The following is a 288,358-nucleotide window of genomic DNA, read 5'->3' on the forward strand; positions in this document are numbered from 1 at the left end:
CAATTAATTTCTGTCTTGCCTCTCTGTCAGATAATGACAGTCCTACACAAGAATAAAGCAGATGGCATTTTGTTCTGGGCTTTATAATCTCAAAATCATTACTAAAATTCACTGTTGTTGTGGCTATAAAGTCAAAACTGAAAACAAAATCTTTGAGAAAAGATTTTTTCATAGATCTGATCAGTATTCAAAGTATTACGACATGATGACAACCAATGAGAATTCCCTAAGAACATAGGAAGACATTGTTGTCCAATTACCTCCTGTCAGACTGATAGCAACCTTCCAAAGCTGCCGACAGATTTTTGATATCTGTAGGAGTGGACAGACTGCAAAAAGCAGTCTACTCACTGTGTCCCAGAATATCCACGTTATCCTCCTCTCCTCCAACATAACCCTGCTTATCCTGCTCCTGGCTATCTGAGCTGGGGCATCTGCCCACATGTGCCCCCTCTATGATGGCAATGGTTGACCTTTACCTTCACAAAGGAGTGGAGTCATGAAGGAAGGGGAGGTGGGATTGATGACATCATGCTGCCTTCTGGGTCACTGCCCACTTTCACAGCCTTGGTGTTTTAACAAAGCACAGAGAATTTTGACTTCTCTCCATCTCAGGGGGCATAAAACATGAAGGAACCTTACCACATCAGCCAAGTCACTTTGCTCTCATCACAATGAGCTAAAGCAGGCTTCTCAAATGGGGTTTCCACATGTAACCTTCCAGAATGCCGTGTCAGTTTTTTTTTCTGGGTGTGCTGAATTACAGGCCCAATAGATCTGACGGGAACCAGGTCTCAAATAGAATCAACTATGTACAATAAAGTTTCTCCGTTGACTGGGATGATGCTAGGTCCGTATTACCTATATCCCTGATATGCATCAACTGTATATGGTAATTGGTTATGGTTTTGTTAGCTGTGTTATATAAACTGATCAGAGTTGCAGGTAGTCCTCAACAACCATTATTTTAATGACCATTCAAAGTTACAATGGCATTGAAAAAAATGTGACTTATGCCCGTTTTTCACACACACACATTGCTGCATTCCCATGGTCATGTGATCAAAATTCAGGCACTTGACAACTGGCATGCATTTATGATGGTTACCGTATCCTGTGATCCCCTCTTGCCAGCTTCTGATGAGCAAAATCAATGGGGAAGCCAGAGTCACTTAGCGATCATGTTACTAATTTAATAATTGCAATGATTTACTTAATAACTGTGGCAAGAAAGGTGGTAAAATAGAGCAAAACTCATTTAACAATGGCCTTGCATAGCAACAGAACTTTTGGGTTGAATTGAGGTCATAAATCAAGGACTAAATCTACTCAAGTGGCTGAGGCAGCATATGCAGGTAGTCCTTGACTTCCAACAGCTCGTTTAGTGACCGTTCAAAGTTACAACAGCACTGGAAATAGTCACTTATGATCATTTTTCACACTTATGATTGTTGTAGCATCCCCATTATAATGTGATCAAAATTCGAATGCTTGGCAACTGATTCGTATTTGACGTTTGCAGTATCCTGAGGTCATATGATCCCCTTTTGCGATCTTCTGACAAGCAAAAGTCAAGGAGGAAGCCAGATTCACTTAACAAACATATTACTAACTTAAATGCAGTGATTCACTAAACAAGTGTGGCAAGAAAAGTTGTAAAATGGGGGCAAAGCTCACTTAACTGTCTTTACTTAGCAACAGGAATTTTGGGCTCCATTGTGGTTGTAAGTTGAGGGCTACTGGTATCTGTTTTGTTGAAAAATTAATAACTTACTTGGTGTAGTAGATAAAAGTGCCAAGACACCCAAAGAGGGAGAAGAAGGAGGAGGTGGTGGAGGAGAAGATCTATGCATGTAGAAAATAATATATTAATTGGAACAGCCTTCCCCAAATTGTATTAGTTCACTACCAATAATCCTAAACTGAATATGTAAGCTATTGCAAAAAAAAGCCATTGCATGTGAAAAAATACCTTACAATCTTTCCATCTGGTGCTTCTGATGTATATTGGATGGCAACTGTCAGCACGTCTAAAGGGAGGATAATGGGAATTGTAGTGCATTTTTATTGGCAATTATGGAATTATAACTCACCATTTGAGCTGTGCTTTGTAAATATTGGGGGAGGGGGGAGCTAAAAAGCCTGGAAATATTGACACTGCACACACACAGAATATGCGAGTGTGGTGGTATGTAGAGCAAAAACACTTTTCTATGTATTTGAATAATGATGGAGCCATGGAAATGCTCCATAGTTGTATTATTTTCCTTTTGAACGCCTCCTATCTTTTCCTTCCTGGAATCCTTCTCTGTGGTTTTGGAAATTTTAGATATGTATAAATGTTTATGTATTCTGGAAACCTACACAAAGAAATGCCATAGGGTAGAGCAATGTTTATCACCCTCAGCAACTTATACAGACGAACTACTAGCATGCTGGCTGGGGAATTCTGGGAGTTGAAGTGTCCACACAAGCTAAAAGTTGCTCAGACTGGGAAACGCTGGAGTAGAGGATCAACGCTACCGCTCTAGCCACTACCTCTATAGCTGTGAAAGAAAGCATCCTCGGTTTCTACGGCAACCGCGAACCGGCCCGGGAAGTGATGTTAATTACTTCCGGAGGCCACCACACAACTTCTGCAATGAAACTGGCGGGCTTTCGGCTGAGGTGGCTGGACGCCCCTGGACTGACTCCTTTTCCCTCCGCCCAAGAGACGCCCCTGCGAGCCGCTGGTGGGAGGCAAGCAGAACGCCTTGGGAACCCAGAGGGGATGGCGTGGCCAGTAAGGAGGGAAGGGAGGGCGGCTGCGGTTAGTTGCCCCTCGCGCTGCTCCTTCCGCCGTTCCCACCGCCTTTTTCTCCATCCAGGAGCGAAATCTTTGCCTCGCCGCGAAAGTGACGTCTCGGAGGAATGCGAGGGCGGACATAAGGAAAGGAAAGAGGCTCCGTGGCGCCACGAATCTCGAAGGACGGGATCACTGGAAGTAGATGGGGGCAGCCTTTAAGAGGAAGGCCGGGCAAGGTCCCTGCTAGAAACGGGACTCACGGTGAATTTGAGGAAAAATGGGTTGGAATAGCTGTAAAAGGAAAGAAGGGAGGGATGCCAGCAGCCTTCCCATAGGAAGTAAATGGATCAGAGTATAGCAATGCCCGCCCCATCACAGCAATCACACGATCCTCTACAACTCAAGAATGACTTAAGAAAATTGCATCAGATGCCAGAGCTATAAAGCTCAACAGTTTGTTTAGTGGCTGTTCAAAGTTACAGCGGCACTAAAAAAAAGTGACTTACGACCGTTTTTCACAGTTATGACCTTTGCACCAACCCCACCATCATATGATCAACATTCAGATGCTTGGCAAAACTGGTTTATATTTATGACTGTTGCTGTATCCTGGGGTCACGTGATCAGCTTTTGCAAGTTCCTGACAAGCCAGTCAATGGGGAAGCCAGATTCACTTAACAACTGTCTTACTTATCCACTGCAGTATTCACTTAACAACTGGCAAGAAAAGTCATAAAATGGGGCAGAACTCACTTAACAACATACATTTTGAGCTCAATTGTGGTTATAAGTCAAGGACTGCCTGTACTGAATTGGAGCATGGGTTACTTGAAGTTGGTAGTATAGTCTTTATTGTCATCGTACAAAATAAATACAATGAAATTGGTAGCAGGTGGAGTGTCCCAAAAAGGAGCATCAGTCAAGCCTGAGGAGAAAAGGGTGGGAGCTGCTGTAGAGAACAGGATAATTTCACCAGAAATCAGTGAACTCAAGGCAGAAAGACGAGTGTGAACCCTTTAGAGACTTCAGTACTCAAAACCAATTACATTTGGAACAGATCCATGATGGACATATGAGTGAGTATGGAGCAGAAGCAAAATGACCATCAGAACCTGATCAGACATGAAAGCTGAAGGAGAGCAATTCAGTAGCAGATTTTGATTGAAGACCCACAAAACTGAAATGATTCAGCCTTTCTTGAGATGACATTTGGGCATTATTGGCTCCATTACAGAAGTGAGTTCAAATAGCACTAGAGCTATGCTGAATATGTGGATGAACAGGTGGCATTATCAGTGGATGCAGCAATGTAACATCTTTAAGAACAAAAAGAGATAGCAGCATCTACTGCCAAGTTTGCTCCCACTACTCCGAATGATAAAAAAAAGTCCAAGAGCATTGAGATAAATACTGGCATCGTTAGCTAAACTCAAAATAACTCCAGGATTTCATGATAGTGACGTATGTGGACTTCAAGATGAAGTTGGTAGAAGCCATGGAAAAGGAAGAAACATTGGGCCCATGGAGCTGCCAGAATGGGCTCACCTACTACATTGGCAAATCTTGCCGCATCATTTGCAGATCTTAGGTTCCAGAAGTTTGTTGCTTAAGTCTATAGTAGTCAGCCTATATTTCAAAGTATCAGTGAATGGTACTTTGCAGAAAACCGGGTAAGATATTTTAAAGAGATCATGAAGAGATTCTTGCAGTTGATCGAAACCAAAATGAAACTGATTCCCTGAAAGCCCCACTCTTTACCCAAGCGCATTTACTACTGCTACCTACAAGCAGATATGGAGAAAAGTCTTTTGGGATCTGGTATTTGTCCACAAAGTATTGGTGCCTTGTCCCAAGGACAAAACACAGGTAAGGCCTTTTCTAGTGCCCAAGGCTTGTTTCCATAGAATCTTGAGCTATGGTAAACATCCCAAATTTTCTCTATTTTCTTAACTGTTCAAGTGTACTGTGTCGTACTGAGTTGCATTTTGAGAACAATATACTTTAAAGGGGGTAGGAATGGAGAAGTATTTTAATTTTATAATATATATTTGCTATCCCTAGCAACACCACCATCATCATCACCAGTTTAAATTAAAAGGAAGCATTTGATTCTACAAAACTAGGGTGACTGAGGTTTCAAGACCTGTTTTTCCCTTAGATAGTACTGGCAGAATTTGGCTTTCTCATGCAAAATGTATTCCTCGGAATGCTGATTCTTAGACAGGATGCCTTAATAGTGATATCTTTCTGATTAGCAACTGCTTCCAACTTTTGATAGCTGTTTGTGGATATGAGAGCTAGAACTCCTATTCTTTTTGCTGCAATAACTGAAGATCCTGCACACTTCATGGAAATAGCTGAAGAATTTCATACAGCTCTTCCTCAGTGAAAAGTGTAAGATCAGTTGACATTTTAGATAACAATCTTAAGGCCCAGTGGACTAAATATGATTTAAAGCTGAGGATTATGTAGTGCAGTGATCTCCAACCTTGGCAATCTTAAGTCTGGAGGACTTCAACTCCCAGAATTCCCCAGCCTAAGCTGGCTGGGGAATTCTGGGAGTTGAAGTCCTTCGGGCTTAAGGTTGCCAAGGTTGGAGACCACTGATGTAGTTGAACTAGGTATATCCCATACCTTTCTAACCACTAGGGGTTCTCTCGTCCCTGTTACTTTAGTTGAAACTAGTTGTTTGCAGACCTCTCTGTTTTGGTGGAGACTAGAACAGTTAAGTTTTCCTCTTTGGTAGAGGTGGAGATTGTGTGCCCTTCTCCTTAATACTGATAAATTCAAATGCCATTGATAAAATCACCCTTTATCAAAAACAGGCCAGTTGGTGTAGCAATTAAGGACTTAGGCTAGAAACCAGGAGACTGTTCTTGTTTTGCCTTGGGCACAAAGCCAGCTCTTGGGCCAATCATTCCCATTCAGCTCTAGGAAGAAGGAACTGGCAAACCACTTCTGGAGATGTTGCCAAGAAAACTTCAAGGACTTATCTAGAGGCCATGTAGGAGTCAAAACTGACTTTTACTAAAAACCACTGACTTTGTAAGCCACTGACTTTGCAAGCAGCTCATAATCATTTTCTACTGGAATGGTTGAAAAACGTCTACAGTTTTGCAGCTTATTGGAAAGATACCAAAAATAAATTTTGGGGTTGAAATAGAGAAGTAACTGAGAGAAACATATTTTGATTAGGAGTACCGTCATATCTATTTTTCCCTCTGCTCCCTCCCTTTTCTCTGACTCAAATCTGCCAGAATGAGCCTTCATAGAACCATTTTAATGAATTTATGACATCTTTGGGTATAATCTCTTCCTCCTATTAGTTGCTTTTAAAAAATATCTTCAGAAGAGTGGGTAGGATTTTCAATTTAAGATGCCAGATGCAATTTGTTGGAAAGCCAACAAAGTTTTGTTGTTATAGTGGTTAAGGCACCTGGCTTGAAACTGGGAGACTATGAGTTCTAGTCCCAATTTAGGCATGAAAAACTGCTGAGTGATTTGAGACTAGCTGTGCTCTTTCAGCCTATAATGTTAGGCTGAGTGACAAGGTAGTTGGTTAATTCCTGTTGCAACTAATGGATCAACACTTGGTTGATCTGCAAAAAAGCAGACTTTGCACTAGCAGAAAAAAATGTGAGGAAGAAAAAACAGTTTTGTTCCTAAATAATATTTGGTGACTCAAAGTGGGATGTTGGTAAGGGGTCAGCTTCTTGGTAATATATACAGAATGAAGCTGGTTCCAATTGTTAATACACTTTTGAGTGAGATTCTATAAGTGGGAAAACATTTTCCCCCATTTGCCACTGTTTTGTGTTCCTTGGTTAATTTTCTGTAGCTGAATAAATCTTGGTTTGATTTTAAAAGCTGTGTTTTGATGAATCCTTCACTGGTCAGTGGTTGAAATCACATTAATACCTTTGGCTCCATTTCAGATGTTCTAAGGGCTTCTAAAGAGCCAAGGTGGCGCAGTGGTTAAATGCAGCACTGCAGGCTACTGCTAGATCAGCAGGTCAGCAGTTCAAATCTCACCGGCTCAGGGTTGACTCAGCCTTCCATCCTTCCGAGGTGGGTAAAATGAGGACCCAGATTGTTGGGGGCAATATGCTGACTCTCTGTAAACCGCTTAGAGAGGCCTGAAAGGCTTATGAAGCGGTATATAAGTCTACTGCTATTGCTATCTCAATCATCATAGTCTTCTTTTTAGACTTTTTAAAAATATCCTGGCTGAGAGAGAATAGCATCTGAAGGCCACTTGCAAGTTCATTCATTCATCCACTTAGCAAAGAGGAGATTTAAATGGGGGAATCAGAGAGGAAACCTCATATATGATGTTTAATGTTAAACAAAATGACATAAGAAATGTAATAACTCTGTCACCGGTTTAGTGAATTTTCAGGTGTTTAATAATGTGGTTTACTTTTACTGCAGTACTGAATTTTGACCTACCACATTCCAGAGCTACTTCTGCCCAAAATATTATTTGGTTCACCAAATAAAAGGATGGAGTTTTAAAGAAGATAATCTAGTCACTGTACTTCAGCACTTTACAGTTTTAATTAGGTTTGCATTTTATGTTCAGATGGTAAGAGATATCTCAGAGAAATGAACATTTTTGTCTTTTAAAAAGGTAAACATCATTGAAGTTGAACTCGTTTCCTATTAGTAAATGCAGACATCCGTATAGTTTTGGGCAACAATATTAAATATTTCTCCCCCCAGCTTTCCACTCTATTCTATAGCTTGGGGATTTCCTAGTGGAAAGGAAAGGAAATCTAACTATGGGCTTATACTGGCTTATATAAATTGCAGTGAATTCAATGCATCCTCCTGGGTCTCTCTGCTTAGGTTATGAGGCTCATTATTTGAGAAATTGGCATGTGGGGAATGGCTTATCTACTTACAGAATAATAGAATAACAAAGTTGGAAGGGACCATGGAGATCTAGTCCAACCCACTGCTCAGGCAGGAAACACGTTACCATTTCAGACAAATGGTTGAACAATCTCTTCTTATTTGGTAATAGTTTACTTTTTTGGCAGTAAACTACTTTTTACTGCTTTTGGGAGTAAATAAGTAGTTTACTTATTTGGGAGTAGTTTACTTTTTACAACTAATGTAACCAGCTGCTTTAAAAAGTGCTGTTCTGGACATGCATGTATTTTTATTTATTACATGTATATGCTGCTCTGATCAATAAATTCTTCGAAAAGTACAAAAAGCCCTCTAAACTTGAGATATGGTTGTCCAAATTGCAGGAAAGAATATGATGGGGTAGAATGTTGGACCGGGAGTTGCAAAACCTGACTTCATATTCCCACTTTATTTCATGGAGTTTGTTGAGTGGCAGTCACACAACCTTTAAACCCAATTTACCCCTTAGGGTAGCTGCTGTGGATGTAAAAGATAGAAACCATACATACCACCTTGAGAAAAGGCATGCAATAAATCCCGTATTTTTCGGAGTGTAAGACTCACTCCCACCCTAAAAGAGATTGAAAATTTGGGTGCGTTTTATACTCTGAATGTAGCTTTTTCAAAAAAAAAATCCAGTCCTAATGAGGTGCTAACAAGTGAAGCAAACTTCCTTGCTTTGCCCTCATTGCTGCTCCCTCCGACAATGAGCTGGGCTTTAGAAGCTGTTTTTTATCCCCAACCAAGGGATCAAAAGCATGTGTGCACATGCTCAAAACCAGCAAACGTATATGGTGAAGCTGACCATACTAAGGATGCTAGCCAGATTACCTGGTAGGCAGAATTTTTTTCTCCTATTTTCCTCCCCAAAAACTAAGGTGCGTCTTATACTCTGGTATGTCTTATACTCTGGTGTGTCTTATACTCCGAAAAATACGGTAATCCCTACATATGCTAAAAGGCATATATATATAAGTCCTCGACTTATAACAGTTTGTTTAGTGACCATTCAAAGTTACAGCGGCACTGAAAAATGTGGCTTATGATTTTTTTTTACAGTTACCACCTTTTCAGATGTTTGGCAACTGGTCCATATTTATGACCGTTGCTGCATCCTGGGGTCATGTGATCCCATTTTGCAACCTTCTGATGAGCAAAGTCTATGGGGAAGCCAGATTCACTTAACAACTGGGTTACTAACTTACCAACTGCAATGATTCACTTAGTAATTGTGGCAAGAAAAGTTGTAAAATGGGGGGAAATGCACTTAACAAATGTCTTTCTTAACAACAGACATGTTGGACTCATTTGTCAAGGACTATCTGTATTGACTTTTATTTCTAACTCAGTTATCTTAAAGGAAAACAAAAGGAGTTGACATGTGACCTGAGGTTGGCATCATTAGTGGAATATACTTATTTTCATCTTCAAAAGTCCTTCTTATAACCCAATTTGTTTTCTGTGGGGGCACAGAACTTTTATTTGTGGGCTTGGGGACCAATCACCATCCAACAGGGAATCCAGTTGATCAAACTCACAAAGAAATACAGGTAGTCCTCAAGTTTCAACCACAATTGAGCCCCAAATTTATGTTGCTAGGTGAAAACATTCGTTAAGTGAATTTTGCCCCATTTTATGGATTTTCTTGCCACAGTTGTTAAGTGAATCGCTGCAGTTAAATTAGTAATACGGTTGTTAAGTGAATCTGGATTCCCCATTGACTTTGCTTGTCAGGAGGTTGCAAAAGCTGATTGCATGACCCCGGGACACTGCAACCGTCATAAATATGAGCCAGTTGCCAAGCATCTGAATTCTGATCATGTGGCCATGGGGATGTTGCAATGGTCATAAGTGTGAAAAATGGTCATAAGTCACTATTTTCTTTGCCACTGTGCCATTAGTGACTGTGAACAGTCACTAAATGAACTGTTGTAAGTTGAGGACTACCTCTAGTTGGGGCTGGGCCATAATGATCCCCATCCAAGAAAAAGCTTTTGAAAACCATGACTGGGTTTACACGCGCAGCCTGTTCAAGCCAACAGTGCGGCTTGCTTGGCCAGGCTTGTGAATTCAGCCCTTTAAAGAACTCATAGCTTACAATCTAGCGTGTTAGGTAAACCTAGCTGTGATTTATTTGATGTGTTGTGAACCAAACCAAAGGTAGCTTATCCAGCAGGCCTCAGGGAAGCAAACATGCCATAAAAAGCCCTCTGCCGGTGCTGGGGAAGGTCCTTTCACCTGCATCCTTGAGCTTTGGGGGAGATTTACTATCCTCCACAGCTGGTGTGAAAAATGAATGGGCTAATGCCAAAGGAGAGAGAAAGTGCCATTCCCTGCTCTTCATTTCACCTGTCACGGGCATATATCAAGCCTTTGGCCATTCCCTGCCTTTGTCTCAGGGGACTTTCTTTTGTTCTTCATGGCATTAGAGAGCTGAAATAATGGGAGGGGGGGAGGAGGAGGAGGAGGAGGGGTGAAATCTCACCTTTTGTTGCAGCTGATTCAGCAAGTTCATATTCTAATTTTTAGAAAGACTTCCATTTGTGGGATATGTGTGATCAAAGCGCAGCTGAGAAGCACAGCTATACAATCTGCTATTCGAAGCTCCTTTGTTCGAACCTTAAATATATTCCTTTCTCTTGCTTCCTCTGCAAAATATATGAATTGATGAAGCGGTTGTTTTTATATCTGCAGCTGCTTGGATACGGCCTTGGGTTCTTGTGGGTGGGTATGTAGGTTTGAATATATTAGCAGTTTATAGTTCAGACAGGAAAGGTCGTTATTCTTTGTATAGGTACATGATAAGCATGTGCATTATGCAGCTATATTAAAATCAAGTTTGAAGGTTTTACCTATATGCAAATAAGCCTTATATTGTTGCAGTGTGGATGGTTCTGATTTAGATGTGGGTTTAAACAGCTATGCCCTGACAGGCCATGCCATTCCAGCCATTGCAGATTTCACTTTCCTGATTTTTCCAGGCCCCCTCATACATACAGTGCTAATATTTGACAGAGCCTGGCAGGAGGAAGGGCAGTAGAGGGTCTGTATGATTCCTATTTTTAAAAATATTTTTGTTGAATGTAGGAGACTGTGCTGCTATCTGTCCGACTGCCCACTTCTTGTTTTCATGTGGGTGTTTTTTTAATGCCCCTCCTGATATTTACTAGTAGGAATGGTTGACGCATATCCATATCTATTATCGTGGGCACATTTGTTTTAAATAAAGCAGAGTCTTACAGATGGAACTGAACTGAATTAAAAAAAACACTGTAACTTTCCTTTACTGTAGGCATAACTGTGTATATATACAAATAAACTTTAAAAGTTGTTTCAGTGATTAAATTCTAAAGGTGCTTTTTCAAGAGGCAACAAGATTTCCTTGTTTTTATCCTTGAAGATGTTTTGCTTCTCATCCAGAAACTTATTCAGCTCCAACTGGATGGTGGGGAATGGTTTATATTCCTTGCAGACAGCTGGACATTTGGATTCTTTTAGAAAGCCACTTGGAGGTTTATCTGTGTCCTCAGGGTCACCCCCAATGCAAATGGGTGTGGAGCTTCTGGGAACTGCTGAAAAGATTGTGTTGTGGCGCTGTGCTTTCTGCAGGATGTTGCACTCTAAAAGAATGCAAATGACAGCTGTCTGCAAGGAATATAAATCCTTCCATTCCCAGTCGGTTGCCTCTTGGAAAAAAAGAACTTTTGGGATATCTATGATCTGGATGACTGAGAATCAACAGAGACAGTCAGTGATTGAGCTTTTATCCCATCTCCATTCCCCACTGTGGAAGTACATGGATTCTTACACGCCTTTCTTGTGTGGCTGCTTCTGAGATTGTGAGCGTGGCCATAGGCCGTGTGGATTTTATCTACTTTGCCAAGTTTGAGCAAAGCATATTTAGGACATGCCAAGGGAGGTTTCAAGAAGCTTCATTCTTAAAAACTCCGCTTCTGGTGACACTCCCCCCCCCCCCTCTCTCTGTCTCTCTCTCTTTCCCACTCTCTGTCTGTCTGCCTTCTGTCTCTTTTTTTCTGTCTCTATCACTCTGTTGCACTATCTCTCCTTCGTCCCTGCCTCTCTCCCCCTCTCTCTTGTCACTCTCTCTCTCTTCACCTCTGTCTCTCTCCCTCTCCGTACCTCCCTCTCTCCCCCTTGTGCCCCTCTCTCTCACTCTTTCCCCCTTTACCCTCTTTCCCCTTCTCCCTGTCCCTTTGCCCCCTCTCTCTTTCTCTCTATCCCTCTCCCCCCTCTCTCCCTGTCTCTTCTCTCTCTCCTTGTCCTTCTTTCTTCCCCTCTGTCTCTCCCTCTTTCTCTCCCCTCTCTCTTTCTGTCATTGTCTCTCTTCCCCTCTCTCTGTCTCTCTCTTCTCCCACACTCTCCGCGTCCCTCCTTCTCTCTCTCCCCCTCTCCCCTGTTTCTCTGTCACTCTCTCTGTGTCCTTCCCCCCCTCTGAGTCTCTCTCTCTCTGTCTCTCTCTCTTCCCTTCTCTCTCTTTTGCTCTCTCCCTGTCCCTCTCTCTCCCTCTGTCACTTTCTCTCCCCCCTCTCTTTCCCCTCTGTCTCTTTCTCTGTGTCTCTCCCCCCTCTGTCTCTCTTATCTCTCTTCCCCTCTATCTCTTTTGCTCTCTCCCTGTCCCTCTCTCTCCCCCCTTCTCTTCCCTTCTCTCTCTCTCTCTCTCTCTCTCTCTCTCCCCTCTGTCTCTTTCTCTGTCACTCTCTCTGTGTGTCTCTCTCTTTCTCTCTGTCACTCTCATCCTCCACACTCTCTCCCCCCTCCCCACTCTCGCACCGCTTGGGGGGGGGGGAGCCTCTAACGCCGGCTCCCTCCCCTTTGAAAAAAAAACCCGTCCCTCCCTTCCCCCCCTCTTTCTCCCCCCCCCCCGCACTTCCGATCTCGCGACAGCTGCGACCGCGTTAAAATGGCTACAGTGTAACCCTCTTTCCGCCTTTGATGCTGCTGGAGTCGCGGCGGATCTCTCCCCCCCTCCCCCTCCCCGACCCCAGGATTTCTTTTGAACCCCTCCCCCCTTCCAAGATCTAATCCTTCTTTCGGAAAAGCAGCCACGTCTGAGCGAGACCCCGGCACAGCTCTCCCTTCCCCCCTGGAGAAATGGTAGGTGGGCTGTTGGCGAAGCCGAAGGGGTGTGTGTGTGGGTCTGTGTGCGTGTGCGTGTTTTGTGATTCTTTTTAAAAGATCGCAGTCTTTTAGGGTTTCTCTCTCTCCCTCCAGGTCCCTCCTTGGGTCTAGCATAACTCCCATTTCATTGTGGTTGTGTGTAAGTGTCTGTGTGTTTGTGTGTGTGTTTTGGTTGGTTTGTTTATTTGAAATTCAAGCTACGCTTCCCATATTTCGCCCCGATCGTACGGCAGGGGTTTTTGCAGTTGTTGCGTGGGGAAATTTGCCTGAAAGGCCCGGAAGAGGAGAGGGTCGCGGCGGCGGCGGCTTCGGAAACAGGCTTGTTTCTTCTTTCGGTCCGATTCGATGCACATTGCTGGGCTAGAAAAGGCTTCGGAGGTTTCGCCGCGCTGGGGTAAGGCGGAAGAGAAGAGAGATCTTCCCCTGAAGTCAGATGCAACAGTTGGAGGATATTTACATTTGGGTGGATAGCCCAGATTAGAGCAATGTTTCCTAACCTTGGTCCCTTTCAGATGGGTGGACTTCAACTCCCAGAATTCCCCAGCCTGAAAACTCTTCCAAGAGTTGAAGTCCACCCATCTGAAAGGGACCAAGGTTAGGAAACATTGAATTATTAGAGACTAAATTCAACATTAGTTGTCCTTTTTTAACACGGCTGGTGTCTGAATGTGCCCTCTTATCTCACAAGGTGGTCGTCAGCTTGCTTTTTTTAAAAAAAATAATGTTTTTGCATGCTGGTGAAAAATTTGTATTTGTGCTCCGTTTAATTTTTATCTTGGGAAATCTGTTGAGACAATAGGGGTACACTCATCACAATTTGCAAAGCTTTGTCTGTGGTATAAGGAGTTAACAGGAAGATGTTAAGAGGGTTTTTCCCCCCTTTAATCTTTTCCAAGTTGAATAATTCAGGAAACAGCTTGCAGACAGCTTTGTGGCTGGAACTGATTTGAATGATGGGAATAAATGACTAGCCACAGTGTTTCTTCCATCCCTTTCTGTGGAAGAGTTGGCCTGGCTTTGAGTGCTGCTCCTTTGACTCCAGAGGCCAATAGAAATTTTAATTCGTTTTTGCTAATTGTAAAGTTCTGGTCATCATTTGCTGAGCCATTTTTTCTTCCCTTACTGATGCTGGGTTTGTTTTGTTTTTTGACATTTTATTGACCCTAGCTTGAGTTTTATGATGTAAATTCCTTGGACAATCACTATGGATAAATATGTGCAACCTTGTCCAATGGGGCGTCCTCCATCTGTATTGATTAATCCCATTATACTCTGCATTATTGGCCATACTGCATTAAAGCTTATGGGAGTTGAAGTCCAATGTATTTGGTTGGCATCAGGTTGATGAAATCTAACCTACTTAACTTAAAGCTTAATTGGAGAGTTCAGGCAACTTGGCAGGAAATCTTTTTTTAGTTCCTATATTCACACCCAGAGAGGTGTGGTATATATTTACACAGACAAACACATGCTTTTACCAACCCTGCTGCTCCAGATGCTTTATTGCTGACCTGGAAAATGCCATTGCCTGCTGGAGGAATTGCAAAGCAAAGTGCCAGGGTGAAATAGCTGTTTTATTCTAATAATTTGGAACTAAATAGAGATTCTGCTTTTTGGAGGGAGGGGACTTTAAATATTAACTTACATAACCAGATTATTATGTTGTCAAGTATTTTTAAGCACTAAATGGCCATTTTGCTTATGTTGTTTATATTTAAACTCAAACTGAACTATTCTGTGGATGTAGCATTAAATATGGTCTTCACCTTATTTTCTATACTCACACATGCCGATGTAATAACAGGGAAATAGATATTAATCTGACAAAGTTTCTACTATACCACTGACTACAAGAAGTGATCTGTATGTTTAATCTTTTTTTAAAGATGACTTTTTCAGTGTCTTGTCAAGAAAAGAACTGTTATAGATAATAAATTTTAAAAGAATGGGAAAGAGAGGAAAGTCCTTAAGTTTTGATTTGTTCATTTTAATATATTGCAAGATTAGGAGCAGTTTACAACTAGGAGCAGATTGGTGTTTTAATTTCCATGCAACTAAAATTTCCTATTTTGGGGGAAACCTTTATCTAGCTGAAACTACAGATCCAGGTTGGTCCAATGGTTGAGGCATCAGACTAGACATTGGGAAACTCTGAGTTGTGCCTGAAGGCATAGAGCAGTGGGGTGGGGTGGGGTGGAATGACCTGGGCCAGTCGCCCTCTTTCAACCCTAGAAAGAGAGCAATGGTAAAGCACTTCTGAAAAACCTTGCCAAGGAAACTAGTCCAGCCAGTTGCTAGTAGACAATGTTAACTTGAAAACATCAAATAAATAAATAGAAATTAAAAAAGCACGAAGAACAGAATGACTGAAGGAAGTAAGCAAGGAATAAAATCTAACTTTTGCTGTGTTTTCTTCTGCTGTTGTAACCTTACAATATTGCCTTTTGTTAATCTAACCATCTATGGGTTAAGGATCAGAGGTAATTCTAGTCCTAGTTTTGTTAAAGATATGGGGAGAGAGGGAAGGTGCTGTGTTTTGCTTTTGGGCTTTGCTTTGTTTACATGGCTCCCAAAAAGAGGAAGCACAGAGAGAGATGAAGGGGAATAACCCAGGCGCACAATATGAAAGAATCCTGTGTTGTTATTTGCTTGTCTCCCTGCCCGCGCCTTAGATGAATTATTTAAATTCTTATTTGTTGTAAACAGCATTTGTAACCCACCCACTCTAGTCCCAAAGGATTCCGGACAATGTGCAACATTTTCAAAACTGAATTATAAACCCCAATGAAGCACAAAGTCTAAATTCAGTGGTGCCTTGGTACTCAACTGCTTTGAAACTCCTTGAATTTGGTACTCGGTGCACTTTGACGCAAAAAGTTTGTCTGGTACTCAACACATCAGCTAGAACTGGTGACTCACTACATTATTCCTTGTGGCAAGTATCATCGTTTTTGATACTCATCCCGCCTCCTGGAACCAATTAACTATGAGTACCCAGGTACCACTGTAAAATAATAATGATGGATGGCATTAGGATTTGTTTTTTTCTTTCTGAACTCCTTCATTACTTGTTACCATGCCTTCAGAAGCTTACTTGATGTGGTTAGGATTAGCCGTTGTTAAAAGCAAGTTTATTCTCCCCCTCTTCGTTTCTCCCTATAGCTAACATACAGTAGATCAGAGAATACCTCATTTAGAGTTTTCTTGAATTGATTCATGCCTTCCAGTCAGTCTTGATTCTTGATAGTCTGGATAAGTACCGCATTTTTGGCAAGATTTTGGCAGAAAGACTGCTTCTTTCCTAGGGCTGAGAGAAAATGATTGGCCCAGGATCACTAAACCAGCTTTGTGCCTTAACTGGGATTAGAACCCATAGTCACTCGAGTTCTAATCTAGACTGATGCCTTAACTCAGGGCATCACTCAAGGCTTGTGAGCCGCATCCACCCCATGTGGTGCGTAGACCTGGCTCACGGGGAGACAGCAAAGGACCGGCCTGCGGTGCCTCTGCCAACAAAAATGGAGCTTGGGAGGGCTGCACACAGCTATGTCAGGCTCCGTTTTTGGCCATGACAGCCTCCTGCAGCTCTCTGCCTGCGAAAACGGAGCTCGGGGTGGTGGTGTTCTCAAGCTCCATTTTCGCTGGCAGAAGGCTGCGGGAGGTCATCATGGCTGAAAAGGTGGGCTAGGAGCCCATTTTTGCTGGCAGAGCACTTGGGTCACACACACCCTCCGACATGAGTGAGGTCATGCTGGCCATGCCCCCCCCCCCCGGCCATGCCCCCCCCTTGTCAAATACAGCTCTGATGTGGCCCTCAATGAAATCGAGTTTGACACCCCTGCCTTAACCACTACCTCAAACTGGATTTCTTTTCTAATTTCTTTCTTGAAATTAGATTTTCTAATTTTGATTGCAGTCTTCAATATTTTATGTGGGGTACAATTTGCAGTTTGCAGGATACACTTTGTTTTAAAGAATAGGGAAGGCTCTTTTACAGCCCCTGGGCCACAATATCCTTGTCCGGCCCACGTGAGGTAATTTGAAATTAGAAATCAAATGTAAATAGGTGTACACTATGCACGCAATACAACTGCACTGCTTTTATTTTGAAGGCGACTACTTCCCCCCCCCCCCCAGTTTAGGTATGTACTTGCACGCTTACACACCTTCACAAGCCTATTGGTTCGGCTTTCCACAACAATTCAAGTCTCCCCTTGGGAAAATTAATTGCCCACCCCTGCTATATAGACCAAAGGCAAGGAAGGAAGTAGGCTTCATGGACTTTTGGCAAGCAAGTAGAAAAGAGCTTCAACCTCAAGAGCCCATATCTTGATACTGTTTTGTATGAAGATTTTCAGAAGCAAGGCAGGGAAACCTCACTCTTTTGCCCTGACGGTGGGTACTGCCTGTGAGAAAGAGTTATAGTAATCAGTCCCAGTTCATGGTGTTCCTCAAAACTGGATGGTTTGGCTTTCCTCTATCCCCGCATAGGGATGGTGTCCATCACCCCCAAGTAGGTTATGAGTCAAGGGGATGGAATGTAAATCTGGAAGAAATCAGTCCAAAGGAACATACTCCAAACACAACAAGAAGAGGCCTTAACCCAATAGTAGCCAATACCAGAAGATCCCGAGAATGTAATGCAGAGGCAGCATCCACTCAGGAAAACGCAAAATAGAATATTGGTGAATGCACTTGAATTAGGGAGGCCTTGTTAGGACCTTCCATTTCCTTCCTTCCATCAATGAATTCAGAAAGCCTGTATGTCAGTCACTCTTTTCCCACCTGTCTGCTTACAGTCATGTATTTATTGGAAGGCGAGCATAGAAATGGTACCCAAATGAATAGCGCATTGTCTTTCCCTCCCTTTCCTTGCAGCCAGCCAGTCAATTGATGGATACTCTGCTTTGCCCTTGTGAGCATTTTAATTTATAACGCCCCCCACCACCAAACACCCAGCCATCTGCCTTCTTCCTTGTAGATTAGACTTTGCTCTGAGATTTGTGATCTAATCGAAACCTTACCAATTAATGAAAGGCCCAAACAAGGGACACTCTGCTGCAATATTTATTTATTTTACTATTAGAATGGATTTAAAACATTTTGGTTTTTTCTGTAGTCTGCAGAAGATCTTACAAAGCTCCTCCTCCTGTCTTAACCTTTGGTATAACAAACTTTACAAACCACACTGCACATATTTAGATGTGCCTTGCTGTGGATTGTAAAATAATTTTACAAATGTAAATGGATGCTATTTTTGCTTGAAGCTATAGCCCTTTTTTCCCCTTCTGTTTCTGAGCTTGTGTAAAGCATCTGGAGGAGCAATGCTAGACAAGGGACTTGGGTCTAGAGAGGGGATTAGGGATATATTTCCAATTTCTTCTTAAGAGGTGTGTATGTGTGTGTGTGTGTGTTTTATAGCCTTAGCTCTGAAAAGTACTCAGTAACTTTGAAGTGACAACAATAGTCCCAAAGGATCTTGTACCTGTCAAGTTAATTGGGTGGGTATTAATATTAACATTTGTAAATCTATTTATATAACATACATGGCATAAATTTGTGTTATTTATTATCCAAGTGCTTTTCCTCAGGATCTTAACCACCTAACATTTGATTTGGGAGATCAAGAGAGGAAGGAAAGTTGAAAAAGAATGGTAAATTAGGAAGAAGCCGACTTGTTTCATTGTCGATGTCAAGGTTCAGCTGTCAGCCGAGTTCTTTTAGAGTGCAGGAGCCAAAAGCCTTGAATAAAACATGTTTTTGCTTATACAGTAGAGCTGCATAATTTACAGTCATAAATCTCTTTTTGCTCATTCCTGCCCATTCTCTTTCTTTTGCACTCAAACAGCTATTAAATTAACATAATAAAAATAAAAGATAAATTCAATGATTTCGCAGGACAAAGGCAGCCTCACAGACATATTCTAGGAGATATTTGCAAATGCAGGCAGTCTTTGACTTACAACCATAATTGAGCCCGTAATTGTGGTCATGTCACACAAGTCATTAAGCAGGTTGTCACATGACTGTGCCTGATATTAGCACCTTTTTTTGCAGTGGGTGTTTTTTGCTGGAAACTGGAATTAAGTGCTTGTTTCGGAGAGGGAATGTCATAAATCATGGTCACATGACTCTGGGACACTACAGGTCCCACTACAGCCTAAATGCAGGCTGATTGCTGAATGCCCAAAATGCAGTCACATGACCAGGAGGAGGGGCAGATGTTGGAACTTCCAAGTCTGGGTCATAAGTATTGTTTTCGGGTCTGTCATAACTTTGAATGGTTGGCCAAGTAGTTGGTTGTTAGGTGAGGATCACCTGTATTCTGGGAAGCAGCAAGAGATAATATCTCTGGAAGTAGAGTTAGTTGTGACAGTGTGGGTGGTGCAGCCAGAGGAACAAAGGTTATAGGACATGGCTTGTCTCAGTACGGAAGGATTGGAGAGAAAAAGGGGGGTAGAGTAGAATAGAATAGAGCAGAGCTGGAAGGGACCTTGGAGGTCTTCTAGTCCAGCCCCCTGCTCAAGCAGGAGAATCTATACTATGTCAGATAAGTGACAGTCTAGTATCTTCTTAAAAACCTCCACTGATGGAGAACCCACGATTTCAGGAGGCAAGCTATTCCACTGATTAATTGTCCTCACTGTTAGAAGTTCCTCCTTAATTCCAGGTTGCTTCTCTCTATGGTTGGTTTCCAACCATTGTTTCCTGTCCTGCCCTCTAGTACTTTATAGAATAATTTGACATTCCCCCCCCCCCTCTTCTTTGCAGCAGCCCCTCAAATACTGGAATACTGTTATCATGTCGCCCCTAATTCTTCTTTTCTTTAGACCAGCCAAACCCAAATCCTGCAGCCGTTCTTCAAACGTTTTACAAGAGGCATGACTTTGCCATCAGAATGGAAGGGTGGAAGAGGAGAACCAAAGAAAGTTGAGGTAGTTGCAGTGAGAGATCAGTGCACAAACCAGAGATTTGGCCATGCAAGCCACAACCGGGTTCTTTAGCAACGTGTTCTCAAATTTTCTTCTTCCAGTGGGGAACCCCAGGCTGAAAGACCAGAGCTTTTCTGTAACGTTCTTTGCTGACAGGTTTTCATCTCCTCCTCGCTTGCTAGGAGAAGCCACCCTCAACGCTGCCTGCCCTAACTGCTGTTCCCCTGCCCAACCACGCGCTCAGAGCTTCACCCCCTCACACCCACAGCTCGGCTGAGAAGGAGGAAGTGCCGTCAGTGACATCTCCCGCGTCTTCATCGGAGGGTAAATACCGGTTGGAGAGGGAAGGAAAGAGACAAAGGGCTGAACTGAGCTGCTACTATAAGAGAATATGGTGGGTTCAAAGCCTTAGCTGGCGATTGCGGTTTGTAAAACCTGGCTAGTTTTTAAGATGCTGCAACCCCCTCGCTTAAAATGCCTTCCTCTTATTCCATTTTGCTTTTCTTCATCCCCAGGTTCTAACAATCCAGGGCTTTTGGGCAGCCAGACACAGCCAGCGTGGAGTGCGGGTAGCAGTATTCGAAACCAGGATCTGCAGCTCCCAAAGCGCAGACCTACCACAGGTACGTTTGTGGTTGCGCTTCGGTTATGGTCATTTTCACTCTCTCTTGTTTTGGTAGGGAGACATTGAAAGGGTAAGAAGGATTTTTGGCTCCTGATGACACGAATGGCAGCCTCCAGAGGGGACTGCCTTTGTTTGGTTGTGAAATTGTTTCCTTAAGGTAAAGGTTCCCCTCGCACATATGTGCTAGTCATTGCCAACTCTAGGGGGCGGTGCTCATCTTGTTTCAAAGCCAAAGAGCCAGCTCTGTCCAAAGACGTCTCCATGGTCATGTGGCCAGCATGACTAATCACCAAAGGCGCACGGAATGCTGTTACCTTCCCACCAAAGGTGGTCCTTATTTTTCTACTTGCATTTTTATGTGCTTTCAAACTGCTAGGTTGGCAGAAGCTGGGACAAGTAATAGGAGCTCACTCTATTACCAGCATTAGGGATTCGAATCGCTGAACTGCCGACCTTTCTGATCGACAAGCTCAGCATCTTAGTCACTGCCCTTACTTAATTGTTTCCTTACTTAACATGTTTTCTTCTCCTGCGTGTGTTGAAAAGTTATCAGGAAGTGAGGTCCTCTTTTGCTTCCTTGCAGCCCTGCCGGAGGATTTGTGTACATCATATCTGGCAGTTTTTCTCACCAATAAGCCCTGCTTATCTTTATAGCAGCCTGTCTGTCTATCATCTGTCAATCATCTGTTTTATTTAGAAAATTTATACGGCTGCCCCACTTACTCATAGTGACTCTGGGCGGCTTAGAAAATAGAACTCCACCCCAATTAAACCAACCACTTGTGTGGGGGGGGCTCTATATTACCCTGTGGTCTTCAGGTCCTTTCGTAAAATAATGTCTTCAGGACCTTTTGAAAGAGTGTGGAAGTGCAGGGTGTGGGGAGGCAGTCTTCTTCCACAGAGATGATGTTCCACAGAGAGTGAGCTGTCACAGAGAAGGCTCTTCCTGGGTCCCACCAGATGGAGGGGACCCATAACATACCCTGCCTCTCTGCTCTGGTGGGTCAGGTACACATAGCTGGGAAAAGACAGTCGTTCAAATAACTTGTTGACTCCAGTCCATGTAGGGCTTTAATGGCGACACCTTAAATTGGACCCAGAAGCAAATGATAAGCTATACTTTCAAATCCTGGGTTGGTATTTTAAGAATGCCAGGCAAGCTAATTTGCAAAATATTTCACTTTTTTTTAACTTGAAGAGAAGCCACTTTTGTTCATATCTTAAAGAAGGGGAAAGTTGAGGTTGGGAAAATTGCTGTCTGGACTCTCAGGCCAGTTTGCATCCGTGATACCGTGTTTCCCCGAAAATACGACATGTCCTCATAATAAGGCCATGCCACATTTTTCTGGTGGGCAAAAATATAAGCCCTCCCCCATAAATAAGCCCCTTGGACAACTATCTAGACCCCTTCCAGTCAGGCTTCAGACCCGGTTACAGCACAGAAACCGCTTTGGTCGCATTGATCGATGATCTCTGGAGAGCCAGAGATGGAGGACACTCCTCTATCCTGGTCCTCCTTGACCTCTCAGCGGCTTTCGATACCATCGACCATGGTATCCTTCTGCGACGACTGCGGGAGGTGGGAGTGGGAGGCACCGTGTTGCGGTGGTTCTCCTCCTACCTCTCGGACAGGTCGCAGTCGGTGTTAGTGGGGGGGCAGAGATCGTCCCCTAGGCCCCTAACTTATGGGGTGCCTCAGGGCTCGGTCTTATCCCCCCTACTATTCAACATCTACATGAAACCGCTGGGAGAGATCATTCGCAGGCACGGGATTAGATACCATCAATATGCGGACGATACTCAATTGTATCTGTCCGCCCCGTGCCAACTCAATGAAGCGGCAGACGTGATGAACCGAGGCCTTGAAGCTGTTATGGACTGGATGAGGGTTAACAAGCTTGTGCTCAACCCAGAAAAGACCGAGTGGCTGTTGTGTTTCCCTCCCAAAGATTCGACCAATATTCCATCACTCAGGCTGGGGGGTCAAATTTTATACCCCTCAGAGAGGGTTCGCAACTTAGGAGTCCTCCTGGATCCACAGCTATCGTTTGACCATCATTTAATGGCTGTGACCAGGGGGGCATTCGCCCAGGTTCGCCTGGTGCGCCAGTTGCGACCCTACCTGAATCGGGAGGCTCTCACAACAGTCACCCGGGCCCTTGTGACCTCTAGGCTGGAATACTGCAATGTGCTCTACATGGGGCTGCCCTTGAAGAGCATCCGGTGACTTCAGCTAGTACAGAACGCGGCCGCGCGAGTGATTGTGGGTGCACCTCGGTTCACCCGCATAACACCTATCCTCCGCGAGCTGCGCTGGCTACCTGTTGATCTCCGGATGCGCTTCAAGGTGCTATTAGTCACCCATAAAGCCCTACATGGCAGTGGATCTGGATACTTGAGAGACCGCCTTCTGCCAATTACATCCCTGCGACCAATAAGATCACATAGATTAGGCCTCCTCCGCATTCCATCGGCCAGCCAGTGTCGGCTGGCAACCACAAGGAGGAGGGCCTTCTCAGTAGTAGCCCCGACCCTTTGGAACGAGCTCCCCGTAGAGATTCGCACCCTCTCCACCGTCCAGGCCTTCCGCACAGCCCTTAAGAACTGGCTCTCCCGTCAGGCCTGGGTACAAGGATAGTTACCCCTCCCGAATGATGAATGTATGTTGATTACTATTTTATTATATGTCTCTATCTTAATGTCTGTATTCCCCTTCCCCGATTTTATGTGAGCCGCCCTGAGTCCCCTCAGGGAAAAGGGCGGCCTACAAATATTAATAAAATCACAAATCACAAAATCACAAACCCCCCACCTCCGTCCAGGCAGAGCGCCATTCACCAACCTAGCAGTATCCTGAAGGTGCGAAGCCATGGGAACCTGGGGGGGGGGGGAGAGGCAAAGGTGATCACGTTGCTTAGCACCTTCGGGATACCGCTAGGTTGGTGAGCAGTGCTGTGCTCAGCTGAAGAGGGGGGTTGCCGGGTGGCTGCTCTCTTCCGAGCGGGCTCCCAAAGAGCTGGGAGCAAAACCCCTTTCCAGCCGGGCCCAGCGCCATTCACTGACCTAGGGGTATCGCCAAGCCGTGTGAGTGCCTGTTCGCCGCCGCCCGGCTCCCACAGCTTGGCGCCTTCGAAAGGCTAGTGAAAGGTGCTCTGCACGGCTAGAGAGGGGGGTTGCGCGAGCGGCTGTTCCGCTCTCGCTCACGCGCCTCACAATGCCCAGGCCCAGCTCTCCCTGCAGAGCCAGGGCACTGCCGCCGGTGCCGCCGCTGCCATCCCAACATAGCTTTTTCGGCAGCTTCCAAACTGAGTCTTCCAGCAGTGGCTGTTCTGGGCGTATGCTCTATGGTTGTATGCTCTGCCGGCAGCTGGCCCATAGCGCAGTGAATGAAGGGGGTTTGCCGGGTGGCTTCTCATGAGCATGGTCGCTTCATGGCTGTTGCGTTGCGCTGCTGCGACAGTGCAACACAACCGTTTGCTCCTGAGGCTGTGCCCGGCGCTTTGGAAGCCCGCTCGGAAGAGAACAGCCGCCTGGCAACCCCAAAACAATAAGGCCTCCCCTGATAATAAGGCCCAAGCCATATTTTGTCTTATTTTCGGGAAAACACAGTACCAGTAGAAACAGGATCACCTCAACTCCATCCGTGGCTCCCTTAATCAGCAGGCATGGTGGAGGCTCCTACAGAGTTCATTTAAAAGGAAAGCATTCCTGCTTCTGTTCTTTCTCCCTATTCCAGGGAAACGGTACCAGTGTTCAGGGGACGGCTGCCGCCTGGCCTGCCACAGCATGAAGGAGCTTCTTCACCACATGCAGGTCCACTCTCGGCCCACGGAGTCCCTTGAGGGTAAGGCTGCCTTTTCAAACTTATCGGTCGGGTGGGTAGTACAGGAGAAGAGGGAGAGTAGAGGGAACCATGAAAACTTGTGCTTCCTCCTTTGTTCTTGAATTTTTAAGGACAGGAGCCTAAAGAGTTGCCCTTTCATTCATTCAGTCTGTTTGTGTGTAACTAAGCCAGGTTCAGAGGTTCTTGCTGTATACCGTATTTTTCGGAGTATAAGACACAACTTTTTTCCTCTAAAAAGAGGCTGAAAATCTGGGTGCGTCTTCTACACCGAATACAGTGCTTTTTGCTTCCCGAAGCCCTGCCCCTTCACCAAAATGGCTGTGCATAGCCTTTTTTGCCCCCACCCCACCCCAGGAGCACTCTATAAGCATCCATAAGACTATTGGTGCAAATTTTTTTGATGAAAAATGGGCCGTTTTTGGGAGGTTTGCAGAGTGCAAAAACTCCCTCCCCCTTTGGAAAGCTCTTTAACTGATTGTGGAGAATTACATTGATCAAGTGCTGTGCCAGCAGAAACACCTACCTATCTACTGTATTTCTCTCTCTCTCTCTCTCTCTCTCTCTCTCTTTCTCTCTCCCTCCCTCCCTCCCTCCCTCCCTCTACCTACCTACCTACACACTCTCTCTCTTCCTACCTACCTACTGTATTTCTCTATCTCTATTTCTCTCTCTCTATCCCTCTATCTACCTACCTAGTTCTTTTTTAAAAATTGCCTCTTCAAACCCTTGGTGCGTCTTATACTCCGGTGCGTCTTATACTCCGGTGCGTCTTATACTCCGAAAAATATAGTATATTTTTTTTAGCATGGTCCTTGAGCATCAGCAGAGAGTTCAACTTTTGCTGGGAAGAAAAGGAGAAGAAACACTGGTTTTTCTCTTGCGGAGAAAATGAAAGTATCCTCCTTCTCTGTCCTTCCCAGCAAAGGAGGGAAGACGGCTGCTGTGGAGGAAGGCAAAGGGTGTGTGGGATTTGTCTGCTTCACTTGTACCCCCTAAACGTGCGATGTGTAGAATTTCATCAGCTCCTTTGACCGGCAGTTTTCCCTCCGTGCTGTTGCACATTTCCTAACCCTGTTAACTGTGATTTTTGTAACTGAAAGTGTTTAGAACTCAGATGTCTGCATGCCAAAGTCTTTGCTTTGTATAAACATGGCCGCTGAAGCATCTTTACACAACTTCTTAATGATAGCTATAGTTTGTGTGTGGTTTTACAAAGGGCATATATTAAAAACTGCAGCATCACAGGTATTCTGTTTTCAAAAGTAGCCAGTCAGATACTTCTTGGGGACGTTCAAGAGTCTATTCTATTGCATATCCCCCGACACCCAATAATGCTGTGATTGAATAGAGGATTGATGTAATCAGCACGGTTCATAAGGTCATATCTGCTCTCCAATTCTACCTGAAAGACAGTCCATCCTTCATCTTAGGATAAAATGTTCCATAGCACATTTCTTTATAAAGGCGCATGAGGAATTACTTCAGTGGACAAATCCACCATGTTTTTAAAAATAGCCATCCTCAAGTTGAACTCTGCTTCTGGTGACCTTATGTCAATGTCCTTGTTGCCCTTGTGGCAAAACCTTTTTCTGAGATTTCCTGGTGGCCTTCTATTTAGGAATTACGGTAATTAAACCTCATCCTGTTTACTGTTGAAAGACAGCCCACGTCAGTCAGGTGCTGCCATCTGCTGGATCATCATATTTATAAGCTGTTTGAAATTCTTCTGCAAACTAAAGTCTGGACAAGAAATTGAGACCTGTTAATGACATGGGAAAATAACACTGGGAGGTTGGAAGAAGAGCACTAGTCTAGACAAGGGTCTAATAAGTGAAGTGTGAGTTGACAAAAGGGGTAATATTTGAGAGGCTGCCACAGAGAAGGGGGAATCAACCTATTTTCCAAAGAACCGGAAGGTAAGACAAAAAAACAATGTAATCAAAGAGAGAAGCAACCTGGAATTAAGGAGAAACTTCCTAACAGTGAGGACAATTAACTAGCGTAACGGCTTTGCCTTCAGAAGTTGTGGGTGCTTCATGACGAGGTCTTTAAGAAGAGACTGGACAGTCACTTGTCTCAAATTGTATAGGGTCTCCTGCTTGAGCAGGGGGTTGGACTAAAAGACCTCCAAGGTCCCTTCCAGCTCTGATCTGATTGACTGAGAAAGTGTCTCAGAAGGGATCCTCCCTAGTTTTTGAGAGACTAAAAGTAAGGAAGGAGAGAGGTACTTTTAGACTTGCAAGATTTTGTTACTGTAACTTTATTGCAAAGGGAAGTGTTGGTGTTTGTGGCTGGTGATTCTTGTCTAGGCTCCCTCAAAAGGCTGACTAGACTGGAAGAAATAGGTCTCCTCTAATTAAAACCCAGGCCTTTGCAGGCATGATTGAAGCTCCCTTTTCTTCTTCTTTGTTTCCATGTGGAAACCATCTTTGCTTTTTGGGGGGTTTTTATATTGTTTTCTTGTTTTAAAGGGGTCTTTCTTTTACATTTTGTAAATTGCCCAGAGCTGTTCGGAATCATATGGTTAAAAACATGTAATAAATGTGGAGTCTTTGGTGCTTTCTGAGCTTGTTTTTTTGCTTGCAGATGGTTCATTACCAACCAGGTAACATCATCAATGCGGGGGAGTGTTAGATTTGCCTTGCAGGGAAAATTTAGTTTGCCTAAATAGGGAGCAAACCCCACACTCCCTTGTACTGATGATTTTACCCAGCTGGATAATGAAACGTCTGCAAGCAAACAACCTAGCTCAGAAAACGCCAAGGATTCTATAATTCAAGCTGAGCTACAACTACAGAGAACTCTCTTCTGTTGGAACATTTAATAAATCAATGAATCAAGCTACAGAGGCACTGAACTGCTGGCTTTCTCTTAGGAAAGACATTCCGCTGTTCCACTCCGGCTTGCTTGGAATCGTTCCCCAACATGCAGGACCTGATGAGTCACATGAAGGTGCATTACAAGCCCAACCGCTACTTCAAGTAAGACCCTCCTTCGTTGGATTGTCGTTAAACATGCATATTTCTTTCAACACATTCTCTGGAAAGGGATGGAGCGAAGCGAGCTAATGAAAAACAGGTCAAAATTAAATAGGTCTCTCTCCAATTAGCTCTTCTCTTTCTCATGTCTTTGAATCCCCAGTGAAATATGAAACTTGGCAACTGAATCTGGGACAGTTCACTGTCGGCTTAATCTGCATTATAGGATGACTGTTAGGATAAACATCTATGCGACTCTGAGGGGGATTCAAAAGAAGAGTGTAATAGAGAGCAAGTCTACTTGGGAACTCCAGTCAATATGTTTTTGTAATCTCTGCAACTTTAAAGTGTTGTGGACTTCAACTCCCAAAATTCCCTGACCAGCATGCTGTCCACATATCCTGAAAATTCAGTGGTTGAAAAACGTTGAACTGAAAGCTATTTTTTTCCCCTTGCAACCAGCATAGAATAGATCACCCTCCCCAAATAGTCCCCTTCAATAAGGCATGAAGGCCAATCCCCATTCTGCCTACCCTAGCTTTCTGTTTGTCAATCAAAGCAAACATCCTCCCATGAATATTTGCAGGTTAGAGGCTCCCAAAGTGATTGGGCAAAGAGGAACTTGCCTTAAAGGGGAAAAGAAGGAATTAGGCCAGATGACGTCTAAGGCAGAATATAAGTACCATGGAGTCCACAAAGATTTCTTTTTTCTTTTAATGACCCCTGTAATTCCTTGCAGCAGGTTGAAGGGGGTGGGAGAGGCTGACTGGCTGGATGCCCTTCCTGATGCCTACAGGGAGTTCATTGTGCCCAGAGAGCGAAATATCTGCCACTATTTAGGATCAAACTCACAGGCTTCTGATTGTGAGACAAGAGCTCTTATCTGTAGGCCACCCATTGTGCCACTCCAGTCCACGTAGAAAATAAGGAGTAGAAATTATCTTGGAGAGCACCTAGGCTGGGGAATTCTAGGAGCTGAAATCCACACATCTTAAAAGTTGCCAAAGTTGAGAACCTAGGCCATCCCCTGCCCAGTGTCACCCCTGTCAGATTGCCATCCTGCACCTGTTTAAATACCCCACTAAAGGAGAGTCCAAACATCTGACCCATCTCCCTCATAGAGGAGTGTTTGAATGTATTGAGATACATCTATCACTGCCTGGTCCACTGCCTTTGTACCGGCTGTAGATTCTGTGCTTATAAGCTGGTATCACACAATGCACCAAACATTTAGTTTACAAGCAGTAGTAAATGGGTTTGCATCCTGGTTGAGGAAGTTGTGCAAATCCAGCCTATAATTGGCTAATAGCCTGGAACTAGCTGAAGCATACCTAAGCCCTTCAGTGAATTTGAACAAATTTAATTTCAGGTGTGTTGTTCTTTGTTTCCAATAGGCCTCAAAGTAATATTAACAGATTTAGTGATGATTCATAGCCTAGGATAGTGTGTATAAGAGCTACTTTAGGTTTATGAGACTATTATGTCTTCAGTGAAAAGATCTTATTTTCAGATCCCTTTCCTCCTCTCACTTATGTCCACAATTTTTCAAACCCCCTTCCCGTTTTCACTTATGCCCAGGACAGCGCTGTTTCTGAGATCCAGTTTGGACTGTTAGTTCAGGTACTAGCTAGAAAGCAGGCGGGGAGTTCAAGTCCCACCTTAGCCATGAAAGCCATCTGGGTGACTTTGGGCCAGTCGCTTTCTCTTAGCGCAAGGGTAGTCAACCTTTTTATACCTACTGTCCACTTTTGTGTATCTGTTAGTAGTAAAATTTTCTAACCGCCCACCGGTTCCACAGTAATGGTGATTTATAAAGTAGGGAAGTAACTTTACTTTATAAAATTTATAAAGCAGAGTTACAGCAAATCCCTACCGCCCACCATGAAAGCTGAAACGCCCACTAGTGGGCGGTAGGGACCAGGTTGACTACCACTGTCTTAGCCCAACCCACCTCATAGAGTTGTTGTGCGGAAAATAGGAGGAGGAAAGTATGATGAAAGCATATTCACAGCCTTGAGTGGTTAGTAAAAATTATAAAGGTGGGATAGAAATAAAGTGATTCACCAATTCCCACCAAAATCTGCCACAATTTGATAGTCCTTGTTTTCTGGATGTCTCATCTTCTTCAGTAAGCAAACATGGGCCTGGCGCTCCGCAGGGAATGAGAATGTCACATTTGATAAGCCTGTTGGAAGCTCAGTGCTGAATGCTTTGTTTAAGGAGGAGCCGGGGTGGCGCAGTGGTTAGGGTGCAGTACTGCAGGCCACTTCAGCTGACTGTTATCTGCAGTTCAGCGGTTCTAATCTCACCGGCTCAAGGTTGACTCAGCCTTCCATCCTTCTGAGGTGGGTGAAATGAGGACCCGGATTGTTGGGGGCGATATGCTGACTCTGTAAACTGCTTAGAGAGGGCTGGAAGCCCTATGAAGCGGTATATAAGTCTAACTGCTATTGCTATTGCTATTAACCTGTTGTGTTTTCATTCCCTCCAGATGTGAGAACTGCATGTCACGTTTCCGAACGCATCGCTCCCTCTTCAAGCACTTGCACAGCTGTTCTGATGCCAACACCACCACTGCCACCACCGCCACTTCCCCAGCCCTGGCTTCAGAGAAACCCATCTTTCCACCTAGCTCTGTCCTGGAAAAAGAGCCACCAGGGAAATTGCTGGAGGAGCTTCCAAAACTCCAGAGCGTCATACAGCACTTCAAGAAAGAAGCTCTTCTCCCTGGCACAATGGACACTCCTCTGGCCACCGACTTGCTTCCAGCTGGACTTCCTGGCCCCTTAGAATCGGGGCCATTGCCAACGTCTCCTACATATCCTCTGCTGGACCAATCCCTGTTTGGGCCACCCTCCCTGGCAAAATTCTCTGGGCCACCTCACCCTTCGGTTTCAGGGCCCTTCTTGCCCTATATGCACCCCACGTCCTATGCTTTACCTCAAGCTGCAGTGCAGAATCGCCTTAGGCCTTTCTTGCCAGCAGGCCAAGGCCTCCCTGTTTCCAATGCTGTGTGGAAGAAAAGCCAAGGTGAGCAGCTATCATGTGCCATTTTTACTCTGCATAAGGCTGGTGTCAACCCCTTTCGGAGTTCCACAATAATTTTACTATATTACAGGGGTAAGTGTGTGTGTGGGGGGGGTGTGTGTGCAAGAGATGCCACTATTAAGTCATAGCTACCCGAGACCATATTTAAGTCATGAATTTAACACAGAGGAATTCGTGTGTAGGACTGAACATGGTAGCATTTCCTTTTATATCTTCTCATCTGAGTAGAAACAATTGTTGAATAATTTTAGAAGCCCACTATGTATTCCATTTAATTGTCACGCTGATCCAGTCCTCAGTTACCCAATTTAGAATATAATGAAATACTCTGTCAAATACAGCACTGAAATCAAGCTCTATTACATCCCCAATATTCCCATAATTTACTAAAGAAAATTATTTTTCACACATCCATGTTGGTCTAATAGTCTCTACGTTGTTTCAAAAGTTCTTCCACATCGTTTATGATCTGCTCTAGAATCTTCCCAGCTATCAGGATCTGTAATTTTCTGAGTTTTCTTCTTACTTTGAAGAGGCCTTTGTTTTCCTCTTTATACTCTACCCGTTGTTCTTTACAATATCTCAAAAGATAACACATGCAAAATTCACCTAAGCCATCAGAGAGTTCCTTTAGTTATCTTTTCACAAGAGTCATTAGATCTGCAATGGTTTGGGAATCAGGACACTGACCGGTTGACTGGATGTTCAGCTTCTTCTTTCCATTGCAGGACACTCCTCCAACAGCCGCATTGTATGGGAACACACCCGAGGTCGTTATAACTGCTTACAGTGCCCCTATTCCACAGCCTCTCGGGAGGAGATGACCCAGCATACTGAAGACCACCGCAAAAATCCCTCTCCAACCAGTCGCTTGGATGGGGAAATGGGTGAGTGCTAACAATCGTGGGGAATCTTGGTCATGAAGTTTTGGAAAGAGAAAAAAAAAGCACCTGAGATTTCTCTGTTTCCTTTTGGTTATGGAAGGCCTAATTCCAAGTCTTATATTGTATTTCCCTCATTAACGCAACAGTTCCTCAGTTTGATCTACTGATATAGGAAGGAGTTTAAAAATCCTTAAAATAATACTGGGCTCCCCGCTCAGTTTTGGCATGCAGATGTATCAGATGTCCCAAGTATGTATGTAATAATTTCTCCAACTATTTTAATGGCTTCCATTTTGTAAAAGGCTTTCCGGAGACCTTCAAAATGACTAAACTTATTTTAAATCCATGAGGGGTGGGGAGAAGGGGCTGTTACCTGACATTTTAACCCAACAGTTCTACCTTAATCCTGAAAGAAATACTCCCCCATTTGCGACTCGGAATTTCCCCCTCCATTTTGATTCTTTGTAGTTTAAACTGACATTTTTTTCCTTTTTTTTCTTCTTCTTTCCCCCAGACTTTGGTGTTCCTCTTCCCGCATTCCACCCGAAGTTGACACCTGAAGTGGAGAACTCCCTCTTTTCCCCGCTGTGAAGTTTCCACTTGGCTGATTAAGCTGACTTTATTATTTCCCCCCCCCCCCCAAACACAGCATTTGTGTGGAGAGAATTCTTTATTTTTATTTTTTATGTGTGCATTCCTCCCCCCCAAAAGGAGGCGTTTGGGGACAACCATGTGTCAAATTTAGGGCAGAATTCATTTGCGTTCTAGCTAGTCCAGAATGAGCAAGAGCATGGATGCATTTGACATACTCCTGTTTGTTTCTGGTTACTCCCTTTGGCAGAAAAAGCCAAACGTCTTTAGCCTCCAGTCTATGTTTTGTTGAGCATTGCATCTGAATCTAGTCCTTGGCTTATTTCTCAAAATAATGAGCTTCTGATATAAGTCACTGTCCCATTCCTGGCTTAAATCAGATCTGTCAGGTGAAGAATGTCAGGAATTCTGACTACACTCATTCACTTTTCCATTCTTTATAAACCAGGTTTGAAAGACTTTGTCTTATATGTGCTCGGTTCCCCTCCCACCTACTTCATTCCGGTGCCTCCTTTCAATTAAAAAAAAATGTGTTGACAACCGAGTACCAATTAAAAGAAAAGGGAGTAGAAATGGATTACCATTTGAAAGGGATTCGATTAATTTAATCAACTTTCTTTGCATTTCCTTCTTTTTTTCTATTTAAAATCTTACCTTTCTCCTGCTTTTAAGGTTAAAATAATCTTTACTCTGTACAGTCATAACTAGTTATGCTCAGGTTTGTTAAGTGGGCTACTGCTGCTTTTGAAAAAAAATAAATTGTAATTGTACAGAATGGCAAGTCTGTAGCGTTTATGTCTCATCTTCAGAAGGCAGGCAGGAAAATGCCTCAGTTTCTTTCTCCTTCTGCTCCTACTTATTTATTATGAAGTTCCAAGAACAGCAACAGGTCATACTAACTGACTCTTCTTTTATGGGTCGTTGTACAGAAAAAGTGAGATTTTCCATGCTGTTCCACCTGAGCTTCCCCAAAGAGCCTATCAGAAGAGCACGTTTGATTTTACAGTCTAACTTAAACTCCAACAGATCAAACTAATCTCCGCAGTTACAGTGACAGATCTGCTCCCATCCTGCCTACTATAGTATACCATAATAGGAGGAAGGCCCTTGGTGGTGTGCTGTCAAGAATAACTCCCAATGCCTTCTTTTCCCAAAAAAAGTGCAGTTTTAATATAAACATTGATACATTTTTTGGTCTCCATTAAACGCTTACTACACAAATTTAAAAGTTCTTGTAAACCAATTGGAAGTTGTCATCATCCGAGAGAGCGAGACAGGGAGAGACTTAAAGCAGAAACAAGAGTTATCGAGTGCTTTGACTCTCCGTTTGGTCCTATTAAGAGCCTGTTGCAAGCAGACAGGAAAGCAAGGCAGGCTTGAGTGGACTGCTGGGCGGAGAAGGGAACTTCAAGCCTCACCTCGGAAAGTGGAGACTGGTTCAGAGCTGTAACTATTGATCCACATTTGATCAGATCAGAGAAGCACCAATTGTTTCCAAGATTCGATGCCGACCAAAAGCCCTGATGCCAATCATGACCATTCTGTTTGGATGAGCAGCAGAATGTTTTAAATACTGGACTTGACTGGGTTCAGAATAGGGCAGTGTTACCTAACAGCTCCTGAAACAGGGCTGCTAGTTACCCTTTTTTGACCTTCACTGAACCTGCCTCTCCTGTTTCCTTTTGAGACAACTGTTCTTGGTACGTTCCCCTGGGCAGTTCATCCTTGAAAGAGGCAGTTCTTGGAGCATGGAGGGAGCGGGTCTGTTAGCTTCTCAGTCCTGTAAGACAGCTTGGGCTTGGCTATGTGCATCCCCCGGAGTTTGATGAAGAGGGCTTCCCTTGAGCAGAAGCAGAGAGGATGGCCCACATGTGGTGGACAGGCGAGGAGGAGTCGGATCTACCTTGGCTGAAAACGGCAGGGTCTTTGGGGATCCATTCTCTTCTTTGGCGGAGAGTTTGATGCACTGAGCAGCAGGCTCTTTGCTTCCTTTAAAGAGAAGGAGAAAGCTTGGGTAAGAAACCTGTTGCCAAGGGTTTCTTTTTAGCCGTTGCAGTAGAAAGTTGTAGGAAAGGCTGGTGGCGGGATGACCAACAAGGCCACCAAGGGAATGATTGGAAAGGGAAAAAAACCTGCACAATACCTTAATACTGACCTTCAGGGTGACGGCACCCCACACGCTCCTCCAACAAGCTCTCTGTGCTAATCGACGTCTCGGAATCAACATTCTCCTCATCCGAACAACGCTGGTCCAATTCGGGGAGCCGGTATGTTATGTCTTCCCTAAAGAAGTGAGAAAGAAAGAAAAGTTACGACATTCCATGGGAGGGCTGGAACAATTTCAAAGTTAGGGATAATGAAAAGAGTTGTTTTTTTCTGCCTCTCCTCTTTGATCCATCAAGTCCAATGTTGCTGTTGGAACCATGGGAAGGGTAATTATGACTGGGGTGGTATAAAGTCTATTGGTGGGCTTTGTTTGCTACTGAAGGAGGAGCAGGGCAGCTCGGGGCAATCTGGGGGAGGCTTTCACACAAGCCTAAAATAGCAATAGCACTTAAACTTATATACCGCTTTACAGCACTTTTACAGCCCTCTAAGCGGTTTACAGAGTCAGCCTATTGCCCCCAACAATCTGGGTTCTCATTTTACCCACCTCGGAAGGATGGAAGGCTGAGTCAACCTTGAGCCTGGTGAGACTTGCACTGCCAAATTGCAGTCAGCTGGTAGTCAGCAGAAGTAGCCTGCAGTACTGCACTCTAACCAGTGCGCTACCGTGGCTCATTTCAAAATAAATTTGAAAATCCTAACATTTTTTTCATGCTTTGCAATGCAGGCTCTGTTTTTTTAAATACTTTGCAGGAATGGATTCTGCAGGGAAACTAAAGGACTGCTCTTCTTGGCAGAGATTCTCAGAGCTGGTGGATGAATTCAGAGATAAGTAGCTTCTGCCTTGCGGAGGGTAGGCCCTTACAAGCCCTCACTCACTTCTCTTCCTTTATTGATTGTATCCGTTCTATCAACAGCTCCTTCTCCCTGTTGTCCGTTTCTTCCTCTTCGGGCAAAAGTCCAAGTTTAGGTACGGTACCGCTTGCTCCTAGAATCTGGGGGCTCTGTAGGATAGAAAGAGAGCTGTATCATCCCCTTGGCTAAGAACGCAGCAAATCATCAACTCTGGGTAGAAAGGAGCCATTAAATCCCACAAGTTAATTCTCTTGTGAACAGCAGTAGGTCGTGAAGCAGCCTTTGCTGTGGCTGGGCAATTTAGCTTTCCAGGCTTGAAATTCTAATTTAACAAGCCAGGAAAATGATGACGAAGTGGGGTAGTTCTGAATACAGGAAGCCTTAAGCATGAGATACCTGCTGACAGTTGCTTTAGAGCAAGCTGCCCTTTCTTACTATTGAATCCAACTTGCAGGGCTATGATGATTCTAAAACAAGAAGAATCGGTATTGAATCCCAATGCAGAAAAGCAGGTACCGTTTCACAAACTCTCCTCCCTCCCAAAGGTATAAGTTTGAGGCCTAAAATTTAAATTTATTGTGCCTTGGGATATTATAAAAGTGTATTAAGGCTGCTCCCGAGCACGTGCACAGAAATGTCTTCCTTTGACAAGAGCCAACCACCAGATTCTCTCTCTTTCACACACACAAACCTGGGTTAGTGTAAAGAAATTCAAAGGGTTAAGCATCCAAGGCCACGCTTGGATGCAAGGGTATCTTTATTTTTCTATAAAGCATTGGTTAATATCTCTCTTGCAATCCACTATTCAATCCCCGTAATTAATTGGGAAAACAGGAAAAATGTGCAGAGGTGTAAAACATGCAGAGTTTTAAAGTGAGGGGTTTTGAAGCATTCAGCGTGTGAAGGTGCTGTGAACAGCCTTCCCTGATCGTCAGCTGATGCTGGGAAAGGCGGAGTGAGGAAGGGAGCAACGTTCCATGCACCTGGCGCATCAGTGCTTTCACCTACCGGGGCTCCCTCACAGGGAGAGGAAAAGGCAAGTTTTACTGGCCACAACTAGAGAAAAGGAGAGATGAAGGGCACGTTCATAGGAGGCCAAAACATTTTCTCCGACACTCCGTGGATAAAAATCAAAGACTTGGATGATAATAAGAATATACAGTATACATCAAAAGTTAAAAACTGTAAAAATGCTGCACGCCTGGTTTAAACAATACATTTGCAAGGTTCTAAGACTAATATGATATTAAACTTATTGAAGCTGGGATGAGTTTTGAGATTGCTTGAACCAGTCTCCCACACTCCTCCATCATCAAACAGATGCATTAAACAGCAAGAGCAACAATTTCTACCCAGTTTTGGGATTCTTAGATCAGGAAAAGGATGATTAGTGTAACCCCACTGCTCAGTATTTCTTTTTAAGAATATATCCAACCCGTATAAAACCAACCACTAAACATAAAGGAAACAAAATGTAAATATCAGGCTCCCAATGTTAAAGCAGGGCCCGCATTGCCAAAAGCTGCTAAAAGAGAATCAACAGGGCTGCACCTGTATTTTTCTCCTCAAAGGAGACATTTATCATGGTGACCAAAGTGGTTTCAGTGCTAGACCCCAGAATAAACCCCAAAGGAAACGGGCTAGATAATCTATCATCTAGTAACATGTTACCAAAAGAGGGGCACTGCATTAAAAACCTCTGAAACAAATCCAGTTCATCTTTGACCAGTTAAAGCTAACCAACACTGTCACAGATGGCGACCAAAGTGATTGAACAAAACTCTTTAAATGCCTGGCCCATCAACTGACATCAATGCATAAAAATCAGGTGACACTACAAACATCCCTATAAGGCAGTGATGGTGAATCTTTTTGGCAGCGAGTGCCCAAACTGGAATGCGTGTGTAAGTGACCACGCGTGCCGGATCACCAGAAATCTGAAGACCAACTGGCCGGCCCACGTATGCCTGTTTTTGGTCGGTTTTTCAGGCCACTTTTTACCTGAAAAATCCCAAAAAACGGTTCTACCACAAAACCGCGGACGACAAAATCGCGCTCGACGAAAGCGCGTACGTGACGTCATCGCAGCGCGACAAAAACATCGCGCTGTGATCGATAAATGTAAAAATAAAGCGAAAATCTTACCCTAACCCCCCCAAACCTAACCCTAAACCTAATCCTTAACCTAAATCTAACCCTAAACCTAACCCTTAACCTAACCCTTAACCTAACGCTAAACCTAACGCTAACCCTTAACCTAACGCTAAACGTAACCCTAACGCTCTAAATCTAACTCTAACCCTTAACCTAACCCTAACCCTAAACCTAACCCTTACGTTTATGTGAATCGGCTTGCTTTAATTTTATTTTTATTTCAATTTTTAATTTTTTTCGGCGCGCTGTGATGACGTCAAATGCGCGCTTTCGTCGAGCGCGCTTTTGTGGACCGCGGTTTTGACGGGTCACGCAAAAAACAGCTTGAAAAACAACCCGAAAAATGGCCTGAAAATAGCCCCATTTTTGGGGCCGTTTTCAGGCACCTGTGAAGACCACGTGCTCCCCCAAGCTCTGCTTTCGCTGGCAAAGGGCTGTAGGAGGCCATCACAGCCGAAAATGGGGCCCAGGAGCCCATTTTTGCTGGCAGAGTGCTCAGGCCACCACAGTTCCCCCCCCCGACACAATTTCATGCTGTGATGTCATGCTGGCCACACCCCGCCCCCCGGGTCAAACACAACCCTCATGTGGCCCTCAAGGAAATCGCGTTTGACAGTCCTGTTCTAGAATAACTGAGACAGGTTTGCTTCTTCTATTAGGTACAATACATGAAGACCACTACGTCTCCTTTTTCCCCCTCTCCACCAAATTTAACTTATTAGTTTTTCAACTACCTCTCACAGGACTGTTTTCCAGACTTCACCATTTGGACTCATCCACCCAGAACGTCTTCCAAATTGTATGTGTTGAACTAGACTCGGGGCAAATGGCCTCTGCATCCCAGATGCGCTGGGACAATTGGGAGACTAGAACAGAACTTTTTGTGACTGGACATTTCCCAACTTTATAATCATTTACTGAATTATATTTGGAGATTGTATCAGAGCTGCTTTAAATAAAGTCTATTTTTTTCCTTCCTATCTTCCACTCACACAAAAATAAGTCCTTTGGAATTTAGCATGAAGTTGCACATTACGTATCAGCCTTGCTGTGTGAGATTAATGGGAAGGTCACCCTCCTGTTGTGAAATCTCCATCACATTTCATGCCAGGTGTAATCCCGGTGCTTACTTTGTTCTGTTGAAGCAGTGAAAGCCGCCGAAGAGCAATGCTTTCCGCCGCTTCTAGTTGGCAAATTTCATCCATCTTCATCTTGTACTTTCTCAGCTGCTCCTTGATGATCATCTCCACACACCTATGCATAGGTAGGGAAAAGAGAGAGAGCAAAAGGAGAAATGGAGAAAACAATCATAGGTCATTCATGGGCTCCTCCTTGATGGATAGATGGAAGAAGAGAGCATGAATGGATCAGGTGAATGCGCGCATGGATAAACGGGCTGACGGAAGAGACACCATTCTCCCAACAATGCAATTATGAACATGTCAGAGCAGGGAAAGTCACTAGATGGCCACAGGCACTGATGCCGTGTATTTTAACAACCAGCCAACCTCCATTTCCCATCGGATCCACCTTTCTGTCTCCCTCTTCCTGTAACAGAGATACCATCCAAGTTCTACCATCTCTCACAGGAAGCCATCTGAATCAGAAAAAGGAAATTGGTTCAAGAAACTTCAAAAGGAATGTGTCAGGCTGGAAGCCACCTTTTGCACTGGGCCTTCAGGCTTGCCACGCTTAATGTTGTGGGAAAATGGGAGGAGGGATTATATGCAGTATGGGAGATATATAGTCAAAATAACATTCCTTTCTCAAAGAGTCAAGGACATCTTGCCCTGCACCTTGAGGGGTGTGACTGGCAGGCATGTTCAGTTTGGACGGGGTCTGATTGGACCATGTGATGGACATGTGGGTGCTGGGCAGGGACGTGGACTTTCATTTGGGTGGGGAAAACATGGAAACTTTCAGATTCAGGTTGTCCCAGATGTGCCAGTATGACATCTCTAATAAAATGGAACTTTGAGGAAATCCATGCCTCAGAGTCTTCTTTCGTTGGGGGTGTTACTTGGAACCCTGACAATGTGGTATTTGGTCAGGAAATTGATAGTGAGAGATGGAAAAATTAGATTCAGGCTTCTATTACTTGCAGGGAAAAAGGGAATAGATAATACCGTAGTCAGATGATAGAAATAAAATTCACCCTGGAACATTTACTTTTTGAGACTGCTGAGACTAGGCCTGATTATACATGTAGAGATTAATCAGCAATGCCTGTTCTACCTAGAGCACTGAAGACGTTTATCTGTTCACACAATTTCTATTATCCAGGAAAGGGCAGAAGCCTCACTGTTCACAGGCAATCTAGGATAACTCACGTGGTTGTTTTGGAGACATCCTTCATGCTAGTGAGAGGATCCAAATTGTCAGGACAGCGCAAGAGGCAGGGGGCAAAGACAATGGCGAGGGCATTGGGTGACATCCGATTGACTTCTTCTACTACGGCCACCCTATATTTGGGTATGAGAATAAGATTTTGTGTGTGTTTAAGCATGCTAAGCTAGAAGGAGGAGAAAAAAAGTTATTGGCTTATACTATTTACATTGGTAGCATCTTTTGCCAACCCATTAACCGTCAGTTGTCTTCATTAGCTAAATATTGTAGTAAATTTTCCCCCATATAATAGTTCCTTTTCTTTTTTTTATATCCAAAGTTTTTTTTTTAAATACAAATTGACACATATTATAGAAACAAAGTGTTGACTGGATCTTTCCTTTTACATCCTCTCATTTACGTAATCCATTTTACATCACGGTTTTCACTTTCAGCCAAATTATTTTCTTCAATTATTTTCCATTTTTTATACTTATTTTTTCTTAATAGATAAACAATATCTTCAATTGCCCCTTCAAAAATTATACTAAATTAATATTTCATATTTCTCTATAGATCTATTTTACTATAAAAATACATATACTCCAATTAAGTTTTAACATAGAGAGCATTTCATTCAATTTTTTCTACAATTAACAATATACTATAATGTCTTTATTTCTTAATTAGTTACATAACAAAACCAATCATACTACTATTCCCTTTAATCTACTAATACAATTCTTTTTCCCTTTCTTCCGCTTTTATCCATTTTCTCTTGAGCTCTCACAAATTCCACTTTTAATCATTTTTCTTCTTCTCCCCTTTTCTCCTAGCTTCTTTTTCTTTTTCCTGTTTTTGTGGTTAATGTATCTTCTTCAGAGTATTCATTTTTATTATTCTGGTGCCTTTCCATAAGGTTTTCCCTGTTCTCCTCCCTTCCTTACTATCTTGTGGTTTCTTTTTTGGGGGGGGGGAATTCTCCCCTTTTGTCTGCTTTTTCTTTGTAATTGTAAATCCCAGTGAAATCATTTGTCTGCATTTTATTTTCAAATTTTCTTTCTTCCACCTTATCTTCTTGCTCCTCATTTGTGCCCTCTTTTACCCCCTCTTCTCCTATTTCTTGCTCTGTATTTTCCCTTTAATTTTCTACCTTTTTTTTTACCAATTAACGTTTCACACACATTTTTCAGCGTCCAAATAATTCCATACATTCAATTTTAGCATTTATCCAGTCCAGTCCAAGTTGAAGGTTTTTTCTCTTCCACAGCTATAAACAGTTGCAGCCAAACAATGTTACAATAACAAATACTCCTTAACAAGCCTCAGTGTTTCAAAGTATATTTCCTGTAGCCAAGGTCACACTTCACAGCTGCACTCTCACTCTCACTTTTATTTTTTCTTTCAGTAGCCGGTGTAGTATTTTCTGCTCGCCAGTAGATGGCTCTCTCCAAGCCGCAATACAATCCAATAGCTGTCAATAGCTGTCAAAAGCGCTTTTAAGCCACAAACAATAAAATAAAACAAGGAGAAAAAGGGACTTTTCCCTGGGCTCTTCTTCCTTTCGGTTATTAATTTTTCTTCACTTCCAAATTGCAGAAGAAAAAAAATCCTCTGAGACTTTGGTGCTTTAACCTCCTCTGCCTCCTTTTTCAATAAAAATCCCTAAAAGCCAGTTAGCCGCTAATTCCACTCCAGGACCCTTTTAAAGATTAAGATAGTTTTTTTCTATTTTTTCTGTGAGTTGGTCAATCACTCAGTCAGTTTCAACGCTCCGTTCAAACACAGCTCCAGCACAATAACTTAGTTCCAGATGCCCCGGATTTGTAGCGGTCATTCAGTTATGGCCGCTGTGCCCGCTGCCAGTTTGAAGGGCTTTTTTCCGACCTCTCAAGGAACTGCCGGTTCCTCTAGGTCCGTGATGGCGAACCTATGGCATGCATGTCACAGGTGGCACGCGGAGCCATTTCTGAGGACACCTGAGGCATGCATGTGCTGGCCAGCTGATTTTCGACTTTTATTTTCGACTTTTATTTTCGGCTGTTTTTCACCCTCAAAAAACCACCAAACGTGCAAACTGGAAGTTTGGGAATGGACTTCCAATTTGCATATTGGACTGTTTTCTCCCTCCGGAGGCTTCAGGAAAGTCTCCTGAAGTCTCTGGATGGAGAAAAACAGCTCAATGGGCAACGTGGAAGTCTGTTCCCGAACTTGCGGATTATGTGTTGGATCGCTTTTTGCCCTTCCCAGGCTCCTGGAAAGCTTCGGGAGCCTGGGGAGGGTGAAAAACAGACCTACCAGGCCCACTGGATGTCAGAAAACAGGCATCCGGGGGGGGGGGGTGAGGTCATTTTTGCCCTCCCCAGGGTCCTAGAAAGCCATGTGTGCATGTGCAGGGCAGCAGGAGGGGTGTCACACGTGCATGCACAGAGGGCATGGCATGGGGGGCATTAAATTAAGAGGGCTGGGCATGCACACATGCGTGCTTTTGACACCTGAGGCAAAAAACGCTTCACCATGACTGCTCTAGGTCATTCGAGATGTCCCTTCTTCTTCCCTGTCCCTCCAGGATGGTTCCGATTTGTCCGGCTGGATTTCCACGAGGCTCGGCACAGTCCCTTTTTTCCAGCCGGTCTCGCCACAACTCTTCTGGCTTCTCTCTATAATAGTTCCTTTTCCATACAGTCCATTTTTAACTTCTTTCACTATACCACCTACCACCACTGAATAAGATATATAAAACCTATATATCATCTGTATATTCAGTCAGATTGTTACTGAACCAAATCCAGGATGCTCTGCTTCCAGGGATATTGAAGATTAGATCTGGATCTTCTGAATGAAGAACAGATACCTTCCTGTATATTCCATCTAGTTTGCCTTTTTACAAGAAATACATTATGGTCCCTTCCAAAGGTGATGCGTATGACTTTGGTTGTTTGAGAACATGGTTTTATATCCTGCCCCATTCTGGAAGACTCAAAGGAAGAAGATACTACTAATCTATGAAGATAACACAGAAGCAGACAAGTAGCAATCTAAAAGACTTCTTGCATACCATTAAACACAAAATGCTCATAAAGCAGATTTGAGGAATTCCACTTCTTGGGAGGCACAATATTAAAACGGGAGGATTTTATTAGTCTCCCACTACCTTGATTTTACAGGAGTGGGAACACTCAACAATCCCTTCTTGTAAATAGGCAAAGAAACTGTCTCCCTAGATTGGGAGGCAAAACATGTATGGCTTTAAAGGGGACAATATTCAACCATATTGAATTGGACCCAGAAGCAAATACTTAAGCCAGGGGTGTCCAAACATGGGAACTTTAAGACTTGCGGACTTCAACTCCCAGAATTCTCCAGCCAGCCATATATCACTGGTGCTCCGTGGACAAATTGCTCTCATTGGTTAGCAGATGAGCCATTGCACTTTGGATCCTAATGAAGACTTCCAAGGCGCTCCCATATAGACACACATGCTGTAATTGTTTAATTATCAGATGACCAGGACATGAGTCAGTGTAGTCATGGTATTTTCATCTACGTGTCTTGCAACTTCATTGGAAGTTGGGCAGCAAATAAATAAATACATAAATAATAAACTGACTTGCCAGTTGGAATAAACTACCCTCACTCCCACCACAGTTTCCCCCTCAGCAAAAGCCATAATTCCAGAATGACCAGCAAATTCCAGATTTGCTTCTTAAAGAAGAAGGCAAACCCACCAAGATGTAAACCAGAATTGGGACAGACCTAGATCTATAGCTAGGAAACAGCAACTCCATGTTGCAAGGATTTGTGCTTGTTTTGACCCATGGAGGTCCTCAAAGCCTGTAGTTCCCAAGTCAGGATTTTTATACTACTTTTGGCTTGGCCTTGGGTGACAATGTATCATTTAATTTGAATTTGAATTTGAATTTTATTAGAATTTGTAGGCCGCCCTTTTCCCTGAGGGGACTCAGGGCGGCTCACACAAAAACTGGGAAGGGGGGGAATACAGACAGTAGGACAAACATGTAATAAAATAGCAAACAACATACATTCATCATTCGGGAGGGGCAACTATCCTATCCCCAGGCCTGACGGGCGAGCCAGTTCTTTAAGGCTATGCGGAAGGCCTGGACGGTGGAGAGGGTACGGATCTCCACGGGGAGCTCGTTCCAAAGGGTCGGGGCTACTGCTGAGAAGGCCCTCCTCCTTGTAGTTGCCAGCCGACACTGGCTGGCCGATGGAATACGGAGGAGGCCTAATCTATGGGATCTTATCGGTCGCAGGGATGTAATTGGCAGAAGGCGGTCTCTCAAGTATCCAGATCCACTGCCATGTAGGGCTTTATGGGTGATTAATAGCACCTTGAAGCGCATCTGGAGATCAACAGGTAGCCAGCGCAGCTCGCGGAGGATAGGTGTAATGCGGGTGAATCGGGGTGCACCCGCAATCACTCGCGCGGCTGCATTCTGCACTAGCTGAAGTCGCCGGATGCTCTTCAAGGGCAGCCCCATGTAGAGCACATTTAGCATTATCAACACACTATTGACACCTCATTCCAAACCAATGGATTGATTATAGAGAAGATGAGAGGAGGCCGCCTCCACTGCTATGGACATATCCTGAGAGCAGCACCTTCCACTGTTGCCAAGACTGCCTACCGACTGGAAGCCAATGGCTGGTGACCTCGTCGCTGCCCAAAACAGAGACGGTAAAACACCATCAACAAAGATATGCAAGCTGTGGGCCTGCACCCTTGAGCTGCAGCCGACCATGCAAAGTGGCATTCAATGATCCGAAAAGCCAACCCTACATTTGCGGGAATGCACTGGGAAGTGATGGCTGACCTTACCCAGTGGTTTCATGTACAGTACATGTTGAATAAAATGAATCTTGTAGTGGCTCTCACCAGAGTAACTACACATTTTTACTCTTCCTCCATATGAGTTTACTGAAGCCCTCCACGAAGGAAGGAATGGCACCACTGTAGAACAGTATCTCCAATCCCCAACCTTCCCAGATGTTTCAGATGTATAACATGATCTATGTTGCCTTCTAATAAAATAAATAATTGGTGTATCTTCCTTCTGAAAGGCTTTTTGGGAGGTTTGAAAGGGGATTTTTTTTTGTATGTAGGATGAAAAGTATATTCCTACAACTTTCTGGTCTTTCTGGAAAGTTTGTTTTCCTGCCAAAATCCACTGATCTTTTCTTGAGTGGTTTGTGTGTTTTGAGAAGTAAATTTTCTGGAACAGGAAGTGGTTCATACATAGACTTTAGTCCTGAAACTATAGTCATAACTGCACGAACCGCCAGTTCCAGAAACTTATTTTCATAAAGCAGATGAACCATCTCTAAAACTGTTGGCTTAGCAGATTGGGGAGAAAAATGGGCATTCCAGAAAAAACTACTTCCTAGAACAAACCCCACAGTTTTACTTGTCTGGATTTTCCAATCAGTCATCTCCATAAATGGAAACAACAGGGGTTGAAAACAGAATAATAGACTTGAAAGGGACCTTGGAGGTCTTCTAGTCCAACCCCTGCACAAGCAGGAAACCCTGTACCATTTCAGACAAACAGTTGTCCATTTGCCATGATGGAATGTTCTGCAAGCAAAGCAGATGTTTCCCCAATTGTTAGCCCTTCTTATTTCCCACACTGCAAAATTAAGAAACAAGGGAAATGGTCTGTTTCTATGAAGCCTTGAGAAAGGGGATGATGATTTTAACTGATTTACTTTTATTTAGTTTAGATTTTTTTTTATCAAGCCTTTATTATTTCTATAAATAACTCAGTGATTATTTTAAAAAAGGCCTCTTGATTTCAAACAGACCTTGTTCTGTTTAGACTTTATTGACCTTGGAATCCTGACTTCCTACAACATAAATTTCAAACAAACTGTAGAGTCATTTTTTAAACGATTAAAGTACTTGGTCAAATGTCCTCTGGCTCTTGTAAATTTCAAATCCACGTCATCTCACAGGATCACGGCTCTAATCCCTTCCCCGACCACAAGGGGGAGTTAAACTACAAGATGGTTGTCCTTACTTGACAAGGTGGAAAATTAGGCGTTCCAAGGTGTCGTGATTGGCCTGTGGGAGCTGCTCAAGGACACTGTAAATGGCATAGAGCTGCTCTTGCTTCTCTGGGAGCTCTGCAAGGAAGGAGAACATAAGGAGGATCCAGTTAGAGATCGGTAGTCCTTGACGTACAATCACAATCGAGGCCCAAATTTGATGTTGCTAAGTGAGATGGTTGTTAGGTGAGTTTTGTCCCCATTTCATGACCTTTCTTGCCACGGTTGTTAAGTGAATCACTGCAGGTGTTGAGTGAGTAAGACAACTGTTAAGTGAACTTGGCTTCCCCATTGACTTTGCTTGTTAGAAGGTTGCAAAAATGTGATCACCCCAGGACATGGCAACCGTCATAAATATGAGACAGTTGCTGGCTCTGGGTTGGCTCAGCCTTCCATCCTCCCGAGGTGGGTAAAATGAGGACCCAGATTGTTGGGGGCAAGAGGCTGACTCTGTCAACAGCTTAGAGAGGGCTGTGAAAGCACTGGAACGCGGCATATAAGTCTTATTGCTATTGTGATCCAAATTTTGATCATGTGATAATGGGGTTGCAACAACTGTCGTAAGTGTGACAAACGGTCATACATAACTTTTTTTCAATGACATTGTAACTTTGGTCACTGAATGAATTGTTGTAAGTTGAGGACTACCTGCAAATATTTGGTGTCTATCTAGTCCAGGATCCCTATTTCTTACAGAAGCCAATGGGAGCCAATCTCACACCACTTGAATCACCTCTTTTCTCTCAGATGCTTCACTACTTACCCACCGCCCGAAGGAAGTCATTGTACTGAGCAAAAGTCATGAGAGGATCTGGTAACTCTCTCAGCCATTGTTTGAAGATCCCCGTGATGGTGTGGATGGGGTAGTTCTCTAGCAGCACTGAGTTTGGGTCTGAGAAGGAGAGAAGAAACGAGGAGGGAAAGATTGAAGCTCCTTAGTCTATGCAAGATGCACAGGAATGACAGCTGGGAATGTAGTAACTTTGAGATTTGGCATCAAAGATTTGAAGATGTTTTCTCCCTAGTGCAGGAACTGGCAATGTGTGGACTTTCGTCTACTGTTGTTTTAAAATTCAATTCAAGCTAGCCCCCCTCCCCCCTCCCCCCCGTGGTGTGCAAGCATGAACCGAACGGATTAACACTGTTCTGTGGCATTCTTACAGAATGCACCACAGGGGGCGGGCTAGCTTGAATTGAACTTGCAAACAACTACTTTGTACTCACACTATAGTCTCCTGGCCATATGCTAAATAAATAGGCTCAGCACTGTAGCTATTGACACGAAATACATATTATGGTCAGTGATGGGATTCAGCTGGTTCGCACCGGTTCGGACGAATAGATTGCTAAACTACCACATACCCTACCCACTATCAAAGTGGATCCTAGGCACTATGCTAGGCTGCCATGGAGAAACGGGCAGTGGAGCGGCTGGCACGAGGGAAGGAGAAGGCGGCTTTCCCACTTTCTCCTCCTCTTCCTCTCCTCGTGTTAGCTGCTCTGCTGCCCATTTCTCTATTACAGTACCCAGGATCCACTTTGACAGCATAGGGGAGGGGGGGATTTAACAACCGTTTCGTCCAGGGTCAGGTTGGCCATTGCGGAAGGCTCATCCCGCATGTGCGGCAGAGCTGGAGGATGGGGATGGGACACGCCAACCTGACCTTGGATGAACCAGTTGTTAAATTATTTCAATCCCACCACTGATTACAGTCTAAAAATTTCTGAAGGGTCACAAGTTCTCCACTCCTGCTCTGGTCCTTTCAGGCCTGCTAAGAACTTTGATTTTTCTACAGCTTTCTACAGTTTTTTTTTTCTGATTTAACTTCTTTAAAATGGTGGTAATGCTTTGCTGTGGTTTGTGCCCTTTTCCTCCTCCTCCTCCTCCTCCTCCTCCTCCTCCTCCTCCTCCTCCAAGGAAGACAGCTCACAGGTAATAATGCTACCAAGCATCCTAGGGAAGAAGCACTTCCAGCCTTACCTGTTTGCAGAGACTGTTTCAACTCCCTCATGCGGTTTGCTGATCCCGACTTCCGGTAGATGCCTTCAGTGTAGAGTCCATGCATCTCGACATATTCCAACAGCTTCTCCATGACAATCGGGACAGAGTTCTTCTCACTAGTCAGAACACTAACACTGACCCCAAAGTGACGGGGCTCTGGGTCTTGGTCACCCTATGACCAGAAGTGGAAGACGAGATTAACGATTTTGCGACATACACTGTCATACAAAGGAGGAATGCAGAGTTTACAATTAAAGCTTCGGCTCTCTTTTGAATAATAGGTACCGAGATAAACCTGGATTGTATCATTTCTGATAATAATATAAGGAGCCCTGGTGGCACAGTGGTTAGAATGCAGTATTGCAGGCTAACTCTGCTCACAGCCTGGAGTTTGATCCTGGCAAGACTCAAGGTTGACTCAGCCTTCCATCCTTCCGAGGTGGGTAAAATGAAAACCCAGATTGCTGGGGGCAAGAGGCTGGCTCTGTAAACTGCTCAGAGTACTGTAAAGCATTATGAAGTGGTATATAAGTCTAAGCGCTATTGCTGAACTATTTCAAGTTAACATGGTCAAATATTCATTTCACACTGAAAACAAGCTGAAAGGTATTTTTTTAAAAAATTTGGGTTAAGTGTCTGTATGTGGATGCTCTTTCCTGAATGGAGACTATTTATTAATATTGGGGGGGGGGTGGAATTCTGCTAACTGAAGCATATTTAAGAAGTAGTATAATTTTGACAGGAAAAGTGGGACTACTTTCTTCAGCCGCTTACTCAGAGGCTCCCTGGAGACACTTCGTTGGTTGCTTTGGGAAGCAGGATGTCAGCCCAGATGACGGCTTGGTCTGATTTCAGCCCTTACTGAAATCTAGTGGGAGGACCTAAATTCTGTTGGGGTTGAATTCTACCCTTCCTGAGTGGTAACCGAAGCCAGTCTCTGTTTTCCCACAGCAGAGACTGGCATGTGGAAAGCTGGCCAGAGAGGGGCTATGACCTACTTTTTTTCCTTGTGAGGATGTGCATCCACTTTGGATTTTGGACAGGCACTTCTTATGGCAGGTCAGCTTACAGACTAGAAGAGGAAAGAAAAAAAGAAAGAAGGCTTGTGAAAAGAGAGCCACTTTTGGTCTAGTGGTTAAGGTACTGGAAAACAAGAGACTGTGAGTTCTAGTCCTGCTTTAGGCATGAAAGCCAGTTGGTGATTTTGAGCCAATCACCAGGAGACTGAGAGTTCTAGTCCCACTTTGGGCATGGAAGTTGGCTGGATGACTTTGGGCCAGTCACCTTTCTTTGCTCAGCTCCCAGGATTGTTGTAGTATGGAAAATGGGAGGAGGAAGGAGTATTAGCTATGTTCACTCCTTTGAGTTATTTATAAAAATAATAAAGATAGGAATAAAAAAACCTAAACTAAACAAACTAAACAATAAAACTAAACTAAACTATAAAATAAAATAAAGATTTTGTTCCCAAATAAAAATTCTTCTTTGTGGAGACAAAGTTTTAATTGAGTGGTGTTTGCAACATGGAAGAAAAATGCTAACTTCTCTGAGAAATCAAGGACAAGAAAAAAAAATTTCCCATGGAGAAAAAAGATAAGGAACTTTTAAATGAAAGAGGAGTATAAACCCAGAGAAAGCAAAACTGACTTATACAACCACACCATCCCTGTGGTGTAGATCATTTTTCTGTAGTTTGAGCCGTCCAGGCGCATTGGGAATTTTAGGAGTCGTGGTGCCAACACATCAGGAGGGCCCCACAGTGGGGAAACCTGAGGAATAGGAACGCTTCCATTTTTGGAAGGAGGTAAACAAGAGCTCTACTTGTTTACTCTATTAATAGGAAAGACAATTTCCTATTATTAGCAATGACAGTTTTATCTCCTACCTCCCAGCCCACAATATTATGTCACCGTAAATGAAAAGGCTCATTACAATCAGAAATACCCTGAGCTGCTTAAAAGCAAGAGTATCAATCCTATCAATTCACACTTACTGCTACAAAGACAAGCCTTCTCCATAGGCCAGATGTAGGAACAGCACTGCTCGCAAGACTGTAAGATGTTCACTTGGTAATTCACAAATACATGGCCATTGAGTTCCACAATCTGTAAACAGTCACACAAATATCTGAATATACTTCACTTATTCGTTAAACTTGTATTTTTAGGTTTGTGTTTTCTTGAAAAGGGAATCAAAGGACTTTAAAGAAAAAACTGATCTTGTAAACATGCTACTTATTATTAAGTCAATATTCTCTATCCCAATTGATTAAAAACATATTCCAGTCTATTGGGCATTCTAGAATGGTGATTTTTTTTCTGGGGTGTGCTTTGTCTTTAGAGTATACTAGGACTTCCTATCCATTTAATTTGGTGTAAATATTATAAAAAACTTGAAGTTGCTTGCCAACACATTTCCCCATAATTATTGCATTTTCTGGTTGCTCTTCTGCATATGCACAAATGCACTTTTTTGAATTTACAATGTTATTTCCTCCTATGAAGTCAGACTTGCTTTCCCCCAAATGTAGCTCATGCCACACCAAAACATAAAAACTGAAAACACCATAATAATTTCCATCTTCTCATTCTCCTCTTCCCCACCCGGAAAGCTTTTTTTCTCTTTTCTTTTAAAGCAGGAGCCTCCAAACTTGGCAACTTTAAAACTTGTGAACTTCAACTCCCATAATTCCATTCCATGCTGGCTGGGGAACTTTGGGAGTTGAAGTCCACAAGTCTTAAAGTTGCCAAGTTTGGAGACCCCTAGGATAAGAGATAGTTCTTACAACTGGCAGCACCCAAACCCACTCCTAATTCAAGGGCTAATATAATGTTGAAAATCACAAAGGACTCACCACATGTTCCTGTTTCCGCTTTTTTTTTTGAGCCTTGCTCTGCTGTTGGAAGAGTAAGAAGAAAAAAGGATTCTTTTTCACATCCTTTCTGTTCCAGCTGAGCTAGAACTCTAATGAGCTAGATCTCTTCATTAGAGCTGATCTCTAACGAAGAAAGGTCAATTCTTGGCATTCAGCAGTAAAAAAAAATTGCTTGGAGTCTGGGAAGCAATATTCCCACTTCTATGGCAAACTGTAGCATTGGCCCCTTTTAAATTTTGTAACCAAATGAGTGATTCAGAGGGAACATGCTGAGCAGTTAGATAGCAGACAGAATAACAAGGGAGTGTATGATGAACACAAGTTGCTACTAGTGTTTTCCAAGCTTGGCAATTTCCAGGTGTGTAGACTTCGTCTCAGTTTCATTTGGAGGGTCCTACATCGTGGGCCTTTTCTGCTGTGGCCTCCATTTTACAGAACATCTTTTCCTTGAAATAAGGCTGGTCTCATCCCTTTTAGTTTTCCAAAGCAATGATGGGATTCAATTTTTTTTACTACCAGTAAAGCTGATGTGGTGTGCGAGGCAAGGGAAGAATACTGTAAAATCCCCATTCCTTCCTGATCATCTGGGACTTGGGAGGCAGAGAATAGATGGGGACAGGGCTAGTCAGAGGTGGTATTTACTCATTCTCTGAACTACTCAAAATTTTCACTACCGGGCAGGAGGAGCCAACGTCGCGACAATATGGATGTGCTGTCTTGATGCTCCGCGACCGCAGCCGATACTTTTGCCGCTGGGTGGTCCAATCGGACCTAAACTGTCCCGCAGAGATGGTGAACAGGAAGAATATGTCTTGCTGACCTCAGGGACATCGCAAAGTCCCTGATCGATGCAAGAAAAGTTCTTCAAGCCGGCGACAAAAAATCCAGCCAAGGCTGATGAAGTCGGGGCGGCTCCAAAACAGAAGGATACGGAAAGAGAAAGTGTTTCCAGCTGGTAAGGAACTTTTACCGTTTTAAAAAGAGACTGCCTATAAAAAACTTAAAATTAATTTATATTGGAGAACAGAAAAATTAAGTGGCGGAATTAAATTTGGAATGGTTTTGGACAGTGGGTTATCTTACTTTTTAAATGCTATCTTCATGGATGGAATTTATGCAAGCCTTTTAAAACGAATGGATTAAGGTTTTTTTCTACTTTTTTTTTCTTTTATTATTCTCTGTTACTTATGGACTAAAATTTTCCTCTTTCATTACTGTGGGTGTTCTAACTCATTCAAAAATCGGACTCTTTTTTCTAACTTGAAATAAAAAAGATATAAAAAGAAACAAGGAAATTTGCAACAATAACACTGCTACTTGGAGGCTAGAAGGTTTGTGTATTGGAAACGGAACACTCTTATTTTTTTCACTGATTGTTTTGGCTTGGAACTACAAGGTCTCACTGCTTGGTTATAGAGAGTGATAAGAAGGAAAGCATACAGATGTCTCTTTGAAGTATATCTTTAACCAGAGAAAAGTGAAAACAAAACTTTGTGAATCTATGCTTAATTTTATTAACCTTCCAAGCTAGAGCAGCTGTGTTTGTTAGCTGGAGATAATGGCACAATTTCAACAGCAGAAAAAAACCTTAAGCTTTCAAAATATATTTTCAGAAATACAGAAATTATCAAATACGTATGAGAGAAGAAGTTGGAAGACTTAGAGCATCTAACAGCAAAATATGATGAAGAAGTTGAGGATGTTTATCAAATGGAAAACGTGGTGGTTAAAACCCAAAAAATCAAAGTAGAAAATGAATATAAAGAGATTAAATTTGCTGATATTTATGGTGATTGGTTTGTCTCTGAAAATGGAAAGAGTGGAATACTGAAAGGGGAATTAAATGGAGGGAAACTTTATCCCAGATGGCAAGATATGGAAGAAAAAAAAACAAAAGAATCTATCGATTTAAAGAGAGAAATTTTATTAACAATAGCATTGATAACACTACTGACAATCAAATATAAGCTGACTAAGGAAACAGAAGAAGGGCATCAAGATTACATGAGAGATCTTATAAGCAAGGAGTTGCTAAGAGGAGTCCATATAAAGTTGATCAAGGAGATGATTAGAGGACTGGCACCACAAATGGCATAAGATATGAGACTGTTTTGCTATTGGAAAGATACAGGTTGATAAAGATTTAAAACTAGTTAAACTTAGTGAAATTTATTGACAATAGATATAGTCTAAATAAATAACTGATAATGTTACTAATGTATACAATGTGTAGTGTTATGATGAGTATAATTGGATATGAATATTGAATGGTACCCATGAAAGGAAGATTAGAAATCCCTTTGAATTATATATAACGGTTAATAAAAAAAGAACTAGTTAGATACAGTTAAGGTTTTGATTATTGTGGGAAAATGTTATGATACGGGATATAGTTAAATAAAGGAGGGATAAGAATAACAACATATATATAGATATGGCTATAACATAAGGAAACCGGATGCAAATTCTAAACAGTGATTTGGAAAGGCAGATTAGAAAATTTTGTTATTAAATATTATGAATGTTTAGCTAGAAACATTCTAGCTAGGATTCAGTGTTAGTGGAGGATTTTAGAAATAGTAAATGAAAGGCCAGTATGTGGTTATGTATTAAATCTTGGTATATTTTATGATGGACGTTTAAACAATTATAGTCAAATGAAAATGGAGATATGATGATGGTGACATGTATAAATATTTGAGTTAAAATAGTTGAGTTAATATGAATTATATTTGTTGACTGTGGAAAAGATGCATGAAAGTCTTTTTGTAACCAAGTAAACCTTGTAAAGAAGGATGTTGTGTTTGTTCTGAAAATTTAAAATAAATTTTTTTTATTAAAAACAAAATTTTCACTACCAGTTCTGCAGAACTGGTCAGAACCTGCTGAATACCACCTCTGTTCCAAAGCTCCCTGAAGACCTGGTTGTATCAGCAGGCCTAAGGAGCTCAGGAGACTGGCGAAATATTGAGATGGTTCCTGGTTAATTAACACCTCTTCATCAAATTTCTTTTCTGTCCTGTTTTTAGCTTTGTGCCCTTTTTATACTTTTAAAGTTTTTCATATTCATCTTTATGTTAATTAGTATATTTTGCTTTTAAATTCATTTCATGCCACCCAGAGTCACTCGATTGGGAGATGGGAGGTTAAATAAATCTGACAAATAAGTAAACAAACCAACAAGCTCCCACAACTCTCATGCTGGGTTTGGAATTCTGGGATTTGGAGCCCATAGACATCTGGATATTGCCAAGGTTGGAAAATAATACTTTGGATTATAGTTAATTGAAGTGATTTATTTGTGTAGAGATAATAATGAAGAAATAATGATACATGCAATCCCCTTTTTAAGTGAGTCAAGAAGAAAACTACTCATGTCAAAACTTTCCATGAAAAAAACCCAATTTTAAGAATTCAAATAGGTTCCAAGGATATAAATGTGAGACCTTGTGTTGTTCTGGTTCTTCTTTTTTTGCATAGCTGCGGGCAAACTCGTCCAGAAGAGACTGGAAAAGATTCAAGACCAGTTTCACATCCTTCTCTTCTTTCTGTTTTGCCATGTTGACCACGAGGAGTTGGTAGTTTTCCATCAGGTCTCTGTAGCCAACATGGATCTGTTCATTCTGTGGAAAGATGGTAGAAATAAGTAGGGATGTTGAGCTAGGATGCATCAGTGGTGTGGAAAACAGAATGTTTCCTCATCGATGTTCCACAGTGCTCAACCATAAGCACAGCATATGTGTACCACAGTCAGACCTTTCCCAAAAGTTATGGAATTTTCAGCATCATAACTGTTGAAACTTAGCCCAACTCAAGCTTCTTCAGTACTCTTAGGTTAGACAGTTAATTCAGGAGAAAAAAACACTTTAATGTATAATTATGAAAATTAGGAGGACATATTTTAAGAGGTTAAACAGGTTTAAAGGAAGGATCAAATGAATTCATTAAAGAGCAGGAGGAGGTTTATAACAGTAAGTCTGGGATATTAAACAAAACCTCCCTGTTCAGAGGCAATCTATCTCTGATATGTCAGACTTATGGGAGCAGTAGCAAAAGCTTGCAACCTTCACTCTTTATGTCTGAAATTTCATTTACCTAGTACAGGGGTGTCAAACTCGATTTCATTGTAGATCTGATCCAACAGGGCTATGTTAATAAATTTTGTGTTCTAAAATGTAGGAGAGCTATTAAATAAGTTAGTGTTTTGTTAAGCAATTTAGCAATTCAGAAAGCCAGTGTGATATAAAGAAAATATGTACTGGGAGGAAGGTGTTGTGCAAGGATGGGGAGATCAGTATTCATATATAAATACTGTCACTGAAGCTCTCTGGATTACTTCCTATTTTTCAGCTCAATCTAATTCATAGTTGTTTCATGGGAAAATTGGAGGAAAATATGGTACATACATTTACTTGAAGCTTTTTGGAGGAAAAGTGGAATATAATTACAATGAATAACATTGTTACAGTTATAACTGAAAAAAATGGAATTACAGTGCAGATTTAATATAATGCTTATTTCCTTTTTACTAACAAAAAACTATACAAACTGAAGGCCTAGCTTATTGAACACGTTATCATTGCTAACACAGATTCCAGTCAATATTTAAAAAGTCCTCCATGTGCAAATGAAGTTGTTTTACTGATTCCCCAGCTGTCAATGACTTCTGCAAATATTTCATAGACAATTTTTGTTTTAACGCTGTTCTCTTCCATTTAAGCCAGTGGTGCTTTATTTTGACATCCCCTCCTCACAAGCTACTTACAGGAGCAGAATACATGGTTTTGATATTCCCACGGAACTTTTCAGTGGCTTCAAAAAACAAGCATTCAATGGCTGACTTCTGAGAGTGAAGATCATTGATCTGAAGAAAAAAAAAGAGAGTAACAATACATGAAAGGGGAAGAATGTTCTGTAATCTTCCCTTTAAAAAAGCTCACACTATGCTCTTTGGACGTTTTCCCCTCTTCAATTCTGCATTGATGATCCTGATATTAGGATAAATTATATGAAGACGTATAACAGCAGACCTTAATCTTTTGGGCTCTACAGAGGACCAGGATTTCCCCCCACCCCGGATTGGGTTGGGGGGGATGGTTTCATGTACTACCTAGATTCTGCACATGCGCAGATGAAGTTGTGCTCACTTGTGCAGCTCCGTTCCTAGTGGGCCATGGACCAGTACCGGTCTGTGTTCCAGGAGTTGGGGATCCCTGATGTATGAGATGCCAATTTGTGCATGTTCATATTTTGGAACAGGAAAAAAAAGTATTGGGAAACAAACAATGTAATGTGTTTTACATGGGATCCAGGGGTGGGTTGCTCCCGGTTCAGCCCGGATTGGGCAAACCGGAAGTGGTGGCGGGAGGCTCTGCCCACTTGCCCTGACGCTTCTGCGCATGAACACGCGTGAGCGAACCGGTAGTAAACAAAATTGAAACTAACCACTGATGGGATCGCCTTGGACATGGCTGGAAAGCCAATCTGATACAAACAGGGCAGCCAGAATTTTGAACGCTATCCAGGTTCAAATAACATTGAACCTTAAATTGCTGCACTGCCTGCTAGTTGGCTTCTGGGACCAATTCAAAATGCTAGTTATTAAAACCTGTTCAGCAATTGCAGAGGCATAAATCAGGCAGTACTTTGAAGTGAACATGTCCCTTTAGTCTACTCATTAAATGGGGGCTAGCTGTGGATCCCCTCCTCTTTAAGAGATACATGGTGCTTGGATCAGCCCCATTCTATTGAATATTCTCCCTTAAGATGAAGGGAAGGTCCCTGGCTATTATTAGTTCATAAACTAGCTGGAGTAGTATTATTTCAGTGACTATCTGGCTCTTAGGTAGTTTAAACTATTGGGACCTTATGTGGTTTTTAATTGCTTAATGGACTTTTAAATACTTGTATGCTGTTGTTTATTTTTTTTTCTTTATCTAATTATGATTTTATTGATTCTATCCAGAGTCCTGGGTAACTTTTGCAGACTATAAATATTGCAAATTGAGAGAATGTTTGAGGAATCCCTGGGTTAGACTAGGTACTCCCGAGTTAGAATAGCAATAGCAATAGCAGTTAGACTTATATACCGCTTCATAGGGCTTTCAGCCCTCTCTTAGTGGTTTACAGAGTCAGCATATTGCCCCCACAGTCTGGGTCCTCATTTCACCCACCTCGGAAGGATGGAAGGCTGAGTCAACCTTGAGCCGGTGAGATTTGAACCGCCGAACTGCAGATAGCAGTCAGCTGAAGTTGCCTGCAGTACTGCACTCTAACCACTGCGCCACCTCGGCTCTATAGAATATAACTTACCAGGAAAATCAATTACACATTCCATGTATTATCATTGCTTAAATGGGTGCTTTATTTGGTTTTCATACCCAACTGCCGTCCCTCACCTTGTTCAGAAGGAATTCATCCAAATATTTCAGCTCACTAGCATTTGCAATCTCCCTTAAAAATGGTGCCTTCCATTTCTCTGGCGCCCTTTTGGCTTTGCTGATCTTAATGGTACGGTTCCTCTTAGCTTTGCCGAATTCTTTTGTATGGCGTTCCTCCAAAGGTGGGTGATTAGGAGGCCCAGAGGGAGCTGGAAATGGGAAAAAACAATGCAAGATTAAGAGCTTTTCTTCCGTCTGCCCTCCAACCAATAGGCTCAGCTGGTTTAAGATAAACAGCTTGTGATTCTCATCTGCATTAGAAATAGGAAGCCCTTTAAATTTGGGGGTATCCTAAATAGGGTAACATAATCCATTGTTTTCCTCCTACTCCTCATTCCTCCCCTCTCTATACATCAATATCCTGCTCCACTGAAGTGACAGAGGCTTAGAAAAATGTTCAATTTGTACACTGGAGAACTTGGGAGGATGTTGTTTGTGTATGAGACCTGGAGGTTTCGGCTTCCCACTCTGATCTATATACATAGTTCTTCCAAGGCATCAGAGAACAAGGTGCTCTTCTAGCAATGGCCCAATGAAGTTTGGCATCAGAGAAGACAGCCTATACAGCAGGTGCCAAAATTTACCTTCCGTTGCCTTCTGCGTCACTGTCAGCTCCATTGGCAACATGCAGGAGAAGAGTGGAATAGTCTCACTAGTATCCTCATATACTTCAGAATACTCTTTGACATTCTTCTTGTCTGTTCTTTTTGCCAAGAGTCTCCGCAATGGACTCTTGAAAGTAGATCTGACAATAATAGAAAACAGCTGAAGATGTAGATAGAGATAAATAAGAGCAGGCTGGGATTTGAGCTAAGAAAAAAATGCTCCTTCTATGCGGCTGCTTGATTGGCTATCTGAAAACAAACTTTGCTCTAAAGTAGCCCAAAGAACAAAGCAAGATGAAATTGTGTATGTGCAACCAAGAAGAAGGCAGCTATGGCCGACAAAAATGAGTGAACCACATTTCTGTGTAAAGGATCTACTGCCCCTCCCCAGTTCCCAAAACCTCATCTGATTGATTGAACTAATTTTTTTTTTTGCCACTATCACTGCCTGACACCCATAAGGGTCCACAGGGCATGCATACTTGGCATCCATCTGTTGGCTGGGTCCTGAAGGGAGACCCACTGCACTTAAGGTAGTTGGTAGCTCCTCGGATTTCTTCGGAGAGATCTTCTTCTGGGTGTTTCCTTCACCTTCTACTGTGTCTAAAGATGGCTGGAAACATGAAGAAAAATATGAAACCTTGCCTTAGACCATGTTATTTTATTACATTAATTAAAACAAATGTAACTATTTCTGGAATGTAAGGTTGCACAGCTAAAAGCACAAGAACATTCTAGATTGGTTTTATGCCAAATTAGCCCATTAATCTACCAAGTATTTTATTTGGCAATGCTTTTCCAGCTATGCGTGCAAAAAGAGGCCTTTTAAAGTTCCATAAGCTGCAGTCCTTCGAGCTATAAATACTGAAGTCCGGGAAGTCGAAATGCATGAAGCTTAAGTTTCATCCAATACATTTACTAATTCCTTTTTTAAACCCATAGAAATCTGTTTCGAAAGATTTTTCTGCCAAAATGAAAGGTTGTTTTTTTTTCCTTTCAAAGGCTACACTGCAGTTTTTTTCAAGATTCTATTCTGGTAAGTCCTTCTATTATCAAACCCAAAGTATTTGATCAACCCCATGAAGCCGATTTGTCTTTTGAAAGATTTTAAAACTGGCTGATGGTTTTTGACAACATGTTTTACATAAATTACTATCTATTATCTATGCCCCAGCAACCATTTGGTTAATTTTATAGTTTTAACATATTTCTATGAGCTTCTCTGAAAACTATCCTAGGGAAACCAGAATATGAATTGATGTACTGATGCTGCCATGTAGGCTACTCAGCCTTTTCAGACTCTTTTGGCACATAAAAATTCTTCAGAAGTCACTTTTAAAGTAAAATAAAACGGGGTGGTTTGAGCTATGGGCATTCTGTAGGAAAAGCCATTTGCTCTCTGACTGTATTATGGCACTAAATCACCTTCCAAGTAAGGCCGTTATTGGAAGTCAACATGTACAATCTGATCACTGACTATTCATGATGTGTGGAAAACAAAAAAGTTTGTCCTTCAACCTAAAAATGTTTCAAGTGTGTACTCCGATCTTCCTGCTGTAGATTTTCCTCTAAAAAACCCCAAAGCATTTAAGAAAGCTTCTTAAACAGTTCATTTTTTTTAAAAAAAATGCAGTAATGCCCCATAGTCTAGGACCAAAAAATGGTCTTCAGATTTAATACATTGCATCTGTTATCACTGCATGCAAGCACTTCTCCTTAGCAAACTAGGCATGTATTTTGGTTTCATTAAGATTTTGCTGGTGCTGTTATTTTTTGCTCAAGCTACTGGGAGCTGTTTTCTCTTGCACAATGCTCCTTTGCTGCTGCGGCTGTAGTTACAAGGACCACAAAATGAACAGGTCTAGTTCAGCAAGTGGTACCTGGCTTGGTGAAGTGGAAAGAGTGATCTTGGGGATGTCGTCCAAGGAAGAAGCCGTTTTTTTCTTCCTGTAAGGGGAAAAAGATATTTCAGAATGAAACCACCTGTGCTTTAAAAGGATCCTGTTAGAGGCCAATAACGTTTGAGTTGTGATACTGTGTGGACAAATTTTGACAGATCTCCTTGGCCATTATTATGCGCTCTTGCTTGCTCATTCAAACTGAAACAATTTCAAGATAGAACTTAAAGGCAGGCAATGCAAGCTGATGAAAATTGTTCTTTTCAAAGAAAGTCAATACCCATTTGCAATAATAGCAATAGCTCTTAGACTTATATGCCGCTTCCCGGTGCTTTTACAGGATGTATTTCTTAGCTAAGCAACCCTACCCTGAAAAAAATAGAAATGCCCCAGGATTATTTGACTGTATTACCTGAGTAATGCTGCTTAATGCCTAATGCCTTCAGTTATGTTTGCAGGAGGGGAATTGTTTCTGCCTGTTCTTAACCCTTTAGCTGTATCAGGATAATACAGTCAGAGTTACCTGCTGAAAGTGGTAGCAAATGGTGCTATCCCTTTAAAAATTATTTGGGTATTGGTCTCCCTGGAACAACTATGATAAACAAGGGTCCTTTGCATATTAGACAATCCTCACATGCCTTAATTTCCTTTGCCAATCCCCTGAAATGATGATGGTAGATGCAACTAACTACAGATGGGTTGTTGTTGTTGTTTTTGCATTCTGCTCAAGTTTATTTTTAGTACAAAATGCACTACAGTTGTAGATCCATCTAATGGACCCACATTTCCCATCTTTACTGTGAATTAGAAGAGAGAATAAAACAACAAAACTGCAAGCATTTGGATTGGTATAATTTCAGCAGCACCTTCTTAAGAAAATATTTTCGATATAAGTCACTTTGAAGATCCTTCTCAGCCAAAAAGCAGAATGGGAATAGCAATAGGACTTAAGACTTATATACCGCTTTACAGTGCTTTTACAGCCCTCTCTAAGCAGTTTTGCAGAGTGAGATCATTGTCCCCAATAATCTGGGTCCTCATTTTATTGCAATTGGAAGGATGGAAGGCTGAGTCAACCTTGATCCTGGTGAGATTCGATCTACCAAATTGCAGTTAGCAGGCAGTCAGCAGAAGTGGCCTGCAGTACTGTACTCTAACCACTGCGCTACCGTGGCTCATGAACTCAAAATCACAGATGAAAACTTCAGTTCCCCTTTTCTCATTCTTTCTCTTTTGTTCTGCATGGTCTCATTTAGATTAATCTTCCAGGGGCAAAGGGAAATGTTTCTTTTTAAAACAGAAGCACTACATGATGTAGGTAGAGTTGTATAGAAAACCATAAGTGATTGTATAATGAAGCCCAGCCTTAGGAAACAGTGGTTTTTGCAGGAAACCTAATTCAGATTAGTACAGGTAGTCCTCAAGTTACGACCACAAATGAGCCCAAAATTAATGTCATGAAGCAAGACAGTTGTTAAGTGAATTTTGCCCCATTTTATGACCTTTCTTGCCACAGTTCTTAAGTGAATCACTGCAGTTGTTAAATTAGTAATATGATTGTTAAATGAATCTGGCTTCCCTATTGACTTTGCTTGTCAGAAGGTTGCAAAAGGGGATCACATGATCCCGGGATATTGCAATCGTCATAAATACGAGTCAGTGGTCTAATATCTGAATTTTTATCACATGACCATGGGGATGCGGCAAACTGTGAAAAATGGTCATAGGTTTTTCAGTGCCATTGTAACTCTGAACAGTCACTAAATGAACTGTTGTCAGTCGAGGATTACTTGTACTCAAGATTTAATTTTTCCCAATTTTTAATTTCTCATATCCTTTTTCAGGATTAAAGATGTAACGCCCAGAGTCTTACTTTAAGTGTGCAGAAGAAGAAGGCTTGGCCAGGGTGCTCTTCTCTTCCAAAGATTGGCTGACCAGGTTGTTCTGTCCGCTGACCTGCTGCCTCTTTCCTTGCCAGCGCTCCCTCTTATCTCGCAGCTTGCCTGGGTCATCCTGGTACCGTTGAATTTGGAAGGAGGTGGGGCTGCCTAAGTCCTTCACAGCCTGCTGCTTCCTTTTGTCAGCGTGGCTCCGGAAGCTCCGGTGAATCTGCCGATTGTTTGGCCAAGTTAGATCCAGCTCTGTGGGTCTCTCAGGGTATGTGAAGCTTTGGCTGGTCCGGATCTTGGGATTCTCCAGTCTTTCCTGTACATTTGTATCCTCTTTTAGCACCCTACTTTCCAGTTTCAGTCCCGGGCTTGGACTGGGAGCCAGTGTGCCACCCTCCAAAGGAAAGTGGTGATTGTCAGTCCCTGGTGCTCCTTCTTCCTCGACACATTTGGGGAGCGTTTCTGAAGAGGAAACGGCGTCTTCTCCTATGGGTTGCTCAAGCTTTTGAGTCTCTTCTTCCTCTGCCGTGTTGCGAGGGGGGCTATCTTCCCTGGGAGGGACTTCAGCCCCCCCCTCAAATGCTAAAACAACTTGCTGATTTTGCAGCTTGTTGTGCTCCAATCCTCTTTGTCGGCGGTTCTCCCGTTTTTTCCGGTTGATCTTTTGAGACAGAGGAGGAGACTGGCTTTCGGCATGGGCATTTTTAGCTCCATCATCATCCTCTGCTGTTAGCCCAGATGTTTTATCCAGCTGCACCTCGAGTTCCACAGCCGTCTGGTCTGAGATGGGTTCCTTTGGCTGGAGCAACTCATTAACTTGCTTTAAAAGTTCCTGTTGTATTTCCTCTTGCTTTTTCTCTGCGATCATTTGCTGAAACCTAAGGGTTTAAAGGGGAAAAAATAAGCAATTTACCCAGGAATGGTTTCTGTGTGTTTGTGTATATAACTTTGAGTCAGTCTTGACTCCTGGATTAGTCCCTGCAGTTTTCTTGGCAAAATATTTAGAAGTGGTTTGCCAGTGCCTCCTTCCTAGAGCTGAGATAGAGTGACTAGTCCAAGGTCATCCAGCTGGTGTCAACTCTGAAGCTGACCTGACCGAGGCCATTTTGAGGCTTCAGTGTTGCCACACTGTAGCTGAGGGATAGAGAGGGGGGAATAGAGATTGTTGGAGTTTTGTAGCCTAAACAAAATACTTTCACCTGGAAACCAAGGACATTCTCACATCTGGCCAGAGAGAGGAGGAGTGATGTTACCAGGCAATTGGATGGCACCTTGATTGGACCATATGATTGATTGTTTGTTTGGGGAAGGGGAAAACTTTTACTTTTAATTAGGTGAAAACCGTAGGAACTTTCAGAGTTGGCTTTCATCAGAACTGTGCCAATATGATAGACCCAATAAAACTATTCTTTGAGGAATCCACCTGCCTCGGAGTTTTGCTTGCTATGGGTATATTACTTGGAACCCTGACAGCTGGCTTCGTACTTAAACTGGGACTACAACCTCGGAGTTCCTGGATTGGTGCTTTAACCACTAGACCAAACTGGCACTCTCAAGAATAAAAGTTGCAGAGTCAAAAAAGAAAATGCCAAACTGGATACACAGCATCCTTTTATTATTACTGCTGCCCCCTAACCCCACACAGGATGAAAAGGTAAAATGAAAAATCTGCTCTTTGGCTTTGAAGCATTGGTCTGGCTCTTCTAAGAATGAAATGTTGCGCCTGATGGATTTCTGCTTTAATCTAAGTAGATTCTTTCTATTTTAGGACTTTAGGCTCAAGAGATGTGTAAAACCAGGCACTGCTCACCTCTTGCGCTGCAGATACCCCCGTGCCAAAGCCTGAAGGAGACACACCCTTTTCTTCTGCTGCTGGTATGATTTCCTTTCCCGGTATCCACGCCATACCGATTGGATATAAATAGCAGCATTTTCTTTTTCCAGGGCCCTCCGGACGACACAGTAAGAACGCCAGCATGCCTGCAATGGATACATGCAGAGGAGGAACAGGTCTTCATGGGAAGGAAAAGGTGTCTGATAAAAATGAGGGAAGATGGCAACCACCACCAGAGCCTATACCTGCAAGGTAATTGCTGCTTGCCGAGTCCGGAGGAAGCGCCTCCTCTCCAGCACCATTCGCAGCCAGCTCTGGAGGACAATGATCTTCCGGATAACTTCTTTGTGTAGGGTGTCCTGGATCACCTGTCGGGTGGCTTCCTTCATGAATACCTGGAGGGCAGGAAAGACACTGTCAACGTTCTGAGTAACGCACCCATTGAAAGCAGAACTCGGAGGCAGGTATAAGATTCCTCCAAGAACATGTTTATTGGATACATCATATCAGCACAGCTGGTGAAAACAAACTCTAAAAGCTGACTGTGGTTTTCTCAAATTAAAAGAGTAAAAATCCCCCCTCCCACTGGTCACATTATCCAACGAATATAGTTAGCGGGCTCCTCTCCTCCTTCAGCAGCCACTTGTTAGGATGACCTTGGTTCCCACAGGAAAACTTTTCGTTTTGACCATTAGCCGGGCTATCTATTCCCCCCCCTCCATGTTTCATGGCAACTATGAGGCAGCACAAGATGGCTTCAGCCAGGTTCGCTTCAGAGTTGACATACACTTCTGATTATTTCAATGGTTTGAAACTACAAATAGCAACAGCAGAGAGATGTAGAAGCTTCTTGGATGAGAAGCGAAACGTCTTCAAAGGAGAACAAGAAAGTCCAGTTGCCCCTTGAAAAAGCACTTTTGGGATAGCAACAGCACCAACACTTATATACCACTTCACAGTGCTTTACAGCCTTCTCTAAGCAGTTTACAGAGTCAGCATATTGCCCCCAACAATCTGGGTCCTCATTTTACTGACCTCCGAAGGATGAATCAACCTTGAGCCAGTCAGGATAGAAGGAATTGAACTCGTGGCAGAGAGAGCAGAGTTAGTTTACGATACTGCATTGTAACCACTGTGCCACCATAAACTAGCCTCTCATATTGATTGCAACCAGATATTTAAAGAAAGAAATAGGATGAGGGAATTCTAGTCAATAAGAGGAAGACACAGACATTGAGTTATTACTGATAAAAGGACGGATTCCTGATCCAAGGCACATTAACATTGAATACAGGAAAAGTATAGATAGGAGGAAGAAAAAGAAGCAAAAAATTGTATTTAGTTTAATTACATACACTTAGTTAAACTCTTAGAAGAGATCCTCTGTTGATATCCGGCCCTTTGGCTGTTCCTGTCCAGCATGTATGGACTGCTTTTATTTTGAGGGTGACTGCTATTTTTTTTCCCCGTTTACATATGTGCCTATTTGCACAGCTGTAGATATTGTACTGTTAGAGAACCAAAACAATTTACAGTTTGCCTAACTCAGATGCCAAAACAAAACAAGACCAAAACAATTTACATCTGCTTTCTCAGATGCTGGCAAAATTCAAAACATACTGGCTTTCCCAACACAATATGTCCCAAACAGAATAAGACACACAAAGAGAGAACTGGTCAATATAAAGAAGGAAAATTCACACAAGATGTTTAGATTTGGCCTTATTCCCAAGGCCATGTTGAATGTATTTTGTTTTCGGTTGTTAATTCAAACATACCTTGGTCTTTCCTATTTGATAGCTGTTAGTGTCCAGATTCAGCTTGTTTAACAGAGCATTAATTTCTTCCTTGGAGGCTTGGGCATTTTTGGGCAGCAACACTTGAAATTGATCAATAAAATCCTACAAAGGTAATGCATAAATAAAAGCAGATTTAGCCAATAACTCATTATCCTACAATGAATATGAATTCCTTCCTTCCTTCCTTCCCTCCCTCCCTCCCTTTCCTTCCCTGCCTTTATTATTTTTATAAATAATTGAAGATGGCAAATAGCAATGTATCCAACCCATCTTCCTCCTCCTATTTTTTTTTCACCACAACAATCCTCTGAGGGCCGAGAGACAGAATGACCAGCTCAAAGTCACCCAACCATCCCTCTTGTCTAACACAGGACTTGAAATGATAGTCTCCCGCTTTCTAGCCTTAACCACTAGACCAGCGATGGCAAACCTTTTTTGGCTCACGTGCCATAGGGGGGGAGCGCAGGGGGGTCGTGCACGGGCATGCCGCACCCATAATGCAACGCGCATGAGAGCCCCTCCCCATTTTTCCATGTTTTTTCGCCCTCCCCAGGCTCCAGAGGCTTTATAGGAGACTGGGGAGGGGGAAAGCAGCCTCCTCTGCCTCCCCGGAGGCTTCAGGGGCCTTTAGGAGGCTTCCCTGAAGTCTCCGAAGGGCAAAAAACGACCCTACGAGCAAACCGGAAGTGACTTGCGGTTTGCTCGTAGGGTCCTTTTTAGTCCTCCGGAGGCTTCAGGGAAGCCTCCTAAAGGTTTCTGAAGCCTCCGGAGGGATTAAACCGACCCTACAAGCAAACCGGAAGTCCGTTCCCAAACTTCTGGTTTGCCGATAGGGCCATTTTTTTGTGCTCTGGAGGCTTCAGGGAAGCTCCTGAAGCCTCCGGAAGGTCTCAGAGCGGGGCTCTTTTCGCCCTCCCCAGGCTCCTATAAAGCCTCTGGAGCCTGGGGAGGGCGAAAAATGGCTTTAAAAAAGGCTGAACTCAACTGGCAAGCACACTGGCCTTGCGTGCCCTGACAAATGGCTCCGCGTGCCACCAATGGCATGCGTGCCATAGGTTCGCCATCCCGGCACTAGACCGAACAATAAATTGTAGGAGTCCTGTGTTTTTATGGAAGGCCCTTTGGAGTTAAGCTGAAGCTTTATTTCTTGCAACAAATGATCAAATTTCCTAACATACACTTACGTTATAAAATGTGAGCACTGAGTAGTCATTCCTACATGACCCATCTTTTTTTTTTTCACGGAGCTTCTAGGATATTTTACTATTCTCTTAAATGTGTTATGGTCATTGCCATCATAATAGAGACCAACAGAGTAATAAAAGATTCTGATAGGACAAGATGTAGTTCCAAGATTTAAAACAGTAAAAGAAAATAACTTGCTATTGAAAGTGACTGATAAACCTTAAGCAGTGTCATCAGTAAGTGTATCTAAGTTCAAACTCAGCACTTTCTAATTGCAACCTGAATCAAACAGTTTAACAATTTTCAAAGAAATGTTAAAAAGCACACAATCTGAAATGGTCCCTATTACATATTTATTAACCAGGGGGCCATTAAATCAGACTGCCAGATAGACAAAGGACAATATAGCAAAACATGAATAATTATTTCAACTGTCTCATCTAGACCCTGGCACAAGACCTCTGGATATAGGAAGTTATCTATCTGCAAGTCCAGATTGAGGTAAACCAATCTGTAACTATACTATTTTTTTTCCCCATGAGGCATAATTTAGCTGCAAGGATTGATTGGGATAGATTTATGTCCTTACATGCAAGTAGTAGCATGTATATACGGAAGCAAAACTCTCTGGTGTTTCAAGTACTTTGAATACAAACAACTCCAGAATCTCCAGGAACAAGTCAAAATAGAGATTGGTCTTGTTTTCTGTCCCAAAGGAGCTTTTTTGAAGAGGCAACTGGACTTTCTGGGTTTTCTTTGAAGTTTCACTTCTCATCAGAATCTTCTTCAGGTATGACTGAATGGTGGGGAATTCCCCACCTCCAGTCAGAGCTGAAGAAGCTTTCCCGATGAGAAGTGAAACATCTTCAAAGAAAGTCCAGTTGCCTCTTGAAAAAAGCACCTTTGGGATAGTCATAACCTGGATGACTGAGAATCTCCATAGACATTGGTCTTGCTTTCTCTTTCCTTTTTGAGGCACTGAACCGTGAGCCAGGATAGACACAAGGAGGAAGAAGAGGAGGAATCTGACCCTGGTTTAAGGCAGCATCCTGGTCGTCTTCTGATAAATATAACTTTTCATCCTTTAGGTTAAAAAAAACCTGAATGTGTTTGGCTCTTAATGTAACTACTTAAAAAGTAAAGGGGGAGGGAGGAAAATAGAGAAAAGACTATGACAAATGATTGAATTCATATTACAAGGGGACTCCCTCCATAAGGGAAGGACAGATTATTTCTCAAACACCTAAAGAAAACAGTTTGAATTCTGAGGATGGTTTTGATCAATCAAGTGGCTTTTTCTGGACTAAGGAAAGAATGAGTGCAAAAGTACCTGGAAGTTAAATTTAGCACTGTAGCCTGATTGTCGGATTCTCACTGTTTCCAGCATTCCTGTGTATCTCAATTGCTGAAGTACCAGCCGTTCATCAAACAACAACTCCCTCTGAAAAAAAGAGAGGAAGAAACAGAAGATCAAGAGCAACTTCTATGCAGCTGGCCTTCCCTATTATAAACCAGAATCTCTTCTCAAAAATGGAGTTACTATTGTCTGTTGCATATTTTTAAAAGACGAGGACCATTCTTTATTTGGCTCCTTTAGCCAATAAATATTAAACCAATTGAAGAGGTTTTGATTGATTATGAAGGTGTTTCTGATTAAATTGGTGCCGTACCATAAGACTATCTTTAGCTAATTTTAATTAGGTTGCTATGTAAATTAGGGAGCAATTGCCATATTTCTCCAATACTTCTCTCCAAGGAATGCTCCTTTTAAGAAAATGAATGCATTTACGAATATTTTCTTTTTCGTAAATACTGCTAAAAATTTATCCACCAAATTGATGAAAAAACACTAAATTAAAACAACGAAGAAGACTGCTTCAATTGCCAAGAAGATTTAAGTAATTTTCCTTCTCAAAACTATACATTTATTCTAAAAAGTATTCTAAAATAATAAAAATGTAACATTTTCAATGTACATTAAAAAAGATGCCAGAAAGCATCAAGTTTGCACAATCTTAAAAGATCTATAAAAGGTTGTAAGAACCGTTTGTACAGGGAAGGACCCTATAAGGATTCAAGTGTGTGAGCTAGTGAGCTTTTTAGATTTTACAGTTAAGAATACAATGTTTACTTTAATTTTATTTTCTTTTTATGAAAACTAAACAAATTGAGATTGGCAGAAATTATTTAGAGGCAACCGGCTAAACAAGAATGTAGGACTGCCTATATCAGTGATGGCTAACCATTTGGGTACAGAAACTGTACGTGCACAGCAGTGCACATACCCACACACATAATGCAATGTGGACATGACACCCCCCTGTGCACCATGCCCCCTTGAGTATGCACACGTACTCCCCCCCCAAGCATGTATGCGTGATCCCCCCTCCACCCTTTTTGGGCCTAGCAGGCCTCCCTGCAGCCCCCTAGGACTAAAAACAGGCCACAGGGGACACATGACCCCCCTGCGCTCCCACTCTCCATGTGATCCCCTACCCCCCCCCCCCCCGCACAAGCACACGTGTCTCCTGCATGCACGGCAAAGACCTGAAAACCAGCTGGCTGGCAGGAGGTGCGTGTGCATACACGGTGGTGCTGAGCTGGGGTGACGGCTCGCGTACCCGCAGAGAGGACTCCACGTTCCACCTGTGTCATGCATGCCATACATTCGCCATCACGGCTCTATATATTATCAATTTTAACACAAGACTTTTATGCAAAGACTATGTCTGGCATGACCCAGAACCCAAAGGTGTCCACTTACCTTCTCAGAATTGGAACGGATGCAGCGGATAAAGAAGGGCTCAGCTTTCCCCAAAGTTTCTAAAAGCTTGTTCAAGGAACTCTGCAATGAGTCACACAATAGGAATTTATTAGCTAATCTTAGGGAAAGAACCATCTTTAGGCCATCTATCATTCCAAGCTGTATTATACTTTCCATCTATTTCCAAACGAATAAAAGGTATTAGAAATACTATCATACGGCAGTAAGGTTATGTTGCACTATGCATTACAAAACATTGTACAACATACTTCGCTTCGTTAAGCAATGGGTTCCATTTTCTGGAACATGTATAATTCAGGGAAACATAAACTAACCAAACAAGCTGGGTTAACACAACATAGTAATCTACCAAGATGACAAAATGATATCAAATGAAATGAACAATACATTTAGTACACTGTGCAAATGTTGCTATTCAGGCAAGCATTCAGACTGCTAATGCTTCCCATAATCACCTTACAATTACTTTGGACAAAAACAGCTCATAAAATTGGCAAGTGAGGATACTAGAATAGAAACCAGAGTTGGAAGGGACCTTGGAGGTCTTCTAGTCCAACCCCTGCTTAGGCAGGAAACCCTACACCACTTCAGTCAAGTGGTTATCCAACTTCTTCTTAAAAACTTCCAGTGTTGGAGCATTCAGAACTTCTGGAGGCAAGTTGTTTCACTAATTAATTGTTCTAACTGTCAGGAAATTTCTCCTTAGTTCCAAGTTGCTTCTCTCCCTGATTAGTTTCCACCCATTGCTTCTTGTCCTACCCTCAGATGCTTTGGAAAATAGCTTCACTCCCTCTTCTTTCTGGCAAAAAATTAAAGAGAGTATAGGTAAAGGTAAAGGTTCCTCCGCACATATATGCTAGTCGTTTCCAGCTGTAGGGGCAGTGCTCAACTCTGTTTCAAAGCTGAAGAGCCAGCACTGTCCGAAGACGTCTCCGTGGTCATGTGGCTGGCATGACTAAATGCCAAAAGCACACGTTACCTTCCTACTGAAGGTGGCTCCTATTTTTCTACTTGCATTTTTACATGCTTTTGAACTGCTATGTTGGCAGAAGCTGGTGCAAGTAACAGGAGCTCACTTGGTTACATAGCACATAGTACATAGCACATAACATTCGAACCACCAAATTGCCGATCTTTCTGATCGACAAGCTCAGTGTCTTAGCCACTGAGCCACAGTGTCCCTTAAAAAAGAGTATGGATTGCCAATAAAATATGGACAGAAAACAAACAAACAACACTAAGACAATGAAAGGAGCAGGTTCAGCATGTTTAATGAAAAAGCACTGTAAAACCACATGAAATGGGAAAAACTCCAGTATTCCAAGGTGAAAAAAGATTCAAACTGAGCAGATTATTAATATAAACATGGAAAGAGAGAGAGTTAAAATATTGAGCAATTAAAAAGTTGTATAATGATTCAACATGTTGTCCAGTATTAAGCAAGAAAGGACAAAAGAAGGTATGCCCAGCAAGTATTTAAAAAATAAAGGAACAAGAAAAGGAAAGTGAAAAAAATATGTCAGTTTTGGAAGCCATTTTTTCTTTCTAGCTTCCTGACTGCCACATATTTTAGCCTGGGAAATTGGGAGTTTTTTTGTTGGAGTGGTGGAAACTTAGCTATAACAACATCCCTTACAAGGACATTTTCATGCACCTGGATGGGAATGACTGGGGATTGTCCTCAGTTGAGTCTGATGATGGATTGGACCATGTGATGGACTTGTGGGTATGGAACAGGGTTGTGAACTTTCAATTGGGTGGGGAAAACCTGGAAGCTTTCTGATTTGGGTTTTCCCAGATGTGCCAACATGACATCTCTAATAAAGTGGAACTTTGAGGAATTTATTGCCCTGGAGTTTTATTTCCTTGAGGATGTTTTTTTGGAACCCTGACAAAATCCTTTTTAACAGGGGAAAATAATAGGAAAAATTGCCCTGAAAATACAAATACTCAGACTTAGCAGGTGACAGTAGGTTTTGTGGTGCTCCTAGTTAATATTTGGATGGGAAACTCCCAGGGAGCATGGAAGACTATTGGCCTAAACTGGACAGTTGAAAACTATCCCAAAAGAAGGTAATAGCAAACCATTTCCATGGTGCTGCTGAGAAAACTGCATGGATATGTCCATGAAATCATCAGAAATAAAGCTAGACTTGAAGAAGACTTAGTTTTTACTTTAGTAATGTTCAAGAGAAACTGCAGAATAAGTTTTTATAAGTGAATTTTATAGAATGACACCCATTTGCAAAGAAACAGTATACTGTATTCAGAAACTATTCCCACTAAAAAATGATGCTACCAGAGACAATTAACCGACTGCCATACTGGAAAACACACATCTGAAATACCCATAGAACTATTAAAGTTGCAGAAGAGACTGTGAATATCTGGACAGGGTAAAAAAAAAGCTCAGATTAATTCCTAGCAAGACAAAATTGCTGTTCATCAATAAACAACTAAGAATCCCAGTAATTTTGATGGGATCATGCTCTTCCCAAAGTGGTTTATGACTTAGATTTTTCCTGGACTCTCAGCTTCCACTAAAACAACAGGTGAAAATTTTGGTCAGGGGAAGGAACCTTTACCCAGCTTTGGCTAATTTGCCAGCCACTTTAAATGACCTGCACCTCAATCACCACTCCTTTGACCTAACATCTGGGACAGGAGGAGGGGTACTACGGGAGTCAACCTGGAACTACAGCTGCTGCAGAATACAGAACCTAGCTTATTGTAGGAATACAGAATATCACCAATCTTTAAATTGCTGCATTTGCTTATCACTACTGTATGTTTTCAGACTCAAATCAAAACGCTGATTGTTAAAACCCTGTATGACACAGCACTGGGATAAATCAGGCAATGCCTTGTTAGGACAAAATCTGTATATAGGTCTTGAACATCTAGAGAAGGTCTGTTGAGAGTCATCCTCCTTGTGAGGTTCATGGGGCCACATGTTTATGGACAAGCCGCCTTAGAGGTGGCTCCCATTCTTTGGAATACCTACCTCTAGTGACATGGACAAACAAGTGAAAGTCATTCAGTTTGAGCTTGCTTTTGTTTCAGTATTCTATTTGTTTCCTTATGGCATCTTTTATTCCATTGTCACCCACCTAGTGTCTTTTAAGGTGGAGTAGAATTGAACATTGAGAAGGATATAGTTGAAAGATTTCCAAGTAAAATGGTCAATAAGAACATGACTTTCACCTCTAAAATCCCACCATCCCTTTGCATGAAGAAGAAAAACCTTAAAAGAATCATCCTTGTGATCTGAAAAAAATAATTGGTACTACTCCACGCACTCCTATCCAGTGTGTTGCTCATATTGCTCATGATGGAACAGAGGGCCACTGTTTGCCATATGAATGAGGTCCATGAGAAGACAAACAGATTTACGATCAGGAATCTACTACCATTCCCAGGTCAACTGATTCATTCTCCTTACAGAAGAAAGCATGATGATACTTATTGGTTTTATAGGTTTTAGCACTGGATGCATTTGCACAGAGTGCTTTTTTTCTAGTTTTGCTTAAAATGTAGAGTTAAGAGAAATGAAAGAAAGTACAGAAGAAGGGAGAAGGTTGACTAGAAAAGAAAATAATTAATTGAAGATCTACTTCGTATTCCATGCAAAAGAATGAAGAAGTACTATTGCTGAAACAATGAAGGGAAGATATACACCATGTTCTCCCCCACCCACCCACATCGCCCCATGAAAACAAGCTTCCTGCACAAATACATATAAGACCAAATACAAAACCTGCAGAGATCCCAACCCCATATTATGAAACCGATTAAAGAAAAACGTTAAACAAAAGGGAGGCAGCTTTGGTCATTCTCTATTACTGTATGTGCCCTTTTACCTGGAATTGAGCGCTGATGCTAGGTGGCTTCTTCTTCTTATGCAAATGCAGGAGGGATTTTGTGGTTCGGTCATGCAACGTCATGCTCACGATGAGTTTCAAAGACTTTGAGTCCAGTAAATTCTGCAGCCAAGGAATATTTATTTATTTATTTTATATGTTGCCCATCTCGCTATCAAGCAACTCTGGGCAGCTAAGCTAATATGCCATAGTCATAATTACAATCCCATGAAGGCAGGCACTATAATTCCAGTGCTGAAACGACACCATTTGGTAGGATGAGTGTATTAAATTATGCTTCATTTAGGCTCTTTTTTTGTTATCAGCCATAGAAATGGAGATCAGATAGGAAATTATGGAGAAGAGGTAAGCGCCTGTTTATGGACTTCACCAGAGGACTTAATTTTGGTTACATGAATATTTTTCATCCTTCTCTTAATAGCCAAGAATTTTATTTTCACTTTATATGAAAACAGAGATTCACATGTGTCACAGCTGCACTCAGCATTTCCCAAAATATAGTGACATACAGTGTCACTGTACATACTATACTATATATACTATACATACATACTGTACATATTAGTTAGTGTATAATTTACTGTTGCACATTTTTAGCAGAATTCACATAATATGCACATGCTTTGCAAAATGTAAAATAACTGACCCCAAAATGCCCCCCCCCCATTACCACATATATTGGAACCCTAAAACATAAGGAAGCTCACCTTTGGGATGATCTGCTTTTGTTTCATACCTCTGCTCTTCCTGTTAAAATATTAGAAATCATTGGAGTGATAAAGTATTTTTAAACATGCAATTCGGTTAGTTCAGCAAAGCCACATCTTTCAAATTAAACCAAGAAAAGCAGACAAGAACAAAATGATGGCTAAGCAGTTCTAAAGAGATGGTGGAATTGAGCTACAATGGGAATACTGATGTGAGACATAAAATCTTTGAGTTAATTCTATGCTGCCAACCCCGGAGATTTTTTTGTCAAGCACTGAAGGTGTGCTAATGGGGGAAGGGAGGGGAGTCAGCCTTAAAAAAGAAGCACAAAGCTGCGGATTAGGGTTTCTCAACCTTGGCTGCTTGAAGATGTATGGACTTCGATATGGCTGGCTGTAGAATTCTGGGAGTTGAAGTCCACACAACTTCAAGGGGCCAAGGTTCAGAACCACTGAATTGGCTTATCCTGTGACAGAGCAGGACTCTGTATTCTTCCATGAATCTAAAAAAATTTAGACTTTAAATTTAGAGTTTAAATTTTAAAATCAAAGGATTTTTAAAAAGCTATCCTTCAAAATAACGGTCCCTGCCAAATAACCTCTGATAACAACAAAAGCTGACACTTAAACAAGACAGGAGATGTAGGGACTATGTAGAGAGCCAAGGTGGTGCAGTGGTTAAATGCAGCACTGCAGGCTACTTCAGCTGACTGCACTTCTGCAGTTCGGCAGTTCAAATCTCACCGGCTCAGGGTTGACTCAGACTTCCATCCTTCCGAGGTGGGTAAAATGAGAACCCGGATTGTTGTTGGGGGCAATATGCTGACTCTGTAAAACCGCTTAGAGAGGGCTGAAAGCCCTATGAAGCGGTATATAAGTCTAACTGCTATTGCTATTGCTATTGCTATTCTGTTTAAATATATCTCATTTACGCTTCCAAGGATGCCATTTGAATAATTTATATTTAAAAACTATTGCAAGAGGTTCTAGATAACAGTTTTCCAAGTTCAACCCCTGGCATTCTAGATGAAAATCCTAAAACTGAGAAAATTTCTGGCAGTCAAAAGGAGGCAATACTAAGCTAGTAGATGAATAGTCTGACTAAAAACAAGGAAGCTTCATGTCTTCCTGTCTGCCTAAATTCAGAGGACATTCGGTGAAAGCATCTACCACTAGTCCAGTGTGAAACTGTCTTTTGGGAACCACAGAAAAATGGCAGTTCCAGCTCATCCTCTTGCTGTGGGACTGAAGAACTAAAAAAAAAGAGGGATGCCTTTAACAAAAGGATTAAGGCTCTTTTTCTGTGCCTTATAACTTGCCTTAAAAGTTACTTGATGTAAAAGAGTTATAAATATTTAAAATAAAAAAATATGGCATGAAATAAGGACAAGAATTTAACTGTGATAAAAAATGTCTTCTCTAAATCACAATGCAAAGAGGCTCCTCTTTCTAAACTCTCCTCGGCCTGTTTTATAGGCCGTCCTCTTTTAATTCAATGACCATTCACAGTTACCTATAACATTGATGAAAAAGCAACTTTGGCGTTCAATCCTTGCGTTTACAACCTCCACAGGTCTGTAAAGCAAAGGAAAGCTTCAGTTGTTTCACTCAATAACCGCTTCACTTAATAAAAAAACTTGCTGGTTCATTGTGTTTGTTAAATGAGGATTAGGACTCAGAACGATAAGGTTTTTCACTTGGATATATCCAAAAATCTGAAATAGGAAAAACCTGAATACTCTTCTGCAACGCAGTGTCTTTTTCTGAAACAGGGTTGAGAGAATCTATCTATGCTTTTCAGGCTCTCCACGTTGGGAGATTCTTGGCAAAGGGGGAAGCGTATGTTCATTAAGAACTTACTGAAATTGCTAAGTCAAGGCCTGCCTGCCTTTGAATACATACATGCTAAAAGCCAGAATAATGCAATTTGTATGTCTTCCAACTGAGGAAATCTACCACGGGCACTTCTGCATTTTCTGCACATGAAATAAGAGCCACATTCCGCAAAACTGAGAGGAAAGTACCTCAGTAATTTCCACAAAATGCGAAATGCTTAAAATTTGCACACGTTTGCTTATGCACTCTGCACAGCACCACTCTGCAAAGCTAGAAAAACTGAGCTTCCCTTTCCCCGCTCCCCTCCCCCCCCCACCTGCCCCACAACATCCTTTTTTCCACAAACTCACAGGAAATGGCAACGGGGTTGCTGGTACCGGCTGAGTGACTGCAGGAGCCTGCGGGGATCTTCACCCTGCCACGGCAGGCCCTTTATACTCCTAACTATTTGCTCATGCAAGTCCCTAAGACGTGATGGACACACACCCAAAACAAGGCAGACAAGACATATGGAGACACATAAAGAGAGAGGTGTGTGAAAGAGAAGCACCAGGAATTAAACAAAGGAGTCGCTAGCCCGCTATTGTCATATGGGCTCTGAAAATGTCAAACAAGAGGTTTTTCTCCTGAGCTGACCGTATCTTAAAACTTGCTCATCTTGAATATTTGTAGATTTGGTAACATAAGATCGAATGTGACAAAGATTGCTATTTTGGAGATGCCTCCAAAGCTGTTCACATTTTGGATTGTGGGAGAAGATTTTATCAGTTTCAATGAAGTAGTACTCATAGCAGGCCATTGCCCAGCTATCAATGTATTTTTACATCAGAGACCATGCCAAATAAGATTGGGTGTCAACCTTCAGATAAATAAATAATGATTTGGGTGATTTATTTATTCATTTGGCATAGTATTTTTAGACCTGTTTTATGATCCAGTGGTTGAAAGGTGCACAAATTCCCCACAGAGTATACCCTGCAGATAAAAATACAGTCCCCGAATGAGATGTGAATATTGAAACTAGTTTTCCAGATAAGATTCTTCTGTACCAGAAAAAAAAATCAGGTTTAATTCAGGTTTCTAGTTTTCTAATGCACATATATCCTCTGAGTAAGATTGTACACAAATTGCAAATGAATTCTGCTCCATGTTTAGTTCCTACAGTCAGCCTGGAAAGTGCCCCAATAAATGAGTGATTATCAGCCTTCCAAATCATGCAGCATGCTTGTGGACAGCTTTATCCAACACAAAAACTTACCTTTGCCACTCTCCAGAGAGGCAGAAATTAATAACAAAGAAAACCAAGAAAGGAAGCCAAGGAAAAAAGAAAGAGAAAAAAAGGTGACAGAAGTGTAAAAAAAGGTCATTCCTGGGCAGAGGAACAGTCTTCATTCTTCTGAAACACACTTCTTTCCACTTGTTAAGAGGCCCTGTTCCTCCTCTACATATTTTAAATTTAAGATACAATTACAGCATTCCACTTCAGCATTAAAAAAAGGAACACAGGTAGTCCTCGACCTACAACAGTTCATTTAATAACTGTGTAAAGTTACAAAGGCATTGAAAAAAAGTGACTTAGGACCATTTTTCCACACTTATGACCACTGTAGCATCCCCATGGTCATGTGATCCAAATTCAAACACTTGGCAAGTGACTCATATTTGTGACGGTTGCAGTGTCGCGGAGTCATGTGATCAACTTTTGTGACCTTCTGACAAGCAAAGTCATGTGATGATTTACTTAGCAACTGTGGCTAGAAAGGTCATAAAACGGGGCAAAACTCACTGAGCAACAGAAATTTGGGGCTCGATTGTGGTTGTAAGTCGAGGAACTGCCTGTATGCTCCATTATATCTGCAGTATTTTGAGTTGCCTAAGAACACCCCAAGGGTGAGTTCCAGTGACTTCTGGAATGAAGCTGGAGGAGAAGACTCCAGTGACTTTTTTTTAATCCCTGGTTTTCTGAACCAGGTCATTCTCAGGTCTGTCTGCCCAGGATCGTGCTTCCCTTGCCACAGTGGCAAGCTCCTCCTCCACCTTTACCCACTTACTTCTTGCTTTCATAGGAAGCAATGATGTCTTCGAAAGCGTTTATATCAAAATCCTCAGAGCAATCAAATGAGAAATCAAGTACTGAACAGCTGCAAAAAGGGGAACATGCAACGATGCTCAATCAACCAAGTAATAAGGCAGGTAGAAAGGCAAAAAGCTTCAGGCTAAGTTGGCCAGACGTACCCTCACCCTCCCAAGTTTCATCTTCTTATAAGCCTTCTCCAAAGGAAAACAACAACAAGAAACAACTGTGCTTTGGTATGCCAGGGAATGGATGAACATCATCAAGAAAGCCACAGCATATCAAAAGGAAATAAAAAGTATCAGGAAGAATCCATTAACATTCTCTTGTGTTTCTAGTATTTGGTATCCTAGGACTGCAAAATGTAACTGATAAATTTATATATGTGTATTTTTAATAGGGTAAAACGATATCCCTTAAAACTGCCAATAGGTACTGTGTTTCCCTGAAAATAAGACCAGGTCTTATATTAATTTTCGCTCCAAAAGATGCATTAGGGCTTATTTTCTAGTTGTCTTATTTTTGGGGAAATATAGTACTAAAGGCGTCCGTCTGACTGACGATCTTAACTGGGGCTATATTTTTGGGGTATGATGAAGAAATCAGTGCATTGCAAGAGTAACTTGGCATCTTCTCTACTACTTCTTTGTCAAATTTTGTGGGTTTTTTTCCTTTCCCATTTTCAGAGCTTCTTATTTCAGCAATCCTACTTAATACTGAATTCATACTGAATTTCTCATAAGAGCTCATTGGTCCCTTGTTGAGAAGCAGAGAATCTTTATCATTCACCATCTCCATGTTTTTTCCAGAGGGATTGCAAATTTATCTATAGTTCTTTATAAGTTAAATATAAAAACAAACATCTAGGGGCTATTTTGGTAAAACGAAAAACAAGATCAGAAACCAGTGCAGTGCAAGGAATGGTCCTTTGTCAAAAGAAACCAGGACAAGGATAGAAATGTAACAACAATAATAAAAACCAATTAAATGTGCTTCTTACCGATAAACTCTCTCAATTGGGGTGTTGCTGTGTTGCAATTCCCCAAGTGGGATCCTGGGTCCATGGCGTATTACCCCTAGAGGAAAGGGGGGAAAATCTATATTGGCATAACCGCTGTAGCTTTTGCCAGCTTTCACCAACAACGTTACTCTTTTATAAATGGGATTATTTGAGTGGCCGTCTTGACCTACATCCTTCATGTGTAAAAGCTAATTCAGAATCTTTTAGAGACTGGCACTAGTATTACTGCATATTAAATAACTTAAAATGACTCCCAGTCTCAGTTCTTGAGGCTGATTTAGCAAAACCTGAAACCAAAAATCAGCAAAATAACCAAGTGGAAACAGAATAATGGGAATACCCAGGTGATCATTTGAACAGGTTGCAGGCAAATAAGTAGCTTTTTTTATATAATGGTCTCAAAATGTGAATGAGCAGTAAGCTGTTTATAGGGCTGGTTTGTATATTAAATGCCACTTTTTAAAAAGGAGCTTGACACAGAATACCCTAGTTCTTTCTCCTCACATTTTTTCCAAAGCAATCACCCAGTGGAATAGGTTGGGTTCAGGGAGAGGGTGGTGTCAGATGCATAATCATGATGCAATCGATGACAGGATTGCTTTGGCAAAGGCTGCATCTCACACTGCCCAAAAGTCCATCTTGAAATACTTAGCAAAACTGAAAGTCTAGAGTGCCCCCCATCGTTAACTGCTTCAAGGTACTGTACATACTTCAGAAGAGAAGTTACATTACCAATTGTCCCAACTGATTATCCTCTAATAGGTAAGGGCTGCTTTGGAGTTTATAATAAGGCCACACTGTTGCAGTGGTTCATTTGGAATATTGTGGAAGGTAATTTATTTTTGCATGAACTATCAAATATAGAAAGAGATGAGGATCATTTTGGAATGGAGACACCAGTGCAATAGAAAGATGCATTTGAAAAGATAAGTACAGAAATTCTCTAAGGTCTCATAGTGGACCAGTGAGGTTGTCTTCCATGAAAGTAATCAGTCAGTTTGGACAGCCATTGACTTCTCTGAAGGCTAACAATAACCTCTGGGTTTGTAATAGAGATGGAAGAGATTGGAAAAGATTCAGTGAACCTGTCAAACTTTTAAATAAAGAATGTGAAAAACTGAGATATCTCCAGTGGGACAATGATTGAGCTAAATAAGCAGGAAAGTAGATATGGAGCCAAGAAAAAAATCCAAATGTGGTCATTTAAATGTAACAAAAAAGCTAGGACATTACAAGTGTTCAAATCCTCACATTGTTGAACTGGTACGAATGAAGAGGATAAAGAGAAACGAGCGCCATTCTTTATCTTACAAAAACAGTATGGTGACTCCAGGAGTTTACTATATACGGTTATGGTCTTTGGGGAAAAGAAATGTGCTCTCTGTTGGCTGCCGTTGAGAATCTAACCTCCTTCTGTTGACCCAATGTGAAGTAAGAGAACAAAGAAAGATGTGTGGGAGGCTTGGGATGGTAGGAATGAGGTACAGTAGAGATTGAATATGATCACAATGCTCTCTGGATAAGGAATGACAGTGCTTGCCTTGATGTCTAGGATTTCAACCTCAGAAACTGAATCCTTAGCAGTCTCTTGAAACTTGCAAGCTCAAGAATTCAAAGAGTTCAGGAGGAGAGATATATGGCAATAGCCCTCAAAGAGATCATTCGCTGCAGATGGAAGTATCTACAAATAATTGTGTGTCTATAGCTTAACCTTCCGAATCCCCTAAATTACACACAGTTATAGCAGAAGCTATAACTATACAGGGGGTTATAGCTATAAAGGTGGCTCAGTGGCTAAGATGCTGAGCTTGTAGATCAGAAAGATTGGCAGTTCAGCTGTTTGAATCTCTAGTGCCGCCTAATGGAATGAGCTCCTGTTACTTATCCCAGTTTCTGCCAACCTAGCAGTTCTAAAGCATGTAAAAATGGAAGTAGAAAATGGGGAAAGCTGGCTGGGGAATTCTGGGAGTTGAAGTCCGCCAGGCTTAAAGTTGCCAAGGTTGGAGGCCCCTGCTCCAAAGCAAAAAATATTCTTGTTGAAAAGATCTGATGGAGGAGATTTTTCACATACTTTTGGAATTTGTGGAATTGGCCCTTCACGGCCATTTCAACAATTATAGGGGGGGCGGGGAGGTAGGAAGGAGCATTAGGGATGTTCAGAACCTTGAGTTATTTATAATAATAAATAATAAAGGTGGCATAAGAAACAAACAAACAGATTGCTCATCGTAAGTTTAAATAAATGAAAAGAGCCCATAGATGGGCCCAAAACAAAACCCAAACCAATAGGAGAATGCAAGAGAAGGCAAGGAAATGATCAATCAAAGGATGAAAATGATGAAAACATTTTTGAGCAATGTTCAAAAAAGTACTCTGGGAAAAAACACCCATATTGTAGCAAATTGTTATCACAGTTGCTTAAAATAACTGAGGGATCAACAGGAGCCACATCTATAGATGCAATGAAAACAGGAGGCGTGGCTTAAGCTCTGAAAGTTTCCAAAGGAACCTGCACAATATCCATCTGTGTGAATCGCAGAAACCACAATGAAGAAACTGGTTTGTTGGTTCCTCTTTGGATTATTAATTGTTCAGAAAGACTCTTAAGCAGTGACAAGAGGCATGAAGGAGGATCATTTATAATTCATTTAAATGCATTTATTTCCTTTTGAAAATCAAAAGTGACCCTTAGTTGGCTTTCAATAATCAGAAATACAAATTTAAAGTAAAATAGATAACATCAGTAGTATTACATGAAGTAGGTAAGTATAAACTACTACATAAATATCACATTTAAAGCAATTCTATGGGCAGATTGTATGAAGGTTATGAGCCCGCCTTATTCCAAATTCAACTAATTTATATTCAACCTAGCATAGCTTCCATCTTTTCAGATAGTTAAGCAGCATGGGTCAGTCATCATTTGCCATCTAAGTTTGTTTTAACTGGAATTGCTGAGGAATTAATCTGGATTACATTACCTGAAGACTGAAAGTCTTCTATACTCTTAAACTGTAGATGTCGATATTTTGATTACTTCTGCTGTGCTTGTGCTTACCTGCTGTTTTCTCAGCTCTTTGGCGACCCCCTTCTGCAAAAACAGCCATGGCGTGGATTGCTGCACGGAGGATAGCCCACCGGAAAACAGCCACTGGATCCATTCCAATCAGCTCCCGAACATAAGTGCTGTCACTGCTCCGCAGCAAGGCAACAATATCTGGCCGCATATAATCCATGTTCTTTTCACGGAAATCCTATAAGGAAGAATGGTCATGGAAACCGAGGCACATAGCCAAGGTTATGCTCAAGGGATAGGTGGATTTAACCATGACTCTGCGTGTCTTCCTTCCCTTCTTTACCATGCTAAAGGTTGAGGTCTTCAAGACATGCTTGGCAGCAGGTTCACCGCTGGAAATCAGTACCATAAAATATACTTTGAGATGTCCACATACATTTGAAGTACATTTCTATTACAATGATGACTGGGCAATGGCAATGGATTCTCTGTGACCAGGGATGGGCTGCTACGGGATCGCCCTGGTTTGGGAGAAGCCCTAGGTGATGTTATGGCCGTTTTGGAGAACCTCCAAAGCTGGTCCCACCCACCCTGCCCCACCTCTGCCCTCCCGAGTCTCCACGCAGCCCATTTTGGATGTGAGGTAAGTGGAAAAACAGGCCTGTTTCTGGCCTCAGGAGGGTCTCCAGAGCCTGGAGGAAACAGTTTGTGCACTCCCAGAGGCTTGAGGAAAGTGTCCGGAGCCTGGGAAAAGCAAAAAGTCCCCCCCTCCCCGCTGTGGTGCAGTACTCTGAGTAGAGCATGCCCACCATGGCCATGCCCACCCAGCAACTGGGCAGAGAACCCGTTGCTGAAATTTTTGAAGCCCATCCCTGTCTGAGTTCTTATTAAAGTGAATAGTTATTCAACATTGGAAAGAAAAACCTACGGCTTCAATCACTCACTGGAGACCTGGTGTCCCTGTGACTCATGACTGGATTGCTTACAGACATAAATTATGTACAAATGATGAAGAAAAATGATCATTTTTATTGAAACTCTTGTAAAACTTCCATTCCAAACTGACAAGATCAGATTTTTTTTTTAAAGGATGGGTTTTGGCCTGTTTCAACCAGCAAGGATCTTCTTATGACAACCAGACTTTTTTTTTCTTTGCTGATTAAGCCAAAAGCAATTCCTTGACATTTTGCATCTGGAATCACATTCCGATTACCTTTATCTGATATTTCACTTTGCCAGCAAAGTGTTGAATGATGAAAGCAGGTTCCAATACAGGAGTTCCAATGAAGAACTTGCTGTCCTCGTGCTGCTGTTTGAACTTTGCAAGAAGCGTCTCGCTAGTGGCATGTGGAAAACTGCAAGCAGCAAAAGAGGAAGCCACAGGCAGAAGAAATTATCTTTATCAGTAGAGATTAAACCTGGCAAACTGGGGAGGGGATGATATCAAAAGTTTCCAAATGTAGAAAGGAATTCTGCAGGTAAGAAGATTGGCTGCATTCCATTCACATTTACTGATATTCTTTTATAAGCAGTTTTAATTACACCATTGTTGCTACGTCTTTAAAAGTATCCGTCATCTCTCCTAAGAATTTTTATAAACTGAAGAGGATTTAGTTAAAAATAATAATTAAACTTTTTCCTAGTTTCTGCTTTCTTCCCAGACTAAAAATTTAGAAATTCTACATCATGGCAATTCGTAACCTCTTGGAAGTAAGATTCTAAATTCTATTGAATTCGTGCATGTTTCTTTAACTGTCATGTCATGGTAGCTTTGCATTTTTATTTGGTAAGTATCATTGTAGAATAAAGGCTACCCCTTCCTTCTTTTAATTGCTCCTGGTTGCATAATTTCACCCTCCACTATTAATGGGAAGAGAACTTTGTGCCTTTCCAAGCAGACAGTGTTCAGACTCCTATCTGCCTAATTTCACAAGTCATACATTTTTAAAGTTCAATAGCAAATCCTGAGCCCCAGCTATGTCCACTTGTTCATCTTTAACAGAAGATATAGTGCAAAAAAACCCCAGTTAATAAATTCAGTATCATTAATCATGGAAACATCACTTTGGAAAATCCTCTAGTCCCACTTACAAGTCTCTCCTTTCGTTCACATGCTTCAATAAATATTTAACTTATATTTCTGCCCCTGATACTTTATGACTGTTCTTCCCAGGACTGTTCTGTTCCAAATGATCTAATATTTAGTTTTGGGGGAATATATGCCTAAATGTGCTTTGCTTCCTGTTACTTTCATCCCTATATATATGGCTTACTAAGCTGCAAATTTGTGGACAGAGGCTGTGCTTTCTCCAATCTTCCCTCCCTCCCAACTTCACATTTACACTTTGCGGCGTATAAGATGCACCAAGGTTTTAAAGTGGCAAATTTTGTTTAAAAAAAGTTTTTGCACTCTGCAAACCTCCCCAAAACAGCCCGTTTTTCATGAAAACAGGCCTGTTGTTCTTCAAAAAAAGTGCATTAATAGCCCTTAGGAGGCTTGTAGAGTATTCCTGGAGGGCTGGGGGGGGGAATATTTAGGGAATATCATTATACTTTGTTTTCATATTTATTGTAGATTTTCCGTGCCAACTCAATGAAGCGGTGGACGTGATGAACCAGGGTCTGGAGGCCGTTAAGAACTGGATGAGTGCTAACAAACTGGTACTCAACCCGGATAAGACCGAGTGGCTGTTGTGTTTCCCCCCCAATAATTTGGCTGATATACCAACGCTTAGGCTGGGGGGTCAAATTTTATACCCCTCAGATAGGGTCCGCAACTTAGGAGTCCTCCTGGATCCACAGCTGACTTTTGATCACCAGCTGTCGGCTGTGACCAGGGGGGCATTTGCCCAGGTTCGCCTGGTCCGCCAGTTGCGGCCCTACTTAGATAGGGGGGCGCTCACGACAGTCACTCGAGCCCTTGTGATCTCTAGACTGGAATACTGCAACGGGCTCTACATGGGGTTGCCCCTGAGGTGCATCCGGCGACTACAGTTAGTCCAAAATGCAGCCGCGCGAGTGATAGTGGGCGCACCACGGTTCGCCCACGTTACACCTATCCTCCGCGAGCTGCACTGGCTACCTGTTGGTCTCCGGGTGCGCTTCAGGATATTGATGACCATCTTTAAAGCACTCCATGGTAGTGGATCTGGGTACTTGAGAGACCGCCTTCTGCCGATTACCTCCCTAAATCGACCAATTAGATCGCACAGACTGGGCCTCCTCCGAATCCCATCTGCCAGTCAATGTCGACTGGCGACCACGCGGAGGAGGGCCTTTTCTGTTGCTGCCCCGACCCTGTGGAACGAGCTCCCCATGGAGATCCGCACCCTCACCACTATCCAGACCTTCCGCGCAGCCCTCAAGATCTGGCTCTCCCAGCAGGCCTGGGGATAGGTTCCTAATTACCCGCCCGAGTGTTTGATTGTTGAATGAAAGTTGGGTTTTTTACTATTTTTCTGTTGTTCACATATTGTTTGTTTTGACCTTGCACTTCCCCTTCCTTGTGGTTGTAAGCCGCCCTGAGTCCCCTCAGGGAAAAGGGCGGCATATAAATCTCAATAAATACTAGCTGTCAAAAATACTAGTTCTCCTAGTCCCACAGCTAGCTCTACTTACTTGCTTTCTTCATCTAGTAGGTAGAACAGACCAGTTGGTTTCTTGCCAATTAAATGGATGCAGGCCACATTGTCTGTATAGTCGATGTTGTGCCATGAAATCCCCTCACTCTGATACTCCTCCTGTAATAAGTAAATGCTGGAAATCAGGCATCAACTGCTTTTCTTTCTCTATATACAATTACCTCTTTACCTCTCATAATATTAGAACTCGGGCGTCATCTGACTGGCAGTTGAGGACAGCAAAACAAATGAACTCTTTGTGCACCACATGGTTTAGGGAATATCATAAGGTGACAACCATCTGTTTAAGTGGCTTTCTTGGAGGAGAAAGAAGTATCTTACTGGCTACTGTGGACGAACAAAATCTCTAGGGCTGTCACTTTATTCTGGTTCTGAGTTTCTCAGAATTATCTGCTCATTATATATATATATATATATATATATATATATATATATATATATATATATATATATATATATATATATATATATATATATATATATATATATATATATATATATATATATATATATATATATATATATATATATAATTGGGACTGTGTATATATATATATATAAACAGAATGTGAATTAAATGGACCCGAGAGCTCTTATAATTTTAAAGCAAGAACATCTCCCCTTCCAAATCAAGACCTTGGCTAATAAAGAAAGGTACATGTCAGCAATTACAAACATAACAATGGCTTTCTTGTATAAATGACCATTTTGAGAACCAATTAGACAACCCATGAATCCCTGGATCATGGTTTCAGAGGTATTTCATTACCAGATTATTTAGTGTCATCAACAATAGCAGAGCTTCTAATGTACTTAAGGTATTTGAACGTACTTGAAAAATTCTTGAAAAGCTCCATAGAGAGATGTATCTGCCTTGAAAGCAGCCCATGTTGCACATTCAAACATTAGCAACTGATTATAAAAATGTTTTAGAATGTTTTAATATTGTGGCATAAAATGTTTTATGACAACATACATTTGATTGCAATAATTTTTTATGTTAAAAGTTTAATGTTGGAAAGTAGTTTATAAACAACATACTTAATAGAAAAAAAATAAAATATAGAGGTTTGCAAACTGAAATCTGTCAGCAAGATGTCAAATCCCAAATCAATATTGCTGTCATTCAACCTGTTTTTACACATATTATTACCTTGCTGTAAAGTTAAAAAACACCATTTTTAATCTGCAAAATAAAGAGCACAAATTCTTCTTTTCTTCCATTGCTTACCTGTTCAAGCTTGAAAATGTGTTGATTGAAGTAATACTGCAACTGCTCATTTGCATAGTTTATGCAGAACTGTTCAAAACTGTTTGTTTTGAAGTCTTCAAAACCAAAGATATCGAGTACCCCAATGGACAAGCACTAGGCATGGGAAGGGATGGGAACAGAATCAGGAGACTGGCATGACTATATCGATGTGCTCAAAACCAAATATACTGTAAGAGGTCCCTTCTCAAAATCAGACACCCCCCCATCTGTTTAAAAAAATAGCCAGGTGACAGGCAGTTCCACAACTCAGAAGCAAGAATCATCTGTTTCCTGGAAGCATACCGTAACAGACTCTTCCATATCCTTCTTGTTGAGAAGTGCATGGTTAATTCGTAGAACTATCCAGTCAAAGAGGGCACTGTACAAAGACTTCGCCATAGAATCACGAGCTGTGATGGCCTGCAAATTAAAAGCACCAAGAAAGCTCCATTGTAACTTTGTTTTTCCTCATTTATTTATTTGTTGGTTTGTTCAATTTCTATAGCCACCCGTCTCAGTCAATGACTCTGGGAGGCTTACAATCCCAAACAATACATTACAGTTAAAAATATTAAAAACATTTTAAAACAATAAAAACAATAGCCAGGAAATGAGGCCCTGGACATATTCGTCACCCTAGGCTTGGGAATAAGCCAGGTTTTTAGGGCTTTATGAAACTCTAGCACATTCTGATCCCCGAGGGAAGGGGCCACTTTGCAAAAAACTTGTCTTCTGATCCTCGCCAGCCAACATTCTTTGGTGGATGGGATCTGCAGCATGCCCATTCCGCTTGATCTAGCTGGACGGGTAGAGTTTCTTCAAAAAAAAAAGTGATCCTTCAGGTAACCCGTATTGTTCTTGAGTCTTTCTGAGGGTCATGAAAAATCACTAAACATTGCTAGCGTTTTTATTCATTGGTTTCCAAGGAATCATCACCATACTTACATAATTTATATTTTCCATTTTATGCCCCCTGATTCCAATTAAGCATCTCATAATTGCAAAAAACATACCATCTTTTAGATATCAGCAGAAAAAAAATTAAGACTGTAGAGGGGGAAACCAATTACTTTTTTTAAAAAAATATGCTACTTAAGCAATATCCTCTGGCGATTGGAAATTTTTATTTTGACCCTGCAATATAGTTTTCTTTTGGTGTTACTGAATTTTAATTAGCTTTATTGCTTTGTGACTATACACTCTCAGAATTGTTACAAGTTATCCTATAAATATTATATATGAAAAAATAAAGTTGCCCTTACAATTTGAGCCATCTGTAATTTTATTTTATTTTTTAAAAATCTTACTAACCCCAATCTACCATTAGGAACTCACCTCATTGAGGCTATATGGAAGGATCAGTTTGTCATTCACTGTCACAGTTTTTCTTTTTGTCAACACTTCCACTAAGGTTTCACGTTTCACCTGGGAGAAGAGCTGAAATTAACAACCTGACATGGAAATACAGGATGAAAATGACCTGTAATTATCTGTAATTTTGATAATCAAAATTCCTGTAGGTTGTAACTTATCCAGTTCCTATAAAGTTGCTGCAGAAAATGGAGAATCCTCCTGGTTGGTTTTAATCTTAAGCTTTGAAGCAAGATAGTGTAAATGACAAAATTTTGTCTCCCTTTTAAAAGGGAGATTTGATAATGCAACAGATTTTGCATTACAAAACATCTCACATGTAATCGTGTAACATCGCACTTATAACTTTCCATTAGCACACCATCATTAGCATGCAAATACAGACTTTTTATTGTTTTCCATTCATTTCCTAATAGCCTTGATTCACATGCTTGGTCTGCCATATACCCTGAAATAGGACTGGATTGGATCATGACTACTTAAAAGTCAACCTTTTCTTATATATCAATGTTCAAATTGCATTCAATGCTGCTCCAAATGCATTCACAGACCAAGATTTCATGTATCTATTATTGGATCAGGGTCCAATAATAGCAACGATTTCATGAAAAATTAACTTCAAGAAGTACTGTTTATGTTTAGCACTTCTGACTTTTTCTGAAGGCAGGGAAGTTAACAGTGCACATTTTTTCTTCCCTACTCAGATATTTAATTAGCGTAAATGTTTGCTTGATTTTTAAGTTTTAAAATGTAAGTAGTTTCAAGTTTATCAATACAGAAACTATACATACATACATACATACATACATACATACATACATACATACATCCTATTCAGTATACAGTGGTACCTTGACACTCATCATTAATTGGTTCCAGGAGGCACGATGAATACCAAAAACTATGAGTACCAAACAAATTTTTCCCATAAGGAATAATGTCGTGAGTGACAAGGCAGCCGACACTGACAAATTCTAGCTTGTGCGTTGAGTACCAAACAAACGATGAGTACTGGGACAAAATTTTGACATCAAAATGCATTGAGTACCAAATTCGATGAGTTTCAAAGCAGTTGAGTACTAAGGTACCACTGCATTCTTATATGCATTTTTTCAATGCTATTTAACAGGGGTAAAGTGAATGATCTTTTTTTGTGCCCAATGATCAGGGGTGTCTTCTCTGCCCAACACAATAATTATAATGTAGAAAGATGTGAGGTACCTTCAGAAGCTGTGAGAGAATATCTAGCACTTCAGGAGGTCCCACTTCCAGCCCCTCATCTCGACCTGCTGCCTTTTTCTTGTAAGTAACATTTCCCAGGTAGAGAATAGCAGAAAGCACTGAAAAAATTCTGTGAAAGTGAAAAGCAGGCTAATGTATTTTTCAGATGAAGAATATGTTTACTGAGTGTCATATACATTTGTCCATTAGAGTATGATAAGAATGTACATTTATTTAGGCAAGAGTTAATACCTATGAGTGTTTAACATAATTTTCTGCCCTTTGATTAGTTTCATTTAGTACATTAATGGAAAATGGCATCATATAATATATGGTGTATCCTTCTGTGCGTGTCTGAAAACTGAAAGGAGACAGCTGAATTATAGCTTACTGTTTCTTTGTTGCTGGAAGAAAACCAACCATTTCCATGGCTTGCTTTAACCGTTCGAAATCATGCTGGAGGTCTTCTCCATCTTCAATTTTCAAGTTATTCTGTGAAACAATCCAAACTTGCAAGTATAAGTAGGAATATCTACTACCGACAACATTTACCACAATTGTCCTATGGCAATTCCTTTTGACTGCAACTGCAGAAGAGGGGAAGGTACTAATAAAGGAACAGATTTTCAGTTGCTAGAAGAGGACCAAGTAGAAGTACCATTAAGAGAAGACATAGCCTATGTCAAAGCAGAGCATAATGTCAAATATAATAGAACAGAATTGAATTCCTGTGCTTTCGCCCTGGTTTGAATCCCCTGGTGGAATCATGATTGTTTTAGTCCCTAAACCAAATTTAAATAGAATAGAATAATCAGTTTCCTACCAATGTTACTGTCAGGTCTGCAGCCATATTTACTTTTGGTTCTTTGGTCTGCTACAATTTCCATTATTCTGCTATGCATTTTCTATTGTAGGAAAATGGGAGGGGGGATTGTAAGGAGTCACAGACTATCATGTTTCCCCGAAAATATGGCATGTCCTGAAAATAAGGCCATGCCACATTTTTTGGGTGGACAAAAATGAAAGCCCTCCCCTGAAAATAAGCCTCCTGGACAAACCCCCTCCGGCCAGTCAGAGCACCGCTCACAAACCTAGCGGTATCCCGAAGGTGCCAAGCCACGGGAACAAGGTGGAGGGCAAAGGCTTGCGTTGCTTGGTGCCTTCGGGATACTGCTAGGTGGGTGAGCAGCGCTGTGCCCAGCTGGAGAGGGGGGTTGCCAAGCGGCTGCTCTCTTGCGAGCGGGCTCCCGAAGAGCCAGGCACAGCCTCAGGGTCGAACGGCTGTCTTGCACTGTCATAGTAGCACTACACAGCAGCCATGAAGTGACCACGCTCACGAGCAGCCGCCCAGCAACCCCCCTTTCCAGTCGAGCACAGTGCGATTCACTAACTTAGGGGTATTGCCAAGCTGCGTGAGCGCCTGTTTGCTGCCCCTGGCTCCCGCGGCTTGGCGCCTTTGGAATGCCCCTAGGTCAGTGAATCGGGCTCTGTATGGCTGGAGAGGGGGGTTACGCAAGCGGCTTTTCCGCGCCCCACTCACACGACTCCCAGGCTCATGATGTCCTTGCCTAACTGTCCCTGCAGAACCAGGGCATCTTGCTGTTCTCCGCCGCTGCCGCATGGCGTTTTCTGCAGCTTCCAAAGCACGGAGGTAGGATGCCGAGTCTTCCGGCAGTTGCTGCTATGGGAGTACACTCTATGGTTGTACGCTCTGGGAGTATGCCAGCAGCCAGCCCACAACCATAGAGCGTACTCCCAGAGCGGCAACTGTGAGAAGACTTGGCATCCTACCTCAGTGCTTTGGAAGCCGCAGAAAAAGTAGCAGTGGTGGCGGCGGCAGCAGCAAGATGCCCTGGCTCTGCAGGGACAGTTAGGCAAGGACATCGTCAGCCTGGGAGTTGCGCGAGTGGGGAGCAGAAAAGCTACTCGCGCAACTCCCCTCTCCAACCATGCAGAGCCCCATTCATTGACCTAGGGGCATTCCGAAGGCGCCAAGCCACAGGAGCCGAAGCGTGGTGAACAGGCGCTCACGCGGCTTGGCGATATCCCTAAGTCAGTGAATGGTGCTGTGCCTGGCTGGAAAGGAGGGTTGTTGGAAGGCTGCTTGTGAGCGTGGTCACCTCATGGCTGCTGTGTAGTGCTGCTGCGACAGCGCAACACAGCCGTTCGACCCTGAGGCTGTGCCTGGTTCTTTGGGAGCCCGCTTGCAAGAGAGTAGCCGCCCGGCAACCCCAAAACAATAAGCCCTCCCCTGATAATAAGGCCCAAGCTTTCAGATTTGTGTTTTCTCAGAAATGCCAAAATGACTCTCTTAATAAATTGGAACTTTGAGCAATACTTTGCCTTGGACTCTGATTTACTTTTGGATGCTATTTGGAACCCTGATAGTTACTGGGAGAAATAAGAATCTGCCCATTCTAAAAACGTTTTCAAGAGCAAAACAGTACCATATGTCAGATGGTGAGAGGGAGACCTAGCACAACTCTTCTTCCCTTACAAACCATTCAATACAGCATAAGGCCTCCACCCCCACCCTTAAATCAGTGATAGGTGAATCGAGTTCCACATTTTGTTTCACAAAGTTAGAAATCTCACAAATATTGCTTTGCTTTTCTGCGTAAATAAATAAAATTAATTTCATAAAGAGTATATTATTCCTCTTATTAAGAAATAATTTCCTAACATGTGACTAAAAGAAAACCATACAGGTTTTTTTTTTAAAAAGCCTTAAAATAGTTAAGGGATATTCAACTGGCTGACAGAGATCTGTAACATTTTACATGTAACAAGACACACAACTTCTGATTTAAGTAAGATCTTTGCAATTTTTCTCGGAGGCACAAAGGACGTCTGTTTGGGGTTCCCTTCGCTTCCTGAGAGTGAAAAACATAGCAAAGCCTTGTGATTGTCAGCCAAAGTCAGGACAAAAAAGCCTTTGTATACCTGATTGAGGTAGAAGTAGTCTTTAGGCTGCTTGAGGTGGAATTCTTTGCGCTCTTCTTCGCTGGCACCCAGCAGCAAATAATAAAATACATGGTAGTTCCTACAGAAACAAACACACCAGCCTTCCATTAGCAGTACTTTGGTCTGACTCCCAATTCCATTATTCTTACCTGGGCATCTTCAGTAAAATCACTAAGATGACCTAAAATTAATATCAGAAACATCTGGGATCTATAAGGATCCTTCAAAACAGGGGTGTCAACCTTAAGGCCTGGGGGCCAGATTCTGCCCGGGCGTGCTGAAGATCTCGCCCACAGGGCCACCCTGGAAAGAGTGAAGGATTGGCCTGTGGTGCTTCTGCCAGAGAAAACAGACTCCGGAGTTCCGTTTTTTGGCTGGGCCGGCCTCCTGCAACCCTCTGCCAGCGAAAACGGAGCTCAGGAGTCCATTCTTCCTGGCAGAGCATTCGGCCCATCACAGGCACCCCTAACATGAGTGACGTCAAGTTGCCACCCCCCCCCCCCCAGGTCAAACACAAGCTGGATGCGGCCCTCAATGAAATCGAGTTTGACACCTCTACTTTAAAAGAAACAATTTAATCCAATATTAATATCGGCTTTTGAGAATCTGGTTTTTGTACAGAGATAAGGGCCTTTTAGTTGATGGCATCAATAGCATGGAACTCCTTCCAAGTGGGGTGGTACCTTTACTTCCAATTCATTTTTACTCTGAAATGTTTTAATTATAAACTCTTTTCAATTGTTGAAGTATTTAATATGCTCTTTAGTAACATATCCATCAAGGGAAATACCTTCAGGCATCTTTCTTGATAAAGCCGTACCCTGTTCCTCACCTGACATTTATTTACACAAAAGTATACAGACCCCCCTTTGTGAAATTATTTTTAATCAAAATAAAACTAAATAGAATTATGGCATGTAGTATACTGGCATGGTTTGTTAGCATTCTAAGTAGAAGTGAATGCAATCCAGTGTATTGTTTTGAACATGTGCTCATCTGTTCAGAAAAAGCAAAGGTAAGCCACACTTAGAATGTTCCTTGGAATTGGAAGAAATAATAAGCAACAACCTTTCTAATTTGTGCTCATTAAATGGGAATTGTGTAACTCAGCATGCTTGGAATATTATGTGAATAGGTAAGTTTGCCTTCAGCAAACATTTTATGATTGTAGCTGTAACATGTTTTCTAAATCCACTGGTGATGGAGCTTCTGGGCTAAAAGACTGTATTTTAATTATTTGGTTCCCCGATGTTTTGCCAACAATTCTGGCTGACGTCTTCAGAGATAAAATTCCAAAGGAGCTGTTTGGGATGGTTTGTCTTTAAAACACACCACTGTTTATTATTTTTCAGGTGAGACTCCTGAAGATTCTAAATGGGGTTCATTAATTAAGGGCTATTTTGTTATATTTTGTTGGGACATAGAGAGCTGGAAACCAGACTTTGTTAACCTTCATTTTCTTCTTTCTTGTTAAAGTTATTGAAATGTTTATAAATCTCAATAGCTTCTCTATGGAGTCATGCAGGATGATCTGACATGTTTGCTTTGAAACAACAGTGTGTTTCAAAGAAAGACCAATTAAAAATGAAAATTATTTCAAATCCGATGAACCAAATTCACCTGGATGAATAACCAGGTCAAACCTGGTTTTCCAAAATTCAGATGACATGTCATTTGAACATTAATACAGTTGTAAACGAAAGCAATTAACCTCTTTCTGCATTCTTGTTTAGTACACGATACCTTTTTTTTGTAAAGTACAAAATGAATGTCACTGATTATGCTGCCTGGATGAAGCAAAAATGAAGTCTCTGTTACAGAGTCCATAACCCCTTACCTTTCATTTTTTTCCTGAGACACCAAGCGAGATTTTTCAAGGAGATATTTTTCAACCACAGCCCTGGGAGCCAAGAAAAAAAAAACAGTGCAAAAGCAGACCTTATACATTTATCAAAATCTCTTTCAAGACAGAAAACAGCACAGTGCTGAGATAATTGCTTATGAATGTAGGAACTAGTTTTTTCTTTTGAATTCTATTGTCCATTACCAGAATTACAACTTGATGGCACAGTGAGAACATGTGTGCAGCACTTACCCTCGGACAATGCCATTCTCTAAGTAGTTGACCTGGATGAATTTTCCAAAACGACTTGAGTTGTTATTGTGGGCTGTCTTTGCATTCCCAAAGGCCTGAAATGAAGCAAAAAGACTTTATTTCCAATGATTATGATACAGTACTGTGTGTTCTGGCTGACAACTTTCCAATGTTTTAAGGCTGCTACGTCTGTAGTTTGAAACCCTATAACTGAAAATGGCAGGAACAAAATGCAAGTCAGATGCTTTACCATGGGCTATGCTTCCATATAGTAACTGTAATTTGCCTCATACTTAACTAGGATATTAGGAACTATAATGGTGCAGTGGTTAGAATGCAGTATTGCAGGCTAACTGTGCCCATGGACAGGAGTTTGATTCTGGTCGCCTCAGAATCAACTCAGCCTTCCATCCTTCCAAGGTTGTAAAATGAGGACCCAGATTGTTGGGGGCATTGTAAACTGCTCACAGAGTGCTGTAAAGCACTATGGAGCAAAATATAAGTCTAACAGCTATTGCTGCTGCTATTGCTATATTGGTTTAGTCTAACCCTGTATTACTTATAGCTGTCTGAATTTTCTCCAAGTCTTAGAGATGCCAACAATGAACCAAGGATATTGTTTATGTAATGCATGTGCTCTGCTACTGGAGTATAGCTCCTACTGCTAGCTAGCTAAATTTTAATTTTTTAGCCATTAAACCCCATACAATGGGACAAGTAGAAGCATTTATTATCAAAGACCAAAAGAGAAACAATACAATAATAAGCACTTTCTTCTGTAAGACACCTAGAGCCACCATGAGTGAGCTGGGCAGCCGTACACATTTTCTTAATAGATAAATTATAATCGCATGGGACAGTTTATCCAACTCTTGCATCAATAAAGCAAATAGTAACGTGTGACCTTCATGTGATACAAGGTTCTGCATATTACTTCCCCCATAAAGCATGCTCTATATGACAACAATTATGCAAATCTTATTTGCAACTTTATTGTCTTCTTCCGGTTAACTTACAACAATGAGTAATAATATATATTCTCATGCTTGATACTTTAAAATATATGGTATCATATGAATGGGGTTTGGAAAGGTAGAGAAAAAGAAGAAAAATGCTAACCTCTGACATTATAATTGAAATATTTTCATTTATTTTCTTTTGAGCTGCTTATAGCACCCAAGCTATGAAAGGTAACTGGACTAAGTTCTAAAAGCTAATCTCTCATTGGAAACATCTGCTGAATCCAGTTGGAAATTATTTTGCATCCCTAATCTTTATAATGCAGATATGTATTAAAGTACATGTTCAAGTTTTATATTACTTCTACCACATTATATGAATCATTTTCATTTCTATGAAAAATATTGTTCTATCAACTCTGAAAGTTGCCAGTAAGTTGCTCTCAAAAAGTGGGTGAACCCAATGATGGGGAAGGCGTTAGAAGTTTTAAAAGGTAAAATAATCTTAAACCTTGTAATTAGTTTTTCTTTCGCCCTAAATTCCAAAATTAAGGGAGAAAAGAGATGAAAACATTTAGCTTCATTCATCTGAGGGAGAAGGGTAGCTCTTAAAGTAATTTTTTTTTTTTGCAAACTATACTTTTGCACTCTTTTTCAGCTTGCATAATTACACTGCCTGTAATGATATAAACATATTAAAAATATGATATGATCTCATACACATGGTATTTAAACAAAGAATAAGTTACCCCAAATCTTTTTTAAAAACTCCAGGTAGAAATACTATTAGCTATCAAACTAATATGGTAAATGCTTGATTGCTTGATTATTTTTTAAGGTATAGGAAAATTCTCCCCTTTGGAACTTGAAACTTTCCTCCCTTATGGAAAGCTAGTTGCTGAAATTCTGGAAAATGCAAACTTGTAGAATAGGATAAATACTATGAATTTCTCTACCTTTCTTTAATTCACCAAGTTTTATCTATCAGGATCTATCTCTCCATCCATCCAGAGTCCCAGTGACTTAAAACAAGCAATTAAAAATAGAGTAATATGCTGAAAAAACCTATTAACAATTAGAAGGTGTTAAGTTCCAATTGCTCTCTGGAAGAGCTCTGACTTCATTTTTCTTTTTGCGGGGGTGGGGGGGGTGGGAGAAGCAGATAATGTTAGAGCTAATAAAACTCCAACAGGAAGCCATTCCAGAGAGCCGGCCATAATGATTCAAATTGAACAAAATGCTTTGCTAATTGATCATAGTGGCCAGATGGCAGTTCTTAGAGAGGAATTAGTCCCCCAAAAGGGCACCTGGACAACAATCCCTTGATATAATAAGGAGCAGTAAGAACTCTTTCACTAGCTTAGTGCCGTGGAGTAGGCCTGAATTTGGCATATATCCTTACAGTGCTCAATCAGATTCACACTACATTGTTCTCTACTTGTTCTCAAAAGCATTGCTTCTGCAGCTTCATCTCCTGGAGACTCTGTGAAATCCAAAAAGCCACCAAGGATGAGCTGCAGAGAAAAGCTATTGGGCAATGATTCATTAAGGATCAGAGATGTTGCCTTTTACAAGGAATAATAAAGGCTCTTGACTAATTCACACACCATATGGTCTGGGAAATCCCTAAGTGCCCATGAGAAACCATTTAAATCCAACAATGAAGGGGCAGAACCTTTGGATGCATCTAGTTCTGTGATGGCTAAAGACAACAATACCTGCACCAGGAAGTGATCTAGGATAAAGATAAGATCCAGAACACATAATAGCAGCTCCAAGATAAAAACAAGAATTAATATGTGATCACTTATTTGGTGGAGCCAAGATTACCTGGGACAAATCTGCAGTTGCTTGGAAGCAACGTAGTCCTAGACTTTACTGGATCTAATCTCTTCCACATGGAGGTTGAAGTCTCCACAGTACCAAGAACTGGGTAAAGATCTCCACCACGGCCAGGACCCAAGAGCCCAGGGAGGGATCCCAAAGGGTAGCCAATACACCCAAGTGCCTTTACTTACCCTTAAGGTAGAAGCTAATATATATAGGCATTCATACCTGATACCTCATTATAGTGATCTTGGATGTAGACAAGAATTCACAATAGATCAATAAGACCCGAGTTCTAGAATCAATATTGGTGCAGAATCTGACACCTGCCTGTGCATGTTTCTGAGAAGGCAAAATTTCAGTTTCAATCATTACATCCAGCCTGTCTACTTGTCCATCATCAAGTCTTGGATCTTTATCCATTTTCTCAGTAGAGATTCTTAGTCATCCAAGTCATGATTGTCCCAAAGGTGCTTTTTCAGGAGGCAACTGGACTTTAATTTTTTCTTTTGAAGACGTTTCACTTCTCTTCCAAGAAGCTTCTTCAGCTCTGACTGGATGGTGGGGAATGGAAGGATTTATACTCCTTGCAGACAGCTGGTCATTTGCATCCTTTAGAGGGTCGTTGAAGCCCTTGGAGGTTTATCTATGTCCTCAGGGTCACCTGAGTGGTGCTCCTGGTTCCAGTGGTCTGCAATTGTTCTCTGGAAATCCATGGTGTGGGAGTAGGAATGGATTTCCAGAGAACAATTGCCGACCACAGGAACCAGGAGCACCACTCAGGTGACCCTGAGGACACAGATAAACCTCCAAGTGCTTCAGTGATCCTCTAACAGAATGCAAATGACCAGCTGTCTGCAAGGAGTATAAATCCTTCCATTCCCCACTATCCTCTCAGAGCTGAAGAAGCTTCTTGGATGAGAAGAGAAACGTCTTCAAAAGAAAAAAAAAGAAAGTCCAGTTGCCCCCTCAAAAAGCACCTTTGGGATAGAGACCTGATGCTAGTTAACAACAACTTGAGGCCACATTCCCTGGTAATCAGGTCTGGATCCCCACAAAGCAGCAACTGTATTAGAAGGAAACTGTCATCAAATTGAAGACCACTTCCTTGAAATAGCTCCCTGGCACCCCATCAGCAATGGAATAGGATAGTCAAGTAGAATTGGGGGGGGGGGGGAGAACCATGCCAATTCCAATGACTTAAAACACTCGATCTAGAACCCCTCAGTCCTTCAAACCCCATAAATTCGAAGTGGAAGCAAATCAGCCTCTTCCATTGGCCCTAAATATGGAAATCCAGCCCTTCGGCTTACATTCCTACTGCAGACCAGGCCATCCACACTTTTCTGGTTTCTCACACAGAGGCCATCCACCCTAGATAGGTCAAGCTCCAGCTTTAAATCTTAGCAACTCCAGATAGGGAAAAAAAAAGACCAAATACATAGTATGGCACAAGGAAACTTCTTACATTCCTAATCTATATTGAAAAATATTGCACCTAAGAATACTTGAGACAAATTGTTTTTAACCAAGATAACTCAATTCTAGAGGTGGACATCAGATAGATAACCAATATAAATACATGTGCATATATGATGACCATAGACATGTTTCCTCCACCTTCTCTCCCCAACCCCCAGCTGTCAATTATTAGTAGCATCCGGTATTCTATAGTTAGCAGACCCAAAAGGGGATTCGTCTGATCTTCCTGTTTTGGGTGAGAACGACAAGTGAAGCCTTCAAAAGTCAGCAAGACTTTGAAAAGTCAACTTCTGCTTTCTGGGGGGCTATTGGAATAGGCAGACATACGTAGGCTTCTAAACCATCTTGCTCATTCTAAGAACACAAAAAAACTTTTATAAATTGAAATACAAAAAATATCTAACAGTTTGCTGTGTTTTGTTGTAGTTTGCTGATAAAGCACAGATCCAAGAGAAAGGGGCTATAGTACTGTAATGAAGAACTACGAATCCCGAATTTTCTGTTGCTAAGCAAGACAATTGTTAAATGAGTTTTGGCCCATTTTACGTCCCTGTTTGTCCCAGTTGTTAAGTCAAACACTGAAGTTGTTAGTAACACCGTTGTTAAGTGAATCTGGCTTCCCCACTGACTTTGCTTGTCAGGTTGCAAGGTTGACACCAGGACATTGCAACCATCATAAATATAGACCAGTTGCCAAGCGTCCTAATTTTGATCATATGACCATGGGGATGCTGCAACCGTTGTAAGTGTGAAAAATGCTAATAAGTCACTTTTTCACTGCTGTTGTAACTTCAAATGATCACTAAACCAATGATTTCTTAAGCCGAAGGCTACCTGTATTGATACTATCAAAATAGTGTATGCAATGGAAGTGATTCATATGATCTATTAGCCTGAACAATAAAGGCTGAAAATCAAGAAGCATAAAAAAAACAGGCTCAAAACAGAAGCCTACAATAAAAAGAGACTGAGACATATTGACTTCCAGATGTTATTGCACTAAAGCTTCCAACATCCTCAGCAGGTACAACCAACAGTAATGAATTCTGGCAGTTGTAGTCAGCCCATCTGAAATGCCCTGCATTTGATTTACAAGTTGATACTGTTATGTTCTGTGGGGGGGGAAAGTCAGTTATATGAATTTCAGCTGTCTTTTTTCCAAATGCACTACTGTAGTACTTAGCAAAGAGGCTGGATGCAGACTTTAAAGGCAATTAGTGTCTAGCACAAAGTCTTGTTTCTTTATCTTCAGTTGTAAAAATTCACACAGCCAAATATGACTAAATAAGGCAAGATTTTTGAAAGCCAACACAGACATTTACAAATTTAAAAAAAATTCGGAAGGAAAAAAAATATGTGGAGGAAGCTCTTTTGGAAAGGTTTGGGAGAGTCTTGTGCAGAAAAAGAAAGCCCAGCCAGAAATGGAAGAAAGGGTTTCATTTGAAAGCTTCCTTCCAACATCCAAGTCCAAAACCTCAAAACATTGTGAAGTTTTAAAACCACATTGAAGTCATCTTTAATTATCTCAGTTTAAGAAAGTATTTACAAATATATATCCGTGTGTTTGTGTGTGTGTATGCGCAAAGACACGTACATGTATGTAAAAGGGCGTTGGTACTTACCTGATACGCCTCTTCTCATAGTGGGGGGAGGAGTATCCAGGATGGGTGTTGACTTTGTCCTCTCATGATTGGATGAGTCAGATAAGCTCTTTGGGTAACGCCCCCTGGCCAGCAGGACTACCCATTCTTTTGACGAAGAGCTCCATCCGACTCGTTGCACCATTCACTCCAGACTCTTAATTCAGTTCTTAGCTTTTATCGTCTTCAACATCAATATTTATATAACTTCATAAAACTGTGAACATAAAACTTAGTCGTACAAACATAGTCAGGGAGGGACTGGATACTCCTCCCCCCACTATGAGAAGAGGCGTATCAGGTAAGTACCAACGCCCTTTCTCCATAGTGAGGGGGGAGGAGTATCCAGGATGGGACGTACCAAAGCCTGCACGTCCCTAGGGAGGGAGACCCCAGAGGCCCCATGTCCCCCGCTTGTGCCAGTTGAGGCGTGGGCTCCGCCCTGTGAACCACCTGCAACGCCCTGCGTCCAAGAGGCCCTGCGTCCAAGAGGCTTTTGCCCTGCGGGGTAAAAGAGTCCAGTTTATGGTTCCTGGCAAGGGAGAGGGGGAAGCCCACGTGGCTGCCCTGCAGATTCCGGCCAGGGCTGTCTGCGTGGCCCAGGCCCTGGATGTGGCTGCGCTCCGCGTGGAGTGAGCTGTGATATGATTGGTGTCTGTAAGCCCTGTGATTGGTATGCAGTGGCAACGCAGGTTTGCAAGCACCTACCTATTGTGGTGGAAGTCACCCTGTTACCCAGGCCCCTATTTGGAAGGAAACAAACAGAGCTTCGGATTTCCTGACTGGCCTGGTTCTCCTGAGATAATCCTCAGGGCCCTCCTTATGCCCAGAGTGAGCCCCTTCTTTCCCCCCCGTCTGGACAGAAGTTGGGCAAATCAGTTCCTGGGTTTGATGGAAGCAGAAGCCCACCTTGGGATGAAGGGCGTAACCCCACTCTGTCTTAGTGGGGGAAGCAGAGACCCTCCCCGGTGGAGAGCTTGCAGTTCATATATCTGCCTGGCGGGGGGGATGGCCACCAGAAAGGCCACCGTGAGAATCAGTAACTTAAGGGAAGCTGTTCGTAAAGGCTCAGATGGAGCACCTATTGGAGCGTCCCCTACCCTGTGTAAGTCCCGGGAATGGTACTTGAACGCTGCGTGCGGTTTGGGGTTGGAAGCCCCCTTGAGGAATTGTCTGACCACAGGAAGGTGAGTCAAGCTCTGGTTTCTGCCACGCAGGACAACTGGCGAGAAGTCTGGGACCTGTCTCCTAATTGTGTTAGAAGCTAACCCTCTGTCCCGGCCTGCCTGGAAGAGGTCCAGAATCTGAGGCACTGAGGCCTGGCTAGGATTGTGCCCCAGGGAATTACACCATGAGGCAGAGGCCTGCCACATGGAGCCATATATACGCTCTGTGGAAGGTGTGCGGGCAGTCTGGATAGTCTGCATCACCCTGGGGGGGGGGGGAGGGTCTTTCCCCAGGATGCTCCGTTCCAAGAGCTAAGCGGTCAGCTGGAGCCATTGACGGTCTGGGTGCTCCAGCGACCCCTGGTTAAGGGATATTCCCTCCAGGGGGAATCTCCATGGCCTCTCCGTTGAAGGCGACTGGAGCTCTGCAACCACAGTCTCCGGGGCCAGAGAGGCGCCAAGAGAACCCCTTCTGCCCCCTCCCGAAGGGTTTCCCCTATGACCCTGGGGATCAGGGGTAAGGGCGGAAGGCCTACCGACAACCCCTGGTCCAGGGGCTTCGCAGATCGTCCGCCCCTTCTGCCCCCCCCCATGTCTGGTACCTGGAGATGACCCTCAGGAGCTGAGCGTTGAGAGCGTGGCGGATAAGTCGATCTCCGGGTGTCCGAAGCACTCTGCCATTTCCTTGAAGATTGCTGGCTGCAGCTTCCGCTCCAAACTGTCCCCTTGGTCCGGCTGAGCCAGTCGGCTCTGATGTATCCCACCCCTGCTATATGTTCTGCCCTCAGCGAAAGTTGTCTAAATTCATAGGCTATCTGAGGTGCTTCTGCGATCTCTCATAGTCGGGCATCCCATTCTGAGTTTGTGGTGGGTTCTGGCATGGGGACCAGCCTATCTGACCCTTTTTTCCCCCCGGCCATAAGGGTGCTATGATTCTATGGCTAGGATTAGCGCAGAGATATTCTGAATGTAAACACCGATGGAGTTTAATGGGCGGCCACTAGAGTGTGTGTAACGATGAAGGGAGGGAAGCTAAGGCTCACAATAAAGGCCTGCCACAAAGGTAAAATAATAATAATAACAAGAATCACAACAACAATAATAATAATAAAATAAAATACAAAAAGGGGGGGCATCTTCCCGCCTGATAAAACCAAGAAAGATTAAGGAAACAATTGGTCCCTTGCTGGGAGAAAGTGGCCCGAAGGTGACAGGCAGCAGGGGTAGAGCCGAACTATTTAACTCGTGCTTGGCATCTGTCTTTACCAGCAGGGATAAACTATCCAACCTATCAAAAACAGCACCCCAAATTCAGATTAGGGACCCAAGATGAGATAGGGAAGAAATGGTAGCCTGTCTATCTTAGGCAAGGTCCAATTCCCAGGACCGGGTTACACCCCAGGGATCTGAAGGAGCTGGCGGATGAGATCTCCAAACAACTGAAACTATATCTGTCAGAGCTCCTGGAGTACCGGAGAACCACTATAGAATTGCTGATGTGATTCCCCCCCTTCAGAAAGTGAGAAAACCGGCTCGAGAGCCCAAAGCCAACATGGGTTTGTCAAAAACAGATCATACTAGACTAGCCATAATGAATGTTGTGTTTTATAGTTAATTTTTTATTCACGTTTCTTTTATGTCTTGTTTTGCACTCCCTTCCCCCATTGTTGTAAGCCGTCCTGAGTCCCCTCAGGGAAAAGGGCGGCCTATAAATGTTCAATAAATCTAAATCTACAAATCTTCTTAGATTACGATGACAACCCTAGTGGACCATAGGAATGCCATTGATATAGTTAACTTGGACCTCAGCAAGTCCTGATAAGGTAGACCATAACCTACTACTAGATAAAGTAGAAGACTGAGGATTAGACCTAGTCACACCAGGTGCCTTGGTAACTGGAGCACACACCTGTACTCCTCAATGGTACTGCCTCTTCATGGAGGGAAGAGTGCAGTGAGTCCCCCAAGGCTCAGTGTTGAGCCCAGTACTCTTCAACATCTTCATCAGTGATTTGAATGAGGGTGTTAGGTGTGTAAGCTAACATTTGGGATAGCAAAATAAATGCCATGATAGTAGTACTGTTTCTTTAAGAACTGCTGTTATCTCAAGCGGTCATGAGAAGGAGCCAGAATGACTGTTAGCTCTCTGTTTGTTAAATGCTGATGGGGGGGGGGGGGTCATCAGGTTAGCAGGTGACCCCAAGCTGGCAGGAATAGCCAACACTTCAGAATACAGGCTAAAGATACAGAAGGATCTTGGTACCCTTGAACATTGGGCACTACCTAGGGAAATGGGATTCAAAGAGGTAAGGTTCTACCTTTAGGCAACGAAGGTGAAGTGCACAGGTACAGAATACCTTGCTCCACAGTAGTAACTGTGAAGGGGATCTTGGAGTCCTGGTGGACCACCCTTTAATATGAGCCAGCGGTGTGCAATAGCTGCCAGAAAACCTAACACAGTTTTTGGCTGCATAAACAGAGGAATAGAATCAAGCTCCCGTGAAGTGTTCATTCCACCTTATAAGGCCTTGGAAAGGCCAGATTGGAATTCTGCATTCAATTTGGTCACCATGATGTAGAAAGGATGTGGGGGTTCTAGGGAGAGTGCAGAGAAGAGCAACAGAGGGATCAGGCTGGAGGCTAAAGCCTATGAAGAACGGTTGCAGGAATTGGGCAGGTCTAGTTTACTGAAAGGAAAGACTAGTGGAGACGTGATAGCAGTGTTCCAATATCTCAGGGGTTGCCACAGGGAAGAGGCAACCTGATTATCCTCCAAGGCATCTGAGTGCAGAATTAGAAGTAATGGGTGGAATCTAATAAGGAGAGAAGCAACTTAGAACTGGGGAGAAATTTCCTGACAGTTAGACAATTAATCAGTGGAACAACCTGCCTCCGGACGTTGTGAATGCCCCAACAGTGGAAGATTTTTAAGCAGCTGTTGGATGGTAATAGCAATAGCAGTTAGAATTATATACTGCTTCATAGGGCTTTCAGCCCTCTCTAAGTGGTTTACAGAGTCAGCTGTTAACCATTGAGCTACAGGGCTGACTAGTAATGATAGCCATTTGTCTGAAATGGTGTAGGAATTTCTGCTTAGGCAAGGGGTTGGGCTAGAAGACCTACAAGGTTCCTGCCCCCTCTGCTATTGTATTGCATAGTATTGTATTGTATAGCATTTACTCTTTGCCTATTCACCCCCACCCTTGGAAAGCCTTGGGGGAGGGGGGTAATCTCTAACCTGATTGGAGGTTCTTCTGTCTCTCCCTGGGGGCTGAATACTCTTCCTTGGCTTGGCCACGTGGGGCCCCTCCCCCCTTCTTTCCAAATGGTTTTGCAAGGCAATTGCCATCGCCCCGCCCTCAGAACTTAGCCACAAAAAACAGCTTTTGTTTTGCCTCCTACTCAGGGACTTCCCGCCCCTCCCCCCTCCTTCTCCTACTCAAGGAGAATTTTCTTAAGGGTGAAGGAGACTTAGCCCCCCCCAAAAAAACGCAGCTCTTGCTGGAAGCCTTTTTCTGATGGCATTCTCGCCAAGTCTCTTTCTCCTCCTTAAAGGAGAGTGTCCTTAAGGGTGGGGGGGGGGGGCTTTTCCTGTTACTATGCAGTTAGAAAGGGAGAGAACGGGCTTTTAGGCAGGATTTCTGAAGCACCAAGCCGAAGGGAATCCTCCTCTGGGAGGTGAGGAGTTCTCAGGTTGGGGGGGGGGGTTCGTGCAGTCTTGATTCATCTAGGAAGTAGGGGGGGGGAGATCCACCGCCTGCCTCTAACTCCCTTAATAAGCCTCCTGTTGGCCCTTTGCTGCATCCCCCGCCCTTGGCTAATGCCTCTGCGATGGTTTCTCACCTTTCAAGGGCTCCACAAGCCTCCGGTTGTGGCTGGAGGGCTGAGAGTTGAGGCTCTGCCTGCCTCCTCTGAGCTGCTGGGGGCAGCCATTTTGGACCATGTGGTTTCAAGATGGTCCCGGCTCCAAATTCAAACGGCTCCTCCTTGCTGGAGCACATGGAAATGGCTTTTGCCTTTGCAGGCTTGCCATGGCTGCAGCTCTCTCCCCTGCCTCCCAGGCAGCTCTTTCTAAGCCTTTCCGGCTCTCACCTTGTCGGCTGCCAGCACAGGTGTTCCAGGGTATTTTAGCCAGCTTCGTGGCTCAACCCGAGGGGAGCAGAGGAGCGCTTCTGCTCCTGATTAGCCTCTGCATCAAGGGCTGCTTCTAGGAAGCATATTGCCCTCTCCTCCTGCCTGCCCGGCAATTGTCCTCCCTGAGTGACTCCGTCTCACTCAGTGGCCAGGGCAGCGTGCCGCCCCAGGGGGCTTGTGGCAGTCCAGTCCTTGCAGGAGGAGGCTGTGTTCGATGAAGGGAGGCAGGATTCGCCGGATCCAAGTTTATTTTCCTTACTCCTTTGTAAATTACTGGAGTTACTGAGTAGTGCAACTTTTCCTTGAGGAGATGAGTCAGAAGAATGGGTAGTCCTGCTGGCCAGGGGGCGTTACCCAAAGAGCTTATCTGACTCATCCAATCATGAGAGGACAAAGTCAACACCCATCCTGGATACTCCTCCCCCCTCACTATGGAGAATATAAATATACATGTATACCATGATATAAGACCATACACCAGAGTAATATACATGTTGCACAGAACATGATGTACATATGGAAACGTATGAATAGTTTTTTCTCCCTAACTACTTCTGTAAGGATTATTTTTTATATGATTCATGTTGTCTTGTGTACTTATATGGACTGCACCCAGCAGAGGCTAAACCAATTTCGTTGTATACATGATGTACAATGACAATAAAAGCTTTGAATTTGAATATATATATATTTTACCTCCAGCACGGGTCCAGCTCCCAAAATAGTTCTCTCCACTCCGCTAGCATAACCCTTTTGACTCAGGGCAGTGAGGCAGTGGATCAAGAAGTTTGTGCTTTGGGTTTTTCCTGATCCGCTCTCGCCAGAAATAACAATGCACTGATTCATGTGTTTCTTCAGCATAGCGTGGTAGGCTACATCAGCGATGGCAAAGATGTGGGGCTCCAGCTTCCCAAGTTGGTGGTTCTCGTACATCTGGACGTACTTGGGGTTGTAGATGGGCAGAAATTTGAAAGGGTTGATGGCAATGAGGATGCTGCCTACGTAGGTGTAGATCTTCTGTTTCAGGAAACGCCGCTTGAGGTTTTCCAACAGGGTGGTCTCCGTCAAATTAGGGAGGTTACACATATCATTGAAATGTTGCCAAGGAAGGAAGCCCCTTTCAACCAGTCGCCGGGCTTCCTCCTGGTTCTCTTCCTCGCAGGTCTGCTGCATGTGGACATATTTGATAGTCCCATCAGCATTCCTCTCTTGTAAAACAAAATAATAACCATCTTCCCGAGGATGGTCATCCTGGGCCCGGCGAGGCCAAAGCAGAACCCTATGGACAGGAGGATCATTCCCATCTAATACCCATTCTTCTCCCCCTGTCTCCTTCACCTCCACAAGTACATAATGCTTAGATAGGTCCAAACTCAAGGAGACGATAACATCCTTAATCACCTCGGTGGCTGTGGCATCCTTAGTTGCTATTACCCTGCAACAGGAACTGTGTTCTATTGAGAGCTGAGGATAAATATGAAGGGCATAGGTTACATTCTCTGGAGAAGCTGCACTGCTGACATCTTTTAAACTCATCCTGGACCATGCCCTGCCTCGGCATGCCGCCCCGGCTTGATGCACTGGGCCAGTTATCTGAAAACAAAGGAGGAGAATATCAGAAATATATCCGGATTTGAGATGCTGTCACAGCAGTAACATCCCTAATCATTTTCCAGTAGGGTCAGGAGTTTGTGGTTGACAAGATAAGAGGGAAAAGATAACAAGAGAAGACCAATAAAAATGTAAATGTAATGACTACAGGAAAGGCATAAGGACAAATACGAAAACATTGTCAGCACCTATAAATGCATTTTTAAAGCTTTGGATTGCAACGTTTGACTGGGTAAAAAAATGCAAATTCCATATCCCCAGATTCCTAGCTGGTGTTTCATTTTTTAGCAATAATAACAGGAATGGGGGGAACTCTAAAGATGCAGGCCAATCATAGGGTTCCTTTCTTCCAAGCACAGGTACAGTATAGGTGGTACTTTGCTCAACAGTAGTAACTGTGAGAGGGATCTTGGAGTCCTAGTGGACAACCATTTAAATATGAGCCAGCAGTGTGAAGCAGCTGCCAAAAAAGCCAACACAATTCTAGGTTGCATAAGTAGAGGGATAGAATCAAGATCACGTGAAGTGTTAATACCACTTTATAATGCCTTGGTAAGGCCACACTTGGAATACTGCATTCAGTTTTGGTCACCACGATGTAGAAAAGATGTGGAGACTCTAGAAAGAGTGCAGAGAAGAGCAACAAAGATGATTAGGGTACTGGAGACTAAAACATATGAAGAACGGTTGCAGGAACTGGGTATGTCTAGTTTAATAGAAAGAAGAACTAGGGGAGACATGATAGCAGTGTTCCAATATCTCAGGGATTGCCACAAAGAAGAGGGAGTCAAGTATACAAGTTGTTTTCGCCACACTATTTTTTTCTACTATCTCCACAAAAGTGTCTCTTTGCAACAACACACATCAATCACTCAGCAGGAGGAAATAACTGTTGAGTTCTGAACTGAAGAAGCTTCTTGGATGAGAAGCAAAACATTTTCAAAGGAAAAAAAATAAAACAAGGAAGTCCAGTTGCCTTTTGGAAAAAGCTTCTTTGGTGTTTTAAGATGTAACTTGTGCAAAGGGTCTCCTAGCCACAGTCTCCAACTGCTATTCAACCCAAAGCTGGGAGTCCAGAAGGATTTCCAAGCTGTGAGCCAAATTGATATTGACAGACCCCTGCCAAAACTGACAATCCGAGCTACAAATATTCTCAAGAATTTCTAACCAAATTGATATATCTGCAAATATATCAAACCGGCCAAACAGACAGTTCAAGCCCATGCAGTGGAGATACAGAGAGTTTGAGCTCTAGGCCAAAAATCTCCAATAATGACGTATCATCTCAGTAATTCGCAAGTGGGAAGCCATTCTTTCCTCAAACTGCAATAAGGGGACATAAGCATATTCTACCTATGGATTCTTCTTGCTAGCTTCCTGGAGATATTTGGCTAATCACTAACCTGCGGGCAGGCTCAGAAGTAAATTAATACTGTCTCAACAGTTAAAAATCTACAAATCCACAGTACACTGAGTAAGACAGTGCCAAATCAAAGAAGAGCAGGCTTCTTATATCTTGAAGTGAAATAATTTGAGTCTTTCTTCAGCAAGCACTTAATCTCTCGGAATGACCCAGAGGTCTTTTTCAAAAGGCAACTGGACTTTCTTGTTTTCTTTTTCCTTGAAAACATTTCAGTTCTCATCCAAGAAACTTTTCCAATTCTGACCCATGACCCATATGATTGAGAATCTCCACGGACCTCTCTGTATGACTTACTTCAGATATATGTTACAGTACAGAGGAATTTTAGCAATTGTCAAATTTGAGGAAACCGCCTACTATATAATCCACAGAATATAGGTTTTTTTTTAAAAAGAAATCTATAGGAACTGAAAGTTTCCCACAGGATGCAGCAACAACTTTTTAAAATGTACTATCATGTAATAACTGGTTTACAGATAAATACACAGTTGACATGACTGCTGTATTCTATGTTCCGGACCTCTTACTTTCAGTTTATCAGAAAGGGGTAACATAAAGGGGTGACACTTGACATAAAGAGAAATGCAGAAAAATTGATAACTAAGGCTACTATACAAGAGAACATTAGTAGGCAGCAAGTTTTTAACCAAGGATTTTTAGTTTTTTCCTCTAAAGAACAGGGGGAAAATAAAAAAGAAACAGTAAGATAACTTGCACACCTCATACAATAGCAGAGTTGGAAGGGACCTTGGAGGTCTTCTAATCCAACCCACTGCCTAGGCAGGAAACCCTATACCGTTTCAGACAGACGGCTATCCAACATCTTCTTAAAGACTTGCGGGGTTGGGGCATTCACAACTTCTGGACCCCTTCCAGTCAGGCTTCAGGCCTGGTTACAGCACAGAAACCGCTTTGGTCGCATTGATGGATGATCTCTGGAGAGCCAGAGATGAAGGACATTCCTCCATCCTGGTCCTCCTTGACCTCTCAGTGGCTTTCGATACCATCGACCATGGTATCCTTCTGCGACGACTGCGGGAGGTGGGAGTGGGAGGCACCGTGCTACGGTGGTTCTCCTCCTACCTCTCGGACAGGTCACAGTCGGTGTTAGTGGGGGGGCAGAGATCGTCCCCTAGGCCCCTAAATTATGGGGTGCCTCAGGGCTCGGTCTTATCCCCCCTACTATTCAACATCTACATGAAACCGCTGGGAGAGATCATCCGCAGGCAGGGGATTAGATACCATCAATATGCGGACGATACTCAATTGTATCTGTCCGCCCTGTGCCAACTCAATGAAGCGGCAGACGTGATGAGCCGGGGTCTTGAGGCCGTTATGGACTGGATGAGGGTTAACAAGCTTGTGCTCAACCCAGAAAAGACCGAGTGGCTGTTGTGTTTTCCTCCCAAAGATTTGGCTAATATTCCACCACTCAGGCTGGGGGGTCAAATTTTATACCCCTCAGAGAGGGTTCGCAACTTGGGAGTCCTCCTGGATCCACAGCTGTCATTTGACCACCACTTAACGGCTGTGACCAGGGGGGCATTCGCCCAGGTTCGCCTGGTGCGCCAGTTGCGACCCTACCTGAATCGGGAGGCTCTCACAACAGTCACTCGGGCCCTTGTGACCTCTAGGCTGGAATACTGCAATGTGCTCTACATGGGGCTGCCCTTGAGGAGCATCCGGCGACTTCAGCTAGTGCAGAACGCAGCCGCGCGAGTGATTGCGGGTGCACCCCGATTCACCCGCATAACACCTATCCTCCGCGAGCTGCGCTGGCTACCTGTCGATCTCCGGATGCGCTTCAAGGTGCTATTAATCACCCATAAAGCCCTACATGGCAGTGGATCTGGATACTTGAGAGACCGCCTTCTGCCAATCACATCCCTGCGACCGATAAGATCCCATAGATTAGGCCTCCTCCGTATCCCATCGGCCAGCCAGTGTCGGCTGGCAACTACAAGGAGGAGGGCCTTCTCAGCAGTTGCCCCGACCCTTTGGAACGAGCTCCCCGTGGAGATTCGTACCCTCTCCACCGTCCAAGCCTTCCGCATAGCCTTGAAGAACTGGCTCGCCCGTCAGGCCTGGGGATAAGGATAGTTACCCCTCCCGAATGATGAATGTATGTTGCTTACTATTTTATTATATGTTTCTATCTTATGTCTGTATTCCCCCTTCCCGGTTTTGTGTGAGCCGCCCTGAGTCCCCTCAGGGAAAAGGGCGGCCTACAAATACTAATAAAATTCTAATAAAAATTCTAAATTCTAATTCTGGAGGCAAGCTGTTCCACTGATTAATTGTTGTAACTGTCTGGAAATGTCTCCTCAGTTGTAAGTCGCTTCTCTCCTTGATTAGTTTCCACCCATTGCTTCTTGTTCTACCCCAGGTGCCTTGGAAAATAGTTTGACTCCCTCTTCTTTGTGGCAACCCCTGAGATATTGGAACACTGCTATCATGTCTCCCCTAGTCCTTCTTTCTATTAAACTAGACATACCCAGTTCCTGCAACCGTTCTTCATATGTTTTAGTCTCCAGTACCCTAATCATCTTTGTTGCTCTTCTCTGCATTCTTTCTAGAGTGTCCACATCTTTTCTACATTGTGGTGTACATTTGAACAGACTCAATAAAGGCAATGCCTTATCTTTATCAGTGTCGACTGTCAACCCCCCCAGGGGAGGGCCTTCTCTGTGGCTGCTCCGGCCCTCTGGAACAATCTCCCCGTGGAGATTCGGACCCTCACCACCCTTCAGGCTTTCCGCAAAACCTGGCTGTTCCGGCAGGCCTGGGGCAGATGAGTTTCCAGCCCCACTTGAATTGTTGCGGCTGTTGATGAGTTTTTTAATCTGTTTTTTGTATTTTGTTTTGTCTTGTCTGTTTGCTTTGTATTGCCCCTTCCCTATTTGGTTTGTTAGCCGCCCTGAGTCCCCTCGGGAATAGGGCTGCATACAAGTTTAATAAACTAACTAACTAACTAACTTATAATAGAATTTTAATTCAGCAGATTGAATTCATTTCACTTCCAATCTCATAAAACAGTTTTAGTTGTAAAACATCCCGCTTTCTAAGAGAAAATTACTTTGCCTACATACGAAGTAATGGTTATTATTCTGAGCATGGCTATGAAACTGGACCGAGATCCAAATAGTGCTATCTACACTGCAAATTAGGACTATTAAAAAACATAACAGAAGGTAAAAAATGTTTGGATAGGGGAGGCAAACTAACTCAGAAAGCCTCCCTAAATACTGGTTATCCCTATCCCAAGGGTTGAACGATCTGGAGAAAACTGATGGAGGAACAACTGCATAAGAGATAAAAAGGGAATGACTCCTTAAATACGTTACAAAAATGAGTAAGATAAAAATAGCATGTAAGAAAAGTGTTTATTCTGTATCTGAAAAGAATGAAAACGACTGATACAAAGATATGCTAACACAAATTAATTCCACTAATATTATAAGCAGGATTTGCACCAAAGGTTATTCAAATACTTTTTTCACAAAAACACACTTCTGTGCTCTAAGCTGTTTAGTATATGGTATATATATGAAACTATTAGGAAAGGTTATCTAGAGTTTTGAAGTGTAGTACTTTCAGGATGCTGACAACATCTAACCATAGGTGTGAATAGCAAGCCGCTATGAACTCCAAATAAAAACTCACATATTATATAAATGATGTAGTTATGATTGCCTCATAGAGACTCTAGAAACTCATGACACACACTGTATGTAACTTACAATATCTGCATGATGATGTTGGAACATGCATGTTATAATTTGTCCTCATCCCACCCATTTTTCTATTAATGCCTACATACCTAACCCTATCTTTTCTTGATATCAGAATTTTAAATCCTGATGTGATTGGGGCCAAAAATAAATGTAATCTAGTCAAAGAAAATATAGTTTTTACTGAGTTCAAAGGGAAATCAAGGAAGAGATTAAATTGCCTGAGTATGGTTATTTTTCCTTTTGATTACAGATAATCCTTGATTTACAACCGTAATGGAGCCTGCCCATTACTGTCTTAAATTGTAATTACCATAAAGTGAGTCACTTGAGTGGACCCATTTTTATTATTGTTTTTGTGGTGGCCATTAAACAAAACCATTATTTGGTAAGAGGTTCTTTTTGCTCAAAAACTTAAAGTAAATGCCCTTTTATGCCAAAATGTTGTAAATCAGAGTCATGTGACCATGAAATGTTGGAAATGGCCATAAATAGAGAAGGCCAGTCATAGGAACTGGCTCATAAGTACCTTTGAGGATCCATTGCAACTATGGATGGTATCTGAGTGACCAATCTGTACTCAAATTCACTGTTCAAGTATATTCCTGAACTGGGATGTCCATATTTCTTTGCGATCAGAAGGGCTTTTGTAAAAATAAAAGGAATATTCCAGCTGCATTTTTTTTCTTAAAAACTCCAGATGTAACCACGGTAACACGTTTCAATTACCTTGAAACTGTATTACTGGATTATTGTAGGATATCCTGTAGGGCTGTCTTGTTGTGACCAATTATATGATACATCAAATTTCCTTGTTTTAAAGCTTCATTAGCAACTTATCACTAATTAGGAATAATTTGACTTGCACATTGTTTAATACCAGTATATTGCATTCTCCTTTACAAATCTGACCAGAATCTTTGGAAGATACCCATTTCACTGCCTCACCATTATGGAGACATATTTTATAAGAGCATAAAGCAATCTTTCAAGTGAGTACTTGGAAGCTCTCAAATTTCTTGCCAAGATCAGATTCCTTTTTTCTCCATTATCCTGGTACTGAGAGAGAACATGTTTCCAAGCAGGCCATCCAAACAGAAGCTACACTTGGGTGATATATCTGTTTTACTACAATCTTAATTAAAATTTAACTTTATGTGTAAACACACATTTTATTTTTGAATAGCCACTTTCAGAAACAGTTTTGGCAGAAAGTCATTATATTAAGTATTTATATCACAACTGAAATATATGTAATCTAAATAGTATTACTCTCACTTGTCAGATTAACTAGTCTCTCATCCTGATGTTAGATAGCAGAGTCCCTCTATACCTGAGGTTAAGGTTATATCAGAAGTGCAACTACAGGGAAGTATATTGACACAATAGAAAGAAGAACACAACTACATTAAGAACCCTATTATAAATTCATTTACCAAACTGGCAACTGAAAAGAGAAATCAAAACAAAAAAGGCTTTGTGTTTCCTGGCTGTAAGCTTTGCCAGAATGAACTGGCTGTAGCATGACTGCTAAACAGATCTATTTAAGGAAAAATTAAGAATTAAGCAAGCTGTCTATGCATATTCAAAGGGAAACGTCAGTTTTCAAGGCAGAAAAAGTCATTCCTTATTTCCTAGGGAATACATGACACATGGAAGATTACTTCTCCTTTTAGTTAACCCATGCTGCTACCTCAAAGGAAAGCTGTGGAATCTCTCTTTCAGATGAAACAGGCTGAATATGTATGTGGGATAAGAATAAATGTGACAATTCCAAACATTCTTCTTCCAAAGGCAAACTATAAACTTATAAGAGAAAAAAGAAGAAATAAGTCTGCAGTATATTTTTATTGATTTCTTCCCATTTTAAAGATTAAAATACAATGCCAGATCAGTTCCTGTGCGGGCTCATGTTGTAACCTCTTTCAGTTAGCTGATGTACAATTTATAAAGAAGAGAATCCTTAACTTGTATATCTTATGGCTACAACAAAACATGGTAGGGCATATCCCCCCAGTTTGTCCAAAGCAGTGGTTTGGTCTACATAAACCCATAATTTTAAACTGCATGCTTAACTAGTGATTCATGCCAATGCTAAAATGGGAAAGCTAACATTATAACAAAGTAGCGCAGGAAGGAAGAAAAAGAAAAGGCAGTGTGGCCATTTCAAGAATCCTTCATTTTTATATAGGCATTTTAGCATATATTTATATAGTACCTTAATATACGTTCAATTCTTAGCAGAAATTGAAGATTTCTGCAGATTACAGTTAACAATTTATTTATTAAATTTGTGTGCCGCCCATCTCACTGTAAGATGACTCTGGCGGCTTAAAATATCATACAATGAGGGGGGGAGAGGGATGGTGGGTGGGTGGATAGAAAATTGTAAGAGAAAAAAGATAATTATTAAAAAACTGACCAAGATTCAGAAAAATTATAGAGAGGCTGGGATAGTTCTTATATGAAAAATGTTGGAAGATATAGCTTTTCATTACTACAAGAGGTACAGAAAGAGAAGACTTGACAGAAGAATACAAAATAATTATAATATGAATAATGTTTTCCTTATTGCTTATGATAATAAAGGCTATTCAGTCAAACTGAATAGCAGAAGAATCAGGGCAGGTAAAATACTTGATCACAGCTATCTTGCGTGATGATTACACAAAGATAAAAGTTCTCCTTGCACATATGCACTAGTTATTCCTGACTCTAGGGGGCGGTGCTCATCTCCGTTTCAAAGCCGAAGAGCCAGTGCTGTCCAAAGTCATCACCGTGGTCATGTGGCTGGCATGACTAAACACCGAAGGCACATGGAACACTGTTACCTTCCCACCAAAGGTGGTTCCTATTTTTCTACTTGCATTTTTACATGCTTTCGAACTGCTAGGTTGACAGAAGCTGGGACAAGTAACGGGAGCTCACGCCATTACGCGGCGCTAGGGATTCGAATTGCCAAACTGCTGACCTTTCTGTTTGACAACCTCAGTGTCTTAGCCACTGAGCCACCGTGTCCCTACATTATGATGATTACAAGAGCCCTATTAAATCCTTCCCCAGCCATGCTTCATTTCACCACTGAGGGGAAGTCAGAAATAAACACCGAGCATCTGTTTGCTTCATCAATGCCAAGGACATCATGTTGTATATACATGGATACAGAAAGGCATCCTAGGTTTATTATCCTAGACCAGTAGCCTGGCTGGGGAATTCTGGGAGTTGAAATCTACCCAACTTAAAAACTGACAAGGTTGAGAAACATTGTCCTAGACACAACAGCTGCCCAGGTTAAGTTGAAATATACATATACAGTTTCTATATGTCTCACTAAAAATGTCATCCTTTGACAGAACTGAACTAAGCAAACTAATCCTTTCCTCTTTTAATTTGGAACCTAAATAGATGATTTAGGACTGTTATTAAGCAGCTGATCTTCCTTTGTAACAGGCTAAATAAAACTTTCTCTCTTCTCAATCCTTCCATGGACTACATGAAAAACTTTCTCACTTCATTCCTTTCAGTCTACCACTACAGGAAAAACTGCCAGATTGGTTGAGAGTTCAATCCTAGAGGCAGTTTTGAACAGATATCCAAAAGTAACAGTTTATAAAGGAATAATTCCAAAAGCAATCTGCATCCTAAAACTGAAGCATTGCATTCTCTTAAATATACATCCAACAATAAGCACAAACCTTTACCATCTATCAATATTCAATTACAACTTATAAAAAAGGATAGTCATGAAGTGCATAAACATCCAAGTTGAAAGATTTATTCATACGTCTGATTATTCAGTTAGTCTCATTTATGAATCATTCTTTATCAGAAAGCTAAGCCTTCATAAAGTTTCACCCAAACAGACATTATCCTTTACATTTTTTTATCAGGTAGAATTTAATTCTCTTTATTTCTTTCAGCTAGGCAATTTCTTTTAGGTTGCATGGAATGAGCTGAACAAAACCCAGGAATCTGACCACCATATCTTACAGCTCAGGAATCCAACATGGTGCAGATGTTAATTTGGGGGCTGATTTGCTTGACACAGAAAACGAACTGAGTCAATCTCTGGGGGAAAATGATCTCTTTGTTTAGTCAGCCAGTCATCCTCGAGACTCAGTGTAAAACGCATGGCTCAATTTGGAACAGAGAGGAAGTTATCAAGAACATCTGCCGACAAGCAATGCTGGGCGGCAGGCAGATTACTTTAGGAGTAGGAAATAAAGGACCCCAAATAAGAAGTTGAGAGGCCTACTTCAAGTTCTTCTATCTGCAGACAAAATAGTTTCTGAAATTCAAAACCAAAAGAAAAAAAAAAAGAAGAACTTGGTGAAACCAGGAAGGTGGTTAAACAGGAGACAAGATTCAGAAGACTTTCTTTTTAAAAAGTGCATATAAGATGATCACTCACTTCTGGCCGGAACATATATAGCTCCTATGTTGACTTTTTCCTGACACACATAAAAGCAAAGGTGCACTTTTCATTGCTTAATGGGTCATCATATATTTGCCCTCAAACTAGTACTGATCAAATAATATTCATTTTACCTACAAGCCAACTCTGTATTAGAATACAGAAACTAATTGGATCTGGGGGAATAATACATAATTTAAACTCAATTCTGATCATGTTAGTCTAAATTTCATGTAACTATCTTCATTGTTGCCCTGAGGACAGAGGCATTTATCATGGATTTCACTGTCAATCACTTTAATCAGACAGAATGTCCTTAAAATGTTGCCTTATTTTTCAATAAAGGAAATTTAAATACTTGGCTGATTCATTTTAGAACCTTAATAGGTTGTATGAATAAAAAAACAATAATTAGCTGCAAAGATGAAAACTCAACAGCTGTCCAAACCGCATGGGTGTGAACATTCAATACTTCATGAAATCTTGTGATGTAATCTTGGAACATGTAACTTCACAACAGCTTCAGTCCCAGTTTGTGTTTTAAACAGTCAGATGAATTTCAAACACAAAGAACAGAAACAACCAGTTCTAAAAAGGTGTGTTAATTAGTTTTTTGACATCTACTAGAAAATTAGACACAACTACTGTAAGTTTCCTGCTGCCACTATAACTAATCTCCAGACATGCCAAACTCCCAAATGGGTTGTCTTATTAGTAATGTGTCTGCTAAGCAAGCTGATGTAAGGAGTCCTAATTGAAAATGCTCTTCAAAAAGATGAGTATGTCAAGCACAATTTGGGGCTAGTGGGCAAAAGAGCTCAACCACTAACCCGTAGTCTTAATTGTAGGGAAGCAAGCAGAAAAAGGGGTGGGGCACATTTCTCAGTTAAGTAACTACCATGAAATTATAGAAACTAGTTCCCTTTGGCATTAACAGTTCTACCCAGTTAAAATGAACACACGGACTTAAAAAAAAGTATTTAACAGTGCATCAAATAAAGACTATCCACTCAACTAAAAAACAAATTTAAACTTTAAATATAGAACTCTTCATTCTTCTGTTCTTTCCACTGTGTGGTCACCCAATAACCTATTAGATGGAAGGCTAGATAACGATGGAGATATCAACTCTCAATTTTCTTTCCCCATCTAAAACAGGATCATCAAGGCTCACTTCACAGGCTCCTTTTTCAAATTACTGAGAAAATATTTTAAATGCTCCTCATTCTTGAAAAGAGTAGCAATATGTACAACATAAACAACCTATTCTACAGTCCACAGATCAAACACAGCTTCCTGACCCATGTATTTTCTTGCCCTAAGATTTAGTACATGCTCATTGTGACCTCTGTAACTTACTGTCAACTCTCTTTCCATTTATATTTACTTGTAGGGCTCAGAAAAATTCTCTCCTGATCCTACATGTACACACAATCAATAAATTTCTGAGCTCCTCCTTCAACTGCATCCTTCCTCACTTCCACCTAAATTTCAACTAACTACTCAGGAAAGCAAAGTCATTTCTTTAATATACCTGCAAGAACATATGAAATTTCACAACTTTTCAAACTTCAAATACTTTTAATGTTTTCCCTGACTTCAAGATACTCCAAGAAAAAGTCATTATGCTCAAGCCACTTCTAAGCAATCCCATCCTTCAAGAACCCTTTCATCCACAATCCCACCTACTAACTAATCAATCAACTCTGCATTTCAAACATGCATCATCACACCTTCACTGTTTCTGTGCCCTTACCATGGAAAAACAAAAACCCTCATCTACTTCAACTTCAGGGGTGTACTAAAAACAGCCTTCTCCTTTCCACTTCAACTTTTTATTAACCTCTCCCAATGTCAGAGAAAAGGCCACCTCCAGAACTCAAAGAATCTCTGCTTTCCATCTATGATGCATCTGTGATAGGAAGACCTTTCTTTAGAGCAGGGGGTCCCCAAACGTGGCAACTTTAAGACTTGTGGACTTCAACTCCCAGAATTATCCAGCCAGCATAGTTGCCAGGTTTGAAGACCTCTGCTTTAGAGTCTGGTCTCAGGATCGCTCTTTTGAACCTCAATTCTCCCCCCACCCCCGGGGCAATTTCTCTCTTTCTGCTGCTCCCTCTTGTAAGACACACTGCGCCACAAACTATGCAAGTCCTGTACACTTCAGCCTACCATATTGTGCAAAAAAAAAAAAAAAAATCACAAGTCGATGTGGTTAGTTGAATGGCTCGGGTTATAAAGGAAACACAGGAAATTGTGTTCACTAGATAAAATAATGGGTTAAAATGAACTCTGGCTCAGAGTGGCCGGCCAACGGGTCAGACCTTTTTACCCGCGCGCATCACCGAAGTGCCGAATCTTCCCTTCGGCCAAACCAAACGCCTGGTCCGAATTCACACGTTTGGAGGGTTCAGGTGTCTTGTGAGAAGGCTGGAACTCGGGTTACCTTCCAATCAACGCGATCTCGAAGCTCTCTCGTTGCAGGGTTCCAGACCGGCTCCGTGCCATCTCCCTACCGTTGAGCTCCCAATCTCCGCATAGAGGCTCCCCCACCCCCCACGCCCATTTTGGGAGAGCTCCGGTGCCTCCCTGTCACAGCGAACACCCCTCCCTCCGTCCCTCCCCCGCCTTTCCCCCCAACTGCCCCGCTACCTCCTCCCTCCCGCCCACCCCCTCACCGCCCCCACCCCAGCGGCCGGACCCGGACTCTTTCCCCCCCACCCTTCAGCCTTACCTGGACCAGGACGCGGGCAAAGGCAGGCCGCCGCTCCAATTGTCGACTCCCTCGTCCTGAGCCAAAACCAGCCTAGGCGACGGAGCCGCCTCCGCCTCCTCTCTCCCGCCCGCCCGCCTGCCTGCCTGACCGCAAGCTGAGGCGGCGCGAGGCACTTCCGGGTTTTGGGGTGTGTGGGGGGGAGAAGAGGAGAGAGAGAAAATCCCCTCCGGCGCACGCGCGCCCAGCAATCTTGGGGGGGAGGGGAGGAGGGACGGGGGTGGGGGAGAAAGGAAGAGGCGAAGAACTGGGAGCCGAAGAGCGCAAGCGCCCTCTTGCCTAAAGCGGGCCGAGGCGGGTGTGTGCTTCGCGTGGCGCTTTCAGTCAGTCCGTTGGTGCTGGCCTCCAGGTTCCCCAGGAAAGGCTCTGAGGGAGTCCCAGAGATACCTTTTTTTTCAAGAGGCAACTGGACTTTGTTTTTTCTCTGAAGACGTTTCACTTCTCATCCACACCTAGAGCAGTGTTTCTCAACCTTGGCAACTTGAAGATGTCCGGACTTCAACTCCCAGAATTCCCCAGCCAGCATTCGCTGGCTGGGGAATTCTGGGAATTGAAGTCCGGACATCTTCAAGTTGCCAAGGTTGAGAAACACTGACCTAGAGGACTGTATCCAGTTTTGGTCATCACACTGTAAAAAAGATGTTGAGACTCTAGGAAAAAGGGCAGAGGAAAGCAACCAGGATGATTAGGGGAGTGGAGACTAAAACATATGAAGATGTTTTACAGGAACTGGGCATGGCTAGTCTAGTGAAGAGAAGGTCCAGGGGAGACAGGATAGCAATCTTCCAATATTTGAGGGGCTGCCAGAGAGAGGAGGGGGGTCAAGCTATTTTCCAAAGCACTGAAGACCAGGCAAGGAATAATGGATGGAAACGGACCAAGGAGAGATTCAACCTAGAAACAAGGAGGAACTTTCCGACAGTGAGAACAATCAACCAATGGAACAGAAGTTGCCCTCAGAAGTTGTGGGAGCTTCATCATTTGAGATTGGACTGCCATTTGTTTGAAATGGTGGAGGGTCTCCTCCTTGAGCAGGATTAGATGACCTATAGGGTCCCTTCCAACTCTGTCATCCAAGAAACTTCTTCGCTTTGATGAGAAGTTTCTTCAGCTCCGATTCCCCACCATCCAATCAGAACTGAAGAAGCTTCGTGGATAGGAAGTGAAACGTCTTCAAAAGAAAAAGCAGAAAGTCCAGTTGCCTCTTGAAAAAGCACCTTTGGGACAACCATGACCTGGATGACTGTGGATCTCCATAGGCTGTGAGGGAGATTGGGGTGAAATCCTGAAGGGCCGGTGTTCATCAAGCTTTATTGTTGTGCAGCTCCTAAATTGTATCAGACTCTTCGTAACCCTTTGGAGCCAGCCCCCCCCACCCCCCAATCTACCTGTTTGCCCAAATTCACATTCATTGCGTTGGTGACACTAACCATGTCATCCTCTGCCTTTCCCTTCTCCTTTTGCCTTCATTCTTTCTCAACATCAGGGTCTTTTCCAATGAATGCTCTCTTCCAGTTTCAGTTGATTGAACTACATGCATCAATGCAGGTAGTCCTCGAGTCATGACAATTGAGCCCAAAATTTATGTTGCTATGTGAAACGTTTGTTAAACAAGTTTGCCCCCATTTTACAACTTTTCTTGCCATGGTTATTAAGTGAATTGCTGCATTTGTTAAGTTTGTGGTGGTGGTGGTGATGAAGTGGATCTGGATTCCCCATTGATTTACTTGTCAGAAGTTGAAAAAGGGCATTGCATGACACCCAGGACATTGCAAGCGTCATAAATATGAATATGAACCACTTGCCAAGCATCTGAATTTTGATCATGTTTCAGTGCTGTTGTAACTGTGAACAGTTACTAAATGAACTGTTGTAAATCAAGGACTATCTGTATTTTGATTTGGGAGAATCAGTTTCGGATTATAACCTACACTCCTAATCTTTAGCTACCAAGACAAGGAGAGAGTATTGTAACAGTTGTTTGGCTTTGGGATACTGAGGTTCAACTGCTTGTTTACCTATGGAGATTACAGGATGACTTTGGCCAGTCATGCTGGCAGCTATTACCTTAGACTGCCTGATTTTAACTCTAAAAAGAGATAATCCATAGAAACCACTTTGAACTCCCAGATAAAATGTAGAATAAATGCAATTAACATTAACATTTGAAAACATACTATTGTTCTCCAACAAACATATAAATTGAAATCCTTTCAATTGACTGAGCAATAGTTCTGTAAGATTCTGAAAATTAACCATAAAACCATTGTTGATTCTCTTATTTTACCCTTACTTTAGATATTGTGATTTTTTTTTCTGTATGGCCCAAAACAGAAAATGTAGCTTCTTTTTTTCTGTTAAGCATACTGTAATTTCATATATACATGTGTTTTGTCATAATTCAGGGGATAGGCTAAATAGAGGGACTAGAGTAGTAGAGTTCAGTCTACATGCCAATTCCATAGCAATAACACAGTGTGTGTAAACTATCATACAAAATTCTCAATTTCAGAGGCTAACAAAAAAATGCCTATGATCATCAACATATCAGAGCGAGAGAGAAGTGCCAGATTCTCAAGAAGGGGTAACGTTATATTACTGCTAATGAACTTTAGATAATTGAGAAAGACAAAGAATATTAAAAAGTTAATAGTTTTAGGTCTTTGTGTAGCCCATGCCAAGGTGTGGAATGGGCTTAGGAAACTGAGAATCCCAAAACATTTCATTTTCTGCACATGAAAACATTGCCCAGAATAGGAAGCCACAGTCCAGGCAGAATATAGTGAAACAGTCTGGCTTCAGATTGGCAAAAGAGAAAGGACAGGCTGTATATTCTCTCATTTATTCAACCTACATGCTGAAAATATATTGAAGGAGCTGGATTAGAAAAGTAGGTTGTTTTTAAAATTGAACACAAATAACTGCTGTTATGATGACGCAACTATGGTAAGTAAAAATGCAAATGTTCTGCAAGTTCCAGCAGTGAAATTCAAGAAACACAGTAATAAAACTAAGAATAAACAAAAAGAAGACCAAACAAATGACAACATATACCACACTCAGAATTGACAAGGAAGATATTCAAGTGGGGGATAATTTCTGCCTTTTAGGAACAATTGCCTTTTAGGGACAACTATCATCAGTTCCACAACCCCCAGAAACCAGACTATTACTCATGCTTGGCCTATGAGCATCTTCTTTTGGGTTTGTTTTGATTATTTGTGTTGAAGACTGTGGCAAACTCTACTACAGGCAAGGTGTATGTTTATTTTTCCAATTATTTCAAAAACATTCCTTCAAAAGCTAACGTTTGTAAAATATCCCTGAAGTCAGGGCACGAAATAACATTCTTTTAAGACTACTGCAACAAGATTTGCAATGAGAAAATTGTTTTAATACAAAAGTGAAAGAATCTCAAAGTGCAAATATATCTGCGCTTCCATTAGCTGAAATGGCACCCTGGAGGGATGGAGGGAAGAAAGCACATTTTGTGCCTTATTTTTCTGTGCAGCTTTCCAACTGTTCATGTCAAACAATTAGGCTTCCCCTTAAAATATCCTGCCCTCTCAAGCAATTGTAACAAACGAGTAGAAAATATTACTCCAAGTAGTGTAACCTATTTCAGTCTTTCAGCGACAGAAAGAACAGAAGGACCAGCTTCCTGTTTCAGTGACACCAAGAGCTAAAGATTGGATCTAACTAAAATACAATTGCTTCATGGTCTCCAGACCCAAGGTGTTTTCGCACACTTTCTGATAATGGAGTGAGGCCTCCTTGCTCACATCAGCAGATAAATCCACAACACGAGCAAAGGTCCTGTGGGGAGAAAAAGCAGTTGAATTTCCTCTAATTTCCTCAAAAGAACTTGTGAAAGTAATTAAAACCTTAATAGCACGGCTGTTTGAACTGATTTAAATTTCATTTTGTTCAGGTTCAGGCAGTACAGTGCCTAGGGGCACCATTAAACCCTAGATACTACAGCTAAGCTCATTTGTCTGATCTGCAAAGGTTCTTTTTAATAAATAAATTTTAATCTGCAAGTTAAATAGGAACGTGGCTTGATGCAAAGCAAAGCATGAATTATATTAAATGCATTAGTTTCATGCTGACTTTAATATACGTAAGTCCTCTTAGCATAGGCCTCATGGGAGAAATAGATTATTTTCCAGTAAATGGGAATTTTGTAATTTACTCTGCCCACCCTAGCAAACGTTTCAGGTATAGGCAAATCTGCCGTCAGCCATTTTGTGAGCACGTCGTCCCCTGCCGGAATTTCAAGTGTGTTCCCCCATGAAAGCATCTCACAAGGACCATGAACTGATAAGCGCACCAATGGGAGGTCATGACTAAGCTGTGAAAGTTTAGGAGGCCAGTGGAAGGAATGAAAGGAAAAGAGTCTGATGGCCACCACTACTCTTGGATTACTACTTACCTGAATTTGCAATTGTTTCAATCTAAATTTTCACTTCAATTAATTGAATGATCATTCTAACTTATCTTATGAAAAAGGTGTGTTTCAACAGAAACTATGAAAATAAATACATGCGAGGGAGCTACTGTAATGGGAAAAGTCTAAATAGAAGCTGTCTTGTCCTTCAAGCATTTCTACTCTCAATAAAAAGATGGGACTTATGAAACAAGGCATATTAGCCCCATGTGGTCATCACTGCATTGTTATATTCTGCAAATGGAAATTGCATAGTTTCTTCTTACACCTTTACAAGTACCTTGGCAGTTCTGCATCCAGCTTCAAAGATACTTCCTCTAGGTCCTTCATGACATTCAGCGCTTTGGCATTTTCTTCAAAGTTTTGTACCAGGGCTTCATTCAAAACACTCTGAATCATAGCCAAGCTTTTCTGCATATCAGCTATCTCATAAAAGTCAAAAGATGCAGCTGTTAACTCAAACAACGTAGTCAGATAACAGGTAGTCTTCGACTTATGACCACAAATGAGCCCCAAATTTCTTTCGTTAAGCGAGACATTTGTGAAGTGAGTTTTGCCCCATTTTACGATCTTTCTTGCCCCAGTTGTTAAGTGAATCACTTCAGTTGATAAGTCAGTAACCTGGTTGTTAAGCGAATCTGGCTTCCTTATTGACTTTGCTTGTCAGGTCACAAAAGGTGATCACATGACCTTGGGAAAATGCAATGGACACATGTATGAACCAGTTGCCAAGCATCTGAAATTTGATCCCATGATGATAAGGATGCTGCAAAGGTCATGTCACTTTTTTCATTGCAACTTTGAACAGTCACTAAATGAAGTGTTATAAGTCAAGGACTATCTGAAGTGGTGATGATAATCAAACCTGACTGCTTAGTTTAAACAAGCTTGTGAAGGATGACTTTCTCTCTGTATTGACTAACAGAAACGAAATAACTTATGCATAAATAAGATTTTGAAGGGCTGTATGTTGTATAAACTTCTTCAAAGTTTCATGTCTCTTTTTGCAAAATTGGATTGTCAAGGGGCTCAAAACTTCTGTTAGCATGAGGTTCACAACTATCTTAGCAGTAAAATATTCTAAGTAATCAGTAATAGAATTCAAGATACACCCAAATTCATATATATCATAGGACCCATTCAAATTTTTCCCCATTATTTCCCAACAGATCACAGTCAGCTGTTAAGGCTAATTCATGAGCCAAAGATTGGCCATCTGTTTGATAACATCATGATGACATTTTTGTACCTAGATATTGGCCCATGTCTTCTACATAGATGTCCTTCATGGGCAATTCATGCCTAGTTGTGTCCAGGGCTGTGGCAAAGTGCTTATAGTCCCTCTTAAACGGGGCACATTGTTCAGAAACAGGTCCAAGTATTTCAAGCTGGAAAGCAAATGGGTGGAGCAGGGGAAAAAGAGATTATGATTAGTCACAAGAGGCATATGATACAAGAACTGTGCATACTTCCCCACAATATTTTTACTACCACTGTATAGGTAATCTTTGACCTATGACCATTTGAAGTTATGCTGCTGCTGAATGAACGGTGGTTATGCTCAGTCTCGGAGTTCTGGGCTATCCAGTCCCACACTCAGTGGTTCAATGATTGCAATTTGGGCATTTGGCAATTGGTTCACACCAAACAACCAGTTGCAGTGCCCTAAAATAATGTGATTACCATTTGCAACCTTCCCTGCTGGCTTCCCCAGAAAGCCAATAGGGAAGCCAGCAGGTAAGGTCACAAATGACTGGGGTAAGTCTTCCCCACCTCCCCCAGTTCCTCTGTGCTTTTGCCATGCAAGCCACTTGTATGCCCTCCATGACCCTCACCATGCTTCCCTTGCAACTTCCTGATCCTCTCACACATACCCTGACGCATTCTCCCCAACCACTGCCTTTCATGCACATCCTCATGCAACCTTCTTGACTAGGGCCTCTTCCACATACTTTTGCATCTTTGTGTATCCTGCCTGACCCACTGCTCTCACACATCCTCATGCACCCTACCCAACCAGCTCGCCCACCCTCCCCTGCATTCCTTTGCTCTCTCCCTCACCTAGCAGCAGACATTTACCTGCCTTCCTGAGAAGACTTGCAATTTCCTGGCGGCTTCCACACTGACTTGGTTTTGGGAAGCTGGTAGGAAGTTCCCTTGTCTAATAACTGTGGGATTCAATTAATGACAGCAATTGGGACTGCAGGGATTGCTGTGCTAAGCAATAGCATCACACTTTATGACTGCAAATATTAGTGACAGAAATTCCAGTCCCAATGGCTATTGTTGGCTGAGGACTACTTTTAATAGCAGGGAAAAAGTACCTTGCCTATTATTTCAGCAGTAATCTCCCTACTAACTGGGTGAAAGATATTAGATTTTGCAATAGCTATGATTATGCTATGATATGTAGTGTTTTCAATTCTCCTAAGAAAACACTTCCTGTTTAATCATTGCATTGGCTTGAAATAGTCATAGAACCAGAGGTAGAACCGAGGTCATTTAGCTGAATTTACCACTGAGTGCTAGATAAATAATGTAAAATGTTTCTTTAACAACCCTGGCTCAACAACTTTGATGACTGGTAAGTTTCTAAATGAGTACCTATGGTAAACAAGAATTCTATCTGCCAAATAGTTGTTCCATTTTTAAATAGCACCTATCACTAGGACAGATTTTCAGTTTGATGCCCTCTTCAGAAATATTAAACTTCAAACTTCCTACGGTTATTCAGTTGAGATATATCTATTGTAAGACAAGAAAGTGGACTGATTAAGCTTAAGGAAGTACAGTATCTATACAGTACCTACAGTAACATTTGCAAAAACACTTAAGGGTTTTTTATTACATGACTAAGGGCCAGCTTAATGAAAAAAAAACATACTAGAACGATTATTCATTTATCAGCATGACTAATGAAAGGATTGTGCTTGAATAGGAAAACACTTCATTCCAGTCTATCAAAGATGACCATAGCATGGCAGAGAAGATTAAAAGATCAAAATGATAAAGCCCAAGCACTAATTCTGATGAAGATGTTACGGAATATTGTTATCTGAAGATAATATTCTAGAGATCAAAAGAAAACAATTTGATCTAGTGTCTCCCATTCAAATAAGAAGTAAAATGGTAACAATATTTAGATAAAAAGTATTAAAAATTGCTAATTGCAAATATAAGGACAAAAAATGGATAATCCAATTCTCTATTCTTCTGACATTCTTCAACTTTCTCTTCTACAACACTCCTAACATCTTAGCAGTTTTTTAATCTCAACAGGTAAGAAGCATGACTGGTCAATAGTTCTTATACCTGCATTTTGAACTACATTCCTATACACTCTGCTATGTCATTTATCCTTAAGACTAATTAAGGACAATATTTAGGATTATACATCTAATGTACTATATTTTTGCAAATGTGAAATGCCTGAAAGAGTACTGGGAAGGAAGACCAAACCATCCAAAAAAGATGATTGATTCAGAGATGTGCATAAATTCTGGACATTAGGATCTAGAGATTAATAAAATTTGTTTAGGGCAAATTGTCCGAATTGATAAAGTAGGATGGGAATTGAAATTTGGCACATCTGGAGGCTTCCAGACAAAGATTCGGTCTTTTGCCAAAAATGTGTTTTATTCAGGTTTTATCTACTGTTTCACATTTAGCCTTCGGAAACAAAGCAGAACATTATTGTTCCACTTTTTGCCTCGTATCCTACATTTATTTCAAACCTGGGAAAAACGTTAGAAATAACATTTCTTTTTCATCTCTTTTAACTGTTATTTGTAAACTGGATTCCCTGTTGATATATTTTACAATGTATTTTATTACTATTATTTTCTGTAGTAAGGTATGTGGATTTCCATCTCTTCTGCAACTAAACAATTTCCATCTTTTGTGCAAAGGTAGTTTATAAACACAATAACTGACTGCATCTCCTTGGGCCCATACCACAACTCAGCTTGCTTAAAAAAGCCATAGACTATCAGACTAGAGTTCTGAAGAGATACCTAGAACCATTTTTTCTCTCCTCACATTTGGAGATCAACATAGCCCCAGGTTATTAAAAATCAATCCTATTCTTCAACTATTCCTAGTCATTTTTTTTCTTCTGCTCTCTTTTCTTACAAGTCTATTTCTTAGTTTTGTTCTAAATTTAATCTGTACACGTGGTACTTGGTGCCCATTTAAAGTCCAGTTGTTCAGCAGCCAAATTTACAACAGTATTGAACAAGTGGTGGTTATAACCAGTCCGTGTAGTTAATGGCAGTTGCAGCATCCCCTGGCCACATGATTGTGATCTGCAACTTTCCCTGCTGGCTTCTGACATGCAAAGTCAATGGGGAAGCCAGCAGGAATTCACAACTTGTAGTCAGGTTGAGTCTCTTGCTTAATGGCAGCAACCGGAACTGTTAATGCTAATCAGTGCAATCAAATTATTTGTCAATTTACGACATGTCACTTAATGACAGAATTTCTGGTGCCAATTAGCTTTGTTAAGAAAGGTTACCTATATATTTTAACGTGGGTATAGCAATGTAGCTATTACCAAGTTAGTAAGAGCCCTCAAACATAATCTAAAAAACAAAATCTAAATAATGAATTGACAGACATCCAGAATAGAAAAAAGGGGAGATGCCTGCATCTATTATGCCTGAAGTACAATGCAACAACAATGTATTATCCATCCATTTATAGAAAAATCATTTAATTAGGGATGCCGTATATCAGTGATGACTAACCTTTTTGCTGTCATGTGCCAAAAGTACACATATGCCCACACCCATAACGCAATGCCCGCAGAGCACCCCTGTGCGCCCCGCCCCCCCTGCGCATGCACGCATGACCCCCCTCATGCATACACACACACACACATCCTGTTTTGGGCCTAACAGGGACCAGAAAATGGGGTGAGGTGGGCGTACCGCCCCCACGCATGTGCATGAGACCCCCACCCCACCCATGCACGAGCACCTCCCGCATGGCACCGCCCCCACACAGCAGAGACCCAGAAATCAGCTGGCTGGCGAGAGGTGCGCATGTGTATATGTGGTGGAGCTGAGCTGGGGCTACATCCCACGTGCCCGCAAAGAGGGCTCCGTGTGCCACCTGTGCCATAGGTTCGCCATCATGGCCTTAGTTACTTTCCAAATCCAAGCTTTCCTTAGGGAAGCTATTGGTAGACACTTTACATTAATTTTGGTGTTTTCAATCTATTCCACATATAGTTTGTAAAACTAAGCAAACCTGTCTCTCAAGAGCTTCAGAGAGCTCAATCTCTTTCTTCAGATGCTGAAGTTTATGCTTCTTTTCACGTGCATTCGCCTGTAGTTTCTTCACTTCCTCACAGAGCACTAACAAGTTCCTTTCAGCTTTCCCCTCCAGAAGGACAAGGTTTTTCTCCATCTGTTACAATAGAGGATCTCTTGGTTCAAAACTATTTCAAAAAGAAAGAAGGTGTTTAATTTTTCTTTAAAGACATCTTGTATTTGTGCAGTAGAGCTATTACCTTTGTGGAGGCATAGGTTAACAGCAGCATCTGAGAGTCCAGCATCCCAATCAGATCATTTGAATCAGAGGGCGTCTAATAAAGAAGCAGATATATTGTTTGAAGTGGGTTGACCAAAAAGTGGTCACACAACAGGACTGTGACTATTTTCCAATGGCTCCAGAAAAGACAACTTGGATTAACACATGGTAGACACGCCCTTACTGACTTTTCAGGAATAGGAAGATTATTATTTTTTAAATGTTTAGCCTAACTGTTTCTCTTATAGCAATAGCCCTTAGACTTATATACTGCCTCGTAGTGTTTTTACAGCCCTCTCTAAACGGTTTTTACAGAGTCAGCCTATTGCCCCCAACAATCTGGGTCCTCATTTTACTCACCTCATAAGGACGGAAGGCCGAGTCAACCTTGAGCCTGTTGAGATTTGAACTGCCAAATTGCAGTCAGCCAGCAGTAGTAGCCTGCAGTACTGCACTCTAACCACTGTGCCACCTCGGTTCTCTATGCTCCTTGAATGCTCTTATGCTTTTACTTTTCTTATTCTCCTTTACTGCTGTATCACCTAATGTAGTGTACAACTGCCCACTCTGGGTGCAGAGATCCCCCTCCCTCAAAATTTGAAGATTTTCTTGTTAGAGATGAATAATAATCATCCTTGCAGTTAATATGATCATAAAAATATCACGTTAATGGCAGGGTTCATGCCTTGTATGCAAAGCAGCCTTTACATAATCCTTGGCATCTTTAGATGAGGCTGAAAAAAAATTATCTCTGAAATCTGAAGAGTTTCTGCCAGTCAGGTAACATGATGCTATATAACTCATTTTATTTGACAAGGGGAAAAAGTCTTTTATGCACCTAGTTTGTTTGGCTCAGTTTTAACTCCATAACTGGGTCTCTTTCCTTCTGTTTTTGCAGGCATGCTCACCAGTTCTTGGATACAAAGAATGCTCATGTATTTTATTTATTTATATCCCACCTTTATTATTTTGTTATTTATATTATTATTATTATTATTATTATTATTATTATTATTATTATTATTATTATACAATTGTATCACAGCGGCCAGTTGTTTCGCCGGATTTGGCATTGGTTACTAGTCGGGCCCCACCTAGGGGCCTAGGACGTCGTAACGTATTTTCGTAATATGCATGCAGATCCAAGCAGTGCGGCTTTTTGCATTTGACTGATGGTAATTTTGTCAATTTTTAACTGTTTTAAATATAATTCCAGTGCTTTTGGAATAGCACCCAGTGTGCTGATTACCACTGGAATTACCACTGCTGGTTTGTGCCATAGTCGTTGAATTTCAATTTTTAAGTCCTGGTATTTTGCAATTTTTTCACATTCCTTCTTATCGACCCTGCTATCACCTGGTATTGTGATGTCTATAATTGTAACCTTGTTTTTCTCAACCAGTGTGATGTCTGGTGTATTATGCGCCAGTATTTTGTCTGTTTGTATGCGAAAATCCCACAAGATCTTGACCATCTGATTTTCGGTGACTTTTTCAGGCTGATGTTCCCACCAGTTTGTAGTATTATCATCATCATCATCATCATCATCATCATCATCTCATAGATAATACCCTCTCCTTTAGTTGTCCTACAAAAATATGTACTCCGTCATAGCAAATCTGTAGTCTCTAAGCATAAATATGAAATGACATTAAACTTTAATTTTTATTAAAATTAAATTTAATTAAAACTTAGATTCTTCTTTAGGAGTCGAAGCAACGATACTTGAAATATTTAGAGATATAAAATTCACAAAGCATAGTGAATGTGGCTTATGTCTCACTGTTTTAATCAATATAGATATTGCAGTAACCATACTATTTTAAAATGTTTAATACAGTTCTCCTTTTTCAATATTCACCGGAGGGTTAAATACTTGACCCCTGTTAATATGGCCCAGTTGAGGCACACCTAAGATCTATTCAGCCTTATAAGTACATATATCCCACAGCACACATTCTGGGAAGACTATCATAACAAATAGCCCCTGGCAGCCTCTATTAATTTCACACTTCCCCTTTTATTCATGGGTTGCTCCATCATGATTTTGGGCAGTACACAATACAAAGCAATGTAAATCGGTGACACAGAGAACTCAGAAAGGAAAGAACACCCCCGCCCCCACCAAAAACCCTCTGTCACCAGTAGAATCCAAGAGACCAATGATCCCATAGCAAGTCTGCTATCTACTCTAATCCAAGGCCTGGAGAAAAACCAAGTTTAAGAGCTCATTTAAATAAGATCAGGGTGGAAAGCTCTCAGAGAATGTCATTCCAGAGTGGCAGGTGCCATTACAGAGAAGGCCTGCTTCCTGAGTCCTATTATGTATCACTATTTCATTAAGAGAACCCAAAGTATATAGAAATTATGGAAGATCAATAGTCTCTCTCACAAAATCTCATGATATGCCATGTTATAGGTGACAACCAGCACTGTGGCTTGCATGTACTAGTAACCACTGCAGCTAACAAAACAGAGCTATTACAATAGGGATATTGTGGCATGAACATATTTGCCACATGCTGCTGCTTTCTGTTTTTCTAAACGGTCTTCAAGGCAGCTCCCATACAGAGCCCACTGCGATAGTCCAAATCCAGCAAAGCATCTATCGTAGATTAGTGGCCAATATAATTTACTACAGCGATATTTCTCTTCATGAATTATGCTGAATAAATTCCTCACGTAGAACCAAGTAAAGGAAGGAATCTCTAAAAAGAAGGCCAATGTGAAATGTCGGCCATTATCATGAACACAGTGGAAATGAGATATAAAGGCCATAGGCTGGCATATGACAGCTCAGTCCCAGGAAAGAATTCATCTGATTAGATCTGATCTATCAAGAGCTGCCATCTCAGTAAAATTACTCATTCAAGTTCACTTTTTAGTCAATAATGAAGTTGCTTCACTTACCGTGACCTTATTTCTTTTGGAAAAGCCTTTTATACTGAGCTTTGAAACTGGTGTCTTATAGTAGCTTTTTTCTGAAAGTAAAAAAGGCAATGAAAGACAGTTGGATAAAGGAATGAGGTCAATTAACTGTGTCCTAATATTTGTCAGCTACTTACTGAGAGACTATGGGTACAAAACTTTGCTTTGAAAAAGTTGAAAGCAAGAATGACCTATACTAAACTGCTTCTTTGACATTTTAACAACATAGAGGGAATTCTAACCAGCACTCATATTCCATTCTTTATTTTGATTTTAAAAAATAGGAGCCATCAAGTCATTTTTCAGAAAGCAAGAAGATGGAGATACAAATAAAGAATATGAACTGGATTCCATATTGCCAAAAGGCAAAACTCAGGGATGCAAAGTCATGTTAGATATTATACCAGCAGTGCCTTGGAATGACTAAATAAGAAAAGCAAATATTAATTTATCTAAACAGCTAATTTAGATTTGATCTACGTATTCTGTTTAAAGAATCTTGGTGTTACATTAATATGTAATCTTGAGTGTCTACAATTTAATTTAAAAATAGCCTTTGTATAATTTTTGGAATAAAAGCATAAGTCTATTTTACTGCAACTAAACTTACATTCAAGTATACAACTCAAGAGCACACATACCATTAATAGATGAAACCTCCAGTTCAGGTCGAATACTCCTATGGCTATCCAGAAAGGTTGATTGTAATATACTAGGTGTAGTTTCTGCAGAAAAAAGGGGCAAAGAAGAGGTTTTTCCTTTGGAATACTGATTACTGTAATTAGGCCAGAGTAACAAACTTAGGTTTGACTAAATAATTGAACTGACTCCAAGAAAGTTAGGGGTCGTATCCCAGCAGTAGAATGACTACTGATTCAAGCCACCAAGTCCTGGCTGTTCCAGCAGGCTGGGGGGAGCTGAGAAGCATCTACCTCCACAGAAATTGTGAATGTTGGTTTTGTTTTTAATATGTTGTCTTTGTCTCATTCCCCCCTTTCCCTTGTCTTTTGTGAGCCGCCCGGAGTCCTCCGGGAGTGGGCGGCATACAAGACAAATAAATAAATAAATAAGTGGACATTGACACCCTGTGCACCAGGGGACTTTTAATACACTTTTTCACTCATATCCCCATATTCTATCTCTCTCAGGCACACATATCCATTAGTATCTGTTTTAAAAGGGATTAGACTATTTTAAAGCCTACTGCTATTCAAGTATGAATTTCAAGGGGGGGGGAGGAAACTCAGGTGAGATGGGGTTATATATGCTTTCTATTAGCACATTCCATAAAAAAAATAATCCTGGAATTAAGATTTTTAAAAAGTTCCACTGAAATGCTGATGTAGAAAGGGTGATGTTTCAAGTAAGGAGTATTCCCCTCTAAAAATCACCATATGTTGCAATGAAGTTTTAGATTAGCTACTATTGCCCACAATCATAACTGATCTAAATCCTAGAAGGCAAGTACTTCCTCAGAGCTAAGACAACCAGGAGGCCTGGGAAAAGTGTAAGGAGGTTCAGGAGTTGAATAGGCCCTTACTAATTGCATTCAAGACAAAAGAGAGAATCTCTGCAGGATAGATGGAGCCTAAAGAAAGTGAATCCCATGTCCAAATGAACAATTTTTCAAGTATGTTCAAAAATGAATGCTAGGATTTTATATAAACTCTTACTGAATATTATGTTCATCTTCTACTGTTGTCAAAATGTGTCATCAGGAGCTTTCCCCATATCTCAGTAATAATAATAATAATAATAATAATAATAATAATAATAATAATGGCACAAACCAGCAGTGGTAATTCCAGTGGTAATTGGCACACTGGGTGCTATTCCAAAAGCACTGGAATTACATTTGAAACAGTTAAAAATTGACAAAATCACCATCAGTCAAATGCAAAAAGCCGCACTGCTTGGATCTGCACGCATATTACGAAAATACGTTACGACCTCCTAGGCCCCTGGGTGGGGCCTGACTAGTAACTAATGCCAAATCCGGCAAAACAACTGGCCGCTGTGATACAATTGTATGATAATAATAATAATAATAATAATAATAATAATAATAATAATAATCAGCCTGAAAAAGTCACTGAAAATCAGATGGTCAAGATCTTGTGGGATTTTCGCATACAAACAGACAAAATACTGGCACATAATACACCAGACATCACACTGGTTGAGAAAAATAAGGTCACAATCATAGACATTGCAATACCAGGTGATAGCAGGATCGCTGAAAAGGAACATGAAAAAATCACAAAATACCAGGACTTAAAAATTGAAATTCGACGACTATGGCACAAACCAGCAGTGGTAATTCCAGTGGTAATTGGCACACTGGGTGCTATTCCAAAAGCACTGGAATTACATTTAAAACAGTTAAAAATTGACAAAATCACCATCAGTCAAATGCAAAATGGCGCATTGCTTGGATCTGCACGCATATTACAAAAACACGTTACAACCTCTTAGGCCCCTGGGTGGGGCCCGACTAGTAACCAATGCCAAATCCGGCGAAACAACTGGCCACTGTGATACAATTGTATAATAATAATAATAATAATAATAATAATAATAATAATAATCTGATGTTACCTTAATAGTTCCTAGGTCCTTGGTTAGGATTTGAGCTGTTAAGCTACCAACCTGCCCCAAAGCCTGTGAATCTCACCAAAGATTAACCACGTAATAGTAGTAGTAGTAGTAGTAATGGCAGATAAGCTTTCCTATAAACTGAATAGTTGCGGAACTATTTTGGCATCAGACACCTCCAAGGGACTGCTAAGTGTACATTCCATATACATGGCAATTGTTCCAATTCAGTCAATGTAATGAAATTTACAGACACTTTTAAGTCAGAGATGCATAACATTTTGCACTAAGATAGCCATATTTAGCCATTACAAAGGTTGCCAGCTCCAAGCTCATAAAAAGTTAGTAATACCAGGACCATACCAATTTGATTTAGAATAATTGAAAAGTAGATCATGGAAAATAATCTTTTCCCCATTCATTACACTATATGTTATAATTTGGCAGCAACTCCTATGAACTTAGATCCATGGCTAGAGGACCACAGAATAACTAAATGTTCTTCAGATTGTTTTTTTCTGAAGCTGCCTGGATTCTAGAAAGTGACATTTGGTAATAAATGCAGGGAAGACTTCTAGATTGTGTAAAGCAAAATCTTACCTACTGAGGTCTTGAATTTCTGAACAGATAGCCTCTTTGGAGATCCAAAATTTTCTAGACCTTTTGCAAAGGACAAATTGGTGGTTGAAGTACCCTGCTAATTAAATACATACATGTTGAAATTAAACAATTCAGTCTTATTTGATTGCTAGTTTGGGGGTAAACAGTTTTTATATTTCAGGTGGTTATCAAAACAAATCCCAGTCTTGTTCTACTATCCTAATCCATTTATAATAGGAAATCATAATATGTAATTGTATTATATAATTATAATAGGAAATAATAGGAAAATACATTGATATAGAGGGCCTTTTCCTTATCTTTTTTTATAAGAAATGTAGTACATGATACAATTACATTAATCTATGTATAAAACAAAACAGATTCCTCTTTTTTTTTTGCATTACTAAACAGTCTCCCCTAAATGTTGCCTTTCTGAAATAGTCATTTATTTTCTCAGTATTATTTATTAATTCTCTGATATTTTCTGTTGTATACAAATTAAAACATGAAACAGATTGTCAAGTCTGAAAATAAAAAAAATAGCCCTTGAAATATACAGAGCATTAGTCAAAAGCTCCCTTAAAATAAATAAAGGAGTAACTTGAAATTTTCATTTTAAAAAATTAGAAGATATGCTGCATGCATCACACACTGGCCATGCCCGCGCCCGGTTTAGCAAAGAGGAAAAAAGTCATGATACATCACATGACGCTGTGACAACACGAGTTTGACACCCCTGTTCTATACTATAGTACCAGAATGCCATAGAGCAGGATTTTTCATGCCAGCTGGAGAATTTGGGGTGTTAAAGTCCACACATCTCAAAGTTGACAAGTTTTAAATAGAGTTTATGAAGATTCTCAATCATCCATGTCATGGTTGTCCCAAAGGTGCTTTTTTTCAAGAGGCAACTGGACTTTCTGGTTTTTCTTTTCTTTTTTTTCTTGAAACAAACAAAACTCAGGGTGGCCTTACTGACTGTCTAAAAGACTGTAAATGTCCAGCTATCTGCAAGGAGTATAAATCCTTCCATTCCCCACCATCCAGTCAGAGCTGAAGAAGCTTCTTGGATAAGAAGCGAAACGCCTTCAAAAAAAAACCCATAAAAGTCCAGTTGCCTCTTGGGGGGGGGGGGGAGCACCTTTGCTATAGAGCAATGGGTTTTTAATGCAGACTCACCTTTCCACTTGCTTTTTTATCATACTGCAGGTAACGAGATGGCACAATTCTTCCCCCTGGCAGAGGAAAAATAGAAAAAGGATCCACATTCAAATTTGCATTAAATTTGCATTTGTACCGTTACTATCCATGAGAAAAGAAACTTCTCCAGAGACTTTGGGGCTCTTTATGGGAACAATGTTGAGACCAAGCACTCGATTCCACAGAACGATTCCTATGCAAAGCTCCCATATTAAGCTCGGGCAGCTTTGTGCAGCGCATCGGCTGCGGGCTACGGACCCTGAAATCTACCCTCCAATGCCATTACTCACCTCTCTGTTTCGGTCGGGCACCCGTCTCCATCTCAGTCGTTCCAGGCTCCCTAGAAAGACAAATGAACTGGGGTGACAGGGAAATCAAAACGCAAACCATCCGCCGCTGCCATCCATCCTTCGCTCCGCGCTCTCACCTGCCGAGCGGCAGCTTTCCCGCCATTTCCGCCGAACAAACTCACGGGCTTCCCCACCCATCAAAACAAATACCCCTCGGCGCATGCGCCTTGCAGCCCAGTTGGGAAAGGCCCGCCGGAGCCACCCGAAAGGCGGAAGCATGGCACCTAGAACGTCCCACTTTCAGGGAGCGCTTCGGGTTCATTCATTTCTGTCTTGCTTCATTTCGCAGCAGAAAATCCTCACTTCCGGCTTACTCAACTTGTCTGTCGGCGGCCAGGCTTGACGCATGCGCAGAGCACCGCTCTGTTTTTAAAGAACTTTTTCCATTTGCTTTCCAAGGCGAGCAGCCGGAAAATAACCGGTTAAATTATTACTTAACCCATTCTGTGAGTAACTGTTGCCTCCGCCCGCGGGGATCGAACCTACTTCCGCTCTAGTAGCTGTAATAGACTGGCGGCTCCGTACATGTGACTCGCTCTTGCTTCGCGCCGGCCGGTTTCGTTCGCCTCTTTCCTTCGCTCTTGGCTCTGTTGCAAAGAAGCGCAACCCTCCACTAATCGGTGAGCAGCCCCGACAAAGGCTAAGCTTTTGGGGACAAGGGTTGAATCGAGATCTCCTTGCGCGTCTCTCCCTTTGGTAAGGAGCTGTCTGGTGCCCGGGACGTTTGGCCAAAGTCCGAATTAGTTCTAGAAAGGTGGAGAGGGGTTGTCGCTGGCTACTTGTAGGTTCTTCTTCATCGCTGCATGTTTCCTCTCGCTCAGTGGAAAAAAATGTCCCTTTGGGCATGTCCCAAAGTATACAATGAGAGTCTTGTTCACAAAACCGGGGTGCCTTCCCATTTATTGTCTATTGCAGCATCTTTTAGATTTATTTCTCTCAAAGCCCCTTTCCTCTTTTTAAAAATTACAGAGGATCCCCAAAGACCTTTTGTTTCTATTTATTGATATTTGTCATATCAGGGAGAAAGGGGTGGCAAAAAAAAATGTAATAAATATATTACAATTTAAAATGGATGCACTGGCTGTCATGACTGCCTCTCTATCATTTCATGGGATTTTAATAATGTAATTTTTCAACCTAGCTGGCAAATAATTTTGATTTTTGAGGACCCTGAAAGGGCCTTGTGGATCCTCAGCAGTCCTAGGTCTACACTTTAAGAAATGTTGGCTTATTACAGTGTTTCTCAACCTTGGCAACTTGAAGATGCCCAGACTTCAACTCCCAGAATTCCCCAGCCAGCATTAACGTCTCCTCCGGCGTTTCTTCTCCCGGAGCTCCTCGGTAAACCAAGGAGGTCTCCGGGATCCGCTGACCCGGAGGGGCCGTAGTGGCGCAATCCGATCAAGAGACTCCGACGCCGCCGAGTACCAGGCGGCAACCAGAGTCTCCGCCGAACTGTGGGCGAGAGTGTCAGGAATAACCCCAAGCTCAGTCTGGAACCTCAACGGGTCCATAAGTCGCCTGGGGCGGAACCACCTGGTCGGTTCCTCCTCCCTACGGTGGGGGTTTGGCCTCCGGAAGTCAAGCCTCAGTAGGCAGTGGTCTGACCACGACAGGGGTATGATCTCATTACCCCTCAGACCAAGATCACACATCCACTGCTCCGAGAGGAATACGAGGTCGAGCATGTGACCCGCTGCATGAGTTGGGCCCCGAATTACCTGGGTCAAGCCCATGGCTGTCATGGAAGCCATGAACTCCTGCGCCCCATCAGAGCGTTCACCGAGCGATGGCAAATTAAAGTCCCCCAGAACTATAAGCCTGGGGAACTCAACTGCCAGCTCGGCTACTGACTCGAGGAGCGAGGGGAGGGATGCTGCAACGCAGTTGGGAGGCAGGTACGTTAGCAGCAAACCCACTTGACCCTTGAGGTCCAACTTTATCAGCAGGGACTCACACCCGACAAGCTCCGGAGCAGGGACCCTACGAGGTAACAGAGACTCCCGGATAACAATAGCCACACTGCCACCCCTTCCCTGGGCTCTCGGCTGATGAAGCACCTGAAATCCCTCTGGGCACATCTCTACAAGGGGGACTCCTCCTTCTGTGCCCAGCCAGGTTTCAGTAATACATGCCAGGTCTGCCCTCTCGTCAACAATTAAGTCCCGGACGAGGGGAGCTTTGTGTACAACAGACCTGGCATTTAGCGACAACAGCCTGAGACCAGGGTCCTGACTACTCGCGCCATCTGGTCTTGGAGTGGGACTCATAGGGCCGGAAGGAGGGATCTCTGTAATGTAGCGAACCCTCCTTCCCCGGTAATGGCTAGCCCTAAAGTCCCCGCCATGTCTGCCCCTCCCTGTAATGACCGTAATGCTCCAACCCACTCCCGTAGCAGTAGTCCCCCCAACCACCCCACTGACCCCCGCCTTCCCCGGCAGGCCCTCCGAGTCAAACATTCTCATTTATCCACCCTAGCAATTCCCACGTAATATTTAAAAAACATATAAAAATACAATAGTAATAGAATAATAAAAGTGGGCCATTCATCCAATTCCAGCCAACTCCCATACACTCACCATACTATTTTAAAATTGCGCAATTATAATGTGTAGTAATGTGGAAAGGGTGGAGGGAGCGGTGATCCGCTCCTCTCCCTTCTTATGTCCTGGGGAGACGTCCTTGGCCACCAAGTCAAAAGTGCGTGATATATAAGGTGGCCGTATACAAGCAGGATTGGGTATAAAAATCCAAAATTCATGGGCGGCAACCATGCAGTCTTACCCTTCCAATGAAGGTTAGCAGGCTGTATATTTAAAAGTCTCCTTCCTGAGGGTGGATAAGGGCCCCAATCTAGGGGGCCAAAGTTCGAGGCTGACTTGTGCCACTCTAGCAGATGGGGGGGGAAGTACTGGTGTTTTCGGAGCTCAGTCCTCACCACTGCAGCCGCCATCCTCTATTGCTCCCACGCCAGCTCAGCCACAGGAGCAAAGTCCGGAGGAGGCTACAATGACGCAGGGCTCAGTTCAAGGATCATCCTCTTCCTTGCTCGAGTAAGCACACCAGTCAGCCTAGGACGGCCAGTTCTTTCCTAGGGGCCGCAGGAGCAGGCAGCAGATAGTAGATAGTGGGATAGGTAACAGATAGCGAGGTGAGCAGAGATAGATCCGAGAGGGGGGGGGGCGTCTGGGGCGGCAGCAAACACAATCATTCAGTCCGTCGCTCCGCGGTCTCAATGCAGCCTCCAACAACCCCCTTTCTTTAAGATGAAAAGTTAGGTTGAAAATTAACCCCTCTAAGCTCACTAGTCACCAGGGCTCACAGTCACAGTCACTCGGCTCCAGCAAGTTCGAGCAGGCTGGCCAGGGAGGAAGCGTCCGAGGTGTAAATGCTGTGAATCAGCTGTTTGGCGCCGCCATCTTTCCCTCCACGCTTTCCTTCTAGTTTCAGCAGCTGCCGTTCCGCTATTCAGGGGACAACTGACAGGACCAGGGACCAGCAGATAAATGGTTAGGGGGCTCACCAGGCAGCACCAGGGGCTCTCAGGGATCCAAAGGTGGTAGAAGACGATGCCGAACGTCCGTGCGCTGCCGTTGCCGTCGTCCTCACGCAGCTGGGTGATTCGGGCTGCTGTTGTGAGGATAACGCTGAGCCTCCGGGGGTGATATGCCGGCTTTCTTCAGGTCCTTTGGGTTCCGCAGATCTTAGGCTCTCCCAGGGACTCTTTCCAAAAATTTTGCGGTCCGTTTGGAAGGCTTCCCGGTGCTTTTTCGCCAAGTTTGCACAGAGCGAAAAAGCCCGGTCGCCATTCCAAACCCGCACATGCGCAAAGCAGTCTTCAAGGAGCCCACACTTAATCCTTTTACTCAGAACAAATCCTTTGGGGGATTTAATTCAGGAGAAGATACTACTTAAAGTGTGGAGTGAATGGGTAACAGACACAAATGTGCTTGGCCTCAGAAACATGCTTTTCCCCCCATTTTACTACAGTTCCCTTTCATCTCATTCTTGGTATTAGGAGAACAGCCATGCTTGCTCGGGGCAGAACAATTTTCTCTGGACTTTCTGTCTACTGGAAACCTCTCTTCAAAGGCCGCCTCCTGCTTGTAACCAACACAGTCAGCTGCGGAGGGCTTCTAGCAGCAGGAGACGCACTTCGCCAATCCTGGGAGATAAAGAAGGATTCTAAACGGAAATGGGATCGTGCCCGGACAGGTCAGTTTTTGTCATATTAACTGCTGGTTTTACCTTTAAAATTCTTCCTGGCTTGACCCTGAGATATCCCTAGGATCACTCAGTTTCAATCTGCTTGAGCAAAGAGCTCTCCAGCAAAATCTGTTACTAGACCCAATGGCGGATTAAGACTCACTGGTGCCCTAAGCACTGAAAAATCTTGGCGACCCCCTCCTTTGTCCATACTGTACAAATCTTGATTGGTTTTTTTTCTTTCATTCTCAACTTTGTGGTGCCCTCTTGGGCCTGGTGCCCTAAGCATGTGCTTAGTCTGCTTAATGGTATGGTATGGTAATGGTAAGTCTTAATGGTATGGTATGGTAATGGTAAGTCTGCTTAATGGGATCTAGTCAGACCACTGACTAGATCCCATTTCCAGTAAATCAGGAGGATGAAGGCCTCAAATGTTTTTCTGTAGTACCAGTACCGACATGGAACTTTCTGCCCTCTGACATCCACTGAACGCCTACCTTGCTGGGTTTCAGGACATTTTTATTTATTTATTCACTCATTCATTTAAGGGTTGTAAAAAGGGAGATTCTATCCAATTTGTTTTGCCACTTGTCTTACATTTATGACTCTGGCTCACATAATTAAAAGCAACACCCCCCCCCCCAAAGCAATAAATAGAATACAAATTAAATGAGAACAAATTTTAAAAACAGAATTAAAAAGCATAAACCACAGGAAACTATAAGTCATATGCCAGTTAATGCAAGCATTCCAGCAAGCTTCACACCACAACTAGATCCCCAAGCACAAGGGGCAAAACAGAACTGAATCTCAAGCAGTCCTGTAAGGAACTTATTATCTCCTTAATTTTAGCTGCTAAAATTATAATGGCCCAAATAGATAACATAATAAATGAGTTGTGGATTAATAAGGCCTCTTCAGTGAGGTACATTGGGGGGGGGGGAATCACAGAGTTAGAATAATTAAACATAAGAGGCAGTATTCACAATTCAAATTTGGATGGTTTAAAATTTATATAGTTTTATAGTAAATATAAAGATTTTATAGTAAATCACTATAGACTATAACATGGCAATATGTTAGATAATGTATATGGTGAATTTGTAAATTACCTGTCTCTAATGGTAGTCCTTGGCTTATGACCACAATTAAGCCCAACACTTCCATTGCTAAGCAAGACAATTGTTAAGTAACTTGCCGAGGTGGCGCAGTGGTTAGGGTGCATACTGAAGGCCACTTCAGCTGACTGTTATCTGCAGTTCAGCGGTTCTAATCTCACCGGCTCAAGGTTGACTCATCCTTCCATCCTTCCGAGGTAGGTGAAATGAGGACCCAGACTATGGGGGCAATATGCTGACTCTGTAAACCGCTTAGAGAGGGCTGAAAGCCCTATGAAGCGGTATATAAGTCTAACTGCTATTGCTATTGCTATTTTACAACTTTTTTGACCATGATTGTTAAGAGAATCATAGCAGTTGTTAAGTGAATTATGTGTTCATTACGGGAATTTAGCTTCCCGCAATGAGTTTGCTTGTCAGAAGCTGGCTGGGAAGGTCACAAGTGGTAATCACATAACCCTGGGACAATACAACTGTCATAAATATAAATTATTTGCCAAGCACCCAAATTTTGATCTTGACCATGGGGCTACTGCAATGGGGATAAGCGTGAGAACCAATATGCCACTTTTTCAGTGCCATTGTACCTTCAAATGGTCATTAAATGAATAATTGTAAGTTGGGAATTACTTTTATTTGTAATAGATTTTTTAAATATTTTCTCTTATTGATGCATCACGGATTTTTGTTATTTGATGATGAATCCCTTATGTTTTACTAATGGAGCAAATTTCCTCCTTCAGCACGAATGTTCACCATCGGCTGCACTATGGGCCCAATGATGCACTACTGGTACCTGTGGCTAGACAGGGCCCTCCCTGCTGCTGGCTTCAGTGGCATCAGGACCGTCCTGAAAAAAGTTTTCATTGATCAGATTGTTGCCTCTCCAGTCTTTGGGGTTTGGTATTTCATAGGTAAGACTAAATTCCTGAAGCTGCAAGACAATTTCTATTCTTTTGAGGGCAAAAATGAATGGGAAAATATGTGGGCTTTTGCTACAGATACTGTGTGTGGGTAGAAGCAGCAGAGGGTGTGGCATTTCTGTTGTCCCTTCTGTGCTTGGCTTCCTCTGAAAAATATACAGTTCCTTTAGTTCCCAATAGCCAAAGAACATCCCCCATATTTCCATCTGCCTTGTTATTATCCGCAGGGATTGGATCTTTAGAAGGACAGACTCTGGAGGAAAGCTGGCATGAATTGAAGGAGAACTTTTGGGAATTCTACAAGGTAAACCTGATTTTTGTCCCCTACTTTCTGACCCAGAGTTTGTGGATGGAGTAACTAACTTACATTTATGATACCGGCTCACATAATTAGTCTTTTTCTGTTTGCAGATGGACTGGTGTGTGTGGCCACCAACACAGCTGATCAACTTTCTGTTCCTGCCCCCTGCGTATCGAGTGATTTACATGAATGTCATCACTCTAGGATGGGACACTTACCTATCATACCTTAAACATCGTGTGAGTAAAATGCAATAAAATAATTGGCGTCAGAAGGACAGGCAGTCCTCAACTTGCAACAGTTTGTTTAGTGACCATTCAAAGTTCTATAAAGTGACTTATGACTGTTTCAGCATCCTCATGGTCACGTGATCCAAATTCAGACCCTTGGCAATTGACTCATATTTATGACGGTTATACTATCCTGGGTTCATGTGATTATTTTGCAACTTTCTGACAAGTGGAGTCAATAATACAATACAATACAATACAATAGCAGAATTGGAAGGGACCTTGGTGGTCTTCTAGTCCAACCCCCTGCCTAAGCAGGAAACCCTATACCGTTTCAGACAAATGGCTATCCAACATCTTCTTAAAGACTTCCAGTGTTGGGGCATTCACAACTTCTGGAGGCAAGCTGTTCTATTGATTAATTGTTCTAACTGTCAGGAAATTTCTCCTCAGTTCTAAGTTGCTTCTCTCCTTGATTAGTTTCCACCCATTGCTTCTTGTTCTGCCCTCAGGTGCTTTGGAGAATAACTTGACTCACTCTTCTTTGTGAGATATTAGAAGACTGCTATCATGTCTCCCCTGGTCCTTCTTTTCATTAAACTAGACATACCCAGTTCCTGCAACCATTCTTCATATGTTTTAGTCTTTAGTCCCCTAATCATCTTTGTTGCTCTTCTCTGCACTCTTTCCAGTCTCCACATGGTGGATCCAGATTCACATAACAACCATGTTACTAAATTAGCAACTGCAACGTGGCGAGAAAGATCGTAAAATGGGGCAAAATTCACTTAACAAATGTCCCACTTAGCAACAAAAAGTTTGGACTCAATTGTGGTCATTAAGTCGAGGACCACCTGTAATTGAGATTAAAACATAGGATGGAATGAATGTAAAGTTGTGTTGAGTAAACCCTTTTCTCTAGCCTTTTTTTTTTTTTACTATAGCTGGTAACAACTCAATCTGAGCATCTTCGTATTCAGAGCCTGTGTTCTACCGTGTTTCCCTGAAAATAATAAGACAGGGTCTTATTTTCTTTTGACCCCCGAAATAAGCGCTTGGCCTTATTTTCGGGGAGGTCTTATTATTTTTGAGCTGCAGGAGGCAGCGAGCATGGTCACCTCATGGATGCTGCTGTGTTGCAATAATTTTCGGGAGGGCTTATTTTCTGGGGAGGGCTTATTTTAGCGCATGCGCTCAAAAGCCCAATTGGGCTTATTATCCGGGGAGGTTTTATTTTCAGGGAAACAGGGTACTATTAACATGCTCAAAAGGAATAGGTATCACTGGCTATGTTAAGGAGGCTTGTTAATTGGGCACAATTGGTCTTCCTCTGATAATCTCTGAAAAGATACCAGTAACATTTTCCTCAGCATCTCTATCCCCATTTTAATGGCTTGTTTTGTTTGGCTTAGAATGTGGTGTTGTTCTGACCTAGACTTCCTGATACAGTATAATGCACAGGATTAAGTCCAAAAACCCTCCTTTATTTCAAAGGCTGTGAATTATATTCATTCACAGCCCATAATGAATCCCAAATAGTAGTAGAGAGTTCTATAGCAGGCTTTGGGATAAGGCTGATAAGCACCCATCTTTATCTTCTTTGAAAACACTGCCAAAGACTTAATTGACAATTAGCTTGGCAATTAGCTTAGCTTGGCAATTAGCTTAATTGACAATTAGCACACAGAGCAAAGAGTCCAAACATATTTTAAGAAGGTAAGCTGACCAGCATGAACCAAGTTGCTTCCTGCAAAGGCTCATGTGTCTTTGTTCCTACTTTATGTCCTATGGGAGGGGCCAATCACCTCCAAACCTTACTCCCGAATTGTCCTTCTGTTTTAAATGTTCTTGCCTTCTGGCAGCTCTGTGCATGCGTGCATTGGGAACAGGGGGAGCCTGTTCCTCTGCCTCGCTGCTGTCCAACTATGGAAGCTCCAGAGGCAGATGGCCCTGACCCCCTCTCTGCCTTCGATGCAGAGCCTGCATCCGAGCCTTCCCCAGACTCCAGGACTGGCCCATGTCCCTCCCCAACCTCCTCGCTGTCCGACTCTGCTGCGAGCTCCACCAGCGGCCACAACAGATGTAAACGACTACAGATAGTCATATCACAATTGGGACCATAATTTCCATTGCTAACTAAGGCAGTTGCTCAGGATGTCACACTCAATTCTGCAATGGTTGTTAAGCAAATCACTGCCATTGTTAAGTAAAATCATGCAGTTATTAAGATAATTTAGCTTCCCCCATTGAGTTTGCTTGCTGGAAACTGGCTGGGAGGGTCATAAATGGCAATTGCATGACTTCAGGACATTGCAACTGTCATAAATATATGCCTAAATTTTGATCATGTGATCAGGGGATGCTACAATGACAATAAGTGTGAGAACCATTTATAAGGCACTTGTTCCCGTGCCGTTGTAACTTCGAATGGTTGGTAATCAAATGGTTGTACATCAAGGATTACCTCTATGCTTGTTTTTAATTAGAAACATGAGTTCTAGCTTTATCTGATAACAATGTTTTTAATCTAGTAATGATTTATTCAACAAACTAAGATTTAACCACCATATTTTTCAGACTATAAGACGCAACTTTTTCCAGAGGCTGAAAATCTGGATGCGTCTTATACACTGAATACAGCATTTTTTGCCTCCTGAAACCCCACCCCCTTCACCAAAATGGCCGTGCATTGCCTTTAGGAGGCTTTCAGGGAGCTCCTGGGGGCTAAGGAGGGCAGAAATGAAAGAAAAACAGGCCGTTTTTTGCTCAATGTTGCCCCCCCCTCCCTGGAGCACTCTACAAACGCTCCTAATGGCTATTCATGCCTTTAAAAAAAATGGGCCCATTTTTGTGAAAAATGGGGCATTTTGGGGAGGTCTGCAGAGTGTAAAACTTTTTTTTTTTTAATTTGCCTCTTCAAAACCTCTTCAAAAAATACGGTAAGTGGCTTCTGAACCATTCCCTGGTAATGATTCCTGGACTATTCTGAATTACTTGTTCATAGATAGAATTTCAGAACTCAAAAATCGGGGGGGAGGGGGAACCTCAAGTGGCTTGATAAACTTCAGGCTTACAAAGCTAAATGTATGTTAATTTTTGTTTTGTTTTGTTTAGAATAAAAAGCCAGTGCTCGACCAGGATGAGGACTCTAAACCTTGCACTTCTGAGATCCAGACTACTGGGTGAAAAGTGTGAATAACCAAACTACTTTTTAAAGACTCGAAGCACACCGGCATCTTTTCTTTCTTTTTCTTTTTTCAAAAATGCTATTTGAATTCTTCTGCGTAGGAAATGGTGCCTGAATTCTAATTTTCCTTGTCAAAAATTCTGTAACAAGAACGAGACTGAAAGCTCAGAGCACTTTTCCTTTGACAGGTTGGTGCGAGTTGAAGCAGCAACCAGCATCCAGGAAGCAGAAATGCTGTCCCATAAAAGTGCCAAATTATAGATTTTTCTAATTTATTTATTTATTAGTTTTCTATCGCCTCAATCTCGTGATTTTGGATGGTGTGCAAGAATCTCAACAGTGATCTTAAAATCAACTCTGTCAACAGAAACAGAGACAAAGAAAATACGTCCATCTTCCTTCCCCACTAAGCCTCGGAGTAATCAGGAAAGTTTTCCAGAACTTCCTAAAAGCCAAAAATGAAGCATCAGGTGTATTTCCAGGGAATGGTGATTCCATAGAGCAGTGTTTCTCAGCCTCAACAGCTTTAAGACGAGTGGAATTTCTACTAGAATTTCTCCTAGAATTTCCCAGCCAGCAACAAGGTGTGGCCATATTTGAGAACTGTTGATGGTCTTCGGATTAGCAACTCAGTTCACTCTTTGGAGGATGAATGCATCTATTTTGGAAATACTAACTATTTAGATAATGGGAAAGTCAGACAAGCTAAGAAAGGGAGAAGTAAATAAAAGAAAATTCATGTTGGTATCTGTAATCCCATAGCATCCTTTATAGAACATGCTGCCAGAGGGGATGGATTTGGGCAGCCTTTACATTTGATGAATATATCTTAAAAAATAACAAGCTGAGCTTCATCCCATGATTGTGTTGGAAGATTAAATATGGGGAACTAGATTGTGTCCTTATTGTTATGCTCACAAGCAGTGCCATAGAGGGTTAAGATTTTAAAAAAAGGCCTTAAAACCAAAAGTGAGGGACCAAATGACTCTCAAGCATGGGAATTTTTAAATTCCCTATTTTTTCCTTCAGTGGATTAGAAGAATATATCAGGGAAATGTTTGCTCACAATATATCTAGACTTCTATTGAATTTATGCTTCATTCTATGTACTATATTTACTACATAGGTAGATCAAACTGCCAGGGGTGATTGCGTGTAACATTAGGGTTGCAGTAAATATGATGATATCTGTGGAAATTCTCAATCATGCATGTCATGGTCATCTCAAAGGTGCATTTCCCAAAAGGCAATTGGACTTTCTTGGGGGGTTTTTTCCCTTTGAAAACATTTTGCTTCTCACCCAAGAACTGAAGTAGCTTCTTGGAGGAGAAGCAAAATGTTTTCAAAGAAATAAAACCAAAGAAGTCGAGTAGCCTTTTGGAAAAAAGCACCTTTTGGATAAATATGCTGATATTACCTAGTTCTCTACATCTTGCCACTCAACCTCAGAGAAATAGCATGGACCCTTGAAGATTGCAGGGTGCTTGGTGCTCTCCGAGCTTGGTGGTTTTCATCAGTGTCCTGATGATGTTATCTAGTTTGGTAATGAAATGTCTGCAAAAAAACCAAGCTCAAAGAGCAGCAAAGGACTCAGCAGTTCAACCCTGAACTGCAAATATTCTCTTCTATGGGTACACTTGAAGATTGCTTAGTCAGCAATTGGGTGGGTGAGGGAGAATATATTGAAATGATATGCAGAGAAGAGGGGGGTGCGGTGGGCCAGAAGAAATAATGTTACATTCTTGTGATTTGGACTGGGTTGGATGGTGCTGCACTCCTTCCTAAATCAGCAGGTCCATATATAGCAGTAGACTTATATACCGCTTCATAGGCCTTTCAGGCCTCTCTAAGCGGTTTACAGAGAGTCAGCATATTGCCCCCAACAATCTGGGTCCTCATTTTACCCACCTCGGAAGGATGGAAGGCTGAGTCAACCCTGAGCCGGTGAGATTTGAACCGCTGACCTGCTGATCTAGCAGTAGCCTGCAGTGCTGCATTTAACCACTGCGCCACCTTGGCTCCTATAGTTTATGTGTGATCCCCAGGAGATTGTCCAGAGAAATCAATGGTAAAAGGTGCATTTCCACATTCATGCTAAGTGTATCAATTGCAAGTGCTTGTTGGCCAGCTGTATTGGGCAACAGTTATCCACATTTTTGTTGTATTTCATCTGCTGTACACGTACCACAGTCCTTAATGTACAACTATTCATTTAGTTAACAAATATTTGTTGTTTCTGTTCAAAGTAACAACGGCATTGAAAAAAGTGACTTGATGTTTTTCACATTTACAATCACTGCAGCATACCAAATGAGGTTAAAATTTAGATGCTTGGCAACGGACTCATATTTTTGAGGTTTGCAGGGTCCGTGTGTGTGTGTGTGTGTGTGTGTGTGTGTGTGTGTGTGTGTGTGTGTGTGTGTGTGTGCGTGTCAGGCGATCACCTTTTGTGACCTGACAAACAAAGTCAATGGGGAAGCCAGATACATATACAAAACTGTGGCAATAAAAGTCAGAAAATGGGGCAAAATTCACTTGGCAGTGAAACATTTGGCCTCCGTTGTGGTCGTAAGTCGAGGACTCTCTGTATTTGGAGGCCACTTAAAAAAGTTAATCAGATTTTAAAGATGATTTTGTAAATAGCCACTTGCAAAGTTCTCTATCAATGAACAGAAAATCTCTAATGTATTTGTGAATAAATGTATTCCAAATCAGAATGTTTGCTGATATTATTGTACCTGTCTCTTCCTCTTAATAAATCTTATTAAAGACTGTCACAATCTTACCTGAAATAATTATTTTTGGTTGAGGCAAGTGCCGAAGAACCTGCCACAAGGGTACTTCTAAGGTAGGGGTGTCGAACTCCAGGACTGTGGGCTGGATGTGGCTCTTGGAGTCCTTATATCTGGCCCATGGGTCTGGCCTGGAAATACCAAAGGACTGGCCTACACTGCCTCTGCCAGCCAAAATGGGCTGTGTGTGGCTCCCCGTGGCCCGTTTTTGGCCTCCACAGCTTCCTGCAGCACTCCGCCAGCCAAAAATGGCCGAAAACAGGGCAGAGTGCACCCTGCATGACTCCACTGGCCCCGGTTTGGCGGGCAGAGTGTTGCAGGAAGTTTCATCCCATCTCCCCCGCCGGCCTGCGAGTACTACAATGCTGATGCAGCCCTGGAAGAAATCCAGTTCTGACACCTCTGTTCTGTTCTCAATATTTTCACTCTCGAATTTCACCAAAGCAAAGCTGCAATTTGCTTTGACAACCAGCCAAAACTCCATGAAATAATGTGCACAAATCATCAATCCGTACTTCCATCTTACCCATAATTTTGATCTGTCAAACAGTCCCAGCTCATGAAGGATATATCATTTTAGCAGTAACTGAATATCTAATGCTATTGTAAGCACCAATAATAATTGTGTTTGCTTTCTGTGCTCTTCCCAAATAGCTTCTTGAATACCTTCTGGATGGTGGGAATGGTGTCATCTTCCAGTAACCTCTCCCTCCCTCCCTCCCCCCTCCCTCCCTCTCTATGTATTTTTGGCGAAGTTGCCATTTTTTCCCCTCCAGTAATGTATTGTTGGTTGTGATTCTTCATCAATAATCTGCCCATTGGGCAACGTTTCTGGGCATGAAAACACACAAAGGTATAGTACATGGCATCTCTAGGTTGTGCCAAGCCCCTCCTCCACAGCCAGCCCTTGACTTACAACCATTGAGCCCAGAATTATGGACATGACCTGTGCTAGTCATTAAGTGAATCAGGACCAGGTCCAATTTTACAACCTTTTTTGCAGCATTGTTAAGTGATTACTGGTCATTAAGTGAGTCTATTGTCTGCTATGGTTGCTTTTTGCCAGCAACTGGAAGTAAACAAGAAAGACTATAAAGAGCAGTCATGTGAATGCAGCAAGCAGCCATAAATGTAGGCTAGTTGCCCAGCATCCAAAGTGATTAAATGAGTGTGAAGAGGGGGGAAAGAGAGGCCGCTGTTGGAAGTTCGTATCAGGGTTGGAAGTAGACAGAACTCTCTGCGGTAGGCTTGAATGGTTACTAAACAACCAGGCTGAAGATTACTTTTACAGTACAAGGTAGTAATCCAAGAAGGGCTTCAAACTATAAGTGTGCAAAAATAAATCAGAAATCTGTCCAAGAGCAATTGCAGATCCCAAAGAAAAACACAAATTTCCTTCTCCATTTAAAAGAAAAATAAAATGCTGCAGTTCCTCCTACTTCATGCTAAAGGGTCTCTTACTGTAGCTTGTGTGCAAACACCAGGCTTTGAGATTCCCCCTCCCCCACCCCAAAATGGGTTGAAAGCGAATGGTTTACTACAGTGGTGGGATTCAAGTTCTCTGTCCGAATGATTTCTTCCAACAACCAATTTGCCAAACTGTTCAGAAAGTTAACAACCGGTTCTCCCGAAGTGGTGGGAACTGGCTGAATCCCACCATTGGTTTACTGACTCCTGAGTGGTCGGAGATACAAAACGTATCTGCCAAAGGTATAAAAAGTATCCACAGCCTCCAACATTGCAAAAGAAGAGATCAGTTTGGCATGAAAATTCAGCTCTCAAAATGAGCCAATGCCACCTGAAGACAAGAGTTTCAGAAATTTTTGAGCTGGTGCAAAGTCCTTAAGTTGAGTTGTTCCAAGAAGCATCTCTACTTAAAAAATAAATACTTAAATACTTCTGCTTAGCTCCTTAATGGTTAATTTTTATATCAACATTAATATTTGTATTTATTTGCTGTTCCATCTCTAGAGAGATTCTCAGTCACCCAGATCATTGTTGTCCCAAAGGTGCTTTTTCAAAAGGCAGCTGGACTTTTGTCTTGAAAACATTTCGCTTCTTACCTAAGTAGCTTCTTCAGTTCCAGCTGAATGGAAGCTTCTTGGATGAGAAGTGAAACATCTTTAAGTAAAAAACGATAACAACCAAGTAAATCCAATTGCCTTTTGAAAAAGCTCCTTTGGGTTTATTTGCTTTAGTCGCCATAAGCATTTCATGTAAATAGGCAGGCAGGATATTAATTAAATTGAAAATATATTTTAAAAGGATGTATTAGAAAAAAAATAGAGGAATTCCCCCTTTTCCTTAAACCTGCTATCCTATCTAAATAGTCCTCGATTTATGACTAATAACTTTGTGACTGAAGTTTCAAGTTTATTAGAATTTGTATGCCGCCCACTCCCATAGGGACTCTGGGCGGCTCACAACAGACAAGAAACATTTAATTTAAAAAAAAAAGATTAAAAAAAATAAAAATACAGTATTAAAATTCATGTCACTGAAGCTCTGACGGACCCTGAAAAGCTACTTAAGGCCCAGATATTCTGGCATTCTAGCACATATGTGACTGCATTTTGGGTGCTCAGCAACTAGTTTGCATTTACAGCTGTTTCCAGCACCCTGTGGTCATGTGATCATGATTTAACAATTTTTATTGGAAACTGGTATTTACTTTCAGTTTCTGGCAAAAAAACCCCATCACATAGAGGACAATGGATTCACTTAATGACTACTGCACGTAAGGTTGCAAAATCAGGCATTGTCACAACTTACGACTGTAGTTGTGGGCTCAATTATGGTTGTAAGTTGAAGGCCATATGAAGTATCAGGTATGACTCCGTTTCCTAGAATTCAGATGCAGAGGATTTGACTTTACAGCTTGAGTCTTTCAATTCTACAAGAAGCTTCCAAAATATTCTTGGCTGATCTAACCAATAGAACGAATGGGTCTGGAAAATAATTCCTTATTTGATCAAAGCCCCTTGTGCTGATACAGCAAAGGAGATCTGATTAGGGGAAATTTTTCTATGCGAGTTTCATTTGTCAGATCAAAACAACATGTGGAATTGAACAGGTTGAGACTGTCTCCATGACACCTCTGAAAGGCAGTTTTGAGTTGTGTAAGAACATGGTTGGATCATTCAGTTAATTATTAACAGATGCCTCTAGGAAGCTGGTGTTGGTCCCTCTGTTAGCTGCCTCTGACCAAAATTAGTTTACATAGCCATTGTTAGACAACCCAGATGAACAGTGAAGTGGCTGAAAATATTGTTGCATCATCTTGAAGCTGAGAGTTCCATAAACTAATTATACATTTTATAAGGGACTTATAATAAATGCAAGTGATTGTAGTCTGGGCAATTTGTTCATTATTTTACTATTTTCTGCCAAGTCCTGGTGATTCCTGGACTAATCCCCACAGTTTTCATGGCAAGACTTTGGAAGTAGTTTGCCACTGCATCTTCCTAGGACTGAGAGTGGCTGGCCCAAAGTCATCCTTACGGCTTTGTGCCTAAGGCAGGACTAGATGTCACTGTCCTCTAGTTTTCAGCTGATGCCTTAACCACTACCCCAAATTATATTGTTCATGCTATTCCCAACTTTAGAAGTCCCTTTTCTGTCCTTCTTATTAGGCACTTTTAAAAATCAATATTCCAGTGTTTAAAATGTTAAAGTGTTAAATTTGGACAGAGAAGACGGATTCAAGTTCTTGTTTATGCTATTCCTAACTTTAGAAGTCCCTTTTCTGTCCTTCTTATTAGGCACTTTTAAAAATCAATATTCCAGTGTTTAAAATGTTAAAGTGTTAAATTTGGACAGAGAAGACTTGGGTTCAAGTTCTTGTTTATGCTATTCCTAAATTTAGAAGTCCCTTTTCTGCCCTTCTTCTTAGGCACTTTTAAAAATCAATATTCCAGTGTTTAAAATGTTAAATTTGGACAGAGGAGGCTTGGATTCAAGTTCTCACTTAGCCACAGTGCTGAGCAGATGGACTTGAGCTCCATCCTCAACCCAACATATCTACAGGGTTGTTGAGAATAACCTGGGAGACTTGCCTTACCAGAGATAAATGATAGGATATACAAATAGTCTTTGACTTACAAGTTCATTTAGTGACCATTCAAAGTTACAAAACAGCACTGAAAAAAGTTACTTATGACCATTTTTCACAGTAACAACCTTGGCAACTTCATGTGGCCAAAATTCAGATGCTTGGCCACTGGTTCGTATTTATGACGGTTGCTGTGTCCCAGGGTTATATGATCACCTTGTATGACTTTCCAACAAGCAAAGTCAATGGGGAAGCCAGATTCACTTAACAACTGGGTTACTAGCTTAACAACGGCAGTGATTCACTTAACAACTATGGCAAGAAAAGTCATAAACTGGGGCAAAACTTACTTATTAAATGTCTCCCTTAACAAAAGAAATTTGGGGCTCAATTGTGGTCATAAGTGGAGGACTACCTGTAACTGCAATGATGATCTATGTAAAGCTTGCCATCCTAATTAAAACTAACTTCTAGAAATGCTATGGTGGGCAGATTGACATGGCCCAGAAAATACATGGAAATTATTCCAGAGCTTCCAAAACATCGATTCTTCAGCAAAGATAAATTCTGCATCTCTCTAAAATGCAATCATAATTCGTAACTACCAAGTCTTTCTATCTGCCAGAAAGTACAACCAAATAACTCTGCACAAGTATTCTTCCGCACAAGATTATATTTCCTTATCAATGAATCTGGTGGATTGAATATGTATGATGTTAATGAATACCTCTTTGAATGGAGCTAGACTGGGAAAACAGTTTTTATCTGCACCTCTGATAGTTTCCCCTGATCCTTAATTACCACTTTAGGACAACATTGTATTGTATTTCTTTCACAGGAATTCTGACATCAAACGCTTTTGTGATTAGCCATTTTATTTCTTCACAATATCTCCTTAGTACAGTGATTTTTGTTTGCTCATTTTAGGAAATTATTTATTTTGACACTTCTGACAGGTTTTGTTTTGTTTTTTTTAAATACAGTACAGTATATATTTTTCCATTAAAGTAAACTTCAAAAAGAGAGAGAGAAAGAAAGAGAGAGAGAGAAAGAAAGAGAGAGGGGGAGAGAGAGAGAGAAAGAGAGAGAGAGAAAGAGAGGGAGGAAGGGAGGGAGGGAGGGAGGGAGGGAGGGAGGGAGAGAGAGAGAGAGAGAGAGAGAGAGAGAGAGAGAGAGAGAGAGAGAGAGAGAGAGAGAGAGAGAGAGAGCAGATGGTGTCCAAGAATTTGTAAAACAAATGTATAGAACTTCATTGAAAAATAAATTAAGGATAGCAATGGGGAAGGGGAATAGTACTGGTAAGGAGTAAGGTAACAGTGGCTGTTGACAGAATTCAACCCCCACCTGCCCCAGTCCGTTCTAGGGAAAAAGGATGCTGGACTGAGGGGAACGTATGACATCAGGTTCAACTTAACCCCTGCAAACTCAGGTCTGTTTAGGAAAGGAAAGCAGTGGAGAAACCATTCCACAATGACAAAGAACCCTTTGACTTTCTCCTGTGGTTTTTAGATCAGCCAAGATGGGTTTTCCAGCTGCCTCTCCGCCTTTCTTCTCTTAAATAAATACATAGTTCTGTGAAAACCCGTCAGGTAGGGTGACTTATTTTAAAAATAACAAACTAAAAACACCAACACAAATCACGACACGGCAATGAAAGGTCCATACGCACATAAACATCACCAGCTACTTCTATTTACATGGAACTGGAGAGATTGCTCTTTTTTTTTTTCTTTTCGTTTTTGTTTCCTGTACACGGAGGAAGACGGGAAGAGGAGCAAGCAGGTTATCTAGACACTCGGCAAGGTGAAAGTGGGAGAACCGTCTTCTGCAGGGCAACTGAAAGGAAACAGAACTTCTCCAATCTACTTTCACCTTCAGTCATGCCGGGCAGGTGACAAGCTTCGCTACACGTAGCCGAAAGGCCACCTCTTTGCTATGCTTCACTATTCCAATTTAGCCCTGTCTTTCTCAAGGAGAGAAGCTGGAAAAATCTGGGTGTGCATTAGGCCGCTGCAGGTAGCAGAGCAATCCCACCCTTACAAATTCCTAGCTGGTGGAGCAAAAGGATCTACTCTATCGTTTCTCCAAATATGGTCATCTTCTAAATACAGGAAGGCCTTCTTCCTCTTCTATCTGAATGGAGAAAAAGGATCTACTACCCGTGCAAGCCTCTTCTTGCTAAGTGACCGGATTCAACTAGACCTAGAGTGATCGTAATCCCTCAGAATCCAACGTGACAAGATCTACAGTTTTAAGTTGAAAATTCCTGCCGTTCTGTGAAAGAAGATATTCACCTTAAAACCTATGATTTTCATTCATGGTAGAGGATAAACAGCATGCAAGAAGCAGGCATGAACTGGAGAGAGCATTGAGGTTACAGTAATTAACCTCACTTCGCAGCATTACAAAAACCGAGCCCAATTCAAACCTGGTAATGGGATAGTTCCCAGATAGCTCTGTTTGCCTGAACAATATTATTTTTTCTCTCTACAGCCCATGATCAGCGGTCAGAAGGAAAGAGACAGATGCTTCTGACAGATATATATTTCCTTCCTGTGAAGACACAGCCAGATCCCCTTTGAATCTCGGGATGTTGTCTATTTTTGTCCATACCGAGTGCAGAAAAATGCAGTGCATGGCGCTTACGAAGCAGGGAGAGGGGAGGGGAAGGATGTTCAAAGGTGTCAATGGAAACATTATAAATATATAAATAAATAAAACCCCGCTAAGAACAGTTAAAAGTTCCGGCGTTGCCCCCGCCCCTTTTTTTCAAGCTCATCAACTTGGATCCCGTGGAGGGGAAGGGGGGCGCGTTACAGGAAGATAGAGCTTCTATCCACCCAACGATTAAAGGGAGTAACTTTTGAAGCATTCAAAGGCCCACACAGAGAGGTGGAGAAGCTCTGGGTTTGAGTCTCGACCACCCACCCGAAAAGGATAAGCAATGGGATAGCTAAATGGTATGTGTGTGTGTGTTGGTGGCGGTAGGGAAGACAGAGAGCACAAACTGTCAAGAATCTAGGGGCTCTGGTTACTGCAAGACATGAAGCAGGCAAGGTGGGTGGGACAGGTAAAGTCAGGGCATCCACACCAAAGTCTTTTAACAGGCACAATCCTGGTGGGGGGGAGCTTGTTGATCGGTCAGTTGTGGGCCCGGCTTGGCACCGGTCACAGCTGGATCAGCTGCATCCAGTGACTCGGACATCTTTTCGCAAATGATGTCGACCAAACGTTCAAAGGTTTGCTTCACGTTAATGTTGTCCTTCGCGCTGGCCTCGAAGAACTCAAATCCTGGAGGAAGGGAAAAGACAAAATACAAAAAAAAAATGCATGTACAAGAACAGGAAAGAGAAACACAAGAGACTCAAAGGGCCTCGAGGAAAATCAAGGACCAATTATTTCCAAGAGGAGTAAACAAAAATAAGAAAGCCATCAGCAAACAGCGGAATGATTTACCAGAGAACAATGTGTATTTTGTTAAGTTTTGCCAAACCAGCCTTGCCCTTTTTATCAACTTAGTAACTTTGTTGGTGGACTGTGAATGATGTAGATATATAATATATCTCGATTTCAGCAAAGCACTGAGAAATTAACTCATAACTTTTTTTCATTAACCAGCTTGCTAAGAGTAAGCTGAATACACAAATGACTCAAAATCACATTGGAGAGTTCTTATAGATTTATTGAACAAGAGAGATTTGTCTAATAAGACAACCAAGCTTCAGTCCTAAGCTTTATACTCATCATCTTTAATTCATGATTAGGATGAAGGGGCAGGATTCAATAATTACTGTATTTTTCAGATTATAAGACGCACCCTTTTCCCTCAAAAAAGAGGCTGAAAATCTGGGTGCGTCTTATACACTGAATACAGCATTTTTTGCCTCCCGAAACCCTGCCCCTTCACAAAAATGGCCATGCATAACTTTTAGGAGACTTTCAGAGAGCTCCTGGGGGCTGGGGAGGGCAGAAATGAGCAAAAAAACAGCCTGTGTTTTGCTCAGTTTTGCTCCCCCCCCCTCCACCCAGCCGCACTCTATAAGGTTCCTAAAGGCTATTCATGCCCTTTTTTGATAGAAAATGGGCATGTTTTAGCAAAAAACAGGCTTGTTTTTGCCCCCCTCCCCCAGGAGCACTCTACAAGCCTCCTAAGGGCTATTCGTGGCCCTTTTTTGGAAAAAAAACCGGGCCCATTTTCACAACAAATAAGCCATGTTTGGGAGGTTTGCAGAGTGCAATTTTTTTAAAAAAAATTTTAAAATCTGCCTCTTCAAAAGCTTGGAGCGTCTTATACTCCGGTGCGTCTTATACTCTGAAAAATATGGTATCTAATTTGCAGATGACACAAATGAGTGGGAAATTTAAGTAGCATGATAGCGAGATGGGTGGCATATAAATTCCATAAATAAAGGGCAGAAATAAATAAATAAAATTATTTGATCCATTAGCATCATGGGTTGAAATGGAAAGAATTAAACTTAATAGAGACTAATGCAACATTGTTCACCTGGAAAATAAATAGCAAATAGAGAGATAAACCTGGTTTGGCGGTTGTACCTGTGAAAATATATTGGAATAGAAGTTGATTGCAAACTGAGTAGGAACAAGCAGGGCAATTTAGCTGCCAAAACCATAAGTGCTAGTTTAAACTAAATCTATAATAGTGTAGATGTTCAATCATGAAATTTTACTGTTCCCTCACCTTAAGTATTGTAAAATATGGGCACTATATTTAAGAAGGGTTCAGGGAAACCAAAAGAAGTTCAGGGAAAAGAGTGAATATCAGAGGATTAGAAATTCAGTCCTGTGAAGAGTAACTGAAGGACCATGAAATGTTTATCCTTGAGAATGGACAGGCATAATGGTCTTCTTTAAGTACCCGAAAGGATGTCATTCAGAAAAAGGCCAAGACTAACATGTATTTATGTTACATGAAAAAAGATGCTAGCTGAATGTTTGGAAAAATACCCAATGTTAAGAGGAGTACAACAGCAGAGTCATTTATCAGAGACATGGTGAGCATTTCAGTGAATGTGTTGAAATGGTGCCTAGACAGCCATCTGTCACCAATGTTCTACCTTCAATTTTTGCACAGAGGAGGAGTTGGATTTACTGGCCTAAAATATCTCCCTTCTATTATAAATATGATTTTATGAAATCCAAAGTATCAAGGTAGGTTAATCAAGTTCAGCATCTTATATCTAACTAGCTAGTTATCCATGCTCCGCTAGGAATCTATGTGATCAGTCTTGATAAATCAGTTTGAAAATTAATAAGTAGTTACGATCAGCCTCTCCTCTCCCCTTCCCTCCCTCGGGCTTGCCCCATAGAAGTCTCCCCTATCCTAACCTCTTCTCTCTCTCAGCCTTGCCCCACGGAATACCCCCCATCCTATCCCCTTCTCTCCCTCAGGGTTGCCCCATTGATCCTCTCCAAACTCCCAGCCTGCAGGCTGAATGAATCACACACTGGCCACACCCAAGGGGCAGTTGGAACACAGATATTTTCAGGTGAGGAGGGGGAGTAGAACTCCTTAGCATCAGAGCATATTAATAATAATATAAGAAATAGTAATGATCTAATGGTCATTTAGAAAAATCCTTTCTATGCGAGCACCTAGAAGCCAAGAGGAATATATGTGCCACATTTCAAGTATGTAGGCTTTTCGGTTCTGGAGATTTCATGATCGTGGTGGGAGTGTTTTTCACTTTTATATATATGAATAAGGAGTCAGCCACAAACAGGTCTTGAAAGCAACAGTGTCAGCTAATAATTTAAAGACAATTTCAAACATTTCAAAATCTCTTTTACAGTATATCCCATTTATTCCCTGTACTTCCTCTGTTAATTTATCTACTCTCCTCTTAAAGACATCTCAGCAACCAACCTTAGAAATGATTGACAGATGTTGTAACAAATGTCTTGTTTTTTTAATCCTGAACCTGCATCTAATCCATTTAATAATGGCTTCCTATCTAAGGTTCCAAAAAGATTAGCCACCTACTTTTTTCTATACAATGTGCATATATTATGCAAATGTATCTCTTATATAAATCTGTTTTGCATAATTTATTTAACGCACACTAGCTATATAAAGCTCTAAAACTCATTTTTTCCTTGAGGCCAAAAGACTTGAAATTCCACTTCTGTATGACTTTTCAAACTCATCTTTATAGCTCAAATACATATCATTCCAATTGTTGTTCCCTTACCCAAGTGCTCAGCAAGCTGACGTCCTCGCTCTGATGACACAACCCTCTCATCTTCCATGTCACACTTGTTGCCCACCAACAGCACCTGGGCATTATCCCACGAGTAGGTTTTGATCTGAGTTGACCTGAAGTAAACATTGGAGAGACAAGCTCAGTCATATTTGACCAGTACTTCTTAACATAGAGAGAAAAACAAGAGTGTATTTCAGGTGTACTCATAAAAGTCATCACAAGCATGTTTGTCCCAGGCGGAAAATGTCCATAGCAATAGCAGTAGACTTATATACCGCTTCATAGGCCTTTCAGGCCTCTCTAAGCGGTTTACAGAGAGTCAGCATATTGCCCCCAACAATCTGGGTCCTCATTTTACCCACCTCGGAAGGATGGAAGGCTGAGTCAACCCTGAGCCGGTGAGATTTGAACCGCTGACCTGCTGATCTAGCAGTAGCCTGCAGTGCTGCATTTAACCACTGCGCCACCTTGGCTCTTGGCTCTTGGCTCATAGTCAGGCAAGTGTTTTTTTGGGGGATCCAATAAGATGTCACAAATGAGTGTACAAATTTTTAGAGTTCTGGAGAAATCTTCATGAGGCACAATAAAAATAAGATACGTAAGAAGCAAAGAAAGTCTAAAAAATAATGACAGATTTTATTTTCCTGGGCTCCAAGATCATCGCAAACTGCAGCCAAGAAATTAAAAGACGCTTGCTCCTGGGGAGGAAAACTATGGAAAATCTAGACAGCATACTAAAAAGCAGAGACATCACCCTGCCAACAAAAGTGCGCATAGTTAAGGCAATGGTTTTCTCAGTTGCAATGTATGGCTGTGAAGTTTGGACCATAAGAAAGGCTGAGCGCCAAAGAATTGAGGCCTTTGAACTCTGGTGCTGGAGAAGACTCCTGCGAGTCCCTTGGACTGCAAGGTGATCAAACTGGTCAGTTTCCTAGAGGAGATCAACCTTGACTGCTCTTTAGAAGGCCAGATCCTGAAGATGAAACTCAAATGCTTTGGCCGCCTAATGAGAAGGGAGGACTCAATGGAGAAGAGCCTAATGCTGGGAAGGATTGAGAGCAAAATAAGAAGGGGATGACAGAGAATGAGGTGGCTGGATGGAATCACCGAAACAGTAGGTGTGAGCTTGAATGGACTCCAGAGGATGGTAGAAGACAGAAAGGCCTGGAGAAACGTTGTCCATGAGGTTGCAATGGGTTGGACACGACTTCGCAACTAACAACAAATTTTGTCATTTCGTTGGACCTAATACAGGTATCTTCTACCTAGGGATTCGTCATGAAAATACATTACTGAAACTTCTGTTCAATCAACAGGAATGCAATTAAAAAATACTGCCATTCCTTGTTTAGCAACTGCCTTGGACAGCAATCATTTGCAATAGCAATAGCACTGTTGACTTATATACCGCTTCACAGTGCTTTACAGCACTCTCTGGGTGGTTTACAAATGTCAGCTTATTGCCCCCAACAATCTGGGTCCTCATTTTACCAACCTCAGAAGGGTGGAAAGGTGAGTCAACCTTGAGCCCTGTCAGGATTGAACTCCTGGCTGTGGGGTGAGTTAGCCTGCAATGTTGCATTGTAACCACTGCATCACCTCGGCTCAATTTGGAGGCATGACAGTGGCAAAAAATAACTTTGCAACCAATGTCCATATATATAACCTTCAAGGATCTCTCAGTCACCTGTTCAACATTACAGCCAGTTAATAAGTATGATCTTTTGCCTGTTTTTCCCCCTCAAAGAAAAGAGAGATTGTGTCAGCAAGATATCTCTTCCTGAGCTGCTTTCTTCAGAAGCATATTACTCCCCTAGAAAATAGTCACCCCAAGTTAACATGCTCAGCTCTCTGACCTTATTTAATTGATTAAAACTCTGGACTGGCTGCCAAATGCTGCCTCTAACTGACAAGGCCCTAATCAATTTCACACTGAATATTTGTTTTTGCCTCTTAAGCATTTGGCTGCATACAGACCCAGCGCACTAGGCAAACAGCCACCGCTGGCGCATTCCTTTCGTTGTGTGTGCCTGCTTATTTCCTTATAACCCTTTCCTCCCCAATGAATGTAAATGCAAATATTAATCTTCTTGCTAATTATCCCAGCACTGGGGAATGCATTGGGGAATGATTCTCGGCGAATCAGAAATCTTCGCTACCATTTAGGCTCACCTGGGTGTTTGGGGTCATAGCCTTCTGACACAATAAAAGCAAAGGAAAGTTTAAGGAAACTCATAAGCTCAGTTGCAGTTTTACTTAGCAACCACTTCCCTTAATGACCGAATTACTGGTTCCAATTGCAGTTGCTAAACAAAGACTATCTCTAATGAGCATTTAAGGCATTTTATACTTTTCTATTCTGTCCTACCTAAATTGCATAAGAATAGAGAGCAAATGTAACTACAAGACTTCCTTAGAAAGATGTAAGTAACTCAGAAAGAAAGCCAGTTTGGCCTAGTGGTTACGGCACCAGGCTGGAAAGCAGGAGATCATAAGTTCTAGTCCCGCCTTAGCCATGAAACCCGGTTGGGTGACTGTGGGCCAGTCCCTCTCTTTCAGCCCAACCCACTTTACAGGGTTGTTGTTCTAGGGAAAATAGAAGAAGAAAAGTGTGTTGGATATGTTCATTGCCTTGAATTATTTGTAAAAATAATAAAGATGGCATGCAAGTAAAAATACACTTTTTGGTGCTTGCATATAAAGCAATAAGTAAACATACTGAAAACGTCAATTTGATCCATGGGTTGCTCAAATATCAGCTGCATTTGTTCAAAAGAATCCTTGGAGAACGTTTGAATACTAAAATTATTATAAGTTTCAAAATTAATTAAAGCTAGTCATAATAACTTTGACTCACCAATCTTGGACAGCATTGAAGGACTCTTCATTGGTGATGTCATACATCAAAATGAAACCCATTGCCCCTCGATAATAGGCAGTGGTGATAGTCCGGTATCGTTCCTGCCCTGCTGTATCCTAAAAAAAACCACAAAAATGAATTTGAAGTACTTTTTATAGCATTTACAAGTATCCTTTGGAATTACAATACTCTATATCAATGTTTCCCAATCTTGGCAAATTGAAGGTGTGTGGACTTCAGCTCCCAGAATTCTCAGTTACAGCTATGGAATTCTGGGAGTTAAAATACCTGGAAATTGCCAAAGTTGGGAAACCCTACGCTAAATATTTTCCCCTAATTGTGATCAGTTATTATACGAGGAATATTTCTTGTGATGGTAATTAAAACTCAAGCATTTTAGCTTTAATATTGCTGCTTTTGTCTTCTCTCTGTTTCTGTCTCTGTCTCTCCCTCCTTCCCTCCCTGATGGACAATCTGTGAATGGGTTGAATTTATTTTAAACTTCACCTTCCAAAGCTACAGGACAGTTTACCGAATGCCACTGATGTCACGCAGAGTGGTAATATCAAAACATCAAAATTTCCAGTCCACATTAGGAGAGTTTGGGGAGATGATATTGCTTCAAGGAGAAGAATGTGTGCCTTTTAGAAGCTGAATATACTTTATTTATTTTCACTAAAAATGGGGGTAACTGAATTTCAGAAAATTAATAGTCTGGCTGCCAAATATTGGCCCTGCTTGAGGCTGAAAAAAAGATGCTGGGTGCCTATATGCACCTCATGGATCACCACAGCTAGTCTAGAAATACTTTAGTAAATTAATTATATTATCAAAAAAACCATCACTTTGTTGTACCTTGTAAGAAATTGTACTTTGGCTTCATAATAAACTGATTTTATAATGAGGAGACATTTATCAAATGTCTTCGTGGCCAAAGTATACTTTTGTTTTCCAAAAAAGATGTTTTTTTTTAAAAAAATATTTAAATTCATTAGCTATCCAACTCCAGTGGACTCAAAACTTTCAGAGTGTTTTGTAATCCTTGTAAGAGCATTGGAAGGAAACCCAATATTATCTAACATGAACCTTAATGTAATGGTATGTAGGAATGACCTTGAGGGAGGGAGGAAAAGAGATACTGATCAGATAGGAGGGGGGGAGGAACCTACAGATACTTAATCTTCAGAGAAAGAAACTTAGGAAGGACTTGTCCTAATTGGTCAAGCTTAAAAAGAGAAAGTGATTTGTACTTTCAGCATTGTAAGATTCTATTAATGAAGTCTTACAATAAAGTAGAATTAGCTCCTCTGGTGTCAGGCCCAAGCCCAAAAACAAGACAGTAAGAGCCAACCAAGTTCAATCCTTTATTTGTTTACACCTAATAGACAGAATCTTGCCAAACTAAAGCTATAAATTTCTCAACTACTAAATAGTAATAGCAATAACACTTAGACTTATATACCGCTTCATAGTGCTTTACAGCCCTCTCTAAGCAGTTTACAGAGTCAGCATATTGTCCCCAACAATCTGGGTCCTCATTTACCAATCTTAGAAGGATGGAAGGCTGAGTCAATCATGAGTAGATGACAATTGACCTTGGAAGGATGGAAGGCTGAGTCAACCTTGAATTGGTGAGAATTGAATTAGCTTGCAATACTGTATTAACCACTGAGCCACCATGGCTCTTTATCCTGAGAGATTCTAGGGTGTGGTTACCCTGAACCAGGGGTGAAATTCAGCAGGTTCTGACTGGTTCTAGAGAACCAGCAAATACCACCTCTGGCTAGCCCCAGAGTGAGATCGGAATGGGATTTTGCAGTATCCTTCCCCTGCCATGCCCACCAAGCCATGCCCACAGAACCAGTAGTAAAAAAAATTAAATTTCACCACGACCCTGAACCTCTTATCTCCCCCACAGCCAGCTCAGGACTGCTCTGTCTCTTGATCTATGTTTTTCTTTCTGGGAAAGCTCTGAGTGGACTAAGTCCTTTCCTCCTGCAAGTGCACATTCTTTCACATATGATCATGTTCCTTATCTGCTTTACCTGACACTTCCTTGAACAAAAACGGAGCACTACTCCAATTATATTTATATTGTTTAATCCAGGGTCTTTGACCACTTCAAGCTCTTTCCCAGCCATGCCAGGGGCCCTGATCCTTCTGCTGGCAGTATATTTTCTCTCAGAAAGCAATTTATTCTGGTAACCCTTGCAAGCAATCCTGCAAGCCACTTTTTCTCAACTTTAAGACATGCGGACCTAAACTCCCAGATTTCCCCAGCCAGCATAGGGAATTCAGGAGTTAAAGTCAGGGGTGGGATTTAGCCGGTTCGGGCGAACTGGTTGTTATGATTTTGCACAGATTTTGCGCAGTTCGGAAAACTGGTAAAATCGAACACCGGCTGCTGCTCCTCTGTGCTGCGCGCTTTCCAGATGGGACTTAGAGGAAAGCGGCGGCTCACAGCTGCTAAATTGTACGAGAGACACTCTCTCTCCCAGGAAAAGTAGGAGCGGATAGAAGCAGCCGCTGCCCCGGATAGCAGAGATGGAGTGGAGCAGGCCCCGAAAGGCTGCTGGGTTAATCCTCGCCGCATGGTGGAAGCTGTGCATGTACGGAAGCCGTGCATATGCACATGCGCGCGCACTCACATTTTTGGTGAACCGGTTGTTAAATGGGTTGAATCCCACCACTGGTTGAAGTCCACATGTCTTAAAGTTGCTACGGGTTGAGAAGCACTGCTACAAGGCAAGACAGCTTCCCCTTGCCTCCTTACCCAGATCTGCAGTTTAATGCGCTTGTCATTGCGATAGATGGTTTTCACTTTGAAGTCGATGCCAACGGTGCTGACAAAAGCCGGAGTGAAGGAGTCATCGGCGTACCGGAAGAGGAAGGAAGTCTTCCCAACACTGCTATTGCCAATGATCAGGATCTTGAACATGTAGTCAAAGTTCTGGTCTGAGGATTCCTTCTGGCCATAGCGAGGGTCTGTTGCAGAAGCCATCTGGGGAAGAATTGGAGGAGGGAGAAGGAAAAGGATGGGGCACAAAAACACCACCCAATTTGCAACTTCAGAAGAAAACCACATCCTCTGATCCTTTTAATGACAGATCCCCAAGACTCTTTAAGGCTACCATATTTTTCGGAGTATAAGACGCACTGGAGTATAAGATGCACTGGAGTATAAGATGCACCAAGGTTTTGAAGAGGCAATTTTTAAAAAAAAAAAAACACTTTGCAGACCTCCCAAAAATGGTCCTTTTTTTTCAAAAATGGCCCCAGTTTTTTTAAAAAGGGCATGAATAGCCTTTAGGAGGCTTGTAGAGTGCTCCTGGAGGGTGCCCTCCCCAAATGAGCAAAAACAGTCTGTTTTTTGTTCACTTTTGCCCTCCCCAGCTCCCAGGAGCACTCTGGAAGTCTCCTAAAGACTATTCACGGCCAATTTTGCAGGGTTTCAGGAGGCAAAAAATGCTGTATTCAGTGTATAAGACCCACCCAGATCTTCAGCCTCTTTTTTGAGGAGAAAAGGTGCGTCTTATATTCTGAAAAAACACGGTATTTTCTTCTCAAGTTATTGCTCAAGCTATTTATGGAATCTGTCTGAACTTTAGCCCACCGCAGACTTTTAAAAACATTTAAAAGAAAAATCCTTGCTAATTTTCTTAAAGTACTTTTGATAAGTACCCTCGACATTCAACAATGTTATTTATTTATCTTGTTATTTTTACATATATAGGCATATTTAACATTGTAACCTAGACTGAGCTAAAAATGAATAACACATAGTCCTTGACTTACAACTAAAATTGGGATCAGAATCCCCATTGGGGTTGTTAAGTGAGTTGTGCCTGATTTTAACACTTTTTTTTGCCAGTGAATCACTGCAGTTCTTAAGTGAACCACGTGTTGATTAAGTGAATCCAGCTTCCCCTATTGGCCTTGTTGGAAACCAATTAGGAAGGTTGCAATGGATCATGTGACTCTAGGACACTGCGACCATTCTGAATGCAGGCTGGTTGCCAAGTGATCGAATTCCGATCATGTCACTCTGGAGATGCTGCAACTGTTGTAATTTAAGGACCAGTGCAACTTCAAACGTTTGCTGAATGAATGGTTGTAAATCAAAGACTACCCATTCAGTATTTTAGTGGTATGGGACAGGGATCAAAATACAGCAGTTGAGGCATTATGATTCAAGCCAAAGCAGAGAGGTTGGATATTGCAGTGCCACCCCCACCCTCTGGCATATTTTGACACTTTTGATCAATAGCGTAACAGTTCTTAATCCTTATGGAAGTTCACAAATAGGATACACTAACAAATCAGGCAGAGAACTATCTTCTCCATTATGAACTATTGATGAAGTGGTTTCATTTTTCATTTACTGAACAGTTTATTGCAATGTGATTTATTAAAGAGTCTTTCTTTTCTTTCTTTTATAATTTTGCATTATAAATTGTTTTGCTTATAACACAACATACAGTACAACCCCCCCCCCCCTGGTATTTTACGGCTGTTTGGAATTAAGAACCAATTTCCAATGAGTTCAGACACATTGGTTCATGACACATTGTAGATCTTTATAAATTCAGAGTTTATATTTTTTTTTAAAGGCTACTCCCACCATTTTTTTTTGGTTCTATCGCGATATCCAACCAAACAGTTACTACATTTAAATCCACCAGAGATCGTAGTAATTTCTTATAAGTATGGTCTAGACCAGAGCTTCTCAACCTTGGCAACATTAAAATGTGTAGACTTCCACTCCCATAATTCCTCAGACAGCATGCTAAAATACACACAGCTTAAAGTCGCAAAGTTTGAGAAACATTGTTCTAGAACAGGGGTGTCAAACTGGTGGCCTGCGGGCCGGATGCATCGCACGCAGGCCACACCCACCGCAGCTCCGTGAAGGGAAAAAACGGTGCGCAATGTCATGTGATGATGTGATGCAGTGAGTTGGATACCTGTGTTCTAGAACCAGGCCTAGTTGGTTTTGGCAAGCTGTACTGTATAACACACCTTCTATTTCTTATCACAGAATATATACAGTATACCAGCAAAGGTAAATATATAATCAAATTTGTATTATAAATCAAGTTTCCTAAATATGGGCTACTTTCTGAACTGTGGATTGCAATTCCTAGAATCCACATCAATAGCCATGCTGCTGGGGATTTCTGGAAGCTGTCTTTCCCCCTGAAAAGATGTCCAGGTAAGCAATGTTTCTAGAAGAAAGCCCAGATTAATCTATCCAACTAAAATTGATCTGAAAATATAACCAATAGTACAGTATGGAGAAAACCTATATAGGCAGCTCCAATCCCCCCCTCTATGGGAAATTAAATTAAATTTTAATGAGGTACCATCGCAGTTAATTGCAATCAAGGGAGAGAAACCAGAATGGAAACATTGAGGTGAACATGGACTTTGCAACATTTTAATACCATATGATAATATAATTTGCAGGGACACGGTGGCTCAGTGGCTAAGATGCTGAGCTTGTCAACCAGAAAGGTCCGCAGGTCGGCAGTTCGAATCCCTAGTACTGCGTAACGGAGTGAGCTCCCGTTACTTGTCCCAGCTTCTGCCAACCTAGCAGTTCAAAAGCATGTAAAAATTCAAGTAGGAAAATAGGAACCACCTTTGTTGGGAAGGTAACAGTGTTCCGTGCGCCTTCAGCATTTAGTCATGCCGGCCACATGACCACAGAGAGGTCTTCAGACACCGCTGGCTCTTCGGCTTTGAAACAGAGATGAGCACTGCCCCCTAGAGTCGGGAATGACTAGCACATATGTGCAAGGGGAACCTTTACCATTAATACAATTTGCATTTGAGATTTTTGATTGCTGTTTTTCTTATTGTGTGCATGCAAGCTACCTTAGGGGCCTGAATCTTACAAGATAGAAATATTTCATATATTGTTTTATGAATTAATCTCTGTGACATATGCAAACATTTGGCTTGAGAACACAGACCGACAAGGCCATTAAGCTAACTAGACATATCATCTCTATGGGATGAATAATTAGTTTGTCCATTTCACTTTGAGATGAGTTGCCTAGTCCTTCAGTTTGCACCAGTCTCAAAATCATGCTACACCCAGCCAGAAGACTCTCCAAAATATAGAGAAGACTTGCATCCACCTCTTCTTTGGACATCAATTATCTTATCTTTCAAAGAATAATTCTCTTTTAAAAAGGGAAAGCAGTCTCAGTTATTCCCCAGTCCATCAAGGACAATCACTTTAGCGCTATGGCAGGCAACTTTTCAGCAGTGAAGGTTGCAACTCAGCTCCCTGATTGGAAAGCCAATAGTTCCTATTTCAACCTTCTTACTCTGTCCCCAAGTACCCCAAAGGGGGGAAAAAATCCACAGTGATGAATTTCAGTGGCCAAATGGCAAGTCTCCGGAGGACTGGTTTCAGGCTGCTTTGGGAGGTGCCCCAGGATTAAGACTAGAAGTTTGTGAATGATCTGTCTCTGAGAGTCCTCCTGCTCTTACTCCAATCCTAATTTTCAGGAAAATAATGAAATAATGAAAATCATGGGGGTGGTGCAGTGGCCTTTCTCCTCGCAATCAGGAGGCTGTGAGTTTGATCCTAGGTAGAGGCAGAATATTTCTCTCTCTGGGCACAATGAGAATATAACTGCTGAACAAAACCGCATTGGCGACAGGAAGGGCATTTGGCCAGTAAACACTCAGCTCCATTCAGTTATCCAGACTCCATCCCGCATGGCATTATGGGATTGTTAAATGCAGATGATGAATGAAAATCATGGCGTACATCATCAGCCAGTTTTGCTGCAGAATTGTATTGATATTGGATCAGCATTTGGTCCATGAGTTATTCAAACTGATACAGCTCATCAACTGGAACTTCATACTTAAATCAGTTAAGATGCATTGCTTTCCTTAACTGGTGCCATCATCACCGTTGGTGACATAGATTCCCATCTTGGAACGGTGCCTTTTGGGTAAGAGAGTCATTTTACAGCGCTCCTGTCTCTGAGAGGTCAACTAAACCACATAAATGGAAAAATTTCCGCAGAGCATCAAGAACTTTTTTTTTCTTGGTTTCCAAAGGCTTTCAGAACAGATTATTTAAAAGTGCATTGTGTTGGGTTTTATTCATTATTTAAAAGCACGCTGACTGCTATTATTAAACTGAATGCACTTTATTTCTGTGTCATCTGTGCAGCTGAGACCACAGAGTTGGCCATTTTCTTAGCGCCGAGCAATTGTTCCAGCCTCGTTCACAGAAAAAGATATAAAATTGAAAAAACACCAACATAACGTTGCAAGCTTCTTGCCCTTGTTACACCACCCAAAGAGCTAAAAGCTTGTTTTGTGTGGGAATATCTGATTGGGCATGGTAGCAAACAGAATGCCAGATGCAATGGGAACATTCTGACTCACCTACAGACTTTTCTTACGTCCCTGTTGACAGTGGTAACAATTATTTCAGAGGTCTACACTTCCCCCAGTTCCTTGGGGAGATTTAAAAAAAAAGATCTTTAAACTGCTTGTTCTCGTATGCTGCATCCTAGATATGCCCTACCTTCTAATTTCCTCAGAGCAAATATGCCACCCAATACAATATTTTAGCTCAGTGGTTCTCAACCTCTGATCCATGGACCTCCGAGGGGGCCGCAATGTCATCACAGGGGGTCTACAAAGGCTTTAAAAATGTTATGATTTGCATCTTAAGTCTTGGGAGTCCGTGGCCATGGTCCGTGGTCACAAAAGGTATTTAAGGAGGGTTCATGGTGAAGAAAAGGTCAAACCCCACTGTATTAGCTAATTAAACAGCCCATGGTTTACTTGCATTACACAAAGCAAAGGATGGGGTTGGAATAATTCCTAGGGCCTAAGAAGGATTTAGCTGGATTCCTCTCACATCTTCTTAGAGGCCAATCTCAAATACGGGTTTCAGCTACAGCTAAACAGATCTCAGTTTTGTGCAGCAGGGAATTGCTAAGCAATGCTTGGTGGTAGCAGTAGGAAAGCAGTCTCCATTTTGGCTCTGAGTCAGCTGTGTTTTTGCCCACTGAGCTCTTTATAGCAGATGCTCCCAGGATGAATGCCTCATCCTTGGCTTTGGGTGTTCAGCGATGAAAAAGACAAATCCAAAAGGGTAACAAGAAAACGAGATTAAAGAAGAGCTCAGAACACAGGGCGTTCTATTGATCAATGCAAAATTGAATTTTAGAGGTACACTTTCTGTCTTGTTTCATCAAAAAAAGGGGGAGGGGAATGTGGGAGGCCCAGTTATAGCAAAGCAGCCCTAAGATTGCTGGCTACTCATTTTGCCCTTTGCTCGGTCCCTAGTGACATATAAAACTGAGTCAAATAACTGGATTGGAAGATTTTTGGAAATTAAAAATGTATTGATTCTTCTGTCACCTTGGCTCACTGTTAAGTTTTAATCTGGCAGTGAATTTTTTTCAATGCGGGTCTCTCTTTCCTTCTATTTGTTACACCCATTGCAATGCAGGAGTGACTCAGGGTATGATTTAAAAAGGTCAGTGTGGCATACATTAAAAAAAACAGATGGATTGCACCATTATGGCCAGCATTTTGAATGTTTTTAACCATACCCTATGGGCACCTCAGATGATGCCTACAACACACAGGGAATACATGCATAACTTCTCATTAAATGCTTTTTGAAAGCATTTTAAAAGGAAGCCTCAGTTTTGATTTCTGCAGAACGGGAGATAGAGCGCTCCCTAAATTATGCACAGGGAATGTTCTGTTTCTGAAAAGCTGCTTTTTCAAGATGGCTTGAATCCAATCTTATATGGTCTACTTTTTATGAAATTGGAATTCTAGCATTTTACCAAAGGACACCAAATTGGCAAGCATTCTTATGCATTAAAGAAGATTGCAATTATTTGCTTATCTGGCTGGAAGTAATTCCCAAATAAAATGGTGCTGAGGCTATTCCAAGAAAAGAAGTAACGATTGCACTGTATCTGATTCTGAGTCTGTATTCCGGTTTGGGAATTAAAACACCTAGACAACAGGAAATTTTAGCAAAAGGGGAAGGCAGAACTGATAAAGTCTTGAGTTACATTCTTCCAGAATGATATGAGTGCTATGGTGCCATCAGCCTAAAAGTCCATCCAATCCAGTATTGTGTTTCAAAACAGGGGCAGGTATTTTGGGAAGCATGCAATTACAATCAGGAGGAAAAGCCATTGTTCTTTCTCTTGAATCATAGGTAAACTACTTTAATACATAGAGATTCTAGCTACCGGTAGCTCTAAGGTAGATCTCAACTTGAGACCTTTTCATTTATCAATGGTTTATTACGATGACCTTGGGAAAAAAATGACTTAACACCTGATCTGTTACAACTGTCACACCACTCCTGTAGTCACAATTTGGGCACTTGGCAACCAACTTGCAATTCACAACCATTGCAGAGCTTTGCAGTCACTTGATCACAGTTTGTGACCTTCGCAACTGGCTTCCGACAAGCAAAGTCAGTTGGGGAAGCCGGATTCGGTTATTCGCTTAATAACCGGTGTAAAATAGTTGTAAAAATTGGGTGTGGTCCCATGATAACTTGCTTTAAATTATGATTTCAAAGACTTACAATGTGAATTCTGGTTCCAATTAGGGTTGTAAGTTGAGGAGTACATGTACTAAGTCTCAAAGACATCACCTACCAATGCAAAAGAAAGGACCAATAAATCAAACAACCTTTGTAAGAATATTAGCAGATAAAAGGATGACCAATCAGTGGATTGCACTGATTGGTCATCCTTTTATGTGTTAATATTCTTATATTAAGCAGTTACTCAGGGATTCATTCCTTGGCTGCATAACTCATCATTTTTCACCAATACTCAGGCAAAGGCATGTAGACATACAGTTCACTATTTATTACTGCTGTTTCGAAGAACCAAGTGGGAAGAATTCATTTTAATCAGCTCATAAGGAACTCATTGCATTTCCAAATTTAGTGCTTCCCCCATCTCATATCTTTCCTCCCTCTCTCTTAAGAAAATATGACTCTTGACCTCTCTCCCTACAGTATCTCTGAAGAGATGCTGGAAACAAGGTGCAGCCTTGTTTTGCTTTGCATCCAAATCTTTAAAAGTTAACAGAAATAAAGACAAGGGGAAAGCTAACTCTGGCTCGTAAAAGACAAGGAAAGAAAATGTAAGTAAAGAAAGAATACCCATTGGGTTTGGTGACAAAGAGAATGGATATGAAGAGTTAGAAGCTTTATCACCAAGTAAGGCCTGGAAAAAACTCTGCTCCATCTGATTCAGTGACTTGGTTCGCACAATGTACTAATTCATAATTACATTTGTTTTGATATTAGCAGGTTCTACGAACATGACCACTCAGGTTTGTAAACCATAGCTTGTGATGAAACTTGGCTAACTCATCCTCATCTTCTTCTTTTAACGACCCCATAATTCCTTGCATCTTGGGAGTCTGGGCAACTGAATGGAGCTCAGTGTTAACTGGCCGGATGCCCTTCCTGTGGCCAATGCGTTGCTTTGTTCAGCAGATATAATCCCATTGTGCCCAGGGAGAGAAATATTTGCCTCTACCCAGGATCGAACTCACAGCGTTCTGATTGTGAGGCGAGAGCTGCACCTCTATCTAGGCCACCGCACCACTCATGAAACTTGGCTAACTGATAAACCAAAAAGCTAATTTAATAAACCAAGACTTTGTCCCAATGTGAGATCTCACCTTGCATTAGGTAACTTCACATGGTCCTGTTTAAATCACTCTTTTTTATTATAAGGATAGGGGTTGTATTAGAATAACTATTTTTAGAATAGCTTTTGCTCATCGGTGCTGCACATGCTGAGGTGCAAAAAATAAAATAAAATCTTAATTCATTCTCCAAATGGAAATGGTTAAGATTCTTTTTGGTCTGAAAATCAACAGAACTTGTGTCACCAATTAATAAATACTAAATTACATGGGACATGGTTGGAGTCAATGGAAGAGATTGGGCTATATCATGTTATGCTTTCTACAACTTGGTTGTAGAAAAAGCAACAACCAATTTGGTTCACGCCGAACAAATCATATTATGGCTTAATGTAATGTGTGAATCCAGCCACAATGTTCCATGTTGGAAAACTACCTGTTTATAGGCTGGGATTATACATAATCCTCAATTTACAACCACAATTGGGACTGATAATTCTGTTGCTAAACAAAGCAGTCATTCAGTGAGTTATTTTTGCCATCATTGTTAAACAAATCTCCATGGCTGTTAAGTGTTAACAACTGTTAGGCAAATCCGTTTCCCCCATTAACTTAGCTTGTTGGAAGCCTGGTGGGAAGGTCACAAATGCAACCACTTGATGCCAGGAAGCTGTAACCATTGTAAATACATGCTGGTTGCCAAGCACTCAATTTTTTTTGTGTAAATGTGTTTTTATTTTCCATTTTCATTTTCGTACAGTCACATATATACTGTGCAGAACCGGGGCCATATAACATTAAACAATAAACACAGCCATTCCTCTTGTCAATAATACCCCCCAAAATAGAAACCCAATGTACCTCTTCGACCCTCCATACACCCTTTCTTTCGCCCCCCTCCAACTTTCCATCTTCCCTCCATCATTCCCCTCTACCCTACTTCCCCTCCCCCTCTACCACTCCTCTCTCCCGATACACTCCCTTCCTTCTCCCCCTCCCTCCAATCCTCTCTCCCACCCTCTCTACCCCTCTTTCTTCTATCCCTCTACTCCTCCCTTCGGACCAAGCACTCAAATTTTGATCACATGACCAGGAGGATGCTACAACAGTGTTAGGATGTAAGTCGTTTTTTTCAGTGCCATTTTAACTTTGAATGGTTTCTAAATCGATGGTTATAAGTTGAGGACTATCTGTATATGCACACACATGCATGGGTTGATCTGTGAGGGGAGAGATGTCAGATGTTGATATGACCATGAAATCAAAGTCTTAACACTTTTTTTACACGCATCATGACTTGCCCGCATGATTTTCTGTCCCGCTAGCCAAAGATGACTTTGGGTTAACCAAAAATAAATAAATAAAATCCTTTGCTCTTTGACATTAGCACATGTGCTCAAGACACCTGAAAAAGTTGAGGAGGGTAAAAATGAAATGACTGATTCAATTTTACCTGTCTTGCCACGTACCTGCTCCAGAACTTCCAAGCACTAAGAAAACCAGAATGCCTAAAATGTGAAGATCTTTTGGTGCAGAATCAGACAAGCCATTGAAATGCAGATGCTGTCTGTCCATGCTGCATTGTTTTCAACAATATATGCAACTCCTTTTGCAGAATCCAAGACGAGTGCAAAGGAATACAGCTATCTAATTTCTAGGCTTATGTCCCCAATTCCGGCCACCAAGAGGTTCCTTCAACAATGTGCATTTGCCTCTGGTTGTATTCATCAGTATATTTCACAAGGCCAAGTCGGGATCTATCATATGGATTCTACAATATGCAAAGCTGGGATAGTGTTAAGTTGGTTAGGTGGTTGTTGTTTTTTTAGTTATGCAAGGGTTTATATGTTAGCAGGTGGCGGGATCTAGCAAACCTTAGTTGGTTTAGAAAGCTAAGCAAGGTTGGTTCTGGTTAATATTTGAATGGGGAATCATCTTGAACACTAAGGCCTTTGTAGCATTTGAAGACAACTTTACTATTTTGGACCAAGCCATCTTTTTTGTTTTGTTTATGTTAGGGTATCTTGTGGAAACCCAGCAAGTCACTAAATAATGAAAATATGCTGCATGAAGGCATAAGACCCCCCTTATGTGGTGTTGAGCAAGCAAGTTGGGTGGGAATCCTGAACACAGCATATTATAGGCCAATGCAGATATGCAACTCTTGGTTCTCCAACATGGAAGAACATCAGCACTTTTTGAATTTGCTTGGGTATCTGCTACAGATCTATCTCAGAAGGTTTTCAGATGTCATTTCTACTTTAAACAAAATGTCAAATTGACAATGGTTCTAATTCACATGGCAGTTGCAAGGTCTTCTTTGAAAGCTGAATCTGGCTCCAATTGTCAGGCCTACCTGGTGAATAGGTAGGAGCTTCCATAAAGCATAAAAACACAAGAAGAGTTGTAGATCAGGCCAGCAGCTCATCTATGTAATATTCTGTGCCATGAAATGCTCACAGCATAGAAAAGGAAAGTGATAGCATGCCTTACATAAGGATAGCTATCTGTGATTCAGGAAGTAGTAAACAGTCATCAATTCTAGTTGCTAATAATTCCCAAAATGAATTGGCTTACATAATATCAGCTCATCAGTTGGGCTTTCAGAAACTGGGAGAAGATCATGGCATCATGTCTGAAAAACATTTTCTAAATGGGTTTCCTAACATATAGGGATACCTTTCTCTAGCTAACATCCCCTAACTTAATTCCCTTTCTTCCTTAAGATCTAGGCCAGTGGGTCTCAACCTTCCTAATGCCGCAACCATTTAATACAGTTCCTCATGCTGTGGTGACCCCCAACCATAAAATTATTTTATGTTTTCTGTATTTTTTCAAAAATATGCGTTTTACGATGGTCTTAGGTGACCCCCTCTGAAAGGGTCGTTCGACCCCCAAAGGGGTCCCAACCCACAGATTGAGAACCACTGATCTAGGCCTAGAGCCTTACTAGATAAGCTCAAGATCTGACAGCAGGACAAGAAGCAATGGATGGAAACTAATCAAGAAGAGAACCAACGTAGACTAAGGCGAAATTTTCTGGCAATGAGAACAATTAACCAGTGGAACGGCTTGCCTCCAGAAGTTGCAGGAGCTTCAGCACTGGAGGTTTTTAAGAAGAAACTGGATGATCTTTGTCTGAAATGGTATAGGGTCTCCTACTTGAACCGGGGGTTGGACTAGAAGACCTCCAAGGTCCCTTCCAACTCGGTTATTTTGTTAAGATGGACTCTCCACCTCTTCCATCTCACTTTCATGCATATGCCCCAGAGGGGAAAATGTTATGCAATACATGAAAGTGGTGCCTCCTATAGGTATCCATTATCAGCACCCAATGTTTTGAGGGCGACTGCCCTAATGTAGGAATATACTTGATTCATGTTGTATAAGATCCTGCTTAATTCGAATCAAATGCTTTCTGCCCAACATCATATCCAATACTGAGTAGCCAATTACCCCCGTGCAAAATGTTTTGCTGGCTGTTTCCAAACATGAAAGCTCCATTTCATCGGGGCAATTAACTCTTCTCTCCATTTCATAAGTCCATACCAATTTTAAGGCTGCCTAAGCAAATTATCGTCATCGTAGCTTATGGCAACGTAAAAAGGAAGCAGAGCAGGCCAATGTCAAGCTATTCAATCTTTTCAATATCAATCACTGGTTTGCCAGCACATCCAAGCATGCGATGCTATCCAGCAGCAGGATCCTTTGGCCCGGCCTTATTTGCCCATGCAATGCCTTGCATATAGTGAGCTCAAGTTGCAAATGCTTTCATGTTGAATCAAACGCTCCCCAGTTATTATTTAAAGCGGTCTATCTGGACGGACACACACACACCACACACCACCTTTTTGCTCTTGCTAACAGGCAATTGTAACCATGGAATGAACTCCCCGCAGGGATTCAGACCCTCACCTCTCTCCAGGCCTTCCGAAAAGCCGTCAAAACCTGGCTTTGCCGGCAGGCCTGGGGGTGATGAGTTCCCTCCCCTCTCGACATGTATGGTTGTGCGACTGTTGTCCACTTTTATTATTTGTATTTTGTCTTTTATGTTCCCCCCTTTTTTCCCCCTTTGAATTGTTCGCCGCCCTGAGTCCTCCCGGAGAAGGGCAGCATACAAATAATAAAATACCAATACCAATACCAATACCATGGGCAGTAGAACATTTAGGGAGATTTGTCAAGCTAGCGGGAATAGCTGAGCGCAGCCTAGCCAGGGTAAGTTGCTCTCCTTCTGATGAAAAAAAAAAAACCATAGTGATGATGCACCCTTCCCCCCCACTGTCTTCATCTGAAGAAGCAACCCCTAATGCTGCATTGCATACAAGAGGCTGAGCCTCAGGAAAGCTGATAAATGTGTCCACCACAAGACATTAATCATGTCGAATACTGAATTGTATTTTTTTTTCATGGTGCTGCCGTAGGCTCTTTTTTTCAGCTACAATGTAAGTAGATCCTTTGACAAGAGACCCCAGATGGCAACCTTCTTTCCCTTCCACACGTCCTCAATCCAATTTGGAATTAAATTGCTCAATAGACGGGCAACTTTGAAGGCGCATCTTCCAAGGAGAAGTTTGCAAAGTGCTGATCCCCAAAACTAGATTGGGGGGGGGGCACCTGGGAGGGGCAAAATGAAGGAAAAGAACCACTCTATAAGTCAAGTAATTATAAAGCGGATCTTGCTGACAGATTTGCATCTGGAAGAGCCTTTGGAAAAGCTGGATGTTGTGTGTATGCGCGGGGAGTTATTTTGCCTGGAGGGAAAGAGCTGTTATTACGAAATGTCCCCTCTTTTTTTTTTTCCCCTCCCAACCTCTCCCAGCCCAATCCATCTCTTGCAAGACAGGCCCACCCGAATGAGGAACAGCACTTGAGCCGGAACTGGCTCCCTTTGCAACCTGCGATGCTGCCTGCCTGCCTCCCTTCTTCCCATCCCCTCCGTTCTCTCTCTCTCTCTCTCTCTCTCTCTCTCTCTCTCTTCCAGAGCCTCCTGTTTACCATCTGCATCACTGAAACCTCCTCCGACGAGGCCCGCGAATGAATGCCCGTCTCCCGTTTCATTCCGTGCCATCTTATTTATTTATTTTAATTTATTAAAAAAAAAAAAACACCACCTTTTCCCTTTGGAAAAAAAAAAGCAGCGACATTTCCTTCCACCGCCATATATTACCTTCGATTGATCGACGTTTCCCCTCCGGCTCCTATATAAACCAGCATCCCTCCCCCATTTATTTTCTGCTCCCTTCCCCCTCCCCATGTGTCAAATGAAGGTTAACAACCTGCCCACCCACCCCTCTTCCTTCTTCCCCGCCGCCGCGCCACCCTGCTTCCAAGCAACCGAATGGGGAAAAAAAAAAGAGGCAACACAGATGAAGGGATCATCTCTCTAGGTTAGAAAAAGATTTTTAAAAAAACACACGAGAGGGGGGGGGGATTGCACAGGCGCGCACTCACCCCGTGAACGCGCTTCTGGTCTCCCAGCTAATGCAGCAGCGGCGGCGGCGGCAGTGGCGCGAGGCAACAGCACCTGCCTGCAGATCCCTGTCCAACGTCACCAGCGCTCCGAAAGGGGCGGGGATATGCAGATGAGGAGGGTAACGTGACTTCGCGAAGGGCCGTCCCCCACCCTTCCCCCCCCCCCCGGTCTGGTTTTCCTTGCGGGCGGGCCCGAGGCGTTGACGTCTCAGGGATTGGCGACACGTCGGTGGTTGATTAGGCGGTAATCTTTTTTTTTTTTTAACCTCACGGACTTCTGAGTAAGCGTTGCTAAAGCCTTTGAGGTTTCCTTTTCTCTCTCTCTCTCTCTCTCTAGATCCCGCCTTTATTTTGCCTCGCTTTCCCTTTAGAAGGAGAAAATAAGTTGACGAATGGGAAATACAGATGTATCAACCAATAGCTATAATAAAAGAAAAATTGTAAATAGGCTAATGCAGGAGTGTCCAAACTTTGGAACTTTTAAGACTTGTGGACTTCAACTCCCAGAGTTCCCCAGCCAGCATGGCTGGCTGGGGAACTCTGGGAGTTGAAGTCCACAAGTCTTAAAGTTCCAAAGTTTGGACACCCCTGGGCTAATGTAAGAAGAAATTTAGTTAAAAGATTTTTTGGTCATACCACTATAATTACTGTTACTATATTATTGTTATTGTTATTAGCATGTGTGTTTACTATCAACTTTTCCTTGGCTTTGCTTTATCTGTAATTGTTGTCCTGACATGGCATTGTCTTTCCAAAATGTTTGCGAATATTTTTTTTTTAAAGGCGCTACCTGGTGATCCCGAGGAGAATTTATTTCCTTAGTTTGCCTATGGAGATTTTCAGTCATCCATCCACAAGTCATGGTTGTCCCCAAAGGTGCTTTTCTTCAAGAGGCAACTGGGCTTTCTGGTTTTTTATTTTGAAGACATTTCGCTTCTCATCTGATGAAAGAAATGTCCTTCTGGGTTCGGCTCCAAGTGGGGAAAAAGACATTGGAGACATGGAGGCTGCTTGGAAAGATGGTTTATTGTTGGACAGGGCCACATGGCTTGAGCCCTGAACAGAAAAGGTGATCACATGCTTCAATGTTGGTGGAGAAGAAGAGAAGGGCTGAGGGAGGGGCTTGCTAGGCTTTTTATAACCTGTTCAGTCCCACCTCTCTGTTTCCTGTTCCTGTGTAAGAAATGTATTCTGATTGGTTGTCAGACTCCCATGGGGCCATGCAGGGGCTACTCTCTAGGCCAGTGTTTTTCAACCTTTTTTGTGCAAAGGCACACTTTTTTCATGAAAAAAATCACAAGGCACACCACCATTAGAAAATGTTAAAAAAATTTAACTCTGTGCCTATATTGACTATATATAAAGTAATTCTCCCACGGCACACCTTACACTATGTCACGGCACACTAGTGTGCCACGGCACAGTGGTTGAAAAACACTGCTCTAGGCTGTGTTTTGAATCCAGATATGGATGAGTTCTCAGATGCCATGTGGTCAGTTGAGTAAAGGGCCAATATTATCATGCCTTTACTCCCATCCCCCCTGGGGCTGCAGTGGAGAAGTCTTTATTATGTAAAAGGGCCTTCTTAATGGCCCATTAACAGTGGGGATGGGCAGGAAGCTACAGGCAACTATTCTGTCTTTTAAAACATGTTTCTTTCTTTTCATATCTAGATTCTGCCTTTTCAATATTTCCTATGATATTTCATTTTTCTGGGAGAGGGCTGGATGATAACTTCCCACACATCCAAGAAGCCTCTTCAGCTCATACTTGAGCTGTTCAAGTTGCCTCTTGAAAAATCACCTTTCGGATATTTCCTTAGTTCATTTAGTGACAGTTCAAAATTACAGTGGCCCGGAAAAGAGTGACCGGTGACCGTTTTTTTCACAGTTTACAATTGTTTTACAGCCTCCCCACGATCATGTGATTAAAATTCAGATGCTTGGCAACTGGTTCATACTTATGACCGTTGCTGTGTTCCCAAGGTCATGCGATCTTTTGCAACATTCTGGCAAGGAAAGTCATAGGGGAAGCCAGATTCACTTAACAACCAGGTTAGTAACATATCAACTGCAGTGATTCAACAACTGGCAAGAAAGCCCCCAAAATGGAGCAAAACTAATCAAATGTCTCAATTAACAATGGAAATTTTGGGCTCAATTGTGGTCATAAGTCAAGGACTACCTGTGCTTATTTTATTTACTTATTTATATTTTCCCTTGCATAAAGCAAAAAAAAACACCTCACTTTATTATCTGCGCTCAGTGAAAATACGTTGTGCACAATAAGTATATAACTCCTGGGAATACACAAATAAAACATGAGAAAGTTCCTGATATTATTACCTCACATCTTCATCTCGAAAACATGACCAAGATCCACAAAACACACAAAAATTCTAGTGAGCAGCTGGTTCTATGAAGCAAGACATGAATATTCACAGCCCTATTTGCTGCCATAGCTTGTTTTGTAAGTTTTGAGCATATTAATAATTGTGAATTTTCTGGAACAAAAAAACAGCAACTTGTTTTTAATACGTGGAAGTCCTTACAACCATTCACTTAGTGACCATTTGAAGTTACAATGGCACTGAAAAAAAGGGACTTATGACCATTCTTTTATGACTGTTGCAGCATCCTTATGGTCACATGTTCAAAATGTGGATGCTTGGTAGCTTGTTCATGTTTATGGTGGTGGTTGTATCCTAGGGTCATGTGATCAACCTTTGCGACCATCTGACAAGGAGAACCACATTCACTTAACAACCAAGTTACAAACTTAACAACTGCAGTGGTTCACTTAACGTGGCAAGAAAAGTCGTAAAATGGAGCAAAACCCATTTAACAAATGTCTCACATAGAAATTTTGGGCTCAGTTGTGGTTATAAGTCGAAGACTTCCTGTATTAATTTCATGTAATATAATTATTATAGATTATTCAGTAGCTTTGTGTATAAAGTGTTATTACAACTGAGATTTTTAAGGTGAAAGATAAAAGCAAGCTTACATATATCTGCTTATTACTATGTTTGCCAAAGGTTAAAATATTCAGCAACAGAATAACAAAATAACTTCAGTATGGGTTGTATAGATTTCATAGCTGTAAAACAAGTTTGCGATTTACCTCAAGATGACTGTTTGCAGGGAAGGGCTGGGGATCATAAAAATGGAGTTAGCCATTTCTTTCTTTTTTTAATTGCATTTTACCCCTTGCAAAATATGCTATTTAAACTGAAGGGAAAACATTTTAGACTGCTTTCTGATATTAGATTATAGGTTTGCTATATTAGAAGCTGAATATATGTCAGCATTTTTTATTTACTTGACATACACTATGTGGCCTTTAAAACAGGATAAACAGTCCTTTTGAAAATCAGTGCTGATAACGCTTCAGTCATAAACAATGATTCTTCACTGGAGATCAGTGATTAAATTATTGATATTTAAAGCTATTACCATACAACAGGACTGCATTACATTATCCAGATTGCAGTAGCCAGTAGATAGTAAGTAGCAAGGAGTTACATTTTACGTGTCTGTCTGTGTCTGTGTGCCTGTGTGTGTCCGTCCTTTCAAATCAGTTTTGATTCCTAGTGATTGCCTGGGCACATCTCTGCAATTTTCTTGCCAAGATTTCAGAAATGGTTTGCCATTGCCTCCTTTCAAGATCTGAGATAGGTCATCTTACTTGTTTTGTTCCCAAGGCAGGACTTGGACTCATAGTCCCCTGGCTGGTTTTTAACCTGGTGTCTTAATCACTACATCAATCTACCCCCAAAAAAATTAGCAATAGGGCAAGAATTATAGCGGCAATAAAAATGTTTGAATTGTTATCATTATTGGAGGTTCAATATGAAATGAGAAGTCAGTTAAGTTGTAGGATTAGGAGAGATTTATCTAATCTGAACTTTTATATAAATTTACACCTGTTGAATATGTATGCAAATTAGATGTGGTGTTTTTTTCCCTCTGAATTGGTGATGTAATTCACCACTCAAAAATATGCATAAAATGGATATATTATAAAGTGAAGTGAACAATAAAACACATGTTAATGAAAAAAGGCATAGACCGATGTATTTTATTTACTAAATTATTTACTAACATGCTCACAGTAACAAATGTGTATAAAATGCATATAGTATGAGAAAAGTATTTGAAAATGCTAGCACGTTTTTCTGCTGTTGTGAAAATGGGCCAAGACAATCATGGCCAGGAAAGTGAGAAAAAACAAACAAATATAAATAGCACTTAGACATATATACCGCTCCATAGTGCTTTACAGCATTCCATGGACAGTTTACAATGTCAGCATATTTTCCCCAACAATCTGGATCTCTATTTTTCTGACCTCAAAAGGATGAAGGGCTGAGTAATCTTGAACCCCCTCAGGATCGAACTCCAGACTGTGGGCAGAGTTAACCTGCAATACTGCATTCTAACCACTGCACACCAGGGCTCCTAATAAAACCCAGCCCATCCATGTTGTATGGTATCTGTAGTGCTGCTGCTTCAGTAAAATACTGTAACTGACAATTTTTCCATTAAGTAATTTACAAAAAAAATGTTTTGAGCATCTAGATAGAGAAGGCTAGGATCAACATTTCCCTTCTATTAAGTTTATGTTTTGTTATGAAGAATATCATTAGAAAACTTTGAAGCCTGAGTCTGCCTCATCCATTCACCTGATCCAACAGTTATCTTGCTAGAACTTTCATTCATTACTCTGCAAAATTCCATAAATATGTCCTGAGCTTTAATAGATTTAGCTCATCTGCCTCATAAATCACCACGTATAATAAAACCAAATTATTCCTAACCACAGTGGGATGATTGGATCATAGTGAGAGATACATGCAGAAAGTGTATAGTATCTCCTAAGATATAGAAAGTCAACTGCATGCCCAAGACTGTGTGTGACCATTAGATGGCAACATAACACCATTTTAAAACTTCTGAATGTTGCTGAAGTAAATTTTTTTGAGACTGTTTGATATCACTTTAAAAAAAAAAAGAAAGAGTGGGAACACCTCAAACATACTTGTTGTATGGTTCCCAAACTAGTTATGGGGCACACAGATTGCAATGTTAGCAAAATACAGGAAACAAGGAAGAGATCCACCTTGTTACAGTATATGCTGAAAGACCTTCTGCAAGCTCAAATGCATTCCAAAATTGAATAATCACTAAAGTGATTGTAAATCCACTGCCATGATTCTGTTCTTTTACATTTTTTCTTTTTCTTTCACCTCCATAATATCTGCTTAAAGAAAAAAATATGGCATAAAAATGTTTTGTAGAGTTTTGAGTGCATCTGTGGGTCTAAATAAAGGCAAGTGTATCATCCCCATCTAACTTCATGGTGTGTTTGTGTTCTGTGGGCTTTGCTAAATCTTATTTACAATATCTTCCAAAATCCGATATCAAAGTTTTGATTTGAGTCTTGCTTGGCCGTTTAATTATACGGTATTCCCTTATAATTCCACCATGTAATCTGTGAAAGAAACAAATAGGACCTGAAATGAAATGTAGTTGGTGGATCACTGTCATAATCAGCCCCCAAGAAGGCAAGTGTATTTTGTGAAACTAGGCAGATGTACATGTACGATGTGTGTGTATAAATCAAGAGCACTGAGGGACATACAAGAGACAGGCAAGCACAGATGAGAGATAAGCTTTATGCTTTGGGATTAAATATTTACATTATTTGGGAGTTAGGCTTGTCAGTGATAGATTTGCTAGGAGGAAAAAAGGACCTGGCTTATGGGAAATAAGCAGTCATTATTGTTTTTTCAGAGCTTCACACAATTTTGCATCAGTTACTTTGAAAATTTTACATGCCATAACACTCAATCCTCTACCCTTTGAAAATAATTCCTTATGATGTTATAAAATATTGTTTACAAACAGGAGAGCATTATTTCCTTACAGTTCTAAATGATTCTAATTTTCCTGAATCAGTTGGGTTAAGTTCTTATCATATCTTTTTGCTTTTTTTGCCTAAACCTTGATCAAGCATCACCATATAATCTTTCTCTCTCTCCTCTAATTTCTTTGCTCAGATTTATCTTTCTATCTTGGATTAACTCCGTTCACATCTCATCCACAATTTCCACATTCTAAACTCCTATGGCAGTATCTCTTCTCTCCTGTAGTTATTATTCCTACTAACAAATGCTGTGTTGCTATGATTTCTTTAGGACTGGGATTTTTTTCAAGCTCTGGAGATTTATAGTACAATTTAAAAAGCCAAACATTTCATTTTAACATGTAAATACAATATAAAGAAAAGGTGTTGCCAGAAAACACTTAATGGGGTAAAGAAAACCAGACAATCAGATAAAAATGTCAATATGTTCTCTGTGGTTACAATACTTATTTCACAAAGAAACAGTAACTCAATTTGTAGGGCCAGGCCCCAGTGGCAGCTCAGCAAACTCAAAGTGCATTGTGAAATACATGTGTATACAAACAAACATTCAACATATATATATTTATACATTTGCACACACATAATGCAGCATTTTTGAGTGCAAATCACAGTTAAACCAATTGCTATCAATAAAATTTGCCTGAACCAACCATTGGTGAGGTTATTACACATCAAAATATTATTAAGCATAAAGCTACAAAAAAATTTTTTTTTAAAAAAGAACAAAAAAATACTTGCTGAAAATAAATTAAAAGTGGTAGCCTTCCCAGTAGTAATGCATAACCGGCCTTTCATAAGAGGTACTGTATATGGGGGGAAAAAAGATGAGAGACAATATCATTTTGGTGCATAGAATCATCCCCATTTGCACCCTCCCTGGATTTCTAATACATAAATATAGTAGATGGAGATACCACCTTAGCTTTATAATCATTTAGCAGTTTAAACTCCTTAAATCATAATCTGGCCTCACCAAAATTTTACAAATGAACCTTTAAATCTCATTTGTCTATTCGTACGTTTTATCTGCTATTTGCATTGGCTAATGATTCCCTTATTTCAACCAACCCTGTCTCTTTTTGAGACTCCATAGAACTGCATTATTTATCCAAAACAGTACAGTAAAAGAACAAAATGCATCTATCTCTTCAAATCAGCAGATTAAGCCTTCTAGGGGAAAAATCAATGGATAGAGTACTATCTAGTGTTTTCTGGAATAGGACAGATCCTTTAATGCATGGATCTCTAACTTGATTTGAGCAAATTCAGTGTTGCAATAATCTTCTTTTGTGAACTGCAAAATACATGGAGTGAAGATCCAGATAACTCAGGAAAAAAACAAAATAATAGATTTCTTTGAATACTGAAAATAGGGAGTAAATGTTTAAATCCATATTTTTTCACAATTTGACATAAATTGCTTCTCCCCTAATGTCAGAAAACCAGCTTATTAAAACAAAACAATTCTATGCATTTAGAAAAGAAAGTTAACATGCCTTTTAAAAATAAAAGGGCTTTTTCTTCAGCAAAATGTTAATGATCAACAGATCCAAAATAAATAGTGTACATATCACACAAAACTTTTATGAGTAGTCTAATATGAACACATCACTTGGGATAGCTTCTCCCATTCCTTTTAGGAGAAAGGGGCAAAGAAGCTACACACACTCTGTAGCCCCAACAAATTGGGACATTTCACAGGAAAAAGTCAAAGTGATTAAAATGTCAGAAGAAACAATTTATCAAGTTCAAGTCTGCCCCCCCATTAATTTGAAAATTAGCAAAACTTCCAATTACCCTTGTATAGCAAGCAGTTCTGCCACTTACTATAGTCGATTTATATTAGAAATTGCTGGGAAGATTAATTTTTTTTTAAAATACTGACTACCTATTTCTGCATCACAATACTTTCCTCCTTTAAAAAAAACATGAATTATTTACTCTTTACAGCTGCTATGGATAAATACATGTCACAAAATAAACATAATTTAAAACAATAGGATTTCCCCACCTTACTGGAAAAATAAAACAAAATCTGTAGTCCCTTTTCTATAGGGCTTCTGAATATTGCAGAAATTGGCTTATCACTTTCTATAAATATTTTCATGTGGGAGAAAAGGTATCTAAGAGATTAACATAAAGGAGGCAATTTTCAATGCAGCTGCCAGATTGAGGCAACATGCAGTGTGAAAGAAGGCCTTCTTGTTTGAGTGTCAGGAATTTGATGCCAAATGCATCCAGCAGGATGAATTTTGTATCTCTTGATAGCATCCCATCACACTTCCCAGGATGCTGGTTTTATTACACTTGAGAAAAGCAAATATAATATTTATCTGCACAATTCCCCTTTTTCTGCAGTAGCATGTCATTTTAAGATTCCCTTTTTTGCTGGGTCAAATCATTGGTCCATCAAGCCCACTATATTATCCTGATTTTCAGCAGGATCATACAGAACCTTTCCTCAAATTAAATTTGCATGATTGGAAAGTGTAGGACTACAAAAAGTCCGACCATTTGTCCAACCAAGTACTGTCTGCTCTAATTTGAAAATGTTTTCCAGGATGACAGTCCAAATCCCCCCCCCCCCCGCAGCCTAGAACCTCTTAAAAAAGAAGACTAAAGATGTCAGAGACTGAACCTGTGTTTATCTTCAGGCAAAACATTACACTGAACTAAAAGCTGTATTTCCACCTGGGCTTTCTTAAAACAAGATGCAGACTATTTCCAAGTCGAAACCAAAATAAGAAATTAGTGATAGTGACAAGTCCAGCAGGAAGAATTTTTCCATTTGCCAGGTACAACTCAGATGCTGAGTAGCAACACTGGAAGGAAGACATGACAGGCATAGTCTGATCTCTGATATTTCGCCACCTGGGCAAATAATGTGGTTCAAGCTACAGATTTCTTTGAGGAAGAAAATGTTAATAGTAACACTCCCTTACAATGGGGAGTGAAATCATAGGTGTGCTGGCAGCAAGATTTGGGGTGATCCCCTTCTGGCCCTGCCAGAATGTAATCATCATCGGGCCTTCCCTTCACTACGTCCCAAGAGGCAAAAAGGTGATATTTCCTTCCATGTCAAGACATGATTGTGCATCAGTCAGGCTCTCTCTTCTTGCTAACTCAGCTGGGTCTGCTATGGAACCACTATCCGTCTGTAAAAGTGTTCTTTGGTTGTCAAAGTTCAGTGCACCCTTTTGTTTGATTAGGACGTTTCTGTGGGGGCTGCCCAATTTGTCTGTTGGAGAAGGCAATGGCTCGTTTGCAGATTCTGAATCATCGGTTGTCCCCAAGGTTTTGGATTCACTATTATCCTCTTCCAAAGGGCTCTCAATCTCTGGTTCAATATCTGATTCTTCTCCATCTTCTTCCTCTAAAGTAAGCTGAAACTTGAATTTGTCTCCTCCACTTTTCTCTAAATCTGATGCATCTGGGGGAGGTGAAGGACTGTGAGGAATCATGCTCTGATACCATTCTCGGTTGTCTTCTAAAGTATCCAGAATGTCCTGAGCATCAGGATGAACTAAATCAGCCCAGGTTTCCCAAAGCGGATGAGCAATATAATCAATGAATCCCACCTGGCAGAAGAAAAATAACACAGAATGTTAAATATGCTAATTTTGTTGCCCTATTATTTATAAGTCTGTATCGAATTCCTCCTCCAGTTCCAATTCTATAGTTGCAAACACCAGAGGTATACAAGCAAAAGTTTCCTAGCTCAAAATGCTCTGACTGTGAATGTTTGCTTTTCGCCTTCTCACTTCCATTCAAGAGATTTTTAAAATTATTGATGGCTATGTTGATATACATAGCTTTTTCATGCATTTGTGTTTAGCTTTGTATTTTATATCACTTTAGCATGAAAATTCAAAAAACCCACCCACAGTTAAACAGCTGTCATCCCCATGCCATCTATAACCTGAACTTTACTAGCAGTGTCACCTGAGACTTTTCTATGGAGGCATTGTGTTTATCACACATTGGGCTAATCTCCATGCCCTTCTCCCGCTCACGATCTCCTTGGTGGAAGAATTCTATCATGATTCGGTCCGTCCACTGGCGATAAACCTCTAGTGGTTTTGTGGGGTTGCTGAGATCTGCACAGTGTACAATATTCTGCAAAACCTGTGGAGAAGATAAAACAATTACATAACATTTACAGTAGAACTACATCACAAATCAACATACCAAGGAGGAAATATCATTGGAAGTCTTATCTTCACAATTAATACGTTACAGAACTTCAATTTTATTAATTTTTTTTTTTTTAGGTATTTTATTAAAATTTATAGGCCGCCCTTTTCCCTGAGGGGACTCAGGGCGGCTTACAACCATTAGGGAGGGGGTACAATAGACAATAAACAATATAAAAACAAGATAAGTAGTAAAAACACAACATGCATTCTACATTCAACACTCGGGTGGGGCAAATTAAGGACTTATCCCCAGGCCTGTTGGGAGAGCCAGGTCTTGAGGGCTGCGCGGAAGGCCTGGACGGTGGTGAGGGTGCGTATCTCGACGGGGAGATTAATAATATTTCATAATTAAGTGTATGTATGTGCTTCATTCATTTCTCTGACTCTTGTCTATTATTTTTCTTAGCAACAAACTCAGATATTAAAAATATATTTTAAGTTAAAAATAAAGGGGAATCAGAATATTTTGAAGTCTGGAACAGATTTTATGATTGGTATAAGACAAGGTGACAAGACTGGGACAAACTGTATATATTGTGATTGGACAGAAGGATAGACAATGTATTAAGTAGGCTAATAGTTAATGGTTGAGACTAGCTATATATAATGTGAATGTATGGTCACTTTGACTTCGCGGTACTGCATTGTTTTAAATGTAAAAATAATAAAAATATATTCAAAAATATATTTTAAGTTGATTCACATCTTTTATGCACTCGCTAATAGTGCTCTTTGAACTTAATAACATTAAGTTCTGAACAAGAGGACCTCGATAGAACTATCATTTGACTTTCATGGTTTTAATAACTAGCCACAAAATCTCGAGCTCAGGTCTAACTCTATTTAAGTATGAATTGAGCTTGGGATTCACATCTCTGAAATGTGCTCTTCTCCATTTTATCCTTGCTCCTTAGTGCCTTACCTGAATGCGATCGGAGTAGTTATCCAAAAGCAGGACTCCCAAGCTTGTCACTTTCTTGGTCTCTACCATTGTCTTCAGATCAGCCAGAAGATTCATATGTTTTGACATATCTGTTGCCAGCACCTGTTTATAACCCCCCACCACAAATACAAAAATTATTTCTCTGTCTTCCTCTCCCCATTTTCAAGAATACTAGAAAGAAGACACAAGAGTCACTTGAGAAAAAAAAGTACCAGTTTGGAAACAAGAAAAAATTAACACATATTTTCAGGAGTGGGGGAGAGTTTTCTTATGTCTGCAGGCATTTATTCACGCATTCAAACACACCAATCCTAGTAAAGCAATGTTACACAGAGTAAGAAAAGTAATAAAAAATAGGAGGAAGTCCAAGAATTTAAAGAATTCTTAAAGAGGAGTAAAAAAGCCTTGCTAAAGCTTACATCATTATTATACTTTTCCATTCTTGCATGTCTTCTTTACTTCCATCATATCCATTTTATTTTTAAACTTTTCATTGCTCTTTTTCATGTTCTCATCAATTGCATCCAACCATGATTTTCTCGGTGTCACCCTTCCTTTCAATCCATTCACCCTTTCTTCATGTATTCATTTGGTGATTTGATCCTCATTCATTCCCTCTCTGTGACCAAACCACTTTGAAATATTTGTTTCATTATGGCCAATCATTTCTGTATTTAATCCACATTCAGTTAGCCTATATAAATCCTTACTTCTTGTTTTATAGCACACATTTTAATCCATACTCATTCCCACTGCATTCAATTTACGATTCTTCTGACAAGCGCAACTTAAAATCATTTCCTCTATATTCTCTGTCAAAGACAACTAATATTCTTTAATCCATATTCAGATTTTCAGAATTATATTCCTTGTTACATCATACAGTCTAACATACACTGCAAATCATTCAGATTATTAACCAACAACATAGCATCATCCTCATATATAAATACTTGTATAATCATACTGTCAGGCCTGCAGTCATATTCCTTTTAGGATCTTTGGCCTGCCACACTCTCTATTCTTTTACTATGCCAGTTCATTAGGGGGTAATTGGGAGGGGAAATAGTAAGGAATAGAATTTTAGAATGTGTTGTCAAAATAAAACGTTCCTTTCTAGAAGCTCAAGGTCATTCTTTGTCTCCGCACCTCTGCACCTGACCCGAACTAGATGGGTGGAAATGCCAGCATGGCAGTGGAAGATTGGATCATGGGATAGACTTGTGGGTGTGGGGAAAGAGGATGAACTTTCAACTGGGTGTGAAAGCCAGGAAGCTTTCAGATTCGGGTTTTCCACAGATGTACCAACATGTCTCTCTTAATAAATTGGAACCTTGAGGAAAGCTCTGCCTTGAACGCTGATCTAATTTTGGATGATATTTGGAACGCTGACACATACTCACAAACAACATTTCTCTAACATCACCCATTAACAATCTTTAAGCAGTTGTTAATAAATACATTACACAGTCAAAGGAAAAGCATACTCTATATCCTAATCTAACTTTATTCAGTGTTGAGTCATTTGCTAAGCATTCCATATGTTTTCATAAATGCTGTACTGTAAACATACAGATACTCCTTGGGCTAACAACCACTCGCTCAGTGAATGTTTGAAGTTGTTATGGTACTGAAAAATGGTACTTATAACCAGTCCTTGAAATTCCAACTGTTGCAGCAACCCTGTGGTCACATGATTGTGGTTTGGGTGCTTGACAATTGCCTTGCAGCATCCTGTGGTCATGCAATCACCACTTGAGACTTTCCCACAAGTAAAGTCAATGGGGAAGACAGTAAGAAATCCCAAGTCACTCTGGGAAGTTGCTTCTGCCATTTTTCCTCATGAGGAGCCTGCTACAGAGATTTCAGGGAACTCATCAGAGGTGGGTTCCTACCAGTTCACACCTATTCGGTAGAACCGGTTCGTCAAATCTACCGGACCGGTTAGAAGAGGTTCCACCAGTGGACCCGGAAAGCAGGCCACACCTACAGAAGAGGTTCCAATTTTTTTTGAAACCCACCACTGCTAAAGGGTTAGAGGTGCAAGGATCTTGTAACTTGACAGCTTTAAGACTTGCATGCTTCAATGCCAGAGTTCCTGAGCCAACGTGACTTGAGGAGGAATTCTGGGAGTTGAAGTCAACAAGTCTTAAAGCTGTCAGGTTTGAAGACCCCTAGTTTTTTTTCTAAAGGGTTAGGGGTGCAAGGATCTTGTAACTTGACAGCTTTAAGACTTGCATGCTTCAATGCCAGAGTTTCTGAATAGCTACTTGGACCGACCTAAGTACTAATTCATAATTACATATCCGGTCACATGGGCGGCAAGCCACTGCCATCCGGTCACATGGGTGGCAAGCCACTCCCACAAAGGAGGCCACACCCACAGAGTAGGTTCGAACAATTTTTGAAACCCACCACTGGAACTCATACTCTGTATCACTTGCCTGCCACCCAGACTCCATAGCGCATGCCCGCCCATCCAGCTATGTTCACACCGCAGCATCCCCCTGCCTGGCCACACTCATGTGGCACCACAGCACTCCATCTGTCACCTGGCCACACTCCATGGCACTCATCCAGCCTCACTTGCGACTTGCTGGCTACCTCATTGATTTTGCTTATTAGAAGCCCTCACATAATGACCCACAATCCTCGCTTAACCACAGCAATGGAGGCTGTTGGAATTTCCTTTGCTGAGTGATGCAGTCATGTGTCATCATGCTTTATGACGGCATTACTTAGCAAAGGGAAATTCCCAATTACTGTCATTAAACAAGGACTATTCGTGTGCTGCTGTTGTTGTATTCAGCAACTTTCACGCTCTTATTCACGCAAAATATTATCTAATTCAGACCTATTCTCCTAACCAAATAAGCTTTGTTTCCCCATGACCTGCGGAAGAGCCGAAATCTGATTGCCTTCTCTTCTTGACACAGTATACTTCTCAAGTTTTTCTCACCCTACCTTATACCCTTTTAAATCAGAATTCTGCCAAAAATCTTTTGAGGCAACTTAAAAAACTTAACTTGGCGCAATTTTGGCATTTATTTTTGCTACTTTCCCCTTCTATAGGGAAACAATAATGGTATTTTTCCAAATTTCAAATACATTTCAAATACAGATATAGTCTTTGCACATGTCAAAAAGTTGCTTAGGCATTCTTTAAGCAAACCAGGTTTACCTTTTAACATCTTCACTTGTACCCTCTACACCTTCAATCTCACTATTTCTCCATATTCCCACTCCATATAAAACTTCCATTTCATCAATTTCCCCATAGACCTTAAAAGTTATTGCATTTGTTATATTGCAATTTCAATTTCACTTCAGGTTCTTTCCCAATAATTTCATTACTTTTATGGTTAATTCCTTTTACTCTGCTGAAAGTTCCTTGTTTAGCTTGCTTCTACTTCTAAAACCATTTTTATTATCACTAATATCACTTTTTCTCTGCCGCTTTTAATCTTAACCTTCTTTGTTCTCTGACTGTATTATATAAACCATCTTTTTCCTGTCAGAACATATTATATATTTTTTCCTTGTACTTATTTTTTGCAGCAGTCATCCTCTGGTATGTATTTTTTCTCACTCACTGCCTCTTTCACTCAATCATTTCACTAAATTCCTTTTTTTTACGTCCAATTAGTTTACCTGCACACACTTCTGTGGAACTCTGTAATATAATTCTTTTCACTCTATTCCAAGTGTTTCTCACTGTTTCCTTACATACACTTGCCATTCTTTTTGTGTAATCTATCTTTTAATGTTATTTTATGCAGCCTCTGACATTCCCTTTAGTTATTCTTTCACTCCAATTTCACTATTCTAAGATCCACTTTTAACCTTTCTACAAAAATGATCTGCATCACATTCAGAATCTTTCATCATCTTCACTAATTCTCTTGCTTTTGCTTTGTAAACTCTCAAATCAATCACATTTTTAGATTTAGATTCAATCCTTAGCCATATAGATCTATGGATAGACTTATGCTTAAACCACACATTCAAACAACCAAGTCTTTTTCTAAGTAGCTAATCTCCAAATAATTACTGTTATTATTAATTCTTGAACTTCTGAAATGGCTTTATCACTTCTTTCTGTACCCTGGCATCTTGTTCCCATCCACCCACTCATGTTAGATGTTAGAATAATTTACATCTGGATTACATACTTTCTTAGTACTGCACATTTTCCCCCAACGCTAATCCCTGGGTTTGATGTTATTACTATTTGGAAGAGTGTAACATGAACTGTCACCAACACATGGATACTTATTTTCATATGCATCCACCACCACTAGATGACACCAATTCATTCTGACATACTACATTTTAATCTTTTCATTCATAATCAAATATGCACATTCATTTTCCTTCACGTATTCCTCAGCTCTGTACCAGATCCTACTTCCTTCATTCAGATCTTTTAAACCTTTCTCCTTTTTCCATCATTCTGCCATCATTTTTTCCTATCATTCAGTTATCACTGCTGAATATCTAATTCTCACAGTGCTGTTTAATGTCTATGTATATTTACTCATGTAGTATGGTTGTAGTATTATTATTTATCCTTATTATCTTATTATTTTCTTTACTTCCCTCTTGTTGGTATGATGATGATGATGATGGCCATTATTCTGTTACTTTGTCTGTATCCTGGGAACTTCTGGACAAGAGGCAAATTCCTTGTGTGTCTAATCACACTTGGCCAAATAAAGTAATCAATTCAATTTAATTTTCATAGGACTCATCCAACAGCCTTCTAATGGTGGCTTGAAGATGCCCAGTTAGCCATTTTTAAGGAGATCTCCCACATTATCTTCAGTTTATCTCAGCCCACAGCTGAACCCACTTCACTTTGTAGTTAGTTGATTCAGTGTTACAGGGATGCTTACCATCTTCTCTCAACCTAAGCCCTGCTGCATACAATTTCTAGCACTTCGCTAGTGACCATGGCACCCTCAGAATCTGATTGCTCTTGGCATGCTAACCCCCCCCACCCTCAGTTTGTGAGCACTGGCAATCTGGCATTTATCAAAGCACACATCAGGTCTTTTGGAGGTTCCTTATTGTATCACTAGACCTTTCTTTAAACAAAGAAAACTCTTTAAATATGGGGAATAGAGGAAGAGTTGGTAGCAGTAGGTTTATTGCAAAGATCAACAAAGGTGGCCAGGAGTATTTATTTTATTTTCAATGTTAGCTCAGGTGAAGTACTAAATAATTGATTCATAGCTACTGTCACTCAAACACTAATGGAGGTAGGTGGCATCAAAACTGAAAACAGGTGGGCCTTATCTAATGAACATTCGTACAGTGTTTGTTTGAAGTTACAATGGTTACAAAGGTGTTAAAAAAATGGTACCTACAACAGATCTTCAAAGTTATGGCGGTCACAGTGTCCCATCAGTCATATGATTGCATTTCAGATAATTGGCCCACACTTCTGATTGTCACTGTGTCCCATGGTCACATGGTTGCAGTTTGTAACCCTCCCTGCCAGACTAGTTTCCAAACAAGCAAAATCAACATGGAAGCTGTCAGGAAGTTGCAAGTTGCAGTCACATGAGGTCCTTGCTTAATGACCCTCACAGTCCTAACTCAACAATGACAACTGGGACAGCAATGCAGTCATGTGTTTTTATCAATTTATAACCATGTTACTTAACAACAGACTTTCTGTTCCCAATTGTTAAGGACGACTACCTGTAAATAAAACTCATCCCAATATTCTGGAGAAAAATGGGCCATTATTCTTCCCACTTAGCAGGTAGGAATGGAAACTGTGCAACCGTTTGATCTCTTTAATTTGTCCCATTTTAAAATTATCAGAACAGCACTGCCTGTTCCTAGAGTAAATAGAGATTAACTTTTGTGACAAAGCAATTTATGCCACCATACATTTGTGCCAACTCACAATGGAATGCATGTTAAAGCAGCTGTTTGGGTGGATTTTTAGTTTTAGATGCACACAACATATTTTTTTCATTTCACTTCATTTCCCTCATATTCTTTAGAAAAGCCAAGATGGTGACTATGCTGCAAATGACAAATGTAGAAATGGAATGGGGTTTCAATCGCATGTTCATGGACATCATCTGGAGCGTTTGATAGAGATCTTTGTTTAACAGTTTTAGTTGTATTTGGGTTTCATTCACCATTCCCTATTAATGATAAATTGCTTTTTTTCTAATTAGAGCCCCAAGAATAAAAATGATCATTAGATTTTCATCTTCTTGCCTAAATCCTGATGAGGGTTAGAATGTCCTCTAAGTACAAAATTGCAACTCTGAATAAGTTCACCCCCACAAATGATGAAGCCACAATGTACTCTGAATTTCCATTATATTTGACCGAAGCCAAGCAACTATTTTTCAGGGGATTGGAAATGGCACAACAGAAACTTCCTAAGAGAAGAATGTAAGCTTAGGAAAAATGTAAACTTCCCAAGAGATAAAAGGAACTTTTCTTTCAAACAGGTCTGCCAAGCTTTTAAAATAGTAAAATCTCATCCTAATTCCTTAACTACTGGTATGTGATTAATTTATTCTTAAACAACAATCTCCTTGAAACAGCTTTCAACATCAAAATAATCAGTCTCATGCATTTCAATAAACACCTGTCATCTCACTTGAAATATTGTGATTCATTCAAAATTATAACCATGATCAACAAAGCTTCTCACCATGTCAATGGCCATCTTCCGGAGCATTTGTCTTTGCTTCTTAGAAAGATTCTGGAAAATATCACAGTTTTCCTCTTGTAAGAGTTTGAATCCTACTGCCAAATGATGATTTTCCAACACCGATGCATCATTATACATTAGTGCCAGTTCTGAATCTACAAATAAAAATAAATAGGAAAGGAAAGAGACAATAGGAGGAGCATCATTAGTTTAAAAGGCAGCCTTGCAGGCAGTGTTTAGGATTGTGACAATTGTTCAGTTTAGTAAGAAATAGGACAGTAAAGTAAAGAAACTAAAAAGTTTACCTACGGGTTTGAAATAACCTACCAAAGCCTATGAACTCTTACTAAATAATTTCTTATTATTTGAGCAAGAATGAACTTGTTCAGTTCATTCTTTTGTTTTACATTTTGTATTCTAAACATCAACTTAAATGTTAGGTGTCAATTAAGCCCATAGGCAGCTGATGCTAGATCATTGAGGCTTATGGTATGATTGCTGATTACTAGGTATTTTCCAAATGATGCTGAATTACACAGGCCTTTGGTCTGATTTAAAAATAAACTTAGATGATATCTTATATACTGATCTCTGGTACAACCCTGAATTTGCACTCCCAGTAATTTATGAATAACATTTTTATTACGGTCCCTGACAGAATTGTAAACTTTAACACATTACAAATAAAAACAAAAACAAAACAAGAGGCATTTTACAATTGTGATGGGTTTCTCAGTGAATAATCAAGTCTGACTAATTTTACCAGGGATTATAACAAAACGTACTACATTCAAGGAGATTGAATCATACAGATCTGATAACAAAGGTACATAAATCAGAATTTCTCGGGTGTTTTACCAGGTAAGGAGAGATAAAGTAGGTCCCTGAGTCCTTAGACAGAGTAATTGCAGCTGGACATGAGCTTTAGTTTCAACAACTCCTTGGGGGGAGGGCACATTTTCAGCTCATAGGGATTTTTTTTTGTATTGGCCCTCTAAACTGCAATGGGGAGAAAACATTGGAACAGGCTAAAGTTAGCACTCCTTGGGATTTGGAAACTGTTATTATGTGGGTCAGTATCTTGCTGATTTGTAAAAAGAGGCTTGACTATTCAGAAAAAAATGTTCTTAGGTAGAACAGAGGCTCCTGTTGGAGCTTCCAGGTATTTGATATGTTGTCTAAATGCACTTGCACACTCATAACCCATCATCAGGAAGACTTCCCTGGGACAGCTGAGATATTGAAGTGTTTGTGAGATTGTCCTGAACCATATTGATTTGTAATTGTCCCCAAGTAAAGAAAGTACTCAAATCTGTGGCAAAGAACAGTAACTTCAACCAATATGCTACGATGCAGATCCAATTAACCGTTTCAACTTCCTTGCCTCCTTCCTTAATACCACATTTGGAATGCAAGGGTTTCCTAGAATATAGACCTTAGGGATTTGTCATTTCAAGACGAGTAAAGGAAGTGTAAGACCCTAGTTGGGCACTGAGAAGTAGTGGTACATGAGCCTTCAGTGCTGCTGAAGTGCTGCTTACACCCTTCTGGTGAAGTGAAAAAGACTTAATTGCGGCCATTGTTTTTTTTTAGTATTTTCTGTGATATAATTTTCACGTGCAAAGTATTTGTTATAGCTATGGAAAACCATGCCCAAGCACTTAAAAGATTTCATTATTCAATACTCTGGCCATTTATCCTCCGGGCACACAGTTTAGGTTTCTTAGTTTCACTATGGTTAATCTCAAGTGCTTCCTCAGAGCAGTAACTGGAGTTCATTTAAATCCAAATAATATTTGTGATAGAAATACAATGTCACCTGCATACAACGAAGTTGCAATATATCTATTTGCTAGTTTAGGGGTGTGGTATTCTGGTTATTTCAGCCACGGGTGGACTTATGTACAAATTAAACAGCAGGGAGATAAAATACATCCTGGCTCACTCCTGCATAAGTTGGAATCTCTTCGGTGTACAGAATTCATACTACAATTTTTATAAATGCTATGGATAAGCAACGGTTATCATCTTTTGATGGTAGTACAGGTAGTCCTTGAATTACAACAGTTTGTTTTATGACCATTCAAAATTACAATGGCACTGGAAAAAGTGACTTATGACCATTTTTCACACTTATGACTGTGCAGCACCCCATGGTCATGTGATCAAAATTCAGATGCTTGGCAATGGACTCATATTTGTGATGGCTGCAGTGCCCTGGGGTCATGTGATCACCTTTTGTGACCTCCAAAGTCAATGGGCAAGCCAGTTTCACCTAACAAACATGTTATTAAACTTAATAGCTGCACTGGTTCATTTAACAACTATGGCAAGAAAGAAAAATGGGGCAAAACGTGATTAACAACCCTTAGCTATAGAAATTTTGGGCTCAATTGTGGTTGTAAGTAGAGGACTACCTGTATTCATAAGCTTGATTCATATCCTTCCTGGGAACTATATTGAATGTGGACCTAAAATCAGTAAATGCAGTATATAATACTAAGCCGATTTTAGATGTATATTATCCAGCCTGGTGTTGAAGTATCAGACAACTAATTTGTTGTATAATGGTCACGCCTAGAACTTATTTATTTATTTAAAAGGCTATAATAGGCCTATAATTAGCAGGCAGGTCTTAGGTACCTTTTTAAAAAATGGGCACTCTGATGGCTAGCCCCCGATCCTCTGATATTTGCACAGAGTGATCAGTATAAGCAAGCAGGGAAGCAAGAATTGAGGCGCATCATTCCCAGTTACTGTGTAATATTTCAGGAGCCTTACCAGGCGTCAGATGATTTATAATTCATCTTTATTTCAGCACTGAAACGGGGGCTCAGCAGGTTAACCTTACAAGTTAAATTGGATTTAGGAGACACTTCTTGTGACTATAATGCTCTAAAATAGTCCTCCTACATAGATGCAGGTACGAGTTGGGGAAGGAGAAGGAACCTGTCAATGTGGTGCCAGCTATCGGGCACCAGAGTAGAATGGTATTTCTGGCTTGAGGTGTATGTTATCAATTGCTGCTAAGATGCGCAGGGGATTTTCTTTTCTTGTTGTGTAATAGCCATTTGTATTGTTTCTTCAGGAGTATAAAGTTCTAGATGGAGTTTTCAGCCAGCTTCTCTTTACATAATGTGAACTTTCTAATCAGTACTTACTGTACTTTTGACCTCAAAACATTCCGTGTCAAATTACTCTACCTTTTTATTTTGTTTGTCTTGCCTCCCACTTTCCTCAAACCTAATACTGATCCCTGAGTTTCCATTCCTTGTAGTAAGTTTTAGCCCTGGTTAAACCATAGAACAGCTTGAGGGAAACAGTTCCTATGTCCACATTAATAGGTACTGAAACAACTTTTTAAGCATGTGAAAAGTCAGTGCTTTACTGATTCAGTAGAATTAACCACTTGTTCAGCATCCCCCCCCCCCCCAAGAATTAACCAGTTTAAGATGGCCACTCCAAAATTTATCTGTGATACTCTACTCTTACTATAGATGAATGCTACTTCAAGAAGAGATTTACAGTCTGGGTATCTCTTTGAAATTTTGTCCCGAACCATTGGTGGCTTATGAGGATACCCTCCCATCAGAAGTAAGGAGGTAGTAGCAGGGGGGAAAGAGGTCTTCTGGAAATGGCTAAAAATGGATAAGCTTATGGATAAATCTCAATTTCCAGAAGAATGGAAATAAAGTGATTTGCTTTGATTGAAATCATAACATTTCTTCAAGCCTTCGCAGACCTCCTGTAACATCGCGTCTCCCAGGTGTCTGTGGATCACACAGATTGAGAAGCACTGTTCTAGAGTATTTTTTGCCATGGGAATATCAACCTCTCAGTCTTCCAACATTTCAACATTAATAGGACAGAAATGAAGAATTGAAATGAAGATTGACCTTGAAACCCTTACATAAAATATTTCAGCTGACTGAAGGATCTAGAGTCCTCCAGCCCTGCCTTGCCATATAGCAGGGAGCAATTTTTTGGTGCTAAATGATTCCTGATGGAGGTGGAAGCTCAGCAGGGCTTCCTAAAATTATCCAATGTTACATTGGGTGCAGGCAGCAAATTAACCAGCTCTGTGGGGCCATCTTTCATGTTGGCATACATGCCTCCCGATGTAACAGGAGGAAAGCAGACGTGTAAGATGAAACCCTAAGCCGTGTGGATAAGACCTAAGATAGATTAGACTGCAGAGAGTATTAATATCCCGAAGAATAAATGAAATTTGGTATTAAAGGTGATTCACTCACTGGTATTTATCAGGAACTGGTTAGAAACGCCAGGATGGTCAACATCATGGATAGCAGCTGCAAAAATGGCAGCCAAAATCTCCAGGTCAGTGAAAACAGCCTGGGAGAACGAAAGGAGAAGAAACAGCATTGGAAAAGATGAAAGGAATCAATAAATACATGAATGGAACACTATATCTGGGATTTCACACTGTATCAGTGTAAATAGGAAGTTACTTCAAACAGGGGGTTGAACTTGAAGACCCCCCAAGGTTGCTTTTAATTCTATGATGCTACAATTCCATTATTCTATAAACTACACGTGTCTTCTCTTACAGCTTAACAGAACAATGGAGAAATTGGCCGGCCATGCCATAATTTTTTTTCCCTTGGAAGAATTAGCTTTTTTCTCTGAGTATCACAGAATTCAAAGATCCTCCTAGTAAGGGTTTAATTGAACAGCTTGTTCTTGTCTTATAGAAAGTCTCCCAAATGAATAGAGTTATTGTAGGAGTTGTTTGCAGGATGGTCCAGTTCCCACCCCAGGTTTAGGTAGGCAGTCTTGTGGATGAAGGTGTCTCCTTTGTGACTTGTTTTCAGGATCTCGGGAGCGCACACTACATTGAAACTGGAGTCAGAAGGGAAGAGCTCAGAGGCGTAGCTTCAGCTTCAACCCAGTCTCGAGGCCAATTGGCTGTGATAATACCATCTCTGGACCATCCTGCAAACAACTCTTAAAATAACAGTTCAGGTAAGACCAACTGTCATTCCCAGCCTATTTCAAAGCTTCCCCCACCCCACCCCCCAAAATAAAGCCTTCTGTAGACTCACCTCCAGAGCTGGCATTGAAAGCAATACGTGTGTGGATTGGGCAACATCAGCTGCATGAATGTTGTTGTGGTAGGCAACATCAGCATGGTAATGATCTTCCAGGGTCATCATGAATGTGATGAAGGTATCCGCAGGAATTTGAAAAGATTTCAGCAAGTCCCTTTCCTACAAGGTGGACAATACAGAAGGAAGCTGCTATGATCTTCCTAGTCAAATCAGCAGGGAAAGAGGGAGAAGAAGAGCTGGAGGAAGAACTCAGGAAACCAAAACTGGCCTTTCTTCTGAGATTTCAGAACTAGCCAAGGACAGAATAAATCACTTACTCTAGCCACAATTCCCCCCCCCCAAAAAAACACCCTACAATTTCCAAGTGAATCCGTATGATGCAAAGTAGGCATGACAACGAAATGCGTTAAGGCTTCAAAGCAATGTGGAAGTGACCATTAGTACCTAAAACGTTATTTACCTAATGTACCCGCATTACATTATTGATCAATCAATATACATATAGGCTAACCTACTTCTTTGGAGTCTTCTTCCAGGCCAATGACCCTGTTTAATGGTAAAACTGCAGTATCTCTCTTCTGCCATTTAGCTTTTGACATTTCAATAACAACTTTGTGAACCTGATACTTTTTGTGAAAAAGAGTCAGCTCACCTGGAAGATGCTGTACATGATGACTGTTAGTGGGCGGTGGCCAGAATACTCTGCAATCTTGAATACATCAAGGCCCCATTTGTTCACATCTTCTAGCTCCTAAAGGGGGTGGCAAAAAAGGGGGGGTTGCTACAATGTTGGACTCTGCCAAGTAACAAAAGTAGAAGCAAAATGCCTCCCTGACTTTCCTAATAAGAAGACTTACCTGAACAGCATATAAAATAACTGAACAGCATATAAAAAATTACTAAAGCTTTCAGTAGGAAGACAATTAAAATAAGCCGGAGAAAGTACATCAAAAACCTCAAACTGACTTTCAGGAACTGTGATACATTGCAAGATTAAGTGTACTGATTCACAATATATTGTGCTCAGTTGAAAGGAGGTAGCATTTAGCAAAGTGGTATTGCAAAAACTGAAATGGGAATATATGGCTCCCAAATTTTTATATATTCACACATATACACTGTATAGGTCTGTGTGTGTGTATGTGGAAAGCCATGTTCTTGTCTTGTTTCTTATCTTTCAAATTCCTTGCATTTTCTTTAGTTCCTTTGCTTCCAAACCATTCAGTTTGTCTTCTGTAAATATGCTTCCATTTTCCACTGCCCTCCCCTTATTTTTCCTTTCATTCTCTATTTTTCCATTTCACCACTCACTCAGATATAGTTCTTTCACCTCTTCTCAGTTTTTATTTGAGTTCCAACATTGCCCTCTGGATTTCTCCCTCCCTCCCTCTCTCCCTCCCTCTATTTCCCTAAAGAATCCTGTCTTCCTTTCCTCCTCTTGGTTGCCCCTGCCAGATGCCCTTCTTCTTTCGCCCACCAATCAAAAGAACAATCAAAGATGTTTTACAGCAGGTTTAAAAACACTACTATAAGAATGAAAGAGTAAGCAATTAAAATAACACGAAATTGGCAAATTTCCATGCACGTAACAAGCAGCACAATTATTTCCCCCCCCCCAAAAAAAGAGTTTTTGCTTACGGCTCAACAGGAAGCAACTAAAGGGAGTTCCACAACTGTGGAGCCACAATTAATGCTACCTGTTCCATATCCCCTCCCTCTCCCCACAACCTTCAAACTAATCTGCAAACCTGGGGAAAAAAACAGAGCTCTCCATTCAAAGTAGTCTTCAGTTAACGCTCTTACTGTAATTAAGCTATGCAATTTGGAGATTAGAAACTTGTTTTTAAATGCTTCAGCGGAAGGACTTCTTTATGTTGAATATCAATCCTGCATTTAGACAAAATTCAGAATACGTATATACAACTACAATACGTAGTGAACCATGCCAGTTTCTCTGTTCCAGTCTTTTCTGGTGCCTGGCGTTCCTCACCTTAGCCAATGGCCCTTCCTGATCCGTTTTTACTCCAAAACGAGGGATGACAGCACAACTGAAGCTGGAGCCATGCATCAGTTTTTTCACACCACTGATCTGTGACATTGGCTGCTTCTTTTTCTCCTTGTCTTTTTCTTTGGGAACAGAGGTTGGGATTTCCACCTCATGCTGCTTGTCTAGAGGAGACAGAAAATACAATAGCAATGGAACAAGTCCCGTTATGAAGATCCCCCAAATTCTTCAGAAGCTTGTGGGAATTCCTATTGAGTTCACGAATGACAATAGGGAAGCTCCCCTAAAGAAACAGATTCCCTGCAATGAAAGGAACAGAATATAGGCTGACAGCTTAGATGATTTGATGGTTCACGATACGATCCAGGACCTTTATGAACTTCCTTTAACTGTGATGGAAAAAAAAACTGTGTCGTGACAGTATCTTGAAAATCTCCAAAGAATCAACATAAACCAAACCAGATCTCTGCTCCTATTAATCTGAGGAGCAGAACCCTATTGTCCTATTATGTAATATGGCACCTTCCATCTCCATGAAGCTTTACAAAATCTAAATTCAAGACAAAAAGTAAGAGGAGGAGATAGAGAAATTGTATCTTGTGAATCCTTTTAAAAGCACATACTCTTTTGGAGTTGGGGACTCAGCCTTCTCATTTCAAAGTTGCTATGAGCTAGCAAATTCCCTATCCAGCATTAACAACTGTCCTTCATGAAACAACATTTCTGAAACCAAAGAGTTAAGCATGCTGAAAAAAGTGGAGTATGAAAAGCCCCCACCCCTGCACGAGTCTCCTGCTGTTCAAAGGGAGACCCTCCCCCAATATTGAGGCACAGAAGGATTGACGTCAGCAGAAACTAATAATATTACAGACACCATGGCAACCAGAGACAATGCGTGGTGGAATGTCGGTCCTTTCCTCAAAGTGATGTTTCTAAGACCAGCCAGGGTCTCCCCACCTCACCTGTCTTCTCTCTCTCTCACACACAAACACATTCACATACACGTATATACTCAAATTTGTACAACACATGAGAAAAAAAAGTCACATACATGGAGAGAACAAACGGGGAGAACTTTCTGTTAAACTATTTTGCAAAAAGCAAGGCTATAACCTATGTGACTTTTCTATAATGTTTTAATTTTTAAAAATTGCTAAGCGAAATCAGTTTATAAGCACCAATCGTGATATAATCAACGCATATACTTTATATGTATGAATATATATGAATAAGAACAATAGGATTAGGGTTTCCTTCCAAGATAACAGCTTAGAATGCTTTTGGATTGGTCCATTTTTTTTCTTTATAAATTATAAACGTTCGTACTCATTTTCAGACCAATTTCTTTATTGTAAGACTGTCATTATCTGGACTACATACATCTGGATGATTGTTAAAAGGCAGCAGTTAGAAATTAGACAACTCTAACTTGCTGCAGCCACCTAGTGGTTGTCCAGATGTTTTCAACTTCGAGATGGTAATTCTATTCTAATTACTCTTTTTTAGAAGTGTTGTATTTTAGACATATTTTTTCAATGACCTTCAAATCCAGCAGAAGTTTCAGTTATTCAGGGTCATCTATTATGGATTTTTTTAATTTATAAAATAATTAAATAAAAATAAATTCTATTGCATGAGGGTGACATCCACTCACTAACAGAAGAACTTTAAAAGACATCTTCTCTTGCAAAGCTAAGAAGAATGTACCAATTTTGCCTGCATCTTTGCCTCCTTGAAAAACAAGAAGGCAGATTGAAGTAGAATTTAGGCATTTATTTTATAGCTGAATAAAGACCAATGTTTCCCTTCTTTTGCCAGTTTCAGTTTGCATATCAAAGTCAGAATACATATATTGTTGCCTACTGTTCTTGTGCATTATCAGTGCACTTGATGTATATGCGGCTATTTTATATATTTCTACATAGCTTCACCTACAATTGTTTCTCCAGGTGGCTTACAACAAAATTATTATCATGGAATAATAAGGGCAACACCTAAATCACTATGAAAATAGATTGTGCAAAGGATTAAAAAGTGTGCAAGAGAAGCGTTTCTCTCTGAAGTATTAAAACAGCCACTTCGCTCACAAAACTCATGCAGTTGTTTCTGTCCCAGTTGTCTCTGCCCGTATGTACATGCATAGATAATACATGTGGGGGGAAAAACTTGTCAGAGATATAAAATAACTGGACACAAATGCATATACAGAAAGGGCCAGAGAAAGATTTCAACATAGTCATGCCAGCCTTGTCAAGGAGACGGTTGCCTTCATATTTTCAACAGAGATACTTGGAGAAATGGCTCTTTTGAATGCTATGCCCAGTCTTGATAGTAAAAATGAATAGGGGAGGAAAAATCAAATAAGAAATCATTCAACGACCCTTCATATTCAGAAGGTCTTCATCAGGATTCTAAAAGATATCATTGGAGGCATGTGAATTTCAAGGATCCTGATGACTTGTCTATTCACCTTGGTCTTCTGAATATGAAGGGTCATTGATGCTGCCCCCAGAGTGAAAGCCTACTTGCCTACTTGCATGTGGGTGCAAGATATCAATTTCTTCAATAGAGCATATATAGAAGTACTGATGACCTATTGGACTAAGACCATTTTAACCAAGTTTTTAAATTGTCTATATTATTATTCTCTGGATATATCCATCTTTTGGCCAATTTGTCTGGCTGAAAACTGAGGATAGCATTTCATGAATCAGATAAAATTTGAAGAATTAAAGTCAGATACATATTATTATATTTGGCTAATCTCTATATGTTTGCATTACACTATTCACATTTGGTAAGTGTTATACTACACAAGAATCGATGTACATTTGCTGCCCAGCGTAACCTAATTTTTTAGACTCACCGATGAGCCATGAAAAGGATCTTGTGATTGCAGTGATTATCTCAAATAAGACTCAACATACCGTCCCTATTCAAAAGGTTAATTCCATTTTGGGAATCTTTAGTAAAAGAACTGAAATTAAATTGGCTTTGCTGTTAGTTGATAAATCATCACAGCTGCTATTTAGACATTTATTTTGAGGATGTGTAATTCTTTTAATGTTTTTAAATTGCTTTATAATGTTAGAATTGTAAGCTGCCCAGTCACTTGATTGAGTAGGATGGCTATAGAAATTGAATGAATGAATGAATGATGCTATTAGCTTCATAATTCTAGTATACAATTGCTAAACTTAATTTTTTTTATAGTACTGGAAAAGATGCAGAAAGGAATAGCCAAAACAATGCAGGGCTAAAGCTAATTTGCTAGCAAGAAAACATGTAAAAAATGTAAAAAGCGGGAATTTAGATAAAAAAGATATACATTAGAGGAGATACTCTAGATATGGAATAGAATAGTTAAAATGCAGCAATGGTAGATAAAGGATCTCTCGGGAAGAGAAATTTAATGATAATTAAGGGAACCACTTTTCAGCAAACAAAAAGTTTAACTCCGGTGTTCACCGTCCCAAGTCACAGTGATGCTTGCTGACTTGAATAGTTTTAAAAGGAGATTAGACAAGAACAAGGTTGGCTGTTATTGTGGTGTATGTATGTCGCCATCAGTATCAGATGGAAGTACACTTCTGACTATTCATCACGGCGAAATACAGAATAGAGTTGGAAGGGTCTAATCCAACTTCCTGCTCCGTGCAGGATCCACTAGTACATCTCTGCAGTTTTACTATCCAGGTTCTGCTTGAAGATTTCTAGAGAAGAAGAACTGATCATTTTGTGTGGCAGACAGTTCCACTGGTTATCAACTTGTACGGTCAGAAACTCAGCTTGTACATGAAGAAGATGGCATTTATGTCTTTATTATAGAATTTCCAGGGATGTTCGGTTTGTCAATGTAGGAACAGAATACTGGGCTAGACAGCTTGGTAAGCCTGCTGTAGCACAGATCTCCAAGACTTCTCTTTATGGTGTTTTAAAAGAGATTAGTGGTAACCTCACAAGAAGGATGCTAGTTGTTCAAGAAACCTGGAATCCAAAAATACTGCAAAAGAATTCAGTTTTTTTCACTTGTATTTCTAAGGTTCTTTAAGGCCTATTGCTTATGTGCCAGGATCAGAAAGAGCAGTACGCATTTTAGGCTACTGTAGAATAACATTTCTTTAGCAGTTTACGTCTGCCTCCCCTTAGAGAAGTGACTGGCCCACTCTTCCATATCAATTTAACAATTTTCTCAAGAATTGCATTTGGAAGACCATAAAGCTGATGACTCACCCAAGAATGTGTTGGAGATGTACTCGGATACCTGGTTTCCAGAACGGCTTGTTTCCGAGAGGTGTGTCAGCTCCCGATTGAGCATTCTTCTAAACTAGAGACAAAAGAGGAGAGGAAATCAGCAACCTGTAAGGAGCCATCACAGCATTAGCATCAGGAGCCTCTGAATCCCATGTGCCTGGCCTTAAAGATGCCACTGAGCAGGCAGCCATTGTTAAAGAAAGAGATCAGTGGCAAGGAAAGATATTTCCAATGAGGTACTTCAGCAGCAGAAAAATATCTCTACTTCTTAATTTCTGAATTTTCTCAGCTGGCTCCTGGTTATGTTCAGAATCTGAGAAAGGATTGCCAAATTGCAAGCAAAGATGTCCATCCACTTGGATTTCTAAACATTAAAATAATAGGTATCAAGTTAGCATAGAACCTGAGACAGGAAAAATGAGTCAAAAGAAAGCAAATGTTGAAATGTGCAGAGGAAAAGATGAACCACATCAAAGTCTTTTGAAAAGCTACAAACGTATTATCTACCTTCTCGTTATTTTGTAAGCTTTAAAATTATGCACATTACTGGTCGCATCTATGGCCAAGGAGAAGATGAAACATCAAAGAAAATAAAAAAAAACAATGACTTGGGGGATTCTGATCGCATAAATCTTAGCTAAATCTTCAGTTTTACATTTTTAAAAGTGAAAATTTTGAAGATTTTCAAACATCAAAGGTGAACTCAGGAATCTTGCTTCAAAAACTAGTGTAAAAATTTGTTTTTATTTCTGGAAAAGAGGAGAATACCCAAGAAACTCCATAAAGAATTGGGTGATAAATACAAAGATACATTCATGTTGTATATTTTACTGCTTTTCTCAAACATGACCTAATTCCAAGTCAGATGTGCTAGATCTCATCCATACCGAAACAAGCCTCCCATCCTATTATAGGATTCACCTTAATGAAAAAGAATTATACTTATGGGAGACAATGTGGAGTTACATTCTACAATGTGGATTAAGGCACCTGGTCCTTTGCTAGAATTGTTTAAAAATTCAGCTGGTGGGAAGAAGAGTTCTGTGTAACTCAAAACACACACGATTGCCTCAGTTGCATTTTTTTGTCCGCTTTCTTTCTTTTATAAATGTCTCTTCATCAAGTGACATATTATGTTGGGAGGGAGGGACAGGCACCCCCCACCCCGCCACCCCGAAGTACTGTTTCATCTGGCTGACAGCATTATTCAGCCAGTTTCGCAGAGTTCCTTTGAGAGTATTTTCAACAAGGTTAAAAAAATAAAAGCATTACTGACGTATCAAAAGCAGAAACCTCCCGTCAGCTCCTGAGATAAGGAGAGGATACCTGAACAACTAGAGAGAGAAAAAGGCATCCCCACTGCTGCAGAACAGCATGCATTTAGGGGTGTGCGTTCGTATGTGTGTGTTTGTGTGTGTGTGTTTCATGTTTTGTGTCTGTGACTAAATCTTTGCAGCGGCAAAACCCCTTTCCTGCACCCTTTGCTGGAGAGATTTGCCGAGAGTTGCATTGTGTCAGGGAGTCCCCGCTTACCTTGATGCTGCTGTCCCAGAATGCGAACAACGAAGTGCTGGCGTCAGGCATCGCAACGCCAAAAGTGCCAGCTTGTGTGCGAGCCCACCCTTCTCTCTGAGGCGCCCTAGTCAGACCACGGATGCTCATACCAAGGGGCCCGAACTACCGTCCCGAGCTCTGCAAACAAGGAGCCTAGGACTTGTCTGCAACGCTGAGAGTCAGGACAGAAACTGAGGAGGGGGACAAAGTCCCCCCCCCTGCATCGCAGCCGAAGAAAGGTTCTTCCATGGATGTACCAAGGCTGCTCCAGCATCAGGTACCTCTCCTTTCTGCTGCCATCCAATCAGAAGCCAGAGGCACAGAGGCTGGAGCCAGCTCAGCTCTCCCATTGGCTGGCAGAGCCTCTGAGGAAGGCGATTTGCTTTAACCCCGATGGTGCCCAGGCACAACAGAGCATGGAAGAAGTTCTTTCCAACAACTCTGTTTAGCAACAGCCAAGGCTTTCAGAGAGACTGGGGAAGGGGAATACTGGGAAATAATCCCCCCCCCCATTTCACCTTCTTCAAGAAAACCATTGAGAGAGTCTTCTTCCAAAGGCTGGAGAGGACGTTTTTCCTTTTGTAAAAAGAACTCACAGAGATATGAGGGAAGGCTGATCTTTTTCAGGGTCTGGGAGTTGAAGTCCACAAGTCTTAAAGTTCCCAAGTATGGACACCCCTGGCTTAAGCTAAAACTGAATTTGGGTAGCTTGGCATTGGTTGGTGGACTATGCTCCAGGTTATCGTATTAAGCCATCAGATAGTCGTTGCATGTTATATAAACCTTGCAAATGGGTGTTATTACACCATTCTCATGATTTGGAGTGTCCCCCCCACATAGACGTTCACTTTTCACTGGCTTGTAGCACAGTGTATCTCCTCCCCCCCCCCATCCATTATTATTTTCCACTCTGTTGAAATCAATGGACCAGAAACTTGGGAGTATATAAAAAAATTGAAAGAACTTATTTTATTGCCTTGAATGACAGGCAATAAAAGTTGCCAGTCATTTTAGCATTTTGAATACTGAGCCATACTGCTGTTCCACCCCCTCCTAACTAATTGTCTTCTCTGATATATTTTTTTTCTGCTTAAATACATAAAAGTTATTAAAAGAAGTCGCTTCCGATCTCTTCTGACCCACATCGTGGTTTGTTTATTTGTACGACTGGTCAACCGAGGCTGCCCTCCAGGAAATTCACAAATGCTTCTCTTCAGAGGGAAGAATAATGTGAATGTGGGGAAAGGCACTGGTTGATGGCCAGTGGCCCAGAGCAGCCCTCCCCTGACTCTAGTTCAGTGTTTCTCAACCTTGGCAACTTGAAGAAGTCCGGACTTCAATTCCCAGAATTCTCCAGCCAGCGAATGCTGGCTGGGGAATTCTGGGAGTTGAAGTCCGGACATCTTCAAGTTGCCAAGGTTGAGAAACACTACTCTAGTTGCAAGAGCAAAGGGATATAGTTTGAGAAGAGTTGCACTGGACAAACAGGAGTTGAAGACTTCTGGAATAACAAAAGCTTGTTTTGCAAAAGTGGGCTGTGGAGTGTTCTAAGCAGCAGCCCCGTTTCTCAACTTTCAGCTGTTCCCCAAATTTTAATCTGCTCCAAGCAAAAAGCCTGTGTCACTTTCCTTGGCTTCCTCTTTTCTCACAAAACCTTATGCCTTTAAAAGAAAAGAAAAGAAACAACTCCGTGGCCATAACATAACAACCAGTTCTCTGCCAAAAGGGGAAGAGATACCCAAGGTTGACAGAGGTCAAGAAAGAGAGAGAAGAGGGGAAACTTCCTGTCTTTGGAGTTGAATCCCAACCGGGGTTGAATGTCTTACCTTGTTGGAAGCCATCTCGCTGACTGAATGACGTGTTTGCAAAGTCTCCAGCTGATCCAGGCACCAGTCCAACTCTTCCAAGGTCTCGATAGCCAACTTTTGGTAGGCATCCTCTATGAAATGCAAAGAGCATCACTGAAAACGCCATCTAGAAGGGATGTCTGTGCCACCTTAAGGAATGGCACTGTTAATTCTCCACACAAACACACACACACAGAGAAAATTAGGTTCAAAAGTGCCAATAACCTGGGTCGCCCTAGGTGGAAACCACAGTGGTACATTCTAAAAATGGTTCTAGTTTGAAAAAAAAAATGGTCCAGCTTTTATTTTTTGCAGTTCATAAATGGCATCTCTCAGAACTATCAAGGTGGGGGCTAAGAATCATGGAAGCATCGGTAAGATTAAATAAAAATGGGATAATATTTTAAGAGCTATTGAAGATCCCAGTTGTAATATTGGGAATCAGCAGGGAAGCAAATCCACAGTAAACAGAACAGGATCATTTGATTCAGAATATTATATTAGCCTCTTCAGGGAACAAGATGCTGATACACATGGGATTGCCAGAAAAAAAAAGTATTAATGATTTATAACAGAGTTGCTGCAACATAAATAAATGCTCTTATTTTGGAGGATTTTCCTTAAGGGTTGCAATCCTAATATTTGAATTTGTTTTGGGGATTTTTCTTTTGTTAACATTAGCTCTTTTATTCTGTAATTTTATTCTATAATAACTTGAAGCAGCAGTTTGGACATTTAATGCCTGCTGGAAAAGTAGTTTGCATATCTTTTAGATGGCTGGAGCAATGTTTCTAACCTCAGCAACTTTGGCTGGGGAATTGTGGGAGATGAAGTCCATACGTCTTAAAGTTGCTGAGGTTGAGAAACACAGGGAGAGAAATAAGGTAGGTCTTTGCTCTCAAGGAGTTTATAATCTACATTTCAATCTTTCCTGGGCTCATGCCTGATAGAAGGCTAAATTTAGTTTGTTTTTGCTTTAGTGTACAAGCTCATTCACAGTGGCTTAGCATTATGTGTGAACCAAGGAGCTATACTTATTCAGTATATCATGATCAACCAAACACTGAGTTTTAGGACAAAATCCTGGCTTTAGGCTGCCCTGACATTGCTTACCTTGTCCAAAGAGGTAGGATAAGGAAGCAAAGACGAGAAAGGGATAAAGAAGTAAGAGGGTTTTCCTCCTTGCCATTCTGGGACTTTTGAATGCCATAGCCTAGGAATCCTGCTAAAGCGTACTTGGCCATAGCATCGGTATATACGTTGCCTCCCCCTCACATTAACCTATCTCACTGGGAGCCATCACCCCCCCCCCCACACACGCACATTTACTGCAGCATGTGCCTCTATGGCATCCCCTGCCTTCTGTCAGACAAGCCCACGGAGGTTGATATATGCCTCTGGAAGCCATTTGCCCGATGTCAGGGGTCGACCAAAGGTTTAGCAGAATGCAGGAGAGAGAGAGGTGGTTCAGGTTGTCCCGAGGCAAGAAAGGAAGGGCTGCCCATCAGAAGGGCCTGTCTCTTGTGGGGCCGCAGAGACCAGCTGAAAGAGAGCGTTTTGAATAATGGAACAACTGACGTCAATTGGAGACGTTCCACCCGCCGCAGAGGTGGCATGAAACAGAGCCAGAGAAGGAGGGGCAGGGAGAGGGCAGCCCAGAGCAAACACAGACTGCAGTGGCTGAGGGGTGTGTGGTGGGTATGGGTGGGAAGGCAAGTAACCTATTGGGGGTGGGGGGAGGCAGGCCCTGGGAGGCTCCCATTAGAATCACCTGCAGCCGCCCTCAATACTACTCTCAACGTGCATCTGTACAATGCATGAAAAGGAGCTGGTATCACCAACCTCCCCCCCTTTTCTCTTTACGCAGAAGAAACCTTTTTTTCTCCTTTCCGTGGCTTCAATACAGATGCCTGCTGACACTGCACACACACACACACACACACGAGCTTACGAGCTAGGAGGAGCCCCCCCCCCGAATGTTTAGTTCGAACTTCTGTGGCACAAATTCACTTGGAAAAGAGCAAATCACTCTTTCCCAAGATTCAGACATGGGAAAGGGTAAAGCACAGGGTGGGGTTGGTGTGGGGTCAGGGAGCAACTAAAGTGAGGTGTGAGAGAAGTAAAATCTTGTAGGAACACAGAGACAGGGTTGTTTTTTCCTCGCACCTCACACACACACACACACACACACAAAAACCGGAGTCTGCAACACCTCCAATCTAACCACTTTTTAAAAGGCTTTTTTGACTGCAGAGCTGAGCTTGCGGAACTCTTTGCCCATCGAATGTAGCGATGGCCGACAGGAGATTTTGACATATTCAGAAGGGAAAATCTACTAACAGCTGTTAAGCCATGGACGGACACTGAGACTTCCATAGTCCGAGGCAGTCTAGCTCTGAATGTCAGTTACTGGGAACAACCACAGAAGGGCATCTGCTTATGAATCTCTCTTGCAGACTTTGCGGAAGCATCTGATTGGCCTCTCTTGAAAGCCAGACGCTGAATGAGGCAGACCTTGGATCCAAATCAGCTGATTTCCTTTTACAAGCTTATGAGCTTTCCAGTTTGTAATATGGGCCACCTCACAAGGTGAGGCCATTTTACTTCAATGAGAGTTTAAAAAAGAGAGAGAGAGAGAAAAACATCCGAAAGACAGCTGAGGTTTACCTGATAGATTGACCTTAGAGGTAGAGAGGGGATTGACGGGACCAGATGTTCGCCTGCAAAATACAGCATAAAGTTAAGCTTCTCTGAAGCCCTGCGGTTCTCTGTGGCTGGTGATATAGAGAAGGGAAAAATCCCCAAAGAAGCTATTTACTCAAGAGCGCATCCCCACCACCCACCCCCAACATAGAATTGCAGCATATAAATTATAATTGAACCATAAACTCTAATTTAAAGAAGGCTTCATTCCCAAGCAAATTTACTTGAAAATTAGCTCTGCCAATATGCCAAGAGGTTGTACTTCAAAGAAGTACAATTTTAAATGGGAGCCGTAATGTGAAATGTCTTCCCTTACTTCTCTTTCTTTCGGAAATCTGGGACAAAAAGGTAGTTTGCACACAGTGAGTTTTTCCTTCCCTCTGGTCAAAACAGGCAAGATGGCAGACGTGGCATCCATTCTTTTGCCCATTCAATCTCATGGTGGTTGTGAGTGACCCATTCACTTCTTTGACCCCTTCTTGTAGGCATTTTGGCCTTATTGCATTGTGACCTTGCATCTGCCATCTTGCCAGTTTCGACCTCCACTGGGAACACAGCTTGCTCTCACCCTAGAAATGTTCTTCCCATCTTTGTCTCTGTTCCTTGTTGTGTTCCCTCTGTTTAGAGCTGCACCTGTGACCCTGAGGATGTGGCTTCATAGCTGTATTAAATCAGCATTCCTCCTGGTCTTGAATCAGAGGAAAAGTAGGCCAACAGGTAAGCTTCACTGTGCCTCAGAAACCCGGCTGGGGAAGGATACTCAGGTACAGATTTAATTCCCAGGCTCCCTTTCCTCTCCCGCCACGTGTCTCCTATCAATCGGGGGAAACAATCCCGAATGGCTTGCCATTAGATGTGCCTTATGGTGCAAAGTTGAGGAACTCCAGTTTGTGCCTGGAATGGAGGTTTTAGTCACTTTTCAAGTGGCCTAAGCGAAGATCGATTGTTGGTCTTTGGAGATCAGCAATTCCATTGACAGAGTGGTGCAGGAGGTGGGTTGCTCCTAGTTTGGCCCTGATTGGGTGAACCGGTAGTGGTGGCAGCGGGAGGCTCCACCCACCTGTCTGGATGCTTCGGCACATGCGCAGAAGCATCGCGGGTGCGTAAGTACGCACACAAGCACGAGCGAAATGGTAGCGCTGGGATTTGCAACCCATCTCTGGATTGGTGGTCAGAGAAAGGAGCAGGAAAGAGCTCAATTCTTTTCCTATCACACTGCTCCTCTTTTTGCCCCTCTGACTGGATTTTTTTTTCCTTTGTTTGTTCTCTTGACATGGGAATATCAGTTTCTGGAGACGGATATATTCATGTCAAAAGTCTTGTTTTTTTTCTGGTGTGGGGGTGGGAAGGAAAACAACCCAGCCAGTCAGTTGGGAAGAGCTCACAGCTACACCAGGGGAGCTCTCTTCTGCATCATCCTGCTCCCCTCCAACATCCCAGCAACTGTTGGTGGTGCTCCTTTTTTTTTTTTAAACATGGGAAGAGTCTTCTGGAAAACCATATTCCTGTGGGAAACAAGGGAACTTGCTCTTTCATTTTTTTCACAGCCCAGGAATCTATTAAAGATGGAGCTTGCAACTGGCGACCCCTACAGGACACACAAAAACGTATTACAGTAGTCAAAATTGGGGTACCTCTCCCCAAAAAGATAACATTAAGAGAAGAATGTCCGTGCAAATCCTGTACTTGTTAGTACTAGGAAAAAGCGAATACATTTAATCCTGTATATCAGTGGTTCCCAAACTTGGCAACTTTAAGACTTGAGGACTTCAACTCCCAGAATTCTCCAGCCAGCTCTGCTCTGCTGGCTGGAGAATTCTGGGAGTTGAAGTCCACAAGTCTTAAAGTTGCCAAGTTTGGGAACCACTGCGGTATATGATCAATGAGATGTCTCTTCCCTTGTTTATACGGACGGCTCTTTTGTACATACAAATCTATTAGTTGTTGGCAAGTCTGCCAAAACAGAGAATCCAGAAAACTGACAGACCCGTATTCATAAAACAAAATGGTTTAGGGTTATGTGGGCAGTAATAGCACTTGGACTTATATACTGCTTCACGGCCCTCTCTAAGTGGTTTACAGAGTCAGCCTATTGTCCCCACAATCTGGGTCCTCATTTTACCTACCTTGGAAAGATGGAAGGCTGAGTCAACCTTGAGCCAGTGAGGCTCAAACTGCCTAACTGCTGGCAGCCAGCAGCCACCAGAAGTAGCCTGAAGTACTGCCTTCTAACCACTGCCACCATGGCACAATGCTTCCATGGGTAGATGCCTCCATGGAAGCCAAGTGCCCAAATATCTTGCAATTGATGCCAAAATGGCCTCAGAGAGCAGGGCCTAGTGACACAACGGGTTTGTCTCTGTGTGGCTGCAACAGTCTTAAGCAGACAATAGAAGTTCAGCAGACCCAAGTTCTGTACCACACAATCACCAAAAACATCCTCAAGACAGCCAAATGTGTGCACCATCAGATCATATCAGGAGAATGGAGAGGACCTCACTGTAACAGCTTCCATTTCTGCAGCAGACGGGGTGTTATGAGAACATGGTCCTTGCAAACGCTACTTGAGGTATCTTTGTACACAATAGGGAGGACAAAAGGACAATACCCCAGAGACAGTACCTTCTGTCTGCACTTTTGCTTTACCAAACCATCCTGCAGAAAGAACTACAGGGTCTTAAGAAAGGGTTTCTGCAGGTTGATTGAATGCCAAAGTGGGGCACAGTTTCACCAACCACCCCTTTAATTGCCCAGTCCCCACGCAATTCCTTCCTTCCTGCCCAACCTGAACCTGTCACTCACTTGTTGCAGACATGATCCCGGAGGTGGGTCAAGACAGCAAAGTTGCTGCGAACTGTCCGCAGGCTGGCCAAGACCTGTGAGTGGGAGAAGAAGAGCATCGCTATGAATCAACCATGGTGTGTGTGTGTGTGTGTGTGTGTGTGTATGCATTGTGTCACAACCCCTGGTATGCATACTGCTTCCCTTTTCTGTCTTTCAGCTCACCCTAGGAGCTATCCAGGCCATTTTTTTTAATGTTGCCTTTGTTACATTTGTGTTGTGTTTGTGCTGATAAATAAATAAATAGATCTATACTAGTCTCCCTTTATTTATCAGCACAAATTATATATATAAATGAGGTCCAGCCCCACCTAGATTGAGTGTATGGTGCGTTGCTTTTTAATCTGTTTCTCTCTTTCCTTATTTTTAACTTTTTATCTTTTTAGTCCTGTATTTTGTAAGCCACCCGGAGTCCTTCGGGTTTGGGCGGCATATAAATTTATTCAATTTACAATTTACAATACACACACACACACACAAATACAAATAGTCTTTAAGTCTTTAAGAAAATGCTGGATAGTCATCTGTCTGGAACGGTATAGGGTTTCCTGCCTAGGCAGGGGGTTGGACTAGAAGACCTCAAAGTCCCTTCCAACTCTGCTAGTGTATTGTATTGTATTAAATATATATTTGAATCAACCCATGTATTGGATTTGCCTCCTACAGTGAGCCATAAATGAAATAAAAGCTTAACTAGGCCATACAGTGAGCCATGGTTAAAATTAAGCAAGTTTAGCATATTTTATGGTCGTAACTGACCAGGTTATACAATCCAAGCCTGAAAGGATGTTATCACTTAGGAGGGCCTCTAACCCTTCATACAACTTTCCCCTGAAACCCCCCTTCCTCCTTTAGAGCAGGGGTCTCCAACCTTGGCAACTTGAAGCCTGGCAGACTTCAACTCCCAGAATTCACCATCCAGCTGGAAGTTGAAGTCCTCCAGGCTTAAAGTTGCCCAGATTGGAGACCCCTGCTTTAAAGAATACTTGAGGTTTGCAGGCGTGGGTTTGACTCCCAACTCTGCCTCTCAGTAGTCTTCTTGCAGCTACCAGAAATGGAAGTTTTCTTTTGTTGCCTGATTAAGGAGAGGATGAGGCTGTTTTTAACCTTCCTTCCCAGTTGGTACCAAAACTCTGGATCCCAGGAGGGAAAAATTGCTTGCTCACTCCAGGTGGTGAATTCACTCTTCCATGTACTTCCCTTCTTTTAAGAGACAAAATGTTTTCCTCCTGCAGAGCACTGTTACAGAACAGTGAGATATCCCAAAGGAGGGATATGGGAATGCCAAACCATATACAGGTAGTCTTTGAATTACAAATTGGGGCCAGAATTTCCACTGCTAAGCAAACAATCTGTTAAGTGAGTTGTGCTTTTTTTTTTGGCCAGTTATTAAATCACTGCAGTTTTTAAGTGAATCAAACGTCATTAAGTGAATCCAGCTTCCCCCGTTAACTTTGCTTGTTGGAAGCCAGTTGGGATGATCACAAATGGCAAACACATGACCTCTGGAGACTGCGACCATTGTAAATACATGCCAGTTGACAAATGCCTGACTTTTGATCACACGATTGTGGGGAATGCAGTGACGGTCGTAGGTTTGAGGGCTGGTCATAAGTCACTTTTTTTCCAATAGCAGTTATGCTGCTGTAACTTTGAACAGTCGTTAAAGAAAAGGTTGTAAGCCGAGGACTACCTGAATGTGAGGTATGTATACTAAGGGCAACAAGAAGATTGATAAAAATGATATACTGTATTTTTTGGAGTATAAGACGCACCAGAGTATAAGACGCACCAAGGTTTTTAAGAGGCAAATTTTTTTTAAAAAATAATCACTCGGCAAACCTCCCCAAAACTGCCCATTTTTCGCAAAAATGAGCCCGTTTTTTAAATTAAAAAAAAAGCGGATGAATAGCCCTTAGGAGGCTTGAGAGTGTTCTTGGGGAGGTGAGCACAAAACGGCCCATTTTTCGCAAAAATGGGCCCATTTTTTGTCAAAAAAGGGCATTAGGAAGCTTATAGAGTGCTCCTGGGGGCTGGGGGGAGGGGGAGGAATTGAGCAAAACCAGACCTTTTGCTCATTTCTGCCCTCCTCATCCCCCAGGACCTCTCTGAAAGCCTCTCACAAGCTATGCACGGCCATTTTGGTGAAGGGGGTGGAGTTTCAGGAGGCAAAAAATGCTGTATTCAGTGTATAAGATGCACCCAGATTTTCAGCCTCTTTTTTGAGGGAAAAGGTTGCGTCTTATACTCCAAAAGATACGGTACATGGGATGCAGAGTGGAAGCCTGAAAAGCAGGGGTGAAATCCTCCCGGTTCAGCCCGGTTCGACCGAACCGTTAGGGACGATTGTCATTGGTTCTGTGAACCGCTAATAATAATAAAAAAGCTTCTGAGGATCACGTGGCTCAGCTGTGTGAGCTGCGCGATCATCGGAAGCTTCCCCCTCCCCCGCTTTTTAAAGCATTTTTTTCCTAGTTCCCCTGAACTAGCAGGAAAAAAAATGCTTTAAAAAGTGAAAAAAAGTTGACCATGCCCACCAAGTCACATGACACCCCCACCAGACCACGCCCACAGAACCGGGGTGGGGGGGTGGGATTTAGATTTCACCACTGCTGAAAAGCTATGTATAGCATGTTGGAAGCAGGGAAATTCATTATTTTTGCACATATAAACTTGGGAGTAAGGATGATAAAAAAAACAGATAAAAACAATTATGCAACATTAATTCCCCAAATATCTAGGTATGATATGTGACTGTGACCAATAAGTTAAATGACTTTTAGAAAGAGTTCAAAAAAATAATCAAAAGTGAGGAAGGGTCCATGAGGGAACAACCCCTCCCCGCCCCCAATGCTTTCCAGAGAAATGAGGCTACAATTCACAACCCTAGTGACTTGTGGCCCCGCGGCCTTAACATATCAGGTTGGAGGAAGCCGCATAGGGAGCATGATCTCATTATGCTTCTGAACATGTTCTTAACTGGGCACAGGGACACAGCATGCCAAGATTGACAAGGGTAGGCCATTTTCAGCCCTAAAGAGACTACCTACCTGTGCAAAAGGAGTAACAATCATATCTTCTCCATGCCTGCAAGGAGAGAAGAGAAGTAATGTTAATGGCTACAAAGTCGAAAGAGTGGGTTTAATTTCTGAACCCAGCACGAAGTGCCAGACCGAGAGCCCTATCCAGGTAACATCCCTGTCCTCAGCTAACCCAGAGTAACTGATGGCCTTGGAACTTTCTTTCCACACTATGGCAGACCTTTCAACATATCCCGGGTGAAATCGGAATCCTGGATCAGAACCCGCCCTGTACCCATTTCATAAGACCCTGTCCCTGTGCCTTGCATGAAATTCACTGAACTTGACATGGGATTGTTCTCAAATGTAAAAGAATGAGAAGCTGAAGAGGATTATTCTAGTTGCAAATGCCAGAATAGAATTCTTCTGCGATCGAGAACGCAGAAGAGGTAAGGAGAGGAGAGTGGAAGGGAGAAAAAGAGAAGGAGAGAGGGTAGGAAGGGGAAGAGGAAGAGTAGGAGCAGGGGAGAGGTAAGGGAAGAAGGAAGGGGAAGGAGAGGAGGAAGGAACAAAGTAGAGAAGGGAGGGAGGGAGAAAAGAAATGGAAAATAAGGTGGTGTTACAACGGGCGGAAGGAATGGTAAATAAAGCAACCCAAATTGTATATTATAACTTATTAAATGGAATAACAAATGTATAAGAATGACAAGTGTAAAGAAGAATAACAATTATGTGAATTGTTATTTAACAATAATGTTGTTATATATCTATATCTGTGTGTGTGTGTGTGTGTGTGTGTGTGTGTGTGTGTGTGTGTGTAGTATTTGTGCTGATAAATAAATAAAGGGAGACTAGTATAGATCTAAGGGTATGGCTAGCTAATGAGAGCTAAATAGCTTGAAATAGATCTATACTAGTCTCCCTTTATTTATTTATCAGCACAAATACTACACAAATGTAACAAAGGCAACAGTAAAATATTGGGCTTTCTGTCTGGATGGTCTCTTATGACGAGCCGATGGACAGAGAATGGAAGCAGTTAGATTCCTCCCATAATTGGGGCATACCAGGGGTTGTGACTTTAAATATATATATATATATATATATATATATATATATATATATGTATGTATGTATGTATGTATGTATGTATGTATGTATGTGCGTATAATATTATATTATTATATTATATTATTATATTAACAATTATGTGAACTTACAGTGGTATGTTAAGAGAATAAAAAATAAGAAACTTTTATATATAAAAAAAGAATTCTTCTGCGATCTTTCTTTAATCCCAGCTAAACTGGTCACTAGACTGCAAACATCCCAGGACGCAGCGTGGTCCCTGGGAGACCAGTGTGGCTCTGGTTTTACAGCCAGAAGAGGAGCATCGAGAAATTCCACATAACAAAGGATGTCAAAGATGGAAAAGAAAGAAATGGGCATTTGGGTGATGGGATGAGCCTCGCTTTCTGCTAGCAAAAGACAGAAAAATGTACAGGGGTTACCAGTGTCCTCTGTGCTTACATGTCACTGCTGATGGAGGAATTGCGGGACATGGCTTTCGGGGAGAAGTCATAGTCACTGTCCGATCGGTAGAGGAAGGACTCCCGACGTTGGCTGTGGGGCGTTGTGCCTTGTAAAACAAGTCCCAGGCCCAGATTGGCCTGGGAACCAAGGGGACTTCGTCCTGGAGAAAAGCCATTCTCGACATCAAAGCTGTAGAAAGACAAAAAGAGAACGCCAAAAGGTAAAAAAACAATTGCTCCAGTTGCTTTGCTCAGTCTTTTCCTGTTGAAAGGAACATTTTATTTTTAAAGAAGATGCCAATTGTGGCTCATAATATAGACCATGACGGCGAACCTTTTTTTGCCTTCGGTGCCAAAAGCATGCGTGTGCACGCTATCGCATGCGCTCACGTGCCCACCCCCATAATTGAATGCCCCGCAGCGCCATGCCTCCTGCGCATGCACGCATGACACACACATCCCGTTGCCACGTGCATGCGCACACGGTTTTCTTGGAGCCTGGGGAGGGTGAAAAGCCCCCCCCCCCGCTGCCCGGAGGCCCTCTGGAGGCTGGAAACAGCCCATTTTCCAACTTCCAGTGGGCCCAGTAGGTCCGTTTTTCGCCCTCCCCAGGCTTTCTAGGAGCCTGGGGTGGGTGAAAAACGGCCCAACACGCAAACCGGAAGTTTGGGAATGGACTTCCGGGTTGCCCATTGGGCCATCAGGGAAGCCTCCGGAGGGCGAAAAATGGCCAAAAATCAAGGCTGAAAATCAGCTGGCCAGCATGTTGGAGCTGATACGGCAACGCCGCCCGTGCCCTCAGAAATGGCTCTGCATGCCACTTATGGCATGCGTGCCATAGGTTCACCATCACGGATATAGACTAAGCCTCCAATGAAATTACAGGTAGCCCTCAATTTAACAACTGCTCGCTTCATAACTATTCAAAGTTACAACAGACCTCCTTTGATTTGAAGTTCCAAAGGCCAACACCCCCCCCAAAGGTCATCTGATCACAGATTGGGCATTTATGCCCAAATTTATGCCCAAATGCCATGCATTTATGGCCGTTTGCAGCATCCCATAGTCATGTGACCCCAATTTTTTTGTCAGAAACTCCAGTTTCCATCAAAAACTATGGATTGCAGATCCTGGATTCTCTTAACAGACACAGACTTTCCTCAGTAACTGTGGTGTTCACTTTACATCTACTGCATTCGCTTAATGACTGCCTCAAAAAAGATTTTAAAATCAGGGGCGGTCATGTGTGGGAATCTAATTAACAACTGGCATTTATGACCATAACTTGGGCCTCAATTACTGTTGTAAATTAAGGACTATCTATAAAATTTTACAGGACTAATCTGAAAAAGGAGTACTAGCTGCCTAATAGTGACTGAATAGTAGTCACTCAATAGTGAGGGTGGTGGCTGCATATAAATTTAATAAATAAATAAAGCTTCCATAACTGCAAACATGCATACATATGAATGTACCTCACTGCTGAACAGTAAAAAAGTTTAAGAATTGGGTACATTTTAATTCCTGGAAGGAGAATAGAGGCTGATGAGCTTTACCTATAGTCATTGACAGGAGGACCATGGGATGATGGTTCTTAGTGTACCACTTTAGCAAATATTTGGTACCTATAAGATTTGGAGAGGGACATTTGTTGCCTTAAAATTTTCATGGAGAAAACCAAGTCTACTATAGCAGTGTTTCTCAACCTTGGCGACTTTAAGTCCTGTGTTGGCTGGGGGATTCTGAGAGTTGAAGTCCACAGGACTTAAAGTCGCCAAGGTTGAGAAACACTGTACTATAGAGCGGTTTCAATTCGTTCATTCAGTTTGTATAACCACCACTTGATGTTTGACTCTATGCAACAGAAAGCAAGAGAGAAACAATAAAACACAAACAAAACTGAAATACATACAGTAATTCCTGAGGAAGCCCCCAAATCCACAGCAATAAACCACTAAAACCTATTATAGGTAGTCCTTGATTTATGACCTTAGCAACCATTTGAAGTTCTGATGGACCTCCTGGGAGGTACTTACAATCCAGTTCTGTCCCCTGTCATCGTCGTCCTCCCTGATCACATGACTGTACATCAGGCACTTGGCAACCTTTTTGGAGATTTGTTGTGTCCCATTGTCATAGGACCATCCTTTATGATGTTTTTGCTGAAAACCGGCAGTTGCTTCCAATTTTCAGCAAAAAAAAAAAAAATCCCCATAGCAAATCATTGGTTCACTTAATGACCACTGCATTCAGTTTATAATTGTTGCATTTACTTTAGGACTACCAATTTCTATGGAGCTTCTCAGTCATCCAGGTCATGGTTTGATATAGATGGCCTCTTTCACCCCTCTTTCAAACCAGCTTCTTCTCCGTCCAAAATATCAACCAACAAATGCTCTTACACACCGGCAGAAAAAAATCAGAACGCAAAATACAAGCTGGGTAGATATGACCTTGTAAATGACCCCCCACACAGTCAAGGATCTTGGAGTACTCATCTCAAATGACCCAAGTGCCAGAGCTCACGGCAACAGCATTGCCAAAAAGGCATTAAGAGTTGTTAACTTAATATTGTGTAGCTTCTTCTCCGGTAATATTGAACTGCAAACTAGGGCATACAAAACTATGAATACAGCTCATCTGTCTGGAACCCGCACTGCATGTCAGACATAAATACAATTGAACTAGTCCAGAGATATTTCACAAGAAGAGTCCTCCACTCCTCTGCTCGCAAGAGAATACCTTATGCCACCAGACTTGAAATTTTGGGATTAGACAACTTAGAACTTTGCCGTCTTCGATCCGACCTAAGCTTAGTACATAAAATTATCTGCTACAGTGTCCTACCTGTCAATGAATACTTCAGCTTCAACCACAACAACACACAAGCTCACAATAGATACAAATTTATGGTAAACTGCTCCAAACTTGATTGCAGAAAATACAACTTCAGTAACAGAGTTGTCAATGCCTGGAATGCTCTACCTGACACTGTGGTTTCTTCCCCAAACCCCCAAAACTTTAACCTTATATTGTCTACTGTTGACCTCACCATTCCTAAGAGGTCTTTAAGGAGCATGCATAAGTGCACCAGCATGCCTACAGTCCCTGTCCTAATATTCCCTTGTATTGGTATTCATTTCATGTATTCATAATCATGTCTATACTTAACATCTGTTATACTTGACAATATATATAGCTTCCTCCCATAATTGGGGCTTACCAGGGGTTGTGACACTAAATATATACCTTCTTCACTGGCTTCAGCTGATAAGGAGGAGACCTGTGGCATAATGGCTAAGACGTTTGCCTAAGATGCAATACAGCACAGGTTCGATTCCCAGTAAGGGTATGGCTAGCTGATGAGAGCTAAATAGCTTGAAATAGATCTATACTAGTCTCCCTTTATTTATTTATCAGCACAAATAACACACACACACACACACACACAATAAATTAAAAATGGACTTTGTTGTCTTCAAAAGCGTGGCCTGTGTCTTTTAAATGCAGATGGACTGCTGAATCTAGTCCCAATGTGTTTATGACTACCACACTCACTTAATGACCACTGCAAAAAGGTTGTAAAATCTGGTCTGGTCACATGAAGACCCATTTTCCAATCATCATGATTTATGATTGTCATAGGCAGGCTCCATTATGGGCATAACTCAAGGACTATCTGTACTTAGTTTTATTCGGGTGAAGTACCACACAAAGTATTATTTTAGAGGCCAGCAGGATTACAGCACTCAGGAACCTGTGGCCAAAGGCAACCCAAGTACTAAACCAACTGCTGCTTTGCCAAGTTTTAAAAATTCTTTGCTCTTCCACTCCACCAACTTAACCTACCAATCAGATTCACATTTACTGCTAACCCATAATGCGTCTTGCTTGCTTTCAATAGCAATAGCAATAGCTCTTAGACTTATATACCACTTTATAGTGCTTTACAGCTCTCTCTAAGCATTTTACAGAGTCAGCAATCTCATTTTACTGACCTTGGAAGGATGGAAGGCTGAATCAACCTTGAGCCTGGTAAGATTTGAACTGCCAAATTGCAGGCAGCAGAAGTAGCCTGCAGTACTGCACTCCAACCACTGTGTCACTGTGGCTCATATGTATCTGATTGTATGGACTAAACCAGGAGCCGGCAACCTTAAACACTCAAAGAGCTACAAAGGTCCTAAATGGAAGCCCTCTGTTCAATTCTGGAGCCGACCGGATGTCCTGTTTCCCCACCATAGAGTCTCCTCCTAGCACGGCATCCTTTTTTCTCTGCCAACTGGAAGTCCTGTTCTCCCACCATAGAGTCTCCTCCTAGCGCTGCATCCCTTTTCCTCTACCTGTCCTAACTGAAAGCCCTATCATTTGTGTAGCTGACTGGTGACAGGGAGCCGCAGCAGAGGGATGAAAGAGCCACATGCGGCTCCAGAGCTGCAGGTTGCTAAACTGTTTGTGGCTTGTAAACTATAGATGATAGTTGAACTTTTTCAGTGAACCTACCTATTTGGCGTAGTCAACAAATCATAAACACACCTGTTGCAATACCCCCTGGCTTTCATAAGAACAATAACCTATTAACTAGAAGGAAATAGTCATTCCCCTGTCAAACAGGGTCTTCCAGAATGAGACAAGGCTGGAGGTTAGATATGCAAGGAGATTTCCCTTTCTGCCATATAGAAAAACTATCACATTTTGTAACAAGAAGCTCGGTAAGTAGGCTAGGAAAAGAAGAAATGTAGCATCTTCCTGAGCAACTGTTAATAGGAAGACCCACAAAAATCTAGAAAAGGTCCAGGCAGTGGGCTCTAGGCTCAAGCATTCTTAGATGATCCTAAGAAATAGATAACAAGTCTAGTTGAAATTGCACGTTAAGTTTAATTTTTGTTATCGTGTTTACCAGTATTAAGGTCTAATGTTTTGTCTCTTGTATTGTTCTTTGTGTAAAACCAGTAATTTGGGTGTTTTATGCAATTTGCAATTTCTTTATAGTGGAGCTACCTCTAAATTAGGAGCAGATCAATGTTATGTTCTGCCTAAAGCCTTATATTTTCCTTCTTAGTTTTCTTTTAGAGGGCTTATTCTTTACAGTTGCTGAGGTGTGAACAGCTCTATATTTTTATCTCTTTTGTTACCGAATATTTTTGCATACATCTAAAGCTAAAAAGGGATTTTTACATTTGCTTTTCTTTTTAATAAAATTTTATTTTATTTCTCTCTCGTGAGATTGGTCTGCCTTCTGAAGGAGAGACAGGAAAAAAAAGATTAATTCTTCTAGCCACAACACTAGAAGACCAGAATGTGGTGCTATTGACTTTATTTTATTTACCGTAGTTTTCCTTGTTATTTGCCAATAAAGCAACAAAGCCATCTTTCTCTCGCACACTCCAACATTAGGGGGAGCTGCACTGGAAGATACTAAAGGCAATGATAGCGCCGTCACCAAAGCAAGAGGCAGAAATAGGGTGTATCGATGTAGAAGGCTTCTGGGATAGTAGCTTTGAGACCACTAATTCACTCTTTGTTACTTTGCCATAACATGGTGGTATGAGATGCATGGAGAGATGTACTTTAATTTTTGTAATATGTGTTTTCTTTTATGTTGTACGCCGCCCTGAATCCTTGGGAGAAGGGCGGCATATTAATCCAATAAACCTAACCTAACCTAAACCTACTAAAAATTAAACTTTTACTCATAAACAACTTTCCCCCCTTCTTTTCCCCTCCTCACTTCTTTCTCTACGCTTTTTAAATTGGGAAATGTTCGGATTTGCAGGCACATACAGTTATTTGTTAGTTTTAGTTTCTGAGTTTGATAGATAAGCTAAGTTCATGTTAAGGGGCACAGCTTTCCTCTATGCTAATGTTAAGTTGGAAGACTGATCAATGTATCAGATTCTGAGATTGTTCTTTTTTTCTTTTTTTTTAATATACTTTTTTATTTTCCATTTTCATAACATATAATCACATGTATACTATTACATAGCCAATATCCTATTGTATTAAGTAGTAATTACATCAGTTACTCTTGCCAACAACGCCCAGAAAGATAAAAACCTATTATTAGCTCTTCTGCTCTCCATACACCTCTTTCTTCTACTACCTCCTTTCTTCCCTCCATCATCCTTTTCTACTCTACTTCCCCTTCCTTTCTCCTTCTCCTCTCTCTGTATTCCACTCCTCCTTATGCTCCTCATCTTCCCCCCTTACCCTCTCTCCTATCCCTCTCTTCCTATCTTTCTTCTTTCCTCTGTTTCCCACTCTTCCTCTCAGATTCTGAGATTGTTGAAGCAGAGACTGGTCTTTCCATGAGGAATCATTGAATCATCTGAAATGAAGAAGATTGCAAACCAGCTACCTGGAGAGATTTAAAAAGAATGGAGCTGGAATTCCAGGGGGAGTAGGATTCCAAAAATTGGGGCTGATGAGAGACTACAAGGAGCGTGCCCATTACTTAAAGTTGGAGGAGTTGAAGAAGGATGAAGGAAGATCTATTATGGAAATGAGGAATTATAGTAAGAACTGTGAAGCAATGGAACAATTTGCCTCTGGGTATTGTGGGTACCAAACCGCTGGAGGTTTCCAATAAAAGATTGGACAACCATTTGTCTGAGATGGTTTGAGGACTCCACCTTGGGCACAAGGTTGGAATAGAAGGGACTTCAAAGTCTATTTGAGACTTTGAGACCCTCTATTTAAGAGCCAAGGTGGCGCAGTGGTTAAATGCAGCACTGCAGGCTACTGCTAGATCAGCAGTTCAGCGGTTCAAATCTCACCGGCTCAGGGTTGACTCAGCCTTCCATCCTTCCGAGGTGGGTAAAATGAGGACCCAGATTGTTGGGGGCAATATGCTGATTCTCTGTAAACCGCTTAGAGAGGGCTGAAAGCCCTATGAAGCGGTATATAAGTCTACTGCTATTGCTATTTCTAGCCACCTGTCACAATCAACCCAATGCTGACAGCATTGCCAAATGAAAGATACAGAGGTCCAGAATACAGGCAGGGTGAGGTTCCTGACCACTTTCTGGACATCTCTGAAAACAGTTGCCAGAAATAAAAGATGGATGAAAAGTCATTTTATGCATCTCCCCCTTACATTTGGTCTAGTCATGGTTAAAACACCAGGCTAGAAAGCAGAAGTTTGCAAGTTCTATTCCTGCCTTAGCTGCAAAACCCAGTGAGATGACTTCGGACCACTCATTCTCTCAGTCCAAGCCACCTGGCAGGATTATTGAAATGAGAAAAATAGGAGGAAGAAGGAGTATTAGGTATATATGCTGCCTCGAGTTGTTTATAAAAATAATAAAGGTGGAATAAAAGAATAAAATGAAAATATCACAGAAAGTGCCAACACTTGGTTGATCTTGGCTAATCGTCAAAAAACAAAGTAAGATGGACAGGTGGTATTTTGGAGGAAGACCAGCAAGAAATCCCACGGTATAAGCTAGACTGGAACTTTAGAAAAAAAAATCTTAGAAAAAGGCAGTGGTCTGATTGTCAAGATACTCCAGGGAAATTTTACCTTCTAGTTCTCCCCCCCGCCCCAAGTAATTATCAGAATTGAGGTGGTCCTCTTACATTCCCTACTAAGAACTAAGCAAGTGGTTAAAAAAGAAAATACGGTGCAAATGATGGCATATTCAACACAAGCATGTTGAAAAGCATAAACAACCTTAAAGGATTAGCCTGAAGGTTACCTCTTTTGTATGAGTGGATGGGGAGAGATAGGAGCTTTGTTTGCTTGATGAATTCGACTCTTTTTGTAAGGTTGGGATGCATTTTGTTTTATTAAGAAAATCTGTGGGGCCACCCAACTCATTCATGGTGACTCCTATAAACTTGGGAGTTCTCTTGCTTTTCTTTCTTGCTATTCTCCTCCTCCACTCATCTCCTCCCCCTTAAGCTCTCTCTTCTAGGAGAGAAAGGGAGGTATATGGGATTATACTTAGATACTTTTGTGAGCAAGAGCAGCTTGTTTGTGAAAAACAAGAAGCAATGGATGGAAACTAACCAAGGAGAGAATCAACCTAGAACGAAGAAGAAATTTTCCCGACAGTTCAACAACTAGAACAACAATTAATCGGTGGAAAGGCTTGCCACCTGTAGGAAGTTATCACCTAGCCCTCTCCCAGAAAAATGAAATATTCTAGGAAATATTGAAATCCAGAATATTTCTCTGGATGTGAAAAGAAAGAAACATGTTTTAAAAGACAGAATAGCTTCCTGTAGCTTCCTGCCCATCCCCACTTTGTCAATGGGCCATTAAAAAGGCCAAGCTAGTCCCTTTACATAATAAAGACTTCTCCACTTCAACTCCAGGGGGGATGGGATTAAGGAACTTTACCCAACTCACCACATGGCATCTGAGAACTCAACCAAACCTGGATTCAAAACACAGCCTAGAGAGATGCCCCTGCATGGCCCCATGGGAGTTTGACAACCAATCAGAATACATTTCTTACACAGGAACAGGAAACAGAGAGGTGGGACTGAACAGGTTATAAAAAGCCTAGCAAGCTCCTCCCTCAACCCTTCTCTTCTTCTCCACCAGCATTGAAGCATGTGATCACCTTTTCTGTTCAGGGCTCAAGCCATGTGGCCCTGTCCACCAATAAACCATCTTTCCAAGCAGCCTCCATGTCTCCAGTGTCTTTTTCCCCACTTGGAGCCGAACCCAGGAGGACATTTCTTTCATTACACCAGAATGTCTTTGGAGATTCTCAGTCATCCGGGTCATGATTATCCCAAAGGTGCATTTTCAAGAGGCAACTAGACTTTCTGGTTTTTCTTTGAAGACGTTTCGCTTCTCATTCAAGAAGCTTCTTCGGCTTTTTGGATGAGAAGCGAAATGTCTTCAACAAAAAATCAGAAAAACCAGTTGCCTCTTGAAAAAGCGCCTTTGGGACTTGGCACCAGAAGTTCTGGGTGCTCCAACACCGGAGGCTTTAAAGAAGAGATTGGACAACCATTTATCTGAAATATTATAGGGTTTCCTGATTGAGCAAGAGGTTGGCCTAGAAGACCTCCAAGGTCCATTCAAATGCTGTTATTCTGAAAGGTTTGCTATATTGTAGTGGTTTGACAGATTGTAGTGGAGTGTAGTCCGGAGTCTCAGGAAGGAGGGGCTGCTTCCCAGAAGGCAAAGGGGCAGTGGAGCTTTCATGTCTGGTTGGCAAGAAGAGGGATGACCCTTCCTAGCAGTTCACAGGGTATATCTATTGTTATGCAGATCATAGTTTTAGTCTGACAAGGTCCTGTCTGTAGGTGAACAGCAATAAGTGACTGTATTTTTCGGACCATAAGACGCACTGGTGTATAAGATGCACTGAGATTTCAAAGAGGAAAGTACGAAAAAAAGTTTTTGTCCTCCTTGGCCCCCAGAAGCACTCTGCAGGCGTCAGCAGGGCTGGGGGAAGGCAAAAATGCCCCCCATTTTTCACCACAACAGGGGCACCCCTTCCTCCAGTCCTTCTGAAGCCTGCAGAGTGCTTCTGGGGGGTGGAAGAAGGCAAAAACACCCCCATTTTGGTGGAAAATGGCCCATTTTTTGCCCATTTCACAAAAATTGGATGCAAGGGTGGGGCTTTGGGAGGCCAAAAATGGCTGTATTCGGTGTATAAGACGCACCAACATTTCCACGCTCTTTTAGGGGGAGGGAAAGGTGTGTCTTATACTCCAAAAATACAGTACTCAGAAGTAACTCCACATGTTGTTTTTTGTCTGTTCTGTCAGACATGATGGTAATCATCACTGTTATAAACGGGGCACCTTATTTTATAGGCAATTTTAACAATCAGCGGTTAGCAAATAAATGTCTTTGTCTTGGCCCTTCTTTGCAATATTGTTTCTGGCAGTATTGTACATTCATATGTAGGAGGAAATCTCCAAGATTGGTTTCAACTGGAGTTGAACCAAATGGTCCTGAGGATTGGATTAAATATTCTTTGTGGTCCCTTCCAGCTCCACGAATCTGATTCTTTGAGTTGACAATGGCGCAAGCTGGTAGGAGCACAAGCAAAGAGAACAAATCCAGACAGATCCATTACTAAAACATGGTGGAGATGTCATCTGGATCCAAGGTTGAGAAATGAGCAGGAAGAGCTCTTTACATGACATAAGCTTGGGTGAATGAAATTCAAGATTCAAACCAGAGGGCCAGGTGACTTTGTTCTGCAGTAGTTGATCTTCATTATTAGCATTCCTTGTATGTGAAATAAGAATAACCTATCAATCCCAGCCTTGTCCTAGATTCTTTGGAACTAGTTTCCAAGTGCAGATTAGAGTTTGTAAACAAAGACTTGTTTACAAGGGGTTGCCACACATAAGATGAGGGCATCCTATTCCCTAAAAGCACCGGAAGGCAAAACAAGAAGAAGTGGTTGGAAACTAATCAATGCTACAGGGCAGGAGTGGCAAAGTCAATTTCATTGAGGGCTGCATCAGGGTTTTGTTTGATCTTGGGGAGGCCAGGGTAAGTATGGCCATCTCCTGTTGGGGGCGCCTGTGGTGGCCTGAGAACTCTGCCAGTAAAAACGGGCTCCCAAGCTCCATTTTTGTCTGCGATGGCCTCCTGCTACCCTCTGTCAGCTAAAATAGGACAGCCCTTGAGGGCCGTCCATTTTTGCTGGCAGAGGCACCACAGGCTGGTCCTTCATTGTTTCCAAGGTGGCCATGCGGGCCAGATCTTTTTTAGGATTTTTTTTTAGGATTTTATTGAGGATTTATATGCCGCCCTTTTCCCTGAGGGGACTCAGGGCGGCTTACAACAATGAGGGGAAGGGAGTGCAAGACAAGACTTAAAAGAAAAAGAATCGTGAATAAAAGAAAATTATCCATAAAAACACAACATTCACTCAACATTCGGGCGGGGTGAGAGTAATCCTATCCCCAGGCCTGACGGGATAGCCAGATCTTGAGGGCTGTGCGGAAGGCCTGGACTGTGGTGAGGGTACGGATCTCCACGGGGAGGTTGTTCCATAATGTCGGAGCTGCAACTGAGAAGGCTCTCCTCCGCGTAGTCGCCAGTCGGCACTGACTGGCGGATGGAATTCGGAGGAGGCCTACTCTGTGCAATCTGATGGGACGCAGGGAGCTAATTGGCAGGAGGCGGTCTCTCAAATAGTCAGATCCACTACCATGGAGCGCTTTATAGGTGGTAAGTAAGACCTTGAAGTGCACCCGACGATCAACAGGTAGCCAGCGCAGCTCACGGAGGATTGGTGTTATATGGGCGAACCGTGGTGCGCCCATGATCACTCGCGCGGCCGCGTTCTGAACTAGCTGAAGTCGCCGGATGCTCTTCAAGGGCAGCCCCATGTAGAGCACATTGCAGTATTCCAGCCTAGAGATCACAAGGGCTCGAGTGACTGTTGTGAGAGCCTCCCGGTTCAGGTAGGGCCGCAACTGGCGCACCAGGCGAACCTGGGCAAATGCCCCCCTGGTCACAGCCGACAAGTGGTGGTCAAAACTCAGCTGTGGATCCAGGAGGACTCCCAAGTTGCGGACCCTGTCTGAGGGGTATAAATTTTGCCCCCCCAGCCTGATTGATGGAACGTTAGCCAAATTTTTGGGAGGAAAACACAACAGCCACTCGGTCTTTTCCGGGTTGAGCACCAGTTTGTTAGCTCTCATCCAGTCTTTCACAGCCTCAAGGCCCCGGTTCATCACGTCCACCGCTTCATTGAGTTGGCACGGGGCGGACAGATACAACTGCGTATCGTCCGCATATTGGTGGTACTTAATCCCGTGCCTCCGAATGATCTCGCCCAGCGGTTTCATGTATATGTTAAATAGCAGGGGGGACAGAACCGAGCCCTGCGGCACCCCATAGGTTAGGGGCCTCGGGGACGATCTCTCCCTCCCCACCAACACCGACTGCGACCTGTCCGAGAGGTAGGAGGAGAACCACTGTAAAACAGTGCCGCCCACCCCCACCTCCCGCAGTCGTCGCAGAAGGATACCATGGTCGATGGTATCGAAAGCCGCTGAGAGGTCGAGGAGAACCAGGATGGACGCGTGGCCTCCATCTCTGGCTCTCCAGAGATCATCGGTCAATGCGACCAAAGCGGTTTCAGTGCTGTAACCGGGCCTGAAGCCAGACTGGAAGGGGTCAAGATAGTTAGCTTCCTCCAAGGTACGCTGAAGCTGTAAGGCCACCACCTTCTCAACAACCTTCCCCAGAAAGGGGAGGTTGGAGACTGGACGATAGTTGTTAAGAACTGCTGGATCCAAGGACGGTTTCTTCAGGAGGGGCCTCACCACCGCCGCCTTGAGCGCGGTGGGGAGGTGTCCCTCCCGAAGAGAGGCGGTAACAACCGCCTGGATCCAGCCTCGTGTCACCTCTCTGCTGTTGGCAGTCAGCCAAGAGGGACACGGGTCCAGTATACAGGTGGAGGAACTCACAGCTCGCATAGCCTTGTCCACATCCCCAGAGGCAACATCCTGAAACTCAACCCAGAGATGGTCTACCAAGTTATTCCCCTGTGTCCCGGCTGGATCTGCGGGGGTGGAGTCCAGTTCCGATCGAAACCGAGCAACTTTGTCCGCCAAGAACTGACTGTATTCCTCAGCCTTACCCTGCAGGGGGTTCCCCGTCTCCCTCCTATTTAGGAGGGAGCGGGTTATCCTAAACAGGGCGGCTGGGCGAGACTCGGCGGACGCTACCAAGGAGGCAATGTGTGATCTTTTGGCGGTTCTCAATGCCCAAATATACTCCTTGGTGCAAGCTGTCAACAGTGCTCGGTTCGATACGGACCTGTCGGACCTCCACTGGTGCTCTAGGCGTCTCCTCCGGCGCTTTATCTCGTGGAGCTCCTCGGTGAACCAAGGGGGTCTCCGCGAGCCGCTGACCCGGAGGGGCCGTAGTGGCGCAATTCGGTCCAGAGACTCTGATGCCGCCGAGTGCCAGGCCGCAGCAATAGTCTCCGCCGAACTGTGGGCGAGAGCATCTGGAATGATCTAAGCACCTCACGGATTGGATCTGCCCCCCAAGCCTTTAGTTTGACACCCCTCCTATAGGGTGTCTTGCATGAGCAGGGGGTTGGACTAGAAGACCTCCAAGGTCCCTTCCAGCTGTTATTCTGTTATTTATTACCAGGTCTTGGTTGAAGCTGTGACATTATCACATAATTGGGTGTTTAATGAAAAGAAGGACTACGGGTGACATGGTAGCATTGTACCAATATTTACAATACAATACAATAGCAGAGTTGGAAGGGACCTTGGAGGTCTTCTAGTCCAACCCCCTGCCTAGGCAGGAAACCTTATACCATTTCAGACAAATGGCTATCCAACATCGTCTTAAAGACGTCCAGTGTTGGGGCATTCACAACTTCTGGAGGCAAGTTGTTCCACTGATTAATTGTTCTAACTGTCAGGAAATTTCTCCTCAGTTCTACGTTGCTTCTCTCCTTGGTTAGTTTCCTCCCATTGCTTCTTGTTCTACCCTCAGGTGCCTTGGAGAATAGTTTGACTCCCTCTTCTTTGTGGCAACCCCTGCGATATTGGATCACTGCTATCATGTCTCCCCTAGTCCTTCTTTTCATTAAACTAGACATATCCAGTTCCTGCAATCATGTGGCAATGAATTCTCTTCGTCATTTGGTGAAGGCTTTCACAAAACAACTCACAGCGCTAGCATTGCTGAGAAGGAAATGCTTCTTTCCCCCTACTTTTTATGTAACAGGCACATATTTCTCCCCTAATCTTTACACATATTTTAGCTTCCCCTCCAATCCTGCCCTTCCCCCCCCACAACAGATTTAAGCCTTTGATTCTGTCCAATGTAAGTGTCCCGACTGGCCAGGATTACTTATGCATTTTGGCTCTTGTCCTGTTTCCATGATGCCGTGAGAAAAAAGTGTGTGCCCCACCAGGGAGTAGGAAAAAGCAGGCAGTGGGGAGCGGCAGAATGCCAAGAACCACAGGTGTTATAGACATCATGAATCTGAGGAAACTTCTCACTGAGGACATTTGGAGGTCATCCCATCCAGCCCTGGAATGAATTCGCTCGCTTGAAACTCAGGCCGCCTAATGGCCCAAAGGATGGGACAGAGCTTAGCATTGCAATGCGGCCCACGGACTGAGCTGCAAATCAAGTTGTTTACACCTCACCTCTTGTCTGCAGCTCACTCCTGCCGTGAACTCAAGTCAGGTGAGCACAAGTCGGGCCAGGAGCTAATTCCTCAGCCTCACCTTTGCAATAAAAAAAACCCCAGCCTGTTTGCTTTATAGGGTTCTTGGAAGGATCACGAGGAGCGTACGTACAATGAGTTCCGGAAGACTCCAGAAAGTGTTTTGTGTATGCGGAATAACCTTAGACCAGGGGTGTCAAACTCGATTACACTGAGGGCTGCATCAGGGTTGTGTTTGACCTCAGGGGGCCAGGGTGGGTGTGGCTGGGGCAGACATGGCCAGATTGACACCATTCGTGTTGGGGGCCCCTGGGGTGGCCCGAGTGCTTCTGCTAGCCAAAATGGACTCTCAAGCGCCGTTTTCAGCTGCGATGGCCTCCTGCAACCCTCTGCTGTATGGGGCCCTCCCGAGCTCCATTTTCACCGGCGGAGGGTTGCAGGAGGCTGTCACAGCTAAAAACGGAGCCCAGGAGCCCATTTTGGCTGGCAGAGGCACTGCAGGCCAGGGTGGCCCTGTGGGCCAGTTTTAAGTACCCACAAGCCGGATTCAGCCCGTGAGCCTTGAGTTTGACACCCTGTCTTAGACCATTAAGGGAAGGAGGTCACTAAGATGCCAAAAGGTTAAAGCAGTAGCAATAGCAGTTAGACTTATACACCGCTTCATAGGGCTTTCAGCCCTCTCTAAGCGGTTTACAGAGTCAGCATATTGCCCCCAACAACAATCCGGGTCCTCATTTTACCCACCTCGGAAGGATGGAAGGCTGAGTCAACCCTGAGCCGCTGAGATTTGAACAGCCGAACTGCAGAACTGCAGTCAGCTGAAGTAGCCTGCAGTGCTGCATTTAACCTCTGCGCCACCTCAGCTCCCTAGGTCCAGAGAAGGTTCCTCAGCCATCTTCATAACATTCCTCAGGACCAATCCCTGACAGGACAGCATGAGAACCTAACAATTAGTAGCATTTATTAAAAAAAAAACATAAAAGCTGTGCTGAATCAGAATTAATATAATTTACCCATCTTTTCTTCCCTGGTTGGACCTATTCAAGCAAGACTAAGGTAAACAACCCTCTTGCTTGTTGTCCAGAAGCTGATACACAGAGGCAGGTTGCTTCTGAATAGGGAAGTTGCTAATCATTGCCGATCACTTTGAAGGCACTACTTTCAGTTATCAGTTGATCTGAATCTTTTCTAGAAACACAAGAATTTTCTGGATCAGGCTGAGGACTGTTTCATCCAGTGCTCTATTTATCCTGAAGATCAACCAAATAACTTCATGAAGTCAAGTTGGTGATGAAGGGAACAACTTCTCCAGGTAGTATCCCTCAACAACTGGTATTCAAAGACACACTGCTCTCAATACTGTATAGAGCAGTGTTTCTCAAACTTTGCTACTTTAAGATGTATGGACTTCAACTCCCAGAATTCCCCAGCCAGAATTCTGGGAGTTGACATCTATGCCTATGAAAGGGTTGCAAAGGTTAAGAAACACTATATATTATATTTCTATATTGGCATTATGGGCACTGGCACATACACATACACACATAGTTTTTCCGTGTGTAAAACAGGGGGGAAAACCCTTGCTTGCTGACATCTTTAGCAACAAGAAATCAAACTACTTTCCCATTTTTGTCATTTCAAAAAAGTTCTGTTGATTACAAATTTCATTCAGGAACTTGGTATTCCTCTTTAAGAGTCCTCCAAATGGATTGGACTGCATTTCCTAACTTCTCTAGCTATTAGCAGCATCTTTCTCCAAAGTTGCACCTTTCAAAAATATTGGATTACAACAACTGCCATCATCCATCCAACATCACAACTAAGGATCTTAAGTACTTCAGTCAGTCCCATATAGTTGCATGGTTTATGGCTAAGGAAAACTACCTTCTAACATAATTCAAGCCCAAGATTAAAAAGAGAATGAGAAATTCAGAAACAAGCAGAACTTAACAAAGTCACCCCTTTCTTACTCATCTTATCTTTTCACTTCCCCCCTTTTTTATTGGATTCTGCAGCTGCCCTGTATCCATCCTTAAAGCAACAAAGAGAATTGGCTGCCCTCTCCCAATGCTCCTTCACTTTTTAACATCTTCTATCTGCTGTTTTCTGAAGACTCTGTGCAACACAAGTGGCTAAAAGTAGTAGAATTGCAGAAAACATACTGTATTTTTCGGAGTATGACACACCTTTTTCCCTCAAAAAAGAGACTGAAAATCTGGGTGCGTCTTAAACACTGAATTCAGCATTTTTTTGCCTCCTGAAACTCCGCCCCCTTTGCAAAAATGGCAGTGCATAGCCTTTAGGAGGCTTATGGAGTGCTCCTGGGGGCTGGGGAGGGCAAAAATGAGTGAAAACATGTTGATTTTTGCCCCCCGTAACCCCCAGGAGCACTCCATAAGCCTCCTAAAGGCTATGCGTGCCCTTTTTTTTTTTTTTGGCAAAAAATGGGCCCATTTTCTCTCCCCCTGAGGCTACTCACTTCTCCTCTCCAGAAAGATTAGCCCACCCAAACCTCCTCATTAAGAGAGAATTGAATAGCTTATTAACTTTTTTCCATTTGGGTTCAGAAGAAGAGCTAAAAGCAACTGACCACACTGAGGTCTACTATTTAGATCGCCCCAAACACTCTGGCCAGTACATTAAAGGGAAGGTGCTATGTCCCATCTCCCAGATGGCTACTTGCCTAGATCCTCCATCTTTCTCACTGCTAGCAAGGTGGATCTGAAGTTAATAGTTCAGCAAACTCTGAAGAGTTTCTCTCTTTGCCAAATACTTCCTAGACTATTTTCTGTTGTGGCCTGCCAGTGGCCAGTGGAGCTGGCAGCAGATTCGGACAGTGAGAAGGTTGGGGAGGAACATGGGCCAGTCCTGGAGTCTGGGGAAGGGCTCTGTGTCGGAGGCAGAGAAGGGGTCAGGACCATATGCCAGTTATTAGCTGCCTTTGGAGTCAGACATTAATGAGGCAGATGAACAGCTGGAGCCTGTTCCCAGTATGCACATGTGCAGAGTTGTCAGACTAAGGGAACAGCTAAAGAACAGAGGTTGACTTGGGAGTAAGGCCATAGGTGAAAGATGAATGGCCTTCCCAAAGGAAATAGGAGCGAAAGGGAGTGGAGTTTGCAGGAGACAATTAGTTTGCTTAATTGGCTCGTGACTCTCCAAGACTCCTTGCCAGGTTTTGCAGATATCAGCCTGGCAGCTCCAAGCCAGATAAGGTCTGTGACTGTAAATCCTCCCTTGAAAGACTTTGCTGGATGTGAATGAGCAGAATTCACAGTAAATTAATAAAAGGTTTTTTTTGTCGGGACAAGGAGTTTGCTTCATGCTTTCAGTCAGAACATTTTCATTCGGTTACAGCTTTTGAGAGATCAGTGCTTTGGGAACCCAGATGCAGTTTGCTTAAAAGCCAGAACTGGACTGCGGAGGGGAGGAGGATGGGTGGGGTGAAAGACCCTTAAAAGGAGAAGATATCATTTGAACTAATCTTACCAGGGACATTCTCAATGTGGAAGGGCCTCTGGAGGATGTGACCACATCCTCTTCGCAAGCCACAGATGTGCTTAAACCCCAAGGGATTCTGTATGGTGTATATACAGGTCCCCATATCAACCCCCCATAACCACTGACAGCCTCCCATTCCTATGCAATGCATTTGAGTATGGAACAATGCGTATCCTTTCAACAGCTTTGCTCCAGCTCACGTCAGCGCCGAAGCCCAGCAGGGTGAGATAATCAGTCAATTGTTTCTGGAGTACAAGCCTCAAACCAGATCCTGAAGTGCCTTTGGGCAGGACGGGGTTGGGGTCTGGGGAAACACTCTGGAAATGCCAGGATATGCTTCAGTCTGTCACCCCCACCCCCCAAATAGGGGGGAGGGGTAGAGGTCCTTCTTTCTATCTACTCTGGCAGAAGCTAGTTTCCAAAAGACGGTGAGGTTATTATTATTATTTTTGAATGAATGTAATGCAAAAAAAAAAAAAAGAGGAAAAAGAAATAAAAATAACCACTCCATTTAAAACTGGTTGTTGTTTTGTTTCTGGTTCATTTCTCCCAGTGGCACAACATGGACAAAGCCTTCATTGTGGATCAAAATCTTCTGGATGAACAATTCATCCTGGTGACTAACCAAGCGATGGGAGCTTCCTGCCTCGCTCTCGCCACCCTGAAATGTCAGACCCGGTTCCTGAATGAATGAGTCCAGATGACGGCTAGGTTGGGCCTGGAGTGCCTCGAACAGAAAAGCCTGTGCTCCTCCCTGCCCCTCCTTCGCTCTCCCAACAGCACAGGGGGAATCAGTTGGCCTTGAGGAAAAGGCACTCTGCTCATGTTCAGATTTTTGCAGAACTCTGCAGTCTTGTTGAAGACTCAGTTCAATGGAAAAAGAATAGAAAAGAGGGGGGGGGATCCAACAAAGATTTTCTGGATCTCAGAAACGAGGCATCACTTGGTGCAGTGGTGGGTTCCGGATCCTGTCGTAATCAGGGACGTGCAGTCAGGGGAGGCAGGGGAGGCACAGCCTCACCACTGTCATCATGAAAAGAAAAAAATGTAAAAGGAAAAAGGCAAGAGCTGAGGTCAGGCTGAGCTAGTTGCTGCCAGAGTCACCATGGATGACTCTGCTTAGTGCTTAACTGTTTAAAAAAGCCTCTAAAAAAGCGCCCTCTACAGGAGGCGGCAGGAGAACGACGTGCCTCATCTAGTCTGACTTTATGATCACTCGAGCAGAGCTAAGCAACGGTTAAAAGCCTAAAAATTCCTGACGTAGATGAGGCACGTCGTTCTCCTGCCTCCTGTAGAGGGTGTTTTTTTTTAGAGGCTTTTTTAAACAGTTAAGCAGAGTCATCCACATGGTGACTCTGGCAGCAACTAGCTCAGCCTGACCTCAGCTCTTGCCTTTTTCCTTTTACATTTTTTTTCTTTTCATGATGACAGGCAAGAGCAGAGTTGAAATCCTCTCTGAAACAGGTGGAAAAGGTACGTGTGGGTCGGAGGGAGGGGGAGGAATTCAAACTTCATCCTACTGGTGCAACTTTGTGTGTGTGTGTGTGTGTGTGTGTTTGAGAGAGGGGGGAGGGAGCATATTGAGACAGTTCTTTAGTCTATGCACTATGTAACACTCTAATACTATGCCTTTTGGTCTTCTGAAATTTTAATTATCCAATCATAAGCAAAAACAATCTTTTCAGAAGAATGAATTTCCACTTCTACTTACACCTGCCAGCCAAAATGCTGCTAGTGGTATTGCTAACATGGGCTGAGGAGGAAAACCTAAATTTTCTGAATCCTGGTGCAACTTTATGTGTGTGTGTGTGTATGTGTGTGTGTGTTTGAGAGAGGGGGGAGGGAGTGAGAGGGAGGAAGGAGGGGAAGGGAGAAGAAAAAGAAAAAGAAGAAAGGAAACCTATTTAGCAAAGGAGGAAAACAAATGCTGTCGTTTTAAATTGGAACTGAGCATGCCTGGCTGTGGAATTCTGTGGAAGTCCACAAGTCTAAAAAAATTGCTGCCTCACCAGCCATAAAACTCACCACACATCACGGTGTGCTGCGACGGGGCCGGGCGTCCACCATGGGCACGCATGCTGCGCACATATGCGCACCACCACCCTGCGACGCTCCAGCTGCTCAGCAGAGGTCACACAGGCACCATGCACTGGGTGTGTGTGCACAAATGGGCCAGTTAGCTTAAATACAGGTAACGAACGAGGGCGGGAGGGATGGGCCCTCCAAAGCACCGTTCTGGTGCAGTGGCCCCTGCTCCCAGCAGCCACTGGTACGCTTGTACTGGGGCGCACTGGCCGGAACCCACTACTGGCTTGGTGGTGTGCTTTTCACTTGGCTGCTGTTAATCAGAGTAGGGTGATAGAATCAAATCTAGTCCAGGATCTTGTGGCTAACCCTGGCGGTATCCTGTCTCCTACTATACATAGCCAGAAGCCTCCTGGGAAGCTCACAAACAGGGGGCAGAGATTACAGGTAGTCCTCAACTTATGACCACAGTTGAGCCCAATGTTTAAGTTGCTAAGCGAGATAGCTGTTAAGGTGAATTCTACAACTTTTCTTGCCACCCTTGTTAAGTGAATCAGATCAGTGTTAAGTTTGTTAGGTGAATTTGGTTTTCCCATTGACTTTACTTATCAGAAGATCAAAAAAGGTGATCGCAGAATCCCGGGACATTGCAACCGTCATAAATATGAGCCAGCTGCTAAGCATCCAAATTTTGATCATGTGGCCAAGGGGATGGTGCAATGGTCATAAGTGTGAAAAACGGCCATAAATCACTTTTTTCAGTGTTCTAGCTTTGAATGGTCAGCAAACAAATGATTGTAAGTCGAGCACTACCTGTAATCAATTATTATTTCCTAATAATTATTGTTGCACATAACTTGTGAGAAATACCTTATGCTGTTTAAGACAGAGCAACAATTTCTCCTCCTCCATTTTCAAAGCACCTAAAACCTAAGGCCATTTGAACACCCGAGACTGAAAAATCCTGTAAATATGCTTCTTTCTGTTGCGAAAAAAAAATCAAAATCAAAATAAATAGCCCTTTGCTACCTGATAAATAAAGTCTGCTGAATGAAGGCAGGCAGAGGTAGACTTTTTCAATACAGGGAGGTTTCATTTCGCTAACACAGGAGTTTTGGAAGGTCCATTTACTAACTCCACAATTGGTCTAACTCATTACAATCTTAGAATAACAGAGTTGGAAGGGACCTTGTAGGTCATCTAGTCCAACCCCCTGCTTAAGCTGGAGACCCTATATCCGGGATGGCGAACCTATGGCACGTGTGCCACAGGTGGGACATGGAGCCATTCATCAAGGCACACAAGGCGTTGCCCTGTCAGCTGGCCAGCGTCCATGAGCGCGCTGGCCAGCTGTGTTCAGCCTTTTTAAAAGCCATTTTTTGCCCTCCCCAGGCTCCAGAGGCTTTATAGGAGCCTGGGGAGGGTGAAAAGAGCCCCCCCCGCCCTCCTGGAGGACCTCCAGAAGCTTCAGGAGCTTCCCTGAAGCCTCCAGAGGGCAAAGAAATGGGCAGACCAAAAGTTCGTGAACGGACTTCCGTTTTGCTCGTAGGGTCGGCCTAAGCCCTGTGGAGGCTTCAGGGACCTTCAGGAGGCTTTCCTGAAGCCTCCAGAGGACTAAATACTACCCTACGAGCCAACCAGAAGTGATGTACATTCGTTTTTAGTCCTCTGGAGGCTTCAGGGAAGCCTCCTGAAGGTCCATGAAGCCTCCGCAGGGCTTAAACCGACCCTACGAGCAAACCAGAAGTGACTTCAGGGAAGCCAGAAGCCTCCAGAGGGCCTCTGGTGGGGGGAGGGGGAAGCATGCAAAAATGGGGGGGAGCACCGCACATGTGCACTGGGGGTCACGCGTTGCATTATGGGTGCAGCACACTTGCGCATGACCCCCCTGTGCTCCCCCTTTATGGCACAAAAGCCAAAAAAGGTTCACCATTGCTGCCCTATATCATTTCTAGCAAGTGGTTGTCCAGTCTCTTCTTGAAAGCCTCCAGTGATGAAGCTCCCACAACTTCCGAAGGCAACTTCTGTTCCATTGGTTGATTGTTCTCACTATCAGAAAATTTCTCCTTATTTCTAGGTTGAATCTCCTTGTTTCCATCCATTATTCCTTGTCTGGCCTTCAGGTGGTTTGGAAAATAGGTTGACCCCCTGCTCTCTGTGGCAGCCCCTCAAATATTGGAAGACTGCACTCATGTCTCCCCTCTTCATTAGACTAGCCATGCCCAGTTCCTTTAACTGTTCTTCACATGCTTTAGCCTCCGGGCCCCCAATAATCTCTGCTGCTCTTCTCTGCACTCTTTCTGGAGTCTCAACATCTTTTTTATAGTGTGGTGACCGAAACTGGATGCAGTATTCCAAGTATGGTCTTACTAAGGCTTTATAGAGTAGTATTAGGACCTCACTTGATCTTGATTCAGTCCCTCTGTTAATGCAATTGCACTGGCTTTTTTGGCTGCTGCCACACACTGTTAGCTCATATTTAGCTGGTTGTCCACTAAGACTCCAATATCCCTCTCCCGGTTCCTGTAGCACTAACTTTAAGCAGTTTAGATTATTCCTAATCTTAAGCATAGGCTATCTGTAATTTCTTAGTCCCATATTTGTTTTGTATATAGTCAATCCATTTTTTCCAGTCTTGTTTATATCTCTCATTTGAATGGTCTTTAAGATATGCCGATATTTTAGCCATCTCGGCTAGGTTTGTAACTTTCAAAGTCCATTCTTGAGTTGTAGGCAAGTCTTCCTTCTTCCAGTATTGCGCCACCAACAGTCTTGCTGCCGTTATTAAGTGCAGAACCAAATTAGTCTCTACCGCTGTAAATTCAGTACATATACCTTTACTTTTGTCTACGTTGGATTTCATTTTGTTAGATAGGACTAAAAACGGCCCTACGAGCAAACCGGAAGTCACTTCCAGTTTGCTCCTAGGGTTGTTTTTAGTCCTGCGGAGGCTTCAGGGAAGCCTCCTGAAGGTCCATGAAGCCTCCGCAGGGCTTAAACCAACTGCGAGATCCATCTGACTCTTAAGCCTATCATCTAAGGCAGGGGTGTCAAACTTGTGACCCATGAGATGGATGCGTCACACGTTGGCCATGCCCACCCCCAGTTTAGCGAAGGGGGGGGGGAAAGTCGTGATAGGTCACGTTACTACAATATGGCGTGCAAGTTTGACACTCCTGATCTAGGGTGTTGGCTGTTCCAGGCAGCTTAGTGTCGTTTGCAAATTGGATGAGTTCCATTTCTATTCCCTCATCCAGTATTTGCAATATTTGCAAATTTCACTTGCAAACAGCGGGGCAGCCCACGAATGGCAGGAAATCATAAGCAGGGATGGAAAGAATCAGCCCTGCCCAGTGCTTATCCCTGGAGGTAGACTTTCTCCAGTCATGCGGTTTCCATTCAAACGGATGGACGCAAACCCACTTTCCTGAAAAATTGGTAGGAAAACTCCAGCATTTTTTCAGCAGCTCAGGCATGGACCTGAAGCCAAAATCAAGCTCAGACAAACCAAACATTACTTCCCAAGCTAAGAAAGACACAAATTGAGCAAAGGCGAGACGGCTGTTTCTGAAGTCGCTGGTGGAGGGGACATTTTGGGAAGAATGAGCAAGGTCACCTTGTTATCTGTCTGACACACACACACCATTTTTTTTTCTGGTTGCCTGTGACTTTGCATGTTAGGGGAATCCAGCTGCTGTTCCCTGGGGTGTAAACCAGATTATCAAGCTAAGCTGCAAGGCCTATATACACCCTACACCAGAGACGGCTAACCTTTTCCGGACCGAGTGCCCAAAGCGTGCTTGCCTGAGCTCCCCAAATGCAATGCACGCGCCCCCCCCCCCCCGTGCATGCGGGGGGGGGGGCGTGCATGCATGCACACACAAGCCCCTTGGACATTGAAAGTCACAAACTTAGCCGAGATGGCTAAAATATCGGCACATCTTAAAGATCACTCAAATGAGAGATATAAACGAGACTGGAAAAAATGGATTGACTATATACAAAATGAATACGGGACCAAGAAATTCCAGTTAGCCTATGCTTAAGATCAGAAATGGATTAAATTGTTTAAAGTTAGTTCAGCAAGAAGAAGCTAAGCTCAATGCAGAATGTCATTAATTTCTTTATTTCTTTTTCTTTTTTTTTCAATAGATTTTAGACTGTGTTTGTTAAAAATCCATACCGTGTACGGGTTCTGGGAAGTCGGGGGGGGGGGAAGGAGGGGGGGGTAGGGGGTAGGGGGGGTAGGGGGGAGGGAGGGAGGGGCACAAAGCCAAAAAAATTGTACTTCAATGTTTTAATGATTGACGAATGATGAAACATTTGTGTTTTAAAAGAAATAAAACCTTTGATAGAGAGAGGTGGGAGGGAGCATATTGAGACAGTTCTTTAGTTTATGCACTATGTAACACTCTAATACTATGCCTTTGGGTCTTCTGAAATTTTAACTATCCAATCATAAGCAAAAAGAATGTTTTCAGTAGAAAAAAAATATTATTGTCCTTTATATATCATATAAGTAGTACTCTATTTCATAACAGAAAAAATAAAAAAGACAAAAAATAAAAAGTTATTACACACACAAGCCCCCCCCACATGCATGCACGATCCCTGCACATGCACGCACGCCCCCTCCCGCATGCATGCACGGACCACCTGCACACCCCATGCCCCCATGCGGCAGAGACCCGAAGAGCAGCTGGGCAACAGGAGGCACGCACGCTCGCGCGGGAGACCTAAATTGGGGCGACAGCTCGCTTGCCATCAGAGAGGGCACTGTGTGCCTCCCACCTCTGGCACACCTGCCATAAGTTCGTCATCACGGCCCTGCATTCTTAGCCAGTTTTTTTTTTTTGTCTAGGTTCACGCAACCCCTAAAATAACCAAGTCAGCTGCTAGGCTTGTACAAGCCTGCAAACCTTCAAAAGTAAACAAGGCAGAGTCATCGTTACCTATATTGAGTAACCTACATGCAGGGCCAGTTCTTAATGGAACTGATTAAGGCTTCTCTGTGAGCAAAGCCCTTCCAGTCCCATTTCTTTAGGTGCTGCCTGGAGTTCAGCAAGCTCGGATGAGCCCAACGATATCTCTGGCTTTGACAAATCCAGCCTAGTCTATCAGGACAGTGTTCGCATGTCCTTTCCTTCCGCTTCTCTCACTGCCGTTTCCGCTTAAAGAATCACGTTCAACTCAAGAGAAGTAACAGCTCCACTAAAGCCTTCATTGATCCCGTTTCCCACCTTAAGCGCTGCAAGAAGAGACTGAAGAACTAGGAAGAACATTTTGCCTCGATAGCAATAGCAATAGCAGATTTTTATATACCGCTTCATAGGGCTTTCAGCCCTCTCTAAGCGGTTTACAGAGTCAGCATATTGCCCCCAACAACAATCCGGGTCCTCATTTTACCCACCTCGGAAGGATGGAAGGCTGAGTCAACCCTGAGCCGGTGAGATTTGAACCGCTGAACTGCTGATCTAGCAGTCAGCTGAAGTGGCCTGCAGTACTGCACTCTACCCACTGCGCCACCTCGATAACGACACGCTGAAAATACCTGCAGAAAAGGGCCCAGAAATCTCTTCTCTTCCCCCCCCCCCAAAGAACGATGCGGAACGCAGGGAGTTCTCAGCTTACGACTGGAATTTTGGTTGCTAAGTAAGTCAGTTGTTAAGTGAGTTGCACCCAATTCTATGATTTTTTTTTTGCTGTAGTTGTTAAGCTGCAGTTGTTAAGTGAATCACGTTCATCTCACTGTTAAGCAAATCTGGCTCCCTCTGCCCCATGGACTCTGCTTGTCAGAGGTGGCTGGGAAGGTCACAAATAGCAACCCCATGACCCTGGGATGCTGCAACCGTCACAAATACACAACATTTGCCAAGTGGCTGGACTTTGATCGTGTGGCCACGGGGATGCTGCAAGGGTCGTAAGTGTGAGTCGTAAGTCACTTTTTTCAGCCCCATTGTAATTTCAAATGGCCACTAAATGAACAGCAATAAGAGAAGGACCAGAGGTGGGATTCAGATGGTTCGGACCGGTTCATGCAAACTGGTAGTTCTGGCGATCAGTTAGCTCCGCCCATCCTCCTCCGCGCTAGTCTGCACGTGCTCAGCGAACCGGTTGTTACACTGGTTGAATCCCACCACTGATGAGGACTACCGGCAGTAGCTCCTGAGTGTTAAGAAAAGCATTCCTAACACAGATGGGAAACAGCTGAAGTGTGGAAGCAACAGCCTGCCACCCCTCCCTTCCCCCCAAATTCACTAAAGCTCTTCAGGTTGGGTAGCCCAGTGGTGAAATTCAATTTTTTTAAACTACTGGTTCTGTGGGCGTGGCTTGGTGGGCGTGGCAAGGGAAGGATACTGTAAAATCCCCATTCCCTCCCTACTCCTGGGGGAAGGATATTGCAAAATCTCCATCCCCACCCTACTCTGGGGCCAGCCAGAGGTGGTATTTACCGGTTTTCCAAACTACTCAAAATTTCTGCTACCGGTTCTCCAGGACCTGTCAGAACCTGCTGAATTTCACCCCTGGGGTAGACCCCTTGAATGGGGATACTATATAATAATACAATAATACAATAGCAGAGTTGGAAGGGACCTTGGAGGTCTTCTAGTCCAACCCCCTGCCTAGGCAGGAAACCCTATACCGTTTCAGACAAATGGCTATCCAACATCTTCTTAAAGGCTTCCAGTGTTGGGCCAATTACCTCAAATAGACCGATTAGATCCCACAGATTAGGCCTCCTCCGAATTCCATCCGCCGGCCAATGCCGGCTGGCGACTACCCGGAGGAGAGCCTTCTCTGTGGCTGCTCCGACCCTCTGGAACGAGCTCCCCGTGGAGATTCGAACCCTCACCACCCTCCAGGCCTTCCGCAAAGCCCTTAAAACCTGGCTGTTCCAACAGGCCTGGGGCTAAAGAGCTTTTGCCCCCCCCCCTCGAATGGTATGGTTGTTGTGTGCTTTTAAATTGTGTATTGTTTTGTTTGTCTTTTTATCCCTTATCTGTATCCCCTTCCCTGACTTGGATTGTGAGCCGCCCTGAGTCCCCTCCGGGGAAAAGGGCGGCATATAAGTGCAATAAATTCAATTCAATTCAAATTCAATTCAATTCAATTCACAACTTCTGGAGCCAAGTTGTTCCACTGATTAATTGTTCTAACTGTCAGGAAATTTCTCCTCAGTTCTAAGTTGCTTCTCTCCTTGATTAGTTTCCACCCATTGCTTCTTGTTCTACCCTCAGGTACTTTAGTCTGGATCTTCTCACCATACAGGGGATTGAACCTTTGGGTCTCAATGGCACCTTCCAATACACTGGTTCTAAAATTGTGTTCCAGATAAGGCAGCAGATGCTCGGAGGTATGTATGTGAATGGAGGACACCCCCCCCCCTCTCCCACACCTCCCTCATGAGCGCAAGAGAGCAGCTCCATTTAATCTCCATCCCACTCACTCACCAGGGGAGGGAAAGCAAATTTGGCAAACCCTCCCTCCCGACTTTTGTTTTGAATTCCACCCCACTTTGTTTGCTTTAATTGTTCCTGACCCCATTGGGGAAGATACTTTCGGAATCTGGAACTCTCCTATAAATAGCTGTTGATGCGGCTGGAAGGGACTTGGGAGAGAACAAGATGTGAGTGTGTGGTTTGTGCGAGATGGCGGAATCTCACAATGGACTGAGGTTATCTTTCTCCCCTTTGGGAGACAATCTCCCTCCCACATACCATGGTCAAACTTAAAACGGAGTGCAGAAGAGGGAAACACCCCCCCCCCAACACACAAATCTATGTTGCCAAGAATCATAAACATTCTCGAAAGTACTGTAATGTAATGCATCTGAAACATCCCTTTTTACCCAATTAGAGACAGATTTATTTCCTTACTTAAATGCTGATTTATTGTTTTGCTTGGAGGGCAACCTTCCTGCCCCCTTTTCAAGTTCTGGAAAGCCTTAAAAGACAAAATGCCTGCAGGAAGCTTCAGAAGACGAAGACAGCTGCTCTTTCCCACTGCATGTTTCCAGATAGAGTGACTTTGCAGTGGGAGGTTCCATTTAATACTAAAAAAAACACATAGAAGACGATCTGATCGAAGATACCTTATTCATTCTACAACTGATTTGCTCCTATACCGGCAGAGGGATCTAACAAACTTTAGGTTTGTTAGAACAATTTACTTTACCATTTACTTGTCCAGAAAATGGAATTTTAAACGGAAGAACACTTTCCTCTTTTCAAGACAACAGGATACCTGTTCTCATCCAACGGAGAGCCAACCTGCAACTTTTCCCCCTGGCCGACAGGATATTTGAGATTACTTTAAAAGAGAGAGAAACGTATCCACGAAGAACAGGTTTAACTGCTAAGGGGAAGTTCTTTGCGGAGAATCTGTGAGTCCTGGAACACAAAGGGGAGGATTTGCTACCAGAAAGATTTAACTATCTACTGCTAAAAAAAGGAAAAAAAATATTGAGTTAGGTGTTAGTTTGTCCTTCTTCAAGCTCATCCTTATGGAACCTCTGAACCAGGAGCGCATAGGACCCAGAGAAATCCTCCCCCCCCACCCACAAATCCTCTTACCAGAGCGGATGGGCCACAGTAAACCTCCTCTGGAGACGAAGGTTGGGGATCACGCTCATTTTCTCGGAGTGGACAACAGGTGAGCTGCCGGTCTTGGAGGATGGGGAAACTCCCGGGGAGTTGTGTAGCTTGGAGCAGGAGGAGAGCATTCCCACTTACATCACGGCTGCTGTTCCACAGAGGCAGAGAACTCAAGCAGTTGCCCCCACCACAGCCACCACTTGCCACCGCCCCTAAGGCTCCGCGCGAAGCCAAGGATGGTAGCTGATGGCCGAAAGGCTAAATTAGACTCTGGAGCTGGAGATGCCCAACGCGGTGCGGAAACAGGGGCCCAAAAGGACACCGTCACTGTCACAGAAGGAAGCCCAGCTGGGACCCATCCTCTTTGCAAGAAGCAAGCTCTTCTCTCTCTGGTTCCTCCACCTCTGCTGTCCTGGCTTGTTTGCTCTCCGTGTCCAGAGATGTGACAGCCTCCACAACATTAGACGTCCCGGCCCCGAAGGAGCTCACCATCCTCTGATTTGGTGGCCCCTTGAAGGGACCCCAGCCATTATTCAAGCCCAAAGCAAGACGCACACAGGCACTATCCCATCCGCTCTGCTCTAGGGAACTTTCTGCTGTCGCTTCACCCCCAGCCGGGAAGCTAAACAAATGGCTTGGCGTGGATCCAGCTGACAGCAGGGCCAAGTTTCTCTCGTCACTGTCTCCAGCAAGGGTAAGCCAGGGACAAGGAGCAAGAGGCTTGTCCCATAACTCACCTGCAGCTCCTTCTAGCTCCCTCCCTTAAACGCTTAGGCCATCCTCAGGTAGACAGCTTGGGTCTGCTCGGGTCAGCCCCTCTAAGACAGCTGAGCCCTTCCCAGAAGCTCAAATGCAAAAAGACTTTTGCCTTTACAGAGCTGCCTTCCAGAACAGCACAAGCTATTGGAAAAGGCCACACTAAACCCTCGGGAAAGCCACAATTCCTGCAGGGCACAGAAGGCCCGGAAAACCTAAACCGGTTGTGTTCAAACCTGCCCAGCAGTCCTCGCAGTGATGCGGTGAGTCCAATTACACTGATAGTTGATCACCTCTGCTAGCCCGCCCTCCGGCCTCCGGTGAGTCCGATTTCACTGACAGCTGATCACCTCTGCCAACTCGCCCTCCCGGGGGCCTCGGTCTCCCAAACCCGTCTGGCAAATGTAAACATTTGCTCTGACCTTTTGCTGCTGCTCCGGGCTGCTTGCAAATAGCCGTCTAATGCAAGAACGGCGGCGGTGGCGATGCGAAAAGCAAAAAAATGAGCTAACAGTGATGAAGATGGGACAGCCGATTGCCCCCGGGGAATCTCTTGTCATTTGCTAACTTTGGCACAGTTTGTGTGGCAGGAAGGTGCGTGGGTGGGGAGGGCGCGCATGTAACTTGATCTAGGCTATTAGCATATGGCGCTTCCCATCTTTTCCAGAACGAAGTCTTCTGACAGGCAAACAGCTTGCTGGACTCACTCTTGGTCAGAGAGCAGCAATCCTTTCTTTCAGTGCAGAGGCTGACGCTGGGATGGACTGCCTGCGAAACATGTGATGCGCCACCGAACTAAAAGTAGACAAGAACAGCTGCGGATTCGTTTCCAGTTGGAGGGATGGGTGGCCTCCTGGGACAACACCCCTGGGGCCAGGTGGTATCATCATCTTGGGAAGAGCCAAGGTGGCGCAGTGGTTAAATGCAGCACTGCAGGCTACTGCTAGATCAGCAGGTCAGCGGTTCAAATCTCACCGGCTCAGGGTTGACTCAGCCTTCCATCCTTCCGAGGTGGGTAAAATGAGGACCCAGATTGTTGGGGGCAATATGCTGACTCTCTGTAAACCGCTTAGAGAGGCCTGAAAGGCCTATGAAGCGGTATATAAGTCTACTGCTATTGCTATTGCTATCTAAATCAGTGGTAGTCAACCTGGTCCCTGCTGCCCACTAGTGGGCGTTCCAGCTTTTATGGTGGACGGTAGGCGGTTTGCTGTAACTCTGCTTTATAAATTTTATAAAGTAAATTTACTTCCCTACTTTATAAGTCACCATTACTGTGGAACCGGTGGGCAGTTAGAAAATTTTACTACTAACAGAGATATAAAGTGGGCGGTAGGTATAAAAAGGTTGACTACCCCTGCCAATTACCTCCACTAGACCGATTAGATCCCACAGATTAGGCCTCCTCCGAATTCCATCCGCCGGCCAGTGTAGACTGGCGACTACCTGCAGGAGAGCCTTCTCTGTGGCTGCTCCGACCCTCTGGAACGAACTCCCCGTGGAGATTCGAACCCTCACCACCCTCCAGGCCTTCCGCAAAGCCCTTAAAACCTGGCTGTTCCGACAGGCCTGGGGCTAAAGAATTGTTGCCCCCGTCTCAAATGGTATGACTGTTGTGTGTTTTAAATTATGTATTGTTTTGTGTCGTTTTAATTTTTTGTTTGTATCCCCCCTTCCCTGGTTTGAGTTGTGAGCCGCCATGAGTCCCCTTCAGGGGAAAAGGGCGGCATATAAATAAAATAAACGTTCAAACAAACATTCAAACATCTAGATGGAATCCTTCCCTAGCAGCATTTTTCCACAAAGAGCAAGAATGGAAGAACGAGAGCCACTTTGGAGTAGTGGTTAAAGGCACCAGGCTATAAACCCCAGGAGGCTGTGAGTTTTCATCCTGCCTTAGGGAGAAATTCAGCTGGGCGACCTTGGACCACTCAGCCTCTCTAAGTCCTAGGAAGAAGGGCTGAAAAAGACACTTCTTGGTTCTGAAAGCCATTTCTGGGGGTGGGGGGAATGACAAAAAATCTGCAGGAATTTGTCCAGGCAATCATAAGGCTAGGATAACTTGAAGGCACCTGTGCCACCAAAAGCAGACCAGTTTCCTTCTTCAAACCCACCTCATTTCTATGTGCAGAGAGAAAACAATGACTTGGTGGATCTACCCCACCGTGGCTAGATTGTTCTGGTTACAAATTAAAAGAGAGAGAGGAGTCTGCTTGGGAAGGAGAAACAGGCTATGATGGGTGAAGCAAGTAGGTCTTCTCCATGGTCACCCTGTTAAATCTCTCAGCAGGTGGGGCTTGGGGGAACTTCATTCATGCCTCAGTGGGTCATGTGGGGAGATTGCACAGGGAAGTGGTCACCAGCCAGTGGTCCGCGAGAATATTTTGGTGGTCTGCAGAAAAATTATTTGAATTTTTTTATATTGCACTAGATACTATTTATCTTTTTTTTAAAAAATCATATTAGTGGTCCACAGGATTTAAAATTATGAATTTAGTGCCCCTGAAGTCTGAAGGTTGGTGACTCCTGGCCCAGGGGATATCTGACCAATGGGCTCTTAAAAGCTGAATGGGAATATTGAGCTATTTTATAAAGCCTTAGATGGTGTCCTTCGGGTGTTCAAATCCAGTTCTACCCAGGAATTCTCAAAGAAAAGAATTTTTGGCTAGAATCCTGTATACTGACACATGTCACTGAGTGTGAAATTGGAAGCCCTTTTGACGAGGCCTTTTGGCTGGGTGCTTTGCAAAGGACTTCCAGGAATGCAAAGCAACAAAGGTGGAAGGGATTTGGTAGAATCTGAATTCAAAGGGGGCTGAAACCCAGAATCCCATAAACACCATTCCTTCTTGACTGGCTGATCGTGTATTGTCCTTCATCAGAGGTCGCCGGCAGAGATCCAGGCTCAGGAGGGCGGGAGAAAACAAATGGGCTTCCTTGAGACTAAATTCCCACTTGCTCCTGGATTCTTGCTAGGTGATTCTTGGCTTCCCTTGCACCCTTGGCGGAGTTGCTGGACCACTACCTTTACCTGATACTTAGGGAGCTCTGAAAATTGGGGGGCAACCAAATACAGATAGGCAATGGGCAGAAAAGGAATGTCAGATTTCCTCCAAAGGACTTGTGTTAGATGTGTGTATCCCACCTCCTGCCAAGTGACTATATAAGGTTATAAAGCAGAAGGAAAAACAAAAGCCTCAGATTTGGGAGGAAGACTGGAAACTTTTTTCTGGTCTTGATGCTTGATTAGTGTTTTCATTTTTTTAAAAAAAAATAAGGAACCTAAGATGAAAACATTTCACGTTTAACAAAGAAACTTTGCAGAACATTTGCTTTTCCTGTGAAAACCTCCCTTACTTCCTGAAGCAAAGACGATCTGCATTTTCTCCTGTACCTAAAAAGATGACAGTTTAAAGGTATCCAGTAGATGGAAGAATCTTTTGTAGATTAAGTGGATGGCTCTAATTCACAAACACTGCTGCTTTTGAAATTTGCAGGCTTAGGTTGTTTTGTTGTTGTTGTTGTTTTTGCCACCTTGAGGGGTGCTAGTCCTCAGGAATTTGTATTCTTAAGTTTTCATTTAAAATATCAGAGGCTGTAGCCTCTATTGGGAGATTTGCCTTGTAAGTGTATATAAAGATGGGTGAGGAAAAACAGAGATGCTAAATGAGGATGACATTAATAGAAACACAGGCCAAATTATTTCTCTAACTCCCTAAACTTATGATACAGACTTTGACAGACAGCTGCCCTTCTTACAGAACCTTTTTGTATCCACCCCTCCCCAACCATCATTTAGCTGGGGATGCCAAAAATAGATCTTCATTAAGGCAGAATTAGGAGAGTTGCATTTAATCAAGAAATTTCACACCTGGAAAGCAAACCACGTTGTGAATGTGTTTGGTATGTAGGAGAAATCTGGACTTTATTTGTTGCAACACACCACTATCTCCACTAGGTGGAGGCAGTTTACCATACCAAAATTCTAAACAAGGAGATTTTTTTTTTTTAATTGCAATGCCAACTTGCTTTTCCCCTGCTGTTGAGCTGAGGTGTTCTCTTCCCTTCTCTTAGTTAGCAAAATACTTGATTGGCAGGATGTTGGCTATCCCCCATTTGCTGATGCTGTTCTTGCATCCTTCTCTTCCCTGGCTTCTGTCCAAGTATTGTCTGACAAAGCCTAACCACCCTTACAGATCTCGAGGCTGAGCTTGGAGGGTGGCAGAATCAGGAGAAAAACACTGCTTTAACCCAAGTACGGCTAACATAATCATGATTTAAGCCTGCCTCACAGACTGGAATACAGCTATTCTGTCTGGAACTGGCACTGCATATCGGACAGTAATACAATTGAGAGAGTCCAGAGATATTTCACAAGATGAGGCCTCCACTCCTCTACTTGCAACAGAATCCCTTATGCCACTAGACTTGAAATTTTGGGCTTAGACAACTTAGAACTACGCCGCCTTTGGTCTGACCTGAGCACAGTACATAAAATTATCTGCTACAATGCCCTACCTGTCAATGACTACTTCAGCTTCAACCACAACAATACACAAGCACATAAAATAGATACAAACTCAAGGTAAACCGCTCCAAACTCGATTGCAGAAAATACGACTTCAGCAACAGAGAGGTCAATGCCTGGAATGCATTACCTGACTGTGTGGTTTCTTCCCCAAACCCCCACAACTTTAACCTTAGACTGGCTACTGCTGACCTCACCCCATTCCTAAGAGGTCTGTAAGGGGCACGCATAAGCGCACCAAGGTGCCTACTGTCCTTGTCCTAACAACCCCATTTATTCGTATCCATTTCCTGTATTCATAATCTTGTAGGTACTTATATCTATTATCTTATACACACTTGACAAAACAAATAAATAAATTAAAATAAATAAAACATGAAAGGGAAACAGCAGAAAAAAGGAATGGCCAGAACATCTTTTCACCATAGTCAAGTGCAAGTTGGAACATGGCTCCATTTTTTCTGAAATCTCAATGTTGGGTGGTTTTTCAATTAAAACAGTATTACATCATTAGGAATCAAAGAATATTCGACACACCGCAACTATATTAACATTGGATTCCTTTTTCATTTAGAGTGATAGCGTTCATCCACAGCGTTAAGAAATTACTATCTGTTAGGAATATAATTCTAACGGTTGGGTTGGCAATGTATAAATCATATAACAATGTTTGTACCCGTTTCTTTAAAGCATACTGTAAAATGTGATTGGGTGCTGTTTTCCTCAATCGGCCATAAGAGGGAGTCAGAATGATTGTTAGCTCTCTCTTTTTGTTAGATGCTGGGCTGATCTGATCTGAGTGCCATGGGCTATTGTAAGTTTTGCAACTGTTAGCAAACTTTATGTACCGGACTGTTTGTATGATTATGGACAATGTTATTTGGATTATCCCTTAACTGAAAGACATTGATGACTGACTGTCTTATCTGTGTATGACATGGACTCTTTGATGGACTCTGATACCTCTATTTCCACAAAAGTAAAAGCCTATTTAAACTGCAGTGTCTCTGTATGCTGGTTTGTGTGTTCTCCAACACAACTCTCACAACGCTTCGCTGAATGTACTCGCTCTCCCAACGGGGAGCTTACCTAACACTATCCCATTTTCTTATGTTCGTATTTTAAACTTACTTCAGAAATTTGGAAAAAAAAGTTAAACTGCTTGGCTTTCTGATTTTCTCATTCCCGAGGATAAATTTGTTCAATCTAAACTGAGATGATAAAACATTTGCTGGAGAGAGTTAAGAGATTGAATTCTGGATGGAAATCCCCTTGCAGCTGAGCTTATAAATGAATGGTTTAAATTCCAATTTCAAGTGAGTCAAATACAATATTTTTTTCAGAAACTGTTGAGACTTCATTAGTTAAGACCATTAACAGCATATGAAGAAGGGTGGAAAAATGATCCAATAACAAGACAGGGTTCTCTCTGGCAAGTGGGTGGTGTTCTGTTCCAAGCCTCTAATATATACTGATGCAGACTTGGCTGTCTACCACAACTAAGGAGGGAGATAAGCAACCCCTTGGCTAGTAGCCCAGAAAATTATCTCTATGAAAACAAGGCTTGAACTCACGAAATTCTCCCAATCTTTCTCTATCCCCGGATTAGTAAACTATTGTTTCCTGCAAAAATCCCCCTCCCCATCACCCCACCTATAAGCTCTCCTGGAGGGGCCAATCAGTAGCCACCTGTTCCTATTTCCTTCTGTGAGCCTTTTTCCAAAGCTGCTCCCTCCTCCTCTCAGCCCTACGCATACGTACGTCAGGGACAGCCTCCCTCTGTTCTTCCTCACTACTCCTTGACTCAGACGCCATCTGTGGCCAACAGGCCTCTCTAGTCTCTGCTCTGACTTTGAACACCCCCAGAGTCTTCTTCAGCCTCCGGGACAGTCCCATCGTGTTCATCGCTGTCAGATTCCGTCAACAGCTCAGTCGGCCACTGTTGGGCCACAACAAGTTGACTTATCCCCAAAGCGGAGGACAATGAATTGGTCAGAAGGTGCAGAACAAAATAATAGAATCAGAAGGGGCCTTGGAGGTCTTCTAGTCCAACCCTCTGCTCAAGCATTTCAGACATGATTGGTCAATTTCTTCTTAAAAACTTCCAATGTTGGAGCACCCAGAACTTCTGAAGGAAGTTGTTCCCCTGATTAATTGTTCTGTCACGAAGTTTCTCCTAAGTTGGTTCTCTCCTTGATTAGTTTCCATTCATTACTTCTTGTTCTGCCTTCAGGTCCTTGGGAGAATAAATTGACCCTCTCTTTTTTGTGGCAGCCCCTTAGATATTGGAACACCATAAATCATTATAACAACAGGCCTGAAGATTAAGACTGGCCCATGTTTGAGAGGGTTGTTTGCCTTTAACCCGTTCTCTAGTACTTAAATGGATCTATTGTTCCTTTTCGTCTCTCTGTCCAGTTCGTCTTCCTTTCGCTGTACTTAAAACTGTCTTCAATCACTGAATAAAAGGAATTTCCTATAAAATGTTTCATTTATTAAATTAATTTTCCATATGCATAAACTGATCATTTTTGTCTTGCAAGGAAAAATAAAACATCCGCGCTTCCAGCAGAAACAGCAAAAAAAGGAGGGAAAAAAACCAGAACAGAAATGGTGTGATGAGAACATTCATTAAACTGGGAAGGAAATAGAAAAGACAAGTCGTATTTTTTCTGATTAATAAATGTTATTAAAAGGACAGCTTCCCCAAATCTCCTGTTGTTGTTGCTGTTGCTGTTGTTATTGTTGTTGAACAACTATAGACTTGGAGTTGGTGAATGACTGGACTGAGTCTGAAGAATTGGTAGCAACTCCAACCTTCTTTGGAATGATTATGAGTTGATTGGTCTCCAAAGGAGTGGATTGGACAATGTTCTTGATGGGAAGAGTTTTTGCGTGTCCCTCTAGATCCGTGATGGCAAACCTATGGCATATGTGCCACAGGTGGCATGCAGATGTCTCTTTCTCTCTGGGCACGCGAGCTGTTGCCCCAGCTCAGCTCCACCAGGCATGCCCACTGGTCAGCTGATTTTTGGTCTCTGCTGTGAATGCGCATGGGGCAGGGCGCATGTGGGAGATGTGCACACATGCACAGGGGGAGGGAGTTGCACATGCATGCATGGGGGAGTGGGGGGGTGTTGCTCCCCACACAACTATTTTTGCTCCCTGAAGGCTTTAGGGAAGCTTACTGGGGCGCAGAGAGACACACACGCATATGCGCAGGAGGGCATAAGGGGGCATGTGTGCCTGCACAGGACATTATGAGTACGGGGGGGGGCGCATGCATACTGTCCCTCATACACACATACACTTTTGGGACGCAACGACAAGAAGGTTAGGTCCTCCTCTAGGTCCTGTTCCTAGGACTTGGATTGTTCTATTTTTGGGGAGATCCCTCACTCCCCACTCAGGATTCAGTTAAATCCCTCTGGATCAGATTGGTAAGGTATCTTCTGAACTCCTGTTTCTCAGTTCTCATAAGGCCCAGAGCCCTTAATCTCTGAAATGTAACCCATTATCAAAGAATCCAAACCATTCTCAGTAGCGCCCTCTGCATAGCCAGTTCACACCGTTTTCTCTTCCCCTTTTCAGCCTTCAACAAGAACGAATGAAGAGTTCCTCCTTTCCCTGGATCCTTAACCTCCTGTCCAGAAGTTTGTAGTCCCCATGCAATATCTTCAAGACTGTGCCATTGGTCTCCATGGGGATCCGGAGTAGGAAGGGCTATTTGTCAGTGGGCTTAAAGAGTCTTGGGAATCTTCCTGTCAAGTCTGGCTTATTTCAAAAGTTTTATTTCTTTTAAGGCAAACATTTCATCATTCCTCAATCAGTAAGACATCGAAGTACAATTTTTGTATGTCAAAATAATTCTAGTTTACCACCAAATTCTTGTCTAGCCTAATATATACCCCTCCCTCCCTCCACCCTCTCCCCCAGCCCCCCTCCACCTTCCCCCCCCGACTTCCCAGAACCCGTACTCGGTATGGATTTCTAACAAACACAGTCTAAAATCTGTTGAGAAAAAAAAGAAATTAATTTTTTTTTAATAACATTCTACATTGACCTTAGCTTCTTCTTGCTGAACCAACTTTAAACAATTTAAATCATTTCTGATCTTAAGCATAGGCTAACTGGAATTTCTTGGTCCCATATTTATTTTGTATATAGTCAATCCATTTTTTCCAGTCTCGTTTATATCTCTCATTTGAGTGATCTTTAAGATATGCCGATATTTTAGCCATCTCGGCTAAGTTTGTAACTTTCAATGTCCATTCTTAAGTTGTAGGCAAATCTTCCTTCTTCCAGTATTGCGCCACCAACAGTCTTGCTGCCGTTATTAGATGCAGAATCAAGTTAGTCTCTACCACTGTAAAGTCAGTACATATACCTAGTAAGAATAGCTGAGGAGTAAACTTTATCCTTCTTTTAAAGATATTTTGCATAATCCACCATATTTTTATCCAAATGCCTTAAGCTTTTGGCAGGTCCACCATATATGAAAATATGTAGCATCGAGGGAGCCACATTTAGGCTGTAAGTTCGGATACATAGAAGCCAGCTTTTTAGGATCTAAGTGCCATCTATAGAACATCTTATAAAAATTTTCTCTCAGATTTTGAGCTTGTGTAAATTTCACATTTCTTACCCAGATTCTTTCCCATGTATCCAACATTATTGGTTCTTCAATGTTTTGAGCCCACTTTATCATACAATCTTTAACTAATTCTGTTTCCGAATTCATCTGTATTAATACATTATATATCCTCTTTATATGTATTAAGCTTTGATCTCTTATTTGTTTAAACAGATTATCCTCAACTTGGATAAAACCAGTTTTTTGATCTATTTTCCACCTAGCCTGTAATTGCCCATACTGGAACCATGTTTGAACTACCTTCTCCTCTTTTAATACCTCTAAAGATTTTAATTGTGGTACCCCCCTTTCTGAGGTAAGAAGCTGTCTGTAAGTAATTCTATCCTGTTTTTGTGCTATATTCATATTTTCAATTGCATGTCTAGGAATTGCCCACATGGGTATCTTGTCATTTAATTTATATTGGCATTTTTTCCAGACCCGCAGTAAAGCATTTCTTAAAATATGACTTTTAAAATTCTTATCCAATTTTTTGTTGAATAACAGGTAAGCATGCCAACCATATACCAGATCGTGTCCCTCAATATTCAATATTCTATCATTAGTTAAATGAGTCCAATCACTAATTACAGATAGTGCCACTGCATCATAATATAGTTTTAAGTTAGGTAGTTTCAAGCCTCCTCTCTCACGTACATCTTGCATTATTTTCATCTTTACCCTTGGCTTCTTTCCTGCCCATACAAATTTGTTGATACCCTTCTGCCATTCTAAAAGATTTGCATCTTTTTAAAGTATAGGTAACATTTGGAAAAGAAATAAAATTTTTGGTAAAATGTTCATTTTCACTGCCGCTATCCTACCCAACAAAGATAAGTGCAATTTCTCCCATTTATTCATCTCTGTCTGTATACTATGCCAAAGTGGTTCATAATTATGCTTATATAATTTCCCATTTGAAGTTACGATGTTAACTCCAAGATATTTGACTTTTTTAAATACCTCACATCCTAGCATCACTCCTAATTCTTCCTTTTGTTTAGTATTCATATTTATAGCTAATATTTTTGTTTTTCCTAAATTTATTTTAAAACCAGACACTTGACCATATTGATTAATCGTATTCATTAAGACCATACTGGATTCCTGCGGTTGTTCCAATATTATAACCAAATCATCCGCAAAAGCGCACACTCTGTATTCTTGCTGCCTAATCTTGATCCCTTTTAAACCGTCCAAGCCCCGTATTTTATTCAACAATACTTCCAAAGTTATAATGAACAATAATGGGGACAAAGGACAGCCCTGTCTTGTACCTTTTCCAATTTGAAAAGAATCTGTTAAACTTCCATTGACTATGATTTGTGCTGTTTGCTGTTGGTATATTGCTTTAATTGACTGTAAAAAATTATCTCCTATCTGCATTTTTTTGCAATATCTTCAACAGAAATTGCCAGTTAACTCGATCAAAGGCCTTCTCAGCATCCAAGAATATAAACGCAGCAGGGATCTGGTTGTTCTTTCCCAAATATTCTAATGCATTAATAATTAATCTGACATTACTTTTCATCTGTCTCCCCTGTATAAAACCTGTTTGGTCAGTGTGTATCAATTGTTGAATGACCAGCATTAACCTATTTGCTAATATTTTAGTAAAAATTTTATAATCTACATTCAGTAATGAAATAGGTCTATAATTTTTGGGTTGGGTAGTATCTTGATCTTCTTTGGGTATCAAAGATATAAACACTGTCTTCCAAGATGGAGGCACTTTGCCTTCCATTAGAATCATATTAAATAATTTTCTAAGAGGAGAAGTCTGTCAGGTCTGTCTTGATAGACTGACCAACCGAAAGACTGCTGGTTCAGTCCCTCTCAACAGAGAGTTCCAGCCACCATCATACCTTCTCTTTGGGGCCAAAAAAGCAATTCCACCTTTGCAGAACCCGTGGACTCCTCTTTACTCCTTGAGTCTTAATGGCAGCATTTTTCATTCAGGGGTCCAGAAACTTCATCACTGACAAAACGCTGGTGTATTTTGAAATCCACAAAAGCAAAAATCCCCCTTGACACCCGAGCCTTTGTGTCACGTAATGAAGCTCTGTCATGAAGATGCCCTGAAGATCTATCTGTCCCCTCTGCCTCTTGTCTTTCGGGAGGCTTCTTAGGTTCCACAAATACTTCTTTCATCTGATGCAAAAATTCTTCACTTTCCTGGAAAAACTGCGGGGTTTCCCCCAGCCCTTTCTCCTTCTCTTCTAGGAGGACAGTTGTTGAGGTTCGTCCATCGTGTTCGAAGAGGACCTTGACATCTAATAGTTTGTGGGCTGTCCATGATGTGTCCGCAGGTGGCTGGTAAGGCCTATACGGGCACAGAATGTTCTGCCACATACCAGGCAGACATGTGTGGGCATCATTGTTGCAGCATTTGCAGCTCTGGCTTTGCGGAGGGCTCGCTTCTCTTGTGCTGTGGTTATTCAACCTGTCCTCAGATGCCCGGAAGCCTTGGTGGATGAGTGTGTGCTGTGTCGATCGATCTTGTGCCAGGGATTCCCAGGAGGTGGTGTCGATAGCCAGGGACTTGAAGGAGGCTTTCGACGTGTCTTTCTATCGCTTCCTTTGCCCCCCCCCCCCTGTGAGATCCCTTTCCTTGAGACGGGCTATTTTGGGATGCAGTGGCCTGGCACCCTTGGTCTGCCCAGCGTGTCTGGGCTTTCATCAGCAGGGTGTGGACTGATGGCAGGCCTGCTCTGGAGAGGTCTTCTCTGTCTGGCACTTTGTCCTGCCTCCGGATCCGGATCAGAATTCTACGGAGGCAGGTCATGTAGAAGTGGTTCCATTGCCTAGCATGCCTCCTGTATACAGTCCAGAGGTGGGTTGCTCCCGGTTCGGCCCAGTTCGACCAAACCAGTAGTGGAATTCAGGCCTGGATCGTATAACTGGCAATGATTCAGGCCTGCTATGTCCCTGAACTGGTTCCCTCGCTGCTGCTGGGCCGCCACCATTTTGTTTTTTAGGGACTGCACATGTGCAGTTCACTGTAAATTGTTCTGCGCATGCGTGAAGAACAATTTACATTGAACAGTGCATGCACGCACAGCGCACGTCGGGCATTGCGAACCATTAGTAAAACTGGCAGCAACCCACCCCCGATACAGTCCAAGTCTCACTGGCACACATCAGGGGAGTTAGCACTACTGCTCGATAGACTTCGAGCTTTGTAGCAAGGCTTATTCCATGGCAGAATAATTATAGGAGGACAGTAAGCCTCGACTTACATCATTTCCTTTGTTGCATTGAATCCTATGCACGCCTAGGGGGCATGCAATGTTCCCCACTCTCCTATCCCCACTCTGGAGCTACGGAGATGGGACCTGGAAAAGGGGCTGGCAAGCAAATGAGGAAATGTTTGCATATCAGACAGCATTTGCACGATAATCTCCCTGGGTGTGCATCATCATTTTGGCACCCTTCTGCTTTGCTCTGGACCTTTGCTGAATAACAAGTTAAGCAAAACAGGCTGGCACAAACCTTTATAGTTAGACTCCTAAGTAGGCTCAGGGAGCCCAGCCTCCAGGTAATGGAAGGAAATTGGCCTCTTTGTTATCTCTTCAAAGAAGGGGCAGAATTCACTAAGGCTGCACAATTGAGCTGGTTCCCAGGAGGGCAGGATGCTTCGAAGACAATTTGGAGACTTTTATTGATCAGTCAAAGCCTTGGACATTGGGTTTAATAAAGCAAAAGAGTCGTTTTAATTCTACCATCCTTTTTATGTCTCCTCAGAAGTCCCTCTGGCTGTGCTCAATCAAACCCTGCCATAGTTTGCTTAAACTTAGTTTCTTGAGTACTCCACAAGGTGTTTGATTCACACATAGTAAACTGCAAAACATGAATGATAGACTACAATATACAGAATTCTCGAGGCTCTCTAAATTTGGTTATTTGCATTAGTCCAGGGGAGAATGGGGTTTGCTGTCTGTTTATAGAGTATATACTAGCTTGCCCTGCCTGTTTTGGTGGGAGGGGTAGACTTTCTTCCTTTGTGGTTCCTTGATCAGAATATTGTCTTCTGCCTGATGGTTTGTGTGGTGTTAATCCTGCTTATCTGAATGCTTGACTGCAAAATGGGATATGTTCTAGCATTTTTGTTTCCATTCTACATTTTTATTGTCTCCTTTGAATGTACAAATGTGATTTGTCTCTATATGTCTATTGATGACCTATTTGTCTGAATGCCAACCTTCTAGGAGCTCCCTGGAATTTTATTTTAAGATTTGGCTTGGTCTAATAATTTCCCAGTTGAAACTGTGGTTGAATCTGTCCACGTCTTGTGAGATTTAAGTTTTCATCAAGTCTTGTGCCTGCTACTTGGTTTTCATGGATGCACTCAAACTGATGATGTTACCTAGTTGGGTAATGAAACATTTAAAAGCAAAAAAAACCAAGCTCAGAGAGCACCAAGAACTCCACAGTTGACTCCTGAGCTACAGATGTTCTTTCTCTTGAAACTACAATATTTACACATTGTTCTTAGCTATAAGCAAGGAGATCGTGCTATGCCCTGAACTGTTGTGGCAACCTAGTTCCCGAATGTAAGTTTACTTAGGCAAACTGCTACCAAGAGCAGCTTTAACCTGTTAGCTACAGTATGGATCACAGGGGAGGCAATGAGCTTGCTAAGTGAGATTGAGCCATGAGTTTTTAGGAGTGAGTCATGCAGAAGAAAAGGCTCCCTTTTGGTGTCATTTTAATTTTGCGTGATCTGGATGCAAAAGCCCTAATTATTTATAGGATATATATCCCTGAATACTGGTCACTGCATCAATTCTGCTTTGCCAATACTTTTGTAAATCAAATTACCCCAAGGAAGAAAACTGCTCACAGCTATAAGCTACCAACTCTGGCATAATTGAATTAGCTGCCTGCCTGCCTGCCTGTCTGCCTGCCTTATTTATTCTGGATTTAAAAAGAAGTGGTCCCACTGCTACCAGTAGATACCTGGCTTAGTCCCCAAGGAATCTTGGTTATTCATGTGGTTTCTTTCTGTAAAGCAAAGGAAGCTGGGAGGATAAATAATATAGGCTGGTAGCATCGGACTGATCTTCTGCAGGCTCAGAACATACAAGAACATTCTCAGAACATACAAGTGGTGTAGGGTTTCCTGCCTGAGCGGGGGGGTTGGGCTAGAAGACCTCAAAGGTCCCTTCCAACTCTTCTCTTCTCCTCCCCTCCCTTCCTATTCCTATACCTATTCCTATTCCTATTCCTATTCCTATTCCTATTCCTATTCCTATTCCTATTCCTATTCCTATTCCTATTCCTATTCCTATTCCTATTCCTATTCCTATTCCTATTCCTAGTCTAGTCTAGTCTAGTCTCTTCTCTTCTTTTCTCTTCTCTTCTTTTCTCTTCTCCTCTTCCCTTCCCTTCCCATTCCCAATCCCATTCCCATTCCTAGTCTAGTCTATTCCTCTTCTCTTCTCTTCTCTTCTCTTCTCTTCTCTTCTCTTCTCTTCTCTTCTCTTCTCTTCTCTTCTCTTCTCTTCTCTTCTCTTCTCTTCTCTTCTCTTCTCTTCTCTTCTCTTCCCTTCCCTTCCCTTCCCTTCCATTCCCATTCCCATTCCTATTCCTAGTCTAGTCTATTCCTCTTCTATTCCTATTCCTATTCCTATTCCTATTCCTATTCCTATTCCTATTCCTATTCCTATTCCTATTCCTATTCCTAGTCTAGTCTCTTCTCTTCTCTTCTCCTCTTCCCTTCCCTTCCCATTCCCAATCCCATTCCCATTCCCATTCCTAGTCTAGTCTATTCCTCTTCTCTTCTCTTCTCTTCCCTTCCCTTCCATTCCCATTCCCATTCCTATTCCTAGTCTAGTCTATTCCTCTTCTATTCCTATTCCTATTCCTATTCCTATTCCTATTCCTATTCCTATTCCTATTCCTATTCCTATTCCTATTCCTATTCCTCTTCTATTCCTATTCCTATTCCTATTCTATTCCTATTCCTATTCCTATTCCCATTCCCATTCCCATTCCCATTCCCATTCCTAGTCTAGTCTATTCCTCTTCTCTTCTATTTCTATTCCTATTTCTATTCCTATTCCCATTCCTATTCCTATTCCCATTCCTATTCCTATTCCTATTCTAGTCTATTCCTCTTCTCTTCTCTTCCCTTCCCTTCCCTTCCCATTCCCATTCCCATTCCTATTCCTATTCCTATTCCTAGTCTAGTCTATTCCTCTTCTCTTCTCTTCTCTTCTCTTCTCTTCTCTTCTCTTCTCTTCTCTTCTCTTCTCTTCTCTTCTCTTCTCTGAGATGTGGGTTTGCATATACAGTCAGAGAAAAACGAACGGTGTCAGATCTGTTTGTCACCAGAACAAGAGTAAAGAAAAGTTGTCCCAGCTATTGCAAGTCTCAAGTAGGAGACAGGCACAAACATTTGAATACCGATTTTAGTAAAATATGTCTTATATTTGATGTGCAGCAGTCACATGGCTCATTCATTTACATATATATCAGAAGTTCCTGGAGTTTTGTGAGCCTATTCATATGTTCTAGGCTGGCCAGCGACAGAGAGATGTAGTGTTGAATTAAGTCAATCATGGTTAGTACAAGAATAGAAACAGTATCTAAATTTTATGAGACACACAAAATTGGCTTTGTGAGCCAATTCTTCCTGCATATCACTAGTAACTCATTACAGGTAGTCCTTGACATACAACAGTTCATTTAGTGACCATTCAAAGTTACAACATCGCTGAAAAAAAGTGACTTAGGACCATTTTTTACGCTTACAATAATTGCAGCATCCCCATGGTCATGTGATTAAAATTCAGATGATTGGCAACTGGTTCATATCTATGATGGTTGCAGTGTTCCGGGATCATGTGATCAGCTTTTGCGACCTTCTGACAAGCAAAGTCAACGGGGAAGCCAGATCCACTTAACAACCATGTTACTAACTGAACAAATGCAATGGTTCACTTAACAACTGTGGCAGGAAAAGTTGTAAAATGGGGCAAACTCACCGAACAAATCTTTCACTTAGCAGCATAAATTTTGGACTCCATTCTGGTTGTACCTTGAGGGCTACCTGTATATAAACACTCAAATTGCTAGGTTATGAATTTTAATTTTATCTTTTTTAAAAATGAATTAGAGCAAGGGGCTGCAAGATTACAGCCTATATAGTACATTCCGCCATGCCAAGGTTTGCAAAGTCTTGGACAACAAGGAGAAAGGAATAAGATTGTCTAAAGAATTATGATTTCCCAACTTTATCAGCCTTTCTCATACTCCCAAAATTCCAGTTTTTTTTAAAATGAGCAAACATATAGGCAAACAAAAAAATACCCCATATCCTCTGCCATTCCAATATTTACAAACATTACCCAGCTTCATACTTTGTGCTACGTTTGTTTGATAATAGTCAACTCAATAAACCACAATTAATTGTCTTTGCACTTAACCCAAAACAAAGAAACTAGCGAGAAACTCAGTTTGCATAACATTCTAACTGTAACCTTGAGTTAACAAAGCACCAGTGCTGTGTCTTATGCAAACACTACGGCTGTTCAATTTTTGAAAATGGTTTAGAAAAAGACTTGCCAACTACAACATCTCTCTACTATTCATTCAACCATCCTTTACCAGCCTCCAATGCCAGCTTGGAAAAAAAAAGGATAGTGGCTTTAAAAAGTCGACTTCTTAAATAATTCTTGTTTTCTCACTTTCCCCAAACCCTTTGTCCCCCTCTCATTTTCCCTCAGCTGCTGAGTAACCCAAGTGGGGTTGATGGGAAGGTGGTGGATTCTTATTAATTCAAGAGAGTCCAATAATAATGAAACCTGAGCCGATTTAAGGGCTACAGGATTACTCGGGTCCTTGTAAAGGGCTCTTCTGCAGACTTGCCAACCACTCATCTTGATTATTATTTTTATCCGTACAAGAACAAAACATCATCTTCAGAGGTGATAAGTGCTAAGTTGATTAAATAGCCAGAGGGGTTTAGAAATATTAGATTTTTTCCCCTCAACTCTCCAGTTGAAAAGAGGGAAGGCACACAGCAAGGGCCCTATTTCTACGGTCCCTGCAGGGCCCAGAACTCTGTCTGTGGAAAAGCTACCCTGTTCAGCATCAACTCCGGAGTGTGGAGATCTCCATGGGGGATAATTTTACTCTGCAGAGACTTGTCTCTGGGCTCAAAGCTATAGAATTCTGCACCAAGAAATGGTGGTTCTGTTCTTTTTTGTATCACGACTGCTTGGTGAAATTTTTTTTTTATTATTTATCTGCTCATGCTGGGGACTGCAAGAAGTTACACAAGGGAGCTAAGAAGATTAAAACAAGAACCTGTCTGTGTCACTATTGGGAGCTTGAAGCTTCTCTTCGAACAATTGGAAAGGCTAGACTTCGAAACACAACGATGTGGCAACCAATCTTTCCTGGGGCAGCTGACATTGAAAGCAAGCGAGGAAAAGCCATTAAACAGCGTTGCTTAAGTCCACAATTAAAAACAACAGTCTAAAAACCAATACTCAGCTTTACTAATAGGAAATCGGTACATTAGAGAAGTCATTTGGTTTGTGTTTCACTAATGACCTAGCCAAACGGCCAAGCAAAACAGAAAAAGCAAAATCAATACGAGACAAAAATCGTTTCGCCCCCCAAACTGAAGCCTGATACTGTACAACCTAAAACAGGCTTATTAGTCTGACCCAGACAATAATATAGGGCTTCATAGCCATGTCCTTCATCATTCTCACAGTGCTATTATTACTAAAAAATTGCAGATGAATAACAGAATTGTAGTACAATGAGGTTGTCTGGCGCCTTCTTCCTGTTTCCTACCAGCTTTGTAAAAAAAAAGAAAAAAGATTGTAAGCTTTGGTTCCTTTTTAGGGCAGCAAATAAACCCTCTGGGAATGAGCTTCTGGATTCATATCTCAGTGACTCATATTAATGAACAAAGAGGAACAATTTCAACAAGTACAGTGAAGCCAGTTCATCCCCAATCAAGATAACGTGAAGTGTTAATACCACTTTATAATGCCTTGGTAAGGCCACACTTGAAATACTTCATTCAGTTTTAGTCGCCATGATGTAGAAAAGATGCGGAGACTCTGGAAAGAGTTCAGAGAAGAGCAACAAAGATTATTAGGGGACTGGTGGCTAAAACATATGAAAGAACGGTTGCAGGAACTGGGTATGTCTAGTTTAATGAAAAGAAGGACTAGGGGAGACATGATAGCAGTGATCCAATATCTCAGGGGTTGCCACAAAGAAGAGGGAGTTAAACTATTCTCCAAGGCACCTGAGGGTAGAAAAAGAAGCAATGGGTGGAAACTAATCGAGGAGGGAAGCAACTTAGAACCGAGGGGAAATTTCCTGACAGAACAATTAATCAGTGGAACAGCTTGCCTCCAGAAGTTGTGATGCTCCAACACTGGAAGTCTTTAAGAAGATGTTGGATAGCCATTTGTCTGAAACGGTATAGGGTTTCCTGCCTAGGCAGAGGGTTGGACTAGAAGACCTCCAAGGTCCCTTCCAACTCTGCTATTGCATTGTAATCCCCAAAGAAATCCCCTTGTTATCTCAAATAACCAAAGTTTGAGGACATTTTCTTAGACAGATGTAATTCTACAGGTGGACTCATATTCTTAGTTTGCACTCTCCTTCTAATAGGAAGGCAACCTTACTCTCAAACAGAGCCACGTAAACTCAGTTTGAAGGAATCGTAGGGATTAGACAAGAAGTCACATTGGAAGATAGGTCTGTAGCGGGATGGGACCGTTAGTCTCCTACCCTTGGCCACGCCTCCTTCTCCGCCGGCGTTTCTCCTTCGGCAATTCTCCTCTGACTTTTCTCCTTGGCTGACATGCCCCCACCCATTTGCCCTTGGCAGACTCGTCCTGTTTTTTTTTTTTTTTGCCACCCGGGACAATTGGCTGCCAACCAATCTCCTAGCTATCAATTGCAGTGTTGGCGTATGGGGTTTGGGGCAAGGCATTTGCAGCCAAATGGCTTTAGGAAAGTCAAATGCTTGTTAGGAGAAGGAACGGGAGTGGGGGTGGGGTGGAAACTCCCCTATACCTGATCTTGCCTTGCCTCCCTGATAAAGAACAGGAAGAACAGGAAGGGAAGAGCAAGGGGGGGGGCGTTTAAAAAATCCAGGATGAACACTTCTTTGGCAAATGAGCAGCGCTGAAGCAGGTGGGCTGAAGGGGCCATGGCCCATTGCCGAAAAGTCAGAAGAGAATCCCCTGAGGAGAAATGCTGGTGGAGAAGGAGGGACGGCCAAGGGTAGGAGACGAAAAGTCTTAGACCCATCTGTAGGCTCCCATGGACATTCGTGGCCTCTTAAGGATATTGGTTGCAGCTAGTGCAGAGGTGGGTTCCTACCAGTTCGCACCTATTCTGTAGAACCGGTTCATCAAATCTACCAAACCGGTTAGAAGAGGTTCCACCAGTGGACCCGGAAAGCAGGCCACACCTACAGAAGAGGTTCCAAAAATTTTTGAACCCCACCACTGCCCCCCCCCCACACACACAGAGAGAGAGAGAGAGAGAGAGAGAGAGAGAAAGAGAAATAAATGAAAAAGAAAAAGAAAAAAGTGAGAGAGAGATGAAAGAAAAAAAGAAAAAAGGGACAGAGAGACAAAAGGAAGGAGAGAGAGAGAGAGAGAGAGAGAGAGAGAGAGAGAGAGAGAGAGAGAGAGAACACATGGCCGGCAAGACACTCCCACCAGGTCACATGGCCAGCAAGCCACTCCCACAAAGGAGGCCACACCCACAGAGTAGGTTCCAAAAATTTTTGAAACCCACCAGAGCTAGTGAGTCAAGAAAGCAAGTAGGATGCCGTTTTTAGTAAGGTTTCTTCAATGCTAATCTCGGGGTAAATACAACAGGACATTTGTAAAACGCAAAAGCAATTCTCCACCTTGCTTTATTAGTGAGTTTGTTAAGCAGGAGTCTCTTGAAATGTTTTGAATGGCTTCTTCTGCTAGCTGGCTTCCGTTGCCATTTATGAGATAAGCTAACAGTGGATTCCCCTCCTATCTCTGGGTTGTTTATGTTTAACATTCCTTCCATTGCTCTCTCTGTTTACAGAATGCTAATTGGGTAGATGAGAGTTGGCCTTGGGGCAGAGTAGTCCAGAAAACTATTGCAGAGAAGTTCTGATGTCTCCATGGGTGGCGGGTTTTCTCAGCAGGCCTATTTAGATGGTTGGGATGGAAGAGAACTATGTCTTGACCAGCAGTGGACAATCAAGTGTAATCCCTTAAGAAAGTCACGGAGGAATTCTTGTGCGGAAGAGGTGCCTGAATTAGGACAGGATGGCGGAAGATGTGTGTTCCTCAACATAATACACATGTGCCATTCGCTCTCCCAGGCTACCCAGTTCTCTATTATTATTATTACCTCTACTTTCAAAACACAGACGATCCACATTAGGAAGCAGCAAAGAAAGCCATCCTTTTCTGAGACAATGACCTGGTTCATGCATCTCACCAATTCATAACTTGTTTGGTATGTTTTTCTAAATCTGACCATTGTGGTTGGAAACCAGGGGTGGGCTGCTGGGGGTTCGCAGGGGTTCAGGAGAACCTCTAGCTAAGATTCTGTGCAGTTTGAAGAACTCCCAAATCCCACTCCTGGCTGGCCCCGCCCACCCCTCCCCTCCCTCCCAAGAGTCCCCACGCGGCCCGTTCTGGATGCAGGTAAATGCAGGGTGCACGCAGGGGAGGGTGAAAAATGTGCCTACCACAGGTTCGGGAACAGGTCCATTTCTGGCCTCCAGAGGGTCTCTGGAGCCCGTTTTCGCCCTTCCGGAGGCTCTCCAAAAACCTCTGGACTCCGGATAGGGCACAAACACCCCTCCCCCCATGGTGCAGAAGGCCAGCTAGGCCACACCCATCATGGTTATGCACACCCAGCAATTGGGCAGAGAACCCCTTGCTAAAACTTTTGAAGCCCACCTCTGTTGGAAACCATGGTTTATAGTTAAATGTTCAGCAGAAACAATTTATTTAGCAGCATGCGCTTAAACAATACATGGATTTGCACAATTGCAAGCTTGATAATGGATACTTCCAGATGCTTCTTTCATTAACTAATCAGTGGTACAGCTTATATCACAGCTTTCCACAATACCTCTCTATTTCTTCATCTTTTAAAAACACGATTTAAACAGGAGAAAAAAATCCAGTTGGAACAGCTGCAGAATGCCCTCTGATAAACAGCACTAAAAAGACATCCCCCAGAGGTCTCATAAGTGTCATCCTCTGAACTTTATCTATTGGATTCACATAAAGTGTTGGTAACAGAAGAAGCTTATTGAACAAGATTGAATTCCGATAATGATTTGGCTTATTCTGCTATAACAGAATATGCACTTTAATGCTTCAGGGATAAATGTATCCTACCCCCCCAAAAAAAAAGTTTTGGTGCATCTAATTCCCAGATTCCTTCCAAAATTTGCTATATTGGGATGCAACATTTAATACAATACTTGGCAATTAATTATGAAATACTTGGCAATTAATCACATTATCTGCTTTTATTTTCAGTTTCAGTTTAGTCAATCAAATTTAGCTTTTGATGTAGCCCCACTTGATTCTTTACCCTAACCCTTCTTTTCGGGATTCTGGACCCACGCCTGGCGTTCAAAACTCAAGTGGAACCCCTAGCCTAAAATAATTGTTGTGACTTCATTTTTCCCCCTGACTTCATGTCTATAGAGTTTTTTCAATAGTCCTATGGAAGTGGTAGCCAGTGTTGTTTTACAAGATATTTTCACCTTCTCTTTCTAGCCTGCAATTCTTATACTCCTTGGTGGTCTTCCATCCAAATAAAAGATTCCCATGCATATCTGGCAAAATATTTTAACAAAATATTTTCATTTGCCTAGTATTATTGGAAAACTAATCTCTGCTAATGGAAAAAAATTGTGCTTCTCTATACAAAGATAGAAAGGAAACTAAATTCTCATTTTCTATAATAGCCGTAGCAAAAGCACTTAGACTTATATGCCGCTTCACAGTGCTTTCACAGCCCTCTCTTAAGTGGTTTACAGAGAGTCAGCATATTGCCCCCAACAATCTGTGTCCTCATTTTACCCACCTCGGAAGGATGGAAGGCTGAGTCAACCTTGAGCCTGGTGAGATTTGAACTGCCAAATGGTAGGCAGTCGGTAGTCAGCAGAAGTAGCCTGCAGTACTGCATTCTAACCACTGTGCCACCAAGGCTGAATCTGAAATCTTGATTGTGAACACATTTAGGTACAATTAGAGTTCAATTTTTTTTTATTGAGCCCCAAGGACTAAGGCAACCTGATGACTATAGGAAAGCTGTCATTAATACCACTGGCAGTTGGCAGGATAGTTTTATACCGGAAGTGCATTGGCCACTTCAGCTGACTGTTATCTGCAGTTCAGCGGTTCAAATCTCACCGGCTCAGGGTTGACTCAGCCTTCCATCCTTCCGAGGTGGGTGAAATGAGGACCCGGATTGTTGTTGGGGGCAATATGCTGACTCTGTAAACCGCTTAGAGAGGGCTGAAAGCCCTATGAAGCGGTATATAAGTCTAACTGCTATTGCTATTGCTATGTTTCACTGCAATACTTAAGTTCTAGTTTAGATCAGACCAAGGAGACAATGAAACATAAGTTTAAAGTTACAGGATGCATTTATCTTCCAAAGAAAATGAAAGTAAGCTTCAAGTGGGTTACTTAAAGTGACTTATAAATCCTAAATATCAGAGTCTCGATCGCTTCAATGCTCTCCTGTTGCCAGTGCTAGACACAGGATTCTATAATGCCCCGGTTGTTCAGAGCAACACCCTTGTGAACCTGGGGAGATTATTACAACTGAATATGAGATCTTGAAGTGCAGATGATGGGCTATTATCATCCAATTTCCAATCTTCCTTTGTGGGGAAAGTTGTAGGGAAGGTAGTTGGATGGCAGCTATCAGGGATCTTGGAGGAAACAGATTAGCTGGGCCTATTTCAGTTGGCTTTCAGATGAGGGTATAACACAGACACAAAATTTGTCACACTTGTTGATGACCTTGGTAGGACCAGGAATGAAGTGATGCATGCATTTTTGTGCTCCTTGGCCTTCCAATACGATTGACCTGTACTCTTCTGCATTCTTCTGTACCAGCTGTGGATTTTGGGTATGGGGGACACTCTAGTAGTTCTTCTCCTGCCTCAGTGGTTACTTCCAGTCAACGTTGATGAGAGTGGAGAAATCACCCTCGTGGCCTCTTCCATGTGGGGTTTCTCAAGATTCCATGCTTTCCTTCTTCTTGGTTTACATTGATATGAAACTGATAGGTGAGATCATATTTCAGTTCAAGATAGTATTGGTATGATGGTGATACCCAGCTGTACAACTCATCCCCAGATTGTGCAGGTGAAGCTGTTGTGGTACTGATCCAGTGTTTGGAAACTGTTTAGGTCTGGATGAAAAGGAATAGATTTTTGGAGTGTGGGTGGGGATCTACAAATCAGCACCTCCACCACCATCATCAACATCATCTGACCTCTGCTTAAGACTACAGCAATGCTTATTAATGAATATATCATTTTTTAAAACCAAGAGACACTTGCTGAGATGGACAGATCAATCCATCTGTCCACTTGGATGCTTTGGTAGGTCAGACTAATATATATTATTACTATGACATTCTTTTCTGGCTGTTTTATAAGGTACTAGCTGGATACCTGTGCTTCGCGATGAAACTATGTGATTGGGCAATGCAGGAGAAATCCGGTTCACTCCGGTTCAATCCATTTGGCTCAGTAGTGGTCGGTGATTGAAATACATAAGGGAATATCACTCCTGCTGCTTTGAGTCCGGAAGCAGTTCCAGAGATGGAAGGTGTAGACATTGTGGTGAGGTACCGATGTTTAGTACTGTAAGGAGCCCCAGACCACTCCTGAGTGAAGGAGTGTTCACAATCCATTGCCTCAGTGGTGGTCGGTGATTGAAACACATAAGGGAATATCACTCCTGCTGCCTTGAGTCCAGAATCAGAATATTGCATATTCTGCTGCATATACTGCAGAATATTTTTTTTCATAGGTGGAAGGTATAGACATTGTGGTGAGGTATCGACATTTACTACTGTAAGGAGCCCCTGACGCCTCCTGAATGAAGGAGTGGAATGTCTGCCAGTTTGAATTGAGGTAACGGAATGTGAGGCAACTGGCAGTTGGAACAGAGTTCTTTTCAGGTGGGGAGTGGGAGTAGAACTACTTAGCATCAGAAAGTGTTAATTACTGTATAAGAAATACTAATGATCTGATGGTCATTTTGAAAAATCGTTTATTAGCAAGCACCTAGAAGCCAAGAGGAACATATGTGCCAAATTTCAAGTTTGTAGCCTTTACGGTTCTGGAGATTTCGTGATGAGTGAGTGGTATTTGGCTTTTACTGTACATATATATAGTTTGATGATATAAGTGTGTAAGAAAGTTTGTGTTTCATTGGCTATATGTTGTTTAGACCTAAGTAGGGAATAGTACGTGTGTGTATATAGAAAATGTGCAGAGCCTAGGATTTAATTTCGAAAAAGTGCTTCAGAGCCTTTAGACACCAACATGGTTATTGCCTGCAACATTTTTAAGCATCCATCCCACTGCAGAATATTTTTTTTGGAATCAATTCCAAAGCCCTGCAGAGCCCTACTGTATAATTTATTATCCAGTGTTATACTCTGTACATCTGCTGATGTGGGCTACGATCCACAAGATTGATTCTTTTTCAAGCCGATTACTCTTGCTTGAGGTTGGGTTTTTTTTTGCATCAAATATTTTTCCCGGTTGAAGGATCTTCTCTAGTTTGTTCAGGTACGAAAGGGCAGTCCTTCAAGAAATCAATCGGAAATTAACAATGGCCACGGCTTATAAAGAAAATTTGTACAAGATGTTCTACAGATGGCATCTTCCCCCAGTACAGCTCTCCAAAATGTTTAACAATTTGGCCCCAAATTATTGGAAGTGCAAAAAAACAACAAAAAAACAAAAAAACACCAGGCACCTTTTTCCATATGTGCTGTGGACATGCAATGAGGCAAAAAGATATTGGAGAATAATACAATTATGGCTGGAACAAATGGTGGGAGATCAAGTTCTGTTCAAACCAGAAATTTTCCTCCAAGGCATAATACCAGGGGGGTATAAGAAAGATGTGCTCTATCTAGTTATCCATGTATTGACTGAGGCGCGAATAACCTATGCGCAGTATTGGAAAAAAGAAAGTATCCCATCAGAGTTAGAGATACCGTATTTTTCAGAGTATAAGATGCATCTTTTCCCCCCCTAAAAGAGGGTGAAAATGTGGGTGCGTCTTATTACACTGAATGTAGCCCCACCCACCTACCCACCGGCCCCCCACCCTTTGGCCTCTGCCTCCCAGCAATTTACCTCTTTGCAGCAAAAGGGGGCTTGCGGAGGCTTCAATAAGCTATAGAAACGGCTGATGATCGGGAGAAAGTGAATGTGAAAGTTGTTGTTTGCTCCACATGGCAAATTGCTGGGAGGCAGATTTTTTTTTTTCTTGCGCTAATCGGGCTGTTTGCTGCAAGGAGGTAAGCCAACCACTATAAATGCCTATAGAATGTTCAAATTATTAGACTTATTTTTTAAAGACTGCTTTATTATTATTCTAGACAATTTAACAAAATGAAGAAGCTTTTTAAAATAAATGCTTGATCTGAAGAGCAGTGCTATTGTTTTTAAAAGTGCTGTTCTTTTAAATAGCAGAGAATAACTATACTTCCAGAAAGCACATCAATTTTAACAGCATCTGTACAAGTATAGTCTGAAATATAACACTACAAACAGTGTTATAAACAGAGGCAAATAGCTGGGAGGCAGATATTTCCCCCTTGTTTTCCTCCCCACAATCTAGGTGCATCTTATACTTTGGAGCATCTTATATTCTGAAGAATACAGTAATTGGGAAAATTTTGGCCCGTGCGAAAGCAGATAGGCTCACCCTAGAATTAAAAAATAAACGGGAGTCAGAATATTAGGAAGATTGTATTATTGGTATAAGACAAGGTGAGAAGACTGGAATAAATTGTAAACAATGTGATTGGGATAAAAGGATAGATAATGTACTGACAGCTAAGGGATGAGATTATGCGTATATACTGTGATTGTATGGCCATAACGGTTTTGTTGGGCTGCACTATGTAAAAACAATAAAAAATATATTTTTAAAAAAAGAAAAGAAATCTTACCGAACTCATTACTGTAATGTTTGGGTTTTAGTTATTGGCTTAAATGGTTTTAAATTGGAATTAAGGGTAGTCCTTGATTTATGCCTAGGTGATTGTTTGAAGTTGCAACTACCTGCCAAAAATATGACCCAGTTCCAGAGTTCCTGCACCTTCCACAGTCACATGGGTACTTGAGAGACCGCCTGCTGCCAATTACCTCCCACAGACCCATTAGATCTCACAGGGTTGGCCTCCTCCGGGTGCCATCTACCAGCCAATGCCACCTGGCTATTACCCGGGGGAGGGCCTTCTCTGTGGCAGCTCCGGCCCTCTGGAATGAACTCCCCGCAGGGATTCGGACCCTCACCTCTCTCCAGGCCTTCCGGAAAGCCGTCAAAACCTGGCTTTGCCGGCAGGCCTGGGGGTGATGAGTTCCCTCCCCTCTCGACTTGTATGGTTGTGCGACTGTTGTTTACTTTTATTATTTGTATTTTGTCTTTTATGTTCCCCTTTTCCCCCCTTGAATTGTTCGCTGCCCTAAGTCCTCCCGGAGAAGGGCGGCATACAAATAATAAAATACAATACAATACAATACACATGATCACAACTTCAAGGGCTTGGCAACCTGGCGGCATTTGCAACTGTTTGCAGCACTCTGCAGTCATGTGATACATTTTAGGATGGCTTTCCCCAAAACAGTTACTTCTGGGTTTCAGCAAAACAGTGTCATCCTGAGGAATGGGTTCACTTAATGACCGTGGTGTTTGTTTAAAGATCAGTGCATTGATTTTACAATGGTCATGTTTGCTTAATGATTGCTGCAAACAAGGTAGCAAAATCATGTCAGTCATGTGGGTGACCTGATTTACGACCGTCAGGGTCCATTATGATTGTATGTCAAGGACTACGTATATATGGAGGCCTTCAGCAATGGCTCCTAGCCATGAAATATATTTGAAATAGCTCTGTTTGGAAGCCATGTTTTTTTTCAATATCCATTACTAAGGACAATGATGGGGTATGTTGTTGCCTTTCTTCCTGTCCTACTTCTTAAATGTATTTGGCTGGTCATTAATCATCATCACATAACAACCCCATAATCCCTTGCGTGGTGAAGCCTGAGCAACTGAATGGAGCAAGCAGAGTGTTTTCATGGCCGGATGCCCTTCCTGTCACCAATGCAGAGCTTTGTTCAGCAGATATTGTCCTGGGAAGAGATTCCTTGGATTTATGGTGTTTGTCTGCCTTCTTTTCCCTCCAAAGAACCCTTTTTTTTTTGCTTTCCAAACTGAGCTCTGCGCAACCCTGTGGTTCTCTGCATTGCTGAGGGTGAATAAGTACTTTTTTCCCCCCAAGCCAGTAAAAGAAACCAGAAAAGAAATTATATTGTAAACATGATTCCAAAATATGTCAATATTTTGTACTAAAAGGGAAAAATTGAACAACGAGAAGAAAGTATTAAGTAATTTCCTATTTTTAATGACAACCCCTTCAATTGAATATAAAGTCCAAATTATTATTATTATTATTATTATTATTATTATTATTATTATTATTATTATTATTATTATCAAAGTGTTATTACCCTCCTTCCATCCTGGGCTGGTTTGTTGTTTGCCTCCCAGGCAGTGGCCTCATATAAAATTCCCCACTGATTACAAAAGAGAGAAATGACCAAGCCAATCAAATGTCTTGCTTCTGTTCACCACTTTAGTATTCCACTTAATAAGATTGCATTTGTTTATTTTTAATTTCCATAGCTAAACGATTTGGGTTTCTACAATTTAATTAAGGAGAATATTTGGCTCTTCTATCAATATCACACATCAATACTCTCCTGCAGGAGAGAATTGAGAGGAAGAAAGAGGAAAAAAACAAAACAGAAAGTGCTACAATGGGCCAAAATAGAAAGAGCTTCTCTTGGAAAGTTGGAGAAAAATTTAGATCTGCCATTGCAAATCATTCAAACGGTTTATAAAGCTTTTTAAAAAAAACAAGAAGACACCATTAGCTTAATCAGCATGAAGTCAGTTCAGAATTAAGCAGAGGTTTGCAGCAGAAAAGAATTGGCTGATATCAGTGAGTTGTTATCAGGAAGGATCAGGAAACAGACTCCCCAAAAACTACAGGTAGTCCTCAACCTATGACCATAATTGAGCCCAACATTTGTATTGCTAAGTGAAACATTTGCGAAATCAAATTGGCCCCATTTTTCAATCTTTCTTGCCGCAGTTGTTAAGTGAATCACAGCAGTTGTTACATTAGTAACACGGTTGTTAACTGAATCCACATTCCCCATTGACTTCGCCTGTCAGAAGGTCCCCCCAAAAGAGCATGAGATTCCATGACACTGAAACTGTCATAAATATGAGTCACTTGCCAATCCTAAGAGCCTTGGGGGCGCAGTGGTCAGAGTGCAGTACTGCAGGCTACTTTTGCTGCCTGCCGGCTGCCTGCAATTTGGCAATTCAAATCTTCACGAGTGCTGGAACAGGGAAAACGGCCTGAAAATGCCCCCAAAACAGGCCGTTTTCAACCCATTTTTTGGTGCCATTTCCAGGTTGTTTTTGGGCCAGAAAACAGCCTGAAAAAGGCCCCCAAACACCCCCAAAACAGCTATGTGAGCAGGCCAGCTGGTCTTTGGGTTTCCAATGCTCCAGTGCACACACATGCACATGCATTCTGATTTGGGCACTCGGTACCGAAAAGGTTCACCATCACTGCCCTAGAAGATAGGCTCAAGATCCAGAAGGATCTTGACAGACTTGAAAACTGGGCCCTATTTAACAAAATGAAATTCAATGTAGAGAAAAGTAAACTCCTACACTTAGATAAGAGAAGCCAAAAGTACACATACAGACTGGATAAAACCGGGCTTAATAGCAGTGACTGTGAGGGGGATCTTGGAGTCTTAGTGGACAACCAGTTACATATGAGCCAGCAGTGTTCAGCAGCAGCCAAAAAAGCCAACGCAATCCTAAATTGCATTAACAGAGGGATACAATCAAGATCAAGGGAGGTACTAATACCACTCTATAAAGCCCTAGTAAGACCACACCTAGAGTACTGCATCCAGTTTTCGTCACCACATTGTAAAAAAGATTTTGAGACTCTAGAAAAAGTGCAGAGAAGAGCAACCAGGATGATTAGGGGACTGGAGACTAAAACATATGAAGATGTTTTGCAGGAACTGGGCATGGCTAGTCTAGTGAAGAAAGGACCAGGGGAGACATGATAGCAGTCTTCCAATATTTGAGGGGAGGGGGTCAAGCTATTTTCCAAAGCACTGAAGACCAGCCAAGCAATAATAGATAGAAACTGACAAAGGAGAGATTCAACCTAGAAACAAGGAGGAACTTTCTGATAGTGAGAGCAATCAACCAATGGAACAGAAGTTGCCTTCAGAAGTTGTGGCAGCTTCATCATTTGAGACTTTGAAGAAGCTATTGGACTGCCATTTGTCAGAAATGGTGTAGGGTCTCCTGCTTGAGTGAGGGGTTGGATTAGATGACCTATAAGATCCTTTTCAACTCTGTTAATGTGTTAAAGCTTCAACTGAAGTGGATGATGGGTAAATGCAACAATTTTCAGGAAACATTGCCTATTTGCCGACAGTTTTAAATAAATGAGTCAATTACTTTTTGGCATCTGAATTTGGTGGCTCCTGTAAAATTCATCTGCAGCGTAATGTTTTGTCCTGCTTGACATGCAATTATGTTACATGCTGGAGAAAAGAGACAGCATCGTTCCCTATGAAATGTGACAAGGAATTATATATACCCTCCTTTAAATATTCATCTACTTTCATAAAATCCCAGGCTCTGTCAATGCTACGACATAGAACAGTCCTTATCAGCCCTCGTAGCACTGCAAAGAAAAGCCGAGATCCTGTTTAACAAAATGTTATAAAGTAGAGGAATCATTTAATATACAAATATTATAACACATATGCTAACATTTGATGCTGTTAAAATGAATCACAATAAAACGAAGTGCAGCAAATAGATCTGGAAAAGAATTCTAGAGCAATCTTCTCCAAAGTATGGTACTACGTTTTAGCTTTACTAACTTGTCACTCCCATCATTCTCTGGACACCAGGCAGAGGTGATATTCAGCCGGTTTGGTAGCGGAAATCGCGGCCTGACCAGCTGCCCTGGCTCTGTTGGCCTATTTGGGCATGTTTTTGAGCCCGGTGCATGCGCGAAAAGTGCGCACGAGCAAAGCACATGCACAGAAGGCCGGGTTCATGCATGGAAGTGGCATGTGCACCCGCAAGGACCTGCACAAAGCGAGCAGGCACACAGGGGCGGAACCAGTGGTAACAAAATGTGAAACCCACCACTGACACCATCGTCCTTGTCATGCCCCAGCATATAACCTTTAAATACTGTTGTTGCTCTCTAGCCCCATCTAGTGGTTGGATAGACAAATATGCCCCAACATACTATCTATATATATACTGTTGTCGCACTCTAGCCTCATCTAGTGGTCAGAGAGACAAATACCAAGTATATTGTTTGAAGCTGACCCCACCCCATTACCCATTAACCCGCATTCTCAAAACAAGTGCACGCTGGGAAGCCAGACTCCATTTCCTTTAGCATTTGGAGAAGGCAGAAGCACAAAGAAGAATCCATTTTAATCAGTGGCACATGGTCATCCAAGACAAACCCACATCCCACACACAGAGCATCGCTGCTGAGATTTAAATTGCTTGTATTTATTAATTGTTATGTTCAGCAGTAACTCGATACTGTCTGCCTTGTATTTGGTTCTCATTGTATGTATCCCTATTTTCCCCAGTTTCACCATGACCTGTTCTTTCAATAAAGCATATGCTCTCTTTTATTGGAGGATAGGTGGACTTAGTTGCATGTCGAGCTATGCACAGACTGATGCGTAGTGAAGACAGAACAGTCCTAATGGCCAGGAATGATGGGTCTTGTGGTCCAAGGCACCTAGAAAGCACAGAGTGAAGAAGGCTGGAGATATAATTGGGAGAAGGTTCCTTTCTTGAATCTTGTTTATTTTATTTAAAACTAAAATATACAACCATCAATCTGAAGTTGTTCAAATCAAGGCACCTCTCCTGAAATGGGTATTTCAAACTACTGCTGGCATAATCTTCAGCAGGCAGGCCATTTTGAGAAAAAGTACTGAAATTAGTTTAACCTCCAGTTGGAATCACGCAGAACACCAGTGACAATTTGTACACTCTGCGTGGCTACCTAATTCCCCTTAAATATAGATTAGCAATCAACTTTGGCAGCAAAAAAAGGGCTGTTTTAGCAAAGCAATTTTGCTGTTAATATTTCAAACCCAAACAAGGGCAGAAATGGATACATTAAGTCTCTGAGACATAAAAGTCACACATTTATAATCCCCCAGCCCTCTGAAATATGCCAAAAGAAATAAATTGAAATTTTTTAGCCTTGATCATTCAGTAACATTACAGTTATCACCAGATATTTCCCAGGAGGAGAAAAAAACGTTGAAATGCTGTCCAAATGGAAGAATGTTTTCTGTATAATGTAGTCCTAATTTATTATAAATCTCTTAATACATTATTTTGAATCTCTTAATGCTAATTGCTTGATGAAGGCTACCATCTTTCTTTCATGTCTTTAAAGGAAGAATTAGGCAGAGTCTAATGGAAGAGGAAAGTAACAGTGAAAATTACATGGAACCTTCAGAGCCAGAAACAGTCTATCTTGGAATAGCAGTTGCTAAGCAAAAAAGCCTTGGTAGAAACTTTCTGTTCTCTTCGTGGACATTTTATTCCACTATTTGGCTGGTCACAGGGGAAATAAGAGGCTAGATGAGAGAGACTCCTTTCCTCATGCAGCAATATTTTTGCTCTTACAAGAAACTGCATACGGGAGGGCTTAGTTTATTTGGGGTAGCAAGTGATTCCTAACACGTGAGTTTCACACAATTTTATCACCGGTTCACTGCACACCGAAAATGTGTGCTTTGCTCATGAACGTGGCTTAGAAAATGTGGCTAAACAGAACAGCATAGCACCAGAGTAGGGGTGGGGGGGGGGGGGAAACCCGGAGGTCACCACTACCGGTTCGCCCGGACCGGTCTGAACCGGCTGAATCCCACCACTGATTCTTAATAAGAAAGGAAGAACATTAGCAGGGAATAAGTATTTTCCCAGTCTCTGGAGAGAATTAGCAGATATATCCAGCCTCCTGTCCAATAACTCTTCGGATCTATCTGTACCAGGATCCAATTTACGTCGGTAACTGGTACCAAAAGTTTAAGTCTTCCAAACTTTTGGACTCTTGCTGGAGTCCATCCTCAGAGAACTTCTCTCTCTGGACTGTGTACCCTAGACTGTTCTGTGTTTTTTTTTAAAAAAATATTTTTAATTTTCAAAACAAACACAACATCCTTCTTTACATGCTGTAGAAAGTGTATCAGTTGGTTACAAAAAGACCTTCGTGCATCTCTTCCACAGTCAACAAACATAATTCATATTAACAAGTATTTTAACTCAGATATTTATACATCCTACCATCATCATATCTCCATTTTCATTTGACTATAATTGTTTAAACATCCTTCATCATAAAATATACCAAGATTTAATTCATAACCACATACTGGCCTTTCATTTACTATTTCTAAAATCCTCCATTAACACTGAATCCTTATGTCCTATTCTAGCTAAACATCCATAATATTTAATAACAAAATTTTCTAGTCCTCCTTTCCAAATCACTGTTTACAATCTACATCCAGTTTCCTTATGTTATACTCATATCTATATATACGTTGTTATCCTTATCTGTTCTGACACCCCCCCCCCCTCCTTGCTTGTTCACAACGACAGCCAGACAGAACTTCAAGGAAATATCTTTATCAGTCCCGGCTCAAGCTGGCTGCGAGCCCAAAATAAACATAGATAAAGTCTCTGGCAAAAAGTTACACAGCCAATGCAAAAACAAAACTCTTACAGCAAACCACGTTTACAGAAAGCAAATCACTTATCCAAGTGCCTCTTTGAATCACTAACTCGAACAGGAACAGAACTGAACTCACGAACAAACGAATGACGAACGGCGAAGGAACGTTGACTTCTGCAACTAAGGCGTGGCACCATCAGTCTTTTATCTGCAGGAGAAGACCCTAACGAGCAACAGCTGCTCATTATCCTGCATCCCGAAACAACTCACAGGTTTCTGCTGAGTCACAACACTTATCCCTCCTTTATTTAGCTACATATATCCTGTATCATAACATTTCCCCCCTAATAATCAAAACTTTAACCGTATCTAACTTAGTTCTTTTTTATTAACCTTTATATATAATCCAAAGGGATTTCTAATCTTCCTTTCATGGGTACCATTCAATATTCATATCCAATTATTACCCATCATGACACTCTGTGTGTAGTATTTTTGTGGTGCCACCCACAAGTAGGCACCACGCAAGTACTATGCACAGAACAGCTCAGTGTACACAGTCTGAAAAGAGATAAGTTCCCTGAGAATGGGCTCCAGCATGAGTGCAAAAGCTTGGGAGACTAAACCTCTGGTCCTGGTGACCCACTCAGATTGGATCCTGCAACATTATCCTGGGACGCGTAATTTTTGCCTGTCTTGTACTTTTGGCTCCCAAAGAAGATAAACCAATCGGCACATTTGTATGAGAAGGAGAAGTGCCTAGAAGAGTCATAGGTAGCAGCAGGCAAATGCAAGGCCAAGACCGGGATGCCTAGTGCTCCCTCCCCTGCAGCTATGGATGCTAGATTAAGGCAATCTTTTCCAAGGTGGCTTCATTTCCTCCCAAAAATATTCCTAAGAGGGTGGGGGGAGAGGGGAGGGAAACCCATAGCAACTGATCCATGTCTTTCTTTAAAGGGAAAGAGTACAAATGTCTCACACAGAAGGCATTAATCCCCCAGAAGTCGACACAGAGGCGTAAGAGGAGCTGCATCAAACAGCTTCAGGAGATCCTTCCCGAGAAGCCCCAAATACACTTGTTCAAAAAAACATTTCCTGGCATCTGCTTCATCTGGCAAAAATGTATTCCAAAAGTTAAAGTGTTAGATTTGTTGTCTCCTGGGTCATCTGTGAGTAATCAACTGGCAAGTTACTGTGCAACTGTGGCTTTGATCAGGACCTACGTTATTAATTTTCCAGCCATTTCATCGCCCCCTGGGCTATAAATTAGGGATAATTTCCCTTCCTTTCAACCACACTGCTCTCTATCACATCTACCTGCTAGAGCTCCCTGCTGCTTAATGGGGTTTCTTGGCTAGGAGTGGCGTTGGCTGCTTCTCCTTTGCTACAAAGCCAAAGTAAGGGTAAGACAACAAGGGTTTGACTTGAAGGGAGCCGAGGGAGATTTGCAGTCTTTCCACGTTCAGCTGGTCCTCTTAAAAAAAACAGAGAACACTTTAATGGCACAGCATGAAGAAAAAAGGGCCAAGAGGCACTGCTGAGTGACTCATATTTTTGTCAGTGTCTGTCACACACACACACTTCTTTTCCAAGGCTGCCCTCTGTGCTCTTCTCTCTTAAATCCCATCATTTTCTATTCTTGATGGAAATAGTTTTTTCTTCTATCTGAAGGAAACCATTACTAACGGCTACCAATTATGGTTCTGCTTTTACTAGGGCAACTTTGTGCACAGGATCAATGAAATTAAATGCCAAGTACCCATCTATCTGGTTTAATGTTCCTCTGTTTCTCACAGCTAGCCAGGTGTATCTGGGACAGCCTAGAAAGATTTTGGGGCAGTTTTTAATATTTACAGATAGCCTGGATGTAGAGGCCCTCTCTTGATTAGTGCAACAAATTTTGTAGGGGAATTATCCTTGAAAAATGTCTAAAAGTTGCAAAGAGGGCAAACTTTATTTATTCTTTTTAACAATGTTAACTGAGTTATGTATATGGCAATAGATCTTTGTTTGATTCCAAGAATATCTGAAACAATATTTCTGGCAGAGTGCTCAGAGGATGTGCAAGTGTTCCATCTCTCAGGCTGGGGGGTCAAACAGTATGCCCCTCAGACAGGGTCCGCAATTTGGGAGTCCTCCTGGACCCACAGCTGACTTTTGAACACCACTTGTCAGCTGTGACCAGGGGGGCATTTGCCCAGGTTCGCCTGGTGCACCAGTTGCGTCCCTACCTGAACCGGGAGGCCCTCACTACAGTCACTCGTGCCCTTGTGACCTCTAGACTGGACTACTGCAATGTGCTCTACATGGGGCAGCCCTTGAAGAGCATTCGGCGACTTCAGCTTGTCCAGAATGCAGCCGCGCGAGCGATCGTGGGTGCACCTCGGTTCACCCACATAACACCTATCCTCCGCGAGCTGCACTGGCTGCCTATTGGTCTCCGGATACGCTTCAAGGCGCTAGTCGTCACTTATAAAGCCCTTCATGGTATTGGACCTGGGTACTTGAGAGACCGCCTGCTGCCAATTACCTCCACCAGACCGATTAGATCCCACAGACTAGGCCTCCTCCGAATTCCATCCGCTGGCCAGTGTCGACTGGTGACTACCCGGAGGAGAGCCTTCTCTGTGGCTGCTCCGACCCTCTGGAACGAACTCCCCGTGGAGATTCGCACCCTCACCACCCTCCAGGCCTTCCGCAAAGCCCTTAAAACCTGGCTGTTCCGACAGGCCTGGGGCTAAAGAACCGTGCCCCTATCTCGAATGGTATGATTGTTGTGCTTTTAAATTATGTATTGTTTTGTGTTGTCAAATTGTTTGTATCCCCCCTTCCCTTGTTTTGAGTTGTGAGCCGCCCTGAGTCCCCCTCGGGGGAAAAGGGCGGCATACAAATGAAATAAACAGTTAAACAGTTAAACAGACCAACTGGCAAATGTTTTCACCGACATCTTCAACATCTCTCTGAGCACCACTGTTGTCCCAAAGTGCTTCAAGACAACGACCATCATCCCCATGCCGAAGAAACCATCAGCCTCAATGACTACATCCCATTGCACTTACTCCCATCATCATGAAGTGCTTCGAGAGGCTCGTCATGAGGCACATAAAGACCCCGTTGCCCGTAACATTGGATCCACTGCAGTTTGCATACCGCTCGAATCGCTCCACCGATGACGCCATCTCCACTACACTCCATCTAGCCCTCACTCACCTAGAAAACAAAGACTCATACGTATGAATGCTGTTCATAGACTTTAGTTCAGCATTCAACACTATCATTCCCCAACATCTGATAGGGAAGCTGACCCTGTTGGGCCTGAACACCTCCCTCTGTAACTGGATCCTGGACTTTTTGACTGGAAGACCTCAGATAGTCCGGATTGCGAACAACACTTCTAATACAATCATACTAAGCACTGGAGCCCCTCAGGGTTGTGTGCTCAGTCCTCTGCTGTTCACCCTGCTGACGCACGACTGTGTAGCAATGCACAATTCGAATCACATCATAAAGTTCGCTGATGACACGACCGTGGTGGGTCTTATCAGCGAGAACGATGAGACAGCATACAGAGAGGAGGTGGAGAAGTTAACGAACTGGTGTAAAGCCAACAACCTGTCTTTGAATGTAGACAAAACAAAAGAGATGGTTGTTAACTTCAGGAGGACACAACACGACAGCTCCCCGCTTAACAATCGATGGCTCCTCCGTGGAGATTGTAGTGTTCGCCTGGCGGAGAATCTCACCTGGTCCCTCAACACCTGTTCCATAACAAGGAAGGCCCAGCAGCATCTTTACTTTCTTAGGAAACTGAAGAAGGCATAGCTTCCACCACACATCCTCACAACCATCTACATAGGGACCATCAAGAGCACCCTGAGCAGCTGCATCATCACTTGAGAAAGCCGAGGTGGCGCAGTGGTTAAATGCAGCACTGCAGGCTACTTCAGCTGACTGCAGTTCTGCAGTTCGGCTGTTCAAATCTCACCGGCTCAGGGTTGACTCAGCCTTCCATCCTTCCGAGGTGGGTAAAATGAGGACCCGGATTGTTGGGGGCAATATGCTGACTCTCTGTAAACCGCTTAGAGAGGCCTGAAAGCCCTATGAAGCGGTATATAAGTCTAACTGCTATTGCTATTGCTACTTGGTTTGGGAATTGCACCGTTTCGGATCGCAAGACCCTACAGTGAATAGTGAGGACGGCAGAGATCATCGGGGTTGTTCTTCCCTCTGTCATGGACATATACACCACACATTGCATTCAAAAAGCTAGAAACATTGTGGCTGACCACGCACACCCCTCATACACGCTCTTTACTCTCCTGCCATCTGGAAAAAGGTACAGAAGCATTCAGGTCCACACAAACAGACTGTGTAACAGTTTCTTTCCACAGGCCATCAGACTCCTCAACGCAAAGAAACTGGAACCATAAATACTTGTGTATTTAGCTTGTATATTTTTTGTGTATTTAGCTTGTGTATTTTTTTTAGCTTGTGTATTTTTTCTCTTTTTAAGTTCTTAGATTTAGACCTATATGTAGCCCTGTGTCCTGCTTTTTATTTTTTTATTTTTTATCCATGTTGTCTGATGTAGCACCTTGGTCCTAGGGAAACGTTTCGTTTCACTGTGTACTGTACTGTACATTGTTGAAATGACAATAAAACTTGACTTGACTTGACTTAGCAATAGCAGTTAGACTTATATACTGCTTTGTAGGGCTTTCAGCCCTCCCTAAGCGGTTTACAGAGTCAGCATATCTCCCCCACAGTTGGGTCCTCATTTCACCCACCTTGGAAGGATGGAAGGCTGAGTCAACCTTGAGCCGGTGAGATTAGAACCGCTGAACTGCAGATAACAGTCAGCTGAAGTGGCCTGCAGTATTGCACCCTAACCACTGCGCCACCTCGGCTCTTGTACAGGAAATGCATTGACCAAATCCTTACCAGGAAGGATTTGATTTTTGGAATCTGGAGCTATATTAACATGCTTACTTACTGT

At 42.1% G+C, this 288,358-nt stretch overlaps 6 protein-coding genes and 1 long non-coding RNA gene across 19 annotated transcripts; 3 read left to right on the forward strand and 4 right to left on the reverse strand.

The window, feature by feature from the left end:
• Positions 1-4,520: 4,520 nt before the first annotated feature.
• On the forward strand, positions 4,521-32,515 carry ZNF414 (zinc finger protein 414). The gene is made up of 9 exons (XM_087702073.1): positions 4,521-4,651; positions 19,669-19,773; positions 19,953-20,094; positions 20,286-20,393; positions 24,132-24,239; positions 27,115-27,220; positions 29,709-30,247; positions 30,994-31,152; positions 31,664-32,515. The coding sequence occupies exons 2-9, from the start codon at positions 19,720-19,722 to the stop codon at positions 31,738-31,740; spliced, it is 1,293 nt and encodes a 430-aa protein (XP_087558199.1). The 5' UTR covers positions 4,521-4,651; positions 19,669-19,719; the 3' UTR covers positions 31,741-32,515.
• Positions 32,516-32,882: 367 nt separating this feature from the next.
• MYO9B (myosin IXB) lies at positions 32,883-118,901 on the reverse strand. 9 transcript variants are annotated; one of them, XM_087702012.1, is made up of 42 exons: positions 118,762-118,901; positions 105,545-106,441; positions 93,641-93,735; positions 93,383-93,445; positions 91,525-91,624; positions 88,973-89,073; positions 88,582-88,711; positions 87,325-87,414; positions 86,293-86,409; positions 85,969-86,103; positions 84,715-84,836; positions 82,310-82,451; positions 81,139-81,334; positions 78,060-78,135; positions 77,037-77,126; positions 75,336-75,449; positions 73,150-73,189; positions 72,422-72,544; positions 68,541-68,621; positions 67,107-67,217; positions 64,571-64,693; positions 63,038-63,187; positions 62,769-62,938; positions 60,943-61,836; positions 59,052-59,118; positions 57,654-57,784; positions 57,151-57,311; positions 56,525-56,715; positions 54,892-54,990; positions 53,573-53,749; positions 50,106-50,144; positions 49,245-49,356; positions 48,250-48,323; positions 47,231-47,423; positions 46,013-46,141; positions 45,222-45,327; positions 39,186-39,317; positions 37,986-38,109; positions 35,710-35,757; positions 34,726-34,850; positions 33,896-34,023; positions 32,883-33,729 (listed from the first exon to the last, which is right to left on the reverse strand). In XM_087702012.1, the coding sequence occupies exons 2-42, from the start codon at positions 106,382-106,384 to the stop codon at positions 33,515-33,517; spliced, it is 6,354 nt and encodes a 2,117-aa protein (XP_087558138.1). In that variant the 5' UTR covers positions 106,385-106,441; positions 118,762-118,901; the 3' UTR covers positions 32,883-33,514. The 9 variants fall into 9 exon arrangements, with proteins under 9 accessions (XP_087558138.1, XP_087558127.1, XP_087558154.1 ...); XM_087702001.1 differs by having other exon boundaries at positions 50,106-50,147; XM_087702043.1 differs by having other exon boundaries at positions 33,591-33,729; positions 33,884-34,023; positions 50,106-50,147.
• Positions 118,902-121,628: 2,727 nt separating this feature from the next.
• On the reverse strand, positions 121,629-136,828 carry HAUS8 (HAUS augmin like complex subunit 8). Of its 3 annotated transcripts, none has more exons than XM_014062963.2 (11): positions 136,759-136,828; positions 136,396-136,445; positions 136,085-136,140; positions 134,903-134,999; positions 132,349-132,432; positions 131,690-131,760; positions 128,760-128,834; positions 128,498-128,656; positions 124,497-124,635; positions 123,528-123,669; positions 121,629-122,616 (listed from the first exon to the last, which is right to left on the reverse strand). In XM_014062963.2, the coding sequence occupies exons 2-11, from the start codon at positions 136,424-136,426 to the stop codon at positions 122,496-122,498; spliced, it is 975 nt and encodes a 324-aa protein (XP_013918438.2). In that variant the 5' UTR covers positions 136,427-136,445; positions 136,759-136,828; the 3' UTR covers positions 121,629-122,495. The 3 variants fall into 3 exon arrangements, with proteins under 3 accessions (XP_013918438.2, XP_013918437.2, XP_013918436.2); XM_014062962.2 differs by lacking the exon at positions 136,759-136,828 and adding an exon at positions 136,533-136,729 and having other exon boundaries at positions 134,903-134,996; XM_014062961.2 differs by lacking the exon at positions 136,759-136,828 and adding an exon at positions 136,533-136,729.
• Positions 136,769-148,214, forward strand: MPV17L2 (MPV17 mitochondrial inner membrane protein like 2). 3 transcript variants are annotated; one of them, XM_087702111.1, is made up of 6 exons: positions 136,769-137,151; positions 140,474-140,670; positions 142,523-142,693; positions 142,930-143,006; positions 143,114-143,242; positions 146,348-148,214. In XM_087702111.1, exons 2-6 carry the CDS (start codon positions 140,484-140,486, stop codon positions 146,417-146,419), a joined length of 636 nt encoding a protein of 211 aa, XP_087558237.1. In that variant the 5' UTR covers positions 136,769-137,151; positions 140,474-140,483; the 3' UTR covers positions 146,420-148,214. The 3 variants fall into 3 exon arrangements, with proteins under 3 accessions (XP_087558237.1, XP_087558230.1, XP_087558243.1); XM_087702104.1 differs by having other exon boundaries at positions 136,770-137,075; XM_087702117.1 differs by lacking the exon at positions 136,769-137,151 and adding an exon at positions 139,331-139,606.
• A 5,906-nt stretch (positions 148,215-154,120) lies between these two features.
• On the reverse strand, positions 154,121-178,596 carry RAB3A (RAB3A, member RAS oncogene family). Its single transcript, XM_087702128.1, has 5 exons — positions 178,485-178,596; positions 165,121-165,348; positions 162,345-162,463; positions 159,476-159,600; positions 154,121-156,554 (listed from the first exon to the last, which is right to left on the reverse strand). Exons 2-5 carry the CDS (start codon positions 165,346-165,348, stop codon positions 156,364-156,366), a joined length of 663 nt encoding a protein of 220 aa, XP_087558254.1. The 5' UTR covers positions 178,485-178,596; the 3' UTR covers positions 154,121-156,363.
• A 5,566-nt stretch (positions 178,597-184,162) lies between these two features.
• Positions 184,163-249,915, reverse strand: PDE4C (phosphodiesterase 4C). The gene is made up of 15 exons (XM_087702135.1): positions 249,317-249,915; positions 221,084-221,275; positions 219,584-219,620; positions 216,495-216,568; positions 213,657-213,709; positions 210,969-211,081; positions 207,568-207,661; positions 203,320-203,498; positions 201,982-202,080; positions 201,324-201,488; positions 200,514-200,613; positions 196,261-196,415; positions 189,555-189,677; positions 188,379-188,561; positions 184,163-188,014 (listed from the first exon to the last, which is right to left on the reverse strand). The coding sequence occupies exons 1-15, from the start codon at positions 249,463-249,465 to the stop codon at positions 187,475-187,477; spliced, it is 2,256 nt and encodes a 751-aa protein (XP_087558261.1). The 5' UTR covers positions 249,466-249,915; the 3' UTR covers positions 184,163-187,474.
• A 6-nt stretch (positions 249,916-249,921) lies between these two features.
• On the forward strand, positions 249,922-250,979 carry LOC148049807 (uncharacterized). The gene is made up of 3 exons (XR_015695134.1): positions 249,922-250,031; positions 250,214-250,413; positions 250,761-250,979. It is a non-coding gene; the product is annotated as an uncharacterized LOC148049807 (long non-coding RNA).
• Positions 250,980-288,358: the final 37,379 nt, after the last annotated feature.

The sequence above is a fragment of the Thamnophis sirtalis genome, unplaced genomic scaffold (assembly GCF_051295495.1).
Source record: "Thamnophis sirtalis isolate CommonGarterSnake01/CBP01778 unplaced genomic scaffold, rThaSir2_p1.2 scaffold_1, whole genome shotgun sequence".
In the NCBI taxonomy this organism is placed as follows: domain Eukaryota; kingdom Metazoa; phylum Chordata; class Lepidosauria; order Squamata; family Natricidae; genus Thamnophis; species Thamnophis sirtalis.

Coding starts and splice junctions, on each gene's coding strand:
- ZNF414 (XM_087702073.1), top strand. CDS start 19,720: ATGACTTTGCCATCAGAATGGAAGGGTGGAAGAGGAGAACCAAAGAAA. Junction 19,774..19,952: donor GAGAACCAAAGAAAGTTGAG/GTAGTTGCAGTG, acceptor CTCGCTTGCTAG/GAGAAGCCACCCTCAACGCT. Junction 31,153..31,663: donor TCGCTTGGATGGGGAAATGG/GTGAGTGCTAAC, acceptor TCTTTCCCCCAG/ACTTTGGTGTTCCTCTTCCC.
- MYO9B (XM_087702001.1), bottom strand. CDS start 106,384: ATGAGTTTAAAAGATGTCAGCAGTGCAGCTTCTCCAGAGAATGTAACC. Junction 56,716..57,150: donor GACGCAGAAGGCAACGGAAG/GTAAATTTTGGC, acceptor TCCCATTTCCAG/CTCCCTCTGGGCCTCCTAAT. Junction 53,750..54,891: donor AAACCATGTATTCTGCTCCT/GTAAGTAGCTTG, acceptor ATCTTTCCACAG/AATGAACAGATCCATGTTGG.
- HAUS8 (XM_014062961.2), bottom strand. CDS start 136,558: ATGGCGGGAAAGCTGCCGCTCGGCAG. Junction 124,636..128,497: donor CTGAAGCTCTTGAGAGACAG/GTTTGCTTAGTT, acceptor TTTGCTTTCCAG/CTTGAAATACTTGGACCTGT. Junction 123,670..124,496: donor AGACATGGGCCAATATCTAG/GTACAAAAATGT, acceptor TTTATGAGATAG/CTGATATGCAGAAAAGCTTG.
- MPV17L2 (XM_087702111.1), top strand. CDS start 140,484: ATGCTTGCTCGGGGCAGAACAATTTTCTCTGGACTTTCTGTCTACTGG. Junction 142,694..142,929: donor TGGGGTTTGGTATTTCATAG/GTAAGACTAAAT, acceptor TATTATCCGCAG/GGATTGGATCTTTAGAAGGA. Junction 143,243..146,347: donor TATCATACCTTAAACATCGT/GTGAGTAAAATG, acceptor TGTTTTGTTTAG/AATAAAAAGCCAGTGCTCGA.
- RAB3A (XM_087702128.1), bottom strand. CDS start 165,348: ATGGCTTCTGCAACAGACCCTCGCTATGGCCAGAAGGAATCCTCAGAC. Junction 159,601..162,344: donor TTCAATGCTGTCCAAGATTG/GTGAGTCAAAGT, acceptor TGTTTACTTCAG/GTCAACTCAGATCAAAACCT. Junction 156,555..159,475: donor TCAGCTTGCTGAGCACTTGG/GTAAGGGAACAA, acceptor CCCTTCCTCCAG/GATTTGAGTTCTTCGAGGCC.
- PDE4C (XM_087702135.1), bottom strand. CDS start 249,465: ATGCTCTCCTCCTGCTCCAAGCTACACAACTCCCCGGGAGTTTCCCCA. Junction 203,499..207,567: donor CATCTCCAACACATTCTTGG/GTGAGTCATCAG, acceptor TGTCTCCTCTAG/ACAAGCAGCATGAGGTGGAA. Junction 189,678..196,260: donor GGAAGATGGCCATTGACATG/GTGAGAAGCTTT, acceptor GGTTATAAACAG/GTGCTGGCAACAGATATGTC.